The sequence below is a fragment of the Toxorhynchites rutilus genome, chromosome 2 (assembly GCF_029784135.1).
Source record: "Toxorhynchites rutilus septentrionalis strain SRP chromosome 2, ASM2978413v1, whole genome shotgun sequence".
Lineage (NCBI taxonomy): Eukaryota > Metazoa > Arthropoda > Insecta > Diptera > Culicidae > Toxorhynchites > Toxorhynchites rutilus.
The window spans coordinates 63,007,370-63,259,217 of record NC_073745.1 but is presented as its reverse complement, the minus strand read 5'-3'; the positions used below and the strand labels follow the sequence as shown (position 1 = coordinate 63,259,217).

Sequence of the window (251,848 nt, the reverse complement as noted above, 5' to 3'; positions counted from 1 at the left end):
CTAGATGAGCTCACCCGGTTAAGCTCTCAGGTTCCCCAAAGATAATTAAATAAAGACTACGTGCATTTAATACTGGAATATATCGTTGGTTCGATTAATTTGAGAGGAGTTCTCTTGGTTACCTTCTCGGGTTTCCCACTGTAAATCTAGTGGATGTTACAGGTTCTTCTTCTCGGGATACCTGAAGATCTCTGCTGCGTGTTGAGATATGGGATTTTTGGAATTTTGTTTTGTTGAGTTGTCGATAGCTTTACCGTACAGAACCTGTACCACAAAAAATCTATACCTTCCCAGATAAATCAGTATGTGTGGCAACAACCTTTTTCTTTTTTAAACGTGAGATTACGACTTTCGGGAATTTATGGGGGGTACATCTTACCGAAAGTCGCCTCCTCTTCGGTGGACCCCTTTTTGGCCTTAATGGAAAGCTTGAACGCACCGACTCGTCCTTCGTTTGCACAGACTCTTAGTGATGCCACCGTTCATCAGCGCTTTCTTGATGAACGAAGTTAGCTTCGCCACGTCAATCTTGTAGCAACGATAACATGCTCCAATCGCTGTACAATTATGGATTTCCGCGTAGATATTTTATCTTTCGAATGAAGTAGTTATCATAATATTTTGTGCAGTTGGTTAGGAGGTATTAACGCTCCAAATATTGTTGTTCCGGCGTAACGTTCTCGCTTTCGAAACATTGAACTTACATCCCAGTATAGAAATGAATCACCTAGTCCTACGTCAAAAATAGTAGGTCGCAAAACTTAGTATTATATCAAAGAGGGATTTTCTTCAATTCGAGGCCCCTTCCTTCCTTCTTTCCTTGTTGGTATTAGAGAGGCTTTAAACTTTACGGTTGATTCGCCTCTAACATTCGATGCCCAGAAAAATTAAACGAGCGGCAACAATCGTCGAGTTCAAAACATTTTGTATCATACATGTTAAATTTGTGTTATAAATTAGTAAAAGTGTTTATATATTTAGCATTTTTACGCGTACATTACCTGCTATGTTCGTACTGATGATGATATATTTTTTGCATTATTGTTGTTTAAATTATGTTAAAAATATATACATGAGTAGTCTACAAACGTTTGAGTCAGGCGCGCGTTTCTGTAAGCATAGACAATCAAGATTTAGAACACTGGCGAAAACCGATGTACAATGATTTTTTAGGATCTACAGTGGAAACCAGATTCGAGGTTATGTCGAGATTTTTTTTCTGTACTGTGGCAGATGCAGATCTCAGAATGAGTCTCTAGTGGGAACTTTAAGATATCGGGTTCGATTCCCCATCAGTCAAGAATCTTCTCGGGTTGGAAATTTTCTTGACAAGCCTTGGCTTTCATTTTTCAAGTTTCCGCCTATTGCCCGTTGTTCTATCGATAGCATATTTATGACTGCAATAAAATCAGCTCGTTTTGTTTTGTATACTGGTTTCCATGTATATTCTCAACCCCTAGACCCTTTCACTACGGCAGTGTGCTCCTTCGGAGTGCTACAGCTGAACGGAACACTGCGCCGAAAAGTATGCATATCGCGCTGATGTAATCCATGTGCAGTATCACCCTAATGTCGTCTATAGACGACACTCGTACACACAGGTCGTCGCGCAGATGTCGCCTAAAGACTACGCTCGTCGCAAAAGAGTTATTTATAATCATCCAGCTCAAACCTTTGTAGGGGTATGAGGTGGTACCATTATCATCATCATCATCATCATCATCAATAATATCCCTCAAACCTTATAACAATCACCATTTTTATTCCACAGGAAATTCATCGATTCCAAGTTCTGGTTGCACTTGTTTTCGCTGGTCCAAAACGGGCTCGCCGCGTTGAACCGGACCAAACCAGTTGGCCAAGGTGATGTGCAAGATGTGGTGCCCAAGAAACCCCTTTCCAAGCCAGCATTTTTACCATGTCTCTTCGTTGGCGAAACAATCAACATTCTGCCGGATGTTCTCAACGAACTGCACTCAACCCTCACGCGATACTTCCTCCTGAATGGCGCCTTCCACCTCAAAACCATCCCGAATTTCTTCGTGATGTTTCACAGTACGCAGGTAAAGCACAACACGCACCGCATTTTCGTTCTGGAGACCATCTACAACGGCATCAAAACGCATGACGACTTCGTTATCCTGCGCACCTCACCGGTCATTCGTGCGCTGATGGATTTTTACGGTTCTGCGCTGTCCAATCGGGATCTGAATATTCTCATCCTCAACACCCTCAATAGCATAGTAAAGATTCCGAAATCATGCGAAGCGATGCTTAATTCGCTTGGCTTCTTGACATGGCTATCGGCACGGATCGAGGGCATTGAAAGTTTCCACTTCGATACGATCGAGGCCTTCCTGGGAATTCTCAGCAATGTGTGGTATTCGGCGATGATTCAGCACCGCAGTTACAACATGAAGCAGCTGAGCCGCTCGGTGCTTGTAATTGTGCTGAAGTTCTTGCCGCTGTTGTCAACAAGAAGTTCTAGTAAAACATTGACGCGGTTCTTGAATTTGATAGAGAAGACAGCTTTGGAGAATTGTGATAACGTTTCGCTTATAAGTGATATAGTGCTGGACATTATGCTTGAATATTTTGAGAAGCTGTTCGAACAACAGTTTTGGTGTGTCAAGTATGTAGCAACGCATGGTAGCGCGAATGCTGAAAGTTGTCATACGCTGGGAGAGAAGATGATCGCACAAGGAGTGGACGAAAGTACTATTTTTATTATCCTTACACTTAGGAGAATTGTCATTCGATGCCAGAAATTTCGTTCGATGGTACAAACGAGTGAATGAAGTAGAGTTTATTATTGATTTTGGTTGTAAAATAATGGTGTAAAATGCGTAACAATTGATGACAAAATACTCATGAGTCACAGTTTATTCGAAATGGGATGTAAAGAAAATCAATACAGCTCTATCAAGTTAGAATTTTGTAGGTTATCTTCCGAATATATTGTGAAATTTGTTGGACCAGCCCTAGAATAATGAAGATATTCCCTCATCAAACTCTCGTATACCATGATGAAAAAAAACATTACATCAATAGCGAAATCGTTCAAACAAAAACAATTAAAGGGCAAAAGGTTGATGCCATAGAGGAATCGGGAAACAATTCCGAAAACGAGCGAATAATGCCTTCGGTACGGCTTTTTAAAAAAGCATGATACTAGAATAGCTCTCTGATGTGAGGATCTTAAGCTTTTGATAAACCATTTCAGTTCAAACCATGGAAGACGCAGGAGTGGAGAATCAGGCAGGAGTCATTCAAATCGTCGAAATCCCCTCCCAAGTGTGTGCGAGATAAATCGGAGATAAATTAAAAAATACTATGGTATGTGGTTTAAGATTTTTTTTTAACAGTCGCAATCTATTTCACCGAATGAAGAAAGTTACCACTTCTGGCCCCGCGATTTGGAATTGAGGTATGGCCGCAATTCGAAGACCTCTAGATCAACGCTTTGGATTTGAGATTTGGCATAAATTCGTAGACCTGAAGCATCAACTGAGACGCGTTGTCTACCAAAACATCCTAGAAAGGCAATCATCAAGTTTCGTGGCCAGAGCAGCACACCATAACCGCTACCAAATGCTCGTGGTAGGGCAGCACGCGACAGTTCAACGGAAGCAAGGTTGAGCAGTCTGACATCGGTAATTCCCTGAGTACCCAATGTGAAAATATATGCGCATATAAAGGAATAGGAAATGAAATTTTACCGATTTTAGCTAACGCAAAGCTTACGCTTACGAGCGGTTTTGTGAAGAGCACACAGACGGCGGACGCATGAGCTCATAGGCTTTCAATCAGAGACAGACAGAGCAGGGATTAAGTAGGTAGATAGAACCCAGGGCTTAAGCAGCGAATGATCATGAATGGGAACTGAATTTTTTTTTTAATCTGTATTATAGTGATTTTCAACTTATTTGGCTGGTTCGTCACTTGTACTTCCATTTTTGGAAGAATGTCGGGAGTGAGAATTGAACTCGTGACCTTCAGCGTGAGAGGCATGGATGTTACCACTACGCCAGATCGCCTCCTCTAGGGAACTGAAATTATTATACACATATGATAGTAAAGATGGATTAATATACACTCTGTCCAACTTCTAAAGACAACCCTGATTCTATTTCGTTGCAACACAAACCGTTAGAATTTCAACAAGATACATTCATACATTGTAGACCGCTTAGAATAAAGTATATTTAACTTCAATTCTGTTCAAAAGAGTTGTTTGTTTATTTAATATGCTTAAATATGATAATTTCAACTGTTGTACCACTTCAAAATTCATAAGCATTATCAATGAAAAATTCACAACGATAGGCTGATTTACATGTCAATAATTGGTAACCTAGCCACTTCGACTAATAACCTTGAAAATTCGTGTTGGAATACTATTTACCAAATTCTGCTGAACGGATTTCTCGATATTTTTTTTCCATTTTTCCGAAATTGCGACCTTGAGTTCTTCAATCGGGGTGTACCGTTTTCCCTCAGAGTAGATTCTGCGTACAAGGATTCCCCTAAGATTTTCAACAGGATTCAAGTCTGGAGAGCGAGCCGACAAGTCCAAAAAAATAGGTTTTTGGTCCTTAATCCATTGCTCAGTTTACTTGCTGGTATGAATAGAAGCATTGTATTGCTGGAATGTGAATCTTCTGGGACGATATCCACGCAAAAACGGCAGGAGAGAGGATTGCAGAACATGTGTGTTATCCTTGAATGATTTGAAAGCTATTTTGAGCTTTCCGGTTGCGCAGAATCCCGCCCAAACCATGCATGAGCCTCCACCAAAATTCCTTTTTGAAAAATACTGTTCCTTCTTCCGTAAATCACGTCAGTACCCGTTAAAAACATCCGGACCATCCAAAGTGAACTTGTTTTCGTCAGTGAAGATAACCTATACATTGAAGAACTCTTCGTTATGGTATATAGCCAAATGTATTCATTTGGAAACATTTTTTGTCACAACATACCAGGTCCCACTGTCGGTTCATGTCAGCAGCTTTCGCAAAACTCAGACGTCTTCCGAGGTGAGATGGTGTAAGATGAGGAATTTTAACCTTTTAAGCCCTCCCTTTTAAGTGAGGATCTTTTTACCAAAATTTGATGAATTGTCACCCGAGCAGTTAAGTAGTTGAAATATTGCTTTATTTGCACATGCGATTGTGAGGTATTCGAATATGTACTAGCTATTTCCCGCAGTTAAAAATCAACGATTTCGGGTGAATTGCTTTTGGAGCGAAGTTCCTAATCTATTGACAACTAAGAAGCAACTGTCTTTACATTTTTTTTTACTTAAATTATTTTTTTTCTTAATTTGGTTCACATTATAATATAATACTACATTTCAAGTGATCAACCTAGGGTTCTACATCTTTAAGTTATGTCTTAACATTCTTTCTTACTCACTATTTATACCTACAAAGTCTACCTGACTCTAATATTCTGTATTTTGTTTTTCCTTAATCTTATCCTTATCCGGTGTTCATGCTGATTTATGATTTTATGGCAGGGTGCGAAATTCCAAGGACCGTGTTTTATGCCGGGTAGTCATTTCAGGATGAGTGTTCATGATCGTAGTTGGTAAAACCGAACAGCACCGATTGCTGAACTGTGCATTAACTCCGCTTATTCCGGTCAGAGAGCTTCGATTTACGTGGAGCTCTCTTCTTCTTACCGTATTCTTGAGGATTCGCCAAACAATTGAGCACTACTTGATTGGATCGTCCAATCCGACCGTGACCGTGATCCGTGAGGACTTTTCCCTTCGCCATTTTCCAGATTTAATTGACCAATACAACTAAAACAACGGAAAATGTAACTGGTCTTATAGAAACTTGACAGTTGAAAATACGAAAACACGAAAATACGAAAGAAACGTTTACGCTCAGAACTAGAATATAAATTGAAGCATTGTTTGTTCACAATGACACAAAGCAGCAAGATCATCACCTGGTCTTATAGAAGATGGAGTGTATAAAGGGTGTGTCACATCTAATTGCATCACGGAAACTGGGCTGTAGAAATTCGCCCAGTAGAGCGATCCTTTTGAAAATTTTAGACAGTAAAATAAAAACTATTAAACAACTTTTGGCATTTTATTTTTATTCATACTTCGAGCCCAAGCCCGTATGCTCGTACCTTCCTCTTACCCCGTCCATAAGGTTCTGTACAACGTCAGGTTGTAGTTTTTTTTGAACAGAAATCCATTTTCACTTGAAGTCCGCCTCCGATTTGACAACTTTTGGGTTCTTCCGGAGGGCCTGTTTCATAATCGCCCAATATTTCTCTATTGGGCGAAGCTCCGGCGCGTTGGGCGGGTTCATTTCCTTTGGCACGAAGGTGACCCCGTTGGCTTCGTACCACTCCAACACGTCCTTTGAATAGTGGCACGAAGCGAGATCCGGCCAGAAGATGGTCGGGCCCTCGTGCTGCTTCAATAGTGGTAGTAAGCGCTTGTGTAGGCACTCCTTAAGGTAAACCTGCGCGTTTACCGTGCCGGTCATCACGAAGGGGGCGCTCCGCTTTCCGCAAGAGCAGATCGCTTGCCACACCATGTACTTTTTGGCAAAGTTGGATAGTTTCTGCTTGCGAATCTCCTCCGGAACGCTGAATTTGTCCTCTGCGGAGAAGAACAACAGTCCCGGCAGCTGACGAAAGTCCGCTTTGACGTAGGTTTCGTCGTCCATTACCAGGCAATGCGGCTTCGTCAGCATTTCGGTGTACAGCTTCCGGGCTCGCGTCTTCCCCACCATGTTTTGCCTTTCGTCGCGGTTAGGAGACTTCTGAACCTTGTATGTACCCAGGCCCTCCCGCTGCTTGGTCTGCTGGACGAATGAACTTGACAAATTCAGCTTATTGGCGACATCCCGGACCGAACTTCTCGGATCACGTCTAAACTGCTTAACTACGCGCTTGTGATCTTTTTCACTGACGGAGCATCCATTTTTGCCGTTCTTCACCTTCCGGTCGATGGTTAGGTTCTCGAAGTATCGTTTTAGTACTTTGCTGACCGTGGATTGGACGATTCCCAGCATCTTACCGATGTCCCGATGTGACAACTCCGGATTCTCGAAATGAGTGCGCAGGATTAATTCACGACGCTCTTTTTCGTTCGACGACATTTTTCCAAATTTACGAAAAATTTACAGTGAAGCATGGCCAACTATACACTCTATACACTCTTATCTGATTATAAGCGAAAGCTGAAGATATAATTCCTAAAAATTAAATTTCTACAGCGTTTTTTCCGTGATGCAATTTGATGTGACACACCCTTTATTATTCAGTTTCGAATATATCTGGCAAACCCTTTAAAAATGTTGAAAATCCCATTTTTGTATATTTATATTTGTCAATCGATATGGAAAAAACTTAAGTTAAACATAAATAAAACAAAGTACATGGTAGTATCGACACGCTATCTTGAAAACGAAGGTCTTAGTATAAGTATTGATGGGCAAATGGTGGAAAGAGCATCATCGATCAAATATCTTGGCGTTATTCTTGACGAAACGCTGCACTTCGATGAACATAAAAACTATACTATAAAGAAGGAAGTTCAAAAATATGGAGTGTTTTGTAGAATTAATCGATTCCTGACCTTTGGGAGTAAAATCACGATTTACAAGGTATGACAGCGAAATATCTACAAAACGCGATAACGTATGGAAGAGATATGCATCGATATAACACAAGACAAGCAAGTGACCTCAGAACCATGAACTTTCAAATGTCGTGTGCCCAAAACTCACTTTTTTACAAAGAATATTGACTGTACAACACATTACCCAATGAAGCAAAGACAGCAACTAGCCTTCGAACGTTCCGTAGTATTTGTAAAGAGTTTTTGAAGTATGATTTAGATTTTTGACCCAGTATAAAATCCATATTAACCGTTGTTAGTACGTAAGATGACGAAGTTTTAACGGATATTCGTGTTTCTTATCTTAAGACTATGATGATGATGGTACGTTATATGTTTGTTTAATTTGATTTTTTTTTCTCCATTAGTCGTAGACTTGAATTTAATTCAAACAATAGTTTGAGCCCGTGCACATAGAAAACACATAGAAAAGCATGAGATTGAACATAAGCAAAAGCAGTTTTCCGCGCATAAAATAAAAGCATTTCAAGGGGTTCAATATGGAAACCGGAGTGAAGCTAGGGATAGCTCGATCGGAATACTTGTAAATTCATCTTCTCAAAAGATAATTATAACAAGATTTTTCTGTGTTGTGGCAGATCTCATTGCAGATTCAGGTTGACACGTTACACCCTAGGTTGAATGTAGGGCCTGAAGTATCGGCTGGAATTAGGCTTAGGTTTGCTCAGCTGTCTGGTCTCGAAAATGATCGCATTAGTAGGTCGTTGTCGGGTATCTTGTAAAGCGGGAATTCCTTTGTAAATTCAAGGCTGATGCTGACATAGGTATTGGGTTCAATTCCTGATCGGTCAAGGATTTTTTCGGGTTGGAAACTTTCTTGACATGCCTTGGGATAAGTAATGGGCCTGAATTATCGGCTAGAATTAGGCTTGGGTATGCTCAGCTGCTCGAACTCGGAAACGATAGTACCGTGGCCGGGGATCTGGTAATGCAGGAATTCCCTTGTAAATTCTTGGCTAATACTGACATAGGTATTGGGTTCAATTCCCGATCGGTCTAGGTTATTCCCGGGTTGGAAATTCTCTCGACATGCCATGGAATAAATACGTTTAGATAATGGCTCAAATTGTTCTTGCGTTTAGTAATCTATGTCTGCGAGATGGTTCCCGGAATAAATCGCCACAGAAAACGACTGCAACAGAAACCACCGCTTATAAAATGTGTAGTAGGCTATAAATATTGTGGCGCGGTATTGTATTTCAAAACAAGAATTAACCGGGCAAACGTATCGCCCCAGGCAAACGTAACGCCCCGGGCAGACGTATACCGTCCGACGCTCGCTAGAGCTCGGTCGGACATTGCTAAAGGATCGTATCCTATGTTTCAAACTAACCGGGCAATCAGTGGATCCCAGGTTTGCGTGCGAGACACCGCCGCTTCCGACGGCGGGTCGGCGGTGGACTCGGATTGCGTCATCTTGGCGGCATGGGCCGCCTCGATTCCTTATCCTCGCCAAATGGGGACTTCGTCCCCATTACATTGTCCTCAGAATAAATTTCGAAAAACGAGAACAAGAGAATAAATTTATAATAGAAATGTGAGGCACATGATGTTTTTCCCGCGCCAAATATTTCTAGCCTACTACACTTTTTCTAAGCGGTTGTTTCTGTTGCAGTTGTTTACTGTGGCGATTTATTCCGGTCACCCTGCGAGATAACCAGTCCGTTTTCATTTCAATCACTGGTTACTCACTGGTTAGTTGATGAAAAGAATATGTATACCGTAATATAATTATTATCAATAAGATAGCTCGTCCCGCTCAAACCTTTGCAGTGGAATGAGGTGGGACCATCATCATATTTTCAACCAATCAGGAGCCGAGTGGCAAGTGGTCCGAGTTTGACAGAAAACTAGTCCGGAATCGACCCTTCTATTGACATGTCTCGACTCAGCTTATAACGCATGATCCTGAATAGCATACCTGGTTAGCCGTTCATGTACGTTGAGTACGAGTACACACCACACTTTTTCTCATTAGTCACCAAATTTTCATATGAACGTTTGGCTGAAAATTGTTTCAAAAGTCTCTCATCACGCAAGACACAAACCTACTATATTTCATGTTCACCATTCCCCCTTCTATGCTAACCACACCACATCCGCATTTGCGCCGGCCTTCCAATGACTGTTGAATGTTTACCTAGTCTTTGGAGAAACATGCTCCCATCATGGAAGGTTACTTGTTGTGGCGCATAGAATTGAAGCATAAAGAGAGCGCGCGAGCGCTTTTGTTTTTCTGTTTTCCGTGCTGCCTTGTTCCGCCGCGCAACATGCGCATGTATTGGCGGCGCACGAGAGCCCGCTGGCTGGGAGCACCGTCACTGCGGGAAACCTGTTCCGAGTTTGGCTGCGCTCACGATCTTTGTGCGCTGTTTAGTACGATCGACCCAACGGTTCTCTTCGGACGTTCTTTCGCGAGTGCGTGGTGCCTAGCTGTTGCTGTTGTGTGGTGGCGGGCGCGCTTTGTCAGTTCTAATTATTAATTAATCCGTGAAATTTCCTGTGCGTGTGTGTGCTCTTTTCGGGCGAAATTAGACGGATTATTAATCGGGGGTAGGTTGCACTTGCTACACCACGGATGCGAGTCTAGCGCCTTTGGGGCATGCTGGGCGCTATTGGAGGTTCCCAACTGCATATGGAAGAGAGCTAAGAAAGCGAGAAGATGGTTGGGTTCATTGTGTTTGTCGGGTGTAAACATGGCGTCTAGAGTGATCGTTGCTTTGGTGGAACTGCATTTCTGCCTCTTCCGCACGGTGCTATTAAGAATTCCAGGATAATCGATATCCGCTGATGGATGGAAGCGACAGTAAACGGTGACGGTGCAATCACGAAGGTTAATTACTTATCGGCGGCCTGATGGTGCGAAATTGCCTGTGGATATTTCAGAAGCCGACCGTAAAGAAGTCATTAAATGCCGCAAATGGCAATCGAAGTGGCTCAACGAGTTCTCAATATCCGATTTGACGACAGATCGCGGAGTGTGTGCTTAAACCCGTGAAGAGCTATTAAATGAGCGAGAGTGCGACCAACTGTCCCAACCGACACTGCGTCGCGTTGTCAACGAGATAGCGACTGCAACTTCTCGAATATGTAAAGTGAGCAGTCAATACATCACGCATCTCGAGCCTTACCTCAAAGGGGTGAAGATAAATTAAAAATTCCGCTTGCTGGCTGGCTTTTTTGCATGCATAAAAATTTTACCTTCTTTTTTGTTTGGCTCAAAACCAGTCTTTGGCTGCGATCGGCGATCTCGTTGAGTGTTCTTTTTTTTCCTCTTATTTTGTGCGCTAGTGTGTGGGTTCGCCAGGTTTTCAAACGGCCTCTGCGAAGTGCGAAGGTATGTGTGTGCGCAGGAGCGTGTGAAGGTGTATCAATGAAGAATTACTCCCGAGGAATACCAATTGCGCAAAACGACGACGACCAGCGCGAGGAAAGTAAGTCCAAAGTCGTGGAGAACAGCAGCAGCAGCAGCAGCAGCAGCATCAGCAAGAGGAAGAAGGACTAGAAAACAACAACAGAAGGAATAATCCACTGCTTCTTCTTTCTCTGTGCAAGTTTGCTGATGCAGTTTGTTGGCTGTGGGACGGGAAAAGTCAACGTAAATAAATTCAAGTGAGCTCGGTGACGGTACAAGCAGCGAACATCGGCCAGCACAGGAGAAAGGAAGGCACGCGTAACGGAGCCCTTAAGGAAGTGGCAGCACATTGGGGGTGCCGCCTGTAAAAGGTTGGTCAAAATTAAGCTTGACATCGGATGTATTTTATTTCCAAACTCATTTAACAAGAACTGTGTAGAATGTCATAGGCTACGATCACTGTCTTCAAACAATTATTGGCTCTGAAGTTTAGTATTTGCAGTCGTACGGACGTGTGGTATGAATGGACATCTAATTTGAATTCTATTGCATTCTGATAGAGATAACACTTGGCGACAAACAAGGTACCTTGTCGCCGTGAAACAAAAATGCAAATAAATAAGTCGCAATTCATCCGCACAGCCCTCGAAAGCGGAACAGTAACGGTCAGTTTTGACCCATTATTCTTTTTCTACTCCAATTTTAAAAACAATCGCCGAAAATAATTCGCTGAAATTCAAAGTGTGGAAGCACAAGCGACGCGATTTACATATATTAACGTGGGAAAATTAAACGACGCTAAAAAGAGCGGCAAACAGAAATTACGAAAAGAAAGTACCAATCGACTTGTGCTGTGAGCGAGTGACCCTTATATTGTTGGAATTAAATTTAAAAAAATCATACTTTCAATTACTCGCATTCCTACGCTTGTACATCTTTTTTTTGTGCTACGTGAAAAACTGTATTCGGCCAACGTCCATCAACGAGACGGTAATTATGCTAATTAAATTGTTTGCATACTTGACAAGCAGTTCACGAGCCGCGGGCTTTGGTGTATTTGTTTGTTTTTCATTCGTACAATGTTGGGTTCATTTCTTTTTTTCCGCGACAATCGAAATGTGAAGTTTAACTCAAGAATAAATTATTCGCGAAGTTCATCGAATTATCATAGAACAAAGACATACGGATTAAAATATATTGGGTCTACTTACGCTCATATTCAACTTTTTGTTGACTCTACAGTGGTAGACATTCGTTTAACAGCACTTATTTTTTTACAAAAATAAAATAATCTTTCATAAAGGACATATCTCAATTATTTTAATATGATACATCTATCACAAACAATACGCCTTCATTTTTTGGATGAACGCTCAGAACATGCCAGCCAAAATAACTCAAAGATTTTCTATGAAAATGTTATCAAATGGGTAAAATTTTTGTTTGATCGCTTTTAAGGTCTTCAATGTTCACATTGTTTCCCTTAACTATCTTCACAAATTTCAAGCAAACTATGGGTGGGTTATACGTATGATATAACCGCATGCTTGACGTAGGACTGCCGTTGGCTTAGTAATCATTTGTGTTTTTTCAATTGGCAGTAATCGCACCTCGGAGGTTCCACATTGGGGCGAATATCGCCGCTGCGCAGAGCTATCTTTTGTGTGTATTGATTGAATTATTGATTAAACTAGTGAATGAATTGAAAAATTTACGAATTCAATTGCAAACAAATCCCAATGAAAATGAAAATGACCCTCTCAAAAGCATAGTATTATGTTTGCTTCCGATTGTGAGAACATTTTTGAAAGAAAAATGTGGTTTTTTGGCAGCGTTCATTTCCCTCGATGCCTGATTCAGGGCAAGAGGTCAAGGATTTGACCACTGTAATACAGAGGAATTGCAGAAGCATCATTCCTAAACTAGATCAGTTTAAATTTTTAGTTCACAGCTCTAACTGTGATGTATTTTCTCTCTGTGCAACATGGCTTTCTTCAGCCGATGAGCTGAATTTCCACGATTTCAACATTATTCGCCTCGATCGAAATGACTCGTTTGGTGGCGTACTATTGGGGATCAAAAAATGCCACTCCTTCTATAGAGTCACTCTCCCATCGATGACAGGCATTGAAGTTGTTGCTTGCCAGACACAAATCAATGGCAAAGACCTCTGCATTGCTTCGATATATATCCCTCCCAGAACTACGGTAGGCCGCCATCAGTTCTTTGATACTATCGAGGCAATGCCGGAGCCGCGGGTAATCTTAGGTGATTTCAACTCCCATGGAACAGCATGGGGATCACTCTACGATGACAACCGTGCCACTTTGATTTATGATCTGTGCGACAACTTCAAATTGACAGTTTTGAATACTGGGGAAGCAACCAGAATAGCCAACCCTCCTGCACGGGCAAGCATGCTAGACATATCTCTATGCTCTTCTTCGTTATCCCTGGATTGCATGTGGAAGGTAATCCAAGATCCCCACGGTAGTGATCACCTACCAATAATTTTATCGATCGCTAATGAATCAAGCTTTCGTGAGTCAGTCAATATTTCGTATGACCTCACGAAGAATATTGACTGGAGAACATTTGCGGAAATAATATCTGAAGCAATTGTTTCAATGCATGAACTTCCTCCACTCGAAGAGTATAACTTTATATCGAGTTTGATTTACGAAAGCGCACTTCAAGCTCAAAAGAAACGTGTACCGGCTACCACTTTCCGACGTCGTCCTCCATCACTTTGGTGGGACAAGGAATGTTCAAAGGTCTACCTTGAAAAATCATCCGCTTTCAAAAAATTCAGGAAAACTGGATTAGTGGAATGGTTTCTAAAGTACCAAGCTCTAGAAGCCAAACTAAAAGGTTTGATTAAAGCAAAAAAGCGTGAATATTGGCGGAAGTTCGTCAATGGTTTGTCAAGAGAGACCGCTATGAGCACTCTTTGGAATACGGCTAGGAAAATGCGTGGCTGGAACCATACAAACGAAAGTGAGGAATACTCTGACCGTTGGATTTTTAACTTTGCAAGGAAGGTTTGCCCCGACACCGCTCCTGCACAATACATCGTACGCGACATTCCACTTCAAAGCGATTATGAGAATTTTTCGATGGTGGAATTCTCAATTGCCCTTCTCTCATGTAACAATTCAGCTCCGGGGTCGGACAAGATTAAATTCAACATGTTGAAGAAACTTCCCGACTTGGCAAAACAGCGTTTGCTGAACTTGTTCAACAAGTTTCTGGAGCTGAATATTGTCCCGCATGACTGGAGACAAGTGAGAGTGATAGCCATACGGAAACCCAACAAGCCGGCTTGCGATCACAACTCGTATAGGCCGATTGCAATGTTATCCTGTATTCGTAAATTGTTAGAGAAAATGATTCTACTTCGTTTGGACAAGTGGGTCGAAACGAACAATTTGCTGTCAAATACGCAGTTTGGCTTCCGCCGAGGTAAAGGGACAAATGATTGTCTCGCGCTGCTATCTTCTGAAATCCAAATCGCATTTGCTCGCAAAGAACAAATGGCTTCCGTTTTTCTCGATATCAAAGGGGCATTTGATTCAGTTTCCATGGAAATTCTCTCAGAGAAGCTTCATAATCGTGGACTTTCACCAATTCTCAATAATTTCCTGTACAATTTACTGTCAGAGAAGCACATGATTTTCTCTCATGGCAGCTCGAAATCTTCTCGTTACAGTTTTATGGGCCTACCACAAGGCTCCTGCCTAAGCCCCCTCTTGTACAGTTTTTACGTCAATGATATGGATGATTGTCTAACTAGAGACTGCACGTTGAGACAACTTGCAGACGATGGAGTTATTTCCATCCCGTCGTTCTGCAAAAGTCGTTGCAAGATACCCTGAACAATCTGTTCACGTGGGCCCTCAAGCTGGGTATCGAATTCTCTACGGAGAAAACTGAAATGGTCGTCTTTTCTAGGAAGCACGAGCCCGCCCAATTCCAGCTTCACCTATCCGGCAAAACGATCCAACACTCTATGTTTTTCAAATACCTGGGTGTATATTTTGATTCTAAGTGTACCTGGGGGAGACACATTGCGTATTTGAAACTGAAATGCCAGCAAAGAATCAATTTTCTCCAAACAATTACCGGAACATGGTGGGGTGCCCATCCAGGAGACCTCATTCAGTTGTACAAAACAACGATATAATCAGTGTTAGAATATGGCAGTTTTTGCTTCCGATCAGCTGCCAGGATTCATATTCTCAAGCTGGAGAGAATACAATATCGTTGCTTGCGTATAGCCATGGGGTGTTTGCATTCGACACATACGATGAGTCTCGAAGTTTTGGCAGGAGTACCCCCGCTTACTCTTCGGTTCACAGAATTATCCTACAGATTTCTCATCCGTTGCAAGATCATGAATCCATTGGTGATTGATAACTTCGAAAATCTACTCCAACTGACTCCTCAGTCAAGTTTTATGTCTTTATACCATGAGTACCTTACCCACGACGTGCACCCTTCACCAGGCATCTCCAACCAAGTTTGCTTCCCATACTTTTGCAATTCCTCTGTCATTTTTGATCTGTCCATGCGACAAAAAATCCATGGAATCCCAGATCACCTACGCTCCGATTCTATTCCGCCGATATTTTCGGCAGAATATGGGAAAGTTAGATCTGATAAAATGTTCTTTACTGACGGTTCATTCATAAACGGGTCCACTGGCTTCGGCATCTTCAATGAAAATTCCAGTGCCTCTTTCAAACTCAAAGATCCTTGTTCCGTGTATGTCGCTGAACTGGGTGCGATATACTACGCACTGGGGATCATTGAAACATTGCCCATCGACCACTATTTTATTTTTTCAGACAGTCTCAGCTTAATAGAGGCAATCCGCTCAATGAAAGTTGATAAATGCTCATCTTATTTCCTAATAAGAATAAGACAACTATTGAGTGTTTTGGTCGAAAAATTATTCAAGATTACCTTAGCATGGGTTCCCTCTCATTGCTCGATTCCGGGGAATGAGAAAGCGGACTCGCTAGCTAAGGTGGGCGCTTTAGAAGGCACACTTTTTGAAAGGCAAATTGCTTATGATGAATTTTTCCACATTCCTCGTCAGTATACGCTCGTATGTTGGCAGCGCATGTGGAGTGAAGATGAGTTCGGTCGTTGGTTACACACGATTATCCCTAAGGTCTCGACGAGTGCATGGTTCAAGAGATTGAATGTAGGTCGTGATTTCATTCGCGTGAAATCTCGGCTTATGTCCAATCACTACAACCTAAACGCGCATCTCTATCGCATTGGGCTCGCAGCAAACAATCTTTGTGATTGTGGCGATGGCTACCACGACATCGAGCATGTTGTCTGGTCGTGTATCCGGTTCCATGCTGCTCGCTCTCAGCTCTCTAGAGCACTGAGAGCACAAGGCAGACAATCGGAGATCCCCGTCCGGGATATCTTAGGTAGCCGTGATCCTGATCTTCTGCTTCATCTATACCTGTTCCTCAGAAACGCCGATGTCAACGTTTAATGATGTTTCCTTCGTTGTGTCCCCGTTTCATATCCCTCCTATCCGATCGATAAACTTTTACTTAGTCGCGGCAATACATACACACACTCTTTACAGATGCACGGGCCGAAGGTTGTGCAGTCCACTGATCATTCAACAAGAGCCAAAGGTTGTACCGCTCATGACAACTCTACACGAGCTGATGATTGCGCCGGCTAGTGACCATTCTATCCTGGATTCCTCGAGTCGAGAAAGACGCACCACGCTAGATATGGGGTACAGACTAGGGGGGCGTTGCTGATTAATGGTCAGCTGCATCCCAATAGGAGGTATCCCGTGTCGGACACACGTACAGAGCATCGAAGACTGCAACATACCAATTATGAGAACACTTGTAATACTAACCTCGAGCCAACCGCGAGTAATCGGTTACATATTACTAACATAGTTGTAAGCAAACATTGTCGAAATATTGAACTCCCGGCCCCGTTAGGCTGACGCCATATGAGCCTTAATAAAAATATATATTTTGGATAAAAAAAAAAAATAAATCCCAATTTAGGTTAATTTATGCATTATAGTAGTGGTTATCGCAACAAATAGTTATCAACATTTTACCTAATCATCAAACGGTATGTCACATAATGTGAGCTGAACTGACGACAAGAAGGGATATCTTCCAATGCAGTCTTGAAAAACCGAACCAAAGTGTTGCATTTGTACCCGCTCTTGTAGACCGTATTAGCAAAACGACTTCTGGAGTACTGCCGGCTTGCATGTATCTGCAATTCCGATTTTCCCAACTTCTTGGTTTCGGAATCTGTGTTGGGAAAATACATTCCGGTTTGCAAAAATGTAAACGAGTACAAAAGTACTCGCAGCTTGCATCTAATTTACAAAGCCAATATCCCCAGACTCCATGGTTTTAAAGTCTTTGCTAGGGAAACTCATTCCGTTCGGCAGAAATGCATGAGAATACGAAAGTACCCGCACCATGCATCTATTATGCAATGCCGATTTCCCCTGGGTCATTGCTTTTAATATTTGTGTTGGGGAAACTCATACTGGTCCGCAGAAATGCATGCGGGTAAAAAAGTTCCCGCTCCTTGAAAAAAGCCGATTTACCTTGGCTCCATGGTTTTAAAATTTGTGTTAAGGAAACATTCGCAAAGAAAACGCAAAGAAGTACAGAAGTATCCGCAGCTTGCATATATTTTGCAATGACAATATCCCCAGGCTCCGTGGTTTAGAAGTCTGTGTTAGGGAAACTCATTCCGTTCGGCAGAAATGCATGAGAATACAAACAGTTATCACTGAACACTTGTGTTGAGTAGACGCATTCACAGAGAGATCGCTTTGAAAGGAATAAGAAGTTATTTGCGTAGTAGGGGTTTAAAGCTTGAAAAATCAGGCCCCCATCTATTAATATGGATACGCTAAGAGCCCACACGTTCTACATTGATATCCGTAGCATACAAAGTTGAGGGATGAGACCATCTTTGCGTTTATCGCAAAACAATTGAAGCTGACCCCTCAAGATGTTACTGCCATACAAATCGACAAAGTCGAAGGAAAGGTATTCGTAGAGATGCAGACACAGGAAAGAGTGGAAGAGGTCGTGGAACAGTACGATGGCAAATTTGAGCTGAACAACAATGGTACCATCCATCGTATCAGATTGTACGTTGAGGATGGGGGAACGGACGTAAAGCTGCACCACTTACCTCCAAAAATGCCTGACCAATGGATCTCTGAATACTTCTCTACATACGGTGAGATCATCAGCGTAAAGCACGAGATGTGCCGTTCGGAGTTCTTCTCGCAGATACCAAGTGGGATACGAATAGTCCGTATACGAATAAACCATTCTATTCCTTCCTTCGTGAACGTAAGAGGATACAACACACACGTCACCTATACACATCAAATCCAAACATGCCGACACTGCAATCAAGAGGTTCACTTCGGATCAAGTTGTGCACAAAATCGAACACTTTTACAAATTCAAAACAAATCGTCATCACTCTACTCCGACGTTGTCGCTGGCCCGGGAAAGGCTAGCGCAAACGAAGCTCAGAAACGACCAGCATCATCGCTTGAAGACCACAGCAATCGAGACAAAGCACCGAAGATTTCAACCGATACCACGAATGCAAAAATCACAACTGAAGCAATATCCAGCAAATACAAGGCAACGAAAGAATACGACATACCAACAAATGTAAGTGACAACTTAGGCCACTCAAGGGCTACACCAACAAGCAGCCGATCAAACTCACTTACCCGACTATCCGAGAGAGGCGTTATGGAGATTTCCGATGATGAATCCTCGGAAAGGCTACGGCGCTCAACAAGAACTTCGCACCAAGCGGCAAGTAAACTCGTAATCGATCATGCAAGAAATAAACAGTAGACAAACCTTCTCTTATACTCTCGCAACTATCAATCTGAACGGTATCAGTAACGAAAACAAAATAAACTCTCTCAAGTCACTTATATATACACTAGACCTAGATATACTTTGCATGCAGGAAGTTATCAATGAAAATCTCTGTATTCCCGGCTATAATATTACATTCAATATAAGCGAAACTTGTCGTGGTACGGCTTTTGCTATACGAAATGGAATTAAAATAATCAGTGTGTCCCGGAGCCTGGATTCTCGTATATTATGCATCAATCTAGAGCATGACGTTCGAATTTTAAATATTTATGCCCCATCTGGATCAAATAACCGATCGGCGCGTGAAGAGTTCTTCAATCAAACCGTGCCCAGATTCATGCAAGATTACCCTCCATACACTATATTGCTGGGAGATTTCAACTCCATAGTTAATCCAGCTGACGCCACTGGAATATCAAATATGAGTCCGGCTCTAAAAAGATTATGTGAAAGGCTAAACTTCAAAGATGTGTGGAGAGAATTCAACACGCAAAATGATTACACTTTTGTGCGTGGTCGGTCGATGTCAAGGATCGATAGAATCTATGTCACTCCAAACTGCTTACCCAACGTACGATACTGCAAGTTACAAGCGAACAGTTTTAGCGATCACAAAGGAGTTGTTATGCGCATTGTACTACCTATACGCATACAAAGAACTCATAGACCATTCTTTAGGGTGAATAAGCATTTACTGTCTGATCAAAATATGAATGAGCTCAGATATAAATGGGCTTACTGGACACGACAGAGAAGGCATTACGCAACATGGGCGGATTGGTGGTCTTCGTATACCAAAGGGAAAATTGCGTCGTTTTTCAAATGGAAAAATTCTATCGCTATTCGGACATTCAACAACACAATGGGTTTTTACCACACGTGCCTGAAAAATGCATACGAAAAGCACAAGGATCAAGACTGCACACCAGAAATAAATAAAATCAAAGCCATAATGTTACTAAAACAGAAAAAATTCACAAATAGCAGGAAGAACACGAATCTTCGTTTTCTTGGAGGAGAAGACGTTTCCATATTTCAACTGGCAGATCAAGCTAACAGAAGAAGAGAAACCAGCGTAACATCCTTGACGATCGATGGGCAATCTATAACCAACACAGATAACATACGCAGCTATATCTTGGAACACTATCAGAGTTCATTTCATGAGGACGAGATTGAGGATGACGATCGTTTTCTTCCGGCAAGGACGATGATGGAAAATCTGAATGAAAATAACCACTTGATGGAAGATTTTGGAGAAGATGAAATTTATGCAGTCATTAAAGGATCAGCACCAAACAAGTCACCAGGAAAGGATGGTCTTACCAGGGAGTTTTATCTGAAAGCATGGGATATAATAAAGAACGAATTCACACTTGTAATAAATGAAATCAAAAACGGTTACGTGAGGGATGATTTACAGGATGGAATAATAGTTCTAGTTAAAAAGAAAGGAGGAGATAATAGCATCAGCTCATTGCGTCCGATCACTTTACTGAATGTGGACTACAAAGTACTGAGTAGAGTTTTGAAGCAGCGGGTGGAAAAAATTGCAACAACGGTACTTTCAAGTCACCAGAAGTGCAGCAACGGAAAAAACACGATATTCGAAGCGGTCTGCACAGTCAGGGATCATATTGCTCTATCCAAACAAGAAAGAAACGGCGGAATCGTAGTTGCATGTGACCTGAGTAATGCATTCGACAGAGTTAGCCGTTCATTTCTCTTGAAAAATATGAGAATGATGGGCTTCAATAGACAGTTTGTAGATCTGTTAGAAAATTTAGCTATGAAAACCAACTCTCAGCTGATCATCAACGGTCAAGTTACCGAACTTTTCTCGATAAAGAAATCGGTACGACAAGGCGACCCCTTGAGTATGCTGCTTTTCGTCATCTATCTGCAACCTTTGCTGGACAATCTTGCTGAGATTTGTAGCGCTACAAGAGAATGTGTGATAGCTTATGCAGATGACATCACTATAATTATTCGATGCCCTTCAAAAATTGATCGTATCCTAACATGTTTTCAACAGTTCGAGAAGGCTGCAGGAGCAAAGCTAAATATGAGAAAAACTGAGGCTATGGATATTGGACCAGGGATACAACACTGGGAAGGTTTTGCGAAGAAAGATGAAATCAAAGTTTTGGGAGTACGGTTCAAAAACAACATAAAAGACACTGTCTGCCTCAATTGGGATAAAATATACCACAATATAAATTCACTTATATGGATGAATCGACCGAGAATAGTGAACATCAAGCAGAAAGTTGTGTTGTTAAACACATTTATCTGCTCTAAAATGTGGTATATGGCTTCGATATTGCCTATCCCAAACAGATATGTTGGAATGATAACGAAGAAAATTGGATATTTTTTGTGGGCAGGCGTTCCAGCTCAGCGTGTTAGGATGACAGATGTAGTGCGACCAAAGAAACAAGGTGGTTTGGGACTCCATTCACCAAATCTAAAAACTAAAGCCCTTATGGTTAATCGCTATATCAGAACGAGATCAGTTTTGCCGTCCATGGAATCATATTCCCAACAAACTCCAGCAGATCTACTCCACATAGGAATAATTAGAACAATAATGGGTAGTTTACCACAGAGTCATTTAGATAATCCGGAGGCCATGACGATCTATCAGCATCTTTTAGATCAGTTGCCGCCGGTGAAAATTACAGAACAGGTGACAAGAAGTTGGAAACATGTTTGGAAAAATATCAACCACAAAAAGCTGACCTCAGACGAGAAATCCACATACTTCCTACTAGTGCATGGAAAAATACCACATAACGATATGCTGTACCACCAAGAACGGCGACCAGATCCTAATTGTGGCTTCTGCGGGGAGAGAGAAACCTTGGAACATAAATTTACATCGTGCCGAAGAATAAATCAATTATGGGAGCACGTCAAGATAGTAATGGGAAGAACATTTCAACAAACTGGAATTAATTTCAAAGATTTTCACTATCCAATACTTAGAGGTAGAAACAATGGAGAAAAAGCAAAAATTATGAAAATATTCATAAGATATATTATGTATTTTTTGGAAACTCCTGACGAAAGTACAAATAATGTTACACTAAAAAGCTACATTGATATGTATACATAAAAATCTGTAAATAAAGCAATATTGATAATGGTCAAAAAAAAAATCGACCTGTAAAAAAAAAAAAAGAATACAAAAGTACCCGCTGCTTGCATTTATTTTGCAATGCCGATTTCCCCAGGCTCCATGGTTCAGAAGTCTGTGTTAGGGAAGCAACCATTCATTCCAGCGATCCTACCTTAATCGTTGCGCAAACATAACTGAGTGGATTTGCGAGTGGCACTCGCTTATATACCGATTGGTGGGATTTCAATAACCTGTTTTGAAAGTAATTTTAAGACTGTTGAAACAAGTTTCTAGATCAAAAAGTGACAAGCATATAACGCGTAGACATTTTATCTTTCGAATGAAGTGTTTGTCATATCATTTCGTTCAGCTATTGAGGAGGTAATAACGCTCAAATCTCGTTGCTCCGGCGTAACGTTCTCATTTTCGAAACTTTGAACTTACACCCCAGTATAGAAATGAGAGACGTAGTCCTACGTCTAAAACTTTCAATGGAATCTAAATACCAGAAATCATCTAATATCTAGATTACTTTTTCGCCGTAGTTCGCCATAATTTATACAACCGATTAAATAAAAAAAAATTTATACAACCGAAATATGATAAAGGTATCACAGTAGCCTTCTTTGGAATTAAAATCCCATTGGCGTTTGCTCGATCGTGACTTATATGCGGCACAATTATTCACACCTAACCAAACACGGGGAACTAAAAACCCGACGCTCTCGTTTCCCAATCGGACACGTCTCGTGATTTGTCACATTTGTTTATTTTGAAGCGTGCGCCCGCTGCGTCTACCGCTGCGGCAACGTGTTCACTCTCCTCCGACTCCATTTTTTTAATATTATTCAAATGTGTTCACTGTCAACTTGGGTAAAAATAAAATCGAAGGTATGTTTAATGTCGACACAAGCGCGTAGGTGAGGGGAAATCGAATGCGCGATTATTTATCCATCGCCCTTTCGAATCGAATTGTGAGCCCCGAAACATGATCATGTTGGAGTACATCATTAGCAAGATTAATGGCATCGAAATACTTGGACCACTGTCACGCTGCTGCAATCGAATTGTTCCAGATCGATTGACGCTTGGTTTAAAGTGGCCCACAATTTTTAAGACAAAATAACACGGCTCATTCTACGCACGGTCATCAATTTTGGCGTAATCTTCGACGCTTTCACTTACTTGTTTTAAGCGCGGCGGAAATTCCCACACGTAAGTGACAACGCCGAGAGCACGTAACCGATGGGAAATAATTTCGAATCGATAATTATCATGTCCGAATGAATTTTCATTTCTCATTCATACAGTAAAAAGAGCACAAACATTCGCATGAACCGCATGGGAGACAGAAAAGTTGGCGATATTTTTCGATAATGGGGCTATGTCCAGTTCAATGGGGCCCGGTGACATTCGTCGGAAGAGTGCGGCCTCAATGTAACACAATTGCTTGAAAGCTGATCAAAGCTGGGGGAGATAGATTAACTTGTTCCGTATATTTCTGTGTGTTTCGAAACGCGTGGCTGTTCTCTCGGATTTTATTTCTGGGGTGGTCGAAACAGCTTTCACTCCAAGCTCGACCGAAACAAACTCGAACTCGAATGAAATTTATTGATCCGATCCGATGAAATTCGTTGAAAGTCCTGGACAGTTGTTGTTGTTGCATCGGATAAGCAAGTTTTTCTTACTTCGAGGTCATCGATTATAAATGAATGGTTGCAGTGACAACCTCACATATGAAATGCATAAGGAACGGAAAACAATTAAATGAACCACTTTCTCGTTGATTATTGTGTTCGAAAAATGCATTGTTTTTATCCGAGGACAAGCCTCATTTGTTGCCTACAATTAAATTGAATCCTGCGATCACAGAAGAGAAGTGAAAATACTTTCGGAAACGTGGCTAGACATTACCCAACAATTATTCTACATGTCGCACTATATTTATTGTTGGGCAATTTTGTTCAACATTACCAAGATGTTAATGAAATTTAATCAAAACTTTTAAAGGTTTGATACCCGTTTGACGTGGGACTACGTCTAACCGGAATATATGGAGGGTAAAATGAAAACCTAAACACAGAACATGCAGGACAAAATGAAAGATTTCGAATGCTTATAGCTCGAACATTTCGTACTGGATAGGAGAGATGTTTGCATCAATTGATAGGGAATATTTCTATGCATCTATCGCAACTAACAAAATGTTGTTTTTCATTAGATAAACAATTGAATAACTGTAAAATATTAGGCGTTATCTAAACGCCCTAACTGCATCGTTTTGATTGGCCCGATTTACGGTTTCCCTAACACAGCCATCAAAACCAAGTAGCCTTGGGGAAATCGGCATTGCAAATACATGAAAGTAGGGGGACTTTTGTTCTCATCGAAAAATGTTCCCTAACAGAGACTTTAAAACCAAGCAGCGAAATCGGCATTGCAAACACACGAAAGTAGGGGGAGCTTTTGTTCCCACCGAAATGTGTTCCCTAATAGAGATTTCTAAACCAAGGTGCCTGGAGAAATCGGTATTTCAAATTCATGCAAGTCGGGGGTATTTTTGTTCCGACTGGAATGTGTTTCCCTAACACAGACTTCAAATCCATGGAGCGTGGGGAAATCGGCATTGCGAATTCATACAAATCAGGGGTATTTTTGTTCCGATTGAACTTCAGAACCGAGGTTTCTGGGGAAATCGGCTCTGCAAATAAATGCAAACTGCGAGTACTTTTGTCCTCGCTTGCCTTTGTGCAGAGTGGAATATGTCTGTCCTAACATGATCTTCTAAACTTAGGAACCTGGGAAAATCGTGCATCGACACTAGAAGCGAATGAACTTCCCAGTTTCAAGCAAATTCGAGTTTCGAGAAGTATGTACACTTTTGGGATGTAAACTTCAGAGGGAAATGTAAAATAAAATAATCGTTTGATAATTTTTTTGTTGTCTTTATTGGAAAGATTTTCAGCCTTAGGCTGCTGGTTCATCAAACGTTTGATAATTCTTCCGTACATATATTTTGTTCTAGTCATCATACCAAACGTAAAAGGTCCGTCAATAAATTTACTTGTAACGAAGAACAATAAAAGAATTGACTTTACATGGCATTTGTTCATTTTTTTCACTCACAGAGCAAATATATTGAACTCAATTGAATTTGGAAACTGTTTCATTCAATCAAGAATTTAGTCAATACAAACGAATGATTGCTAAGCTAAGGTAGTTCCACGTCAACCTTGCGGTTATATCATAGATATAACCCACCCATTTTTTTTTTAATCAAAACTTATACAACTCATTGCATCTATATTTTGAGTTGATCAACTCGGGTAGAAAACAAAAATGTACCAACTCTATGCATGGCTAATGTATCAATTATTTTTCTGAATGTACAATTACCTGCCTGATGTTCCTTCGCGATGACGAATGCATAGTGTCGACATCTGAAAAAGACATTGGAGTTTATCAGCTTTTGCTAAACTGATAGTTTAGCTGGCCCGAATTATTTATTATTTTCATTGTCGCTTCCCAAAATTGGAACATGAAGCTCAATATCGTCTATACCAGGGATTCTCAAAGTGGTCGATATCGACCACTTGGGGTCGACATGAGCGAAAATTGATCCTGGTCTAAATCCAAGTCCAAAAATTGACCCCCATTAATTAACACAAGTCATGTTTGAAACTTTCAAGATACAGTATAAATTGTGTTGAGTGATCCAACTTTATTTCTAGTAGAAAGTATTATTGTGGTACTTTTCAAAAACTCAACAAAGAGATGAGCGCGTATAACTTCGCATGAGATGAAAAATTTGGCATTTGCGTTTTGAAATTTGTTTGAATCTAAATACACCCATTTACCAATTCAATTCAAAAGATTACATTAAGAGAAAATCATCAGGTTCATCTCATAACACTCCACAATGCTCCAGGAGATGTAATTAAGTGGAAATTATCATTTAGAGCTCGACAGTTATTCTCTAGACAAAAACTGTCTTCGACAAAGTTGTTACATACAATAGAGCGCTCATTTTTATGTTATCAAAAATAGGGTGACCAAAATTGTCGATGAAATAAAAATCTAACTTTCTTATCTTTATAGATAGAGGTGAACACTATGTTATTTTTTGTGTTTGAGTAAATTAAAATTGAAATCATGAGTTTTTGGGTAAAAAAACAGGAAGTGGGTTATATCTATGGTATAACCGCAAGGGTGACGTAGGACTATCGTTGATTTAGAGATCATTTGTTCGAAGTTGAATCTAAATCCATTCTGAATGAATGAATAAATGAATATTTGGGGGACTTCGAAAACGAGAGCGTTACGTTGGAGGTACAAGGTTTTATGCATCCAATATAGGATACGAAAAACCTTGTTTTGAAGAATAATCTTCAGAAGCTAACCTGCTAACTGTACTTGATTGACAAATCACAAACCCAAATGTAATATATGGATATTTTATGGATAGAAAACATTAAAATAAACTATTTCGCTTGAATGTAATTTTCAATTCCAAGGGGAACTGGCAGATTATTTTCCAGCAACGATTAGATATTTCCACATTTTACTGGAAGCCCACCAGTGGTTAATACTAACTCGATAACCACCTGTTAATAGTACTTGATTGAACAATATTTGGTCACAGTGTTACATGGATAGAAAACATTCAAATAAACTCTTTCACATGAATGTATTTTTAAATTCCCAGAGGAACTGGCAGATTATTTTCCAGCAATGATTAGATCTTTCCGGAACTTTCTCGATGCTGAATGGCATCCAAACGGAAAGAATTCTGCGCGTGTATGTGTCGATCCTTCGCCGTCCACCTCCTCCAGCACGTTAGGCAACGATGTTGTCTTGTCGATGTCCTCACGAAAAATGAATGTGTCTCACCACCAGAATATCGCTTAAGTATGCTTTTTGTGTGTGATTGAATCGAGAGAAGGTGTGGTTTACGATGGCAATTTGGAAGGCAAACTAGAGGGGAATGAACTCTCTGAGCTCGGAACTTTCGGCGACTGAGCAATAATCGATTGCGGGCGCATACAATATTGGATACGGAAATATCCTACTGATGGGGAAGAATAATCTTCTGAAGCTATCCTGTTAATTGCGATTGATTGAAAAACCACAAAACCAAATGTATTTGGTCACAGTGTTACATGGATAGAAAACATTCAATTAAACTCTTTCACATGAATATATTTTGAAAATTTCCAAAGGAACTGGCAGATTATTTTCAGTAACGATTAGATATTTCCACATTTTCCTCGATACTGGAAGCCCACCAGTGGTTAATGCCAACTCGATAACCACCTGTTAATAGCCGCGCGTGTATGTGTGTGTAGCGATGTCTTCCCAGGGAACCGTTTGTGGCATCACTCTCCTCCTGATAGATTCCCTTCTGGCCTAGGGTGCACAAACAGGCTCTTGGTGACACCGTTCATCCGCGCTTTCATGATAAATAAAGAGCTTCACCGCAACAGCGACAACATGCTCCAATCGCTGTTCAATTAGAACTGAGTGGATTTCCGAGCGCCGCTCGCTTATGTACCGATTGGTGATTTCAATAGCCTGTTTTGAAAGCAATTTTAAGACTATTGAAACAAGTTTTTGGATCAAAAAGTAACAAGTATATAACGCGTAGACATTTTATCTTTCGAATAAAGTGTTTATCATACCATTTCGTTCAGTTGTTTAGGAGCTATTAACGCTCAAAATCTCGGTCTCCGGCGTAACGCTTTCGTTTTCGAAACTTTGATTTTACACCCCGGTATAGAAATGAAAGACGTAGTCCTACGTCAAAAACGTCAATAACTTTAAGTAGGATTAAGATATTGATATAGAAAATGTTGGTATTGATTAGCTCTAAAAGTCATACGAAAATAGTTTTGATGTATAATTTGAAATATAAAAGTTAAAGAAAAAAACCGTTTTTTCGTGGTTACCCTAATGCAAAGATAGAAAGCGCAAAAAACAACTTTCTGTGAGATATTTGTTCTTTAGACAAAAACTGTCTTCAACAAAGTTGTAACATATAATAGAGCGCTCTTTTTATGTTATCAAAAATAGGGTAACCAAAATTGTCGATGAAATAGAAAATATAACTTTCTTATCTTTATAGATAGAGATAAACATAATTGAACAATGTTGGAGCCCCAATCATTTTAAGCAACTTTGTAGAACAAAGCTTTTTTCTATCTTTTATTATAATCGATTTAGCGCGTTTTTTCTAAGTTGCATTAGGGTGACCATTAAAAAACGTTTTTTTTTGCTTTAACTTTTATATTTTAAATTCAACATCAAAACTGTCTTCGTACGACTTTTAGAGCTTATCAATTCCAACATTAACGTTAAAAAACGTTTTTTTTTGCTTAAACTTTTATATTTTAAATTCAACATCAAAACTGCCTTCGTACGACTTTTAGAGCTTATAAATTCCAACATTTTGCGATGCAGAACTTGTCAATATCTTAATCCTTCTTAAAGTTATTGATGTTTTTTTATCCAAAAAATCATGATTTCAATTTTAATTTACTCAAACACAAAAAATAACATAGTGATGAAAATCACACATCATGTAGAGTGAAATGTGCTCTATCAAATGCCGTCAATAAACTTTGTTTATGTTTGCCTCAGAAAGAATGACAAACAATTGAAGAGAGCGTATTTTTTGAGAAGAAATATCAATAACTTTGAGTAAAGTTGAGATATTGACAAGTTCTGCATCGCAAAATATTTGTATTAGTAAGCTCTAAAAGTCTTCCGAAGACAGTTTGTATGTAGAATTTTAAATATTAAAGTTAGAGCAAAAAAACAGTGTTTTTCATGGTGACCCTAACGTAACATAGGAAAACGGCGCTATATCGGTTGTTTCAAGAGATAGAAAAAAAACTTTGTTCTACAAAGATGTCTCAAATAACTAGGACTACAACATTGTCGAACTATGTTTAGCTCTATCTATAAAGATAAGAAAGTTAGATTTTTTATTTCATCGACTATTTTGGTCACCCTATTTTTAATAACATAAAAATGAGTGCTCTATTGTATGTAACAACATTGTCGAAGACAGTTTTTGTCTAGAGAATAATTGTCGAGCTCTAAATGGTAATTTCAACTTAATTACATCTCCTGGACCATTGTGATTTAAAACTGATTTAAAAAGAAATGTCATTAACGTGCGATTTTTATATTTTTTTCAAAAATTCATTGTCTACTCCAGTATTTGTGAGTAATTTGTATCAACATATTTACAATTAAATAATTATTTATAAAATTTTACATCCATTTATTTTGTTGAATTTTGATGAGAAAATGATGTCAAGTTTACCCGCTTAACCAACGGTTGCCAGATTTGTCGGAGATATTCCAGACTTTGGTAAAGCATCCAGATATCCAGACCGTCCTTTGTCTAGTCCCCAGGCTTTTCGCACTTTGTCCAGATTTTTCCAGATTTAAAAAAAAATCTGCAATCACATTTGACTTTATTGAGTTGGGTTGGAAAGCTATTTGGTGCTAGTTTTATCGAAACAGTTATTCAAAATGGCATTACTGATTCTACCGAAGAGATTGGGAGGCCAGAGAGCACCGATAAGCATGTAGGTTTCTACAAAGTATGTAGTAAAGACATAAAGTGTCCTGGAGGATTGAAAGATTTCTTGAGGCATGCTGCGACTTAGAAGAACATAAGCGACTGCTGCGATTACGAATGTTCTCGGAGATGAGGACCACACGAGGACCCCATTAGTCATTTGCAAAGCAATCCGTTCAGTTTAAATTGCCCACGAATCGCCGGAACAGTCGAGGAAATAGTCACAAGTCTTGAGGTAGCCATACACAGTTTGTCCGGAGGTCAACTCATTCTTTGACAGTTCGGTTTGGTTTTAAATTTGTACAAACACTATTTTTGTCACTCTTTAATTATCAAAAGTGGCAAACAATGTCAAACATCGAACATGGAAAAATTTGGACTGAAACACTTAAGGTAACCTAACGATGTAACGACAGGTTCGAAGAACAGATCAAATAATATTATAGGCATCTAATAACTCCACATTTGCATGTCGTGTTATGCGTCGAATATATTTGATCAGTACACGTTGATCAAAAAAGGCCGAACAGTGTATGACCACACTTAGTAGCCAGAACTTGCTATTGGAAGGATGGTATACTGTTCGTGAATGATTGTTTTTATGACCTTATACAGGTTACCGAAACGGATTCTAGAACGTTGTATGATGAGATGGTTTCGTTGTTCAAGAGGGACAAAATTGCATACCGAATTTATTTGATTGGCTATGGAGCTGATGGAGCAAGGATCATGACCTCACCAGGCAACTCACTTGGTGCTTTGCTTAGCAGAGGTTGTCCATCGCTTTTCATTTTGAAAGGTGTTTGCTATAGTTCTGCTTATGCGTGTTAGCATACTCTAGATGAAATTGAGTGAACCAATAGCTGTCTTAGCTACAGCCCCTTGCAAACTAGTATGTCAGGAAATTCCTGAATTAAAATCCTTGAAATCTATGCATCCATGCGTGACTAAATGGCTTTCACTGGAAGCAGTGGTGCAGAGAGTGCTTGACATATATGAACTACTCAGAATCTACTTTGAATTTGTGAAACATATTAATCATGTTGAAAACGCCAAAGTGGTAGACTTTGAAGAAGATTTATTTTACATTTTTGTCATACATACTCAAAGTGATTAACAACATGAACAAGCTATAATATTTCAAAGTGAGAGTCTTACCGATTCTTCATTCAAGCATTTCACAGCTTTCCGGCACGGTATTTTTTTCACAAATGAGTTCATGCAAACGCTAAAAGATCAGAATAAATTTGCGTTTGATCAACAAAATTACGAGAGATTGGAAAATGTGTAGGTTCACTAGACATCATGCTTCGTTTAGGAAAAGCATAAACTGATACTTGTTTGAGTAAAACATAAGATTAGCATGGTTTCTTGCTGTGGTGGCTGAGAGCAGACAAACGACCAGAACGGTAAAAAAGGTATGGTGGCTGAGAGCAGACAAACGACCACAAAAAGTTAAACTTCAGAGAACATAATCCTTACATGAAGATGAACACATGAAGATAGAAACATTTATTGCATCCTAAAACCTCCACATGCCAAATTTGGTTTCATTTGCTTGATTAATTCTCGAGTAATGCAGAAATTTGTGTTTCATTTGTATGGCAGCCCCCCCTTTGAGTGGGGGAAGAACTGTCTAACCATCATAGAAACATTTATTGCACCCTAAAACTTTCACATGCCAACTTTGGTTTCGTTTGCTTGGTTAATTTCCGAGTAATGCAGAAATTTGTGTTTCATTTGTATGGCAGCCCCCCCTTAGAGAGGGGGGAGGGGTCTCAAAATATCACGAAAACCTTCCCCGGCCCCAAAAACCCCTACATACCAATTTTCATGTCGATCGGTTCAGTAGTTTCCGAGTCTATAAGAATCAGACAGACAGACAGACATCACTCCATTTTTATATATATAGATATAGATTGAATGCATATAATTACGACACGATATTTTGCTTGCCAATACAGATATACTTCGCCTACTGCTCTACCTCGATATGTACTCATTGCACTTACACAGTAGAACCTAAATAGAACGCTTACAGTGAAAAAGTTATCAACTTGTTGAATGTTCAGTGAATTACACGGTTTTTTTGCCGGCGTTCTGAAATCGTGTTTTTTTACATAAAATTGATTTCCAAATGAATATCTTGAGCAAAATATTGCAATAATAATCCAAGCGCGACAAAAAAAATATTTTCTGTGGGTGGCAATATAGTTGTTAACTGTTATAGTTAATAAAAGGTCAACCAACCGCAAAGTCTTTAACCCTCCTATACTCGCGTGCAAAATCATAACACGTATTCTCGCGCACGGTATCACAGACCTAAAATTGAACTTCTCTGTAATGTTGCCATTGTGTATTTTTCAAACTTTATTGGCATTCATTTGAAGGAGAGGGTATGCTTGAATGGAAAAACTCAAAAAAATATGTTTTATTCATCTTTATTATGTTTTAATAGTCATCTAATTCAGCCTCCTCGAAACAGAGTAATTTTTGATACTCCAACACAAATAACGAAATTCGATTTTTTCACTGTTATAAATTAAACGTAAGCAACTGAATATAATCCTTGGAAGTATAAAGAGCTATAAAACAACATAAAAACGTATTAATCGATTGTGGTTTCATTGGAGTAAGAATCAGAACATAGCATAACTGCATACTCGAAACAAACATATTTTTTACATTTCATGCAGTTGTTGTGTATTTTTCGGGTCTTTTATCAAAGAGAAGAATGTATAACGACCTTCTAGATAATTACCAGATGATAAAGGTTCTGGAATATAAAGTTTGCATATTTCTAAACTTTTTTGTCTCTGTATTCTTGGTAAACTAAGAATTAATGCCTTTTTTAGATGGGGCATGAAAAGATGATATAAAAGGATTTCTAGGAACTTCCTTTTCTTTTTCTTGTTTTCTTGTCGATATTGTCCATTATAAAAAAAATATCCCCGAAACTGTAACTGTAAAAAATTAGCATAAGCCACCGATTAGTTTATAGTTTACTGTTCACAATTATTCCATAAGTGAAATTCTTTCACAAGTGTGTATATGTATGATATTTAGCGAATAACTATACGAAAGTCAAACATTTATATTTTGCTTTTGAACGTATGAATCTAACGACGAATAGTTAATATATGGATCCGAACAATTCAGTTACAAAAATGACTGAAATCAAATAAGAATCGTCAGGTAATGATCTCATGCACTATATACAATAAATATTCCACGCCACTAACATTAATTTATACATTTCATTCAACAATATTCTAGAATATGAAAAAGGCACTTGTCGAAAAAAGTTACTCCTATACTCCTATAGTTTGGGAACCCCTGGTCTATACGAATATATGAACCGGAATGACAACTAATATTGTTGTCATAAATCTTCGTATCGAAAAGGGAATCACTTTTTTGGGAATGGATCGCATTCAGTTACACTATTAGGATACCCGGGAGATTGGAATAAGATTGTTGTCAAATTTTCTTTTGTGCGACATAATGCGAAGGCGCATCATTTGTTCAACATTCAAATTTGAATTGAAAGTGATTTGCGATGAATGAAGCTGATCAAAATTAACATAACAAAAATATGAACAATCTCGTTGGTATTGATTCGAAGAAATCATTGATTCACATTGCAATGATCATTTGCTCTCCTTCCTTTTCGCTTTACTAATTCTCTGATCCATCCAGCTTCCAACATGTTCACCCCGGGACAGTCGTTATGAGTTTTAACTCTTAAGACAGACTAGCCCTTTTTGGGTAAACCTGAGAGAAATCTACACCTCATTTGCATAAGCTTTTCAGTTGCAAATTTCGGCGGTAGAAGCCGTCGTTAATCATCAAATTAATTATTCCCAGCTTTTGCTTTCCAGCTCGAATTCATTGTGCTGGAGTTCCGGATACTCAGTCTTATTATAGCTTTGGTGGTTATATTTGGCATTGCCTCGAGGCGTTTGTGATTTGAAGTATGTATGAAGACGAAAGCGAAACCATTTACGACACACCATATTTAGATAATTTAATTACTGAAGAGTAGGGTGGATGTGATGAAAGGGTAGAGGTTGTGAAGAATAATTGCCTATCAAACGCGGACGACGGAAGTAAAAATCTCAAATGTTATACATGCGAGGATCGTTCAAAAAATAAGTTTTAGTGCCTTATAAATCGCGGAAAAATAAAGTTAGGACAAAACACAAGGTGATTTTCGTAATCTACGTTTTGTTTTCTATTTTTCTACATAATCGCCGTAACGTTCGAGGCATTTTTCATAGCTTGGCACGAGTTTTTCTATTTCGAGTACGAAGTGCGTAGCGTCCAACTTTTTGAAGTACGATGTAACTGCGTCACGAGTTTCTTCAGTGTTATCGAATCGTTGACCGCCGAACGCCTGTTCGGCGCTATGTTAAGGGTTACACTGATAAGCCGCAGACTATTGACGCATTGAAAGACAACATCTGCCACGATATCACATCACTATCCACAGTTGAGGACCTAGAATAAAATTCAAGTACACAATCCACCGAACATTATTCCAGTTTCTACAACTTCTTAGATAGACATGCGGCAAATATGTACTCGACTAACTTCCGGTACCCATAATATAGTCCAATCCATTGGTCTCCAAGTACTTGCCAATGTTCATCTGAGTAATTTTATGAATTCAAATAAGGACAGGATAACGGACATGTATATTTTGACAGGTGTTCCTGTTACCACTTTTGAGTGTAGTTCAAAGTGTAACATGGGTTCTTTTCTTGCTGGAATACCTCATATATATTGCTTTGTAACCCTCGAAAGGACATACTTATTTAGAATTCTTGTACATATTCACTTTATCTTCTTCTGAAATAGAAACCGGGTCCAGTTTTTATGCAACGCGTTGGATCCACCTCCTTGTGGTGCAGTAACAGTTCCAAGGAATGAGTGGCGAAGGGGGTGATATAAGTACGAAGTCGTGGGCGGTATCTGTAGAGTACAAGCGCACCCCCAACAGCAATGTCTTCTTCATTGTGTTACTGTAGGGCTCTGGCAACGCTGACCGTTGTTTCCCTAGCGACTCGTGGGTTTATATGAGTACTACAATTGAATCAAAATTTCAAAATTTGAAGACAATCTATCCTTAGAGAATACAGAGTAGTACGGTGCGCGGTAACACCTATTAATGAAAATTTCTTTTCATAACAATGAAATTTCGCCAAAACGCACTTCGTGAAATATGGTAGTCGAAACCCGGAGCTATTTTGTTGAACAGCCGCTGCAGGCCTTGAACGGCTGAGTTTTATCCATAGCTAGTACGACGGAAAGGTACTCGAAGGAAGACGTAGTTTCGTAGAGTTCGAGATTGAACATCAAAATTGATGTTTTCGAGGATCACTGGGCATTCTGTCCTAGCCATCAAGACGTCATACATCAATAAGGCGCGGTTTAGATCTCTCCGTACATGTAGCGTTTCTAGACTTATTAGTTGGCATCGGCTCTCATAACTTGGCTGTTGATGAGGGTTGTTCCACGGTAGACGCCGTAGAGCGAACCGAATAAACCGTTTCTGCACGGCTTCAATCCTGTTGACTCCATTCAGGTAATATGGATTCCAAATCGATGAGCAATATTCCAGCGTAGAGCAAACTAAAACACTGAATAGAGATTTCAAGCAATAGACATCGGTGAAATCTCTCGCAATTCGCATAATGAACCCAAGGCTGCGGGAGGCTTTACCTACGACGTAGTTGACATGTGCTTTGAAGTTGAGTTTGGTGTCCAAATAAACACCCAGATCCTTCACACATTCGACTTTGGCTACTTTGAACACCATCAAGATGATAGCCGAAATGAATTGGATCTTTTCTTCTTGAGAAAGTGATCGTTGAGCATTTATTCGGATTCAGTGTCATACGATTGTTCACACACCATAAACTGGAAAATTTCCAATTGCCGTTGGAGAAATAATGCGTCAACCTCAGACTTCACATGGAAAAACAGCTTCAAATCGTCTGCGAAGGAAAGCCGAGGGCCCTCCAATACTAGATTTACATCATTGAAGTAGATCAAAAATATCAAAGGAACGAGATGACTTCCCTGAGGTATTTCTGATGTAGCCGAAAATTGAACAGAGAGGCCATTGCCAATTTTCACCGTGAGATAGCGTCCGATCAAATAGGATTTTAACCAATGCAAGAGATTCCCGCTGAAACCAAGCTTGTCTAACTTTTGCACTGCAATATCGTGGTTGATTTTGTCGAAAGCGGCTGACAGGTCGGTGTAGATAGCATCCGTTTGGTTCATACCATTGGACAATCCATCGAATATACATCGAATTGTGAAAGAGAGAAGATTCGTTGTGGTAGAACGTTTCGGCATGAATCCAGGTTGATCGATGGAAATGTATTGCTTGCAATGGGAGAATATCGGTCCCATAACTACGAGTTCAAAAAGTTTGGAAACCGCGCTCAGGGCAGAGATTCCTCGATAGTTATCAACGTTCATTTGTCCCCTTTTTTGTGGATCGGAAAAATGTATGCTCTCTTCCAAAGCGACGGAAGGATACCCGTTGATAAAGAAAGGCTGAACAAAAACCGCATTGGTGACATCAATCCAACAGCACATTTTTTTAAAATCAATTATGGGATTCCATCCGGTCCAACAGATTTCGTGGATTTCAATTTGTTGAACGCTGATTGTAGCATTGAATCGTCGACATCGATGCGGAAAAAAGAGTTGTTCTGAAGTGGAACGCTTCTTGTGGCCATTGCTATTGAGAAAGGCCCTCATTTGAGAAAATGCTTGAAAACTTCGCTGAGAAAAGATTGCGAATCCCTTGAACATCATACGCGCTTTGTCCGTTAAGGAACATAGATAATGGAAGTCCCGACTCTTTACGTTGCTCATCGACGTATTTCCAAAATGATTTTGGATCTCTTCTAAACTTCCTTTGAAGCCCACGTAGATATATTGCATGGTATCGTTTGCTCGCTCTTTGGTACTGATGGTTCAGTCGTAAATAGTGTTGCTTGAAGATTGGGAGACGGTTCTTTGAATATCTCCTCAGTGCAGCCCTCTTGGCAGTTTTGAGTTGTCGAATTTCGATGGTTTGCCACGGTTGGTGAGTAGATGAGTGTCTATTTTTCTTCGGAACATGCCTGTCAATTAGGTAGCTCATGATGTTCGTGAAGATTTGAACAGCACCGTCCACGTCGTCCTTGTCCAAATTGCGTTCCAGTCAATATTCAAGAGCACATTAATTATGCTACTGATGTCAGCATTTTTAAAATCGTAGTAGACGGCGATAGGAACGGCGCTGAAACTATTCGCAGAGACTTCCAGTGCCATACATAGTGGAGGGTGATGAGGTACTAATTTCACAAGAGGCGCTGGTGCTACCGATAGTGTTGGAGCTTCGTCAGTTTTACTCGAGATCGAGCATGCGGCCGTTCTCATTACTAACGGAATTGATTCGCTGAAGCAAGTTGGAGCTGTAGCCGTCTAATAAGGCGTTCGTACCCGCATGAAATGTCGATTTGGCCGGATCAGCGAAAAGAAATCTTCCAGACCCTATTCGCCACTTTAGATCTGGGAGTCACCAAAGATGATAATTTCATCTGCTTCCATGGAAAGCTTCGCACAAAAATGACGAAAATATATAAATGAAAAATGAACAAACTTTCGCAGTACTGAAGAACTCAGAATGAAACACAACAAAGACGATTTCAAGCTTTATATCTTGCACCAACATTCCACCGGTGGAAAGAAAAAATCTCCATCCAATCCATTGATGAACTGCATTTGGGTCAGTGAGCAAACTGGACAAAATTTGAGCAATATTCGCCGCGATGACCTGGGGAGCGGCAGGTTAATTGCCATTAAAATTGATGATCAAAAAACGCTTTTCCGGCGTCGGTACGGTAAAAAAAGGAGGCGGCCCCACATCTCGGTGCACTCAAATCGCAATCACGGATCGATCCGAATGGAGTGGAATTGCACAAAGTGCACCAATTCAAAGCGAATCATTCATCCGCTCTCCCAGTGCTGCGGTCTCACACTTCGAATGATTCGTTATGAGTTCTTTTTTTGGGGTAATGGATTCATTGAAAACCGAACGGGTCAAAAGGGAAACAGCGGCGGTTGAAGCCCTTGCAAATATTGTTGTTTCACCACAATGACACCATGCGGTATCAATTATCTCAGAATGGAGAAGGTACTTTCCGTGTGAATCATGTGTGTGTAGCAGGAGATTAAGTGAGGTTATACTGCAGTCGTGGGAAGTATGTCGATAGTGATATTGAAAGCGAAATTTTACTACCAAAACCATGGGCCTATATCGATCTCAAACTGCAGATGAGATAGATGGCATAATAAACTGTAGAATATATTATCGCTATTTGCTATTGATGAATATTATTGTACAGCCCAAGGTACGAGAAACCTCGCCGAATGAAATATTCACACTTCCATTTAGAGAGCAGCTGACATGTCCGAGCACCCACCACAGCAGGAGTCCGGTCACGAGAATTCCACAAACAGCGCGAAACCGTTGCCGTGAGCTGAACAGACACGATGCAGCAAAATACTGCGATGCTAACTGGCAGACTGTTATTTTAATTTATTCTTCGTTCATATTCCAAAAAATTGGGCGTTATTAAAGTTTGAGCAACATTTACAAATCGACGCAGCTGAAAAATCATCATCCAAATTAATTCGAATTTCTTAAGTTTAATTTTGTAGCAAATTCTACTAGAATCGCCGAAACATAATCATATACAATGATACAATTTTACTTCATTTTATCTGATGTACGAGTTTTCATATACCATATACCATACGACCGTCATTCAGTCAAATCGTGTTTGTTTTGATCGTTATTCCTTACCGTTTTTATTGTGGATTTCGCACTCAAATATGTTTTACTTAGTGACTGTCCATTGACTGTTTGTTGTGCGAATGTGAAAAAGTTGTCGATATTATCGTTCTTACGTTTGTGTTGCAACTGTAGCTGCCTAAAAGTTTTCGTTTTGTTCATCGGATTTATCATCCACTTGTACACAAAAACAATAAACATTACGGCACCTCTTTGCTGTTCTTGTGTTTATGCTGTGCTGTAAGCCTACTGATAGGCGAATAAGTTCGACGGTTATGATGGAGAAGAATTGTGCAAACTGCTGCCAAATGATAAACGGCATTGAATTCGTCACATGCCGTGGATATTGTGGTGGCATTTTCCACTTGCAATGTGCTGGCCAGCCGGTAGTGACACGTGCCCTTCTGGGCTATTTCTCGTCACATCGGAAAAATCTCTTTTGGATGTGCGATGACTGCGCTGAGCTGTTCAGCAATTCCCATCTCCGCTCCATTACTAAGGTAGCAGGTGAAAAATCTCCGCTGGTTGCACTCACGGACGCAATCACCAATTTGCAATCAGAAATAAAGCAATTGTCATCTAGGCCCACTTCGTTGACCATGTCACCCGCAGTGAAGCGTTGGCCCTCATTAGAACCTGCTCGAGCTTTTGCGTGGACCTGATGTCACACAAAAATCGTCTGAATGTCAGTCTGGCTCTAAGCAGATTGGGAATGATGTTGTATCTGTTGCCATCAGTGCAAAACCAGCACCCAAATTTTGGCTCTACCTGTCTCGCATACGTCCCGATGTGACCAATGGGGAAATTTCAGCAATGGTGCGTGCAAATTTGCAATTAACCCAGGATCCCGATGTAGTCAAACTGGTCCCCAAAAGAGCAGACATCGGCAACATGACCTTCATTTCGTTCAAAGTCGGGCTTGATCCAGCTTTGAAATCCAAAGCAATCGGACATTACGTTTGCATTCAAAAAATTGACTTTTTCGGATAATGATAAAAAACTAAGACAGATTTTTTCTATTCCATTTGTTTATTTTAGGCTCATTAGCATTTTTAGCTGTAACAGAGCCGAATTTGAATCGTGTACATGTCACATGTTTATCATATTTATAAACAGCACATAGCACAGTAGCCATTTAGGCGTAAGAGTATTCCTTCTGTTCTTCCATTATCCAGTTAGACCATCGGGCAGCGAAGACAGTTGATATGATCATTGTTGTGTTATTAATAGAACAGCAGCCCGATGTTTCTTGCAGAGCAGAGCAGTTGTATGGATGATCGATCTTATTTCGACCGTGGATCGATCTCCATCGCAGATGATTGTTGCGTGGACGTAGTTATTCTGTAACAACACAAAGATGGTCAATGAGAGCTCTGAATTTTGAACTCACGATCGATCGCTTACTAAGCGAACACGCAACCAATGTGGCTACGAAGATCCCCAACTAAGACAGATATTTGAGTTTGATAAATTTCTCATGAAAGGTAATTATATTAGCTTACTTGCAAAAAAAACTACGCCCTTGCGAGCGGCCTTCCGGCAGTTAACCGGAAAATTCGCCATGGCGGACGAAAACATGCGTGTAGGCATGTTTTTAAGTGGGTGTTATGGTCGAACATACCACGTGTAAATTTTTGGAAAGGAGGAGACTGACAGTATAAAATCTCCGAAAATGTCTAACATTTGAAACAGAATTCGTTTTTATTAACAAACTAGCTGACCCGGTGATCTTCGTCCCACCCACAATTGATATATTGATTCAAAACATTTCGAACACTCAAGTTCCCCCAGAAATTATTTCTCTAATAATAATACATAATCTATACTCGCGGTATATAATTTCTTCTTTGACATTTAAACCTGATACAGACTAAGACGCATCAATCCTGATACTGTCTGTTAAAATCCGTTGCTCCGTTCTTGAGTTAAATGAGTTTAAAAAAATAAATAAATATTTATTTGAAGTTCATTGTGAAAACAAACATAAACGAAACATAACCGTAATTGAATTGAATGCATGGTGAAAATAAAAACATTTTTCATTTAAAATTAATTTTGAATTATTTTTAAGCATTGTTTATTTTTATTCCTCATCTTGGATTTCGGTTCTGAGAATTCCGACGCTTTGCCTTGGTTGTAGGCTTTCGAAAAATCAAACGCCAGGCGCCGTAAATTTTTGAAAGTCATACCATAGAAAGTTTTGTCCAGTGCTCTGCAGTGGTCCGCCAGATCCTCAGACTGGTCACTCGTAACTGCCTATCTGAACCGCTCACACATCTCAGCAGTAGTAGAAATGTCAATAAAAGGAGCTTCAGATCAAAAATCACTTACTGATATGAGCCTCTTCCTCAGAGCTGATTCAGAAATACCGAGATCTGCCGCAATCCGACGCTTCGAGACTCCCTCCCGAAGCCTCTGTCGGGCCATTTGAGCATTTCTGGAGTGCATTTCTTCGACTAAATTTTCTTCTTGTGGGTCCCGGTTTCCTTGACAGTGTAGTTTCGAATTTTCTAGTTATTTTAGGTAAGTAAATCGACATCTCCAAAACTGAAAAAATAGATCAAAACATCGCAAAACTCTTTTTACCTCATAACTTTTTGCCACTTTCATGAAATATATTTTGTTTATATGTGTGAGCTGTCGAATTTTTATGCTCGTTTGCTTTAAAAAGGCCAATGCGCACTTTAGCCCCGCCTCACTCTACTTTATATAATATATTTTTATAACGTCAATCTATCATTCCTAGTAAAAGTTATGGTTTCCGTTTTAACTTACTCCGAATTTCACCTTGCTCCGGTGTACCTTAATGTAAATTTGAAGCGACTAACGGGTGAGTCATAAATAGCGGAACTAAATGCATATCTCGTTTTCCGCTTGGACAGCATCCGAAATCGGAGGTTGCTACACGAAGAACTGTTTGCTTTTGGGTGCTTTTGTAAAAAAGCATCATAAGGATGAAGATATCGATACCGTGTTCTGAACGGACCTAGCTTCGTGCCACTACGCAAGGACCAGTCTGGATTGATTGGCCGCTCAAAGCACAATCCCCCAAACGTATCCCAAGGGCGAACAATCGGGTCGTATTGGGCCATACTGTTCCAGTTGGTGTACGAAAATGGTTGGGAAGCCATCACTGTTCAACAACTCATATCCCTTATCATCAGATATGCCAAAAATTGTATCTAAGACCGCATATTTTCGACGTTGAACTACGCATTTATATTATGCAAACCACTTGGTTACCACTTCGAATATTATTTTATAATGCATCGAAATTTTTGTAATAGATTATTTTCTTCATTACAAATAAATTTGATGAACGTCCTTTTACGTTTGATATGATGCCTAGGACTACCAAAATATGTGAACGGAAGAATTGTCAAACGATCATTGTATTTTACATTTCCCTCTCAAAATTATTGCACATCTCATGTTTACGTAGTTCTCGAACCGCGAAAGTTCATTCACCTCTAGTATCTGAAATGATGATTTTCCCAGTCTACTCAGTTTAAAAGTGCGTTTTGGGGAGACATATTCCGGTCTGCACAACGACAACCCAAAAATACCCCGACTTGCATGTGTTTGCGAAGTGGATTCCCCCAGGCACATTAATTTTGAAGTCCGTGTTAGGGAAACACCGCTCAGTGGGAAAAAGTCACAGGAGGGTTGTGTCCGAGACACGACCGAATAGTTGACGTAGGATTCCGTTAGGCTATCTGTTGATCAAATGAAATGATTTGACTAATAGAATACAGTACATCATCGAAATATTCCGAAGAAAGTTAGGTAAGAAACAAAAATTGAAAAAACATAAATTTTTTGAATGGTTTTAATGTAGAAAAGTATACTAATGATATAGATAATTTACTAAAAAACTAGAAAATAAAATAAGTAAAAACAACTTTTTAAGTTAAACGGTTTAATGTACTAAGAGCTAGAAAATAATTTGGCAAGTAGCAGTTAGTAGTTATCACATCCGTTCCTTCATTGATCTAGGGTAATGATGAGACTAAAATATCTTGGGGTATATGATGAAACAACTAACTGTGGATAATGGAAATCCGACGTTTATTTCTTACCTAATTTTCTTCGGAATATTTTCATGATGTACTGTATTCTATAAGTCAAATCATTTCATTTGATACCGATATTGAGGGAATTGCAAAAAATACTTAGTCGACCATTTAGTGGCGGCGACCTTTTTTAATTTATGTTGTTTATTATGTTTCGTGTTCTCCATGTCAAGTCATTCAGCCATTTTAGCGATGGCCAAATTGAATTTGTCAAGATGATGGTATATGTAGTTTGATAATGAGAGTAGAATTAAAAGTGTCCTCCTAATCTCAGATCAATCAGTCAACAGGAACGGGTTCAATTTTCTATTAATGTGGGACAACCCTACCAACATTCAAACATACATACAAACAGGTCAAGCTGAATGAAACTATTTAAAAAGTAATTAGTTATTTGGGACTGCGGCCATTTTTCATGATCTGCTATGTTCTACTAGTCGACAACTTCCTTTTGATACCCATATTGAAGAGGTTTTGAAAATGTGTGGCGCCATTTGGTAGTATCCGTCATTCTGTAGCGGCCGCCATCTTGGATTTACATTTTTCATAAATAACTGTATTCTACTAGTCAAGCTCTTTCATTTGGTACCCATATTGAAGCGGTTCTGAGAAAATGTGTAATCCGCTATTCTATGGCCGCCATCTTGAATTTTCAAGACCATGGAATACGCAGTTTTATAATGACACCAGATATGAAGATGTGTTCCAAATTTCAGATCAATCGGTCAACAGAAAGGGGGTTAAATTTCTATTAATGTGGTGCAGCGCTTCCAGCAAAGTTACAAAGTTACAAAATCACAAACATACAAACGGATTAACCTAAATAAAACCGTTTAATAAATAAGTGCAAATCATAATTATAATACGTTTACCGAAAGATTTTTTTTTTGTTTTTATGACTCGATTATCCGGAGGATTCGAATCTCCGTCTGAGATTCGAATCTGTATAAGATAATTACCAATACCGAACACAATTATCAATTTTTTTCATCAGTAAAAACATGTTACTTTAAAATAGATAAAACATGTTTGAAATGGAAAAGGTAATTTTCTTTTATAGTTTTTACTTTCTTTGTGTTTATTCAACTCAATGCAATACATACTTACAATACAAAAATGCCCCCGTCATGCATATATTTTCAATGCCAATTTCCCCCAGGCACATTGATTTTGAAGTCCGTGTTAGGGAAATACAGCTCGGCGGGAACAAAAATACCCTCGACATGTATATTTGCAAATTTCCACAGGTACATCGATTTTGAAGTCTGTGTTGGGGTCACCGCCAATCGGACCAATCAAAACTTGGCAGTTAGGACGTTTAGATAACGCTTGACATTTTACAGTTATTCAATTGTTCATCTCATAATAATTTTTTTTTTTTTTAATATAGTTTATTTATTATCAGTATTTACATCACAGATTTTTTTACATGATTAGTTATTTAAACTCAAATAGAATTCCAGTTCGTTGACATCAATTTCATGATTATTATGAATATAATTTGTGTATTTGATAAAAAGCGTTAAAATTTCATTTTTTTGTTCTGGTGCTACGTTGCCTAGTACCGGCCGCATGAGTTCATCAAACGTTAGTCTCTGCCACCCGTTAAGTGCTGTTTTGAGCTTTTGTTGCATGCGCCTCCATGCTCCCATTACTCTGGGACACTCAGAAAATTTATGCTTTATCGTCTCGATTTGCGTCCGGCAGTGCTGACAATATGGGTCGTTAGCTCTCCCGATGATGTTCATGATAAATAACATTTTATTAATTGTGATAGACGCATAGAAATATTTCCTATCAATTGATGCAAACATCTTTCGGATCTATTAAGAAATGTTCGAGTTATAAGCATTCGAAATATGGGTAGAGTTAGCACACAAAACGACAGAACAAATGTATGGGAAAAAGGAAGTTCTTCCAGTTTTCATGAATTTAAACCGTTTAGAGATTAGCGAATTGTAATGTATAGCATATCAAACAAATCTCAAAGAATTTCCGATTCGATTGGTATGCAAATCGTGAGAATTCGTTCACAGTGAAAATAATTATTAACGTCAACTTTATTTCATAAAAACGTGACCTGTTTTCTGATTTGGCACCCTTCCTGGAAGACGTAGTTCTACGTCAAAAAAGTGGACCTCAGGGTGGTCAAGACTATGTTGGCGAGGGTTCCGGGTTGTCTTGAGGAAAATTGAAGATGAAAGGCCACTATCTGTCTTATTGTTTCACATGTTAGGATCTGTGTTAGCAGGTCAACAACGGAAGTCACAAAACATTTTCTGTTGTCTTCAAAGATTATGTACTTTAAGTTGCACCTTTTTTCGATTGACAGTCTCGAGTATCGATCAAATGAAGCCTTCGACAAAGCGGACGTTCGTTTGCGCACTTGTGCTAGATGCTTTTGCAAAGCGCAATATAGTCGAACAATAATTCGCCATTCAAACCGCAAACCACCCAATGTCGAACTAAAGAGGAAGTTTCACGAACTTGGAATCACGCCGCCTGTTAATTAGATAATTGGGATAATTAATATCGCCTGAGCGTCCCGTCCCGAATTCCGTGGCGCTTCGAATAATTGCTCCGTGCATCAAAGTCGAAGTGCTCCAAAATAGAAAGCCCGATGGCAAATGGAAACGGAAGTTGAAAGTGAATTGATCGTTATTCGGAATAACAATACGAAACTTCCCACTGAAATGATCTAATCTGTCAAAACAGCATTCGATTGAATGTATAACCAGTGGCGTAGTGTGCGGCAAGCAAACCCGGCATTAGCCGCAAACCCGACACCTGGGGGCGCCAAAATCTAAAAATTTTCAATTGCATATTTTTTTCACCGTGTTATATTTCATCTTTCAATTGAGTAAAAAAACATCATGAGTAGTTGCTTCTGTCCGTACTTAAAACCAATAACGTTTCTTTGATTTTCGCAAAACTGAAACACCCATGCCATCCATGCTATGCGTTGTTTTACAGTTATTTATTAAGAGCTGTTTCCTGTATCGAAGGTCGAAAAATAATGAGTTTTCGTGATATTTTTTCGGGTATTAGGAATAAAGTGCATACGCATATTTTGGTTATTGTTGAATGTATATTTGAAGATGTATTTTCCATTTTTTAAATGCACGAATAATGATTATTACGCTGTTGGCGGCTGGATGCGTAGATGCTGTCTGAAAATCGGTACCTTGCTGGTGGTATCGATTCTGAAGCAACGGGGTACCACAGAACGAATTCCAATAAATATTTTGAAACTTTAGAACAATACCTAAAGTGTCATATAGGGGTTTCAGAAATCCAAAAAAAATGCCAAAATGGCGGCCATTTTTGTTAAAACTGAGTTATTTTTCATGAAAAATCAATATTTGAAAGCTCATACAAAAACCTAAAAAATTAGATATCAAAAAACGGCTATGTAACGCTTTAGATAATCCATTTTTACATGCTGAAAAAAAATCAGCCAAATCGATCGAGTAGATCTTGAAATATCGATACCACTAGCTGCAAAAACAGGGTTTCGAGTTTAAAAATCTATACAGCAATACTATATCCCTTGAGGTGATCTCATACTTTTGGCTGTAACTTTTCAACGAAATCAAATATCGAAAATCCTCTTAGGACAACATTTCTGAGGGCATAAGCCTCCAAAAAATGCGACTTCTCCTACCTCTCAGACCGAGTTCCCCCCTCATACTGCTTTATAAGAACGCATACCGTGCAAAACAGTTGGAACAGCGAGGAGAAGCTATAGCCCGGAATGGCCAAAGCGTAGACCGCGGGCGACTGGTCAGCCGCGTAGATTTTTCTAACCGACCACCTGTCTGATATTTACGCGTTACTAAAATCCGTCATGTACAAAAGGGGTCGTTCCCAAAAAATATTAAAATAAAAAGAAAGTATCGTTGGCTCCAAATGAATGTTTTGCAGAATTTAAAATTCGAAGTCAAAAACAAATTACATCATTTGAAATTAGTTAAAATTTATTAAAGCATAAGAAGCCTTTTGATTACGGCGAAAGGAGTTTTGTTGCATCAGGATAATTATCTGAAATAATTGCTTTGTGTGACGAATTCTCTTCACGTTCAAATGCAAATCCGTTTCCGATTTTTGAACCACTTTTATTCGAAGTATGAAGGTTACAGACGGTTAAAAAATTCCTACATATAACAATTAAGTACAAGGTAAATATACAAATCATTAATTCCATCGTAACTCACGTTTAGTATTTATATTCAAACTAGCTGACCCGGCAAACTTCGTCCCGCCCAAAATTTGTTTTTTTGTTACCAATACCTTCAAACATTCACGTTTTCTTACTATGAGCAAGTTCATGGGTCCAATCGCAGAACTGTTCATTGATTAATCTTCTAATCGACCCCGTTGAATTCACCTTTTACTACAAAATTCTTAGTATTTCTAACAAAACTCATCATTATAATATCAGATTATTTTCAGACACAATTCACGTTCAAGATTTTTCAACCGCTTGCAAATAACATGTTTCTCCGTTACATGGAATTAATTGTTTATACAGAAAATATGATAGAATAAAGACAGCCCTAAATCGGACAATTCCTTCCTCGAGTTCTGCACTTATCAACAAATTCGTCGATACTTTTTTATTGGTATAGATAGAAGAAGTTATAGTGCGTTTCCTCACATTAAAATCCATTTCGAGTTTCGAACAAAGATCGATTTTGCTAGCGCAAGCATCAAATGGACGAACAGCACTTGCCACTATGTAATTGGAGCACATATCGGAATTGAATTTTTCGAAATTGGAGGTGGAGTGCTGACCCACTTTAGAAATGTTTCTTGCCCCCTAAAACCTCCACATGCCAAATTGGGTTCAGTTTGCTCGATTAGTTCTTGAATTATGCAGAAATGTATGCTTCATTTGTATGGCAGTCCTACACCCCCCCCCCCTTCAGAGAGAAAGGAGGAGTGTCTATTCACCATGGAAACGTTTTGTGTCCCCTAAAACATTCGCATGACAAATTTTGCTCCATTTGCTTGATTAGTTTTCGAGTTATGCAGAAATTTATCTTTCATTTGTATGGCAGCTCCCCCCTAGAGAGGGGGGTGGAGTGTCTAACCACTGTAAAAACATTTATTGCCCTAAACCCTAAAACCCCCACATGCCAAATTTGGTTTCATTTGTTCGATCAATTCTCGAGTAATGCAGAAATTTGTGTTTCATTTTTATGGCAGCCCCATCTAAGAAAGAGGGAGGAGTATCTAACCACCATAGAATCATTTATTGCACCCTAAAACCTCCACATGCAATTTGGTTCCATTTGCTTGATTATTTCTCGAGTAATGCAGAAATTGAAATATGACTTTCATTTGTAAGGCAGCACCCCTACACCCCCCACCCCTCTAAGCGAACGCGCAATTTGGCTACGGAGAATTTTGGCAACAGTTAATTAATCATATCCTCAATAAATAATGCATGATATCGTTTTTCGTTGTGTCATCTAAGCGAAGCAAAATGAATTGAATTTGGAACATCAAGGAAAAAAACTGAATACACTCTTAGAAGCACAATTTAGAAGACGAACTTTGAAGCAATTCTAAATATTGCGACTAAATCAGCAGGATTAACACACATGAATAAGATCGCTATGCAGATCAAATTTCTTCGCTACGAAATGAGTTCAACAAAAGGTTTGAAGATATTTAAAAAATAGACAACATAATATAATTCATGTCATATCCATTCAAACAGACGGCGCCAGTGGTTGTATGGTTAGCGTAACAGCCTCACAATCCGATCGGCCTGGGTTCAATCCCAGCTGGCGTCGTTGGGATTTTCTGAGGCGAAAAATCTCTGGTTACGTCTTCCTTCGGAGCGGAAGTAAAAGAAGTTGGCCCGGCTCATGAGTTGTTGAGTCTGATAGGTAGGAACAGGTGGAGTCGCCTCCCTGATGTCGGTGATTGGCACTAAAGTGGCGGAAATAGGCCGACGAAAAATAAGCGAAGATAAAAAAAAAAAAAAAATATCCATTCAATGATGCAATCAACATCAGTGCCACAAATTATCAAAATTTATTCACGAATGAAGGAATTAGATTTTTCCCAGTATCGGATGAATTCTCTTCAGTTGAAACTCAACACCATATCTGTCATAATGAGTACAACACAAGAGTCGAGACGCATGAACTTTGTCTGGTATATTGAACGAAAACAGCAAGAACGAATTTCGAAAAGCCTGCATTCAGGCATTTTCATTACTGTAATTACTGTAATAATTTCAGGTGATTATCACGAACGTTTAGTTGATCTTCATCGCTTGCAGTGAATTTTTATTGAAAACGTGTCCCCCATTGCACATATAAATGGTGGTGTATGTCATTTCCGGGCAATCGTGAGTAGATTCATAAAACGTAGCAAGAGTTATTCTGTACATTCCATTGCCGAAGCCGCCAAAAACAAGAATTTTATGTGATGAATTGTCATCCTCTACCATTAATCGATATCACTCTCAATTGGGGACGTTGAATTTTATGCTTTGATTTTCACTAACACGCAATGATCTTCATTTGCGAGCTTACGAATACCATGACGAAAGGGAAGATAAAAATGAAAAATGAACTTCATGGCAAGCTGATGTTGATGTTCATTCCACTGGGGTTCATTGATAGTGTTGTTTCATATTTATCGACTCTCGCTTGAGCAGTAGGTTATCAATACAAGGAAGGCAGAAATTCGTCGAATTTGAATGTCGTGAACGTGAATATTTTCAGCACTGATCAACATAGAAGAAATATGAATGAAATTTAAAAAATAGATTGAAAATGGAATCTTCAATTTTAATAGCAATATATTTTTAAAATCTGTTGATTTTGAAAGTATTTCAATTTCATAAATATATTTACTGTACTTGTTGGAATTTAGTTTGCGATGAAATGTGTTGCATTTTTGATCACTTTTTTCAGATATACTTATACCCGAAAACAATTTTTTCCACTATGAATACAATCGAAACAAACCATCGCTCTCCTTTGGCAGATTACTATTTGGCAGCCTGTTTGCAAATAAATTTGTAAAAAATCACAATTGTGGATCATTTTGCTTTCAGCTAAAGCACGCAAGGCAAATATTTGACCAGAGAACAAACGAAGCTGGTAATGATATTTCTAGAATTCTAAATACGAATAAACTGCTCAAAGTCACCATTGGTATAAGTGGGTAGTTTTCACAAAATATCATAATCTCAAAACTAGTGAAAAAACCGAAAAAAGTGGTACTTTTTGGGGCGCAATTTTCATAGTTCGCCGGGGGCGCTCTCTCTCCTAACTACGCCGCTGTGTATAACCCTCAACATTATGCAATCGGTCAATGAAAAACTTATTGTGTCTAAACGTCTACTGGAATTGTTTTCGTTTTTCTAATTTTAAAGGGTGGATCGATCAAAATTTGGTCAATCCAAATTTAACGTATTCTTTCAATTTGTAGATGTGTTGGAATAGAACGATTCCACTATATAGATTTTGACATTCGCTTCAGTTTTAAAAATGGCGTTCAAGCAAGAGGGCAACACTTGAAAATATTACTCGTGCAACGCGAAAACTCAAACTTGTCGCAGGTGACGCTGACAAAACTGGTGAATGTACCCAAATCAACAGTAACGAAAGTGGTTGAAGTTATCGGGTAACGTTCATCGATGGCCAGGAAACCTGGATCTGAGGGAAATCGGAAACCGGAAGCTGCTGCGATGAAGAAAGAAAGTGGACAGCACTTTTAAGCGGAACCCCGACCTCTCAATTCGATACGTCGGGTACAAGTTTTGAGTTCTGTACGCAATTATTCATCGAGCCAACATGCATTTTTGTTTTTTATAATTCAATGCAAACGTTACTAATTTTCTTGGCCAATCACGAATAGAGGTAGATGCACCAAATAATACTTCTATACCAATCGTCTTTCAACTCCACAAAGAAAGCAAATTACTTCCCGAACACAACCCGTTTCCTCGTTTCCTGGAAGTTTCAAGAGAATTGGACGAAAAACGATTTTTCGTTGAATAGTGCGGCTCGTGTAGTTCATATTTTCTATGCACAGTCTTTCAACATACTTTCGAAACCTTTTTTCGATCGGACAGAGTAGCGATTCAGTGAAAATAAGCGCACGCACAGCATCTCACTCCCACGAACGGAGCAAGGAAATCACACTTTAATGAGTGTTGAAAGGTATCTCCGCGAACTCGACATAGTTCCTGTTGCTGAGGTCGGCCGATTCGTCCGTCGACGCACACACACACACCCACGTCTTAATTGAAAAGAGAAACCTAATCAAAGCTCCCTCCAGCAATGATGTAGAAATTAACTCCAATTTTTTGCCCCTCGTATTCCGACCATAGGGGGATCTCGCTGGTGGCTGGAGTCGAACCTTCACCGTCACATGAGTTCGTTGTTGCGATGCTAATGAGCTTTGAAAGATCCAAGAAACAAACTAATCACGAGAGGAGAGTGAGTGTAAACGCGTCAAACCTGCGTAAAAAAAGCAAAAGCGTCGTGATGTGAAGTTGGTGGGCAGTGACTGAGCACATTGTAAGGCTGTAAAAAGGGGGGGTAACTGCAGGGTAAACGGAACGTTTGGGGGGAGGACATGTTTTTATTCGGCTGGGGTTAAAACATGCGAACTTTAGTCGAACTCCTATTAAATAAGCTCTTTTTCAGTTGCAGGGCTTTCACAGATACTGATGATTCTGGAGTAACCAGAATAAAGTACCAACAAAATGTATTACGCTTCCTAAAAGCAAATAGAATTAGTCCAGCCTTTCGTGGTAAGATTGCTCATAGTGGGGAAAGACCAGGACACTCTTCGTCATTGCTTTCACGGTTAGATCGATTTTCAATGGATTGTAAATGTCAAACAACGCCCAAATCGATCTACGTTTTACACAATGAATGACTGCGAGCTTCCTCGTGGCTGAAGCTAACAGGTTTCGTGAAAGAAACACTTGCCGCTCAATTTCATGTTAACTACTTTCATCTTATATAAAAAATTATAGGAGGTTGTGTCCAAGATACGACCGCATTGTTGACGTAGAACTACGCTGTTATTCTATATAAGTTGCTTATTTATACCTTCGGATATTATTCTATAATGCTGTGAAATTTTAGAAACAACTGCTTAGTAGAATAATCTCTGAAATGGTTTTTTTAATTGTAGAATTTGTTGACGATAATTGATTGATGATTCATTCTTGCCCTCGCAAAACAATACACTAGCTGATCGTAAGTCGCAATTTATTTCATGTCAATGCAATGAAAATTTACCTCGAACGCTTTTCTTTTTTTTTTTTGCTTTTTTCGCAATTGACATAGACTCGGCTAGAATCGATTATATACATGTTGCACCAGCACCATTATTCCACATCCCATAACTACATCAATATATCTTTGGCACCGCATGGAAACAACAACAATGAAAACACTTGCAAGTATCAAATATCATGCTACATGTTATTTAGTATTGCCTTAAAGGAATCGCACCTCTAGGCATTGTTCGTACAACGTAAAACAAGCGCCAAACAAGCGTTCGCCATAGCATGCATACAGAGCCATACATTGGTGGCTTGAAACTACCCTTAGTGGAGGAAGTTTTGCTACTGGCAAGCGAAACCACATACAAAATTCCAGAACGACATTTACTTTCTCGGTGACAAAACAAGCGAAATAAACTCTTTTTGTTAATAACAACCTCGAAAACAGTAGCAATTCTTCATAGCGCTAATGGATTGCTCAACCGACGCGCCGAAATCGCCTACTTCGCTGTTGTGCGACGCGGTGTCACACTCACGAAGGCTCGGTTCAGTGCGAGCGCTTTTCACTGCACCAACATCGCGTGCATCATTGGATGACACTTGCCTCGAAATATTATTGCCCCTGGCAATGCGTTCGTTTTTTGCAGGGCTCGAGCCTGCCTTCCTCTTCTTCTTGCTCATCATACACTACGCGAAGCGTCCAATTTATGACGCGGAAAGAAAAACACACGATACGAATAACGTGAAAAACGAACAGAAAAACCAAACGACGATATCCAAGTTGGATTACCACTGGTGGGGTCCAATCTTAGATCGAAGCGCAGCGAAATCAAAATGTACTGGATTGCTCAACAGCCCGATGCTGAATGAAAGTTTGCCTCAGCGAGATCCACTGTTTATACTCTAGGCCAGTATTCCCCTTCATTCTTCTACTTTTCCTTTGTTCATGGGGACTTTGAATCCTACGATTTCCCCTCCGTTGGTCGTCGATAAGTTGCTCGTTATTGACAGGTCTGTTCGGGAAAGCACACAAATGGACAGAACAAATGTATGGGAAAATGGAAACGCCTCAAGTTTTCATGAATTTTAACCATTTACAAACCAGGGGATTCTAATGTATAGCATATTAAACAAATCTTACGTAATTTCCGATTCGTTTAGTATGTGAATCGCCAAAATCCGTTCCCGGCAAAAATAGTTATTAACGTTAACTTTATTTCATAAAAACGTGACCTGTTTTCTGATTTGGCACCCTTAATCATAAAAACGTGACCTGTTTTCTGATTTGGCACCCTTAATGAAAGACGTAGTTCTACGTCAAAAAGGTGTTCAGAAATTTTACTGCCCGAACAAAGGCGACAACATTAACAATGAATACAAATTAGTGATACAGTTAGACACTGTGTTCCACTGTAACGGTTCAGAAAATTTTGTATTGATGCTTATAATGGAGGATTTAAAATATTTCATACATTGACCGTTCAAGAAGAAACGAAAGTTTCTTGAACGACTCCGACGAAAATTGCGAAACGGAGTGCCTCCGGGATAGATCGAACATAATAGCTCGTAATATCCCCATGAAAACAGGTATGTGGCATATTATCTCGACGCAGAGCACCATCTGTTCCGTTCCGAGGTCGCTTTTGGCGATGAATCAATTTTGCCCAACCGCCGAACCACTTTTTTCTCTCTCCAAACAATTTGCATATTACGAATCGAGCTGGTCTCGAAGGATATATGCGCGCTTTCTCGCTGCTGCTTTCGTATCGCGAAAAGGTTTATGTTTTGGTTTATGGAGGGAAAACACTGCCATTAAACAGCCTTCAGCTTCGTTGTACATCGACGACTAATTTCGTACAAGTTTATGAAAGAGAAAAGCACAACGGGCTAAACGAGCGCCGCCAGAAATAAATTCTTGTCCTATCTACTTCACCTGCTGTTCGTCATCAGCCACTTCCTGTCGGATCAACAACGGTGGGATTTGGTTGACTTTTGTGTTTTTTTTTTCATGAAATCCGATCTCTGCTCAACCCGGTGCATCGGTACTCTCCCCCTCTGCCATCATCACTGGATCATGACGCCGTTTTTATGGACTTGTTTTACGCAGTGCAACACCCTGGTTTAATCGGCAGCTTATGCTACCCTGCTGCGGATGCGATTTATGATGGAGATGAAGCATCCGATCGATGATGTTGTATTCATGTCGTTAGGTAGCGGTTTTTATGTCGACCAAACACTTCGTCCACGATCGTCCGACAATGATTGTTGGGAGTTGAGTAGCTTTCCGGAGCTGATTAAATGAGATGTTTGGATTCCGAAAGCTTTTTTTTTATTATCAGATTTGTCGAGAGAGCATCATGTTTGATGGAAGCGGCGATTAAATAGTTCTTTTTAGGAGGAAATTAAACCGTCACGTCTTAATTCAACCCATGCTTCTAAATTTTGTAGGAATACTTTCATGCCGTTTGGATGTGATAGCCGTAACAATTCAGGTTTTAACATTCGAACAACCAGAAAAGTGGAAAAGTTAATCAGTTACTGATCTGGCACATTGATGACACCTCTCTTGACAGCCTTCAAACGTTACGCGTTAACATTGCATTTTTATGTGACTTTTAGTTCACCAGATGCATTTGTTTTTAGTAGGTCAACTTTTATAGTTTTCCAAAACGACGCAAACATCTAAATCTGATGTGTTCACTCAATAAATTTCTAGGATGATTAATAAAATAGCAACATTTATGCTATGTCTATAGTAAGGAGTGTATCGAGAAGTAATCTCAAACATTTGATCCGTTATTACTCACAAACAAATTTACTTGTCAAAAGCATAACAGCAGGTCACTTGTTTACGTTTGCAAAGATGTTTTCAAGATGCCACGAATAGAATTGGAAGCTAAAAAAAAGTTTTGCACATTTGGTGCATCGAGAAGGGTGTAACATACAATCACGTCGTTAAAAGGACCTAAATTTGCTCGGGGAGTGTGGAACGAATAATTGAGAAGTTTGGCACTAAATGTTTCCTGGAGGATCTGCCAAAAAGTCGATGTAATCCTGGTTCTAGTGACCCCAGAATGGACCAGAAAATCGTGAATTATATTCGATAGTATCAATCTGTCTCTACTCGTGATAAGGCCATGAAATGTAGTACCAGTATTGGAATGATCCAGCGAGTTAACAAGAGACATGATTTGAAAGCCTACAAAAAGCTGAAAGTGCCCAAACAAACCTCGGAACAGCAATATCACAGAACATCAATGCTTGAAAATTGCTTCTATTGCAAAGAAAGCATAACCTGCATCTGCTATTCTGGAAAGATTTAGTAACGGCTCGTGACTTTAAATGACTCTAAATGAAAAAAAAAATGTCCGAGACATAACCGAAGAGACGTAGGACTACAACATGGACTGTCAATTTCAATAACTTATCGATTATCCTAGTGTTTTTACTGCACCTATTAGCAAACAGCCATTCCATGCCAAACCGATATATTGGTTCTCAGATTTCCGAGAAAAGTGGTATATTTGTTCTTTATCGGAAACAATTAGACCCGTTTTATTTTATTCTTTCGCTTTTCGCATCTGGTGATCGATTAAAAGTTAGCTCGAATGAGGGGCGCATTGACACAAATAGAAGGTGTATTTTATAATCCTTTAAAACATGTGATTTCGTAAAAATATACTATCAAACTACTATAAATCATGTAAAAGGCAATTTCATTTATATGTTTCGAAACATTCGAAGGCCTTATTTGACACAGGAGCGCTGAATTAGAGCATTCAAAAAAGTGGGCAAACCATGATCATATTTTCGACTGGACAAACCAAGATCATTTACCCTACACATTTACACAATAGCGATTAGTTTTTCTTCTGTTATACCGGACAGCGGAGACAGTTGATTGATCATTGTTGAGTTATGTATAGAACAGCAGCCCGATGTGTCTTGCAGAGCAGAGCGGTTGTATGGATGAATCGATCTTATTTCGGCCGTGGATCGATCTCCATCGATGATGATTGTTGCGTGGACGTAGTTATTCTGTAACAACACAAAAATGGCCAATGAGGGCTCTGAGTTTGGAACTCACGATCGAACGCGCAACCAATGTGACTACGGAGACCCCCAATTAAAAATAGATGACGCTATATTTTTTTAATATTTTTTCTAGAAAGCTTAGGCTTTCTTACATAACATATCCAAAAATCAGCGATGTGTTCTTTTTCGTTTTCAAGTTATGATTTTTCAAATTTAACATGTTTTTAGTCTTCGTTCAATATTTCTATGTGACTATACTGAATCTATGCAACTAGAATCCAATTTATTCGCTAGTGTGATAAAACTAGCAAAAGTGCTTCAATTTGATATGTCGTTCATCTGAATCGGTGCAGTAGTTCGGAAGTTATGAACTTTAAAAAAAATCATTTTAGAAAAAAAGGGAAAAAAGTGATTTTTCGGACCACCCTAAAACAGAAATGGTCACCCTAACGGAAAAAAACAAAGAAACGGGCCTAATTGTTGACGATAAAGAACAAATCTACCACTTTTCACGAAGATCTGAAAACCACTATATCGATTTGGCATGAAATGGCTGAAAAATACATCTCTAATGTTCCCAAAAACCTCATTCCCAACAAAAAATTCCCAAAACATACTTTTTTTCTTTATTTACAATTTTGGCTGTGAAGTTTATAAGAAACTGTAGCCAACCAACCAGCTGGTGAATTCTTCTGGCGAGCAAGCACCTTACTACTAACTCAACTATACAATCATTATCTTAAAGCTAATTCGATGTTCATTAATATTAACTATAAACTAATCTACGCAAATTCTTCTTAAATCTTACAATGTTTGTTTCTTGTTTCAATTCAGGAGGTTATGCATTAAATTTTATAATTCCAGTAAAAAATACATTTCTAGTTGCGCGCTCAGTTCGAGCTTTTTCTACTACAAAATTCTCCCTACTCCTAGTATTAAAAGAATTAATAGTATGTGCCTGTACGAGTGGAATATTGCATTTAATATAATTATTCTTCATTTTAAAAATTAACAGAACATTATATTTATGTAGCTTATTTAATGAAAGCAAATTTTCAGGTTATAAGTTTATTGTTGGCGTCATTGTAAGTTTTTTAATTATTTTAACTGTTTTGTTTTGCAGAACACTTAGTTCATTTATAAAAGTTGATCCTGCTGATCCCCATATACAATTCATATAGTTCAGATGTGGAACTATGAATGAATTATAAACATTCCAACAACATTGAACATTAAGATAGTTTCTGGCTTTCTTTTATGCAAATATTATAGGAGATATTTTATTTTTTATTGTTTGTATATGTTATTTCCATTTTAAAGTTTCATCAATTTTGAGGCCCAAATAATCGACAACATTAGCTTGCCTTAATAATCACCAATTTGCAGGCTAAAAGTCTGAGATGGTTTTCCTCCTGAGAAAATAACAAAATTTGACTTCTCGATATTAATTCGCTTGATATTTGCAGCAAACCATTTTGGAATAATATTTAAGTCATTTTGCATCATATTTCGAAGAGTATTGAAGCAAAAAGCCCTATATTTCCATACGGCATCGTCTGCGTAGCATAGAAGTTCGCCTTCTAATTGTAAGCTAAAAACATCATTCAGAAAATATAAAATAAAAGTGGTCCAAATGTGGATCCTTGAGGAACACCAGCGCGTATAACAGCTGAATTACTTAAAGTATCGCATATACTGCAGAATTGTTGCCGATTTGTTAAATATGATTTTATCAGATCGATTGCAGAGACAGATAAGCCATAGAAACTCAGTTTATGCTGAAGAATTTCATGTCAAATACAGTCGAAAGACTTCGATAGATCAATAAAAATACAAGCTACATACTCACCTTCATCTATACCTCTAATCACATAATTTATGAGCTCCAAAGAAGCTGATTCAGTACTGCGTTTTGGCATAAAACCGAATTGTCTGTCGTTTATTATTTGGTTTTGAATCATGTACGTTTTTAATTGCTGATTGAGTATTTTTACTGGAATTTTTGAGTGGCTGGTAATATAAAAATAGGTTTATAGTTATTTCTCGACAATTTGTCTCCAGATTTGAATAAAGGTACAATTTTCGCAATTTTCAAGCAGTCATCAAAGATGGACGTTTCAATAATACGGTTAATCAATTCTGACAATTTCAGGACAATAACATCCTCATAGTTCTTTAGGAATCTTACAGATATTTTATCAATTCCCTAAGCAGCAGACAAGTTTAAAGTGTTAAGTACAGTTTCTACCGGTCTAACATCTGTTGGTGAAAATGAAAAATGTTGTATTATATAACGAGACATATATCTCTCATAGTAATCTTCCAAAGAATGACTAAGAGAATTTGCTACACCTACATTTACAAAAAAAATTATTCCGACAATTGGTCACATCTTTATCATTGGATAATATTTGTCCATTTTCTTTTAGGGATATTCTCAAATTTTTATTTGAGCTTGTTGAACGGAAACAAAAAAAAACAAATCGATTGTGTTGGTGGTAACTATAACAATTAATACAGCTCTCGCTTTTGGATAATTTCTTGTTCCCATGCGATTTATAAAGCGTTGTACTTTGAAGCCACTTTCAATTTTGAATCCATACACGAATTCGTAAAAACTGTATGATCGATCGCTCCAAGCAAACAAAAATCAGTTTACATATAATATAATTTGGATATGACTCTAGAATGCATTGTACTGTAATAACTTTCAATAACTCTTTTGTGAAAGCTTTGCTGGTCCTGAAAAGCGCCAATTCTCACGATGCCGGAATTTGTGTCCTCATTTTGCCGATTTGTCTCATTTTGAGCACTGGATCGATTACACGAAAGCGATGGCCTAAGGTCGTCCATTGGATGGCTCGAAACTCGTTGGTCGTTGTTGATGATATTCATGGAACAGTGGACTTGAAGTTCTCACAGATTGCAGACTTTTTATCGTCCAATAATTTGATCAGTACGGAGAGGTATGCATTCGCGCTCAATGCATCGATTCGGTTGGGTCGGTGTTTGCACTAGCCCAAACTGTCCAAAGTTATCGGCCGATAGAAAGTCTTCGGAAAGCAACAGCCAAATCTATTTCATTCGACTGGCGGTAGAATCACAATATAGAGTAACTCGCCAAATGTTGAACGCTTAAGCTAGGTATGTTCATATATTCTTGATTTCTTCGTGATAACACATGAAATTACTGAAAATTCCCCAGCATCACAGCAACCATTAAGTTCTTGTTATATTTATTATATGTTTTCAATGGTGTTCAGGCACCCAAATGTTGAAAACATATCCATCCATTCAACCAAATGTGGAACGATCCTCGCTAGATGTCGAACAGTTAGTTTCTTACCTCAACAACATTCGTTCGTGTGACCAAGGCGCTTAGAAGTATATCCTAAGGTGGGCCAATATGTGAAAAACATTCTGTAGCTATTTAGAAAGTGGTTCCCGGAATAAATCGCCACAGAAAACGACTGCAACAGAAACCACCGCTTATAAAATGTGTAGTAGGCTATAAATATTGTGGCGCGGTATTGTATTTCAAAACAAGAATTAACCGGGCAAACGTATCGCCCCAGGCAAACGTAACGCCCCGGGCAGACGTATACCGTCCGACGCTCGCTAGAGCTCGGTCGGACATTGCTAAAGGATCGTATCCTATGTTTCAAACTAACCGGGCAATCAGTGGATCCCAGGTTTGCGTGCGAGACACCGCCGCTTCCGACGGCGGGTCGGCGGTGGACTCGGATTGCGTCATCTTGGCGGCATGGGCCGCCTCGATTCCTTATCCTCGCCAAATGGGGACTTCGTCCCCATTACATTGTCCTCAGAATAAATTTCGAAAAACGAGAACAAGAGAATAAATTTATAATAGAAATGTGAGGCACATGATGTTTTTCCCGCGCCAAATATTTCTAGCCTACTACACTTTTTCTAAGCGGTTGTTTCTGTTGCAGTTGTTTACTGTGGCGATTTATTCCGGTCACCTTAGAAAGTATACTGTGTTTTGTTTGTAAACAAAACACAATACGCTTGTGCGAAACCTCGCTTGTGATCAGCCTGTTTCTTCCGTGCTTCAGTTGAATCCCTTCCCCCTTTCCACCGTACTGTTTTCATATACCGCTCCCCTTACCAACTTAGTGACGGCCTCACCTAGTATAATATACCCGTCTTGCGTGAGACAAACCGGTAATGTAAATAAACCCAATGACAAAAGCAGGGATACCAGATATGGATAAATTGAATATAATTTTATTTTATTATTTTCTTCGAAGTTTTCCAATTTGAAAGATTTTCCAAGTAATATGTACGAAGAGAAAAAATTAGTATAGTCGCATATTCAAAATTATAAAAGGATGAAATTCAGTATGGCCACATCTATTAATTTTTTTTACAAAAGTGGGCGTTTCAGTTACATCGGATTGTTGTCTTCGGTATATTTTTTCTCTTTTGTTGATTTGCATACATGAAAACACCAACATAATTGAATTTCAGTTTTATTTACACTTGCACACTTCTGAACAAAAACGTTATATCATGTTCTCCAAAAATTTCTGGCTCCCCATCTAATGGGAAAAGCAATTTGATTACACAATATTTTTAATCGCATTTTTCAAAGGTAAGGGTTTTGTATATGTTATCAATTGGTCGGGGTTCTGCCAAAACGAACCAATCGCCAAAAATATTATTTTAGGATATTTCAATTTGAAGTTTGGGCTCCCACTAATTGACTGTGTCGGATCAAATCTATCATTTTACCGCTTACGTATTACAAATAGAATGCCAAACATATTACTCCCTTTCATGCTGTAAGCACACAGCTTCGTCAATTTCTAATTCGATACCTTCAGAAATATGAAAAAAAAAATGTTGTTGCTAGACACGCAAAACTTCGTTCTCTTCGCAGCCAGAGCGAACCAAGTACATTACTTAACTAATTTCATGAATGGTATATATATATTGACTCACTTTTTCTGTTTTTGACAAAATAATATAATAAAATAAGTAAACTTTTTTTAGTGACGCTGTTACCATCTATATATATAAAAATGGATTTCTGTCTGTCTGTCTGATTCTTATGGACTCGGAAACTACTGAACCGATCGACATGAAAATTGGTATGTAGGGGTTTTTGGGGCTGGGGAAGGTTTTCATGATAGTTTGAAACACCTCTCTCCTCTCTACGGGGGGGTGGGGGTTTCGCTGCCATACAAATAGAACACAAATTTCTACATTATTCGAGAATTAATCAAACAAATGAAACGAAATTTGGCATGTGGAGCTTTCAGGAAGCAATAAATGATTCTATGGTGCTTAGACACTCCACCCCCCACTCTAAGGGGGGGCTGCCATACAAATTAAACACAAATTTCTGTATTACTCGAGAATTAATAAAGCAAATGAAACGAAATTTGGCATGAGGAGGTTTTAGGGTGCAATAAATGTTTCTGTGGTGGTTAGACACTCCCCCCCCCTCTCTAAAGGGGGGCTGCCATACAAATGAAACACAAATTTCTGTATAACTCGAAAACTAATCAAACAAATGGAGCCGAATTTGGCATGTGAAGGTTCTAGAGGGCACGAAACGTTTATATGGTAAATAGACACTCATCCCCTCTGAGGGGGAGGGGGGATTTTGGTAGAAGTACTAGGGATTTTATTGTAAAAGGCAAATTCAACGGGGTCGATTAGAAGATCAATCAATGAACAGTTCTGCGATTGGACCCATGAACTTGCGCTTAGTAAGAAAACCTGAATGTTTCAAGGTATTGATAACAAAAAACAAATTTTGGGGGGACGAAGTTTGCCGGGTCAGCTAGTTACAAATATATTGTGTTATATTGACCAGCTCACGAAACTTTTTTGATACAGAGTGTTCTCAATAAATATGATTGATGGACATCGTACATCTCAGGGCTTCATCGATAATGACGGTTAAACCAGAAAACCCAAGTGTGTGGTAAACGAAGTCTTAAAAGGCCAAATTCGATACGCGGGATAACTTTCCCATCGTTCTGCTGAAAATCAGCGATAATCCATCCATCTTCCATTCGGTTATCGCCCTGGTACGAAGTAAGCGATCTTCGCGGTACACCCAAAACTGAATCAGTTACCTGCGAGAAATGTCAAAACTCTTCACTTGTTTGCTTCGTCTTTTTCTTTTGAACCTGAAACCTCCGTACAGTTTTCGCGTAAAACAACAATTTCACTCAATTTGACCAACCATTATCCATCCATTCACCTCCCTATGCAGCTGACTCATTATATCCATCGTAGTTAGGATCGTTAATTATTTTGATTTATTTTCGCTCTAAAACAAGCCAACCCCCAAAATTGTCAGATAAAAAAACAATTCCGCGGATGGCAGTGCATGGATTGTGTACATTTTTTTACCTTTCCGACCCACAGTGTAATTTGAGCTTGTTTCAGACAGCGACAGCAGCACCAGTAGCTTCCGCACCACGTGAGGTGGTGAGATCGTATTTTTGTAGGTCCAGAACCTCATGGAACTGGTTCCTGACTGTGTGCCTCTAAATCATTATCAGCATGAGTTCGGCGACAAAAAATGGGGCTACGAGTGTCATATTGTAGATATGTTATGGCTTGGAATTCCGAACATGAAACCTTATAAGTTGAAAAGTGTTGGCATAAGAAGGGATTCGTGGAAGAGTTATCTCGTTCAGATTCTATAGAACTCATATTAAATAGATCGAAAAGTCAGTTTTAAAATCTAATTATGACCACAAAGTTCAGCGACGTGTTCAAGTCAACCTACGCCGCAATTACCTGATAATGGACCGCGCTAATCTCGTAAAAGACAAGATGGATTGCTCCCATAAATTTTGGGCTTACAGCAGCAGCAGCAGCAATAAGGCAAGAAAAATCTTAAGCCTTTCGTTATTTTGTGTTTGAATACACAGGTGCAGCATTAGAGGTATTTGGACAACGAAGGTTCGCTCTCATCGAATACGTAGCGCAATTATCCGCCGCTGGCGTCCACGGGGAGGTGCCTAGCTCCACTAGTTTTGCATTGTACGCAAGCGTTTGGCAAGCGCTAGTGCCTCGACGGAGTGGGATCGAGATGGAACCGCTGCCGCGAAGGTCGTTCACCATTGAATCGTGCCGCTATATAGTAGTGCCTGTTGCTGCTGCTGCTACTGCAATTCACCAAAAAGGGGGCCGAAGAATATGTGTATAAACGCAGATTCAATGCTTTCAATCACAAGTCAGTCATCTTGTGCTGCCGACTGCCGGGAGGGACGGTTGAGCCGGTCGATTCGTCAATGCCGTTCGCGAAATTGTGGTAAAGCGGATGGAGTCGTTTTTTTGCCATTCTTTTGGTTTCCATCGTAAGCAACGTTGGCCAACAGTATGTGAAAACCCACAATCGAAAGATAGTTAACTGAATTGGGAGACATATTCTAAATTATATATGTACGGCGAAAACTCTTGCTAAAATGTTTGTGACCATTTTGTTTTCCGTTTAGGTCGTCGTTGATGGGTCATTTAGATGATAACTGTCATCAGTTAAATGTAATATGAAATTACCTCGGACCAGTTACTGCAACCGGAGGTATCGGAGATTATCTCTATCGATCTTTTTGATACGAGCGTCATTTTTGATGCGTCATCCGGACCTGAATCCATTAGATTACACTATTTGGAATATCTTGTAGGCTAAGGCCAGTACCAAGCGAGTCGTCCGCGATAATAGAAGAAGTTACCAGAAGATTCTTTTGTAGCTTTTTGTGGGCTGTAGTTCAAGCGAAAGGTGGATCCAACAAAGATGCAACATAAAATCCGATGCTTGGAGGGTTTCAAAAAAACATATAGAGTAACCTATTCGGTTGAGAAATGAAAACAGAATCTTTGGAAATTTGAAAACAGACATCCTGTATTCCCAAATTTACATAAATTATGTTGGTGCTTTTTTCGTACATAGTAGTTTTGCCTACAAATATCTTTATATATAAAAGAAGAATTTTCCCACGTATGTATAACTCATCATCACGGGAGAACGGCTGATCAGATCAGCGAGGTCTATATATTTTGTGAGTTTGTCTTCACCCAAATTAGAATGATAGAATACTTTGGAAGATATTTTAGATGATTTGAAAAATTCGAGAAAATTGAATATGCATATCTTGTACATAGGACAAGGATATTCAAAATAAAAAGGGAAAAATTCGAAGAAAAAAGGTACGCATATTTATGTTTCGCAGTGAAAATCATCATTTAGATCAATTTTACAGATCTGAACGATAACATACAAACTGTCTTGAAATGTATTCGTGATTTTTACTAATCAAAATATTCTCTAGAAATAAATTATATGGCGGAACAACGTTCTCCGGGTCAGCTAGTATACTTATAAATACATTATACATATTCTCAGATACAAAAATAATAACTTTTATGTTTAACATGCGAGAGAAAAAAAAACATTTGCATTATATTTTTCCTATAATATTAATGTGACGATTTGTGTAGAAATGCTACAATATATTAGGTGCCAACTTCTCGCTATTATTTTTTATGAAACTACAACTTTATTTTGGAGAAATGATTATGAAATGAATGTTTCAAAATGTGGCATTCATATACCTCCTTTTTCTACATTTTCTACATTTTCTACGAACGTGATTAATTTAGAATCTGAAATCACAAAACCAGTTGTATTTCGGGATTGGTTAAAGGCACAAAACATGTTTTAGTATCAAAATACAGATAATTTGTTGTTTTGTCAGAAAAAAAATATCCAAAAAATTATTCCTTTACACTACGTAACGTACACGTAAACTACAGGGAAACTTCGATATAACGTACCCTCGTAATAACGTACATTTTACCGCGATATAACGTACACATTATCAAAGTCCAAAGGAACAATTTTTTTAATATTTTTTTTCTGAGAAAACAATGAATTATATGTATTTTGATACTAAAGCTTGTGTTGTATCTTCGACCAATCTCGAAATACAACTGTTTTGTGATTCCGAATTTTAAATGAATCAAACTTCAATCAACAGAACGAAGGGAAACATCATGAGAAAAGCTGGCTTCGTCCTCTAATTGAATTTATTCATCAACCTTACTCAAACAGCAACACAATAAGGTAATATAAGCTACGTTTCAGAGTTCTTTATTATGCTTCGATATAACGTACAATTCGATACAACGTACAATTTTGAAAGTAAAATGTACGTTATATCAAAGTTACCCTGTATAGAGGTAAAATGTACGTTATATCGAGTGACGTTATATCGAGGGTACGTTATATCGAAGTTCCCCTGTACTAAGTTTAACTCTGAACGGATTTTGATGGTTTGTATTCCAATCGAATCGAACATTCTCTAAAATTTTTTGGTGCGTTATACATTCTTCTTCTTCTTCTTCAATGGCACTAACGTTCCTAGAGGAACTTCGCCGTCTCAACGTAGTATTACTTGCGTCATTTTTATTAGTACTTAGTTGAGATTTCTATACCAAATAACACGCCTTGAATGCATTCTGAGGGGCAAGCTCTAGAATACGCGTGATCACAGTGCAAGTCGAAGGAAATTTCTTTGACGAAAAATTCCCCCGACCAGAACGGGAATCGAACCCGAACACACGGCATGTTAGTTATGACGCAAACCACTCGGCCAAGGGAGCACAAAGCGTTATACATTACGGCTCCTTAATCCATACAAGATTCAAATTAACGAAAACTGGAAGAATAAACATTTTCTCATTTCTTCCTGTGGCTGAGCATGTAACAGCGAGCTACAATATTAAAATATCACTGCTTTTACGCGACGTGCGTAAATCGGTTGCTCGAAATACAAATACAGCATTCGTTCTATGAACATTGCGGATAGAGAAAATATTTTAATATATTGTAATCCTAGCTCCGTATTCTATTCATTGAGTATAAATGAGCCATTCGCGATTTCAAATTACAGTTTTCATAATTTGTCAATCATCCAACTAGCGACCGGGCGACAGCAAGGCTTTCGAAATTATCTTTCTCAAAGCCGAGTGTTTAGTTTAGTTCGTCAAATTTGTTGTTTGAAAGGCTAGAGTGAATGAACTGGTGAGTTTAAAATCCTCTATAATTCAAAACATCATCATTCAGGTCATCTCACTTAAGTTATTAGATAGCAGAGCTTCGAGCGTTAATATATTTTGTTGAATTTTCGATCGATTTTCGTCGAAAGTGATAATTTTGTCCTTTATCGGAAAATATATGACCTGTATTTTTGTATTTTTTAGGGTGCACATTTCCATTTTAGGGCGGTCCGAAAAATCATTTTTTCCACTTTTTCCCAAAAATTACTTTGTTTTAAAATTCATAACTTTTGAATTACTGAACCGATTCAGATGATCGACATATCAAATTGAAGCCAATGAGCTAGTATATTGAAAAATATCGAGTTTGCAAAAAAAATGGATTTTGTTTTCGTAATTATTGATTGTATTCGTTTTTATCGTTTTCATGGCTTTGGACTAGAGGGCGCTTTAGTTTTTTTTTTCTTGTTAAGCATTAAGCGTCAAACGTTAAGCGTTAAGTGTTAAGCATTAAGCGTTAAGCATTAAGCGTTAAGCATCAAGCGTTAAGCGTTGGTGTCGGTGTCGGTGTCTTACGTTTTCCCGATTAATCTTTACTTTGAAATATATCATTCATATTTCGATGCAAATATTAAGGAGCTTCTCTGTTAGAATTAAGAATTCCTTCCGGAGGCGTTTGAGAGTGTAAATTCGTCTTAAACGGCCAGTGGAAGGACAACATTTGGGTTTTACACCATGATAATGCACCACCTCACTGATCGATCATTATAAACAAATTTTTGAACATTGAACATTTTTTGTGATTGAACGAGCAATTTACTATCCAACTATGATCCGTCTGATTTTTCCCTATTTTCGAAACGTTGAAGACATAAAAACAAATTCACTGCATGAACTGAAGGCAATTCCTGAATACAGCTATGAAAAGTGCTTCGATGACTGCAATGTTCATTGGAAAAAAATGTGTTGCTTCAGAAGGGGCCTATTTTGAAGGCGATAAGTTAAATTTAGATGATAAATATAGTATTTTCTTGCTAAACAAAAATTTCCGATATATATTTGACACAATGTATATTGTATCGTTTCCTAAAGCACTTCCAAAATAATTCACTTACTTTGTGAATATAAAACCAGAATTTTCCATCAGTTTGGCGCCGTTTTGTTGTCTTGACATTCACAGCACAGTTTTGAAGAGCGTTTTGACATGCCGATCTTTGTGTCTGGAAAATACGATTTCTGCTACTATTTAAAAAAAAAACGTTCGCAGAATAGTATCTAATGCATATTGAAGCATATGATTTCCAGAATTCCAAGATTTCAGAGTCATTTTTGGAGAATGAATCAAACCAGTTTGTACTCCCAACAATATCTTTCTAATTGTGCACTATCATCTGAGAAACGTTTGTAATTCCAAGAAAGAAGCAAACGCAATATTTTATTTGTATGATCTAGAATCTAACAGAAATCCATTGATACGAGGGTCACTATTTATATTTCGGGAATTGGCAACACTGATGTCATGTGAGTCCATCTGACGGTTCCATCGTAAAGTTTGACATTTTTGACGATATACGTACTCAGATTTTGATCGTATTTTGTCATACGGACGCTATTTGTTTATTTTATATTTAGTTGAAAGTTTGGTCTCGGCAAAAAAATGGAACTGAATCGTGAACATTTTCGTGCGATGATTTTTTACGACTTTCGACGTGGATTATCACAACAAGAGTGCGTCAATCAACTTAATTTGACTTTTGGCGATGAAGCTCCATCAAAAACCACTGTGTATCGCTGGTATAGTGAATTCAATCGTGGTCGTAGTTCGCTGTCCGACGAGTTTCGTGAAGGTCGTGCAAAATCGACTGTACTGCCAGAAAACATCGATGCTGTGCACGAAATGATTAAGCAAGATCGTCATGTAACCTATTGTTAGTTGTGCGAAAATTATGTTCACGTTGGATCTCACATAATTTGACAATCGCTCAAAAAAAAGGCTCGTGTCGATTGGAATAAATGCTTTGAAAATTGGTTCAAGCGATATCGTTGGTTGGTTGGTATCGATCATCGTGGCGAGTACTTTGAAAAACAATAAAAATATATTCACAGCTTAACTATTTGTTTTTGTTCCTATTCCCGAAATATAAATAGTGACCCTCGTATTATTTCCGCTTCAAATTTCTTTTGTGGCATACAATCTGTCACAAATCCAAAACCCGAATTGTCAAAGCTAGTTCGTGAGATAACTGGTAAGCGAGAATACATTTGATGTTACGCCTGCGCTATAGAATGGCGACCGTGACAGGACTTTGTCACGGTCCGCCCGCTCGATCAGTGATGGCGAGTTGGTTGATTTGTGAAACAACCCGAAGAACTTTATGAACACTTACATACTAACTTTAATACACGGCCAAGTGTTTATAATCCTTTGAAAATATTTAGTGAAAAAATAACAAAAATAACTGAACTCAAAGTGAGTTTAAACATCTATGCAATTCGATGGTAGCGAATGAGGCGAACCAGCCCAGGAGGCTGAAAGCCTCTCAAATAAAGAATAAAAAAAAAGATGGTAGCGAATTGATTCGAGAAGACGAAAGACAAATACAAAACAGTGGAAATAATTACCAGTATTTTGACTCGAAAATAAAGTTGAAAATGAAATAGATTTGATTCAGAAATCATTTTCAAACAATGCAGGCAGCCACTTCGTAGCAGACGTTAGAAGAGAAAAATTCGCTAGCGAGATACAAAAATACAAGAAGCCGCGAATCACTAATATTCGCATTAACCGATGCATGGAAAGTGCAATAAATACCGAGGAGCGGTGTATAGAAAAGTGAAACGAACAATGCATTTGCCTCCATTCGTCGTTTTGACCCGCTCAAGCAGTCATCCATACAATTAATCCAGTCCAACAAAATTACAATGAGAGAAAAGGCAAGAAAATTGCATCCATAGTTATATCTCAATTAATTGCCGCGCAAAATTTCACTTTCTTCCTCGTTGTGTTGTTAAAGATCTTTGATCCTTCTTCTTCTCTGTCTTTCCTCTTATGTGTATGCATGCACCAAGTCTCGTTTTTGCGTTTGCGATCTGCCGGTCAAAGATGAGAGATAAGAAAAAAAGCACAGCAAACCAAAGCCCTCTAATCAAGCTAAATTACCGGTTGTACCCACAGACTGCAAATGAGCTCGTTGTGGGGAACCACGAATCGAAACGGTTCAAATGTGGCCACCTATCTGTCCGTTCGAAGAGTACGAAGGGACTGGGGATTACGACACTCTCACTATCGTTTCGTTTCCAGAAGGAGGAAGGCCGACTCTGGGTGAGAGGTACCCAATCAGTGTGCTCACCCAGTCGCAAATGAACACGCATCGCATTTATGGTTCGGATGCGGCCACAGCTGACCGATCGGCGTGTGAAGTCTTGTTTCCATTTTTTCAGTCGATGGATCCTCGGGCGCGGAATGTTGCTATTGAAGGCTAGCCAATAAACGATTAATTTAATTAATTCATTAAAATATTATGGCATCTCTTGCTCACTGTTGCGTAGCATCACAGACTGGTGCATGTATCGTAAGGTGACTCTCAGTGGATTCAGAAGATGATAGTGTAATAATCCGTCTGATAAATGAAGTGGTAGCGAGTGTTTGAGCGCTTTACGACAGCTGCCGCGCTAGACTTCATCAAGTTGTAACATTTTCAGGAAGTCTACAAGTGTCACTTTTTCCGTGTCGAACACATGCAATTGAACACCTCGGACAGGAACTGGGGAAGCTAATAAACCATTATTCTGATGATCAAATTTAATCATAGGACAGCCAAACCAGCATAGAGCATCGCGATCAATTGAGATGTACAGTGACTCAAACCTGAATTCGTACGCCACCATGCAGATCTCTATTCACTACCTTTGAAAGTCGAAAACAAGCTTTCGTAACATTCTATTTAGATAAAATCATAGTATCACATGAGAATGAAAAGGTATTCTATCTGTTTCCAGAAAGATGCTTTTGATTTCTCAAAAAAAATCTTCACTCCAGTTAACTATGGGAGTAATCTGCGTAGGAAAGTGAGAAACCATCAAATTTCTAACAATATTGATTTAAAAAACTACTTTATGGATGAATGGATGAATATTTCTCCCAAATACACCGAAAAGCTTGTAGAGTACTGCGGGGCAAAAGTGCGCATTGGTCTTTTTGAAACAAACGAGCAGAAAAAATCGACAACAGTGTATTCGTTTGACACATTGGGACTGATCACGAACGTCACTTCACGGTGAAAACAAAGTGAATTATATACAACGTTATTACGACTGCCATCGTGAGTGTAGAATCCGGGAGAGTTCATCCGTCGTGACATCTTTGATGAACTCGGTGTTATTATGAATACCACGATTCTGTCATGTCACGGAGAAAAACAATTATATTTGTCACTTGTGTTTTAGATGGTGAAAGCTAGTCACGCGCAATGGATTTTTTCGGATTTATTTAGCTTTTTTTGCTAACATTTTGAATCTTGTCTTGCTTTTTAAGAAAGAAAAGATAAACAAATAGCAATTTACCCGCCTGGTGGCATTTTTAGAACGAGATTCTGACGTATCCAGAGGACGTAAATTTGTTTATTTGGATTCGGTAAATGCGCTATGGGATGTAATTAAGGACTGAAAATGTAGCTCCCGTAGGTCCTTTGAAATATGGCGAAAGGTCTGCTTGCGATTGTCCTGAATGAATAGATATATTTTGTTTCTATTTTTACGATTAGACTAACAGAGAGTAGCAACACCATGCAATAGTAATGGAGGCCACTGGCCCGAATAGGCTGGAATAGTTTGAAAGAAACAATAATTAATAATCTCTTATTAGAAAGAACGATCATAAGTAATTGATGCTTAATATTGATTTGTTGATGTTTTGAGTTTAAAATAGTGACTGTAAAGTTTTTCTAACATTACAAAGCTGGTTTTTGTAATTCAAACATTCGCAATTGGTTCACAAGACCCAAATCAGGACGATAGTTATAACGCTTTTTTTTCTTTTTCACGTAATAGATATACAAGATACTGTTTTTAAATTCTTTTCTAGTTCTTTTTCCATAATTTTGATATCCGTCTAAAGAAAATGTGAATCACTTTCTGCTTTTTTTTTGTTTTATATGCTTCTGGCTGACGCTACTCGACAGTTTCTGTTTGAATAATCAAATCAAACCTCATGTCCCGTATATCAAATTTCACGAGAATGGGAAGGATAAGAGGATCAAACTTCAGAATCTCATATGTAGCTAGCTCAGATTATACTAATCGTGAGGTGGATAAATTCGGGTTTGTTCTGAAATAAAGAAGATATTAATATTCATCAAAATTTTAGAAACGGTTCTTAAAAAAATGATTCTAACCTTGACTTATACTAAATACTTCTTACTATTCAAACGAGTAAGACAGAGCTAAGAACAGGAGTATGCGAGATGTCGATTACTAAACATAATAGTCATGTTTTATCTCGAGAGTAATTTATAGAAAGAGAAAATAAAGTTACATTCCCATATGTTCAACAACTACGAGCAACCAAGTAATCCTCCTCATCCTTGAACCAGCATTTGATTCAGCAAACTAACGCACCAAGCAAATGAATCATGGGATGAGCCCGAATAGTTGGCATTGAAATACCGAATCATCGAGGTATAATCGCAAACGTGTCATTCTAAAACATACGCTTAATTAAATGGAATATTATCTCATACGCTATATTAATTTAACCTACATAACGTTTAAACGCCCGAATTATGCAACCGACATACCGTTCAAACGCCCGAAATTATGCAACCGACATGTCTCTTATAAACGGGAATGAACAAGCTTACTTCACGGAGTATATTTCTACACGCAAATGTACGTGACAATGCTGATAGACACAAAAAGATTAAGTGAAGTGTACGTGAAGTGAAGGCGTATGTGACAGTGATGTTCGTGATCAGGCACATTATTACACCAGCAGCTCACACACATAAGCAAGATACATTTTATGAAAGTGGCAAAAAGTTGTGAATTAAGAAGAGTTTTGCGTTGTTTTGATCAATTTTTTTTAATCATGGGCATGACGATTTTGTTACCTAAAATAACTGGAAAGCTCGAAACTACATTGTCAAGAAAATTTTCATTCTATAATAGATAATAGTTTTCAGAAATTCGATTAGTTGAAACATTGCTTGTGGGGCAAAAGTGCGCAGTGGCTGTGAGGCAAAAGCACGCATCAGCGTTTTGCTCTCAAATAAAAATATAAAATGTTTTCAACCAAATTTTTAACAGGACCCACTAGAAGAAAACTAATTTGAAAAAATGCACTTCAAAAATGCTCGGTCATTCCGAGCATTTTTGAAGTGCTTTCGGCTGGGAGTCTCGAACAATCTCATTGCGGCATACCTCGGTGTTTCTGAATTAGTTATGAGGAAAAGGCTCATATCAGTAAGTGATTTAGGATTTAAATCTTCTTTTATTGACATTTCTACTTCTGCTGGGATGTACCAGCGGGCATCTAGGGCGGTTCAGATCAATATTTACAAGTGAGAAGTCTGAGGATCTGGCGAGCCATCGCAGAGCACTGGACAAAGCTTTCTATGGTATGACCCTCAAAGATTTACGATCCAGATCCAGTAATTCAAAAGTTATGAATTTTTTAAACAAATGTATTTTGGCTGTTCGGAATTTAAGACAAATGTGATTAGTGTAATTTTTAGTTATTCACCATGAAAATATATTTGTGAATCAACTTTTGTGAAGTGAAATGAAAAAGAAAGCTCTATTGTATCCAAAAATCAAATTAATTTCGCGAAAAAGTACCATTTTGAGTAATGAGACACTGTTTAATGGCTATCAAAGCTTAAGTGTTCGGAATTTGAGACAAAGAGGTATGTCTGTCATAAGTATAAAATGAATACCTAGCTCCTTAGATGCAACTATGATACATTGAATTTGGCTTTATCCGAAAATCCTAAATTAGGCAACAACATCGAAATCTTTTAATGGATTTAGATTAAGTTAGGTTCGATTCGTTGGTAGATGAACGTGCTAGCTTTTCACGAACACTCCGTTCCTCTTACAAATTTGGGATTTGGTGTAAAGACCTGTAGAATCTGATCAACTCGAGATATGATGTTTCTCAAGAAAGTTGTGTTGATGTGATAGTAAGAGAAAACACAGAGGCTCATATAACCAAGATAATATTTTTGATATTCATGAATACCTCTTAGCAAGTTTACTTCTTTGTTTGAAGCTCAAGCAGATTACATTTAATTGAAACTTTTCCCGCAGCGGAGTCAGGTTTGCAGGAAACCTCATTGTTTAATTACCAGGCAGCCACGCCAGAGGACTGCCACACTACCAAACATGGGAAAGTGAGCATAATAAAAGCGACCCTAAGTACTTATGCACACCGCCGTCCTCTTGAATGGAAGCTGACTGCTAGTGCCGATGAACAATTTTCGGAAAGATGAAGGCTAATCTTTCAAGCTCTCTTTTCTTTTACGACGCCATTACGCTCCATTCACCGGTTGATTGGACCCCCGCCTCGATACGTAATCGCGACCCGAGGAGGGCGCGATGGCTAAAGCAAACAAGAGAGCGCGGGAAGCCCGCTGCTGTCAATACAGATAATGCCTGGCTTCCACGCGGTGTATAATTAAATTAAGGAAAAAAAATACTTTCGTGGCTCATGTTGGAACCTCTGTGTATACACAGCGTTGATCGGCAGGTAACACAAGATCGGCACGCGTAGGTAGGCGACATTCAATCAGAGGGCTCGTGGGTTGGGTCTGGTTCCCCAACAGAAGAAAACGCTCAGACTGTGATGAAGTTTTTGCATTTCCCTTTCCCTTCGTGCATTCGTCATATCTTTATTAACTTGTATGTTTTAGTTAGCGGAAGAAGTTGATAGTCATTTGAAATGTTTTTCGCTCAGGATGTTATATTGTCTAAAAATAGTCACTCAAACATTTCTAGAATAAAAACGCTGAAATCTGAAAAACGAAAATCGTGCTAAACAATGCATCGTAAACATTCACACGGACACCAAATATAAATACATACAGCACAACACCGATCAGCTTCAATCCCATTCAGATTTAATCAAGTCAATCATTCACCCTGGACTTTGTTCTTTAATTGGATTTGTCGCTTCCGAATGTTCGTCGATCCTATCGACTGCCAGAAGCGTGATATATTATCATGATCCCATGGCTGCTAGCGGGGCGATTTATTTGGTGCCGTTACCGGAATTAAAGCGCGAGTCTGCACGAATATCATAAATGTTTGTTTCTTTTTTTTTAGTCAGGAACGATCCAAACAACTTCGTACAACTTTGTCGATCCGGTTAGTTGTTCTGCTCGAGATTAATGATCATGCTCTCAGCCAGGAAAACGGAACAAAAATGGTTAATTTCTCGGCTCTGCTTATATTCTTGTCTTCCTGAAAATATTAGCACCGTAAGCAACTGTTAAGAAGGTAGTTTTCCCACGCGGTTTCTACTTCCAACGAAATTCTATTGATAAATTCAATATTGATAAAACGTATCTGATTGTTCTGGTATTTTGTTTGAAGGAAGTGTGATAATTGATTCAGGGTGAATGAACTAAGTTAACACATGAACACAGTCATCCGCAAATAATAGATTTTTTAAATTTTTAACTCCAGTCTTGAGCAAACATATGATTAAAAATTAGTTTGGCTTTTTAAAACCTAAACAAAATGTGAACACAAATATATATACTAAACCATACTTATACGAACATTATGTTTGGACCATGCTTCGAAAGATTGTACAGGGTTTTCCAACTTTAAATTCCGAAAGTAAATTGAAATAAAACACACTTAGAATTCGAATTTCGATGAAACTTTTATTTCAAATTGAAGTTTGGCTTATGCCATTATGTGTGAAATACAACATCGTTCAAATGTCCACCTAGGGCTTCATCGCACACCTTGATCAGGAACAGATAATTTTCGATGATTTTCGGCACATATGGGGCGGTATCTCGGTCATAACTTCACGAATGTTGTCTTTCAAATGTTCAAGAGTTTGCGGACCCCACAAAAACCCCATAAAAAAAGTCGCATAACCCCACAAAAAAGTCTAACGGGTTCAAATCGCATGATCTGGACGGCCAATTGGCATCACCAAAACGCGAAATTATGCGTCCCTCAAATTTCGTTCGCAATATGACCATGTTCGGTCGTGTTGTGTGGCACTTGGCGCCGTCCTGCTGAAACCACATGTCATCCGTACCCATATCTTCAATTTGTGGCAACAAAAAATCGGTTAACATGCGGCCACAGCGCTCACCATTCACAGTTACCGTCTCGCCGTCCTCATTTTCAAAGAAATACGGCCCGATGACTCCACCAGACCATAATGCGCACCAAACAGTGACTTTTGGCGGATGCAATAGCCTCTCAACAATCACGTGTGGATTTTCTGAGCCCCATATACGGAAATTTTGGGTGTTCACATAGCCACCGAGCTCGGAAAAGCCTCATCGGTGAAGAAAATTTGATGCGAAAATTCAGCATTTTGCTGCTGTTGTTCGTTCACCCAATCGACGTATGCCCGACGCATTCCATGGTCACCACGCTCTAATTTTTGTACCAGTTGGACTTAATATGGATGTAGGTGCAAGTCCAAATGGAAAATTCGCCACAATGATGTGTTTGACAAGCCCAATTGCTGAGCACGCCGTGGAATCGAGACATTCGGGTCATCCTCCACACTGGCAGCAACAGCAGCAATATTTTCGGCCGAACGCACATTACGATGATGCACAGGTTTCACAATATCCGCTACGGATCCAGTTTGTTCGAATTTACGCACTACATTAGCGATTGTGTGCTCTGTAGGCCGTCCATGACGACCAAAATCCGTCCGTAATGCTCGAAAAACATTTGCCGGTTTTTCATCATTTTTATAGTATAATTTAACAAAATTAAAACGTTGTGCGATGCTAAAACGATCCATATTGTAAAATGGCAGACATTCAACTAACGATATGACGCTTTGGTTGACAGCTATGTCAAACGGTTGTCAGCGCAGGGCTGTATACTTTCGGAAGCCCGAAATGGAAAACCCTGTAGAATGAACGGAATGGAACAGTATTCTTTTTTTTCACACATTAGTTGGGTTTTACCGTGCTACAGTGCTTTGATAATGATCCATGTATTTTACGATACAAGAGAGATGAATAATTTTCGATTATTTTCGTTAGTGGTACAAGAAATGAAATCTAAAATGTCACAGGAGGGTTGTGTCCGAGACACGACCGCATAGTTGACGTAGGATTCCGTTAGGCTACCTGTTGATTTTGGATATGTTTGAAGTATTACATCGGTAAACTTTTTGATAATAATTTGGTGGTCCTGAAAAGAGCCGTTTTGTTTAGTTGTTGGGTATTGTTTGTTCACTCCACCAGTGTTTACCGAGTGATGATGACGGAAGGATGGTAAACAATCGTTGGATGTCGCGTATAATAGATACTGAAGTGGAACGAGATATGATGAAAATCGTCCTCTGTGATCCTAGACAAGATGCCTCCTGTATTATGTATGGATGAAATAAAGAAAAAAAACTCACCAATGTAATACAAAATAATTATCAATACCGTACACAATTATCAATTTTTCTCATCAGTAAAAACATGTTACTTTAAAATAGAGAAAACATATTTGAAATGGAAAAGGTAATTTTTCCTTTATAATTTTTACTCTCTGGGTGTTTATTCAACCTAATGCGAATTTTAATTAGACTAACGACACATAATACTATATGTAGAGCATTTCAAAATGGCGACAAAAAATAGTGCGTTTGCGAGGAAGTTTTGCACGAGTACTTCGAGAATAAGGATCTGTCGCATTGTGACATCGGAAAAAAGTTGGGAATGACGAATTCCATGGTGTCTGGTATCATAAAACGTTTCAATGAACGTCTGACGAGAACGATCATAAAGCCTTTCAATGGAAACCAAACGCCTCAGTTCAATATGTGGTTAAAAAGCTGCATATGAGCAAGACTTTCGTGCAGAATACCTAAACTCAAGCAGGGCTACATACGTTTAAGGTTCAGAAGTCTCCAAACCGTGACGAGAAACAGAATACGGTCGCAAAAAACCGGAAGTTGTGCGACTAGAAGATACCAAAACCATACTGCTGCGTAACGGATGACGAGACGTATGTAAAGATGGACTTCAACCAGACTCCAGGAAACCTGTATATGACTTCCAAGTTGGATGTTCCCGAAAACCTCCGCAGAAGATGTCGAAGTTCGCTAAGAAGTTCTCAATATAGCAAGCAATTTGTACTCGCAGAAAGCGGAGTACACCTTTCGTTACCGTAAGCACCATGAATGGACAGGTGCACTTGGTGTAGTGTCTCCAATAGCGGCTTCTCTCTCTCCTAAAGGCTCACGACGGCCCGACGATCTTCTGGTCGGACTTGGCATCATGTTACTACACGAAGAATGTGCTAAAGCGGTATAAGGTGAATGATGTCGATTACGTGCCGAAAGATCTGAACCCCCAACACTCCGGAACTGAGCCTTACAGAAAAATACAAGGCCATTATGAAGGAGCACCTTTTGAAACGACCTAAAGTGGTGAATAATGTAGAAGAAATGAAGAAAGAATGGGTTGTTATTCAAAAAACTGTCGTCGCCGTCTCTCGGCTTTGATTCGTATGGAGTCCATCTAAAGTTCGCAAACATTACAAAATAACATGTTAAGTTACGTCTGATGATTCTGATTGTTTCTGTTGCATTTAACTTGAGTCCTCATGAAAAAGTACCTAAAAGTACCTAGTTATGCATCTTCAAACTTCTCCATAATGATATCTGTAACTTTGCCTTTACCGGTATCCAGTTATCGGAATTCCGGAATCTGAGTTCAGTAATCTGGAACTTGAACATTATAGAATATAACTATAATGTAAAATACGTACCTAATTTTGAATCTTTATCCTAAGGAGTTATGTCGTATGAAACTAAAAACGAAGGCAAAATATTCAAATCCACCATCCACCCGAATATACCCTAATATACTTGGTGCCATTTTGTTGTGTAGTACGCCATTTATGTCACTTTGTCAAATGTAAACTGTATGCAATCAGTTGTTATTTCTTTGTTTGGAAAGTTTCGTGATCAAAGTTGGTGTTATTTTGCTTCAAAATGCCTAAAAGCCCTCAAATTTCTTAAAATGACCGAATAATGTTAATAGAACACCATGCCATCGAAAATTGCTAACGTCAAATTGCTGATATCGTTCGATTAGAAAATTATAGGAGGTTGTGTCCAAGATACGACCGCTTTGTTGGCGTAGAGTCACGCTGTTATTTTACATAGATTGCTTGGTTAGAACTTCGGATATTATTTTATAATGCTGTGAAATTTTAGAAATAACTGTTTAGTAGGATGGTTGATCGCTCTGAAATATTTTTTTTATTGTAGAATCAGTTGACGATAATGCGATAATGCAATCCTTGTTGAAGGCAGTTTGTCGTCTGGCACGTGAACCCAAACAATTCATAACATTCCTGCACGACATTCAAGATGCTTGGTATTCCCCAATTATTTTTTGACGCATAACCTTAACGCCTGCTCCGTCATAGCGTCAGTTAATGCATTGATGCGATGTCAAAGGTACCAACGAAGCCTTTATGATGACGGAAAACTAACAATGTTAACTCTTTGGAAAAAGACAGAATATTTGTCTCAGCAGATATTCATTACTAATACCCTAGCTCAAATATTTCCCCTCCCGCTACCTCCCCTCCTTGTTTATATTTATAATTACGGCTGCATAATTTGACCACCAAACAATCCATCATTGCATCAAAATATTAGGTGATTGTGGCATCGCAACAGGGCCAATGTATACGAGAGAAGTTATAAATGGGATTTCAGCGTAGCGCAGATGCACTATTTTTTACGTGCGGGTTATGAAGCACGCACGTACGCACACAAGTATGCATATATCGATAGCTTAAGGTGAAGGTGGAAGCTAGCCACAAATGGCTGCCACAATGGCGCTCATTTCATTCATCTCCCTCCCTCACCTCTCGCCCAAAAATCAATAATTTTGCGAAACAGTGTGAAGAAAATGATCGTTTTCGCACACTTCCCATCAAATAATATCAACCAAATTCTAATCGATTACTTACAAGATGTTGAATTTTCATCTGCTGTCGCACTGTATAGTTAAAAACGTCGGAAAACTCTAGCAAGTGCTCTGAAAGTTAAATTTTCGTTTTTCAATCTTCGGCATTGGTTTTGTTTGTATTGGTGAAAGCATCGTAATTTTTTCGACACTGATGCCAGACAACATCATCGAAACAGCTATAAAAACCACTCAATAAAATGTTATTTGTGAGTCATAGCGTTTCATGTCATGAAAATCAATAGAATGAAATTGTGTTGATATCAATACAATTATTATTTTTACGTTTAATGGGTCTATAATGTATGTTTTAGCAACTTTAACATTGGGTAAGAAAATTGTATCGCAGAGCTCGGAACACTGCCACGGCTGCCTATGCTCTCAAAAACAGTAAACGGAAAAGTATTACATTCAATCAAAATTAAGGCTCTCCAACGTGAATATGTGAAAACAATACGATCAACGAAGGAAAATATTAAGGAATTATCTGCAATTTTTGAAGTCTCTTGTAAACAAAGAACGAAACGAAGATAGAAAAACATACCGTAAAAAGTGAAGACTGGGAATTCTATCATCTGTGTCTGGAATTTGTAATTCAACATTCAAACCCTGAATCTAAACCTAAAGTTCGGATTCTAACACTTAGCCTAGAAACTAACTTCTGAAGTGTGAGTTTGAAATCTAGACCTGTTGATATTGGTTTCTTCTGAATAACATATTCCGCACGATATAAATGATACGTTTCTTTTCATTGCATTTTCTATATATAGGGTTGGGGAAAAAGAAATGTCGTATTTCTGATCGAAATTTGACGCTTTATTTAACATACTTAAAATTATCCAATTTAAGTCAAGTATGTGCCGTTTTGTTCGCAAACTTGTTGCCATTTAGAAGGCAACTTCGTTATGCAATGCGATAAATACAACACAAGATATGTTTAAGTGTTGCCATATATTGACAATATCCGACATTTCTTTTTCCCCAACCCAATATATACATAAACAGTTAAATCATATGATCTTGAAAATTGACCATGGTTACTTTCTTTCACATGTCTATGATTCGAATTTATCTTTATCGATAGAAAAACAGACGCACAACAACAACATATAATGTGTATTGTTTTTTTTAAATTTTATCCTTCAAAGGGTACGAAAAAAGAACAAAAAAAATTGAATGTATCTTTTATTCAAATGTGTTGTATTTACACCTTTTCTCTGAGGCCGGTGAAAAGCATTTTTCCTCTTAATCATGGCTGCATAACCATATAACCTTAAGCGATCGATTCCGTTGATTTCTATGCAAAAGCTACACATCAAAATGATGCATACCTTTCGAAGCATTTATCATTTATCTTGTATTCTCTTCGGTTCTCCCCATTCTCGTTCCAGATCGGAATCAATAGACCATGTGAAACTGGACAAATACACCTAGACATGCATAATGAGTCTACAGTACAATCAACCAGGGAGAAATCGCTCCCCAGCAATGTACCGGTAAGTACCCATGGAAAAGCTTCGGAAAACAATGTTACCATCGGTCTTACCGACAGCAAAATATCTGAAACAGGTTTCCCCCAGGACCACAATTACCGACGATTGTACACATACAACGCGACACAATCCTTATCATGTGTGTCATCTCATCTGGTGTTTTTTGTTCTTTTGCGACGCATCGCTGGTCATGAGATGGCTATCAGCGCCATTACAATGTAATGTCCCCGTTCAACATCCCATCTGCTGGAAACATGTGGCAGAAAAGCGCACATGGGTACATAATAAAGCTTTCCACCGCTAATGAGAGTATTTGAAGAATGAGAAAAGCCACCTTTAGCGAAACCATTTCCACACACACACAGGTGACGCGCGTTCCCGTCGATATCAAGCTCGCGAAGCAGGTGAATATTTACACACCTGATCGTGATCGGAAAATTAAATTGCGCTCGCAAAAAACATGTGCAAACTGCAGCACTCTATTGTGTGGTGGCCACAAAGGTGAAACACACCCCAAAAACCGTTGTGTTCCCACACCAGTTTTTTATGAGGTTCACTGCTCGTTTTTTTTTCTCGAAACGGTTCATAAGTCAATATTCGATGTAGGAATAATTAGCTGACTTGCAGCTACACTAAACGGAACCCAGCGGGAGGTTTCCACGCCGGGGCCGCTCTTTGATATTTACACGGATGGTTTCGAGATGCAAGACGATGTTGTTGAAAGTGCGATAAATTTTGCCAGATAACGCCCGTGAAGACATGCAATCAAAGGAAGGCGTTTCATGTTAGAAGAAATGATGTCGTGTGACGACTCTCCATGTGAGTTTTTCTTCACCCACTGTGTGAACGGGTTGGGGCTCGAGAGATAGAGAGGAAGGTTGTGGAGGGTGTCATCCACCCAACCTATCTGAAAGCGCAGCGATTAGAGTTGATTGAGAAAAATTAATTCGTGTTTATGAGATATAAACATTAAATTTATTTTCCGCAGGGAAAATGTTGAATGGTTTTATCGACTTGTTAATCCGCCGTATAATACTGGGTAACATCAGATTATTGTATGCTTCCCAAATGAGACATACGAATTATTTTGCAACGTTTTAAGCAAACATCGCTTCCGCTATATTTGCGCAGCCTGAAAACACTCATAAAAATATGTACCTAGCATCTCACGATGGCTGTACTGATGCTACTATTAGACCGTAATCACTTTAACAGTTAATAGTAATTTACGACATGTTCATGTTGGGTTTTCGAGAACACCGTTCTTTCGAATCATATTTATTTACCATTTATAAATACATAAATAATAATTTAGTTTACAGCACATAGCTAATAAACTTAGTCCATGATTGCTTTCTTCCACCCTTGTGCTTCACCGTTTTATATTCTAGTAGCTGAATCTGCCATAGATGTACATAATTTCCGAGGCTCATCAACCCCCTCAAAACTAATTTCTGTTCATCACTGATTTTTTGACGACCGAAAACGTCCATTGGAAGACTGCCCTCTCATTATTAGGGATTTATACCTAATGAATTTGTCGGAGTTTTACCAGACCACAATTACTTGTGCTGCCACTAGTAGACGCGTTCTTTGCTGATATAATTTCTTTGTATTTTAAGGCATTTGTTACTGTACACCCAAAGTTAATTTTTAGCACATGTTATGGCATCCCGATTTATTACATTAAATGAGCTGAAAAATATCAGAAAATGTTCTACTCACCAATCCATGTATATCATTTGTATAATATATATGCTAGAGCCAATATAAGCGAGCGAAACAGGAGACACATTGAAATGAAAGCATATGAAAGCTTTTCGTATAGTTTTCCAAATACACGGCCCATACAGAGAAAGATATATTCTCGTTCATGTTCTGCTTTATCCTCTTAGAAAACACATTCCAACTTCATTTTATGATGAGATGTAATATTATCACACTTCTATGTAACAGCACTGGCAGCACTGGATAGCGTGGTCCTGTTTAAAAGCTTTGCATTCCAGCCGGCCTTGGTTCGATCCCCATTGACGTCGAATGGATTTTTTTTTGGCACAATCCCAAATGAAATGAGAAAAGAAAACAGAAAGAGATGTCTGCTCGCCTACAAACAAACCGTTTTTAAGCTTTTAAAACAGCTCATTATTTGCGCATTTGACCCTCCAGCACACGAAATGGCATCATTTCTGCCAAAGATGAAATGTTTTCAGCCAACTCTAGTTTGGGTGTAGGCTGTCAGTCAAACAAACATGTCCCCGTCGCTTACAAAATGTAATTCCTGCAACCAAAACCTCGCAACACACAATTTCCCAGGAGTCAACATTTGTACCGATTTCCCTGAATAGAGCTATTCGCAGGGGGCTCTTCTAGCTATCGTTCCCAAGGCTTCTGTTGTGAAACCTTTTATTTTGCCGACAACGGACGAGGGGTGACAGCTGCCTTTATGAGTCTGGAACAGGGAAGCAAAATTTCGAAAAGCATATTTTGTCAGTGCAAAATATCTCCGCCGACACTCTTCACTTCTTTCTATTACTGTGCCTATAACTTAACTCTATTACTATATATTGACTGGTGACTCACAATCACGTTTGTTTTGATATAATTTTCGTTCCATCGACAGAAACATCAGTTCATTCTCGATGTCAGTGAAATGCTCAAACCGCAAAAATTCATTGCGTTCTGGTGAAATTTTCGTTCGTGCCGTTGCCCATCGATGTGTGTGCAATAAGCGGCACACAAATGGGACCGAGCTAGAAACAAACCAGGAGAACATACACACGAACACGCGTATAAACGTCTGGCGCGGTGTTAGTGAGATGATATTTCTTTGAATAGGGCGCTTGCAGCGTGCATACGTATTAGTAATCTGTTGGGCAGGCAAAAGAGATCGCTGCATAGGACAAGATTGAGCTTTGGTTAAATAATTATTTAAGTGAAACAGTTACAAAGTTTACGCACTACTCTATATTAATAACATGCGAGAATAACGTCCTGAAAATCCCTCAATAACGAAATAGGTGCTAGTACATTACGTAATATACGTCACACAAAAACTCTTGTTCATGAAATAGCTTGTCTAACTGTTTCACAAAGTTCATGTTAGTTCTATGAAATATTTCCCGCTAGTAGAAAGACCGCAACTATATCTAAATCATCTACAAGAACCCCAATTGATAAAGAAACTGCTCCTGCTGCATAGATACTATGAATGTAAACAAACGATGTGTGCCCAACACATGCTCTGCGTGTATGTGTAGCAAGAGCCCTATCGAATTTTGTTCCCTTCCACTGTCAGCTGATCGAAGACTGATTGAAGTTCATACTTCACGTGACATACTCTATCACCACGCTGAAGATACATCGGGAGTTCATCACTTTGCCGAAACTCGAATCCAAACGGCTTCGGCGAATAGTGCTCTGTCCGACCACTGATTAACCCTTTGCGCACGATGGTATTAAAAATGTCCAACCTTTTAGATGCGTAATAACGCATGGTGGAGCATTTTTTGACCCATCTAGAAAAACTAGAATAGCTACGTGCTTCTTATTTGAAGTAGTTGGCAACACCGGATAAACTGAAAAAGCCTAAAGCCTCTATAATTTATTATTCATTCTTGTTCTCGCAAGACCAATACACGCATTCAGAACAATACACGTAACGCAGTCAGTATGCATCGCGACATTCTTCTCGTACAGTGCGGCTCCAGGTGATTATATATTTCTCCTCCACTACCGTTATCTATTTGACAAACGCATTTAATCAACAATTCGTACAATCTGCATGGTATGAAAACCGACGACGTACGTTCTGTTTAATATTTCTGTACTGCTTTGATTCTGCTCTACACTACGCATGCTTCTTGCGTATTCTGGAGACTCATTCTGTAGCGAAAACATTTTTCCGATAGCTTGTTGTTGTTTTGGAAGTAACTCCACTACGCAACTTCACCCTCGTTCCTCAAAAAATGTTGGTGGTTCGTAAAAGAACCTTTAGTGTTGTCATTGGCGTTGGTGGTGCAGGATCACAACTTTGGTGCTTTCAATGGCATTACTGGACGACAGCATTTGCGCCGAAATTGATGTTGCTGGATTCGCTTTTGGTAGAATTCTGATGAGTTTTTATTTTATATAGAAATAAAATAATTACAATCCCTTCTCACTTTCCTTTGGCTCCTTCATCTCCTTCTTGGTTTGTTTTACTGAGGTTTTGTACTTAAACGTTCATTTGACGGGGATGCTTTGGTGATGATGATGATGGTGTTTTGAGTTGTAAAGTCTTGTAGCCTTGAAAAAGGCCATTTTGGGAAACTTACCCTAAGCTCCGCTCATGCCTTGAAATAGGTAGACACGATGTGATGTTCTGTCATATGCAAATATTATATCACCTCATTCCCTATCACATATCTCATTCTCGAGCATATTACCGTATCTTGAACTGAAAAACGGTCGAGTTATTAGAGTTCCGAAAAACAAGCAGTATGCATGGTTCATTATGATGTTGCTGTTGATTTCTACTTCTACACACTTGTTTTCTTACAAGGAACGGTTGAAAATGGAATTGTTTACAAACACATCGTGATGGCCTCACAATATTTATTAGATATAGTGTTTCTTCGAAAGTGAGATGTGTTTTTCAACACTTCCCCCCAATTCGAAGATTCAAACGTTCCAGTAAAAATCTATGCTGATTCTTCGGCAGTCCTTTGGTGAATGCATCTGCCGGCTGTTCTCCTGTAGGAATGTATTTCAGCTGTAGCTTCCCGGTTCGGATCGTCTCGCGGAGAAACATGTACTTTACGTCCAAGTGCTTCATTCGTTGATTACTTCTTGGTTCCCCAGCGCATTTAATGCATGGAATTTTATTTTCCCTGATAATAAACGGTATGCATTCCACATCCAATTCGCTCAGAAGATTTGTTATCCACAAACCTTCCGTAACGGCTGAAGAGAGTGCAATTAATTCTGCTTCTGTAGATGACAAACTAACTGTTTGTTGTTTTCTGGTGGACCATGAAACCAGATTCCCATATACTAGAAAAGCATAACCAGATACGGATTTTCTATCATTTTGATCATTAGCAAAATCCGCATCCGCAAATCCTACTACTGTGCATTGCGTATCTCGCTTTGCAAAAGCAATTTTAGTATCCATTGTGCCCTTCAAATAACGTAATATACGTTTTAGTCCTGCCCAATGCTCATCTGATGGTTTGCTTTGATATTCAGTAAGCTCAGTAAGCTAACCGCTGCATTGATATCTGGCCGTGACGTCATGGATAGATATTGCAAGCAACCCAATAGTTCTTTGTATGGGTGTTCTGTTTCTTTCCCTTTACTTTCTACCCATTTTACATTTGAATCGCATGTTGTACCTACTGGTTTACATTCATGCATATTGAATCTCTTTAGAACTTTTCCAGTGTAGCCAGTTTGACTTATTTGCATTGTCTGATTTTGAAAATCTCGATCAATGTCCATGCCTAAAAAATGCTTAATTTCTTTAAGGTCTTTCATTCGGAATATCCTTCCAAGACTGGATTTGATCCAATCAACATCTTCTAGATGTTTCCTACTATTAAAATATCATCTACATATAATACAAGTATTATATCCCTAGATTTTGATTTATAAACACAACTATCACTTTTGAGTTGTGTGAATCCAAGTTGCTACGTTGTAAACGTTATCAAAACGTTCATTCCAACTTCGGCTAGCTTGTTTAAGTCCATACAAACTCTTTTGCAGGTGGACAACCTGTGAGTTCCCGATTTCATCACAAGGTAACTGCATAAATATTGATTCTCTTAATTCTCCATTAAGGAATGCTGTAATTACATCCATCTGATGCACTAATAATTTATGCTCATTGGCTAAAGATAAAATTGTTCGTACGCTGTCCATTTTAGCTACTGGTGCGTAGGTTTCTTGATAATCAAATCCGTATCCGCATCCATAAACATCCTTTTGATATTCAGAATGGATTTTCTGCAAAGCTCTTCATTTGTTAGAACAGTCAGCGCTCCCTTGACGTGCCTGAAACGATCCGGCATGGCAATGATGAGTGAGTGAACTTTTTCACTGACCGAAACTTCGGCACCCATTCGATCCAGTTCTCTTACGATCATGTCGTACTCATCAAAGATCTTTTCGATAGAATCGAATTTCCTAGATCTTAACATAAACAACCGTTGTCGCATATTGATTATCGATCCTGTACCAGTCTTTTGGTACGTCCTGATGAGAGTGTCCATGGCGTCTTTAGCATACGACACTCCTACCAGCTTGTTCAGCACGGTGTTGTCCACACACATGACAATTTCGTCGATCGCAATCTCATCTTCAACAAGTCGTTGTTCGTACTTCTTCCTTCTTTCGTCTTCTTCGTCTCCGTTGTCCACGGGATCAGCAAAATCTTCCTCTGGTGGAGTACGGAGAAGTGTATGTATAACACCCATTCTCCGTAGTTGATGCTCCATGCGCCATTTCCAGGCCGCGAAGTTGCCGCACTATATGGCAGTTGCCTTTCCATTTCGCGTCTGTCGTACCGCGCTGGTTGACCACCAGGTGCAGAATTCCCTTCTGCATCGTCGCTGACAGCTGGTTTCTTCAAATTAGCCATTTTACAATGGAACACTTTGCACTTCCGGTTAACCACTGGGCCCATAACCTGTTGATTTCTACTTCTACACACTTGTGTTCTCACAAGGAACGGTTGAAAATGGAATTGTTTACAAACACATCGTGATGGCCTCACAATATTTATTAGATATAGTGTTTCTTTCGAAAGTGAGATGTGTTTTTCAACAGTTGCTTCTTATTCAGATTTTTTTTACAGTGAAGATGTGATGTAAGCATACTAAATGCTTACACTGAGAGGCACAATTTTCAATTTAACTCTCAGTTTCAGTTCCAGCATTAACATGTATAGGTAGAAACAGGGAGGCTGGCGTAGTGGTTAACATCCGTACCTCTCCTTCGGAATGGAAAAAATGTCGTGAGATACGAACTAGGCAAAAAGGTTAAAAGTCACTATAATATAGGAAAAAAAGGTAATGCGGTGATCTGGAAAACGAATCAGCCAAAAAGATTGAAAGTCACTATAATACAGAAAAAAATGTACAGGTAATTGCTGAAACACTGAAGTAGTTTTTCAGTATCTTTATATGTCCATCGCTCCCAGAAAAATTCCCAGAGAAATTATCTCCAAATCATACTATGCGGCCACTTTCGCAGAACGGAAAAAAGTTCATTTTTTTGGCAGACTTCATTTTTTTATATCTGTATTTTAGTGACTTTCAATACATTTTGCTGGTTCGCCACTTTGCTTCCATTTTTGGAAGAATGTCGGGAGTGAGAATTGAACTCGTGACCTTTAGCGTGAAAGGTATGGATGTTATCACTACGCCAGATCGCCTTCCAAAAAGTTCATTTATTTACAAAGTGGTATCGCAATGTTATATCCATAAAGTAAAAAAGGGGTAATTTGAAGGAAGCAAAATGTGGAAACGAAGAAATGCTCAAGGAAGCTCAACGAGAATTTACTGACGTGCCGTTTTAGGACTAATTCCTGGACACGAATTCAATATCTCATGTCACAGAAGTTAGCAGAAAAAGAGGTAGAAGTTCCCGAAAAAATTCTGAACCATGGAAATTGAACAGGAGAGCTTAACTCGTTGAGCCCCGATTTTTTTTCTTACTACGCCTTTCATTCAGTCGGTATCAAGAGCATTTGCACAATAGCAGTGCCGATCCCCGCTCCCAAAGATGCTTATTGTATAAGAAGAAAGTAGTCATAAATTCGACTATAAAGTAGTCACACATCGTAAAACATCCGAAAACAAACATTTTTTTTATATTTCCATGTTTTGTGACTGTCAGTCTCAGTGATCAACGTTTCATCAACGAAAAGCTCAATGCCTAGCTACCGACATGGGGCTCAATATGTTAAGAAAGAGGTAAACTGAGTGGATACTTTTACATTTTTCATGATGCTTCCAATGTTAACGTTGAAGAAGATAATAACTTTCCAGCTGCATGTTAAGCATTGTCCCTGGCGGAGAATTCTTCCCATCATCTCACACAAAATCACCATTCAATGCGCTTTGCGCAATATACACTCAATCGATGATGTTGGTTCAATTTTGTAGTGCCATTAAATCAACACATATACGCAAAAAGAGTAGAAACATTCAACTTAAACCAGCGCCATATGTGAAGTAACAAAACAAAATCTTTCATTAGGGAAATATGTACAAGAATAATAGAAATTCCAAGATTCCTCCATCATGCGGAAAATATGAACCGAATCATAAACAAACAAACCTATCCCACCGCCGCCTATCGGCAGAATCCAGTGAACAGCTTGGTGCATTTTTTCAAGCTTGTACCTATATAAATTGGAATTATGTACATGTTTTCCAGCAGCTGGCGGAAACGTGGGTGGAGCGGAAACATCTCACATCTCACACGATAACGCATTCCTTCTCCTTCCTTGCACGTTGAGCCGGAACGTAGCGATTTAATGTTTTTAAACTCTTCGCCATTAAATAATTACTGTTAAATTATTCAACGCTCAAATGGAGAACCTAGGAAAGCCTCGGCGATTATCCCACATTTCCTCGAGGAAGAGTGCGCTTCATCCGCGCAGCTTAGCATATCGTATACACTTCATTACAACTTTATTGACCCACATTCAGCCCAGAGACCTTTTTATCTTGTTTTGCGTGCGGGTATATATGTACCTACTACCCCTGATATGTGGATTAGCAGTTTTGCGCAATGCGAGATTGAATGTTGTTGCAAATGCTTCGTTATTTTTTTTCTCTTTATTTCCTTTTCTGTTGTGCATATTTTCTGACCATGTCACCGCAACCCGTTCATGGCTACTCTAAACATGGTTAAACATGGGGATTGAATTGTAATAGGAGGCTGACCCTGGGTAGCATAAATGGTTGGTTTGTGAAACATAAACAGAGTCAGGACGGAAAGGTAAGCTACCAGTTATTTCTTTTATTTCATGAATCATTTGCTGTGGTTTCATCTTTCATCGTCACCTGATACCTGGTTTATTTGACAACAAGTTGTTGAGTTTTTAGCAGTAGCACTAACACAACAGTTAGAAAGTGGCACCAGAGGTTCACCAAAGAGCGGAAAATGAACGAAAATTTCTTTTTTTTTTTGTTCGAACAGAATCCAAGCGGTTTGGAATCTAATAATGAATTCTGTAATCTATGATCTGGTAATCTGAATTTGAACTACGTCAGATCTCCAATTTCTTCAAAAAAAATGAATAAATACGAATCAAGAACCTTTAACTCAGTTCCCAAAACTAAGAATGAAATATAGAGTTCGAATATGACATCTTAGTCTTGGATCAATAATCCTCTAATCTGAATCGGAAGTTCAGAAACTGGAATCGTATCTGACATCTTTGATCTGTGAATCTGAGTCTAGCACTTAAATATGAGTCTTGAATCCGTAAATAAAAACTAAGGTTTTGGATTTTTTTTTAGATATTCTACAAACAAACAGCATAGTTCTCGACGATGGAGCTTGATTGGACTTCCATTCATTTCGCATGGCTCACCTACCACAGAGTCGAAGCTCTCACCATTCGTTCCTACACCTGGCAGTCGTAGGATTATGATGTGAGAGGTTAATATCAAGTCTTATTACTGGTTTGACTGGTGATTAGCAATGTTCGCAGCAGTCGGTCATGTAGGGTCATGTTTTAAACTGCCCCTTCTATTTGCACGATAATTGCTCCTATGAGCGGATTATCATATGGAGAATCTGACCATTTAAAATCTTTCGTTTACATAATGCACAAAGTGTCGAACATAAACACAATATCAAGTGCCTATGTAAGGCTAAAATGAATCCCAAGTTAGCAAAGAAAATACAGAAGGAGGCATTTGAATCTCACTTCCCGACTAGGTCATACCCAAAATAGGCTAATCGGCGAAGCTAATTTAATTGCACCATCTATCTAGCTTTGGGGTCAATTGATCTTATTATGTTTGCCTACACCTGGCTTTCTTGACAGGGGAAAGGCATTCTTCACTGTGTTTCGAACCTCACACTCGGCCATTCCTGACAAGATGAATCGTAGAAAATACATAACTTTCAACCACTGGCGCATGATGAATCAGAAGACGACGCGACGGTAACAAAAACTCCCATCACAAAATACCCATTTTCCTTCACCGCCACCCAAGACATTTGAGGGGGGCATACATTTTACTCACTTAAGATGATCGTTTCAAACAAAGTCGAAGAAAAATCGGGGTCTTTCTTCCTTCTCGGGTGTGTTCATTGAAACTTAATTGCAAGCTTAGTGCGGTTGCGCAGCTCAATCATTGGAGATCTAAACTTAATTCATACTTTTGAAAGAGTATAAGTGTATTTTATGTAAGATTCGGCAACATTTGACCCCGTTTTCAAGGCTAATCATTGAAATAATGAAAGCTACACGCATAATTATCCGGGCCAAAGAATTCCGAAGAAAATGTTGAGATTCTGCAGCGCTATTAGTCAACATGGTTCCCTAATACACAAGTATGTGCTCGAAGTTGTAAGATCCGTCTGTTCTGTTTGTTTTCTTCCGGCACTTTCCGGCAAGTCGCAAACAATGCAACACACCTTCGGCCCCACGGGAACACCAATCAACATTTATGTTTTCTCACCGGTAAGATGCGGATGCCGATCTGCATCGTGTGCGCCAGATGGTGGTGGGCTCTGAGGAGAAAACAACGCGCGGATAACGATTGTTCGGCAATTTGGCTGAGAGTGTTAGTAGGTGGGAAGTGATATTTTTGCTTCTGTGGCACACCTTTGACTTATTCTGCTACAGATGAATTTGTTTCACCGACCACTTTCTGCTCTTCGGCGACGAAAATTGAGCTGAGCTTCTATCGTAGGGAACTGTGTAATTTGGTTGTGTAAGTGTTAATTATTTCTGCTGTTTCATGTAAAAACATTTTTGCACAAGCTTCTAGTCTAATGTCTTCAAGAATCGACTGTTTATCGAATTGTGCATTTCCATGCATTTCAAACGGAGTCGGAGATCATTGAAATTCAGTTCTGTTTTTGTTTTGTTACTCACAACATATATTCATTAACACTGTTACTTTTAATATCAAATGTTTTTGCATAACAGTAAATTTCGTTAGCAATGGGATTTTTTTTGCTGAACGCGACGCTGACTATCATTTTCATTTGCCACATGCTTGAAATCGTCCCAAAAGGTGCCGTAAGCATCGCGTGTAAAGTAATTCAATTTCGTCTCTTTTGCTATCTCTCAGATTGTCATCCCTGAAGACAGTTCCAGGTTTTGACGTAGGAGCACGTCTTTCATTTCTATACTGGGGTATAAGTTCAAAGTTTCGAAAACGAAAGCGTTACGCCCGAGAACGAGATTTTGAGCGTTAATAGCTCCTAAACAACTGAACGAAATGGTATGATAAACACTTCATTCGAAAGATAAAATATCTACGCGTTATATGCTTGTTATTTTTTGATCCAAAAACTTGTTTCAATAGCCCTAAAATTGCTTTCAAAACAGGTCATCGAAATCACACCAATCGGTATATAAGCGAGTGCCGCTCGGAAATCCACTCAGTTACGATTGCGCAACGATTGAGGTTCGATCTCTGGAATGGATGGGTGCTTTTGTACTCGCTTGCCTTTCTGGAAATTGGAATGTTTCCCTAACACAGATTTCAAAACCATGGAGCCTGAGGAAATTGACATTGCAAAATTGATACAAGGTGCGGATACTTTTGTACTCGAAATTTAGATGCAAGCAGTGGGAACTTTCGTACTTGTTTGCTTTTTTGCAAACTGAAATGTTTCCCTAACACAGACTAACCATGAAGCCTGGGGAAAGATGCAAACTACGAGTACTTTTGTACTCGCTTGCATTTTTGCAAAACGGAATGTGTTTTCCCAATACAGATTCCGAAACTAAGAAGTTGGGAGAATCGGCATTGCAGATACATTCAAGTCGGCAATACTTTTATACCCCCAAAAATGTTTACACTCCAGAATTCGTTTTGCTATCACGGTCTACAAAAGCGGGTACAATTGCAATGCTTTGGCTCGATTATTCAAGACTGCATTGGAAGATATCCCTTCATGTCGCCAGCTCACTGAACTTCTACACATACCGTTTGATGATTAGGCAACATGTTGATAACTATTTGCTGCGACAACTACTACCATAATGCATGAATTGACTTAAATTGAGATTTGTTTGCAATTGAATTCGTAAATAGTTGTAGTCGTAAGAAGTTGGGAGAATCGGCATTGCAGATACATTCAAGTCGGCAATACTTTATACCCCCAAACATTTTTACACTCCAGAATTCGTTTTGCTATCACGGTCTACAAAAGTGGGTAAAAATGCAATGCTTTGGCTCGATTATTTAAGACTACATTGGAAGATTTCCCTTCATGTCGCCAGCTCACTAAGCTCCTACGCATACCGTTTGATGTTTAGGCAACATGTTGATAACTATTTGCTGCGACAACTACTATGTGGCAACACGATTGGACTTCGGATGCAGGTTCTTTACTCTATGACTGTTGGTTGTTGAATGTACTTTATTTTCCAAAATTGTTACAGTGGTAAACAAAACTAAAGGGAAGCGACACGCGAAGCATGTTTGGTAAACAACGGAAAGTAAGCAACGGAGTTTGTTGTTCACATCTGGCAATAATAATCATAAGCAACAGAATTTGTTATGCTCATCTGGCATCAATAAAAATTGAATGGACAACAAGGAAAAGGAAAAGGTTTTGGTGCTGACTGTGTTGCTTCTTTGTAGGTCGAGAATTTGGGTGACAAACATGAGTGTTTGATTTATGGTTCAAGTAAACTCAAGCACATGATTTGTGTTTAACGGCAATAATAGATATGGATACATGAGAGTGAAATATGATAGTGTATCATATTACTACAACTACAATAATGAATGAATTGACTTAAATTGAGATTTGTTTGCAATTGAATTCGTAAATAGTTTCATTCATTCACTATTTTAATCAATACACAAAAGATAGCATTGCGTAGCGGCGATATCGTACCCAATGAAGATCTTACGAGGTGGGATTATTGCTAATTGAAGAAATACAATTGATTACTAGGCCAACGGCAGTCCTACGTCAACCTTGCGGTTATATCATAGGTATAACTCATCCATAGTTTTTTAAACTTGAATGAAAATAATCGAACGATGTTCTTTGCTTATTCGAATTCGTAATACTTAGTCTTACTCGACTAGTATCAAAATTATTTGAATATATCCGTAAAAATTTGATGATGAGAAAATCCTTAACAGAAAAAAAAATCTGTTTAATGTTAAACCATAGTTCATTGTTTTTAAAAATTTGTTGATTACTCCCTAAAATGTAATTATTTATTTGCTTCATGCACACAAATAAAGAGCCGAATAATACTTATATCGCTCTATCGATGTGAAACTGAACGACATTTTTGGTATATTGTTGCACCCATCTGGAATGTCTTGATACTACTGTATGATGTATGCAGAGTCTACTTTCCTGCTTTAGCTGGCGAAAAAATATTCGAAAATCAGGAGAGAAAACATAACGAGTCATAAAATTCTGCTGTGGCTGTATGCAAAGTAATAAGGGAGAAGGTAACACGATATGTCAAAATGGTTATTGGACCATTACGTAGGGATACCATCTGGTCGGAATAAAAAATCAGGACACCAGTCACAGCTGCCTTTTTTACCAAACCATTATCAATCTTTAATTATTTAAAATAAATTTAAATAAAAAAAACACGTTGTGTGTGATTTGCATTCCAAGAGACCAAAATACTTAAATCTATTTCCGAGTCATCAAATATCATGCGCAATAGTGCCGAAGACAATCCATGGGTTTGGAACTTTTATAAAACGCAAGAGTTCCTTCTGCAGCCCAAATCTTCGATGTGATTTTTATACCACATAATTCATCATGAAGCGAATTCCAATTGACAATTCGTGCAATATTTCGGTGCTTGGCTGTGCTTTCCAAAATTTGATTTATATGTACAGTTCATTGGGGACTTCAAACTTCTGTTTCAATAAAATCACAAAATGCACATGCCGATATTGGCCACAAACACTTATAAATCACTTATGCAGCACTTAGTCTTATGATTACGTCTTTCTGCGAGACAACGTTCACTCTATGCACGCTAGCAAAATTCAAGTCACAATCAAAAAGTTCCACGAGGAATGTGTCTAAGAAACGAGCGCATATGATGTAGGATTACGTGGCAAATTTCGCCATTTTGTGCCCCAAAATGTTCCCGAAAGACGTAATCCTACATCAAAAAGATTTTACTCAAAAACAACATAGAAAAAATTAATTATAATTTGTCAACAAAATGGAATTTCTCATTAAAATCTGGACAAATGCTGGAATATCAAAAATAAATCAGGACGCCTCAAAAGCATCTCAAAATCAGAACATGTTCTGCTAAACCAGGACAGATGGTATCACTACCATTACGAGGGTCACTATTTATATTTCGGGAATAGGAACAAAAACAAATAGTTAAGCTGCGAATATATTTTTATTGTTTTTCAAAGTACTCGCCACGATGATCGATACACTTTTGCATGCGCTTAAACCAATTTTCAAAGCATTTATTCCAATCGACACGAGCCTTTTTTTGAGCGATTGTCAAATTATGTGGGATCCAACGTGAACATAATTTTCGCACAACTAAGTGTTCATGTAAAATCGCATATATGCTGGTGGAGCTTAGGGATGCCTCAATCTCACAATAGGTTACATGACGATCTTGCTTAATCATTTCGTGCACAGCATCGATGTTTTCTGGCACTACAGTCGATTTTGGACGACCTTCACGAAACTCGTCGGACAGCGAACTACGACCACGATTGAATTCACTATACCAGCGATACACAGTGGTTTTTAATGGAGCTTCATCGCCAAAAGTCAAATTAAGTTGATTGACGCACTCTTGTTGTGATAATCCACGTCGAAAGTCGTAAAAAATCATCGCACGAAAATGTTCACGATTCAGTTCCATTTTTTTGCCGAGACCAAACTTTCAACTAAATATAAAATAAACAAATAGCGTCCGTATGACAAAATGTTCTGAGTACGTATATCGTCAAAAATGTCAAACTTTACGATGGAACCGTCAGATGGACTCACATGACATCAGTGTTGCCAATTCCCGAAATATAAATAGTGACCCTCGTACTCACAGTTAGAATTCGTTCGTAGAAAAAATGCTGTCACGGTACTTTACATATTTCAGGTAATATTTTCTCATTTTGATGGATAATTGTAATATACTGCTTGAACTACCATCGATAACAGTTAGTAATCAAAGCGGAAAATAACAAGCTGCAATTAGAGGGTGTGAATACAATATTCTTGCAATGTTGCAACGACATGTGCGGGTTTGCCCAGAAAGCATCAATAACGAATCACCGTTCAATTACAGTTTCTTGATTGTAAGCAGAATCAGGAAGGAGTACGGATTTGAACTTTTTTCTCAACAGATTCAAATTCCCCGAAACGTTTAATTCGGAGTCCAATTCACTCTAAAATTCTGTAAAACTCACTTAAATCGTAAATTCTCTGTTTGGGGGTGGATAAACTTTTTTGCGTTATTTTTTACCCTGTTTCATACAGGGTCTTTCAGATTAAATGTTCACGCAACAAATTTTTATAACTTCTACAAAATAGAACCGATTTCTATTTTTGGAAAACGAAAATAAAACTTATTTTAGGACATTTTCGATGTTACCACCCCTTTTTTCGACAACGCGTTTTAAGCGGTGAACAAAATTCTTCATGCACAACTCTAACATTACGAATTCGATGCTGTTGAAAATCCGAGTTATTCCTTCTTTAAGTTCCTCCAAATTTTGTGGCTTATTAACATAGCAACGGTCCTTCACGTACCCCCAGAGGATATAGTCGACGACGAGAAATGTTGAAATTCCATAAGAGGACAAAGTTTAATTAAGGCTTCTGTTCTTGAAAATTCACGTTCTTGTAAATTATACATTTTGACACTAAAAACCATCCGATCAGACTGAACAAGTAGCCGAAAATTATCTTCCCGAAGTGAGGAATGCATCGTTACCATCGACAGAATCAAAAAAAAATTATAAGGAGATATTCGATTTTTTTGAGTGAACGTTTGATCTGAAAGACCCTGTAATTCATCACATGAAAACGCAGAAGAGATATAAACGCCGTATTTTCAATGGCAATGTGATAAAAAAACATAAATCGATAAATCATGGAGGACCACTCATCAAACTAACTTGATTTAAATACACGATCGTTCGTATTGACATTACCAGTAATGATATTCATTCGAGATTCACTTCAATCCACATTATCATTATTCTTCAACCCTACACAATTATTTCCATTGTCATTACTTTCTTACAGTATTTTTATGGACTCTAATTCAACAGGGATGCTAGAGTTTATATATCTTACACCAAAATTACTCACCCAAATGAAAAAAGTTTGCAGAACTACGATGTTTTGCACAAAATATTTTGCTGCTTATTTACTAATACTAATGCGTGGCTGATTTTGATGGCTTGTAGAGAGCAGAAACTCTAGCTTTCATATCCGTGGAAAGAAAAACGCGTTTTTGAAATGAAAATAATTCTTTTCTGTGTATTGTTGTCCTAAAATGAAATCAACACACCTTAATTCATCAATCATTATTAATAAAACGAACTCAATGCACCTTAATTTATCATATGTTATTCATAAAAAATCATTCGAGATCAGAAAATCCGAATTTTTGTCATTATCGTCAGTCATTCCAACTTTGTGGAATTACACGATCATTTTTTATGTCATTTGTAACTTCCATAAAAGATTTACAATAAATCTGTGTTGGCACATGAAATGTATATAATTTTTTTCTGTCAGATCCCGATTAATTCGATGGCTTTTTTCTATAAAAAAAACACGGAAGAAAGACACCTTGGCTTTCCAATGGAACTTTATATAAGCATTAATGATGCTGATTAAAGGTTGCCATCACAAGCAGAGCTCGGCAAAGTCATATTCAATTGAGGATAGTCAGGGAACTTTGAAGAAATTTTGAAGTTGTGGCTTCTTCCAGCAGTTTCTCCATCAACATGACTCAACATTCATTCGGGCGTTTAGCTGCTATCTCACTCTACGATTCGACTATCTCATTTCATTCATCCCAACGTCAAATGGACTTCATTGCATATTGAAGTGACTCCCCCAGAATGAATTTGTTTCTCTCTCTCTCATGTATCACATATGCATGTATCGATGTTTGAGTTCAAGGTAGTTTGACATATACCACAGGTGAGCTAGATTTTTTTTGTATCGTTCACGAAAATTACTCACACATATAAAATAGCGGGAAGTGCTGTGTTCAGAAACACTGACAAATTTGTGAATTTCGTTAATATACACCCGTTTTTCTGTATGTTTTTTCACAAAATTAAACTCGGAGACAAAGTGAAATAAAATGTTGTTTAGAATTGCTCCCAAAATGCACGCTATTTTATATATTGATCATTTACCTTTATAGCATACCTGGTAAATGTCTAAGCTCGTTGGTTTGTATTCACGATAGAGCCGTTCATTAATGGTGTAACTACTTTTTTGTATCAGAAATCAAGTTTTCGTTTCACTTTATATTTACGTTAAAATTAGATTGTGTATGCGAGTAACGAGATTCGCCTCAGAGGGAGTAGTAGTGTGGATTGAAGTCAGGTTGAATGAAGAGGCAGATACGTATTCATTTCTCACGTCAATTACAACAATCATTTGCTAGAATAATTCATCAGTCATTTTCGCTCTTTACGCTCGTTAATTTATTTTTAATCAAAACAAGTCATGTTGACGGCGAATGCCGAAGTAGTCCTAGTCGAAGCGAAGCGACTGAGAGGAGAGTCGCTTTTCATTTTTTATCTTGGAAGATTTCGGGCCCTGATCGCTGTCATTTGTTTTGAAGATTTTTCCGCTGGTCATTTTCTCCTTTGCGCACATTTCGCCACCAAATTGTTTACATCAATTGACAGATGATGTTGAAAGATTATGAATGAAAATATGCCAAAAAATAAGCAAAATCTACCCAAAAATAAATAAATAAAGTAAATGCATTTGTTATAGGACATAGACTCATTGTACTGCGGTTTTCCAAGAGATGACGAAAACATTTAGATCTAGTATGAACGAACATATTTGAATGTGTTTCAGAACACAATGGATACAATGCCAGAGATACCGCTTTATGTGCAATACAACAATATGAAAATCAGGATCAAACAAATGGTTCATAACTACACACGCTAACGTAGCGTTAAGCCACCGCATTGCGCATATAACTCTAATCGTCTCGTGCTCTAAAAAGCATGACACCAAAGATCATGCTACTTCCTATTGTAACCATTTGCTCGAACAAATTTGCTCACAACCGCGATAGAAGCTTCAGGATGGTATATCAACAATGAAAATCTAGAACAAGACCTCTACCCACGACATGACACCTAAACAATGATGCAATCAGAATTGCTTATTCGCAGCACGATCGTGACTCCGATTACAACGTAGAAGTCTTAGGTTTCTCTCGCCTAATACTCGCCACCCTTCGCCAACTAAAGCCCAACAAAGGCAACAAATTGAATTCCCGCTTATCTCCCTCGTCCTCCCAGGCACACCACCGATAGGGCTTGGAATAATTTACGACCTTTGCGACAATATAAAATACCGGAGGAACCGGAAAGCTTTGCGGGGGGAATACGAGGCGATGACGACCACTATCTCTTTACTTTTTTTTCTCCAGTCATGTCTGTGTCTGTTCCGTCTGGCTTTGGCTGGGAGGTACACCGAGGGGGCCGATAGGAACTTCCTTTCGAGTTATTATTCACCTCACGACAAACGACAACCGCGGCTTGCGGGGTTCGACGAAGAGAGAGAGAGAGTACCCACAATAATTCACTGCAATAATAAGTAACACCACAGTAACATGACCGTGACTTTTGCCTGCCTGTTTGGAGCCGTCCATTGACGGATGGATAGATGGTTGCTTTCGGCATGTCGCGTCGAGGCACTCCAATTACATGAACTGACAATTCACTCAGCAGGGATAGTGTTTCTCATTCGGATCTTCGAGTCAGGATCTTTTCCAACTAGACACGCATATTGAAATTTCCGAACCAACCTTAATGTTTGGTTCGTGAGGGGACCATTCCGTACTGCTGGGTAAATCAATCGATCGCTCGAGCCATTGTTGCGCGTTTTACAGTATAAGCATAATAAAACAATATTTATGCATTAACGCCAAAACTGACAAGCTGATGTCTTACTTTGCTAGCGCGCCATTCGTATGTCTTATTGTAATATATTATTTTTACTTCTCATTTTTCGTCCCGTCTCGCAGGAAAGCACAAATCGTTCACCTTTGCACGAGGCGGCATCGAATGGCGACGAGTCGGCGGTGGAAACGCTGTTGGCTGCTGGAGCTGATCGAAACGCAAAAGAATCGCTGGTAAGTACGCGGAGTATTACGGGTCTTTTATGTTAGGTCATTAAGTTTGACATGTTCGATTCCGAACGGGATTTTTTGCGCATTTAGTCGAACTTGCACAAAATTTGTTCTTGAGCATTGGTTCAGGAATTGAACGGGGTGGATATCAATAAGACGATCGCTAATCAATGATATCAGCTTGGCTTGGAAAATGTTTATTGGTCCAACTCATTCCACGCTTAACATTTCAATAGGACCTTTCTGTTCTGATCGATTGTTTTTTTATTGATTTTCTCTTTAGACAATAACTGCCTTGAAGATGGGTTTATTTATTTATTTATTTATTTATTTATTGTCGTCAATCAAAATTGTAGACCGATACATACTTAATACTACTTGAAACTACTTTCTTAAAACTAAAGAGAGCTAGCTGGATAATTTATTCGTTTAATTCAAAAGAGAATTTTAGCACGTTACATAATCAAATTTTTTTTTTTTATTCATTTGTTTCGCCAAACCAGCGTAGACTATATCACAGTGAAGTTCAACTATATCTTATTCTATTCAGTTAGTCTTTAAGCATTGACCTTGACATGGTTACATCAATTATTTCACTGTGTTCGTTACAGAGACTCGTCATACGATTAATAGGACTATATTTGGCATAATTCGTTCTTCGATGTAGAAAATGGTAGGGTTTCTCAGGTGCCTAATGGGGTGCGTGAAAATTTAGGTTTCCTAATATTTCTTCTGAGTCCACTCGTCGTGATATGATGTCAATAATAAAAAGATTCATGGCAGAGTTCCGACGGTCTTTTAAGCTTTTCATATTGATTAGCATGCAACGTGCCTCATATGGAGGGAGATGATATGAAGACCAGCCTAGCTTACGAAGTGCAAATAATAAAAATTGTTTTTGTACAGATTCAATTCTGTCTTCGTGTGACGTTATGTAGGGGGACCATACAACACTACAGTATTCGAGAATTGATCTGACGTCTGTAATATACAATGTTTTTATTGTGTACGGATCCTGTAAATGGTTGCTAAAGCGTTTGATGAAGCTCAACATATTATTTGCTCTATGGATGATTGTATTATAATGATCAACGGAGGTTAGTTTCGAATCTAAGACCACGCATAAGTCTCTTACTCATTGACATCTATCGATGAGTTGATTACACCTCGATTTTAATACTTAACACTAAACACAACACTTTAAACAATATCCGAGGCAGTAGAACCTGAATCCGCACCTGTAAAGAAAGAATGATTAGTTTGTTATACACATCTTAATACAAATTGTCACTTACCTTTTCATCGTCGTCCACGTACACCCAAACAATCACCTGAAACGATAATTATTTAGAACACATAATTGCACGACACATAATACTTACCTTTGAAGACAACACAACAATCAAAACAATCATGTAAACAATAACATCCCAATTGTCACGGAATAGGGAACGCATGGAAACGAACCCTCTATAAAAAGCGTATTGTTTATAGCGAACATTCTAGAAGGAACCCGACCAAAGAATCAATCGCACAATTATAGGCTATTCAGATGTCTATGGCACCAACCATATGAATAGAGCATGAAATGTTAAGAACAGAGAGAGGCGAATGAACTGCAAAGTTTAAAGCCTCTTAAAAAGACGGGTGGGTAATGTCGGGGACATAACCGGAGTGACGTAGGACTATACAAAGGGGACAGCTTCTGTTAAATATATATTTTAAATATATTGTTTTATTTTCTTCTCCTACGTGAATACCTATCTATCTACCTGAAAAATGGATTAGTTTACTGTTTACTCTTTATGAATATGTTGACGGTTCTGAAAAAAACCTTTGGTGTTGTGTTTTTGTTATCACTCGATATTCTCATCTTGTTCGGTTAAACCTTCCTGTTTAGCTATTGCGTTTGCCACTCGCCACAGCTTTCACAGTTGGAAAATTTCTTCCCATCCAGCTTGTGACATGTTGTTCAGTAAATTACATTTAATGCGACGTGCCGGAGAAACACTTTGCCACTCACTGAAACTAATTGTTGCCTTGATGAGCGCCGAACCGAAGCTGCTCTGTTCTTGATGCGGGTTTTCTGATTGTCGTGAGCAGCTTTGCAAGCCAACTCGAGCACTCCGACGGCCGAAACTCTATAATCGCTGTTAGGTGGTGCTCCGGCACCAATCCGTTCGGCCTAGTTACCCTTGCGGAGCAATCAGTGAATGCGACCAACAGGGAACTGGAGACCTGCACGGTTCGAGTGAGACTTCGCCTTTCCCTTAACTTGTCCTCCTTTGTTACGTCCACGATGCCGATGCCGTACAACCACACGGGTTTACGGTTTGAAAGAAAATAAGTTATTTTTTTGGGGTCCTCGTGTTTTATACTCTAGCGGTACACACTCACAGGATAGAGACAAATCGGCAGACTCAGCCAGAGGGGCGAGTCCAACGAGATGAACGAATGAGCGTTAAAAGGGAGCGATGGCAAAAAAATACATTCATTACGATTTGTTCGCTCGTTGGATTCACATGCAGGCTAAAAAGGGTCCTTTTCAGGATCACAAAATTATCTTCAATCTAAAGAGTTTATTGTTTTGTTATCACTCGATATTCCCATCTTGTTCGGCTAAACCTTCCTGTTTAGCGATTTGTTGCCACTCGCCACAGTTTTCACAGTTGGAAAATTTCTTCCCATCCAGCTTTGTGACATGTTGTACAGTAAATTACATTGAATGCGACGTGCCGAAGCGCCACTCAGTGTCGCATTGGAGGCAACTTTAACCTGTAATTGAACATTTGCGATGACAGTGGTACAGTGTCGACTTTCAATGTGGGGTCATAATTTGGATCTCTATGTTTACAAAAATGTCCAACTAAATAAGTCGCATTACATGTCCGTCCAATTAGCTAAATGTCGAACTAATTGTAAATTACTGTACTTTCAATCTGGAAACAATTTAAGAATTGGTGAAAATAATCAGGAAAGTCCCCAACTATAATAAGCTCAGAACAACTGCCAAATTCACATACTCATCAGATCCTGGCAAACAAATGATGAAAAAATTAATTTGTGTTTTATTATTATTTTGGATAATGTTTTAGAAAGCATTGAACTGTATTTCCTAAACTCTTTTTTGGAAGGTTTAATGGCCCTGAAAAGCGCCTTGTTTTATGGAATGGTTCCAATTTAGAAAACTTAGTACTCGTGGTTTTGAAAAAAACCATTTCGAACGCCCTCGATGCCGCCTTGTTCTGGATTTGCCACCAAAGCAGATTGTATAAAGAACAAACTTTTTTCTTCTGCTACCTGATGCCGTTTTGCGATTGCGATTGCGTTTGCCACTCGCCACTCGCTGCAACTGCCTGTTGTCTTGATGTCCACCGAACCGAATGTGTTCTGTTCCGAATGCGGGTTTTCTTATCGTCGCGAGCAGCTTTGCCAGCTAACTCGATCACTTCGGCGGCCGAAACTATATAACGCCGGCTAGGTGGACTCGTGTACTGGTACTAACGCGCTCGGCCTAGCTACCCTTGCGGGGAACTCCAGATCAACACGGTTCGAGCGGGATTTTGCCTTTCCATTCACTTTTCCTCCTTTACCATTTCCAGACATGGCTGCTTGGGTTGGTTTCTTGATGTGTTGTGATGCGAACCGATGTGGTGTACGGTTTGAATGAGAATGATCGTTACGGAAGGAAGGAAGGTCTTGTATTATAGAGACTTTAAACTTTTGCAGTTCATTCGTCTCTAGCCTTGAGAAAGAAAGGCCCTTTGGAAACTCTACTCTATTCTACTCCAGCGCTGCCACCTCCACCCTCTTGCCTTGAGAAAGGCACTCGATCCCTCGCCGTCCAGCTCGTCCAGCAACGATGTTGTCCAGTCGGTGTCCACACAAAGAAAGATCGTTACGGCAGCGGAGCGGGGATTTTTAAGCTGACTGGCTGGCTCGAGAATTACGCATGTGTGAGACTGCGACCAATATTTCGTTCATTTTTTTCTTTTTCCTTTCCAATCGTGCTTCATTTTATTTCGCTGCTGCTCTGGTTGCCCGTTTTGGTCGGTACGATTTGAGGAGCACAAAATGGACCAATCAAAAATGAGCACATAGTGCATTTTGACAATGCTTCATATTTCACAATTATTCAATTATTTATCTCAAGAAAAATGAAATGTTTTTCGTTATGATAGATGCGTAGATATATTTCCTATCAATTGATGCAAAAACCTTTGCGATCTATTGAGAAATGCTCGAGTTATAAGCGTTCCAAATCTTGCATTTTTTCCTACTTGTTCAGTGCCTAGATTTCCATTTCACCCCCTATATCTTCCGGTTAGACGTAGTCCTACGTCAAAACAAAGAAGATAAGATAAGAACAGAGTCAGTTGCAAATGAACCTTCGAACAGTATAGACCAACCAGCTTTGGCTATATTCGTTCTCATCTCTACATCTTTACCGGGTAGCCAGTCTACTCTACTCATCATACTGGAACTCTGCTCAGATACCTCTCTGGGCGGAGACAGGTGTTCTTTTTGTAAAAGTCATCAAAGTGCATTTCCTAACATTTAGCTGTAATAAACTCTTAGTGCACTAATTATGAAAAATGTCAACTTCATTTTTGAATGTTTGATAGTCTTCTTCGTTCTTTATTTCCATATACAGCTTCATATGATCTGCGTAGATAAGTGCCTTAACACTGTTAAGAAAAACGCAAACGTCATTAACAAATAAAATGAACACAAGTGGTCCCAAATGAGAGCCTTGAGGAACTCCGGATGTAACAAATATTGGTTTTGAAATTTTCCCATTAAATCTTACTATTTGCGTGCGGTCAGTCAAGTATGATTCTAGCCATTTCAATAGATTGATTTCTATCCCTATTTTTTTAAGTTTAAGAAGGAGTGAGGGTATATCAACACGATCCAAAGCCTTATTAACTCCGCCTGCGAATGACGGATCGCTGTAGTAGCATGTCCGAAAAAAAACCTGAAACTATTGAGAACAATAGCAGAGGGTCCAAAGCCTATAAGGAGGAAGGTTGCAATAGCTGTTATCCATGGTTATTATGGAAAGAAAGAAATGGATAAATTCCTAATCACATCACTCACCACAGTGAATCCTGATTCTTACCTCAACATAACTAACATGCCGGGTGTTCGGGTTCGATTCCCGTTCTGGTCGGGGGAATTTTTCGTCAAAGAAATTTCCTCCGACTTGCACTGTGATCACGCGTATTCTAGAGCTTGCCACTCAGAATGCATTCAAGGCGTGTTATTTGGCATAGAAATCTCAACTAAGTACTAATAAAAATGACGCAAGTAATACTACGTTGAGACGGCGAAGTTCCTCTAGGAACGTTAGTGCAATTGAAGAAGAAGAAGATACCAATCGAATCGGAAATTCTTTAAGATTTGTTTGATATGCTATACATTACAATTCACTAACCTCTAAACAGTTTAAATTTATGAAAACTGAAAACTGAACTTCCTTTTTTCCCATACATTTGTTCTGCCGATTTGTGTGCTAGCCCTACCTATATTTCTAAAGCTTATAACTGGAACGTTTCTTAACAGATCAGAAAGATGTTTGCATCAATTAATAGGAAATATTTCTACGCGTCTATCACAATTAATAAAATGTTATTTTCCATGAGATGAACAATTGAATAATTGTAAAATGTCGACGGTTATCTAAACGCCCTAACTGCCAAGTTTTGAATGGCCCGATCTACGGTTTCCCCAAAACAGACTTCAAAATCGATGTACCTGTGGAAATCCGCTTTGCAATTATACATGCAAGCCGGGGGTATTTTTGTTCCCACCGAGCTGTCTTTCCCTAACACGGACTTCAAAATCAATGTGCCTGAGGGAATCCGCTTTATCAAAACATGCAAGTAGGGGGTATTCTTTGGTGATGAGTACTTTTGTACTCGCTTGTCGTTGTGCAGACCGGAATATTTTCCCCTAAAACGTACTTTTAAACTGAGAAGCCTGGGAAAATCGTCATTTCAGATACTAGAGGTGAATGAACTTTCGCGGTTCGAGAACTACGTAAACATGAGATGTGCAATAATTTCTGAGAAAAATGTAAAATACAATGATCGTTTGACAATTCTTCCGTTCACATATTTTGGTAGTCCTAGGCATCATATCAAACGTAAAAGGACGTTGATCAAATATACTTGTAACGAAGAACATAATATATTACAATAATGTAGATGCATTCTAAAAAAATATTCGAAGTGGTAAACAAGTGGATTGCATAATGTTATTGCGTAGTTCTACGTCGAAAATATGCAGTCGTGTCCTAGATACAACCCCTTACAATTTTTTTAATTTTTTAGAGCATCTCTGTTGATTATAAACATTTTTTATTTGCTTCAACCCAAGACCGGCTATTTTATCAAAAATAAATTATCACCAACAACTGGAAGCAAGATAAATTCATTGTCAAAATCCGTGATAAAGTCCGCATTTCGTTGATTTAAATCTCCTTATATGTGGATTTTTGATTCTGGTGCAAAGGAAGATAAAATATTTTCAGCAACTTCAAAGAATTTCTCATAACAACTTTTTTGAGCATGATCAGAAGGGAAGTAAACAGATGCAAATATATGTATCTCTCCCGCAATTAGTGCTTTGACCCACACTTGCTCAAACTCGTCGAATTCTTTCGTTGGAGTATGTTCTGAATTTATTAATGAATTAACAACAACAAGGACGCCGCCTCCCGATTTTTTAAGGGATTTGTGAAGATTACGATCATCTCCGAATACATTAAAACGACTTCCGAATGCTTCCTCGCTTCTAACACTATAATCCCAACTTGTCTCTGTTGCCATAATTATCGAGGAAGAAGAGTTCAGAATATTATTTTGGGTTTCTTTCATTTGAGGTCGACGTTTCATACGGTTAAAATTTTACCAATATTTCAAAATTTCTTAAAAAATGTTTTGGGGTATTTATGTCAGATAGTTTGATAAACTATCTCTCTTCTAGAATCCTGATCAGGGCCCGAAATCTTCGAAGATAAAAATGAAAATCAACTCTCCTTTCAGTCGCTTCACCCCGACTTCGATTTCGGCATTCGCTGTCAACATGAATGACGAGCGTTAAGACCGAGGATAACTGATGAACTATTCTAGCAAATGGTTATACTGATTGACGTGACTAATGAATACAAATCAGCCTCTTCATTCAACCTGAATTCAATCCACACTACTACTCCCCCTGACACGAATCTCGTTAGACATAACACGTGGGCAGAAAAAGTACGATTTCAGACACCTCTCCCCCGCCGTGGACAAGCATGGACACTTTTGATACCTTCCCTGTTGTCTCTGTTGTTGTTTCTTCCTAATTCTTTGAACAACTTTAGGGAACATCATCCCGTGAAGTAATTGTATTGAAGTTTTGCGGTTTGTTTTCTTCCAAATTTAGTTTACGTTGTGATCACATTATATTCACGTTATAACAAAACATCACTTGTGAATCTAATCTCAGACATTTTCTGTCAGAAACCGACCCAAGCTGCTGGCTGAATTGTTTGAGTTTTCAAGAAAGTCAGACAATGAAATAAAGTGCTTCGTTATTGGAATTCAGTTATTGGAAATCATTGAAGAAAAACTGATTCTCGAAACAAGCCAACAGGAGTATTAAAATCGATATGCGTATTATCGTGCCTTTCAGGATACAACGTGTTAAGAATGTTGTGTTGTGTTATGTAGCTATGGCGAGTTCAACTCCGAAATTACCGATCAAACTAATAAACGTAAGTCCGTTTCTAATATATGATGCCGTTCACTTAGCTGATCCGCGAATACCATCCCATAAGGACCAGTTTACTGTTGCAAATTTTTTCCACATCTGAGCTTCAATAATAAGTCCCCGTGTTCCATCTACCAATGATCTTTCTTCGTTCACTTCATAAATCTTGGGAAATATTGAATTGCTTGAAATAATCATGCCGATTTTAGGAAGAAAAAAACCATAGCATAATACAAAATACATAAAAAACCGCGTAAATTTAAAAATCCGCATGAAAAAATACACCGCGTAAATTTCAAATTTTGTATAAAAATCTAACATACAGTGAATTATTAGTTTAAAATGCAACCCATGTATTAACAATTGATTAACTGATTTCTTGCATGCAACAATTATGATATCTGTTTCGTATTCCATTTCTGCATTATTAATCAATAATGCAACACAAACTTATTTCATGAAAAGTCACATCAATTAGCACATGAAATCTGTTTACATTGGAGTCACTTTTTACGCGGTCAATACAATTGGTTGTTTAGTAGGAACTCATAATGCAAAATTCCTCTCCCATTCCACTAGACACAAAGAATGGCTTTCTGCGGATTTAGACCGGCTTTGGAGATATCCAATGATGGTTAATTTTGCTCACCCCAAAGATGTTTTGACGTAGGACTACGTTCTTCATTTCAATACTGGGGTGTAAATTCAAAGCTTCGAAAACGAAAGCGTTACACTATGAGCGTTTATACCTCTTTGCCGGCTGGACGAAATGATATGATAATCACCTCTGTCCGGAGGTAAAATGTCTAAGAGTTATATACTTCTTACTTATTGACCTAAAAACTTGCGACTTAAAAATTGCTTTGAAAACAGTCTATTGAAATCACTTAAATCTGTATATAAGCAAGTGCCCGCTCGGGTATTCACTTAGTTGTGACTGTGAAGTGGCTAGAGAATGTTCTCGCTCGTTCGCCAAAGCCTCTCTCCCTCTCCCAACCCCCTTTTTATTCTGCTACCGGTCTGAACGGAAATTCTAGCGAAAAACGAAATATGATAATGCATTGCGTTCAAATGGTTATATTGGCTATGAATTCGATAGCGGAGAATACGAAATTTTGATATGGGGTACAGAATATTTCACAATATCAAGGAAATCGCATTGTTTGATCAAATCAACAGTTCATTTTTTGAAGGTTCTTGAAAGCATCGAATATATTAGCGGAAGCTCTCATGGGTTCCGTACATCGTTGGCTTTCATACCATTAGCTGCAAAGTACGTAGAATAAGAAGGTAGTCTACTGCTGCTTTGTAGGCAAAGAAAAAAAGCAAAAATAGTAATAAACCATCGATCGAATCCATATAAATTCAAACATTTTTTCAATTTTTAAATTCTAACACAAGAAAAAGGTTTCGAAATGATGAAATTTACTTAATTATTTTAAAATTTAAAACAGTAAAACTATCGCCCCTATATTCTAAAAAATAATGCAAATCGATAAACAAATGTCTAGAGAGGATATATCAAAGCGGTGTTCCCATTCCCGTTCCCGATTCAAGGAGCGAATACATGGGATAGCTGAAAATATTTTTTTATTTTAGTTTATCTCATTCGAAATTATTCTGTTCCGGCATCGCGGGACGTGGTACATCAACATTTTGCTGAAGTAAACAAAAACTGTTCAGTATGAAATCGATAAAAAAATCACATAAAACCTTACTTGCAGTGAAAAAGCGGTACACTATCGTGTTTACCGTCGGCTCGACTTGCAGTTTTGTCACTTTTTATGATTTTTAGAAAGAAATATTGAAAAAAAATCAGAACTTCGAACAAGTTGAGGATTTTTTATTCCTAACTTCGTTGTGTGTGTAACACATGCGCTTTCCGGAAATATCCCTTACCTTCTATTCTACGTACTTTGCATTAGATGCCGAGAGTTTGTGTACTGAATCGCACGTAAGGTTTGTTTATTTTATACGTTGACAAAGATATATAATGATGGTATTTGAACAGATACATACTAACAATAAGCAAACATGTCTCATGTTACACGCGAACAATAAATAATTATGTATCTTCAATTGCTTCTACAACGCCTGAGTATTTTAATTTGTTTATTCGGACTATGGGCTGTCACCTGTTAGCCTTCTTAAAATTAAACATGAATACAGAAAACATAAAACATACAAACTTAAAACTTATACATTCAGTTGGTCTCTAAAATATAATCTTAATCTTCTTCGAATTTCTTCTGATGTCATATTTACAGAAACAACATTTTGCAGCACGTTTAACTCACGCATAAATCTGGCTGTCGGTTCATGCTGGGTATAATTTTTGTTCCTCAGGGGTGGGTCAAACATCCTCCGTCGACGAAGAGAAACGGGGCTGGTGTTAAAACGAATCCTGTCGTAGAGACGCGGGCTTTTGATCCGTCCGTTCATTACGTTGCAAAAAAAGTTACGTCTGCAATTTTGTGCCTGCTGCTGATGGTATCCAGATCTACCAAACAGCAGAGATCTTGATATGGTGACCGGGGTTCTTCTCTCCATCCCAGATTTCTTAGCGCAAATTTCAAGAACTTCTTTTGAACATTTTCAAGTCTTTGAATATGTAGATCGTACTGCGGTCGCCACACCACACTAGCAAAATCGAGTTTGGATCGTACAAGGCAGGTGTAAACTTTCAGGATTGCGTGCGGATCGGTAAAGTCCTGTCCGAATCGACGAGTGAGTGCAAATAGTTTCAGCGCTTCTTTGACAATTCGCTCTATGTGGCAATTGAACGAAAGAGATCGATCCATCGTCACGCCTATGTCACGAACATTCTCTACTTGTTGTAGATTCGAACCTCCCAGTCTATAGTCGAAGCTTATTGGCTGAACTCTCCTCGTAAAGGTCATAATGGAGCATTTGTTGGGGTTTACGCTCAATCCATTGTTCTCGACGAACCTCTCAAAATTGTCCAAATCCTGCTGAAGCAGATGACAGTCAGCGATGGGTTTCACTGGCTGGAAAATCTTTACATCATCCGCGTAAATAAGCACTACTGCGTTGGTCATGAATGATGGAAGACTATTCATGACCATGACAAACAGGATAGGCCTCAAATGACTTCCTTTTGGAACTCCTGAGTGGACACCAAATGACCTAGATGAATTGTTGTGTACTTTCACATATTGCGTTCTGCTCTCCAGATACGTCCTAATCCATTCAAACATTTTACCGTGAATGCCGAAATCAGCCACTGCGCGCATTATGCTGTTTATCCCTACCACATCGAAAGCCTTGCTCATATCTGTATAAATACAGTCCACCTCATACCCTTTGGATATACTGTCCGTGACGGTAGAGCAAAACTCGCATAGGTTCGTGACAACTGACTTTGCCTTCAAGAAGCCATGCTGCGTTGGTGAAACACGGTCGGCAATACGTTCGTAAAGGTGGGAATAAACAAGCCGCTCGAATAATTTTGGCATCGCAGACTGGATTGCAACGCCCCGATAGTTTTCAGCACCCGAGCGAAGGCCCCTCTTATGGATTGGAGTAATATGGGAAATTTTCCACAACGGTGGGAAGTAACCGGACGAAAGTGAAGAATTGAATAAGGTAGTCAGGGGTTCAACAAGTTCATCCTTGAATTCCTTTAAATATTTTGCGGGGGGTCTGTCTGGTCCTGCTGACTTACGCGAGTCTAGATCCGACAAGCCTTGTTTCACTTCCCGATGCGATAACTCCAACAAGTCAGCGGTCATGAAGATCGAATTGTTGACTGAACTTGGGTTGTAGTCCTGATAAATGCTCTTGAAGTATTCCGCAAAGAGCTCGACTGTCTCCTGTCCGCAACGCCACCCATCGATCCTTTTCAGGACCACCACTCAGTTCAAAAGAGACGAATTTTATGTATTTTCCTGTTTCTATTGTAATTCAATATTTATACTTTTCCACTCACTCACTTATTTCTTATTTGAATCTTATTTTAACTTCCATATAAAGTGAAACAAAAACATGATTTCTGATGCATAAAAATAGTTATACCATTAACGGACGGCTTCATTGTTTACCACAAACCAACCAACTTAGACAGTTATCAGGTATGCTATAAAAGTACTGGCGTTAGTATTAGTAAATAGCGTGCAGTTTGGGAGGAATTCTAAACAAAATTTTAGTTCGTCTCCGAATTCAATTTTGTGAAAAAAACATTCATAAATTTGTCAATGATTCTGAATATAACACTACACGCCACTTTATATGTGTGAGTAATTTTCGTGTACGAAACCAATAAATCTAGCTCACCTGTAGTATATGTCAAATCACGTTGAACACAAACATCGATACATGCATACGTTATAGATCAGAGAGAGAAATGATTTCATTTTAAGGGGAGTCACTTCAATATGCAATGAAATCCATTTTACGGGGAAGAATGAAATGAGATAGTCGAGTCGTAGAGTGATAAACTAAAGATAATAGCAACTAAACTCCCGAATGACTGTTGAGTCATGTTGACTGACTGCTGGAAGAAGCCAAAACTCATTTCCAATTGAATACGAAAGCGAATTTCTTCGTAGTCTCCTGACTATCCTCAGTTGAATATGACTTTGCCGAGCCCTGATCCTGATCATCAAACATATCAGGAAATGCTTCTACTGCTGAGTTATCAACGGTAGAGAATGTCGATGAAGAGAATCGATTAAAACAGATAGGTCCTATTGAAAAGTGAGGCGTGATTTCCATCGTCATATCGCCGAGTTTTATAGTTTATCACTGAACGCAATGAGCTAAGTCAATCGTTGTTCATAAACACCATTTATCATCCTTTTTCACACCTGTTGCAGCACGGAAACACACCACTGCACGAGGCCGCCTGGAAGGGCTACAGCCGTTGTGTTAAAATATTATGTTCCTTACCCAAGTCCCACAAACCCGGCACAGGCACAGGCACCGGGAGTCACCCCGGTGGTCCCAAGTTGTCCATCGATTTAATCAAAGACTCCAGCAAGATCAAGAGCGCCCTACAAGACACGAGGGGAGCCCTGCACAGTGCCCTGCTCGGAACGCGAAACTTTGGCGGCTTTTCGGCGCTGCACTTGGCGGCCCAAAATGGACACAATCAGAGCTGCCGGGAGATTCTACTTGCCGGAGCCGATCCTGATGTACAAAATAATGTGAGTGTATAATCCCGATACCTGTGTTATAGCATTCAATTCAAACTAAAATAAATGTTTACTGGTTTTCTTCCATTTACAGTACGGTGATACCCCACTCCATACAGCGTGCCGTTATGGCCACGCCGGTGCCATCCGGATTCTCCTTTCAGCCAAGTGTGACTACGAACGGATTAACCTAAACGGCGATACGGCTCTGCACATCGCCTGTGCCATGGGGAGGCGTAAACTGACCCGAATTCTGCTCGAGGCCGGATGTAGACAAGATGCGAAAAATGCTCAGGTGCGTATGTTTTGTCGGTTTTGTTCTTTCCAAGTAGAACGCAAATTGGGGAATGAGAAATCGTAAAAAAGCCAGATTAAACTTGAAGATAACTGATTTTCTAATTACTGTTTTCTTTCGGTTTCCGTTGTAGATGTTTTTTTTTTCTGAACATGAGTAGCAATAATTCTATGTACCAAATTGAAACGATGCTATTTTCATAATGAACGAAACTATAACATGTGTTACCTTTTCTAAATCACGTCATCACTTTGTATGAAAACTCACATCCAAAAAGTTTAATTACAGAAGAAAAAAAAGATCGTCTGTTCTGCTACTCATTTTCATTAGTTGTTATGTGGATAAAGCGTTGGTGTATCCCACCATCCACCGGAAACACTGTTTTTTTTCTTCTTGCTGTTTTTACTGTTCCGCAACCAAGACAAAAAAAATAACATCGAGGGTCCATTTAATTCAATTTGCTCTATATTTTCCATTCGTTCTACACACATCGGATTGATTCATTTAGTGCGTGATTTAGCGCATGGGCTATATAAAAATTAATCTTTTGATCGTTATCACTAACGACTACAATAAGCTTAATATACCCATAACAGATTAAATCATTATTTGTAAATGTCTGTTATGTGAGTAGCCTTCACCAATTTGGTGCTGTCCGGAGCACTATGTACAAGTGTTATTCCGTTCGGCATGTTGCTTGCGAACAGTACTTCAGAGTATCCCAAAATTTAAAAGATCGTCATGTTAAAATTATTCTTGTTTTCAGCATAATCTTCATTGGAGTCATGCATTATTGTCAGTGAATGATCTCTACATTTTTCTCATTTTTGAAATTATCTCCTGAGAATCCTCGAAAATTCTATTTGACAACTGTGAGAGGTTTTTGTACCTCATCCGTCAAACCATTCATTTGATCTACCAGCTTTCTTTCCTTAAAAGCTAAAACAGTAGAACCCAGATTAACCGCGAGCGGATTATTCGCGAAAGCGAATACCATAGTAATTCTTTAGAGTTTTCCGAATTTTGTCAGTAAGAGGTAGGCACTTTCACTTTTGTTTTGGCATGCTTTTCACATTATCTGACCATTCGTGTATACGACCCTACAGATGGATAGTTTAATGGTTTCTGTATTGATAAAACATATTTTTCATGCTGAAATATCATCATTTCGTGTTTGCACCTCATTTGCATTGCGTTATCAGCGATTTTTGTAATTCGTGTTGATCTTGCCAGACTATTTCGCGGATAATCGAGGTTCTACTGTATAACAAGAAGTGTATGTTTTTTGAAAATTTAGCTAAATATTTTTGTTTTCAAATATAGATAGTCAAAACCTTTTTTTTCACCTTTTTTACTATTAACATTCTGTTAAAGCAAGGAAATATGATGCGATGGAAACTGTATTGACAGAGAAACAGTGTCAATCCAATACCAATAACTTGACGACTTGTGCTCCCGTGGCCGAGTGGTTAGTTCGGGTTCGGGTTCGGTTCCCGTTCTGGCTGGGAAATCTTTCGTCAAAGAAATTTCTTCTTACTTGCACTGTGGTCACGCATATTATAGAGCTGTCCACTCCAGAATACATCCAAGGCGTGTTTTTTGGCATAAGAATCTCAACGAAGTGCTGCTAATAAAAAAAACGCAATTAATACCTACGTTGGGAAGGCAAAAGTTCCACTGGGAACGTTGGTACCATCCAGGAAGCTTGACGACTTGTTGTGAGCTTTTGTGGACCCACTGGAAGGATGGAAGGTGTCATAAGACTAACCTATTGGAAAGCGCAGCTGTTGGAGCTGATTGAAAAAAAATTGTTTATGAAATTCATTTTCCGCATTGAATGATTTCATCTAATTGTTATTCGCCATATACAAGGTGTGCAAGAAGAAACCCGTCGTTTTTTTGATTAGGTTGTATTAGAAGTAATTGTTAGACAAAAAATCATCAAAAACATCACAGTGTGGAATCAGGTACATATAACAATTAACCATCATTATGATCCGCGATGACAGATGTACAGAGTTGACATTCGAGGTTGGAACTGCAACCCTTTGTTACAGTAATGTTAGCTTTGTTTATTAAATGTTATGTTTTTTTAAATATTGACACCTTTTTTGTAAAATTTGTTTAGTAGGGAAGAATTTGGTTGAGACAGTATTCTAGTCAAGAAATTTGAGAAACAATCAAAATTTTTCCATCGTATTTCTGTAGTTTAGGCATTCAAGAATATACCCTAGAAATGACTTATCGAAAATTCTTTTATTTACCGAGTTAGAGCCATTTTGGTGATGCGGTATCTAACTTTTGGTTACGGCCATAACAATGAACTTCAAACGCGATTTTCTCGAAACTAGTTTTTTCAAACTGACGTACACGATATCTCTTGTTCTACTGAACTGATTTATGACGAATTTATATGGATACAATCTACTGGCATTTCTCTATCGCATGAAACTCTAAAAAATAATACTTTTTAAATTTTACTTTTTTTTAAAAATTGGAAAACGTAAGAAAAACGTTTAAACCGCATTTTGTTTTTCAAACTGCCGCCATTTTGTCAAAAAAGATGTTTTTGACTTGTCCGAGGTTCAGGTTCAGAATCTGTTCGATTCTTTGACGTAGAACTACGTCTTTCAGGAAGGGTGCCAAATCAGAAAACAGGTCACGTTTTTGTGGAATAAAGTTAACGTTAATAACTATTTTCACAGCGAACAAATTCTGATGATTTGTACACCAATGGAATCGGAAATTCTCTAAGATTTGTTTGATATACTTTACAGTACAATCCACTAATGCCTAAACAGTTTAAATTAATGAAAACTGGAAGCCTTCTCATTTTTCCATACATTTGTTCTGCCGATTAGTGTGTATTCCCGAACTGAGCTGTCTAAAACGAGCAACCCTAATACACTTAGATCGGGCGGATTTCCAGGCAGTTTTGGACTTCGTCTGATTCTCAATGACGTCTCCTCCGATATCGCGATACCACTGTTGCGCATCATTGTTGTAGTTACTCACCAACTCCGCCAAAAACTTGACGGGGCCCCGGAGGCAATACACGTTTTTTCAGACATTCGTCCGTTACCGGCAAACTTATCCGAAGAAAGTCATTCATATTTAATGGGAACATCTCCACAACCCCTGGCTAAATAAAACTCTGTTCCGGAAGCTGTTTGAATTCTAATTTAAAATATGTTTCGCCTTCCAGAAGAATATGTTCGTTGAATTTGAACAGCTTCTGTCATACACCTTTCGGGCCCGCGTTTCTGCTGTAATGTTTTGCTTTACGGTTCTGTTTGGCTCAACTTTGGTTCAGCAGCCAGTCAATTACAATTTCTATATATTTTCAACAACATCTAAATAATCGAAAAATCTATAAGAGTTGTTAGGAACTATTAGAAACTGAAGACCCTGTTATGCGACAGGTAGTCTACATCACTCAATTTTGTTATGAAATTCTAATAAAAAACCAAATCGGACAGTTATTGATGACCTTGTTGTGGGACTTAAAACTCATATTATTCTTGATCTTTGGTCTCCATTGGTACGAATAATTCGCAAACCTGTTTCCCATTTAATAGAGCATATTGTTGCGGAGAATAAGTCTACCCATTACGTCCATCATATTATGATCATTGGCCCTGAAGAACGCTGAATACTTTGCCCCCTACAATACACAATACTCAATACTCATTGCGTATCCACGGGAACCGTTGCCTAGTGGTACTCTTGAGAGGACGAGTGTCGTGAACAAATCACACAGCTTCTCGTAGACATAGGATTTCTTCTGTGATGGTAATGTCCTCTTGTTTCCGTATGCCGGAAACTGTTTAAGTTATATCAGGAATGTGGTCCGTTTTGGTAGTTCCGGAGCCCGGACCGTATTTTCAAAATTCTTTCCCAACGTAGCTGCATAGTATGGGTGAATCTCGTTATCCAACATAGACATTGTCGTGGACCTTCTCTAACAAGGAGGACAATAGCATTCCTAATCATTCATCACCTATCTCTGAATAGATATAGTATTCTGACACACTCGCATCTCCTCACTTAGCTTCTACCGTTAGTTGTTTCATTTTTTTCAATTTCTACCCCACAGGCCGAAACACCACGGGCCATAGCGATCCGCAAGAATCTCACCGAAATCATCAACATACTCAACACACCGGTCCAGATCTCCTCGAGGCAAGCCCGTGAACGAAGCTCCAGCGGTTCACACCGAAAAGGGCGTGACGGAAAAAGTGGCGATCGGTCGCGCAGCAGAGACGATCGAAAAGTTCGTGATAAATCCAAAGGCCGGTCCGGCCACGATCCCCGGTACGACGTAGATCCCCAGCATTGGTCACCGTACGGGTGTCACTACTTCCCGGATCCGCGCAATTTCCCTTCACCCAAACTAGAAACCTTACCCAAAGAACCGTTGGCCAAGGGGGAGCAGTATTTCCTCGACCTAGCGGGCAATATACGGAAAGGACCCGTTGGGGTCGGTAATACGTGCTACTGCGCGCCGTTCTTCAAGCATCTGGAGCAGCGAATGAACCAGAACAGGAAGAGTATACGAAAGTATGTGAATCGTGCGACCGAGAAACTGGACAGTCGTATGACCGCACTCGCCATAAAGACCGATGATCAGATCGAGGAGTTGACGAAGTAAGATTTCCTAACCGGTTCATTGAGTGAATAGCTACTAACTAATGTCTCTGTTTCAGAACGATGATCGCGAACCGGGTGCAATGTGAGAATAAGCGGTTACATCTAGAGCAGTGGTTGAAGCGTGGCATAGCTGAACGTGCAACCGGTCCCCATAATTCCAAAACTAAGAAAGACGAAGCAAACACGAACACCTTAACACGATGCCGAAGTCTGGAACTGCTAGACGGAAGCGATGACGTGCTGACGAATCGGATAAAAACCTCCTCACCCCAGCTATCGCGCAGTATAGACTTCCTGGACGCCCCGGGAAGTAAGCATCCCGATTACTCGGATCACTTCGAGAGTTCAAACAACTCAAACATCAAGAACCACTCGGAAGCAGACGAGCCCAGTCGGAGGGCGCCTCTGTGGAAGTTCGATGCTGAGCAGCAAAACGGCAGCAAGAGATCATCCTCGATGAGTCACTCGGGGCGAGAAAGCTACTGCTACTCGGACAAGGACAATGGCAAAGAGAAGGCTCGTACAGTTTATCAGGACCGAGTGCCAAGCTCGGCGTATGGAGGCAATTCATCCAAAGAAGACAGGAAAGTATCCTCGTCGGCGGAATCGTCCAACTACGATCACAAAAACGAGAAGATCAAAGTCACCGAGAGGCTGGAGGAGCTGCTGAGTAAGACGAAGAAAATTTTGGAACTAGAGAAAATTACGAAGAAGAAACATAGTGATAATAGGTACATATTTTTTGTCCTTTATTTTGTAGTTAATTCACAGTGACTTTTTCAGATATATCCTGGCACTAGATCGCCTAAAAGACATACACAATTACGAGAGTAATCCTCAAGTTTACCATCAATCGTCTTCAAAGCGTGATTCACCTCACCAGGGTTATGATATTGCCCAGGAGATGGAGAAGATTACCCAATCGCTCCTTCCAGCGGTTCCTGTCTCACCAGAGATATCCAAAGATATAACTACTCGGAAAGAACGTTCGGCGAATTCACAAATGGTCTATAAAAATGCCGGGGACGTGATAGGCGCCAGCTCGGGATCAACACCCCATTCTACCATGTCACCTAGTTCCTCTCTCCTCGGTGGTGCCAAATCTAGCTTACATGTCATCTACCCGGATGCAATCGAAGTACATGTGGCGTCAACCAATTTTACCGATCCTGTATCGGACAGAGCGGGAAACCATGAATTCGAAGAGATTGCTCACGTTGACACTGTTAATATTCCGTTGATGAACGGATTCTACGCTAACAATTGTTTCGAGGATATACCAAGTTCATCGAATACAACAATAAAATCAGCTCCGAATCATAGCAGGAAACTGGAACAGAAAGACGAGGAACATGTAGACAGTGAGGAGGAGGATGACGATGAGGACGAAGAGATGGACACCGACAACCAAGATAAAGACTGGGAATCCGACGATCAGAGCGATTTGTCGGATATGGCTAACTTCGCTCAGTTGAAAGAACTGAAGAGTAGAATACTTAATGGTACAAACTGGAGGAATCAAGCGCTACATAAAAGTGTTCATGATTTGTTCCAGAAATCAATGGAACCCCAGGAGAATGTGACTGATGAACAGGATCCAGATTCAATGGCTGACGAAGAAGCATGTGCGCAAAATACGGAAAAGAATAGAGTGAAATACATAATTTCGAAGTTGCAAAGTAGCACAATCCAACAAATGGAACCTGTCAATTCATCACAGGATCAGGAGGAACACTTTTCTGAGACCAGCGAGGAGCCCGATGATATGGATTGTGTTGATGGTCCATCCGAGCAACGTCCAGTCACGGCAAAAAGTTTGATTGAAATGTACGAAAAGGGTCTTCCAAAAGTGGAGAACCAACCTGTCGCTGCCGTCCGCCAACAGTATTTCGTTCCGAAAGACGCTTACTTCCATGAACTGCCAAACAAACAAAATGTCGCTCTCAAACCTCCCGATTTAACCTCCAATCTGTCAAACTCACATCTTTCGGATCAAATGCCATTAACCGGCACTGCTAGGAGTCGAAATCCGCTACCGACATTCCTCAACGAGAACGAAATACTGGATCCACACCAGAACCAGCTAGGTTCTGGCTTTTATTCGAATCACCAAACATCACACTATCCCACGCAAATGACACCGTACTCCAACGGCGATGATTACCTCTACCAATACCATTCACACTACGTTCCCCAGGTTCCCCTCCAGGAAAAGCTTCTCTCCAGCCGCAAGAGCATGAATCCAGCCGCATCATCCTTCGCGCCGTCCAACGGCAGTACGGCAACTCCTTCGCCGGAATTCTCCTATCAGCTAGCCAGCAGTCAGCCACCGCCGGTGATGATGCATCACCACTTGCACCCTCAACATCCGCCCCAACAGCAGCCCCAATCCGCGCAGCAGTTCCGAAAATCGCAGGACAACCTTTCCAACGATGATTCCGGCTACATTAGTGCCAAAGTTAGTGAAATACACGGTCCCACTGGAATCGCCAGCATTGCCAGCAACGGAAGCCCATCATCCCCGATCGAGGTGATACCAATGCCAAGGCAGTTCATACCGTACCACATGGGCAATACGGCTGCCGTGCTGGAAGGAGGAGCCGTTGGGGGTACCGGAGCTGGAGGATCTGGAGCGATTTACGACGAGCAGCACTACAACTTGGGTGCTTCGAGCTTGGTGTGAAAGAGAGAGCACCGCGTGTGTTAGTTAGTTATGTGAATTTTGTATACAATTTAGTAAGTTTTTAAGTTTTTATAATTCTTTTTAAATTATTTTATCGTTTAAGGAGTCACTTTTTATAGAATCGAGAACGCGTACTGTTTTATCTAGTGATGATCATTTCCATTCTCAGTATTTTTATCGGATAAATTTTAATCGTAATACTGTTTGAAAAAATTGTTTTATAATGTGGTACCAGCCGTTCTGCATTTATGGTCCCAGTATGTAATGTGTGTAAATAAAGCGTTAAAAAATTTAATTGTCCAATAATTACTGTTGAGAATTCCATTTGGAAGAGAGGTCGCCTAATAAGATTTTGAATCCGAAACCTACTAAACATAGATTTAAGTTGAAATTCTGTAAAAACAAATCATGAATTTGTGGCTCCGCAAAGCTCATGCGATTGAGCCTTACAAATAAATGAATTGGAAAAAAAAAGATTTTGAATCGACTAACTCCAAAAAATAAGTGCACAATCAACGATTCTAAAAATATTCGGCGAAACCACGGAACTAAAGCCTATCCACGTTAAATTTCGGACACTTTTCTTTCAGTGTAGTTTATGAAATATTTCACTAATCAATGAAATATTTCACTTACATGACAGCTGAAACCCTCCTCTTTATTTCGATGTCCAACATGTTTACATTTTTCTTCAGTTTGGTAAAATGGCGTCGAATCAAGTGGAAGTACGCAAGCGCATTTTGCGCGAACGGCAGTAAAATCCAACACTGTCGGTACGCGATCTCGCCAAAAAGCTAAAACTGCCAAAGAGTACCGTGTTTAGTGTATGCAAATCGTTTGACCAGCACTTAACTGTGGCCATTATTGAAAAACATCCCAACCTTTCAGTTAGAAATGTGGCTCAAAAGGTTGGAAATTCAAAATCATATGTACAAAAAGTGAAGCAGAGGCATGAACTGAAGGCGTACAAAGTGAAAAGGGTGCCCAATCGTGATGATAAACAAATATTCACTGCAAAAAGCCGTTCTAAGGTGCTCTACACTCAGTTTTTGCAAAAATGTTCATGCACCTTAATGGACGATGAAACTTATGTTCTCGAAGACTTCAAACAGCTTTCGGGCCTCGCTTTTTATACTGCAATGCGAAAGAATGTCGTAGCCGAGTGTTTCCGGACCAAGAAGCAGTCTAAATTCCCCAAAAAGTACTTGGTTTGGCAGGCCATATGCAGTTGTGGCCGAAAATCCAAATCTTTCGTCTCTACCGGCACTATCAACAAAAATGTCTACGGATGGAATGTCTCCAGAAGCGGTTACTACTATTCATAAGAAGCCAAGACTTGCTTCCCCCTTGCTTCGTTCGAATTCGTCAGCTTCTATCGAACAAAATTGTTTGTTTCTATTCGTACAATCAAATTTTCGTGCGTACTCCGAGCCAATGTAACCTTACCCTTAAGCTGACCAAACGTACGCCTTCGTACGATTTTGATTGTCCCGCCTTTTTTATCAATTTGTACCGTGTTTTGAGTATACAGAAAATTTTCATATTCCTTAATATTCCACTATCATCATTTTCAGAAATTTTATTCGAATAAACATCTGATCCCATCTGCATTGGGATTTTGTATTCGCAGCGATTTCACACAACTGTCTTCAACATGCAATCGATATTGAAAACTCTGTTGTAAAACTTAATAAATATCTTCATATTTACACGATCTGTGTAGAAAAACCGATGAGTTTTCGTGGTTTTGTCGGTGAACATGATGCTAAATTGTTTGAGCAGGGTAATACATGATTCCTTTCATTTGGACCTTGGAGAATCCTCTCTTAGTATCTTTGAAGAATTGCCGTTAGATGATTTTATTAGAATTTTTATCAGCGTTTACACGCTGCGCCATCTGGTAAATGAGGATGTTTTGTTTTTTTGGTATGAAATTCGTTCAAATTTTCTAGAAAAATCAGAATTTATCTTCAAATTTCCCGTTTTCATGTATTCTTTCCACGCTGAAAAGGTTAGAAAATCATCATTTTACAATGTGCTATGTATATTACGAGGAATGGCTTGTTATAAGTATTGTAACTTTAATTTTTTTCAACTAAGGCAACCCTTTTCGTGCCGTGTGCCAAACGGTCGTCGAGCCAGACGAACTACTCGTCTGTTTTTAGTCGAGCTAGGCTTCTGGAATATGAAAACAAACGAGACGAGCGCTCGTCTGTTCGTCTCGTTTTCTGGAATAGGGCCTTAAAGATTAGGTAGGAGTAGTGGGGGCAAAGTGGTCACCTGTTTGTTTGGTAGTATAACAATTGACTATAGATGCCGTATTGCTTGAATAATTTAATGACTTTTGAGTCACCCTGTATTTCAGTAGAGCTGGTGTATGTCAAAATATAAATAAAAACAGAAATTGCTCTATGGATAGCCATTCGGCCGTAGTTCTGACGTAGTGACCACTTTACCTCCAAGCACAAAAAAAAGTTCGATTTTTCACCTTTTTTTCTAATAATGAAAAGTGTACTATTTTGAATTTTTATAGTAAAAGTCGTTCGCTATCTTGAACAACAATGGGTTGAACTATAATATTCTTCGAAAAACGGTAATTGAAGCGGTATGTGGACGCTTCTTCTTCTTCTTAAATGGCGTTAACGTTCCCTGTGGAACTTTTGCCGTCTTAACGTATGCATTAATTAGCGTCATTTAATAATACTTAGTTGAGATTTCTTAAGCCAAATAACACGCCTTGAATGTATTCCGAGAGGCAAGCTCTAGAATACGCGTGACCTCAGTGCAAGTCGAAGGAACTTTCTCTGACAAAAAATCCCCCGGCCAGAACCGGAATCGAACCCGAACACCCGGCATGATAATGTGAGACGCTAACCACTCGGCCACAGGTGCACACATGTGGACGCTAGGAATGAGTATATTCCTTAGGGTGACCGGTATGCCCCCACTTCCCCTATGCGCATATCCCTAAAATGTGTGGAAAATGGTCCTGAGCAAATCTACCAGACATCGAAGATTTATTTATTTATAATGATACTACATCCCATTGAGAGATTAGATCTTCTACACAATTTTTCGCCAATAATCCCGATCCATGGCTGCAGTTCTCCAACTCCCGGCTGCACCGATTCTTGCCAAGTCCTGCTCCACCTGGTCCAACCACCTCGCTCGTTGGACTCCTCTCCTTCTTGTTCCTACCGGATTCGATGCGAACACCATCTTTGCAGGGCTGCTGTCCGGCAATCTTGCAACCTTGCCCTGCCCATCGCACTCGTCCAGCCTTGGCGACTTTCTGAATGCTGGGTTCGCCGTAGAGTTGCGCCAGTTCGTGGTTCATTCTCCTTCTCCATACTCCGCTTTCCTGTACACCACCGTATATTGTTCTGAGCACTCGGCGTTCGAAAACACCAAGCGCTTGTGAGTCCTCTCCAAGCATCGTCCATGCTTCGTGCCCATAGAGAACAACCGGTCGAATTAGGGATTTGTACATGGTACACTTCGTACGGGGTCGGAGTTTGTTGGACCTCAAGGATTTGCGGAGCCCATAGTAGGCTCGACTTCCATTGACAATGCGTCTTCGAATTTCACGGCTGTTGTTGTTGTCAGTTGTTATCAACGAGCCAAGGTAGACAAATTCCTCTACCACCTCGAGCTCGCCGAGCTCGCCGTCGATCACAACACTACTACCAAGAAGAACTCTGTTGCGATCAGTCCCTCCTGCTAGCATGTATTTAGTCTTAGACGCATTGATCCCAAGCCCAATCAGCCCTGGTTCGTGTTTCAGTCGGGTATACAAGTCGACTACCGTCGCATGTGTTCTTCCGATTATGTCCACGTCGTCGGCGAAGCAGAAAAACTGACTAGACTTGTTGAAAATCGTGCCCCGCATGTTGAAGCCCGCTCTCCGCATAACACCTTCCAGCGCCACGTTGAAGAGCAGACAGGAGATTCCATCGCCTTGTCGAAGTCCCCTGTGAGTCTCAAATGATTCCGACAGCTCACCTGAGATCCGCACACCGTTCATCGTTGCCTGAATCAGTCTTGTCAGCTTTCGGGGAAAGCCGTGTTCGTCCATGATCCTCCATAGCTGTCGTCGGTCGATTGTATCATATGCGGCCTTGAAGTAGACGAAGATGTGGTGTGTAGGGACCTGATACTCGCGGCACTTTTGGAGGATCTGCCGCAGTGTAAAAATCTGGTCCGTCGTCGAGCAACCGGGCATGAATCCGGCCTGATAACTTCCCACAAATCTACTTACTATTGTCGATAGGCGGCGGAAGAGGATCTGAGACAAAATTTTGTAGGCACCATTCAGGATTGTGATGGCACGATAGTTCCCACAATTCAACTTGTCGCCTTTTTTATAGATGGGGCTGATTACCCCGTCCTTCTACTCCTCCGGTAGCTGTTCTGTGTCCCAGATCCTGACTATCAACCGGTGCATACACTCTACAAGTTTTCTCGGCCCTCCCTTGAAGAGCTCCGCTACGAGGCCATCCTTACCAGCTGCTCTGTGATTCTTGAGCTGATTAATGGCCTCCTTAACTTCACCCATCGTCGGGGGTGGTACGTCGTCGTTGTTCATTGCACCGGTGTAGTCCTCCTCAGCGCCGTCTAGGTCTCCTGTCTGCGCGCTGTTCAGGTGTTCATCGTAGTGCTGCCTCCACCTTTCGATCACATCGCGTTCGTTCGTCAAGATGCCTCCTTCCTTGTTTCTGCACATTTCGGCCCGCGGCACAAAGCCTTTGTGCGAGGCGTTTAGTTTCTTGAAGAACTTCCGCGATTCTCGAGAACAATAAAGCAGCTCCATCTCCTCACACTCTTTCTCTTCCAGGCGGCGCTTTTTTTCCCGAAAGAGATGTGTTTGCTGCCTTCGTTTCAGTCTGTATCGTTCCACGTTTTGTCGAGTCGCTCGTTGCAGCATGGCTGCGCGTGCTGCATCCTTCTCGTTCAGGACATCGAAGATATGAAAATGTATAAACAAGACGAAACTAACCGAAGTAAAAAAAACATCGCAGTGTACACCCAGATTTTTTTTTACGCGGGGGATCTTCTTCTTCTTCTTGAATGGCGTTTACGTTCCCTGTGAAACTTTTGCCGTCCCAACGTATGCGCATTCACTAGCGTCATTTATTAATACTTAGTTGATATTTCCAAATAACACGCCTTGAATGTATTCCGAGGGGCAAGCTCTAGAATACGCGTGACCACAGTGCAAGTCGAAGGAAAATTCTTTGACGAAAAATCCCCCGGCCAGAACGGGAATCGAACCCGAACACCCGGCATGATAATGTGAGACGCTTACCACTCGGCCACGGGTGCACCACCTCGTATATAAAACCGCGTTGATTGGGAAATCCGCGTAAAAAAACCGCGTTAATTGGAAAATCCGCGTAAAAAACCGTGTTAATTCGAAAAACCGCGTAAATTGGAAAATCAGCGTGAAAAAAACCATGTCACCTAATGATAGATATCATGATAGAATGGGATTATCCTTACGTAGAGCGGAAGTAAAAAGTTGATTGTTACTCGCTTCCGAAAACGCGTAGTTTTTTCCTGCAATTTCGTTGGTTACTGGTAGCTATAGTTCGGTTTTCTCACGAATGAGGACATCTGCTGTTGCTAGAAGATTTCTTTGGGATGTGTACACTCTACTGCCGAGGCACGTGCTGTACCACTATTGGACCGTCCAGAGCTAAGTAGACAGGGGAATCCATTCACAAATCGCTGCCCGTAAAAACCCCATCCCGTTGTACAGCCCGCTGAGCTACCCGTTACCTAACACATAAAATCCACGTCAGAATCTTTATAAGGTGCAGCAATAATTTCTTTCATAACGAGAGGCGAATGAACTGAAAAGTTTAAAGCCTCTTTAATTCAACATCATCATCATCTTTCATAAGCGCTATGCTCCGTTACAAGCATTAATTAGCGTAATATGCTCTGAGGAAACATAAGAGAAAAATGTGAGCTGAGGGGGAGATGTGATTTGCACTGGTCTCTTTTTACGCGTAAAAAAACCGAGTTAATTGGAAAATCCGCGTAAAAAAATCGCGTTAATTGGAAAATCCGCGGAAAAAAACCGCGTTAATTGGAAAATCCGCGTAAAAAAAACACGCGAAAAAACGCGTAAAAAAACCTGGGTGTACTACAATATATTTGCTCCAGATCAACAATTTACAGTAACCTGTTCGGTTCTCGTTCCACTGTATGTACAGTACTCCACAAACTCACGAATGGTCGTATGATACAAAGGCATGCCTTTCAACGTCTGTGAGTTCGATTCGGTTATTCGAGCCACTACATAATCTCCTGCCGTTATCATTTTCCGCTCATCCGATCTAGGATCCCGCACGGGGATCATTCCCGAAGGAATAATAACTTTAATATTTCCATCATTTCGTCCATAAAGATCATCTTGCGAGCGTTTACTAGATCCTTCTACCAAAATAAGCTGTAACTGTCCAACGAAGCGTGCATTCAACTCCTGAGCACCAGTACGAAATACTGAGAACATTTCCTGTAGCCGCTGTTTCTTCACTTCATCGGGTACATCATCCTTGAAACGACGATGGGCAGTTGTTTTCTACAATAAAATGGTTCACATCAGTCTGGAACGAAAACAAGCTCAATCGAATCTTACCTCTCGCATGCTGTAAGCAAATAAATAGGCTACATGGTATTTAATTTCACGAAGTAGCGAAATAGTTTCAGCAAATTCCTCGTCCGTTTCCCCGCAGAATCCACAAATGAAGTCACTCGACAATGTTACATTTGGGATGATAGACCGAATTTCGTTGACTAGCGAAAGATATGCTGCAAATAACAGAAAAAACTTCAGTTGATCTCCAAAACTTTTATGTGTGACTTCAAACCTTCTCTTGTATACCCCCGTCGCATTCGTTCCAGCACTGTTGAACTTCCCGATTGTGCTGGCAAATGGAAACTATTACATATATTCGGATACTTTGCGATCGTTTCCAGCAATCTCGTGGGGAAATCCTTTGGATGTGGCGAGGTGAATCTAATTCGCACTTCTGGAACCGTTTCTGCTAGCTCACTGAGCAGATCAGAGAATCTTAAACCTCCTATCTTGGTTTTGTAAACCGTTTTGAAACCAGGAACTATTACGGTTGCCTGCTTTTCTCCCTCTGGCTCCCGACTAGTATCCCGGTAACTGTTCACATTTTGCCCAAGCAGCGTGATCTCTTTTATACCCAGGGCCTCCAGATGCAGAATCTCTTCCTTTATGGAGCTTATCGGTCTGGACCGCTCCTTCCCTCGTGTGAAAGGAACAATACAGTACGAACACATATTGTCACAACCGCGCATAATCGACACAAAAGCTGTCCGTGAGTTTTGATCTAACTTGACCGGCATTACATCGGCATACGTTTCGTCCAACGAGAGCAGAACATTTATCGCTTTCTGACCATTCTGTCCAGTGGCTAGCAGTCGAGGAAGATCCTTATAGCTATCTGGGCCGGCAACCACATCAACAACCTGTTCTTTTTCCACCAATTGCTGCTTCAATCGTTCCGCCATACATCCCAAGACACCAATCTGCAGCGGGCTCCATTTGCCACGATTTCTTTTCAGTGCCCGAATTTGCTTGAGCCTGGTCCATACCCTAGCCTCTGCTCCCTCTCGAATAGCGCATGTAACCACCAACACAATGTCCGCATCGTCAATGCTCTGAGTTCGCAGATAGTTGTGGCTTTGTAAAATGGACCAAACAATTTCCGTATCACTAGTATTCATTTGGCAACCGTAAACTTCGAAAAATATCTTCCTGTTGTTACCTAACAGCACCTCTTTCGGGACATACGGAACATCTGCTGCCCGTGATACCTGGTGAATTTTTATGGAGCTTGTAGGCTGTGATTTCTGGATGAAATCCTGGAGACTAGGTCCATGCTGAAACCGGTCATGACTGGATCGAGTGCTTCGGGGCCAGCTAGCGATTCGTGGTAACAATTCCTGGGAAGCTCTTATGGTTTTGTATCGTCGTATAATGTTGTACATCGTCTGTGGATTATTGTTCCGAACGAATTGAAAAATCCTACACCGAAACTATCGATGCCTTCAGTGTCTTGTTTATATTGTAACAAAAACAAAAACATTGTGCACCATAAAAACGTGCCATTTCTGTTCTGGTGCACGATAAATACCACGACAAATACAATACGGTAGCGCGACTTACACTGAGAGAAATAATAAGTAAATATAACGAATTTTTTGGTAGATACTACCAATCTATAGTCATTTTCGACCGTACTAATAAACACATATGCCAAGCAGAACAATGATTCGGAAGCCCAATATCGGCTACATTTTCTCGCCGAAAATGCACGTATCAGAATTATATCCTTATTATACCTCCGTATTGCCTTATAGGAACAATGAAAATGGTTAATACGCGCTTTTCTAACCAATTTTCAGATATGACAATATCCAAGCTTACTAATGTTATCGAGTAAAATATACTAATCTCTGGTAGGGATGCGGGTTTGTTGACAATATGTACAAAAAATTTGTACATTCTACTAATTTTGCATTACCAAATATATTTAGTAGTTTTCGACCGAGGATATTTCTAAGGGTATGAGAAAGGCCTTGCAGCCATCTTGGATTTTGTATGTAAACAATCTGCAATATTTTGCAATATGTTTTTTTGCTTCTTGTGTTGGGAATTGTTTTGGTGGCAATAAGGCTAGGCGCAAATTGAGAAGCGTATAGCGCTCGTAAGCGAACGCGAGACTACCAACACGACTCATACGTGCCACAAACGTAGCGTGGTGGAGCGCATATTGAGTCGCAGTTTGGTGTAAATAACATGCCACTCGCATACAATGACTGATTAACACAGAGTTGCGCGATATATTTATTTACTAACACAATCACCCGACCAGTACAGCCATACAGTGTCAAACCCACGGCGCTATATGATTGTTCACCAACACAACTACCACAACCGGCATGACCAGCACGAGAAACTGTGGTTCAGCCACAGCGTCGCGCGAGTCGTGTCTCACGAGCGCTCCACCATCTCGCGTCATCTGGCCAATTTGCGAAGTTCTATCTGTTTTCATTAGCCACAAAAACAGGCGCTATATCGCGCCAAGTTACTCGCGCTATATGCGTCTCAATTTGCGCCGCGCCTAAGAGCATTGAAAAGTTGAAAAGTAAGTCTTTCACGGTTATGGTTAGGTTTGTAATATACTCTATCTTATTATATGTTTCAGCTCAAGAGAATAAATCGACTCTCGGTGTCGGTCGGTGATGGATATATTTTTCCCGCGTTTTGCAGTTAGAGACGTCGGTTGATTGTTCGATTAATTCAAATAATCGAATATCTGAAATTTTAATCGAGTAATTTTTTATTAAATAATGAAAAATCTAAATATGAATACATCGAATAATAATTTAAGTAATCGCTATTAATAAAAAAGGGAATATTTTTTTCAAAAAATACAGTGCAAAATTTGTTTAACCGTCGGTGTTTCGTCGAAATTCATCGAATATGCTAAACCATTTACGGTTGAAGCATAAAAATGGGAAGAAGAATTCAGGGTCTGCAGGAGTAACATGCGGACTTGAAGAAGGAGGTCTCAACTCCCGTTCTAAAATAGTAGTATTCAAACTTCGGGTGCCAAGGAAAAAATATCATACTAGTAGTCAATGGTTCTATAAATATACTTCATTAGAACTAGTAGTTATAGGGAAAAAGCAGAAAAATACACACAAATCAGCTATTTCAACAACATTCGAAGAATAGGTAATTTTGAACAGTAAACATTTTATGTTGGTACAATAAAAATATTGTGGATCATTTTCATGGCGTGCTCTTTTTTCAATCGTCCTTCAAAAATCATGAAATGGCAAATTTATCAATATACTGAAATACCATTTCATTCAAGAACCATTATTCTGTACCATGTTTATTTCAAAATTCTATTTAATGTAACTTTTAAAATTATGACATCATTTTTTTATTATAAATGACTGTTCGTTTTGATTACAAGAAATAAATATTCGCTCGATTAATCGCACACTGAAAGACAATTAAAAATTTAAATTGAAAAATGACCCCACGATTAATCGAATAAACGAAAAATTTAGACATCTCTATTTGCAATCAAATCCCTTCCCACAATCCTCTGTATATTTATACCGTTTCCCCTCGCGCACTTATTGACGACCTGGTCACACCTTTATTCAACACATCTTGGATAAATACAATACGCGTTAACGGCATTGAGCTTCGTATTACGAAATGGGGGAGTAGGCATGACAATATGGGTTTGCAAAAGAAATGAACACGCTTTTAAAATAAAAATCCTGAATGAAAATTATTTTTCCCAAACCAAATTAGTACTCTATTTGAATGAAAATCACTTTTGCTTGCAAGTAGTGAAAAAATATTAAAATATCAAAATGTCTAAAGATAATTTTATATTATAATGGCAAGTTTAGGTGAGAACATCTGAAGGTTCATAGAAATTAGTTTAAATTAGGGTCAGAACAACGTACTTCTAGTAGGTAAATAACGCCAAGAAAAAAAAATTTCATACAAATTTTAGTAATTTAAAACTGCCTTAGGGCCGACTAATCTGATAGAGAAGAGTTGGTCTCATACAAACTAACGTCGTATCCAGATGTCGACACCATTCCGCCGTCAACGCGAATACGGCACCGCGACTTATGAGAAAGGCCTTTCAGCCATCTTGGATTTTATATGTAAACAATCAGCAATATTTTGCTTTTTTTTTTTGCTTTTTGTGTGTGGAATTGTTTTGGTGGCAATAAGAGCATTGAAAAGTTGAAAGGTAAGTCTTTTACGGTTAAAGCTAGGTTTGTAATATACTCTTTCTTATTTTATGTTTCAGCTCAAGAGAACAAATCGACTTTCGGTGTCGGTTGGTGATGGAATTAGATTTCCTGCGTTTTGCAGTCAATTCCCTTTCCACAGTCCTCTGTATACTTATACAGTTTCCCCTGGCGCACTTATTGACGACACGGTCACACCTTCTCTCTATATATAAAAATGTTGTGTTCGTTTGTGTACGCTTTTTTTCCCTGTTGGGTGTGAACCACTGCGTCCATTATTTTGACGCATATTATGGTATACCCCTTTTTATACTACACTTCAAGCTTATCTACTACTTATTGATGAAGGAGTAGATTGAAGGCTATAGCGTGATAGGTGCCAATCAGGAATGATTTGTTTGATAAAATTTATAATCCTGATCAACGACGCAGACCAAATTTTCTTGGGCTCCAGAATAGCTTTATCAAGGTGTCTGCGTCCAGTTAGAGCTCCGCAGTTACAGAGAAAATGTTCCGAGGTTTCGCTTTCGGCATAACAAAAGCGACAAATATCATCTTGTGCTAAACCTATGTTCTTAAGATGGTATTTACTCAGTGTCCTGTGAATGTGCTGAAGTCTCTCTTATTAAGGCTTAGCAGCTGTTGAGTAATTTGAATACTCGGCGTAATACATTTTTTCGCCTGTTTAATTTTTGCAGCCATCCAATTGGCTGTCACTTCCCGGTGTTCTCATTTTTTCAGCTCGATTTTCAACACACAGTCAGAAAGTTCACAGAATGGTTCTGGATGGTGAGTTTGAGCCGTTATCGTGTACGCGCTAAAAACTCGAAAAGTAAAGAACCAATTGAGCCCAAAGTTGGACCCAATATACATTTCACTCCAATGAATGCTGTTACGGCATAAAAAATTGGAAAAATTGAAGAAAAATTATTTTTGATATGGCCATAGTGCGTTTCTGAAATTAAGCTTCTAATGGAAATCGACCATTTCGTATTAAATATGAGTTCTTTGTAATGGAAACATCTTTTTTCCAAGTGTTTGACAGAATTGGGAACTGAAATTGTGTTTCGAAATGATTTAAAATTTATCGATTTCCCTCCTCTATCTCTATCTCTCTATATAGCAACATTTTTAGTGTTCGTTTGTGTACGCGTTAAAAACTCGAAAAGTGTGGAACCGATTAAGCTCAAACTATGATACAATATACAAAACAGCCTACACTTCTTGGATTGTTGTTACGACATGAAAAATTGAAGAAAATCAACTCAATCATGTAACACTATGTGCCACAGCAAAGCGTGGCAGGTACAGCTAGTTAGTATATATATATATATATATATATATATATATATATATATATATATATATATATATATATATATATATATGCACACACCTTGGTTTGGATCAAGATGTGTGGAATAAAGCACGATAGATACAATACGGTAGCGCGACTTATGAGAAAGGCCTTTCAGCCATCTTGGATTTTGTATGTAAACAATCTGGTTTGCAATATACTCTATCTTATTATATGTTTCAGCTCAAGAGAATAAATCGACTCTCGGTATCGGCTGGTGATGGAGATAATTTTCCCGCGTTTTGCAGTTAGAGACGTCGGTTAATCGTTCGATAGATGCAAATAATCGAATATCTGCAATTTTATTCGAGGAGTTTTGTATCGAATAATGAAAAATCAAAATATGAATACATCGAATAATTATCAAAGTAATCGCGATTAATGAAAAAGTGAACGTTTTTTCTAAAAATTCAGTGCAAAATTTCTTGTAGCGTGTTTTTAGGGTCTTTTTTGATGAGAATAATGTACCTTCTAGATAGTTAATAGAGGATTTCTAGAAACTTCCTGCGACTTGTTTTTTTGTCGATATTGTTCCCGAAGCCCGAAGCTGTAACTGTAAAAATAACCATAAGCTACCGATTAATTTATAGTTTACAGTTTACAATTCTTTCGCAAGTGTAATTCTTTCACAAGTGTGTATATGTGTGGCTATTGTATTTAGTGAACAACTATACGAATGTCAAACATTTGTACATTACTTTTGCACGTATGAATCTAACGACAAATAATGTATGAATCTGTTCAATCCGGTGACAAAAAGGACTAAAATCAAATAATAATAGTCCGAAAATGATATTATGCATTTTATTTAATAAGTATTCCACCCCACTGACATTAATTTATACATTTCATTGAACAATATTCTAAAATAGCAAAAAAGTCACTTGTCCAAAAAAGTTACTCCTGTACTCGTGTTGGTGTCTCAGACCGAAAGTGATGAAAAAGTGATACACGTCCCCTTTGTACCAACTCATACGATACGCTAAACGATGACGAACAACGAATGACGAAACTAGAGAAAATCGCAATGTTGATATTTTCTGAGAAATGAACGAATTATTGATTTCTCGGTCTCTCAGACCTATGCGCGAGTAAAGAAGTGTTAACCGTCATGGTGTTTCGTCAAAATCCATCGAATATGCTGAACCATTTACGATTGAAGCATAAAAATGATTGCCTGGTGGTGGAATTCTGGGCCTGCAGGAGTAAAATGAAGACTTGAAGAAGGTAGCCTCAGCTCCCGTTCTAAAATAGTATTCCAATTCAGAGTGCCATGGAAAATATACTATACTAGTGGTCAATGGTTCTATAAATATACTTCTTTTGAACTAGTAGCTATAGGGACCAAGTAGAAATATTCAAACAAATCAGTTATTTCAACAACATTCGAAGAATAGGTAATTTTGAACAGAAAAAAAATTATGTTGGTGTAATAAAAATATTGTGCATCATTCTCATGATGTGCTCTTCATTCAATTGTCCTCAAAAAATCATGGAATGGCAAATTTTTCAATATACTGAAATACAATTTCATTCAAAAACCATTATTCTGCACCATGTTTATTACAAAATTATGTTTAATGTAACTTTAAAAATTATGACATATTTTTTTATCATGAATGTCTGTTCTTTTTGATTACAAGAAATAAATATTCGCTCGATTAATCGAATACTGAAAGACAATTATTCGAATGAATCGAATATAAAAAAATGACCCCACGATTAATCGACAATCGAATAAACGAAAAATTTAGACATCTCTTTTTGCAGTCAAATACCTTTCCACAGTCCTCTGTATATATATAGCGTTTCCCCTCGCGCACTTATTGACCACACGGTCACACCTTTATTCCACACATCTTGGTCTGTAACCGGTTGACCAAAAAGCCTATTCGTGACATTCTTCCTGAAATGCATTTGCAGAATTCACCTACGGTCGAACGTCAAATCAAAAACAATCGATTCGTCCAAAAAGAGAACACTCCCTTTATCGAGAACATTGTTGAAATTTTAATACTCAGCCCAAGCTCCGGTAAAGTGATTATTTTGTATTTTAGAAGGCACATAACTGTGATATGAGCCGCTGGGATCAAAGAACTGAAGGTACTGTTGAATGTGAAGATGACCATTCCCTGTCGCGACTAATAATTTGTTGCACTCTAATCGGATATTGATTATGCAAATAAAGCCCTACTGTATATTGCCTACAGGAACGTGGAGTACTCCATGTAAACAAAAGTTAAAAATATCTGTAACTCCTAATATTTGATATTGATTGAAACGTAGATATTTAATTTTGCCAGTTGTTTGCCCCCCAAATTTGCCACAGGACATTCACGGGCTCGCCGAGATCAAGATAAAAATCAAGGCAAAACCCGATCTCGCAGTCGCTCGCGTTCACCGGTTGAAACTAGGCTGCATGAGCTGGAACAGGATAACCCTCGGAGGGAACGTCAGTTGAAAGAAGTTTCTCAACAGCTTCAAAACCATTCTGATGACAGCTCCAGCGCAGATTCTAGCAACGGTAAGATTCAACTAATCTTTATTTTCCCGAGTTATATGCATTCTTCTGTAAATATCGAGAACACCCCTTTCAAGGATCAAACTCAGCAGATGCATCACCGTCGGATCCGATCAAATCCAAGGTTGGATTCAATTTTCAAAAACCTTCCACAAGTAGTCTGAGCGGCACGAAGACTTCATCAAGCTTTCAGATGCAAAAGGGAAAGCCCAGTGCAATCCAGATGAAGCTGATGACGGCTCAGAAAAAGGAAACCCCAAAGTTGATGAAACCCGTGGCGAATGCCTTTGCCGCCGACGACAGCGACGACGAGCCGGAAGAAATGCCAGCCGAGTGTCGAATGCGCATGAGAAACATCGGACGAGATACGCCCACATCCTCGGGTCCAAATTCGTTCGGTAAAACCAAGCATGGCTTCTGTGATGCCAAGAAAATTTTCGAGAAAAAGTTAAACTCTCTGACCGATGGTTAGATTATAGCGCTCTGATACCGTGAAATCCGCAACGGATGAGATTCTTTGCCCTCCCTGGAGTTTACTTAATAATGTTCTTCATTTTCAAAGACTAACAATATAGATCTTAAGTTTAGGTGTGTTCTCCCCCGAGCGACCCAATAAAATTAGTGAATATGACGAGCAGATTTATCGGCGTTTGCTGTGCTTTATCCGCTGTAGAATGGATTACTCACCTTACCCTTTGATGGTGTTGAAGAGAAATAAAGTCTAGGCCAATCTTATTTAAATATGGTTGTGTTTGATTTAGAATTTGCACTGAGAAGTCCGAATGGAGCCTAAGGACAAATAAGGAACAACAACTCAAGTCGACGAATCACGTCGAACTGAAGAACACTAAAAATATATTTTTTCCAGAATGAAGTAAGAGCAATTTAACATGATCCAAAAAAGATGTGAAAAAAAAATAAAATTGTTGTGTAATCCTGATATTGGCATTGTATTTGACGGTGATATGGACAGCGACAACAAAACAGCAGAGGGGCGAAATAAATATTTCACATCAAGTGTAGAAGAAATTCATCAAAATACTGATTCTTCATTGAACCAACTAAATTCCAGTTTTCCAACATTACATGGAAACATGGAAACACTGAAGAGGTTGGTGATGGATTTAAAAAAATGTGCAGAAGTTGAAGAAATTGGCAGAAGAGTACTAGTAGGTGTTTTTGATATTATCAAGCAGCACCTGTTATACATAGTAAATGAATCGATGCTCCAAGGCGAATGCCCGCACAGTTGGAAGAAATCTGTTGTCGTGCCTATTCCCAAGAATCTGAACTCGCCAAAACCAGAAGACCGTAGACCAGCTAACATATTATCAAATGGAAAATGGAATTTGGGTTGAAGAATAATCTGGAAACGTTCAGGAAACGCCATTCATGTGAAACGGCACTCAATTTGTTGCTACTGAAATGGAAACATGCTATAGAGGAAAAGAAAGTAGTTCTCGCTGTATTTATAGATTTAAAAAGGGCTTCCGAAACAATTGATCGGAGAAAACTAGTCAAATTGCTTTCCAATTATGGTGTGACAGGATCTATAAAAAAAAGGTTTGTGAGTTATATCTTCGGTGGAACCAGCGAATCCGATTGTGACTCAAGGAAGTGTTCTGGGGCCATTGTTGTACTTGCTGTATATCAATGATATCTAACAGGTGTTAAACAATAGTGACTTGATCTTGATCGCTGACGACACGGTGATATTCGTTGTTGCAGATACGCTGCAAGACTGTTACAGAAACATGAACCATAAACTGCAACGTCTAGATGACTAGCTGAAATGGAAAAGACTAAAGCTGAACATAAACAAATGCATGATAGCAGTGTTGTAGTAAGGGTAGACAGCGCCACCGGCAAACTACGAAAATTGCGCCCCAAAAAATACCACTTTTTTCGATATTTTCACTAGGTTTGAGATTGCGATATTTTGAGAAAACTAATCGCTTTTACCAATGTTCACTTTGAGTAGTTTATTCATATTTAGAAGGCTAGAAATATCATTACCAGCTTCGCTTATTCTCTATCCAAATCTTTGCCTTGTGCGCATGTGTGAAGCAAAATTGTCCACAATTGCATCTTAATCAAGGTTTGCTAGCGATTTTTTCTCGATCGAAAGAATTGCGAAGTCGTTGAGTCGCTCTTGGTTCATTTTAGAACGCAGATAATTTATAATCATTTCAGCTTGCTGGGAGTTGGGCGGGGGGTTTTCGTAGCCACACTGGTTGCGCGGTCGCTACTGTGTAATTTAAAATTTATAGAAACCATAAACATGTAATATGTACACGATTAAAACCCGGCTCTGCTACAGCTGAAATACTAATAAGCCTAAAACAAATAAACAAATGGGATAAAGAAAAGTTTGCTGAAACTGCGTTCGCACGATGCCACTGTAACTGGAAGTGTCGTAGCGCCGTCTCGATGCTAGGATAAACGGCTTCGAGAGAATATCGAGAGAATATAAGATGCCTAAAGGCGTCGAAGAAATCAAGTCAGGGAATAGGTCCTTCATCTGCGTCTTGAACACTTCCACCTCTGATACAAGTTCCACTGGGAATACTTCTGTCCGAAATTTGACCCAGCCTGCATCAATTGATCCATGCTCATAGATGTTAGTCCGTCTCCCGTTATAAATGAATGATCTGATGCTATATCCGCTATAGCTTCTCCACGTTGTTCCAACTGCAATATTATTTTCTCGAGTGCAGAGATAACCTCCATCCGAAAACTATCTTCACTCGTTAGAGGGGCTGTGGAGTTTCCAGTTGTTTTCATTCTTCATGGTCGAATAGCTTCAAAATTGCCAGGGATACCAAGTTGAATACTTTTCTTTTACGAACTGAATGTCATGTTTAGATGCTTCCTTCCTCATCTCCTCGAATGATGCACGCGAGGCTCTAAGGAGTTTACTTGCTACGTCTAAGGTAAAGTGACCAGATGGTCAGAGGTCTAACGCGGGACACAAAACGTTATGTATTTACGTTATGTGAACATAAACTATAGTTTAGCGAGTCTAAACTGATCAGTATTATTTCTTTCTGAGTATCGGCACTCAGTTGTGATTTTTCGGTGGTTTAGATTTTGTTTAGGCCCGAAAATCATTCGCTCAATCAGAGCATTTACGCCTGGCAAGCACGATTCAAATTCTACAATTTTCTTCAAATTACCGAATGGAATGCTCGAAAATTCCAATTCATTTTTCATCGATTTTAGTGTTAACGTATGCATTCAAAAAAAAAGGACTAATTTCGGATGGCGATGAAAGATAATTTATAGGAATAACTTTTCTTTAAATCTTACGTTTATTAAGTCTTCAACAAATATGATTCAAGGATGTTGATTCGCAGCAGCAGCACTGTCAAGCAACTTGATGATTTTTCTATACTGTAAGCTCCAACCCCACAGCGAAGGTGTTGGTCATCCTGTCCGCCAGATATAGCCGATCTGGTACTTACAATCCCTTTGCCGCTCCTTAAGCCGGGAGATCGAAGCAACCGGTCAAACGGTGGAGAAGAATTTGGCCAAAATTGACATTTTTATGCGGGAGCGTCAGACGAGACCGGTCGTATCTGAGCAGCAGGCAATCACCCAGAAGGAGTAGCTTGAGGTGCTGGTGAAAAACTTCTTTCCGGCGAAAGAAGTGAAAAACTTCTTTTCGTACTCATAATGAAAGACGAGACGTACTTGATGCTAGAATTCAACGAATGACAGGGAACCGGGTACTTTACGTTCCCCAGGTAAGCGATGACGTTGAATATATCATTCACATCAAGTTCTCGAAGAAGGTCCTTCTCTGACAGACGTGAAGGGAATCTCCAAGCCGCTCTTCTTTCGAGTCATATGGTGAACGGGAAGATATATAGTACGAAGTGCTTGCCGGAGTTGGGAAGGTGATGTGATCTTTATGCCGAACCTGGGATCAGCCCATTATGCCAAAAGATCACTGGAGGATGGATCGGCTGGACATAAACATTGTCGCGAAGACCACCAATCTTCCCCAGCTGCGCCCGATGGAAAACTTTTGGGCTGATGGCCAAAATAGAGAGACAGACGATCACCAAAGCCACGAAAAGGTAAAATAACACGCCGATATACATCTTTTCAACGGCCATGGTTCAGGTTCCGGCCAACTTCCGTAAGACCGCCCAGTGCATCATTTACTATACTTCATCAAACAACCCTGCCTCTTCCTGTCGAGTATACAATAGTTCTTCCGGCTTATTTAAAACATTAAACCCTGACCGAGCTAGGGGACCAAAGATGAACTTTTCGTCTGACTCACATTGGTCCCTGCGGATCAATAGGGGATTTTTATAAAAATCATTTTCCAATTTTGTTGCTGTCGCTTCCAGTTGACACTCTCTAAACAAAAAAGCCCAATGTCGGTGCGTTGAAACCAGCTCAACGTATTAATCTTTGGATGATTAGAAGCGCTCTTGAACAGTCTGCCAAATGAATGTTTTTTTTGAGGTTCATCCATTTAAGAATGATCAAATTGTGATATTGAAATATATTGATATCGCGGGACATTTTCGTTTCTTTTGCCAAATGCGGGACGTTTCACGAAACGGAATCTTACGCGGGACATTTCGTTGAAATGCGGGACTGTCCCGCGTAACGCGGGACGTCTGGTCAGTTTAGTCTAAGGTCATACCTTTTGATTGTAACGATTCATTCACTTTGACCATACTATTAAGGATTCATTCCCAAAGTTCCAGAAGACAAAGAAATTCAAAATCTTTTTGATTCAGTAAAACTTCGGCTCCGTACACGGTGGCATTGTTGTGTTTGGTCGAATTTTTTAAATCAGTGAGATCAAAAAAGCAGAACAAATGGACCTTTTCAATGGTAATACTGCTTGCCGTTTTGACGACCATCTTTTATCGGAATGCTCTTCCAATGATACTCTTAAAGACTCAATAAGTACATTCCAACGTGTAGTTGAACTGCTGAAATATTTGAATATTTCTTGTACGATTCCAAAGAACGCTATCATTGTAGGTAAGAAGCTGTTGAAATTCTACTTTGTGTTGATGTGATGTTGAGTGTTTCAATTTTACGAAAATCAAAGAGAATTTCATTCGCTATCCAACTCTTGACGAGTAAAGTTCAGTGTCGGTATTGTGCGTTGCCACTTTTGCTATTGTGCTATTGGTACGAGTGAATCGTGTACGAGTGAAGGTCATTGCTGTCCGCTTTCGACCTGACCTTTTGTGAAGTGGAACGAAGGAACAAAGGAAGCAGCGCTCTTGCAGCGAGCCGGATTGCGGCTGTTGAACTGATTCGGCATAACGGGATCGCCATCGCGTGACTGTCGCAAACGGGATTCATCATCACGTGGCTGCGTAAGCTATTCTTGCGCTATTGTGTTGTCTCCGTAGCGCGTAGCCTCTGTCTCTCCCTGATTAGGGCAGTAGAGCGCATTATTGGAACAACTTATATATTAAGGTACACATATTTATTATTAATATTATTATTCAATTCATTTGTTCATTGTTTGATATTATTATCATAATTTTTTTTGCTATTTTTTTTTAAGATTATTGTTAAAATCAATAATAATTTAGAAATAAGACAGAAATTTTTGTAAAATGGAGAATAGTGGAGGTCTCCAGAGATGGAGATCTCCGATAATGAATCTCATACAAGATCTGGGAAAAAACATAAACGAGTCCCTCATAAGAAAGATAATTCTTCTGGGGACGAATCCGCTCATCCTACCAAGCCCCCCTCTAAGAAAATTGCAAGCCTCCCTTCTCAACCCACTGTTACTTCCACTCCCCCTCTCCCATCATCGATTTCGCTTCCCCCTTCTGATGCTTCCGATCCAACCCAATCCTCGTCCTCGTCCTCATCCTCATCCTCGTCCTCGTCCTCGTCTTCCCCCTCTGTTGTCTCCGCTCCACGTGTCAGAGTTTATCCAGAAGATGCACCTGGAACTGGCCCTTGGGTTGTTTTCCTCCGGCCAAAACCGAAAGGAAAAAACCTTAACGTGTTTCAGATCATGAATGATCTGGCCAGATACACTTCTGTATCTGAAATTCGCAGGGTTAGACCGAACAAATTGCGAGTTGTCGTGAATGAACGGAAACACGCAAACGAGATTGTTGCTGATCAACATTTCACTCTCGAATATCGAACATTTATACCCTCCCATAATGTAGAAATTGAGGGGGTGATAACTGAAACGGGTCTGACGAGCGAACAAATAAAAGCAGAAGGAAAAGGCAAGTTCAAGAAGCTCCCCTCAATGGAAGTGAAAATCTTGGACTGTCGCCAACTCGGGAAACTTTCCCATGATGGGGACCAAACTAAATTTACGCCGTCCGACTCGTTTCGAGTCACCTTTGCTGGTGCCGCCCTCCCTGACTACGTTATGGTGAACAAGTTGAGACTACCTGTGCGACTCTTCGTGCCAAAGCCCATGACTTGCAACAAATGCAAGTCAGTTGGTCACACTTCGGATTATTGTGCCAACAAGGAGCGCTGTGCCACTTGCGGAGAGCAACATGAGGGGAAATCCTGCAGTGCGACTGAGCATAAATGTCCATATTGCGGGGGATCCCCACACGAGCTCTCAGTTTGTGAAAATTACAAGAGTCGCTGGGAGAAACAGAAGCGCTCTTTGAAGGAACGCTCGAAACGCACTTTTGCGGATATTTTAAAGGGCGCTTCTCCACTGGCCCAACAACAACAACCAATCAACACACAAAATGTCTTCGCCACGTTGCCCGTTGACGAAATAGAAGCGGACACAGCTAACGGGGGCACACCGTTCATTTTCCAAGGGAATCCCCGGCGCAAAAATGTGACCACTCCCAAAGTTCAAGGACAAGCCCCTCCGGTGATACCCCCAGTTAGCATGCCTAAAAAATCGAGTGCAGCGGACAAGCAAAATCAGGTTCCTCCTGGTTTCCGTGGGAATAATTCACCTTCGAATGGCCCAGCACTCGAGGGGACATCAAAAACCCCAACTGTCCCTGTTATTCCGTCCAGTTCAACTTCCCAATCGGGATTTATAAAGTTGTCTGACCTTTTGGACCAAATCTTCAAGTATTTTAATGTTTCCGACTCCATCAGAACCCTTGTCATCTCAATGCTTCCAGTATTAAAGACAATTTTGCAACAATTGATGCAAACATGGCCCCTCCTTGCAATGATTATCTCTCTTGATGTATAATTCAAATAGAGAGGTCGGAGATATCACTGTTTTACAGTGGAATTGTCGTAGTCTTATCCCTAAATTGGATACATTCAAAATTTTAATTCATAACTACAATTGTGATGTTTTTGCTCTGTCCGAAACTTGGCTTTCTTCGCGAGATGATATCTCTTTCCACGATTTTAATATTATACGCTTGGACCGTGATGATAGATACGGAGGGGTGCTTTTGGGGATCAATAAGTGCCACTCATTTTTTAGAATTGACCTTCCACCTATTGGAGGGATCGAAGCTGTTGCTTGTCATGCAAACATCAGAGGCAAAGACCTCTGTATTGTCAGCTTGTATTGGCCTCCGAGAGCTGCGGTTAGCCGCAAACAACTTGATGAAATGTGCTCACTCCTTCCTGAGCCACGATTGATCTTGGGAGACTTCAACTCTCACGGAACTGCCTGGGGGGAACAGTACGACGACAATCGTTCATTGTTGATATATGACCTTTGTAACAGCTTCAATATGACCGTTTTGAACACTGGGGAAACAACACGTGTACCTCCTGCTAACCCAAGTGCTCTTGACCTCTCGCTTTGCTCGAATTCACTATCGTTAGATTGCAAGTGGAATGTAATCCAGTACCCCAACGGTAGTGATCACTTGCCAATCAAAATTTCCATCACCATTGGGTCGAATTCTTCTGAATCTATAAACATGGCATATAACCTCACAAGACACATTGACTGGAAAAAATATGCGGACGCGATTGCTCTAGCCATCAATTCCAGAGATGGTTTACCTCCATTGGAGGAGTATAACTTCCTTTCTCGTTTGATCTATGACAGCGCGGTTCGCGCTCAAACGAAACCCATCCCAGGTTCCACCATTTCCCGAAGGCCTCCCAATCTATGGTGGGATAGCCAATGTTCCAAGCTTTATGTAGAAAAATCGAATGCATTTAAAGCATTTCGGAAACGTGGAACCCCTGAAAATTTTCAAACGTATTTAGCCCTTGAAGATCAATTTAAAAACTTAATCAAAGGGAAAAAACGTGCTTATTGGCGAAATTTCGTGGGAGGTTTGTCACGAGAAACGTCAATGAAAAAATTATGGAAAGTGGCTCGAAACATGAGAAATCGCTCTTCAACGAATGAAAGCGAAGAATATTCACATCGATGGATTTTGAATTTTGCACGGAAGGTTTGTCCTGATTCCGCTCCTGTGCAAAAAATTGTTCGAGATATACCACAAGGTAGGTGCGATCTTGATTCCGAGTTTTCGATGGTAGAATTCTCTCTTGCTCTGCTCTCATGTAACAATTCTGCTCCGGGATCGGATAGAATTAAGTTCGACTTGCTGAAAAACCTCCCTGATGTGGCGAAACATCGCTTGTTGAATTTATTCAATCGGTTTCTGGAGAATAATATTGTTCCAGATGATTGGAGACAAGTACGAGTTATAGCTATTCAAAAACCCGGAAAACCCGCGTCCGACTTCAATTCGTACCGCCCAATAGCAATGCTGTCTTGTATACGGAAATTGTTGGAGAAAATGATCTTGTTTCGCCTTGATCGATGGGTTGAAACGAATGGCCTACTCTCAGATACACAATATGGGTTCCGCAGGGGCAAGGGGACGAATGATTGTCTTGCGTTGCTTTCTTCAGAAATTCAAATGGCTTACGCCGAAAAAAAACAAATGGCTTCAGTATTCTTGGACATAAAGGGGGCCTTCGATTCTGTTTCAATAGAGGTTTTGTCGGACAAATTACACTCTCGGGGTCTGCCGCCTCTATTGAATAATATGTTATATAACTTGCTTTGTGAGAAACATTTGAACTTTTCTCACGGAGATTCGGCAGTAAGTCGGGTCTCTTACATGGGCCTCCCCCAGGGCTCATGTTTAAGTCCCCTTTTGTACAACTTCTATGTAAGCGACATCGACAATTGCCTTACACAAAATTGCAGCCTGAGACAACTTGCAGATGATGGAGTGGTGTCTGTCGTAGGACCAAACGAATCCGACCTGAAAGGACCCTTACAAGATACTTTGAACAATTTTTCAACCTGGGCCATTGGGCTAGGGATCGAATTCTCCACGGAGAAAACAGAGATGGTGGTTTTTTCTAGGAAGCATAGACCAGCAAAACCAAAGCTTCAACTTTTGGGTAAACCGATCACTCATGCTATGTCATTCAAGTATCTTGGGGTCTGGTTCGACTCCAAATGTACTTGGGGGCCCATATTAGGTATCTGAGTAAAAAATGTCAACAAAGAATAAACTTTCTCCGTACAATTACCGGCACCTGGTGGGGAGCCCATCCCGAAGATCTTATTATGTTGTATCGAACAACTATTCTCTCAGTGATGGAGTATGGCAGTTTCTGTTTTCAATCAGCTGCCAAAACACAACTTATTAAACTCGAGCAAATTCAGTATCTTTGTCTCCGTATCGCGTTGGGATGTATGCCCTCAACGCATACCATGAGTCTCGAGGTTTTGGCAGGCGTACTCCCACTAATAGATCGCTTCAATTTACTATCTCATCGGTTCCTCATCCGGTGTAAGGTCATGAACCCATTGGTGATCGGAAATTTTGAGCAGCTGATCGAGCTAAATTTTCACTCCGGATTCATGAGTTCATATCATGAATTCATCCCCATGCAGGTTGATCCTTCTTCGTATATTCCCAACCGTGTTTGTTTCCCTGACTACATCAATTCCTCTGTGCATTTTGATCTGTCCATGAAGCAAGATATCTATGGATATTCAGATTACCAACGATCGAGGATCGCTCCAATCCTTGCTCAGTGTATATTGCTGAATTGGCAGCAATTCATTGGGCGCTGGACAGCGTCGCCTCACGACCTGTTGAACACTATTACATTGTAACGGATAGTCTTAGCTCTGTCGAAGCTATCCGTTCAGTGAGGCCGGAAAAGCACTCGCCGTACTTCCTTGAGAGAATACGAGAAATTTTGAGTGCTTTATCCAGACGCTGTTATGTCATTACCTTTATCTGGGTCCCTTCACATTGCTCCATTCCGGGTAATGAGAGGGCTGACTCATTAGCAAAGGTAGGTGCAATTGAAGGCGATATTTATCAGCGTCAAATCGCCTTCAATGAATTTTATTCTTTAGTCCGCAAAAATACCATCGCTAACTGGCAACGCAAGTGGAATGAAGATGAATTGGGCCGGTGGTTTCACTCGATTATCCCTAAGGTTAGCCTCAAACCGTGGTTCAAAAGTCTGGACTTGAGTCGGGACTTTATTCGCACCTTCTCCCGACTCATGTCCAATCACTGTTCGTTAGATGCACTACTCTTCCGTTTCAATCTTGCCAGCAGCAATCTCTGCGTTTGTGGCCAAGGTTATCACGACATCGAGCACATTGTTTGGTCGTGTGAGGTGTATCTGGTCGCCAGATCGAATTTAAAAAACTCCCTTCGGGCCCGAGGAAGACAGCCCAATGTGCCGGTGAGAGATGTGTTGGCTCGGTTAGACCTTGATTACATGTCCCATATATATGTTTTCCTTAAAGCTATAGATCTTCGTGTGTGATTGCCCCTACATCCTTATACCCTCCTTTCCTTCCTTTGCGGGTAATTCGTCCCCTTGCTATAAATAGTAGAATAAGTTGAAATGTAAATACACTATAGATATACGAATAGATTTATAAATTGAGTGTTCATCAACATTGTTACAATTTCCTTATATCCCATCCTTCTCCTAAAAATATGTCACCCTCCTAAACTCGAGTACACCGCGAATAATCGGTTTTCCACCTTACTAACCATAGATGTAAGAAAATTGTTTATATATATAGTTTTAAAATTATATTTAAGAATTCGGCTCCTTTAAACTTAAGTAACTGAGCCTGTAAAAATAAACGAATTAAAAAAAAAAAAAAAAAAGAGAATTTATTGGTTCCATGTACGGACAGAAGCAATTACTTATGATGGATGTTTTCTCTACTCAATTGAAAGATGAAATATAATACGGAGAAAAAATTGCTATTGAAAATTCTTGGATTTTGGCGCCCCAACGAGGCAGCGCCCCGGCAGTAGCCGAAAAATCACCCGGAAATCACAACGGAAATCGGGGTTTTCAAAAAAAAAATTGATCCCAAATGTTTTAGAATTGCATGAAACGTCGAAATTTACTATTATATCGAAAAAAAATTTCGTCAAAAATCGACTTTTCAGACAAAAGCGACCAAGTGCCGAAAAGCCAATTTTTGACAAAACAATTTTTTTCGAGATAACAGTTAATCTCGACGTTTCATGCAATTCTAAAACATTTGGTATCAAAAATTTTTTTGAAAACCCCGATTTCCGTTACTCCCACCTTGGGTGATTTTTCGGTTTTCAGAAAACTTAAATTTTTACATCTGCGACAATAGTAAATAAAGTCCGAATGAGCTAATATTTTGCAGAGGGTATTTTATCGTGCAAATTAACATTTCGCAGGGAGGCCCGTATGATAAATCGATATGACGATTTTCATTGGCACCCTAAACCATTCGTTTTGCCTCGTATTTTATTTTTAGCACCAATTTTTTTTTTGCGAGATAACAGTAGATCTCGACGTTTCATGCAATTTGAAGACATTTGGCATCAAAAAAAAGTTTTCGAAATCCCCGATTTCTTTTACTCCCCCTTGGGAGATTTTTCGGTTTTCAAAAAACTAAAACTTTGACCGCTGTGCGACACTACAAATGAAGTCCGATTGAGCTGATATTTTGCATAGGGTAGTTTTTCGTGGGAATCAACATTTTTAATCAAGTTCGCTTTGAAAATTCGAGGGTCACTTTTTCCCCATACATCCATTGGCACTCTAATGTGCATATCCCATGTTATGAAGGGAAATATCAGTTTTCGAAGTATCAGTTCTAAAATAGGGATGCTCAGCGGTCTGGACTCGGAAACGATAGCATTAGCAGACCGGTATCGAGAATCTAGTGAAGCGAGAATTCTCTTGTAAATTCATGGTTGATAAGGACATCAAAAACCGCAAACCTATCCTCCCAACCCTCCAATACTCCCACCTAACTCTCGAGTTTGTCTAACTCTTCTGATGTCCCCGTTAAAACTCAATCCTCATCCTCGCCTTCCTCTCTGTTGTCTCGACTCTCCGTGTCATCCAGACATATGATGCAATCTGGAGCTTGCCCGTGGGTCAGTTCTATTCCGGCCAAAACCGAATGAAAAAGGCCTTAATGTGATTCAGACTTCAGATTGGAACATTTATACTTTCGTATCTGCAATATCGAAAGTAAGACCATACAAACTGCGGTTTATGGTGGATGACCGAAAGCACACAAGCGGGACCAGCACTTTACGTTAGAGTATTGTGTCTACACCCCTTCTTCTGACGTGGAATTGGCAAGGGTGATAGTCAAAGCGGGTCTGATTTATAATCAGTAAAGTCTGAGTCTGAATTATAATGAGTAAAGAAAATGAGAAGTTCAGAGAACGGCCCTCGAGGACTGTTAAAATCCTGGACTGTCGTCGTGGTAGACAAATATAGACTTCCTGTGCGACTATTCATCTCTAAGCCATGACATACCTGAAATTCAAATCAATGGGCCACACGGCGACATATTGCGCTAACAAGGCGCGCCGCTCCATTTGCTGCCATACATGTGGGCGAACCTTGCAAGGAAATTGTCTATAGGTGTCCGTACTGCAGAGGAATCACACAAGCTCTAGCACACAAGCTGTGAAACACTCAGGAATATCAGGGATAAATCTGTAAAGGGACGTCCCAAACGCACATTTGTGGAAATCCGGACTAGCGCTACCCATTGGCCTAACAACAACCAAAACCATTCAACATACGTTATGTCTTTGTCATCTTGCCATTTGACGAAATGGAAGCGAACGCATCTAACGAGGCCACACTGTTTATTTTCAATGGAAAACCACGACGCTAAAATATGTCCACTCCAAAAGTTCAAGAGTAATTCCATCCGGCTGTACCTCCTGTTATTTGTTTAAAAATCGAGTGCAGCGGACAGGCAAAATCAAGTCCACCTGATTTCCGTGGAAGTGATTCAACTTCGAACCACCCAACACTTGAGGGACATCAAAAACCCAAACTTTCCCTGCTTTATCGTCAATCCCAACTTCCCACTCCATGTCAAGACTTACGTGACAAGGGCACCAGAAAGTTTGATATCAAAGATAACATTTTGAAGAAACTGAAAAAATGATTCTAACTAATAGATTTGTACGCATTTTTGAAGCACCTGCATCGTTCTAGTATAGTAGTGCATCAATTTTAAAAAGAGTTTCGGCATTCGTAAGCTTCAAATATTGTTTGTGGTGAAAAGTTCTCAACCGATTCTCGGGTAATGGATAGTTTGAACCAGGTATATAACTGCGACGAATTTAGTTTACGTTTCAAACTATTAAAATATTACATCAAAAAGTGTTGCAGAATGATTTCTGGCAAAACCGAATAACTTTCATATCGCGTTCCTACTTTATTGATACTCTTAAACTGCCATTGATAACAATTGGAAGATCGAATATTCTTCGATGTTTCAAAGATTTGTCACTTCCAGTTTACTACCAAGTCTTTGCTGTTGCTTGGATGAACCGGCAACTATTCTGAGAATGGTTTCAAAATCGGTTTATTCCGGAAGTTTGTCAGTTTGTAACAAATGCCGATTGCAGTATCTATTGCTCAACCAATGGACCAGGGAATAATTCGAAATATGAAACTAATCTAACGAAAAAAAATAGAATCGATGATCATGTTAAATTCAGAAACATTGAAAAAGGCACTAAAAAAACATTTAAAGGTGTATTATTTTCGATTTTATTTTTTTTGCTATTCGAGTTTTGGCACCATGTTTTATCAACCCCAATCACCAAATCTTGAAAGTGAATAGGTGTGGTGCAGTTAACAAATATTCTTTCAAACTTGTTTATGATTCTTGCTCCTGAGACTCGAATAGTTGAACCGAAAATCGGAGAAGAAAGAATGTGTCGCAGTGTCACATGTTATCAGTGTAGAGAATGGGAAATTTGAAAGAATTGAAGATATTGATTTTAAAGAAGAAGAAGAAGTTAATGAATGCATACAGATATCAACTGGAAATAATAACTCTGAAATAATTCACACAATAACTCGAGTTATTAGATTGAATGCGTAAAACAAATCATTTTTTAGCTCGTATACAGGTTTTATGAAAAAAGCTTTGCAGCGATAATCTCGATATGTTATGTTGCGTTGTGTAATAATATTTCGTATTACAGCTCATTCAATAAGTAATGTAATAATTCTATATAATTCGCATGTCACATGGAAAAAAGTGTTTAAATTATTGACGAATTTACGTTAGAATTCCAACCAGATGGCGCAGCGAGCAAAATGATGATGTTTTGTTTTTTTAGTATGGAATTGGTTTGATTTGTTTTGAAAAATCAGAAACTTTCTACAAATTTCCCGGATTCAAGTATTCTTTCTACGCTGAAAAGGTTAGAAAATCATCATTTTACATTGTTTCATTCATAACATATGACGAATGATTCGATACAAGTGTTATAATTTACATTTTTTTCATTAGGTAAATGATGTATTTGTTACGCTTCAAACATTGTAGTTCCTTCTCGTATCGGCCGAAAGGAAGCCCCTGCATAATCAATGATAGCAACCAACTTGACCAAATTAGTCCAATCGGGTGTTGAGACCATTAAATAAATAGTAAATAGATAAAAATATAATTTTCTTACCACTTACTGATGACATTTAATGGCTAAAATGATTTTAAATAAAAATTAATGAAAATATTCACGACCGAATCACGCTTTCAAGTGATTCAGCTTTGCGTAAATTCGTCAATACATATTGGAAAATAAAACACCGATTTTTTATTGTGAAAAAAAACCTGTTTCGAATATATCACGTGATTTTTTTTGAGCGTGATAAAATCGAGACGCATGTAGATTTCATTTTTCATATTACTTCTCTTCAACAGATACGATTTCGCAAAGCATTAAAATTCCATAAATTTTCTATAAATTCATATCTCCATTGTGATGAGTTTACAGCGGTATCACTATACGACAAAAAAATGTATCGAAAGCGGATGTTTTTTGATATAAAAGTTTTGAATATTAAATTCAATTTGTGAGTAAGATATTTCTCAACTGTGCCTTTAAAATTTCATTTTTCCTAAATAGTTAATGAATTTTCCAACAACTTTGTCAAAAATCATATTTTAATCGGATATCTGAATTTTGAGTTTAGATTTTTAGATAGAAACACTTTTGCTGAAAACATCAACTTTCTATCTATTCAGGTAAAAAAGTTATGGGACATTTTTGGTGAAAAGCACCAAAAAATCATATTTTCGTCCTAACTTTTCCTCTTGATTTTTTACAATTTTACAATGTTTAGAGAACTTTTTTGCCTAGTCAAAACACACATTTTTGACGCACGTTGTTTTTTCTATCTCTTATATATTTGGAGATATTGGAGTTTTTATGTTAAAATTGACCTATTTTTGAACTAGGATATTTCATAAAGGGGCAGATTGGGGCAGACCAAACCGATTACAAATTAAAGTACAAGCAAAATGCTGCAAAACCACACTTCAAGTGTCTGTATCCACCTGTATCCTCAAAAGTTACACTTAATTTAAAGGAAGGCCTCCATCTACGTTATCCTGTTAAAAAAATATGTTATATTGAATTGCTTCTCCGAAGACATCATATACGTAAAATTAACCGTTTTGGAGAAATCCCTCACGATCACGTTTTTGCACTTTTGGACCACTGTGCGGGTTTGGGTTCGATTCCCGTTCTGGCCGTTATTTGGCTTAAAAAATCTCAACTAAGTATTAATGAATTACGCTAGTTAATGCATACGTTGAGACGGCAAAAAGTTCCACAGGGAACATTAACGCCATTCAAGAAGGTGTTTACGTATGAACACCACCGGAGCGTTAGGCATATTTCAAAGCAATCGGGCAAACGTAATGCACCAAGCGTACGTATGCTGTCCAACGCTCGGTCGGACCAAATTGAAGGATCGTCTCCTATGTTTCAAGCTAACCGGGTAATTGGTGGAACATATGTTTGCTTGCAAGAGACCGCCGCTTCCAACGGCAGGTCAGCGGTCTACTCGGATTGCGTCAACTATCGTCGAGAACGGAAGGATTGTAGCGAAGCTCCCGATAACAGTACGCTACACCAAGTTCCAATAAAATCGAAGAGAGTCGCGTCAAAATTTGCTGTTATTCTGCCGATTTGGCATATAATTGTTCAACGCGTTAAAAAAAATTTACATGGAAATCGATTGGTTGATAGGATAAAAAGATAGGTACAGATTGTATTCGACATGAATCGGCTCAGTAGAACTTGAAATATCGTGTACGCCAGTTTGTAAAAACAAGTTTCGAGAAATACGCGTTTGAAATTAATTGTTATGACCGTACTAGATTAGATACCGCTTCACTAAAATGGCTATAGCTCGGTAAATAATGGGAAAAAGTCCTTCCATTATTTACCGAGCTATAGCCAAATTTGAATTTATTCAAATTTTTACACTAGAATACTGCTTTAAGGTAGCCGCACATTGTTTGTCCGGAGATCAAATATTTAACATTTTTCGACAACGCTTGATTTTGATAGCCTTTAGTGGCGATACGAACTTTACACACAATCCAATAGAAGCATATTTCAAAAATTTCCAAAAATCAATAAAAAAGCATCACCGCCATAAACACATTTCCAGAAATACAGTCTATGCACCAATAAAAGAATTTGTTGCTCGTCTTCCAATTCCGGAAAACCTTGTGAGTTTTCCGAAAATAAAGACATATCAGAACAGCAACATTGCTAATTTCTCTTGTCTTTGCAAAGCAGCCATTCGGTGATATTTTTGTACCAAATGATAATTTATTATTGTAAATTTATCAACTACCACTTAATTTTAAGTAAAAATTAATTAGGTTATAAATTCGGTTTACAGCAATCATTGCGGACATCGTGGTTTCTTTGGCACCAATAATCAAAATTACACCAATGGGTTTCGTCAAAAAATATTTTTTACAGTTTGGTCGTTAATGGATTAAAATTACAAAAATTCTGACATTCTTTAGTTGTATCTTTATCATTATCTAAACGCCCTCCTCCCTCACCGTGGACAGGTATGGACATTTTTGTACCCCCTGCCCCCCTTAAAGTTGTCCACGTGGTATGTGGACGGCCCCTTATGTAACTGAGTTTGTAGAAATAAACGATTTATAAAAAACACAATTTTCACGGTAAGTTTGAATAAATAAATTGAAAATTTATGCAACATGGCACCACTGCTAGCAGGGGTTGTCGCGTTTGATCGACTTTAGCTACTCGATCAAATTCTCTCACTTCTTTGCACATCAACCGGCAGACATCTTGAATCTGTGTCCACACACTCTTCTCGTCACTCGCAACAGTACCACGCTCCGAGACGAACGACATTTTCCGCTAGAGATTCCTTCATTTTTGGACCGAATGTCATAAGGGTAAGTGTGTGAGCGGAGAGCCGCCGACGGGCGAGAGACAGACAGGGTTTGCGTAATCACCTCCATGTTAGATAATGGTAATTTTCGACTGAAAATTCTGTTTTCCATTGCAATTTCAGACTGCCGATCCAGAAAAAAACAGTAGAGTGTGACAACGAGAGCAAATTGAAATGTTTTCTTCGGTGAAAACGTTGATGACCGTCGCGGCCCGGGCCGAGCAGGTTCTAGCCCGTGGATATGCAGCGAAGACTGCAGCTAAGGCAGCTGCCGCTGCTCAAGGAAAGGTGGTGGCCGTTATCGGTGCCGTCGTGGATGTGCAGTTCGATGACAATCTGCCACCAATTTTGAACGCCCTGGAGGTCCAGGGACGTAGTTCTCGACTAGTGCTAGAGGTTGCGCAACATCTGGGTGAAAGCACGGTCCGTACCATTGCTATGGATGGTACCGAGGGTCTGGTGCGTGGACAACGGGTGTTGGATACTGGATCTCCAATTAGGATCCCGGTCGGTGCTGAGACTCTGGGTCGCATTATCAACGTCATCGGAGAACCAATCGATGAGCGTGGTCCGATCGAAACCAACCTGTCTGCCCCGATTCACGCCGAAGCGCCCGAATTCATTGAGATGAGTGTCGAACAGGAGATTCTGGTTACCGGAATCAAGGTCGTCGATTTGCTTGCCCCGTACGCCAAGGGTGGCAAAATTGGTCTTTTCGGTGGCGCCGGTGTTGGCAAAACCGTATTGATTATGGAGCTGATTAACAACGTCGCCAAGGCTCATGGTGGTTACTCTGTGTTTGCCGGTGTCGGAGAGCGAACTCGTGAGGGAAACGATCTGTACAATGAAATGATTGAGGGCGGTGTCATCTCGCTGAAGGACAAGACTTCCAAGGTAGGTTACAGTGATTTATATTGTTACGTAATTCAGGATGCTGTGTTTCCGAACTAAAAGTTATATTCTTGCTAAAACTGTAATTATCTGTGTGGATCGTAAAATCAAACATGTGAACAATTACCTCTCCATTCGCAGGTCGCCCTGGTGTACGGTCAAATGAACGAACCCCCCGGCGCCCGTGCTCGTGTTGCTCTGACTGGACTGTCCGTTGCTGAGTATTTCCGCGATCAGGAAGGACAGGATGTGCTGCTCTTCATTGACAACATTTTCCGCTTCACTCAGGCTGGTTCGGAGGTATCCGCCCTGCTCGGTCGTATTCCATCGGCTGTCGGTTACCAACCAACTCTTGCCACTGACATGGGTAGCATGCAGGAGCGTATTACCACCACCAAGAAGGGATCCATCACCTCGGTCCAGGCTATCTACGTGCCGGCTGACGATTTGACTGATCCCGCCCCGGCTACCACCTTCGCCCATTTGGACGCCACCACTGTATTGTCGCGTGCCATTGCCGAGCTGGGAATTTACCCCGCGGTGGATCCTCTTGATTCCACCTCCCGTATTATGGACCCGAACATTATCGGTGCCGAACACTACAACATTGCTCGTGGTGTGCAGAAAATTTTGCAGGATTACAAATCCCTCCAGGATATCATCGCTATCCTTGGTATGGATGAATTGTCTGAGGAGGACAAGTTGACTGTTGCTCGTGCTCGTAAGATCCAGCGTTTCCTGTCGCAGCCTTTCCAGGTTGCTGAAGTTTTCACCGGTCACGCCGGCAAGCTGGTCCCACTGGAGGAAACCATCAAGGGATTTACCAAGATCCTGAACGGTGAGCTGGATCATCTGCCAGAGGTCGCCTTCTATATGGTTGGTCCCATCGAAGAGGTCGTAGAAAAGGCCGAGCGTTTGGCCAAGGAAGCCGCCTAAGGTAGTAATGCTGACCGGGCATATTAGAAACAGTAACTAGCCGTCAGTAGAAGGGAGAGCACAGGAAATTTGAATGGGGCTTCGAAGGGGATTCTGAAATCCTCCCACTTTGTTCGGAGTTTTCTTCCAGCTTCATTCTTTCTCTCGTCATGATAATTCCAAACGAAATTATTCTTTTCAAAATGTCCTAGATTGTTCATGGAGCGTTCGAATAATGGAAAGTGATGGCCATAAGTAGCAACAATATGATAAAAATACAGATTTATAGCATTGATCGTGAAAAAGAGTTGTTTCTTCGAATGAAAGAAATATAGTCCGTACAGAAAGTGTGTGAACATACAAACTTGTACACAAATTCAGATTATGCAACGTCTGTATTGATAGTTCACGTGAATTGACTAACTTCTCTCGGAATCTTCAAACGAGCGTATAAGTTGCCAAAATTACCAGAAGTATTAGATAATCGATTTGTTCACAATGTTGAAAAATAGTTCTCATGTTACGTCTATAAACGTTAGACAGAAGTTATTAGCACATCGTTAGTTCCAATATTTTGATTATCTGTGAGAATAGGGCAACTCATAGAACACAGTAATTGTATGCATAACGTGCTTTGACGAGTTGTCTTCATTGTGCATCTCATGTGGTGTTTTCATATTTGCATTTAAAAAATAGTCGAACAACTGTCACATTTTGCATATTGTGATGTGTCGATGAACCGGAATGAAGCAAATCGGAGAGAGATAGCATCAAGAGAACATATCTCTCTTGAGCAAAATTTGGTTGCCAACATTATGCGCTAGGAATGAGAGTCAAGCTAATTCAAAAATGATCAATATTGGGTAGAAATGTAAACGTCAGTAAACTCTATGACATTCAACTCGCAGAATTAGTCGTAGAGAGATGGTAAAAATGGAAACCTGACTAAATCTTTCACTTCCATATACAGTAATCGTTTGCTAACTGATCCTGGTTTAACTGGGCGAACGTTAACTGGTCCTTGGACCAGTTAAAAATAGAGATGGGCAAACCGTTCATGAACTGTTCAAAAGAACTAGTTCACCAAAAAGAGTGAACGAACGGTCGTTTTTTTTTACTGGGCAACAGTTCACATGAACTGCTTACCCAGTTCAGAACGAACTGTGTACGAAGACCGCTGGCTGAACTGTGTATACCAGCCGGGTGACGTCTTTAGAGAACCCCCATTGAACTGACAGGAGCCAACATATTGGGTATCCCACTGACATTTTCCCTTTGTTTTCATATGAATTGTGTATCCCACTGACAGTTCTGCTTGAGATTTTGCTAACGATCCTAGCATCAATCATAGCACCCGGCTGGTGTATACAGTTCAGTTCAGAACGAACTGTACGGTGAACGATGAACTGTGTATGCAGTTCAGAACGAACTGTTCACGATGACCGCTGGAGGAACTGTGTATACAGTTCAGAACGAACTGTGAATGGTGATCGGTGTATAAGGCTAAGGTTACTTTGGATAGGAGTACGCACGAAAATTTGATTGTACGAATAGAAACAAACAATTTTATTCGATAGAAACAGACGAATTCGAACGAAGCAAGGGGGAAGCAATGTAACCACACCAATACAACTCAATGTGGTTGTTTACTTTCACTATTGCATACAATTCGTACGATCACTTCTCTGCATCCAGTGTCACCGCCGCCTAAGAGGAAGGCGAGCGAACGAGTGATAGACAAATACTGCTGCAAAGCAAATAGTCCTTAAATTATCGAATGGAAACAAACGATAGCTCCATGAAATAACAAAAATAAAATGTCGGTATTGTCGTTTTCATAATAAAAAGCAATATTTAAGAATACGATGGTTCTTAAATTGGATTGTTCAATTATTTATCGAATAAAGTTTTAATTTGAGGATAAATATTTCAGTAAGATATGCAAATCTACCTCACAAAAAATACAGTTGAAAGCGAAACGATTCAAACAGTATTTTTCAGCAGTAAATAAAAATTTGTGTCGCTGATATGAATTTTTTTTATATTATACCAAAAAAGAATGTATCACGGCTCAAGCTAAATCATAATTTGATTTTCTATTCTGCTAAGATATTTTTAACAAAATTCGGACATCTAATTATTGATAACAAACAGCATTTTATGAATGAAAAGAACAGTCCTACATAATATTTCACACTTTTTTATACTTGCTCTGGCATATCCCTCTAATGTACGAAAGAGTGAGTGAACTGCTCAAAAGAACTAGTTCACTTAAGTGAACGCTTGGTCACTGAACGGTTCATTAAAGTGAACCGTTTTGCCCATCTCTAGTTAAAAAGCAGAATTTCCTAAACAATCGACGCCATTTTCAAATGGAATATTTGCTGTGAGGGGCATTCGAATGTAATTTGAAATGTTATGATAATTGACATTATTTTCGCATGATTAAATTACAGAAAAATAAATTCTCAAATTATATTTCGTATCTGTTGTCACACTCAATGCGAAACTTCCATTGGAATCCTTTTGTTTATCCAATTTCATGATCAACGCAAATCAAACAATTCATTGAAGTTCCCCTCGATTTTATTTGACGTTTAACATGCCGGACCTGTTAAAACGCAAATGTCGATAACTGGTCTTCCCTTTTCGCCCAGTTAGTGCATGTTTACTGTACTCGCGCACTGGTCTAGCACACCGAGAAATCAATAATTTGTTCATTTCTCAGAACACATCAACACTCCGACTACGATTCTCTCTACCTTCCTCAATCATCATTCGTCATTGTTTAGCGTATCACATGCGGTGGAGCTCTTGTCGGCTGTTCGTGTTCGTAGTCTGGAGATGGGCAAACCGTTCACGAACGGTACGAAAGAACTAGTTCGCCGAAAAGAGTGAACGAACGGTCGTTCTTTTTCAAAGAACGGTAGTTCTCCCCACGAACTGCTTGCGAGCGAACGGTTTGTGAACGAACTGAATCCGAAAGAACGGTTTGCGAGTGAACTGTTTGTGAACGAACTGTTTACGAGTGAACTGTACGGGAAAGAACTGATTGAGAGTGAACTGTTTGGGGACAAACTGTTTGAGAACGAAGTGTTGGCGGGCGAACTGTTTGCGAACGAACTAGTGCAGCTGAACTGATTTGCGCTGGACGGAATGGATAAATATAACGAGAATACTTGTAAGGAAAATAAAACGATATTGTCATTTATGAGCAAAACGCATCTAACGCAGGGTTTATTTTGTTAATGTATACTCAATTCTGGGTTAAAAATTAAATTAGATTTCCGTAGTTTTAAAAGCAAAACTATATATTTTCAATTTCATATATTCTTTCAATTCCGCGTAACATTCATATATTTCCTGATTATCATTATCAGAAAAAAATCTTGGCGAAGCTGGGGCGATTGATGGATTAGGTAAACATAAAATCTTATAGTGAGGGCAAAGTTTTTTTTGTTGCTTTCAATTAATTGTTTGGCCTATTGCGTGTACGTGTTATCGTGATTGTTTGTATGATTGATTATTAGTGAAAATCGCTGCTGATTTTTTCCCCTGAATGAACATTATGAAATATGATCTTACATGGAACCTGTGTGTTGTCCAAAAAGAGAATATGAAAAATTGCACATATTTTGTGCGCATCAGATTATTACATAAACTTTTGTCGACCGATAAAAATATTTTCACATACAGTTTGCGACTTTTAAAGAAGAAGCAGCTTATCTTCCCCCACTAAATTCCAAAAATATAATCCAATCCAACGATATCAATTGATAGCTGTCTATTGATGTTGGGTGCCGGCTAACATTCTATGTTGTTCTTAATACCGCCGAACGAAAGAACGGTTCAAAAGAACTGATTCACTTAGATGAACGGTTAATGAGTGAACCGTTCATCAAAATGAACTGTTTTGCCCATCTCTATCGTAGTCTGGTGTGATCGGAAAGCCTTGATAAAGGCTCTTGTGTAAACTCTTTTGTAAATTGGAATGTAGAGAAAAAGATGGCAGGAACGTTAAAACCGTTAAACTCTAACGTATATTTTATTCTTCTAAACTGAACAAGTCTTGTTCTGCCGTTGCTGCTGCTTCTTCTACTACTGCTGCTGCTGCGGTTTTCCTCTAGATGTTGTCGTCGCGGTGGTCGGTAAAATAAATAATTTTCGGTCGATCGGTTCTTTGTTTTTAAGAGGCTTTAAACTTAAATAATTTTCGGACAGTGCGCATCGCTTTTATAACGAGCGCGATTGTTGTTGCTATCGATTTCTCTTCGCTGGTGAAATTCGATAGGCATGGCATACGGTGTGGATTTTTCGCTTCCGTGTGGACGGAACACCTATGCATGGAGTGATCATACATGGCAATTGTCGAACTCTTTACTTACAAATCAAGTATGTTAAATTCAATTTAATTCGAAAATTGTCCCATTCAATCAATAATTTAATCAAAACAAACGAATGCTTACTAAGCCTAAGTCGGTCTTATTCCTCCTCGGCCTGCCTACTAAGGTGAGGTTGGCCGCCGAAACATTGGTGGCAGTATTGCTGGTACCTCGACAGATGGTGTCCATGCCGTCGTTAACGATCGAGAGGTACATCACCTCCAAGAGATCGGTGATGATACTCCCAATCAAGACGGGTCTATGGTACTAGGTGAGGCCGTTTCGTCACTAAGTTGGTTAGGGGAGCGGTATATAAAAATTGTACGGAAGAAAGCAGAAGGGGAATGATTTGCTTGAAGCGTGAAAGAGACGGACTGATCACGAGTGAGCTTGGGCACAAGCGTATTGTGTTTTGTTTACAAACAAAACACAGTAGACTTCCAAGATGGCTGCAGAGCGGTTTTAGCATATTGGCACACCTTAGGATATACTTCTAGGTGCCTTGCTCCCAATATGGTCTGGTATTTGCATATTCCACTTGTGGTGGTGAGCACTTAAGGTGAAGGTGGAAGCTAGCCATTGTAGTAGTATAGGTAAACCCACCTGTAAAAATGGGGTAATAGTGTTTGTGAGAGAAGAGCAAAGCACATGTAAATAGACCAATTCACTTATCAAACTGTGTGGTGCTTCATTGACACGAATCTTTGAATACATTTGAAAAAATAACAATTCCATAATAAAGTTAATGTATGAACGATATGTTCCGATGAACAATTGCAAACATAAATATATATATAGAAGGTGCATTTGCATATGAAGTAAAATTCTGATTATACGCGAGCGTAACATGAGCAAATTTATAAGACATGCGAGTTGGGGCTCTTTTGATAATAACAAGTTCTTCCACATAGTAACTCGATGCTGATAATTTCTCAATATTTTCCTTCGTTGGTCGTATTGTTTTCACATATTCACGTTCGAGAGCCTTAACTCTTCTCTTCGTTGGCCGAGACATTTTGATTAAATGTAATAAAGTCGATTTCGCTAAAAAGGTCTGTCCAGACTCAGTTCCAGCCCAACATATTCTTCGAGAAACGTCTCCAAGCGGTGGACCTCTGGACAGACCATTCTCAATGCTGGAATTTTCTATGGCTCTTCTTTCATCGAACAACTCTTCACCCGGAAGCGATATGATTCAATTCATTCTTCTAAAAAATCTTCCCCATATCGCGAAAAGACGCTTGCTAGACTTATTCAATACCCTACTAGAAAACAATATTGTGCCACCCGAATGGAGACAGGTCAAAGTGATAGCAATTCAAAAGCCTGGCAAACCTGCGTCTGACCATAACTCATACCGTCCGATTGCTATGCTCTCGTGCATTAGAAAATTGTTGGAAAAAATGATCCTTCGAAGACTCAATCAATGGATCGAGACAAATAATTTGCTATCAAGTACACAATTTGGGTTTCGTAAGAGCAAAGGAACAAACGATTGTCTAGCGTTGCTTTCTACGGATATTCAACTGGCCTTTGCGCACAAGGAGCAACTGGCTTCAGTATTCTTGGATATTGAGGGAGCTTTTGATTCGGTTTCCATAGAAATTCTGTCAGACAATCTGGACAGATGTGGACTTCCTGGAATTTTGAATAACTTCTTGTACAATTTGTTGTCAGAAAAGCGAATGAACTTTACCCTTGGACAACTGACAACTTCCAGAAATAGTTATATGGGTCTACCCCAAGGCTCATGTCTCAGCCCCCTTCTTTATAATTTTTATGTGAAAGATATTGACAGTTGTTTGGCAGAACAATGCACGCTAAGACAACTTGCAGATGATGGTGTGGTTTCCGCCAGAGGTTCCCATGCCGAAAACTTGCAAAGACCATTGCAAAATTCCCTAGATAACTTGTCTTCTTGGGCAAGGAACTTAGGGATAGAATTCTCGCCGCAGAAAACAGAACTGGTAGTGTTTACTCGAAAGCGGTTCCCAGCCCAACTGCAACTCAAGCTTTTGGGCAGAAGCATTACCCAATCATTGACCTTCAAGTACCTTGGTGTCTGGTTTGATTCAAAATGCACTTGGAATACCCACATTACGTATTTGAAGCAAACATGTCAAAAGAGGGTCAACTTTCACCGTTCGATTTGCGGCACGTGGTGGGGAGCTCATCCGGGAGATCTCATAACGCTTTATAAAACAACTATTCTATCTACTCTGGAGTATGGCTCTTTCTGCTTTCTCTCTGCAGCTAAAAGTCACCTTCTAAAATTGGAACGAATTCAATATCATTGTCTGCGTATAGCTCTCGGCTGTATGCACTCAACGCATAACATGAGTCTCGAGGTTCTGGCAGGAGTAACTCCTCTACAGAACCGATTCTGGGAACTTTCTCTCAGAATACTGGTGAAATGCGGAGTCACGAACACACTTGTGATTGAAAACTTTGAAAAAATTCTTCATCTAAATATACAATCTCGGTTTATGAGAATTTATTACCACTATATTTCGTCAGATATTTGTCTTCCATCGTTTACTCCAGATCGTGCTCACTTCACCATCAGCAGTTCCTCAATTGAATACGATCTGTCGATGAAACAAGCAATACTTGGGATTTCAGATCAGCTTCGACCAACTTTCATTCCCCGTATTTTTAACCGAAAGTACCAAAAAGTCAATTGCATGAAAAGATACTTCACTGATGGGTCTCGCCTTAATGGATCCACTGGCTTCGGTGTTTTCAATGAAAATTCAAGCGCCTTCCGTAAACTGCAGGAACCTTGTTCCGTTTATGTTGCTGAGCTGGCAGCAATCGACTTCGCATTGGGGATGATCTCCAACAAGCCTGCAGACCATTACTTCATTTTCTCGGATAGTCTCAGTTCGCTTGAGGCTCTCCAGTCGATGAAAACTAGTAGCCATCTTATTTCCTCACAAAAGTGAGGCAGCAGATGAGTGCACTGATCGAAAGATCTTATAAGTTAACCTTTGTATGGGTCCCCTCTCATTGCTCAATTCCTGGCAATGAGAAAGCGGACACTCTCGCAAAGGTGGGTGCCCAGGAAGGCGAATTGTTTGATAGACAGATTCATACGATGAATTTTTCCAATTACTGCGTCAGAGTTCCCCCTTGAGTTGGCAAACTGATTGGAACACTGGAAGTCTTGGGCGGTGGTTACATTCAATTATTCCAAATGTTTCTTCGAGAGCGTGGTTCAAAGGTCTGGACGTAAGTCGTGACTTCATTCGTGTAATGAGTAGACTTATGTCCAACCACTACTCGCTAGATGTGCATCTCCACAGAATAAATCTTGTTCAAAGCAACGTCTGTCGGTGTGGAAACGGTTACGATGACATCGATCACGCAGTTTGGCAATGTACGGATAATTACGCAGCCAGAGAGTACCTTTTGAATGCCCTTAGGGCCCAAAGAAGACAACCCTATGTTCCTGTTAGAGACGTGTTGGGAACTCGCGACATCTGCTATATGCAGTTGATCTATATGTTTGTGAAACGGACTAGCATAAGAATTTAATGCTTTTGTGTGTTTTTTTTTCATTTTCGTTATTAGTTTGTTTGTCTTGTCCCCTCATCTCACCGTCGCCCACCCTCGACAGATAGTCGAACACCAGATGCTATCCCTGGTCTTTATGCACTATGCTACAGTGCGTGCGGCAACTCTCGGTTGAGACAACGATACCTCATATCCATATCCCTAAACTGATCCATCCCACAAAAATTGTTGCCCCTCTAACCTCGAGTAAACCGCGAGTAATCGGTCGAAACCTACTAAACATAGATTTAAGTTGAAATTCTGTAAAAACAAATCATGAATTAGTGGCTCCGCAAAGCTCATGCGATTGAGCCTTACAAATAAATGAATTGAAAAAAAATGTAATAAAGGGTGTGTCACATCAAATTGCATCACGGAAAAAACGCTGTAGAAATTTAATTTTTAGGAATTATATCTTCAGCTTTCGCTTATAATCAGATAAGAGTGTATAGATCACGTTGGCCATGCTTCACTGTCATTTTTTTGTAAATTTGGAAAAATGACGTCGAACGAAAAAGAGCGTGTTGAATTAATCCTGTGCACTCATTTCGAGAATCCGGAGTTGTCACATCGGGACATCGGTAAGATGCTGGGAATCGTCCAATCCACGGTCAGCAGAGTACTAAAACGATACTTCGAGAACCTAACCATCGACCGGAAGGAGAAGAACGGCAAAAATGGATGTTCCGTCAGTGAAAAAGATCACAAGCGCGTAGTTAAGCAGTTTAGACGTGATCCGAGAAGTTCGGTCCGGGATGTCGCCAATAAGCTGAATTTGTCAAGTTCATTCGTCCAGCGGACCAAGCGGCGGGAGGGCCTGCGTACATACAAGGTTCAGAAGGCTCCTAACCGCGACGAAAGGCAAAACATGGTGGGGAAGACGCGAGCCCGGAAGCTGTACACCGAAATGCTGACGAAGCCGCATTGCCTGGTAATGGACGACGAAACCTACGTCAAAGCGGACTTTTGTCAGCTGCCGGGCCTGTTGTTCTTCTCCGCAGAGGACAAATTCGGCGTTCCGGAGGAGATTCGCAAGCAGAAACTATCCAAGTTTGCCAAAAAGTACATGGTGTGGCAAGCGATCTGCTCTTGCGGAAAGCGGAGCGCCCCCTTCGTGATGACCGGCACGGTAAACGGGCAGGTTTACCTTAAGGAGTGCCTACAGAAACGCTTACTACCACTATTGAAGCAGCACGAGGGCCCGACCATCTTCTGGCCGGATCTCGCTTCGTGCCACTATTCAAAGGACGTGTTGGAGTGGTACGAAGCCAACGGGGTCACCTTCGTGCCAAAGGAAATGAACCCGCCCAACGCGCCGGAGCTTCGCCCAATAGAGAAATATTGGGCGATTATGAAGCAGGCCCTCCGGAAGAACTCGAAGTATGAATAAAAAGAAAATGTCAAAAGTTGTTTAATAGTTTTTATTTTACTGTCTAAAATTTTCAAAAGGATCGGTCTACTGGGCGAATTTCTACAGCGTTTTTTCCGTGATGCAATTTGATGTGACACACCCTTTACTTTTCCGATTATTGTTTTTGAAAGCATACCCTTAGAAAAATCCTCGGTCGAAAACTACTAAATACATTTGGTAATGCAAAATTAGTAGAATGTACAAATTTTTGGTACATATTGTCAACAAACCCGCATCCCTACCGGAGATTAGTATATTTTACTCGATAACATTAGTGAGCTTGGATATTGTCATATCTGAAAACTGGTGAGAAAAGCGCGTATTAACCATTTTCATTGTTCCCATAAGGCAATACGGAGGTATAATAAGGATATAATTCTGATACGTGCATTTTCGGCGAGAAAATGTAGCCGATATTGGGCTTCCGAATCATGGTTCTGCTTGACATATGTGTTTATTAGTACGGTCGAAAATGACTATAGATTGGTAGTATTTACCAAAAAATTCGTTATATTTACTAATTATTTCTCTCAGTGTAGGCAGCCGTGGAAGTGTTCCGAGCTCTGCAATAGAATTTTCTTACCCAATGTTAAAGTTGCTAAAACTTACATTATAGACCCATTAAACGTAAAAATAATTATTGTATTCATATCAACACAATTTTAGGGCCCTATTCCAGAAAACGAGACGAGCAATTCGTCTCGTCTCGTCTCGTCTCGGCTTCAGTCACTGTCGAGACGAGCAAAATATCCCATTCCAGTACACGAGTTTCATTGAAATGTTTTATTTGGTAGACTGGAGAGACTTCAGTCAGTTTTTTGGTATAATCAGTGATGTCAGATGAGAGGACATGTTTTTGTTTTGAGAAAAACAACAAACAGCTTTAAAATTGATCAATCGATACTCTTTTCTCAGTGTCAAAATATTAAAAAACATAACAAAAAGAAATAAGTTATAAGTTATCAATATGTGAAGACCTTTTCGTGTCGTGGTCATATATTCAAAACAGTCGTCTTGCATCCCTGGATATGAGTTCAATGTTTACATTTGGTTGCGTTGTTTGGAAGAGGCCTATTTGAAAATCTGTAAAATCTTGTAATTACTGTATTGAATTTGATGGTTGCAGTTGAAAATATACATTGCTTATGCAATACTACCCAGCAAACATTAAATCGTATAATTTTGCACGTGCCAAGTCTTACAAGAAATCAGAATAAATCATAATCGCATATAATATCAATCAAAGTATGTATTGTGTATATTTGAAATCGCATAAAATGTGAAAACTCGATTTTATATATCATTATCAAATTAAGTCGCAATTCGGTATAATACACATCAGTTTTATGATGTACATTGTCATAAAATATATTTAATCCGCATCATATGTGTATATTACGCTGATGCAGTTTGTGTGTCGTATAAGCGTATAATTTAAATCGATCAGTACTGCAGTAAATCGTGTTGCATGCTGAAGAAAATCATGAAACAGTAAATCATATTAGCTCCTAATAAAGAACATAATGCTTTAACATTGACAAGTTTCATTTCATAACAGCAATGTCTGAACACATACGAAAGAATAAAATAATTAAATTTAAAAAAAGTGGCTCTTATATGGCTCGGAAACCAGGAATGACTGATCCTACTGCATAGAATGTATTAGGTTATATCATATCGAATCATATGTATGAGTTTTAACCGCTGTTGAATTAAATTTCAGATAGCCGTGCGAGATAGCTGGTGGATGATAATCCAGAAGACAGGAGTGCAAACCCACATCGGATCAGTTTTCACCAAACATCAATCTGTGCCATTTTAAACATTTATATTCCACTCCGAACACAAGTAAATTTAATAATTATTATTTCTACAAATATAAATATTCATATATAAAAATGGCGATTCGGGAGGCTATAATAAACATTTTACGAAAATATTTTGCTCCATTTGTTTTTTTTCTATGTCTGTAATAAATCGTATATGAATATGGCAAAAATCGCTATTATAGTCGGTCAAAGTTGCATATTCATCCAAACTAATTCGGTAAGCATTTGCCATGTATGTATATGGCCTCCACTTTTGCATGCATATGCCAGTTAGGCGCATTATATGCCAACCAAAAATTTAGGGCATATGATGTTATATATACGCTTGTTATGCGATTTAATGCGAATGCGATTTTAGTTTAGCCGTGAAACATTTTGACGTAGGACTACGTCTTTCATTTCTATACCGGGTTGTAAAATCAAAGTTTCGAAAACGAAAGCGTTACGCCGGAGACCGAGATTTTAAGCGTTAATAGCTCCTAAACAACTGAACGAAATGTTATGATAAACACTTCATTCGAAAGATAAAATGTCTACGCGTTATATACTTGTTACTTTTTGATCCAAAAACTTGTTTCAATAGCTTTAAAATTCTTTCAAAACAGGCTATTGAAATCACCAATCGGTATATAAGCGAGCGCCACTCGGAAATCTACTCAGTTATAGTTGAACAGCGATTGAGGTACCATCGCAGGAATGAATTGATGTTTCCCCAACACAGTCTTTAAAACCATGAAGCCAGGAAAAATCGGTATTGCAAAATAAATACAAGCAGTGGGTACTTTTGTATTCGTTTGCGCTTTTGCAAATCGGAATGTTTCCCTAACACAGACTTCAAAACCATGGAGCCTGGGGAAACTGCCATTGCAAAGTAGATGCAAGCAGCGGATACTTTCGTACTCGTTCGCGCTTTAGCAAATCGGAATGTTTCCCTAACACAGACTTCAAAACCATGGAGCCTGGGGAAATTGGCATTGCAAAATAGATACAAGCAGCGGGTACTTTTGTATTCGTTTGCATTTTTGCAAATCGGAATGTTTCCCTAACACAGACTTTAAAACCATGGAGCCTGGGGAAATCAACATGGAAAAATAGATGCAAGCAGCGGGTACTTTTGTACTCGTTTGTCCAACACAGATTCCGAAACCAATAAGTTGGGAAAATCGGCATACCAGATCTCGGCAGTGCTTTTCATACCCCCATGCATTTTTGCAATCCGGAATGCGTTTTGCTTACACGGTCTACAAAAGCGGGTACAAATGCAATGCTTTGGCTCGGTTATTCAAGACTGCATGCCCCTTCATGTCGCCAGCTCACTGAACTTCTACGCATACCGTTTGATGATTAGGCAAAATGTTGATAACTATTTGCTGCGATAACCACTACCATAATGCATGAATTGACCTAAATTGGGATTTGTTTGCAATTGAATTCGTAAATTGTTTCATTCATTCACTAGTTTAATCAATAGCTTTGCGCAGCGGCGATATCGTACCCAATGAGGAACATTCGAAGTGCGATTATTGCTAATTGAAAAAAACACAAATAATTACTAAGCCAACGGCAGTCCTACGTCAACCTTGCGGTTATATCATAGGTACAACCCATCCATAGTTTTTTTGAAGATAAAGGCGGAGCAGAAGAATACCGATGCTTTCAATCAACAAGGTGAACCAACACATCAAACATACTAGACGATTCGACTGATTCATCAACGAGCGCGGCCAAACGGTCGTCGAGCCAGACGAGCTACTCGTCTGTTTTTAGTCGAGCTCGGCTTCTGAAATATCAAAACGAACGAGACGAGCGCTCGTCTGCTCGTCTCGTTTTCTGGAATAGGGCCCTTATTCTATTGATTTTCATATTGAGTGGTTTTGATAGCTGTTTCGATGATGTTGTCTGGCATCAGTGTCGAAAAAATAACGATGCTTTCACCAATACAAACAAAACCATTGCCGAAGATTGAAAAATGAAAATTTAACTTTCAGAGCAATAGCTCGAATTTTCCGACGTTTTTCACTATACAGTGCGACAGTAGATGAAAATTTCATATTTTGTGAGTAATCGATTAGAGTTTGATTGATATTACTTGATGGGAAGTGTGCGAAAACGATCATTTTTTTCACACTGTTTCGCAAAATTATTGATTTTCGGGCGAGGGGTGAGGGAGGGAGATGAAAGAAATGAACACCATTGTGGCAGTCATTTGTGGCTAGCTTCCACCTTCACCTTAAGGCCTCCAAAATGTTTTCGAAGTTACCCAAGCTTTCTATCGTCTCAGGTAGCATTTGTCAATATTCTGGTAGATACAAACAATGGTCACCGGAAATAAGGGTCTCGATCCTGACTGTCATTTTCGACAGGACGGTAGTAAATTGTTTTCGGAAGTGGAGGATGGTCCCCTTGACACCGAACGCAACAAAGTGTTGAAGAACGGATTCCCGATTTGTGTGTCAGAAAAAAATTACTTCCAAGAATTTTCTGGACATTCGTTGGTGTTATTCGATTTACCTCTTGTAGTGCGATGATCGATGATCTTCCAAGTTCCACTTGGTAACTGTAAATATCGTTACGAAAACAAAATGAAGTCAATCTGTATATAAATTATAAAACTGATTGCTAAAAGTATGTGTTACTCTTGATTGAAAATATATTTAAATATAAAACAAAATTTACTCGTTTCCCTTTGTCAGGCCAGAAACAGATGTATTACTTTACGTGTATCGTTCATGGAATATTAAGCCGAAGCGTGTCCAAAATACGTTGACAGCAACCATGCAGCCAATTTTCCATCCTACTCTGCATTAGGATGGAAAGCGAAACTAGTAACCCCAATCCGACTTCCATGTTTCTTAAGCTGCTAAAATGAGTTCCAAAGCAAAGGTTGTGCACACCAGAAACGCAAAGTCAATTGCCACATGCGAAAAATTTGCTGGGACAGGAATTAAATATCCAATTTCTTTCTAAACACCATCACCCTCAACTGACATGTCATCGAATACGTTATCACTGTAAAATATCTCGTGTTTAAGATATATTTATCCTGTCTTCCAACTATATTAATGAAAACACAACTTATCGTATTTCACCATGCCGCCCGTACCTGAACATCGGGTACTTGGTACTTGCAACAAACTGTTTACTTGCGCTGGGGGTTCTGCTGGCGGTTCATGTCCTTGGGGAAAGCCCGTTGTGGTGGCGTACGGATACGACGCGCTTCCTTCGACCTGTTACGCACAACCTTGGAGTGGATAGCGCAGGATACACAGTAGTGCAATTTGGCGTACAGTTTGGGCAGCACGTAAGCTGGAAGGGAAAGGAAAAACATTGTTAGAGCACAATTCGAAAACATGTTTATAGAAACAATTCCAATACCGAACAAGTCAGATAGCAAATATTACATTATATATCATGTCATATAATCAGCGGTGTTTATCATCACGAAAGGTGTGCAGGACAGACCTGATTGTATATGCTCAGTTCAATGGGAAAATGCACTAGAAACTCACCCGAGTAGCAGGAGGCATCCGAAATATCACGAACGGCGGCGGCCTCGACGATGTTTCGGATCACAAACTTCTTGATGGCCTTATCCTTCGGTACGCATCTAGCGCAGTTAGTGCAACGCACGGCCTTAACATGACCACGGTTGTGCTTGCAACGTCCTCCGTTACGCCTTTTCTTGGTCTGGAAAAAGAAACACGAAAAGGATTTTTTGTAAACTGTTCACGGCTAACCGAGCTCACATTTATTTACACCTAAACGCCATTTTTAAACACATGTACGAAACAACGTTAAGCAAATCACGAAGCAATCTAGTATTCCGCAACCAGTTTTCATTTCACAGCAAATTCGATAGTTATCCCTATTTAGAAATATTCAAACGTGAAATAGTAGCAACTTAAACACTATTTCAAACAATTTAACATCGAAAATTCCTATTTTTGCCGGACTTACCATTTTTGTGACAGCTTGATACAAGAACCACGGAAGTAGAGAAAGATATGGACGGGTTCACACCAGCAAGTAAAGTGAGTTTGACAGAAGGCTGTCAAACATTTCGTCGACGTCGGTAGTTTCGTCGAGATTTAATTGACACGATGAATTGAAAAAGTATGGAAAAGACTGATGTAGGAATTACAGTTACAGATTATAAAAATTAGCTGCAGTAATTTATATTTAACACTTCCATCGCCCCGTCATCCAGATCTGGGCGACTCTTTTCTCGTTCAATTTGAATATGATTTTAAACGGAATTTAATAGATTAGGCACTTAAATGTAAATATGGGTTATGTACAATAAAGTGCGTTATACATACAACGTCACCGTCTCCGTCCCGTCTACTATTCTCTTGGACTTATTTTGCCGACGTCAAAGTTGCCGTTTATGGTGTATGTGAATGCTGCCGTACGATTTCAATGGGGGAATATTTGGCTTTTCATTCCTTTAGGCCAGGCGCAAATTGAGACGCGTATAGCGCGAGTAACCTGCCGCGATATAGCGCCTGTTTTTGTGACTAATGAAAACAGATAGAACGGCGCAAATTGGCCAGATGACGCGAGAGTGTGGAGCGCTCATGAGACATGACTCGCGTGACGCTGTGGCTGAACCACAGTTTCTCGTGCTGGTCGAACCGGTCGGGTGATTGTGTTAGTAAATAAATATATCGCGCAAATCTGTGTGAATCAGACGTTGTATGCGAGTGGTACGTTATTTACACCAAACTGCGACTGAATATGCGCTCCACCACGCTACGTTTGTGGTACGTATGAGTCGTGTTGCTAGTCTCGTGTTCGTTTACGAGCGCTATACGCTTTATATAGTTTTTATACTATACTTTTAACGGTTTTATTTAGCATTACCTATGGTAAATATGTTTGTATGTTTATCTGTAGGGTTGTCCCACATCAATAGAAATTTAACCCCCTTCATGTTGACAGATTAGCTTTGCGCAGTGGCGATATCGTAACCAATGAGGTACATCCGAGGTGCGATTATTGCTAGTTGAAAACTAATGTTGACAGATTGGTATGCAATTTGGAGAACGTCTTTATCTCTGCTGTCGTTATAAAACTGCGTATTCCATGATCTTGGAATCCCTTGGCCGAGTGGTTAGCGTCATAACTAACATGCCGGGTGTTCGGGTTCGATTCCCGTTCTGGTCGGGGGAATTTTTCGTCAAAGAAATTTCCTCCGACTGGCACTGTGATCACGCGTATTCTAGAGCTTGCCACTCAGAATGCATTCAAGGCGTGTTATTTGGCATAGAAATCTCAACTAAGTACTAATAAAAATGACGCAAGTAATACTACGTTGAGACGGCGAAGTTCCTCTAGAAACGTTAGTGTCATTGAAGAAGAAGAAGAAGATGATCTTGGAAACCCAAGATGATGGCCGCTACAAAATAGCGGACTCCATATTTTATCAAGACCCCATCAATATGGGTATCAAATGAAAGGGCTTGACTAGAAAAACAGTTATTTATGAAAAATGTAAATCCAAAATGGCCGCCATTACAAAATAGAACATTTTTTCAATTCATCAGTATGGGTATCAAACGAAAGGGCTTGACTAGTAGAACATACTTATTTGTGAAAAATCACATTTTAAATGTACCGTTAAAAATCTTCAGGTCGTCTATAGTAAGTTCTTCTAACATATCGTCCAGGTCTTCACTTGCGTATAGCTCCTCAATATCCTAGTCGGAACTCGAACAGACAATACTCGAAACTTTTCTTCTAACGCTTCGCACTATTTCGTCGTCACTACTTTCCTCGCTTTTATATTTACTATTACGCCGTCCGGAGAACATTTTTAGGATGAAAAAAAACCCGTGTGTCTAAAAATATATATAAGAATTTAATACTTTTGTGTTTTTCTTTTTCGTTATTAGTTTGTTTGTCTTGTCTCCTCATCTCACCGTCGCCCACTCTCGACAGATAGTCGAACACCAGATGCTATCCCTGGTCATTATGCTCAATGCTACAGTGCGTGCGGCAAACCACAACGACAACGATAGCTCATATCCATATCCCAAACCTGACCCGTCCCACAAAAATTGTTGCCCCTCTAACCTCGAGTAAACCGCGAGAAATCGGTCGAAACCTACTAAACATAGGTTCAAGTTGAAATTTTGTATAAGCAAATCTTGTATTAGCGGCTCCGCAAAGCTTATGCGATTGAGCCTTACAAATAAATGAATTAGGAAAAAACATTAAATGGACTAAAAACGCTCACACCGATTTCCTATTTTCCTTCAGAGTTCTCCAAATATTTTCAATTGTCATGTTTAGTTGGAATATGGTTGGTTTAAATATGTGTAATATTTTTTATGGGACCCACCTCCTCCTTCCAGATGAGGGAGGGGTGTCATCATAGAAACATTTCTTGTACTCTAAAATCCTCACATTCCTATTTTGGTTCCATTTGCTTGATTAGTTATTGAGTTATGCAGAAATTTGTGCTTCATTTGTGAGGTATTTCTTCCGAATTCAAGTAAATATTAGGATTTGTTTTAATGAGAACGAGCAGAATAAGTAAATACTTTTTCATTCATATGGTCTATTATCTTTAGGAAGGGAGATGAGCACCGAAAAACTTCATTTTTAATACTTTCCTCTAAATGAATCACCCTGCGAAACTGTTTTGATAAGCTAAATAACTCGATGAAACGTCGATTACAGTGTGAACTAGCCATTTCCCGTTTCGAAGCGATACCAAAAATTTGAAATATTTCACGGGCAGTCGGCATGTTTTGATTTTGTTGCTGTTTGTTTTGAGTCTATGCCTGCAAAAAATCGAGTTGCGAATTCTTTACACGCTCTGTTAATTTAACGCGACATCTGTTCTGGAGCAAATACTTCAAAGATATAAATTTCAATTCGTTGTGTATATAGTGAACTAGCCATAGTTTTACACACCAAATAGATGAAGTTCATGTAAGTAATTTACGAGTCCACCTGTTTTGCGGTATTTCAATGTGGTTGAAACAAAAAAAAAATGGAACTACGAACACAAAAGAGAACACAGTGAAGCTTAAATACACGATCTACCCGAGACTCATCAGAAAGCTCCGAGAGCGATTGATAAGTACGAAATGCAACATCCAATTACGCTTAGCTCAGTCTGTCAAGTGATACAACCCGCATTCGGACAGTATCTGAGTTCGCTGTTACCGTATTCGTAGGTTTGTCCTGTAAATCCAAAATATTTTAAGTTTCTTGTTAGAAATAGCTTCTCTGATTAACGGGGGTATGTTTTATGATTAATTGATTAGCGAGCAAAAGGTGTTTGAAGGAATAAAATGTCCGTGTTGCGCGTGTTTTCCCGTAATATGGCTACGGCTTCCAATATTAAAAACGTGGTAGTGATCGGTGGTGGGCTGATGGGGTCCGGAATAGCACAGGTGAGTATTCGCATCGGCTGGTTTCCGATGCAAGATTGATACGCGATAACGTTTCGACCGTCCAAAGGTCAATGTCCATGTTTATATCTCTTCTCTACATATGCCGGTCGACGAGGGGTCGAATGAATGATCAGATTACAAGAATAACTAATTTTTGCGACTTCGTTTCAGGTCGCAGCTGCAACTGGCCACAATGTAACGTTGGTAGAAATTAACGATCAGCTGGTTGATAAAGCGGTTGGTGGTATCAAGAAGAGTTTGGAGCGCATTGCTAAAAAACAATTCAAGGACGATGCATCCAAAGGGCAAGAGTTCATCGAAGGGACGCTGAAAAATCTCAAAGGCTCAACAAAGCTTGAGACAGCTGTTGCTAAATCTGATCTGGTAATCGAGGCAATCATCGAACGAATGAACATTAAGCACGAACTGTTCTCCAAGATCGACAACGCTGCCCCGGCGAGTACCATCTTCGCTAGTAACACTTCCTCTCTTCCGATTGGCGAGATAGGATCGGTTACAAAGCGGCAGGACCGTTTTGGTGGGTTACATTTTTTCAACCCGGTTCCAATGATGAAGCTATTGGAAGTTATTCGCACCGAAAAGACCTCCGAGGAGACCTATCAACAGTTGATGGAATTTGGAAAACGAATGGGAAAAACGTGCATCACCTGCAAGGACACTCCCGGATTCGTCGTCAATCGACTTCTCGTCCCGTACATGGCGGAAGCGGTACGAATGTTGGAGCGAGGCGATGCGAGCGCACGAGATATTGACACCGCCATGAAACTGGGCGCTGGTTACCCGATGGGTCCCTTCGAGCTTAGCGATTACGTTGGGTTGGACACCACCAATAATATTATGCAGGGGTGGCACAAAAAGTATCCCGAGAATCCGCTGTTCGCTCCACCGAAAATGCTGGAGAAGCTTGTTTCGGAGGGAAAGCTTGGCGTCAAGAGCGGCGAGGGTTTCTATTCGTATAAGAAGTAAAGTTAAGCTGTGAAATGTTATCTGTTCTCTTGAATCAATAAAATGCATTTAAAGTGAACTTTTTTTATGGAACATGAGGGAAAGAGTAGAATGGCAGGTGTAGCAGTATGAAAGACATCGGGCCCTATTATAGAAATCGAATCGAGGATTCGATACAATCTCTATCACTATCACACCGAGTAAAATCTGGAATTATAGAAATCGAGGATTCGTTACTCTGCTCGAATGTCAGTGGCAGTAATGAAATATTTTGAAACGAGTTTGAAATGTTTCACAAAGCATATAGAAAGGATGCCAAATCTTTTTTTGAGACATCGAGCCCTATTATAGAAATCGAGGCGATAAGAATTTTGCTCGTTAGACCTATTTTACTATTATAGAAATCGAGTAATTCGATAGCACCGAGCGAGTGATAGCTATCGATGCAAGTGTCAGAACTTTTCGAGTTGTTTGGTTCACTTGTTGCATATCTTCAGATAATTATTTTGTTTTGGTTTGCGTCCCTGGTATTTTCCTTTAGGAAACATTTCAGAAACGCTTGAATATATGCAATTTTCAACACATGTTCGTTTGTTTTGATCAGTATTTGTTTTACGGTGCTGCCAGAATAGTCTATACAAGGTAATTGTTCAATCCAACATTATTCATATTAATTATGTTATAATTTACAATGCAGAACTTACTTCCAGCACATATTTCAGTGGCTGAAAACGAGTGGACAGACAAATCACCACCTGTTTGAACGACTCGTTGAACTAATGTAAGCGAATGTAAACATTGCTCGAGGTATTTGTGGAGGAAGTTCAAATAAAATCCCGGTTAAGGAAACGTGGGAGGAATTCAGTGAGGAGCTTAATGCGCTGAGACCATCAATGCGTCTTGGTTCAGAATGCCAGAAAGTAAGTGTTTCTTCTACGATACATACAACTTCATAAGTAAATTTTATCATATTATTTGAATTACTATCAAACGAATTTCCTACCTAAAAATGTCTTATTCCTGCTAGCGTATGTTAGTACGTTTTACTTTTGTCAGCAATTTTCTTTTTTATTGCTATACTATACCGAACTTTCTATACCATATGCTAAAGCTGAAATGTCTTGCAAAACAATAATGATTTTTTTAAATTACAGATTTGGATTGACATGAGGTGAAAAGTAAATAAACACTAGCACACAACGAGCGAAAATTCAGGGCCAAAGGTGGTGGCCCAATACAATAATGCTATTGACGCCGCTACAACAAGAAATCGACACTAAAAGAGAATTACATAAAAAAAAATGTTTTCCTTAAAAAAGTGGAATTTATGTGTGACTCCTTACGGAATTCCATAGATTGCAGTTGTGAAAATAAATTAAAAGATTCATTTTCTAATAATTATATTTTTGTAAAGCAAATTGTTCCACGCTGTCGTTTTTATTACACATGCATGCGTGCCTTACGCCTATTAAGCTTCATTCGTTGAGGGAATATCAGTTTTCTCCAAAACATAACCATATTAACACTTTTGGAAATACATTTTCATAGCAGATACCTCCAAAAAAGATTTGGCATCCTTTCTATAGTGCTTCGTGAAACATTTCAAGCTTGTTTCAAAATATTTCATCACAACCGCTGACATTCGAGCTTGCTAACGAATCGAGCTGTTTTCCTCGATTTCTATAATTCCAGATTTTACTCGGTGTGATAGTGATAGTGATTGTATCGAATCCTCGATTCGATTTCTATAATAGGGCCCATCGGCTATGAAAATTATAAATATCTATATTTCCAAAAGTGTTAATATGGTTATGTTTTGGAGAAAACTGATATTCCCTCTACGAATGAAGCTTAATGGGTGTAATGCATGCATGTATGTGTAATAAAAACGACCTCATGGAACAATTTGCTTTACAAAAAATATAATTATTGGAAAATGAAATGAATTCCGTAAGGAGTCACGCATGAATTCCACTTTTTTTAGCAAAACAATTTTTTTGCATATAATTTTCTTTTAGCGTCGATTTCTCGTTGTAGCGGCGTCAATAGCTTTATTATATTGGGCCACCACCTGTGGCCCTAAATTTTCGCTTGTTGTGTGCTAGTGTTTTCTTTACCTTTCACCTCATGTCAATCCAAATCTGTAATTTAAAAAAAATCATTATTGTTTTGCAAGACATTTCAGCTTTAGCATATGGTATAGAAAGTTTGATATAGTATAGCAATAAAAAAGAAAATTACTGACAAAAGTAACACGTCCTAATGTACGCTAGCAGGAATAAGCAATTTTTAGGTAGGAAATTCGGTTGATAGTAATTCAAAGAATATGATAAAATTTACTTATGAAGTTATAAGTATCGTAGAAGAAATACTTACTTTCTGCCATTCTGAACCAAGACACATTGATGGTCTCAGTGCATCAATCTCCTCACTGAATTCCTCCCACTTTTCCTTAACAGGGTTTCTATTTGAACTGCCTCCAAAAAAACTCGAGCAATGTTTACATTCGCTTACATTGGTTCAACGAGTCGTACTGGTGATGATTTGTCTGTCCACTCATTTTCAGCCACTGAAATATGCGCAGGAAGTAAATTCTGCATTGTAATTTACAACATGATTAATATAAATAATGATGGATTGAACACTTACCTTGTATAGACTATTCTGGCAGCACCGTAAAACAAATACTGATCAAAACAAACGAACATGTGTTGAAAATTGCATATATTTAAGCGTTTCTGAAATGTTTCCCAAAGGAAAGTATCAGGGACGCAAACCAAAACAAAATAATTCTCTGAAGATATGCAAAAAGCAAACCAAACAACTCGAAAATTTCTGACACTTGCATCGATAGCTATCACTCGCTCGGTGCTATCGAATTGCTCGATTTCTATTATAGTAAAATAGAGCTAACGAGCGAAATTCTTATCGCCTCGATTTCTATAATAGGGCCCATCATCTCATCAAGAGGCATGGGGCCCTATTATAGAAATCGAATCGAGGATTCGATACAATCACTATCACTATCACACCGAGTAAAATCTGGAATTATAGAAATCGAGGAAAACTGTTCGATTCGTTAGCAAGCTCGAATGTCAGCGGTTGTGATGAAATATTTTGAAACAAGTTTGAAATGTTTCATGAAGCACTATAAAAAGGATGCCAAATCTATTTTTGATGCATCTGCTATGAAAATGTATTTCCAAAAGTGTTAATATGGTTATGTTTTGCAGTAAATTGATATTCCCTCAAAGAATGAAGCTTAATAGGCGTAAGGCACGCATGCATGTGTAATAAAAACGACAGCGTGGAACAATTTGCTGTACAAAAAAAATAATATTTAGGAAATCTATGGAATTCCGTAAAGAGTCATGCACGAATATCACTTTTTTTAGCAAAACAATTTTTGTTATTCATGTAATGCAACATGTAATTCTCTTTTAGCGTCGATTTCTTGTTGTAGTGGCGTCGATAGCTTTATTGTATTGGGGCCACAACCTGTTGCTCTAAATTCTCGCTTGTTGCGTGCTAGTGTTTTCTTCACCTTTCCCCTCATGTCAATGCAAACCTGTAATTTAAATAAAATCATTATTGTTTTGCAGGATAGCTTTAGCATATGGTATAGAGCATTATAACACTCCGACCATTAGTTTGATCTATTGTAGTGAAAGTGGTATAGTTTGGCATAGTATAGCAATAAAAAAGAAAATTGCTGCCAAAAATAACGTACTAATGTATGCTAGTAGAAGTAAGCATTTTTTAGGTAGGAAATTCGGTTGAAAGAAATTCAAAGAGTATGATAAAATTTACTTATGAAAGTTATGTGTATCGTAAAAGAAATACTTACTTTCTGCCATTCTGAACCTAGATGCATTGGTGGTCTCAGTGCATTAAGCTCCTCTCTGAATTCCTCCAACTTTTCCTACACCGGGAATATATTGGGACTACCTCCACAAGAACCTCGAGTAATCTCGCTTCCATTGTTTAAGGAGCCGTTCAAACTGGTGGTGATTTGGTTTTTTTCTTCCGCCACTCATTTTCAGCCACTGAAATATGCGCTGAAAATAGATTCTGCATTGTAAGTTATAACATGATTAATATAAATAATGCTGGATTGAACACTTACCTTTTATAGACAATTCTGGCAGCACTGTAAAACAAATGCTGATCAAAACAAACGAACATGTGTTGCAAATTGCATATATTGAAGCGTTTCTGAAATGTTTCCCAAAGAGATTCAAGCCAAAACAAAATAACTCTCTGAAGATATGCAACAAGTGAACCAAACAACTCGAAAAGTTCTGACACTTGCGTCGATAGTTATCACTCGCTCGGTGCTATCGAATTGCTCGATTTCTATAATAGTAAAATAAAGTTAACGAGCAAAATTCTTATCGCCTCGATTTCTATAATAGGGTCCATGAAATGAGATAATAGAAGTTTGACTTCCGACACATGATGAATGCGGGCCCTCAAAAGAGACATGATAAATATCGGTTCATTGCAATCAACGGATACCACACCATTAACAAACCTATTCTGCCGCCAACCTTGCATCGGGCCAATGGGTGGAAATAAAGTCAGGTTGGGTGGCTGAACGGGATAGAACTTTCTACCGTGTCACGAACCGGTATTGCTGTATGTAATTGAGCAAGGTCACGATGATTGATTGTACTGTCTTTTTCAGTATACTGGTCGTTTTCGGCGCATATATTGCTGCGTTTTTTCTTCAAATTTAATTCATGTTGTAACTAAATGCCTCATTCTCAGCTTATTTTTAGGCGATCGAATTCTATTCAATTGAATCCGTTCAACAACGATTGCAATTCCACTTCTGTTTGGAGGTTTTTTTGACCATGTTTCACATGTATCTCGCGAAAGAACTTCACGAGCTTCACGAAGTAATCGGTATGAATCAGCCGTCTTTTTTTCTTCAAATGATGATCAAGATGCGTAGGATTACGAACCTAATGTATTCAATTCGCCTTCAATTCAGTTATCACTTTCGATATTAACTTGGGAAGAAACAAAATTTCACAACTTTTCAGTAGTTTTTTTTGGTGATCCTGATGCATGAGTTTGTTGCAACTTTAATGTAGCCTTCAAAAACATTCTGATTTTTAATTCCATATTAAACCTTTGCCTCAGCATGAGGTGTTGGCTGATCGCTGTCTAGAGTGAAACTAAAAAAAAGTCACTGAGTCAGATTCGTTAACGACGAAATGGTGCCGATAACTAGATACGACATTAGTTTGTATGGGCCAACTATTCTCTATCAGATTTGTCGACCCTAAGGCAGTTTTATATTGCTAAAATTTGTATGAAATTTTTTTCTTGGCGTTATTTACCTACTAGAAGTACGTTGTCTCTAATTTGAACTATTTTCTATGAATTTTCAGATATTCTCACCAAAACATACCTTTATAATATAAAATTATCTTTAGACACAATCTTTGTATGATTTTTGTTCATTACTAGCAAGCAAAAGTGATTTTCATTTACATAGAGTAATAACTTAATTTGGGAAAGATAATTTTCACTCATAATTTTTATTTTAAAATAGTGTTTCCAGTTTCCAACGTGACATGCGCGGAACCGACCCTTGATAAGCTGAACTTTTAGGGTTGCAGTAAATGATTCCATCGTGGTAAGATACTACTCCCCCTCTTTTAGGGAGGGCTGCCATACAAATGAAACACAAATTTCTGCATTACTCGAGAATTAATCAAGTAAACGAAACACAAAAAGTTTCTATGGATGGCAGCCACCCTCCCCCTCTCTGAGGCAATCGGAACTAAATTTGGCATGTGTAGGTTTTATGGGTTAGAAACATACTAAGGTGGTTCGGCGCACAAAAACACATCTTCTTTGTATAATGTTAATTTGACTAGCGCAAACGAATGAATCGAAGATTTCTCTCTTTAAAAATGACCTATCTACATCAATCGATTCTTTCCGTTAATGACTCAGCGATAAAAGCATTTTCTGATGTTTTAGAAGATCAAGAGTGTAGAAGGAAACCTCGTTTATCAAACTATTTGGTAAAACTGACGCCAAATCTGTCTCCAAGGCCTTGGTATCGAAAGAGAAAGACAATGAAGAGAATTGATCAATCTAGATAGATCTTTTTCAAAAGTTACGCCAGATTTCAAGTCTCCGTAAAAACAAAGAATCTCGCGTTACTTTTGAAAACGACCTACCTACATTAATCGATTCTCTTAATTGACTATCTCTTTCGATAACCACTGCCTTGCAGACAGATGACGCCAGTTCTGCCAAATAGTTGATAAACGAGATTTCCTTCTACACTCTTGATCTTCGAACATATCAGGAAATGTTTTTATCGCGGATTCATTAAGGTGAAGGTGGAAGCTAGCCATTGTAGTAGTATAGGTAAACCCACGTGTAAAAATGGGATAATAGTGTTTGTGAGAGAAGAGCAAAGCACATGTAAATAGGTCAATTCACTTATCAGACTGGTGGCGCTTCATTAACACGTAAAATTAATAAGTAAAGTAAAACAATAAGTGAAATTCTTATTATACGCGAGCGTAACATGAGCAAATTTATAACACATGCGAATTGTTGGCCGAGACATTTTGATTGAATGTAATACTTTTCCGATTATTGTTTTTGAAAGCATAGGCAGCCGTGGCAGTGTTCCGAGCTCTGCAATACAATTTTCTTACCCAATGTTAAAGTTGCTAAAACTTACATTATAGAACCATTAAACGTAAAAATAATAATTGTATTGATATCAACATAATTTTATTCACGCTATGACTCAGGAATAACATCTTATTGAGTGGTTTTGATAGCTGTTTCGATGATGTTGTCTGGCATCAGTGTTGAAAAAATAACGATGCTTTCACCAATACAAACAAAACCATTGCCGAAGATTGAAAAATGAAAATTTAAATTTCAGAGCACTTTCTCGAGTTTTCCGACGTTTTTCACTATACAGTGCGACAGTAGATGAAAATTTAATATCTTGTGGGTAATCGATTAGAGTTTGGTTGATATCACTTCATGGGAAGTGTGCGAAAACGATCATTTTCTTCACACTGTTTCGCAAAATTATTGATTTTCGGGCGAGGGGTGAGGTAGAGAGATGAAAGAAATGAGCGCCATCGTGGCAGCCATTTGTGACTAGCTTCCACCTTCACCCTAACGAAAGGTAATGTAAATGAAGAGAATCGATCGATGTAGATAGCTCCTTTTCAAAAATTACGCGAGAAATGCAAACTTCAGACACGATTCAAAAGTCATCCAACCAGTGACCAAACGGGAGCGTGGCTCGAAAACGGCTTCTCTCAAGGCCGGTAGTTGAGAGCTTAGTTCTAGTTTTCCAATTGGCAAAACAACCAAACGCATACTTCTTAGCGTGGAAACACACTAGACGGCTCTCCGCGCGATTCTCGCAATCACAAGTTGCAGCAGGAGCTCGATGAAAACACATTCAGCGGCTTTCGACGGCTTCACTAGCTGCCATTATTATATTTTTATAAACGGATGCAAGACGAGTCTATGATACAAGGTACAACTGTTTGGACAGTAAGCGGATTAGAGGGGAGGTATATAATCACAGAATGGTGGAAAACGGAAGAGGGATGTTTACGTGAGCGAGAGGGAGAGAGAAGTTAATCACACACGTCTGAAATATTGCATTTCTCGATAATTTGGGTGGTATCCGAGAATCCGCAGCTACATGACCGCAATTGATTCTCACGTATTGGCTCACCGATAGTACATTTATTATTGCCTTGCTTCATGTGCACCTTTCAAAAACGCATAAACACTAATACTATCACAAAACCGCTGGGGCGCATCATCTTCATCGAGCCACCGCAGAGAATGAGGAACCTTACAACAGTGACTTTAGAACCGTCCACACCCGCTCCGCCTTGTGTGTTTTATCTCATTCACATTCTATTACCGAGGCCCCGCGGTGGCCTGTCATTGTAAAATCCGCGCGGGAAAGCCGTCCAGTTTGTTCTTACGCTTAGCAAACCCCTATTCTGCGGTTTTTGGATTTCGATCAATATCGAATGATACACAATGTGTCATGCAAGTAACCTCTCACGAACATATAACCAAATATGAGTGGATTATTTTTTTTTGCAATGTCAAGTTAATTCATCGTATATAAGTTGTCATTATATGTTTACATCTAAATAAAATTCTAAGGCTGCAGTATCTATCAGCCCTTCTGTTTCGTTTATGAATTCCACATAATTCATGAAGGTTTTCAGTACTTGAATTCGTTGGCTTTTTGTGATGTTATTTAATGACGGCCGTAATAATTCTCCGAAAGAGGGACGTTGCCATCCTCTTAACATAACTGCAATTTTTTGCTGTATTAGTCTCCAAGATGCCGCTACTCGAGGACACTCGCTGAATTTGTGCGTTATTGTTTCCATTATTCAGAAACTTGTGTGAATGACAGTAGTCACTTGTGTTACACTAAATGATTAAACCAATAGAGGAACGAAGACTGTTGTTTGCACATTCGAGCTGTACCAAACATCGCACACCATTTTCGAAACCTGCATACAAGTTTGAACCGCATATATAGTAATTCTATGAATCTTCACTGAATTTGTCAATGAGTGGTAGGTTTTTGTTCTTTTGTTTTGGTCTAGACTATCACAATATTTGACCACTGATGTACACGACCTTACAGATGGATTGTTTAATGATACCTGTATTGATAAAACATAGTTTTCATGCTGAAATGTCTTTTTTTGTGTTTGCACCTCATTTTTAGGCATTTATTGCGTTATCCGCGATTTTCGTAATGATGATTTCGGTGAGCTTGCCAAACTATTTCGCGGATAATCGGGGTTCTACTGTAGTTTGCACTCTCTGAGACTTCAGGATCAGGATCTGCTACATTAGTTGAATATGAATCTTTCGCTTTGCGTAGTCCGTATGATCCTGCTGTTTCATGATGCATGGAGAGGTTCGATATGCATATGTTAGAGACAAAAAAGAAAATAAACTTTCTGCACTGCGTATATGACGGTTTTGCTTGCGTGCTGGTGTATCGTAAAGTGCGAACCGATGCAGAGTTGTCTCGTTCTCTTTTGTGTCGTGATTTGTAGCACGTAACAACAAAAGAATGCCGCTGGGGGAAATGACTTCTGTATGATTATATTTGAACGAACGAAAGCGATTTTTTCAGTGAATGGATCAATTGGTAAACACTGTACGGAATTATTGCACTGAGCTACGCGAACCATTGGCAAAGCAGCAATATTTTCAAATTAACTCTCAGCCTTATCATATGAAGTTGGTTGATCGTTTTCTAAAGTGTCACTAATAGAGCATGTCGCAGTCACGTAATTTATATCTCCACAACGTGATTTGTTGCATTATTATCGTTAGATTATGTTATTTTTACACTACAACTGAGATAGCACAAACTGTATATGCCTATCGACCAATCAGAATGCGAGATTTTCATTCTAGAAGTGGTTGACATTTTCTAGCTATTCAATTGATACTTTCAAAGAATGTTTTTTTATTGTAATTCGCGATGACAGAGGGATAGTGTCGACGTCTGGTGGCGACTTCCAATTAGGGTCCATAATTTGGGTCCCAAACTCGTATCCCAATCAGTTAGCCAGTTATTAAATGTTGAAATTTGAATGAAAAATTTTACATCATGTTATTTAAATACTTGAAACACTTACTTCACTTACTTCGATACATTTCCAACATTGTTACTGAAACTTTTCATTATAATATAGAGACGGGCGAGTGCTCACGAGCAGCTCATTTGAGCCGGTTCGACAGAACGAGCGTACGATCCACGGTTCTTTAGAAATGAACCGCGGTTCAAAAAAGAGCCGCTTTTCAAAAGAGTCTCGGCTCAAAAAGAAGCCGCGGTTCAAAAAAGACCCGCTTTTCGGAAGAGTCTCGGCTTAAAGAAAGCCGCGGTTCAAAAAAGAAACGCTCTTTGAAAGAGTCTCGGCTCAAAAAAAGCCGCTTTTTGAAAGAGTCTCGGCTAAAAAAAACGCCGCGGTTCAAAAAAGTATCGGTTCAAAAAAGACCCGCGGTTTTGAGTTTATGCACGAACAGGCACTTTCTTGCACTACATATTAGGCTGTCAAAAAAGTCCTGCGGTATTTTTTTTTAAATTTTCATTTGTTCATAAAATTAGTTACAATCATCTGTTTTAAATCAAATATGCGCCGTTTTGTTCGATGAGTTTTTCCCAACGAGATACCAACTTCATAATACCCCTGTTATAGAAGCTCGCTTCCTTATTGGCAAAAAACTCGGATAGCCAATTTCCACAGGCCTCTTTTGTGGCTAACTTCTGACTACCTAGCTCGTTCGCCATGGACAAAAACAGGTGGTAGTCACTTGGTGCAAGGTCCGGACTATACGGCGGATGCAAAAGAACCTCCCATCCGAGCTCCCGGAGCTTCTGGCGCGTCACCAAAGAAGTGTGTGGTCTGGCGTTGTCCTGATGGAAGACAATGCGGCCTCTGTTTATCAAAGATGGCCACTTCTTCATGAGTGCTACCTTCAAGCGGTCCAGTTGTTGGCAGTACAGGTCCGAATTGAGCGTTTGGCCATAGGGAAGCAGCTCATAATAGATTATTCCTTGACAATCCCACCAAACACACAGCAGAACCTTCCTGGCCGTTAATGAGGGCTTGGCCACCGTCTGAGCCGCTTCAGCGGGCTTCGACCACGACCGTTTGCGCTTCACGTTGTCGTAAGTGACCCACTTTTCATCGCCAATCACCATCCGCTTCAGAAACGGGTCGATTTTGTTGCGATTCAGCAGCGATTCACATGCGTCGATACGGTCAAAGATGTTTTTTTCGCCAACGTGTGTGGCACCCATACATCGAGCTTCTTTGTGAATCCAAGCTTCTTCAAATGGTTAATAACGGTTTGATGACTTATCCCCAGTTCTTGGCCGATGCTACGGCTGCTACTATGCCGGTCTTTCTCGGCTAATTCAACGATTTTGTCGCAATTTTCGACGACAGGCCTTCCGGAGCGTGGTGCATCTTCGTCGACCTCTGCACCAGAACGAAAACGTTGAAACCATCGTTATGCGGTGGAAATGGAAACTGTATCGGGTCCATAAACTGCACAAATTTTTTTGGCAGCTTGAGATGCATTTTTGCCTTTGTCATAGTAGTACTGTAAAATATGTCGGATTCTCTTTATTTTGCTCCATATTTGCGACACTATAACTCACGAACGACTTAACCAAACAAAACACTGTCAAGGACTATATTATAGCGCGCAAAAATACCTTTCCAACAAGCTATAGTTTGATTCGATACAATGAATACAACTAGAACTACGCGCTTACAACGACACCTCGCGGAAATACCGCAGGACTTTTTTGACAGCCTAATATATTGATTTAAAATTTTATTTACTCATTTTTGTAACGAGAAACAAAATTCTATATCAGATCCCCTCTCGCCACTATCGTCAATAGTAAGTAGTTTCGGGGGAATTCATCAGGCCGGATTCATCCTTGCTCGACCATGGATCTGATTTTTACACTGTGGCAGATTTTCCAAAAAATGCCACGATTAGCAGGTTCCTACGTACCACATCTTCGTCGACTTTGAAGCCACAAGGATTGGGCGATCTTTATACAACCATTCCATGCCAAACCGATATAGTGGTTCTCAGATTTCCATGAAAAGTGGTAGTTTTGTGCTTTATTGCTAAATATAAGACCCGTATTTTTTATTTTTTCGTTAGGGTGATCTTTTTCATTTTAGGGTGGTCCGAAAAATCATTTTTTTCAACTTTTTCTCAAAAATGACATCTTCGAGTTTCTTCATCGCCCGCTTGAATGTATTGACGAACCGTTCCACCTCACCATTGGATTGTGGATGGAACAGCGCAGTGGTTACATGACCGATCTCGTCGTTGCCTGACACAATCGTTTTTGGCATATTTAGAACTGCAGAAATATTTTGTGAAAGCACACTTCTTGAATGGCACTAACGTTTCCAGTGGAACTTTTGCGGTCTCAACATAGGTATTACTTATGTCATTTTTATTAGAAGAACTTCGTTGAGATTGGTCATGCTAAATAACACGCCTTGAATATATTCTGGAATGGCAAGCTCTAGAATACGCGTGATCATACAATCCAGAACAAATTTCTTTGACGAGAACTCCATCATGATAATGTGTGATGCTAACCAATCATCTGTTTTTTTTAAATCCGCAATCTATATTTGTATTTTTTATTATTTTATGACACAGAAAGCCTGAAGAGTACTTCGAGAACATCTTGACGTGAAAACAACATACGAATTTCTCCAATTTGAGAAAAAATAGTTCTGTAAGACTTTGATTACATTTCTTTAACGTGTAAGAACAGTTCATCGCAGCAAATCTATTGCTTCGTCCTTATAAACATAATTTATTTCAGACATGGAGTTCGCATTTGAAGTGCAGAAAAATACCAGAGAAGAAGTAAAAGTTCCGTTATCGCTATGAGAGAGATAAAAAATGTGGTCGTTGTTGGGGCTGGCACGATGGGTTCAGGAATAGCTATGGTGCGTAGGAATGTTTCTAAGTAACGGCGCTGAGACTTTTCATAATTTTGCAGGTTGCTGCTGCAACTGGTCATGAGGCAACATTGGTTGATGTTTCTCAAGATATCCTAGACAAATCCCGTGCGGAAATCAAAAAGAATGCCACCCGGTGGTCTCGTAAGTTCTACAAAGATGATCCCGATGCGGCAAGTGCATTCGTGACAGAAGCCTTGGGTCGGATAAGTTACAGCTCCCAATTGGACGAGGTTGTTCAGCGGGCTGATTTGGTGATTGAAGCCGTCGTAGAGAACGTGAAGGTTAAACAGGAATTGTTTAAACGTCTCGATGATGTAGGTTTGAATTATACTACGCCAAATGAAGGGTCATTCTATCCTTATAATATCAACAGATTGCTCCACATCATGTTATTTTTGCGAGTAACACATCCTCTTTGTCCATAAAAGAGTTGGGTTCGGTAACGAAGAGGGAGGATCGCTTCGCGGGATTACATTTCTTCAATCCGGTTCCGCTGATGAAACTGATTGAGGTTATCAAAACCGATCGGACATCGGAGGACACTCACGCTGCACTTATGGCATTCGGGATTTCATTGGGTAAAACATGTATCACCTGCAAGGACAGCCCAGGGTTCATCGTCAATCGACTGCTATTCACGTTCACAGCGGAAGCGTTGAAAATGTACGAACGGGGAGATGCTACACCCAGGGATATTGATACTGCTATGAAGCTAGGATGCGGACACCCAATGGGCCCGTTCGAACTTATGGACATGGTAGGGCTGGATGTAACCTTGAGCATAATGCAGGAACGCCACAAGCGCTCACCCGAGGATCCGATGGCAAAACCGAGCGCCGTTTTGAAGAAACTCGTTGCTGAAAAGAAGCTCGGTGTCAAAAGTGGCGAGGGTTTTTACAGTTATAAATAAGAACAGTTCAAATATTGTGAAATTATCATATACAATATAGGGGTGAAGGTTCGGAATTTTGAAATTGGTTTTGATGTAATAAAAACCGTACTTGGAAAAAATGCAACAGATATTTTTGAAACTCTCAGGGAATAAATAATCACATATTAGCAATATTTTTGCAAAGTTGATTTATTCAACCTCCTCTCCTAGGCTAAATGTCCGCACCTTGAACTTAACGCACTAGTGCCATTTTTCTTACGCACATCCATTCACCTTTTCTTCAAATTCTGGTCGTTTTTGGAGACCTTCCCTGTTTTCCGGAGTTTTTCTTTCATCATCGCCCAGATTTCTTCTATTGGGCGAAGTTCTGGCGAATTGGTTCCATTGGCACAAAAATAATATTGTTGGCATCGTACCACTCCATCACCGGTTTTGGAGGCGATCTGGCGTAGTGGTAACATCCATGCCTCTCACGCTAAAGGTCACGAGTTCAACTCTCACTCCCGACATTCTTCCAAAAAATGGAAGTAAAACGTGACGAACCAGCCAAATGAGTTGAAAGTCACTATAATACAGATAAAAAAAAAAAAAAAAAAATCACCGGTTTCGCGTAACGGCGCGATGCCAGATCCGGCCATAACAGAGTGTCACCTTCGTAGGCCCGGAAGAAGGGTAGCGGGCGCTTTTAGAGATTCTCCATCATATATTTGAACGTTGATGGTGCTAGTCGTTATGTACGGATTGTTGAATTTGCCACACCAAGTACTTCTTGGTGACTTTGTCGATCTTCTTCCAAACCGAGGATCTGCTTGGCGTCTGCTTTCGTCTACGTCTCGTCGTCCATTACGATGAATTACGGCTGCACCAAACACTAACGGTACAGCTCCTAGGCACGGTCGAATGTTCGATTCCCGACTGTTTCGTGATCCACCTGTGGGACTGGCCTGGATTTTCTACGTCCGCACCCGTAATTTTTTATCGATAACCACTCGAAAGATTGTGACGGAATTTTGCACATGTAAACATTACACCCCAAACAAGTTTTACCCAAAATTTGATCAATTTTTACCTATAAAATAAAAAGTTACACACAAGAAAGTGTTACATTTTTTCGAAAACAATCTTGTTAGTGTATAAATAACTCCAACGATTCACTGTTGTAATTTTGCCTAAACTCAACATACTTAACATCTCGTTCGCATTGCGTTGTGTTATCATTGCGAATCTGAATGCTTCTGGTCGACCACCAAAATTATCGATCACATGCGGTTCGATTCATGTCATACATGTGCGCGAGGAGGATTTAGACGAAAGATAATACTTTAGCGATAAAGAGATATTCTTGTTCGATAAACTTGTCTTCGCCTTAGGCGGAATCTACTCATAGCGGGTGTGTTCTCTTTTGTGTCGTGTGCTTCGAGCTGATACCAGTTACTGTCGGATAGTACGCAAACGGTGATTGAGTTCGCTATTCGCTTTGTGTTTTTTTTTTCATTTTTTACACGTTTCACGCACTCTCACAAATCTCAGTTATGAGCCATCACCATTATCATCTTAAGCTTCCACCGTATCAGAAGAAGAAAAGTCATGCTAGCGTCATCGGGGGGAAGAATCAACCAAAATTAGGATCAAGAATGTCATCCGTGCAGCAGTATCCCACACTTCCCGAAGGCATTGAGCCTTTGGAAAATCAAGTCGCTGGTCATACCTTCCAAGAAGGAACGGATGCTATAGGTAGGGAGCTTTTGTCTTTCATCATAGCATAATCTAACACGCAGATCTTTCCATTCCAGGTTTGTTGAGCTCCGTTGACGATGGTTCGATTTTGAAACCCGCAGGGAAGATTTTGTGTGGCGCTCGGGAGATTAAGTTTTATGAACAGATCCAAGCAGCAACGAACGAAACGGATTTGGTGCTTCTGAAAGAGATTATACCCCTATACCGGGGTCACATGAAGCTACCTGTCGATGGGAAACTGGTAGAGTTTATCAAGCTCTCCGACTTAACACACGGTATGCTGGAACCGTGTATAATGGATGTTAAGATTGGATGTCGCACATGGGATCCTTTGGCTACGCCAGAGAAACGAAGGGCCGAGGAATCCAAATATCAAGCTTGCAAGCAACCGTTGGGTCTTTGCATACCAGGTTTTCAGGTGTATTCCTTGGCGAGTGGCCGGAGATTGCGATTTGGGAAGGAGTACGGAAAGAAATTGAACGAAACTACAGTGAAGGATGGTAATGAGCCTCCTGCAATGCATCTAGCCGAATGTTTCGTAATTTATGTTTTTTCTATCCGCCAGCATTCCGTAAATTTCTGAACACAGACAGCGGGCTGTGTCGACAACTACTGATTCAATTGTTATCTGACCTGTGGCCAATACAGAAATGGGCCCGCACCCAAACCACGTTCCGGTTGTACTCCAGTTCCGTCCTGCTTGTGTACGATGCCCGTCGTCTCAAGCCAGTTCTGCAGTATCAAGCAAAAAGTCTGAGTAGTTCTAGTTCTAAACTGGCCGGTAGTGGAAGCGCTTCGGCATCCAGTCCAACGGGTACAATTGCGAGTGGAGCAAGCAGCCCAGTCGCCGGCTCTGGCTCACCCGTTACGCCAACTCCAACGGGCGGAGACGGCACTGTCGAGCCTTTGCAACATTATTACAAAATCCAAAGAAGTCATTCGGCCATAAACAATTACGAAGAGGTGAGGAGCGAACAAAATCCGTTGGTTCTTTTCTCATTTATTGTTTTTTTTTCACCCCTACGAAAATGCAGGACATGAAGGCTATGCGCGAAAGCTACGTCTTCATGCGAGACAATCTAGTCGGATCATATGAGAACAAGGTTTGGGCCAGCGCTCGTATGATAGATTTTGCCCATGCGTTTCCCGCCGAGGAGAGCACAATCGATACCAACTATTTACAAGGTATTGAAAGCCTAGTGAGTATCTTCGAAGAATTCCTGAAGGAATGTTAGGTAGGATGCGTTTGTATTCACTCTACTGTGTAGTCGTCTATTTACATCTGGATTCCAAACAAATATTTTGTTTACTGAAGAAGTGCACCATACTGAATTGCGCTTACGAGATTTTTTACATTATGTTTATCCAAAACAAAAGTGCTTAGTTCGGTTAATCGCTCTCGTCTTGATTATTATTATATTAAAATTTGGGGAGCGGCGAATTGTATGCCATAAATAATGACAAAAATAAGTTTGCCAATCTGCAAATCATTGAAAGAAAGCCTTGACTACTGAAGCTACGTTTATTTGCGTTCTCATTGTAACAACAGTGCACACAATTTTCGTCTTAATATTCTACACATTTTCAATAGGATGTAAATCTACTTCCAATCGGTATAATTAGGTTCACCTGAGGCCAAAATTACCCGTTTTCAGATGAAAAGGCAGATAGTTTCCAATTTCGAATGTTATTGTTCTAATTCAAGCCTTTTTTGACATACAGTTTATCGCAAAATTGAGTGTACAAATGCTATTTGAGGATACTTTCCATTTGTTTGTATACATTGATTCTTTAGTTGCATATTTATCGCTCACACATAGCTGCACGTGCAATTAAATTCCGAGAAAAGTTTTCCGCTAATTGTTTAATCCTAAAAATTAAAAACAATCTCTATTCTAGGCATCGGAAAATTGAGTGTACACTTTAAATTGCTCCGAACAAATTAGTCTTGTAAGTAGGTTTCTTTGTGAATTAGCGTACTTTTTGTCATTATGTGGTGCCAACACTTAACCATTGCTTGCACAGTGTTGGTTTTTGTTTTTATTTGATGTTTGAATTTTTTTTATCAAAATGGCAAGTTAGAGGAAAAAAATAGATGTTGTTACACGTACAATGATAATAAGTATGAATTGTCGTGGAAAAACATTGCAGGAAATAGCAATTGCTGTCGGAAGAACCAACTCTGCAGTAAAGGAAATCATAAACAAGTGGAAATACGAAGGAACCATGGAAAATCTTCCGGTAGAGAACGCAAACGGATCCTATCTTCTGATGATGAACGGGTAATTGTTCGAACATTGCGAAAGAACCCTAAAACAAACATTCCTAAATTGACTACCGAAGTAGCCGGCATCATTGGAAGACCCGTCTGCGCAGACACTGTCCGGAGAGCAGCATACAGAAACAATCGATCGTGTTGGCCGTGAAAAAGGTATTACATCTCAAAGGTGAATATGAAAAAACGACTACAGTTTGCTAAGGCATATGTAAACAGACCTGAAGGGTCCCTTACACGATAAATAATAATGACATCACTTCATCAGAATGACAATAACAATGATCGTCTAAGGTTGACAAAATTCATATGAAGGGCAATAATGATGCAAATCCGGATTTTCTGAACTCGCTCGATCATTACTGTAATAGAGCAGGGACACTATCATTCGAGGTGTCTAGGATACTGTGCGACATCTTGTGCCAAAATCTATGTTTGTGAGCCAATTTACTCTCTGGATTAGTGGGCCCAAAGTAATTTAAAATTCTTAAAATTTGAATGAAAGTTATTATTTGTTGTTACTTGAATGCATAAAACACGCAGCACTGAACCTTACTTGATCAATTTTCTATAATTTTTCTGAAATCCCTACTAAAACTCATTAGTATAAAATAAAATTACCACCAGAATTAGTTTTAGCTTAAGATTCTTTCACCATTTACAGAAAACCTGTTGCTCTATTATGTAGAGCTACATATTTGATGCGAAAAAAATGATTTTCATTTATACTTTTTGATTTTAAAAGTTTGTTTCTTCTACCTGAAAACCCGTTATCATTTTCGCTTCACAACTATGGAGCACGAAGATTAAAATGGTAATTCGCGATAGCGACGGTGCAGTGTCGACATCTTTTGCCCAAATGAGTGGGTGAAGCATACGGGTGAGACACGGTGTTAAATTTTTTGAATTTCTTTGTTTTTAAGAGGCTTTAAACTTTGCAGTTCATTCGCCTCTAGTTACGGTGTCGACATATACGAAAGTATTAAATGGTAATGAATCAAGCATAAGCTATTGAGATTACTATTGAAAAATAAATTTTTAAATTGTAAATAGATCAATGAAAATAATTTCAAAATGGTTTTCGAATGCTCATAACATATTGTTTTGAATCTTCTTTATCCATCACTGAAAGACATTATATTAACAGATCAAATTGTTGAAATCATAATTAGAAACCATTATTGGGAACAACTTTCGTTCTAGATTTTTTCATTGTTTGCAGAAAACCTTTCAAATTATTGATGTGGATGTTTATTTGATACAATAAAATTGATTTTCATTGATAGTTTTCATTTCGAAAATGTGTATATTTCTCTTACGACTATGAAGGCTAGAGTTGCTGCATTCCTCGAAGCAATAAAAATGATCGTGTAGGGTTGAAGAACAATGATGATGCTGAATGGAGTATGTCTTGCTAGTATTGCTATTACTGATAATGTCGATGCTACTGATCGTGTAAGGGCCGCTTAAGGAATTCTGGAACAAGATCTTTTATACGGATGAGCCGATAACCAATATCTTTGAATCGAATGAAAGACAGATGTCATGGAGGAAGCCAGGATTGGTGCTTCAGTCAACATTTGGTTTTTGGAATCATGGTGTTTATCGATTCGGCGATGGACAAGATGGCTGAATTTATCTTCCTGAAACGTAACCTGCAATCTCCCGTTCAGAAAGTCGGTCTCCCTCGTGATTACCCTTTCAACAGAATAATGACCCGAAGCAAAGCGACTTCGTGGTGCTGGAATGCCTGCTCTATGATGTCCTAATCAACTCAAAACACCTCCGAAATCACCGAAGTGTTCAACTATTGAGTATATATGGTGGAAAATCAAGACACATCCATCCATCAAAATCCAAGGAACGAAGCGGAACTCAAAACGACGATTACGGTGATCTGGGAGGAACTTCCGTCTACAGTGACCAGAAATCTCACCTCTTTGCTTGCAGGAAGTGCTGGACGCCAAAGGGGGGCCATATCTACTACTAGGAGATTGATTTTTGTTATCTATTAACATTTCAGAATTGATTTTAATGTTCGTTTCAAGAAAAACTTGAACTGTACACTCAATTTTGCAACGTCTTAATTGGAGATTTTTTGTTTGTATTTTAAACATGGAGTAGAAATGTGACCATTTTAATTTTTTTCTTATCACTACATGAGAATAAAATGGATCGATTTTACGATGATTATAAGTTGCATTGAATTATTTATTTTTTAACCCCGAAAAACTCAACAATAACAAACCAGCACGACTTGTATACTCAATCAACACAAAGATTCTGTTCAATGGATTGAAAACCTAACGATTACCATCGGATGCTAAAAAATAAGACAGGTCAGGGTTGGACAGTACGGAGTTTAGAGGCGTCATCAACGATCGATTCACAGGAGGGAGATTGAATTTCGAGGATATTTGTTATCCAAAATATTTTTAAGGCTTTTTTGGCGTTGACCTGACGGAGTCGAGAATTCAATATTTTAACTTCGATCTTATGAACTATTTTTGAAAATATGTCACATCACTCGCAGTTGACTCGAGGTTTGTTTTACAACAAAATTCTTGATTGTTTTTTTACAGAGACGAATGAACTCTCAGAGTTTAAAGTCTCTCTAATTCATTACCATTACCATTTTTTTACAATTCATTTGCAAAAGAGAATTGACCGTGGTACATTTATCTCGACATGAGGTGTCCTGGTTAGATTTTTCTCGTCACTGGGCTGCATAGTCTTCTGCCTGTTGTTTGAGTCTGAAAAGAATATGTGTTCCTATTGCCGCAACTAAGTGGCAGTTCATCGATCGGGTAAGAGGGGAGGCGGTTCAAGGGTACAACGGAGGAAACATCATTATACGTTGAATAGAATATCTGGATCGTGGCTACCCGGACAGGAATCTCCGGTTGTCTTTCCTGTTCTCTCAGTTTTATGGAAAGCTGAGAACGAAAAGCATGGACTGTCTCGAAGCCATCGCCGCAATCATTTGAACATAACTCGGGACATCATGCGAAGGAAATCACGACTCACATTCAATCCCTTGAACCATGTACTTGTCGAGACCTTAGGGATAATCATGTGTAACCAATGACGGAGGTCAACTTCGCTCTGACACTAACTCAAGTCGGGCGACAGTGTGCTGATGAGAAAGTTGGAAAAAATGTCCTGTGCGATTTTCTTTTAAAAGATTTTTTTTCTTCTGTATTATAGTGACTTTCAACACTGGTTTGTCACTTTACTTTCTTTTTTGGAAGAATGTCGGGAGCAAGAATCAAACATTTACTTTTCAAACAATGTGCCTTCTGAAGCGCCCACCATTGCTAGCAAGTTCGCTTTCTCATTCCCCGGAATCGGGCAGCAATGAGAGGGTTCCCGTGCTATACCAATTTTGAATAATTTTTCGGCAAAAACACTCAATGGTAGTCTTATTCTTGTTGGGAAATAAGATGAGTGCTCGGACCGTATATAATCCGTGATCCCATGGGTTTCCGCACGCATGGATAGTTGAAAAATGATACAGGTTCTACAGAAATACGGCATTCAAACATGGCTGGAAGAATACGTTTTTTCATACACCCCTGCTTGAATATTTTGGAAATCATAGTCTTATTTGCACGAAAACCTGGGGTTTTTGTCCGCATCTGCAAATGTTGGCCAAATTATAAGCTTTCGTATGAATTTATCGACTAGCGGGTTTATAGAACTTTTTGTTCAGGAAGCTGCATATATCCCATCTTCATGTAAGTTTCGTCCACCACAACTTCTGAGCACGTCTTATCTCCACTAAATTCTGATCCAATCCAATACCCTGTACTTACTGGCTTGAACAGATCGAAATCCTTTTTTCGGTGTTTTGGCTGGCATTTAATTTCTTGACAATACCATGATCCGATTCTGTCAGAACATTCCAGATCCAACCACTAGGAGCGCTGTAGTAAAATAAAAAATGGATCATTTTCTCTAACCATTTGCGACTACAGGATAACATTGCAATCACCCTGTATAGATTGCAAGCTGACTTATTGAGTTTCCATATTTCTTCTTCCTTGTCTATAATTCGATAGTTACTGTTCCAACAATCCCCCTTAACCAAGAATTTCTTGGGTTCCAAAGGCCTTTCGTCCGCTTTCAAACTTGTTGATGGGTAGTGTCTTGGCAAGCAAGCCCGCTGATTGATGGTCAGTACTGACATGCTCCAGTTGAATTGCTTTATCCTCAATATGCTGCCTTACGAAGTGATGTCGAATGTGGATGTGTTTGCTTCTCGAAGAGCCAAATGAACAGCACTCCGGTTGTCGCAGAAGATGGTCATTGGTTCCGAGCATCTAAAGCCTCTCCACCAAATAGCTCCTTGAGTGACAGCTGAAACCGCCATATACTCGGCCTCCGTTGTAGAGAGAGCCACCGTCAACTGCTTACGACAATTCCAAGCAATTGCTCCGCCCGATTCTGTTAGCACTTATCCAGTTATAGAACGACGGATGTCAGTATCATTATCTCAGTCTGCATCACGAAAGCCTGCGAACTTTCCATCACTTTATCTATTGTATACCAGTTTCATTTGCTTCGTCCCCTTCAGGTAACGAAGGATACTCTACGCCGCAGTCAAATGAGCTCTACCGGGGTCGTTACAGAAATGGCTCACCGCATTCCCTGCAAAACTGATATCTGGACGAGTTCCTTGAGCTAAGTATTGCAAGACGCCCACTAGCTCCCGGAATTGAACCTTTTTTATCTCTTTCCGCTCTTCTTCCGACTTTGGACTCATCTGCTTGATCAGCTTCAGTCCTGGATCCGCTGGTATTGCCACAATATTGCATTCGGCCGTACCGAATCGTTTCAGGAGATCGTTGATGTATTGTTCTTAATCTAGCATTACTGCGTCTTCGTCTCTGGTTACACAAATTCCAAGAAATTTGCTAGCGAGCCCCAAATCCTTCATTTTAAATTTCTTGGTTAGCTGCTTCTTCAAATTCTTCTCCCAGCACACGTTGTTCGGAATAATAAGTATGTCATCCACGTAGATTGCCACTATCAGAATAGATGTGGTTTCGATTTTGTAGTAGACACAGACATCGTGCTTCGACCGATACATTCCAAAACATTTTAGTTCACTATCTAGCTTCAAATTCCAAACTCTGCTGGCTTGTTTATGTCCATACAATGCCTTCTACTGCTTATTTCTTTTCCAATCGCAACTACTTCATTTGTTGAACTGACTACTTTGCACTCTCCCTTCATAAACATAACGCTGTATCCCTTTTCGCACATTCTACTCACGGACAATTAATTGAACGCCGGATCCGGTATGCATAAAATTCCGTTCATCGCTATTTCACATGTTGTTGCTCCAGTATCTGCCAATACGTTCACCAATACTTTGGCAATGACCGGCACCAAAGCGTTGTTGGGAACATTAATGCTTGACGATGCATTCTGCGCATCTACAAGGAGATTCCTGTTCCAGCACAAATGAATAGTAGCTCCGGAATCAAAGATCCAATCCTCTTCAGATGTAGTAAATGACTGGCATGAAGATCCAATCCTCTTCAGATGTAGTAAATGACTGGCATGAAGATCCAATCCTCTTCAGATGAAGTAAATGACTGGCATGTATTAAACGCCGCAAAAAATGCAGCATGACCACTATTCTTGGCATCCTTTTCTTTCCTCCCCACAGTTACTTGACTGGAACACTGGGACGTATGATGGCCGAACTTCTTACACCGGTAGCATCTAACACCTAATTTCTCGCCGCTGGTTTTCGAAACCGATTTGGACTTGCTGAAGAACGCTTCACCACCTAGCTTCGTCTCATTTGATATCTTCACATCTTGCAATATCTTTGCTTTGACTACGTCTGTCGTTGTCGTTGACTCCAGGTCAAGGATCATAGGATCATACTGCTTTGGCAATCCTTCATTAGCAAGCTAGCAAGCCAAGCGTCATCCACCTTGAAGCCAACTTCCGCCAACTGATGACTAGTCGTGAACAGCTCATTGACATACTGTTGAGTCGTCTGGCAGATGATGTCCTCATCCCTTGCAGCTTCGGCTAATCAAATACCTGTGAGCCTCCTCAGCAAACCAAGCTTCCTAGTTGATCCACTGTGCTCGTACGTATTCCGGAGATTGTCCCGCACTTCTTTCGCATTCTTGGCATCCCTCACGAGTCCGCGAATGCTCGAATCGATACTGAGACATATGGTAGCTAACGCTTGTTCCGAGATTTCTTCGGTTACTGCTGGGTCCCCATCAGCCCTCTCCGTCACAGCACACCATGTCCGTTCCGCAATAAGGACCATCTTGGTGGCAAGAGACCACGAACTATAGTTTTCCGATCCTCGAAGAATCTCCCGAACTGGGAAAAAAATTGATCCTCCCAGGTGTCTTGGCTGCCCGAGTTGATTCGAATTTGATTTTATATTATTTTTTTTAATTTTCTTTTGAATTTTGTTAGTGTAATAAACAAAATTCTAATCTCTACTGTCACCGAATGGACTGTTCGAAGCTAGCGATTGACCAGAAACGACCAGAGTCGGTCCAGAGAAAAGGTGTTGTGTGCCATCAGGCCACACATGTCTAACGTGACACGCCAGAAACTCCGGAAGCTAGATAGGGATGTTTAATGCCAGCATTAAACGATTACCACTTTCATTCTCTCTCTCTCTCTCTCTCTCTCTCGCTCTCTCTCTTTTTCTCTTTCTTTCTCTCTCTTCCTTTTTCGCTTCTTCTTTTCTCTTTGTATTAAAACGGCTTTAAATTTTTTGGTTCTTTCGCCTCGATGTATCGGGAGCGACAGGGCACAGTAAGTAATCTCACAAAAATATAGAATTTTTTTTGAGAATATTTCTACTGTTTGCGCAATTGCTGCGTTTTACGGAATGTAATATAGAAATAGTTTCTGCGCATACTGCAAACACCTTCCGGAATTAAAACTGATTACAATCTGAAATCGAAGAGCAAATCGCAGGTCAGTTTAAGGGAGAATTCTAGTCTAAAAAATTTGAAAAAAATCCTTCTTATTTCTGTGTTTCTGTAGAATATACCCTAGAAAGGACTTATCGTAAATCCTATTATTTACCGAGTTAGAGCCATTTTAGTGATGCGGTATCTAACCTGTTACAGACATAACAATGAACTTCAAACGCGTTTTTCTCGAAACTAGATTTTTCAACCTGGCGTTCACGATATCTCTAGTTCTACTGAACCGAATAATGTCGAAATTATATGGATACAATCGGCAGGCATCTCTCTATCGCTTGAACCTCTAAAAAAATTTTTAATTTTACTGTTTTTAAAAAATTGGGAAACGTAAGAAAAAAACGTTTTAACCAGTATTTTGTGTTTCAAACGGCCGCCATTTTGCCAAAAACATGTTTTTGACTTGTCCGAGGTTCTTGCGATAGCGACATCTTTACTGATTCAGAATCTGTTCCCTCTCTCACTTCATCAGCTCTCAACTATTCTAGTTATGCATATTTTTTCTCCGTTTTTGTTTTATTCTTGAAAGATAGATGAACAATAAATGATAGAATGGATAGTAAAAGCATTCTTTGTTTTATTTTTACGGAGCTCGAAAAAACACCCGAAATTCGAATAATTTGGTTGACAAATAAATTCAATTATTATTTTTTGGGGGAAAATTAAGAAATCTTTAACAGATCAAATTAGTGGATAAGTGGAAATACTACAAAATCAGAGTTATGTTTGTTCTTTGAACAAACGAGTTTTTAAAAAACACTTTATTATTCACTTTTCTTAAAGTCAAATACTTAAACCTCACTGCACCGATCTACACGCGAAAAAAAGGTTGAGCCACATGGCGCTAACTCTTTTATAGCCTAAAAATGCTGATTATTAGTTTTAGCTATCAACTCGTTCATTGGCGCGAAACGTGGCGTGATGCGCCTGTTGCTTTTCTTGACGGCTTCCCCCTGGGATGAAAGTCGTCCTCGGCTTTCTGTTTTCTGGATTTATGCTTGCGGTACCATAGTGATCTTCGGGCGAGTTTGTCTGTTAGGTTCCGATGGTTCTTCCGGGTTCTGATGACTTTGAGGTTCCTCTAGATGCGACATTGATGATCTCGATGGGAGTCTATTCCAGATCCAAAATGATAGAGCTACGATGAAAATAATTGTTATTGTTGAACCGAATCCAAACGATGTCCACCCAAAGAGTTCGAGTTTCCATTGGATGTTATCTGTCCTTAGATTGATGTGTTTGATATGACCACGTTGTTCCAGATGTAACTTCTGTAAGTATTCTATAGGGAATTTGTTTGTAATCGTAGTAAAATTTACCGTCAATCCCGTTGTTGGAACGAATGATGCCAGTTGAACTTCTTTATTAATGTTGGAGTACATTTCGTCGTTGATAAAAAGTGTGCAGTTTGAAAACTGTACGAGGAAAGATCCCTTAAGTTTTCTATGATTCGATGAGCAGTTCGATGTTATTGATATTTCCGCGTCATTGATAATCACGTTTGAGTCATCGACTCGTTTGATAATACCATTGGTGTAGGTTCTTTCCATTGGGCATGTAGCTGATTCGCCTCTCATCAATTGTTGAATGCATTTGGTTATTGGTTCAAGCTGCGTACTTGAGCATACATAGACGTTTCTACTCATTTCGCAGAGGGATTTTAGCGCAAAAGATGACGGACCTTGTAGATAATAGTTGGTTGAGATGGATATACGGGAGTTATTGAAGATAACTGGTTCGATGAAGTTGAGATCATATTCAGCATCCTTGATTCGTGGTACCTTCAGTATGTAGGCAATGGATTCCTTGGATGAAACCACGTATGCACTAGCGAAGTCCAAGGCTCCTGCTATAAAATTGTTTCCTTCCAGAAGATGATGAATTCTCGTGATTTCCTCTGCATTGATAATTCTGCTGCTTGGGATGTTGTGTTGAGCCAAAACTATTGCCTCCTCTAAATCTTCTAATTGTTGTGTGAGTTCATCTAAGCAAAAGAGCAAACCTACTGATCTGAAATCCTTATCGTTTTTCAATGCTGTATTATTCAGTATTATTGTTACGTTATTCACTTTTTCTGTTAATTTATTAATTCTGTCTTCGAATATGTGATTAATTTTGATTTGCTTTTCATTCGCATTTATCAGACTATTTGAAGTTGAGTTTATAATCCTTAAATCTTCTGCATCGGGGCTACCTGAAATGTACTTCCAAAGTGAACCTAGTTTTTCCCATCTTCTAACTCTAGTAGAGGGTTTTAATTTCAAAAATGTCTGTTCTAGTTTCGTTACTTTAGTTTGAATTAATACGCTTAGGAAATCAGCTGAATCTATATTTGTTTTTGCATGATATAAAAGTGTTTCAACAGAGTTTTGTAATTTAATGAGATCTACTCGGTGCAGTATCCTAAAATAATTGTTGCTTACATAAGCTTTTCCTAAATGTATGATTGCTACCGGGCTCTTGTCTAAATCGTGTACTAAAATTTTGCCATTCGTCGTTGTCCAAAGCCAGAGCCATAGTCTGTAATAGAAAAGTCTGTGTCTTAGTTATCTGTAAAGTTTTTCTTAATGTGTTTTTTATGTGTTTTAATTCCGGCCTGGTCGGTTACTGTTTTTTCTGTCTCATTTGTAATGTCTATTAGTCTGTATCTATGTCCTCTAGGTGTGGGCTTAGCTTTGCCTTTCACCAATAATCTTTGTTTGTTTAGTTGTTTGAATTCTTCTTTAGTTACTAAAGGTATTTTCGAATTTTGTTTGTGTGCCTGATTCGTTAATGAGTCCTTTGCGTTTTGTAATGTTTTTTGTTTTGATAGGTTGATTTCTATTGGATTGAGAGAACTACAAGTGCCGAAAATAACTTCTCTCGGTTTTAAATTTATTGACGAATGTTTGGTTTCGTTATAAATCGCTGTGATCATGGCAAGACCTTCGTATAAATTTAGATTCTCTACTTTTTTCTGATTGGCCATGTACATTTCTAGCAAAGTACTGTGGAATCGTTCCACGATACCATTACTGTCACTGCAGCTGGCAAAATGCAAGGAGATGCCATAATTTTCCAAAAATTCTTTGAATTTTGAATTTCGAAAGCTTGTGGCTTGATCACAAGTAATTAATTTGGGAATGCCAAACGTTTTGAAGTATTTTATTAGTGTTTCTTGAATTTCATCTGTTGTCTCATGCATGATCTTGTAAATCTGTGCAAATTTTGAGAATGAATCTACAACAGTAAGAAATTTTTCAGTCTCCTTTATAAAGACATCTATGAAAACATTTTCGAATGGTCCATTGTAGATTCGTCTAGAATGAGGTATAACGAATGGTCTTCGTTCATACTTAGCAAATTTACAAGATTCGCAGTTTTTGACGAACTCTTTCACTTTAGCCAACATGCGGGGAAAGAAGACTGACTTCTGTACTTCCTCGTATGTTAGTTTGTATCCACGATGATTGAAGCTGTGACATTTTCTTATAAATTCGTTCTGATCGGTACCTGAAATTAAATCTGGAAGTTTGATATTAGTTAAATGAACTTTAATATGTTTAAAATTTGTATCGATAATGTGTTGGCACATTCGGGCAATATTCAGGTCGGCAAAAATACCATTTAGTTTCGTCGGATCTAAGTGTCTTGTCAGAATGTCTTTTATGTCGTCTTCCGTATAGTCAGGTTTGTGAAATACATGACGAAAATGGTTTGGAAAAACCATACACGCAAGGTATGGACTCTTTGCAGCATCATCTGCTCTGTAAATAAGTAGTTGGTTCGCATATTTATTAACGATCTCTGGTCCGTAGATCGGGTCATTATCGAAAAATTGATTAGATAGTTCTTCGTTTAGGTTCAATTCTGTGCGTGGAATCCTTGAAAGGCCATCGGCAACAACGTTTTGCTTGCCCTTCTTATAAATTATTTTAAAATCAAATTGTTCCAAGTAGAGCCTTTGTCTTGTAACTCTTCCCGTGGAATCTGTTAACTTTAATTCCTTTGTAAGAGGTTCGTGATCCGTATAAATCGTGAACTCTCTACCATAAAGGTACGGTCTAAAGGTTTTGGCAGCAAAATAAATGGCCAAAAGCTCTTTCGCCGTGGCTGAATACTTTTCTTCAGCTCTGCTCAATGTCCTGGATAGGTATGCAATAGGCCGTTCCTTTCCGTCATGTAATTGAGCTAGAACTGCCCCAATGGCAACATTTGATGCGTCCGTTGTAAGAATAAACGGATTATCGAAGTTAGGGTAAGCCAAAAGTGTTTCTGTTGTCATGATTGTTTTTAGCTCTTCAAATGCTCTCTCGTAATCATGATCAATATCGATGATTTTATTTTTACCTCTGAGTTTTGAAGTCATGGGTTTTGCAATATGGGCGAATTTAGGAATGAATCGTCTATAATAACTTATAGTTCCGAGGAACGATTTTAATTCTTTGGAGGTTTTTGGTAGAGGCCAAGACTTTATAGCCTCTATCTTATTAGGATTGGGTTTTACCCCGTCTATTGTGACGACATGTCCTAGGAAAGCTACTTCCTTTCGAAGGAAGTCGGATTTGTCACATTGAATTTTCAAGTTCGCATCCCTAAGGGTTTGGAGAACTTTTTTGATGTCCTCTAAATGACTTTGAAGATTAGTACTGTAAATGATGATGTCGTCCATATAGACGAAACATCGGATCCCTAAATGTTTTCTCAACACTGTATCCATAAGACGCTGAAAAGTCGCAGGCGCGTTTTTCAGTCCAAATGGCATACGAAGAAACTCGTACTTGCCATTATCAATATTGAAAGCGGTTTTCGGGATGTCTTTAGGGTCGACTTCAATCTGGTGGAAACCACTAGCTAAGTCGAGCACTGTAAAATACTGAGCTTTTCCTAGTCGGTCTAAGATTTCGCTCACCTCAGGAATCGGATATCGATCCGCCGGGGTTTTTTCATTCAATTTTCTATAATCGACAACAATGCGATATTTTCGTTTCCCAGAGTTGTCGAGTTTTTTCGGTACGACCCAGATGGGGGAGGTCCATTGTGAAGAGGATTCTCTAATTATACCGTTTTCCAACATTTTTGTAATTTGGGTTGAAACTTCCTTACGGAGGTGGTAAGGATATTTATATGTTTTTTGATGGATGGGTTTTTCATCCGTTGTATTAATAGAATGCTTTACCTCGTGTGTAAAGGTTAGCTTTTCATCATCCGCAAAGAATACGTCTTTGAATGATCTGAGTGTTTTGATCAAAGCATTTTTCTCTTCGTTATTCAGGTGTTCTGATGGGAAATTCAAACGAGGATTTACCTTCTGATGATTGATTTCTAGTTCGAAAGCGTCACTAGGGAATGGCTGAAGTGCCGTGTGGCCTTGTTCACCTTTCTTGGTCAGATGCACGAAAGCTTTATAATTATTTGCTTCATAAACGCCTGGTTTTAAAATTACGTTAGGATTCAAACTGATTTCCTTATCAATTAAAAATGAGCCGTTCGTTGTGGTGCAGATTTCGAATAGGTTTTCATCGGTGCCGTGGAAATTGATAGAAGTGGGGAAATATTTTGACACCGTGTATCTACGATTACTAAATGTAACAAATGCTCTGGAGGTGTCGATTACCGCACCCATGGCAGCTAAATTTTCATAGCCTATAAGGCCGTCAAAGAAATCATGAAATCTGAAGACATAGTACGGAAGTTTTTCATCGGATACTTCCGGGAGCAAATTTGTGTTTACCACGCGATCTATAAGAAACTTTCCGTTCTTGTTATTTATAACGGCTGGTCGTTTAATTTTTGTCGATATATTAACGTGCTCAGGGTTGATGTATGATTTATTAGCGCCAGTATCCACTAGGAAATTTAAATATCCCTTCGTGGTGGACAGGCGCAGGTATGGAATAAAGTTCATGTTGGCATGTTTGCTACACGAACGGTTTGAAAATTTATTTCGTCTCCTGTTTCGCTTGCAGTGTCATCGTCATCGTCATTGTCTTTGTCGTTGTCGGTGTCGTCGTTCACTTCGTTATTGTGAACTTCGGCTTTGTTCTTATGAAATGGTTTTGCCGCGGGTTTGAAGCGAGGGGGATTGGATTTCGCTTCGCCGTTGTTGTTCGGTTTGTCTTTGTAGTTGTCTTTTTGTCGTGGGAATTTACTGTATGATGGGCGATTTCGCACCTCAGCGTTTTGGTTGATGCATACCGATTGGTATGCATCTTCTAATGTGGTAGGTTTGGATTGTCTTATTATGGATGCGAGTGGCTCGCCTATGTTGTCTAAATATTTGGTAACTATTAGTATTTCAATCAGATCATTTGTTTGCAGTGGATTAAGCGATAGGTTCATCTTGATTTTTGTAGATAATTCTTTTACATCCGTATAAAATTTATGGTTATTTCTATCACCTCGTTTCATGTGAAATAGGTGAGACAAGTTTGTGGCTAGATCTTTCTGATCGCCATAAATTTCCGACAGAACCCGTTTTATGCCAGGTATGGTATTAGGATTTCCGTTTGCGCATAGAACGGTGCGCGCATCACCTTTTATTTTATTTTTAATAGCCCTCATATAGTGGCTGGGTATCGTGTCGGGAGCGTTGTTGTCTCCCTTCACTAAGTACATTTGGTATATTTCTTCTAGCTCTTCAAGCCAGGCAGGTAATTCCTTTTTGATGCCTGTGAATTCAGACATGTTTCGAATCGGGTCAGGCAGTCTATAATTGTCAAACTGTCTTCCACTGCTAAGCAGCATTTCTTGGAGCTCAGCCACAGTAGCTTGGAGCTGCTCAATTTCACTTGATCGGTTGCTAGGCATTTTCTTGCTTTTGCAATTTTTCCACAGTAAAAGGATAAAAATGACTTACGTTATTATTTTCCACATGTGTTCACAAGATCGAAGCGGGCCTTAGCTGTCGTTCCTCGATGAAGCGTCGTTCCTGGTGATTAATCCCCTGTTGGATGACGTGGCTTTTCTCGGTTCCTGTCGCTGGGTCTCTTTTAGTTCACTTCGATACTTATCCGCACCGCGCTGCGCCAGTTATGTTTGTTCTTTGAACAAACGAGTTTTTAAAAAACACTTTATTATTCACTTTTCTTAAAGTCAAATACTTAAACCTCACTGCACCGATCTACACGCGAAAAAAAGGTTGAGCCACATGGCGCTAACTCTTTTATAGCCTAAAAATGCTGATTATTAGTTTTAGCTATCAACTCGTTCATTGGCGCGAAACGTGGCGTGATGCGCCTGTTGCTTTTCTTGACGCAGAATCATTACATTGTTTTTCCAAACCGGATTATGTACATCATTCGCAGGTATCATTCGGTACCTGTTCGAGGCCAAATCGCCAGCAGTGCAGAGCTAATCTACTTGCTCTCTTCGCCAACCCTTGCAATGGCCATGTCTAAGGAAAGGATCATCATGAAAGGCGCTAACGTTCCTAGTGGAACTTATGCCGTCTCAACGTAGGTTTTAACCAACATCATTCTTATGAGTGCTTAGTTGAGATTTCTTATTCCAAATAACACGCTTCAATGTATTCTAAGTGGCAATCTTTAGAATACGCGTCTGTCAGTGCAGGTCGGAAGAATTTTTTTTTCACGGAAACCCCCCGACCAGAACGGGAATCGAACCAGAACACCCGGCATGATGATGTGTGATGCATAAGGAAAGGATACGGTTTAGGAAAACAGTTTTTGCGTTGAATCTATATGATTTTGCAAATAAACTCTTTGTTTATCACCTAGAAATATTAATTCGTGTTGTTCATGACTTGTTGTGCTTCAAATATGCATGCCTGACATTGATGTATTCAATTGTTCATTTTGTTCATCACACTTCGACGTGTCATTGTCAACTTGTACTTTTGGTGTGAAACCACGAATAACCATATATAAGCGAACGATCTACCATTCTCGTTCTAACTCCTTTCTCTGGAACTCTGAACGGTACATCTCGATTCCCGATTATCGCACGAGTAATCGCAGATGCATGCAAAATCCCTAGTTTAAAATAAAATAATAGGAGGTTTAGGCCAAGAAAAAGTGTAAGAATTCAGTAATCTCACGATCTTTACTTTCAACTATTATTCAGTATCAGATAAGCAACCAGTAAATGAACCAAAACGCAGGCTTCAACTCTTATCTTATCTGTTGTGGGAAGTATATCCGACCTTGGAAGTGTCCGTACACTATATATGTGAAGTTAATCCTTTCTCATTGTCAGGTTAATTCATACATAATTTGTTAGTTAGTACTTTCGGTTTAAACAAAACGGTATTTTCTTAACACTGATTTACAACTAAATTCTGCTGAATCGCTTCTAAATTCCCTCGAACAAGTCTAATCATCTAGGCAAAGAATAATTTATTTGTGTTCGAAACATAAACCAAAGCATACAAGAACTTGATAGCGGCCCTGGGAATTATCTGCTTCTGTCTGTTTGTTTCTTTCTGTTCGATCGCGCAGCATTACGATGGCAATAATATTATGATGGTGCATAATAACCGTATGTTGCGGCACCGTACAAACTTTCCCTGGCTGACATCAACAACATGTGAGCACAATTATTTGCTTTCGAACCATTAGATTTTTTCCTACATCTATCTGGCAACCCTCACAATGTGTGTGTGTGCTCATGATAGCTTGGCGTACGTGGGAACGTGTGCGTGTAGTGACGTTGATTGGTTTGGGCACCCCATCTGTCTTCCAGCGAACTTGGCCCATTACCAGCGTCCTTCTAGTGTGTCTATTGTGTTAGTTTTTCTGGGGTGTCTCTTTTACGGCTGACTGAACTGAGCCCTGACTTTCGGCAGTGTTTTCATTGCTCAATCTGGAGGGTGTGAAAAATGCAAACAAAAATTCATCGAAAGCACAAAACAGTACATAAAATTTAATAAAATAATAACAACGGATAATCTTTAATAAGAAGAAAATATACTCTTAACTCGAACGAATGAACAAAAACCAGAAATATTCCAAGTTCATGCGGGTTCGTGTATATGAAATGCAACAGTTTGTGTTTTGTTATTTTTGTTTTGTGTTGGTCGATTGTTGCGATATTTTGTTATTGACGGACGATATTGCACGATACTAGGTTCTCACAGTCCAGATTTGCCCCCTTTGCCACCCATGAAATGCGTATTGTACAAAGAGTTCAACTGCTCGAGAATGATGAAAGTTAGAACCGTGTGTGGTCCCAGTCGGGCGTAGTAGGCCGTGAAGCCCTTCCAGAGAGCGAACACACCCTCGTGTCTGACGACCTTCACTATGACATCGACGGCGTTCTTGTAGGGTGCAACCTCACCTGGGGCAACTTTCATGTTTTGAATTCTGGAAACGAAAAGGCACGGTTAGGGAATTATTATCGAAGATTGTCTCTTTTACTACGATACCTCGTTTTGGCGATATCCACTGGCAACGATGCAGCGGTTGTAACCAATCCAGAGAACATACTGGCAGTGAAGTGTAGAGCGATACCCTCATTGAAGTACCCGTTATTGACGAGATATCCTTTGGCCTGCGAATAGGAAGCGAGCTGAGCGGCATTCACAACCATGGCACGACCCATCGTTGGAATACATCCACGCCAGAGTGCTAACACGCCTAAAACGTTGCGAGTCATCGATTATACCCAATGGAAAAGGGAAATATTAACACAACAAAATTATTACCTTCCTCGCGTGCGATTCGGAGAAATGCGTTGAAGAAATTCGTATAGTTGCGACGCTCTGCTAGCGGTAGCCTGCCGTCAGCGGTCATTCTGATCAGAATCAGCTCACACGGATTGCCCACGAATGAACCAACGGCACCAGCCGTCATTCCCATTGCCATCGATTCGAGGAGGTTCGGGGACCTGTTTGTTTTTCTGAAAATGGTAATAACAAGGGGACCATAAGTTGGAAGTTGTTAGCACAAAAATGGCTCCAAAATTATTTTTTTTTGCGCTCAAAAATATCAGGCATGTTGCTAGATATTAGAACTAGTTACCATATAAGGCTAGAAGTGATAACTTATTGTTAAAAAAGAGAAAAAAAAAATAAAATCGTTGGTGGCAATATAGTTGCCACTAGCCGTTAAAGGGTTAAGGGCACATTAGATTATTTCCCTCGTCCCTGAAGGAATTTTTGGAATTGTATTGACTACTAGATATACACGACACGACACGACACGGCTACGACTGTAGTGATAAAAAAGTTTTTGAAAGGGGTGCGCCCAGGAAGTAATTTCACGAGTTCCATAAACCTGGGAGTGAAGCGTGGTTTTGTTTATCGAACTATTAGGAGGTACCGTGAGACTTCTTCGTTTGATGACCGCAAAAGATTCGACAGAAGACGTACAGCAAAGGCTGAGCGAGTGATTGAGATTGTCAGATAGCGAATTCGACGGAAATCACACACTATGCACGCAAAACGCACACTATGCACGCAAAACGCACACTGACCTCAATGTTTCTAAATTGACAATGTACAATGTACTGAAACCTAACCCTCGGATGCCATTCTTTTGGGAAACGTAAGGTTCGTTTAGTTTCCGAAGCATCGAATAATTCATCTATTTGTCTTGGAGCAGTCTCACAATGTCCAATACGACAGTGTGGGCCTACATTTCTTGGGAAATCCCAGATAACGACAGAAACATGCCACTGTTCCTAAGCGCCGCATCCGTTGATGGTTTGTATAACCGGCAGTTAGCCTGAAGTTAACCTAGAGATTTTAAGATAACTCATGTTTCCATAAACCTGAATATCAGTTGTCTCCCAGTGCAATCGTCTTCTCGTAAATCGGCATAAAATTCAATTATGAACAATATTTCACTGTGATTAACACGTTAACTGCCACGACAGTCTACGGTGACTGACACCGAGTTTTCGCTCAGACTGCGTTAGTCACCGATGACTGACAGTATAACATATGATAATTAAGGTAACTAATATAAGCATATAAGTTTATAAGCATTCCCTTACGAACAAAAATACATTCCACTACGACAAAAAACGATGGCCCTAATACGTCCATAGATGTCCATAGAGTCGCTATAAAACGGTGGCACTCAACGTATTAATGACGATCTGAGTGCCGTGGCCGTGAATTGTACGAAGCCCAACAATCGACAACAAATCTGTATCCTAGATAGAGTGTTGAATGTCCTATCGTTAAGAAACAATTTGCCGCGCGTCAAGCAATCCCGAGGGATCTCCCCTTTTTCTCTGGTAAATCCGAGGACAGGCCTATATTTTTGTCGTCCTTCACCGCTGTTATGTGCGGTTACACAGATGCCGAAAATAAGGATTAGTAGTTCTACAACTGTTATGACTGCATTGAAATAAACCAAAACCGAACGCGAATAGTCTGGATTTGTTTTCTAAAATATCCACCGAGAAAGTACTAGAATTGTGCTGGTGTACAGAATAGGATCGGGCGATCTTCAGAAAAAAATCGATCTTGACGGATCGATTTTCTAAAAGGTGTAGCGATCAATTCACCGATTAAATCGGTACCAGAAAAACGATCTTTGCTGAATCGATCTTTGAAAAATCGAATACCTTTTTCCATTTTTTACGTATTCTTCATATCTTCTTTTTTTAAACATATTTCACATTTCTATTCAAAAAGAAAAGTATTTTATTTTGATTCTCAGCATGAAGGTCACAAAAATATATTTTGCAGGTCACTCGTCTCATACCGCCATTGAATCATTTAACCAAATAGATTAATTGATAATTATTATTAGAAATTCAACAACTGATATGATATTCGTCCAGAATACCGCTGAAAATAATTCCATAAAATCCAACCGTGCCATACGTCTGCCATTCAGTTAAAATCTCGGTAGTAGGCCCAGTTCTAGAAAAAGAACATTTCGGCTGGACCAGAGGTCACCATGAAATTTCGTCACAATTTTTCACTGTCAGTATAACTTATGACCACTTGTTTTGTAATGGCCAAACTACTCAAAACTGGTTCTAAATTTACAACCACTAATTTGACAACTTCGAGAGGCATCCATTGTTTAAGAAATTCGTCAGGTGGTTTTCAGTTACATAAAAATCAATGTTAACTGAAAAACAAATAACAAAAAAAAATCTATGATCAAAAAGATCGGAAAAATCGAAAACAAAGATCGATTTTCGCGATTTTTTGAAGTATAAGGAATCGATATGAAATTTGCATTTTTGCATTACATGCTCTGTAATTTGGCTTGAACACTTATGCTGAAAAATAAAGGTGCAAGTTGTCATTTTATCTATTTACCGTTAAGGTTTGATTCAGTTAGAATCTTAGAAATTAGAGTTGTTCATTCTATAACAACGATCGTAGTAGGCGTTGTTCCGGTGGATCAGAGAACGCTTCTAAATGGAAAATACGATCGGAAGTTGAAGTTGAAAGTATTGATATAATTAACGCAATCCCGGGACTACGACATCGCCACAAACACAACTCTAACCAAAATACCATCCGGAGAATTGATATGTGAGAAGATTATCGTAATTTCCGTACCTGCATGCAACCAAACAACCATTGCTGAAGAAAAATCTGGTGGCCTAAAGAAGCGCTCCAAAATTGTACAACAAGGTTTTGACGAAGTACGAAGGATACATGCCGACGGGTGACAACGCACGTGAAGATTGGATTTTGGATAACTCACAGACCTGAAATTCTATAAGACCACTGCTAGAGGAAACGTTCCCAGCAGTTTCGTTTCCGCTGATAAATTTGCCAAGAAGTTCTTGATTTGGCAAGGGATTTGCAGCTGTGGACAGAAAACCAACATTTTGAAAAATGAAAAAGGTCTCGAAAATGTATAGTAGAGAGTGCCTGCAGAAACGTCCGGTGAAGTTTTGGCCAGATTTGGCAAGCTGCCACCACAGTCGAGAGGTTCTGCAGTGGTATCGTGACAATGGGATCAATCACATTGAAAAAGACCTCAATCCTCCGAATCGCCAGGACGGAGCAATGTCTGGAAAATACGGCGGGTAGGATAGGACCTCCGTATTATTTTTTTAATTTTTTCGTTAGAGTGACCATGTTAAGGCGATTCGATTTTTTTTTACATTTTTTCCAAGAATGGTTTTTTTCAAAGATTCATAAATTTTGAACTACTAGAAAAATTGAAGTCTTTTTTTTCTATACTCGTATGAAATTTATGTTTGGTTTCCGTATTTATGATTGTATGGTTTTTATAGTTTACATGTTCTCGGGACCAAGCATGGTATGCTTTTTGTAATTTTTTTTTTAAACTGAGGATTTTTACATAACATATTCAAAAACCAGAGATGTGTTCTTTTTTTTTGAAAAATCATTTTATTCGCTTTCATATTTTTTTCCAAAAACGACTTTTTCAAATATTCAAAACTTTTGAACTAATAAATCGATACATCAAACTGAAGCCTATTTGATAGTCTTCTTTGAAAAAAACATTACAATTGCGAGAAAACTGGATTTTTCACGTTATTATAGATTGTGTTTGCTTTTTATAGTTTACATGGTCTCGGGACCGAGGGCGCTATTTTTATTTATTTTTTTTTTTTGATTGAAAGGTTGTTATACATATAAAAAAATCAGAGATGTGTTTCCTTTCATTTGTGAGTTATGATTTTTCGATGTTAACATGTTTTCAGTCTTCGTTTGATATTTCTATGAGACTAGACCAAATCTATGCAACCAGAATCCCATTTTTGCGCAGGTGTAGCATTCTTTCGAAGAAGACTAACTCCCTGACTTCAATTTAATATGTCGATTATTGGAATCGGACTAGTAGTTCAAAAGTTATGAATGTTTGAAAAAAACATTTTTGGGAAAAAAGGGGAACAATTATGTTTTAGATCATCGGTTAACTTTGAAAAATCATATTTCAAAGACGAAAAAGAACACATATCTGATTTCTGGATTTCTGGATATTAAAATATATAACGTCCTTGGTCCCGAGACCATGTAAACTGTAAAAACAAATACAATCAATGATTACTAAAAAAACTTCCAATTTTCTGCAAGTACAGTTTTTTTTCCAAAAAAAGAACAGCTAATTGGCCTTAATTTGATATGTCGGTCATCAGAATCGGTCCAATAGTCCAAAAGTCATTTTTAGAAAAAAAATTAGAAAAAAAAATATTTTTCGGCCCCCCCCTTAAATCGAAATGGAAACCCTAACGAAAAATTAAAAAAAAACCGGTCTAATCTTAGAAACAAAATTGCCAATTTTCACGAAAATCTGAGAACCATTTCATCGGTTTGGCATGGAATGGCTGTATAGTGAGTTCACCCACTCCGACTTCAACAGAGCATATTTTTTCCACCTTTCCATTTTTCTCTTATAGAAGTTTTGAAACCCTATGACCATTAATTTGGTCTATTGTAAGTATGACTGGCAATGAAAATGCCAAACCATAAGTTTTTTGTGGGCTTACGGTAAAGCATATATTTGACTCCAAGGTCGAATTTACCTAACTTGGCCGATGTTTTCTGTGTTATTAATGTTAGCTGTTGTTTTTTTACAATTGACGGAAGTGATTGATTTTATACTAATCCAAGCGAAACGATTTAATTGATGTGGCATGCCGCAGGTGTACGTTTTATATAAGTCACTTTTTTCAGAAATCGAAAGCATTGAAAATTTTGAAAGTCGCTTCAGCTATAAAATTTCGCTTCAATATTGTGGTGTTTGAAGCCGGCGTCGCATCATAATCTGCTGCGCGAGCTGCTTATTTTTTCTCTCAAATCAACAGTGGAAGCAAAAAAATAATTGTTTTCAATCTTTTTTTGCCGCGTTTGTCCCACCGGTCACATCTGATGATCATCCATCGTGGCGCGGCGGCAGTCTGTTTTGTTGTTTTCTTTCTCGATTCGAATCGTGTCACATGTCTTAGCCGAAAATAACCCTCCCCCCGCAAATGGGTTGAGCTTCTTCTTCTTCTTCTTTGTTTTTAAGAGGCTTTAAACTTTGTAGTTCATTCGCCTCTAGCCCAGTGAAGAGCCACAATAAGACCAGCCCAGAGGTGACTGGCGAAAGGGAAACCAAAAACAAAATAACATCCATCAGATCTGTCCGCTCGATTTTCGAATCAAGAAGAAGGTAGGAAGGGATCCTATGCTTCATAAGATATTTAATATAAGCTGTAAAGGGAAGTAAATATTTAATGATCCGAGGACCAACGCGGTAACGAAGCACAAGTGACCCAGCGAAAGGCGTGCTCCAAAAACAAAAAAAAACAAAAAGGCCCTTCTCAGGAGGATAGGAAGGAAAGGAGTGGAAAGGATTTGGGTGGGATTAGTGGAGTGGAAGGGGGTGGTAGTGGTATGGGAAGGAAAGAGGGGAGGAGTGGGGTGGGGTGAAATGAAATGAAATACAGTTTGAATAGATAATAAAATATAGTGGTTTTGAATTTAAAGGTATATAGTAGAGCTGAAAAATGGAGAGGTTTATTTAATGAATTTATCCTCCTTGGTGAGTTTGGCTGTAGGAATAGGAAGTTGATTAAAGTATAATGTAATGGATAGAAGATAGATGTGAGTATGAAAGTATATATTATATTATTTGTTATTTATTATTATTGAATGCGTGTATACACATGTATGATTTCCTTCCTTCCGACCCGTGAGCTTCTGTTACTTACTGTCTGTACGCATCGTTGAGCGAGGTGTATACACCGAGCCGTGTGGTGGTGTAGGTCGCCTGACGCATGATCGCGGCGCTTAGACCTTTGTACAGCGCCAGAGGACCCTCCCGCTTGATGATCTTGCCGATCGCATCGAACGTGTTGTTGTACTCCTTGGCAGCGCCTCCCATGCCGGAAATTTGCATTCGCGTCTTGACCAGATCCAGCGGTTGGACGACGCATGTTGCTCCGATTCTGGAACGGAACGAACGTTTATTTATGGATGAGAAGTGTTAGGAAGTGAAAGCGCGCAGCGCTATAATATGATATATGATTGATATGCCTGGGCAGTTAGCGAAATTGAGAAGAATGACGTTGATTCAACTGGCGTCATAGCGGAAAAAGATGTGTTATAAAATTAAACATAATTAAGAATATGAAATTCTGTTGAGACGTTTTTTTTCAATCTATTCGAAGTCTATCGTAAATCAATATTTATTTATTAACATGTACCAAACTTATTTGCATCTACTCGAAAATAATCTATCATGGAAATCTATGTTCCGTGGGGAAGAAGCCGTTGTTGCTATCAGTGGACTTCTTGATGGCTTCACGTCATGTTTGCGGTGTCAATTGAAACTGTTAACAGAGCACAAATATCACAATTGAATCAATTAGAATGTCCCGTCTGACACGATTGCGCATTCATGTTATTGAGAAGAAGATGAATCGATTGATGGTGGTTTTGTTACTAAGAAATTTAAGTTTAGAAACAGAAATATGCATAGAAGCTTCCATCTCATTATTTTTTTTTCTTTTTTTTCAAAATTTTTTAAAGTTTGAATTTTTTTTTTCAAACTATATATAATCGAGTCCAAAATTGTATATGATCGAATCACATATAATCGAGTCTGTATATAATCGAGTCCGACCTATAAATATATATATATATAAATCTCGTGTCACGATGTTCGTGGTCGAATCCTCCGAAACGGCTCGATCGATTATGATGAAATTATGCACAAAAAACTTGGTAGACATGAGAATAAGTTGTAAACTATATACGATACCGCTAGGATACCGATTAGTGTGGCCCTACGCAGGGAATAAATCTTAATACTTTTTTTTTCTTAAACTTGGCTTTAAATAATTGATATAACCACAAATTTAAACCCCCATACCCTATTTTTAATGCTGATTTTAGTGTTTTGTGTAAAAACAATATTCAAGTAATTTAACAGTCCTTCGTTTTCCAAACAGAACTTTATTTATGTTGTTAAATGACAGCTATATACTACGCCCGCTACATCGAACTTTCATTCACACATTCGCAAGTAACCTCACTTCCTCTAAGCCAGGCATATCGCCGGAGAGCTGGAAGTATTTTTGAATGAGCACAACGAATACTTCATCAATGACAATCACGCTATTGTCGCCAATCCCGATAAAACACCAGCTGGAGAGCACGTGTGTAATTTCAATGTGCAAGCGTTGCTAGAATCATAGATGGCGACTGCATGATGACGCGAGAAATTGTGATTCGAAGAAAAAACAGGAAAACAGGGTTATATCTGTGGTATAACCGCAAGGTTGACGTAGGACTATCGTTGATTTAGCGATCATTTGTTCGAAGTTGAATCTGAATCCACTCTGGATAAATGAATAAATGAATGTTTGAAGGACTTCGAAAGCGTTTCGTTGGAGGCACAAGGTTTTATGCATCCATTATTGTATACGAAAATATTCTACTGATGGGGAATAACAATCTTCAGAAGCTTTCCTGTTAATTGCACTTGATCGAAAAATCACAAATCGAAATGCATTTGATCGCAATATTATATGAACAGAAAAAAATAAAATAAACACTTTCGCTTGAATGTAATTTTCAATTCCAAGGGGAACTGGCAGATTATTTTTCTACAACGATAACATCTTTCCAGATTCTTCTCGATGCTCGATAACCACCAAACGAAAAGAATTGCGCGCGTGTATGTGTGTGTGGCGGCTGCTCCGATGCCTCAAGCGGAACCAATTTTCGATGCTGTTACTTTCTTGGTCGCCTCTTCAGTGGCATCACTGTCCTCCTGATGGATTCCATTTTGGCCTGAGGTGCACAAACAGGCTCTCGGTGACACCGTTCATCAGCGCTTTCATGAGCTTGAGCTTGAGCTTGGGTAGACTTGTGCATACAGTTCAGAACGAACTGTGTGGGGTGATCGGTGTATAAGAGGACGGAAAACGAACGAGTGATAGATGAATGATGCTGCAAGGTAAAAAGTCCTCAAATTAACGAAGGGAAACAAACGATAGCCCCATGAAACAACAAAAATAAAATGTCGGTATTGCCGTTTTCATAATAAATCGCAGCATTTCAGGATACGATGGTTTTTAAATTGAATTGTTTGATTAATGATCAAACAAAATTATAATATCATATTTTTAAGTTGAGAGTAAACATTTCAGTAAGATGATAAGTAAATCGACCTCACCAAGAAAATACAGTTGAAACCGAAATGTTCCAAACAGTCTTGTTAAACAGTAAATAAATATGAAAAAAAAATCTATTATATCATATTGTGCTCGATAATTTTGAGATAGACTTTCGCGTTTTGGTATAGTTTTATTATAGCAGTTATTGGTAAACATCGTAAGAAGAGCAGCGCAAAGCTAGTTTGGTGCTGAAAAAAGTGAATCACGGCTCGAACTAAATCAAAATTTCCACAAAATTCGGACGAATAATTATTTGCTAATAAACAGGATTTTCTGAATGAACAGAACAGTCCTACATAACATCCCACACTTTTTTATACTTGCTTTGACATATCCCTCTCCTGTGCGAACGAGTGAGTGAACTGCTCAAAAGAACTAGTTCTCTTAAGTGAACGGTTGGTCAGTGAATGGTTCATTGAAGTGAACCGTTTTGCCCACCTCTAATTATAACTGAGTGGATTCCCGAGCAACGCTCGCTTATATACCGATTCGTGATTTCAATTTTAAGGCTATTGAAACAAGTTTTTGGATCATAAAGTAAGAAATATAGAACGCGTACACATTTTATCTTTCGAATGAAGTGTTTATCATACGATTTCGTTCAGTTGTTTAGGAGCTATTTACGCTCAAAATCTGGTTCTCCGGCGTAACGCCTTCGTTTTCGAAACTTTGAATTTACACCATGAAAGACGTAGTCCTACGTCAAAACAATAATCTGCAATTCATCGTTAAACCACATCGTTCATATGACTCTCTCCATGTTCTTCTGCTATTGAACGCCTTATCATCGTAGTTTTACTTGCATCATTTTTAGTAGTACTTGGTTAAGTTTTCTATGCCAAGCAATACGCTTGAATGTATGCTAAGTGACTAGCTCTGGAACATGTGTGATTATAATGCAAGTCAGGAGGGGTCGTTTTGAAGAAAAATCCCTCAGATGTTCTGAAGGGACAAGACGGATATTGCACAAACATTAAACAATGAGACCTCGCTAGAGGTAATTCATTCATTATAAACATAATTTTTCATTTTTAATTGTATCACAGGCTGATCTTATATGATCAGGACAACGCCTTTCTAGGATGTCGTGAGCTGTCGAAACAATTTATGATCGACATATGCGCGAAGATAAAGAGCGTGTGTTCAAACAATCAATTAAGTCATGTCGGGTTCGGTCCCACATATTGCTGGATGTATGCGGTTGAATAGAAGACACGAGGATTACCTCATCCACACATTTTTAATTTGGTTAGTCGACAAAATCGTTAGGCCCTGAGGATATCGATAATGTAATTTCCTTAGCAATTCCAGATCTGTCTACTGATCAACTACTAACCAGTATTCTGAAATCAGATCGAGTTAGAATTACCCGAACGGATAGCAATTTTGCATTCTGTAATCCGTTCGACTCGAAATCATTCGAGTTGTGCAAATGTTCTATACAAATCGACATAGCCGACATTGAGCTCGATGTTCCATTTATGTGAACCAAAAATGGTTATGGATTTTCGGGTGAAATAAACACGCTTTTAAAACGAAAATTTTAAATGAAAAATTAACTCTACATAACAAATGTGTTCTATGTAAAGGGTAATACATTCTCTGCAAGTGGGGTAAATCTTGAACGAAAATCGTGTCCGGTGATGGCTTTATATTATAGATAAAGTTTTGGCAGAAATTCAAGGAAATTCATAAAAATAAATAACTGTGTCTTTTAATATTATAACGACATCGTGTAATCATTTTCAAATAATAAATTTTTCCCCGAATCTATTTCCGCGTCTGCCAAACTGATAGAGAGTAAATTTGACGTTTGTTCTACGACAAGGCAAGGTTGTCACATTTACATAGAACGATTGAATTTGAGAGGAACGGATTTAAGAATGCAGAAGATGATTTCTATCGAATCGTGAAGTAGAGTTTCAAACCAATCGGATTCTGAAATATGGGAGACTGTTCGATATTGTTACCACAAACGTGGTTCATGCGTGGATCTGAAACTTTTAACGTCTTGCATGGCGGATGTAATAAGTACAAGGCGTTTACCTAAAGATTGCACCAACGACACAATCCCAAGCGTACCCTGATGTCCATCTTAAAAACGGCAAGCGCGTATTTTCCACCGAGACAAAAATCGAAAGAAATTGATATACAGCGCAGATTCGATTATATTAGGCTGTCAAGAAAGTCCTGCGGTATTTTTTTAAATTTTCATTTGTTCATAAAATTAATTACAATCATCTGTTTTAAGTCAAATATGCGCCGTTTTGTTCGATGACTTGTTCCCAACGAGATGCCAACTTCATAATATCCCTGTTATAGAGGCTCGCTTCCTTATTGGCAAAAAAAACTCGGATAGCCAATTTTCACAGGCCTCTTTTGTGGCTAACTTCTAACTACCTAGCTCGTTCGCCATGGACAAAAACAGGTGGTAGTCACTTGGTGCAAGGTCCGGACTATACGGCGGATGCAAAAGAACCTCCCATCCGAGCTCCCGGAGCTTCTGGCGCGTCACCAAAGAAGTGTGTGGTCTGGCGTTGTCCTGATGGAAGACAATGCGGCCTCTTCTTCATGAGTGCTACCTTCAAGCGGTCCAGTTGTTGGCAGTACAGGTCCGAATTGAGCGTTTGGCCATAGGGAAGCAGCTCATAATAGATTATACCTTGGGAATCCCACCAAACACACAGCAGAACCTTCCTGGCCATTAATGAGGGCTTGGCCACCGTCTGAGCCGCTTCAGCGGGCTTCGACCACGACCGTTTGCGCTTCACGCCAGTCACCATCCGCTTCAGAAACGGGTCGATTTTGTTGCGATTCAGCAGCGATTCACATGCGTCGATACGGTCAAAGATGTATTTTTGCGTCAGCGTGTGTGGCACCCATACATCGAGGTTCTTTGTGAATCCAAGCTTCTTCAAATGGTTAATAACGGTTTGATGACTTATCCCCAGCTCTTGGCCAATGCTACGGCTGCTACTATGCCGGTCGTTCTCGGCTAATTCAGCGATTTTGTCGCAATTTTCGACGACAGGCCTTCCGGAGCGTGGCGCATCTTCGACGACCTCTACACCAGAACGAAAACGTTGAAACCATCGTTGTGCGGTGGAAATGGAAACTGTATCGGATCCATAAACTGCACAATTTTTTTTTTATCAGTATTATAGTGATTTTCAACTCATTTGCCTGGTTCGTCACTTTTTACTTCCATTTTTGGAAGAATGTCGGGAGTGAGAATTGAACTCGTGACCTTTAGCGTGAGAGGCATGGATGTTACCACTACGCCAGATCGCCTCCACAACTGCACAAATTTTATTGGCAGCTTGAGATGCATTTTTTCCTTTGTCATAGTAGTACTGTAAAATATGTCGGATTTTCTCTTTATTTTGCTCCATATTTGCGACACTATAACTCACGAACGACTTAACCAAACAAAACACTGTTATATTATAGCGCGCAAAAATACCTTTTTGCGCTATAGTATGATTCGATACAATGAATACAACTAGAACTACGCGCTTACAACGACACCTCGCGGAAATACCGCAGGACTTTTTTGACAGCCTAATATATAGTTTTTGATTTCTTTTCACTGTATATAATCGAGTCAAAAAAACATTTTTTTATGTATTTTATGTTTTTTGAAAATAAAAGAGGAATTTGATTTTTGATTCATCCCCTCAAAGTCAGAAAACACCTTTCTCACATGATAAAAATTAATTTATCCAGATTCTCTCAGGAGGTGATAGACGATCATATTTGATGAAAAAAATCCTTCCACGCAAATGTTCGAATTTCAACAATGACAGAGTTCTAGAACTTTTTTTTTTGTTTCGGACTCTGGTCCCTCAACTGGCACTACATTAAAAAGTACGCTACGGAAGATGATTCTGATGCTTTCATGATGTAATCCGAAAGATTCATGAGAGATGAGTACAGGATATGGTCGGTGTTAAGTCAGACCGGACCATGTGACATTTTTATGATTTCGAGAAAAATGAACTTGAAGTTCAGTGCTCTGCAATTTTCAAAGCATTTAATTTTTTCGTTCCATATTGTTCTCAGAAATGTTAGCTACTCTCAGGCAATACTTTGACGTATGATAGTTGTAAAAACATCAAGTATCATGCCAAAAAAGGCACCTATTTGGCTGCATATACGTGCATGGTCCTCTCTGACTGAACCGAATGAAGCATTTTTTCAGATTTGGTTCACTATGACTGAACTATGAATACGTCATTTCACTAACCTGCTGAGCGTTCCAGCGCCCTATGTTATTCAAGTACCCACGAGTGAGACTCGATGTTGTACGGGAAACAGTTAACAGCTGTGAGTCAAAGTGTGCCATTCTGTTATAAAAATTAGACATAGAAGGGGTGTGAGGTTGGAACAGCATAAACGTTTGTTTTCGTTCAGCATAATAGTCTCTGCCATCTATTACAGGCATGAATGTGTTTGCACGACAAACATGTTGAAGCATAAACTTCCCATTTTCAATCATCTTCGACAGTATTCGTCAATTGAATCGTCAAATTGGAATTCATTGTCATCGCTACAGTCCAAATCGCACTCTGAAAAAGTATATTTTGCGATCATTCACACTGAAGATCAGCATTTTTCACTGATCCGTTTAGTCAGAGTGGACCAAGTTTATTTTTCAATATACCCAAAATGTGCACATTTTACACTAACGGGTTCAAGCACATTTCAATAAGGTACCTATTAGCTTCAGGAATTTTTTTTATTAGTTTGAATTCGGCGTTTGAAAAATTGTTTGAATTCAATATACAAATGATTGATACATGGTCCAATCTGTCTGCACATGATATAGAGCCATTGCACCATGGTAAATGGTACATGGTCCGCTCTGACTGCGTACTATAAGGGGTTTTCGTTGATCAATCATAACAATTTCGATCAATTATTCCTGCTGTATGAGTGATTTTCCAAATCTGATAAATGTAGTGTGTAGCTTACATGATACTTAACTGAATGCATTTTAAATTTTTCGACTTGGTCCCCTCTGACTTCACACCGACCATATAGTAGTGGCACAACTAAATTAGTGGATTTCAATAACATTTTGGAGGTGACACACTTAAAAGTTAATAATTTTTAATGTGTTATTATTAATTTTATCATAAAAATTTATATTAAACTAGATCGTTTCTATCAATTGAATTGAAGTTCTTTAAACGCTCTACAATTTGTTCTTTGGCGCAAAACTTCTATCTTTCTTAATTTGGCTGCAATATCGATATAAACAATTCCTGGTGAAAATTCAAGCAAAATCTTCAAAAATACGGATTTGTACGGACTGTACATGTAATAGCTACTTAAACTTCACCTTAACGTTGAAAGATTACATTTCTTCATGAAATAGGGAAATATTTTTTTCCAAATTGTATATAATCGAGTCCCAAATTCTATATAGTCGAATCACATATTATCGAGTCCGACATGTATCTTCAATTCATTTTTCTACTTGACGACAAAAATATATTACTTTTTTCATCTTACATTACATTAATAAAATACATTGAATCTAGAAACATTATACAAATTTTCGTTCAAATCTTTTCATTCGTTCTGTTCTGTTGATCACATTCGATTAATTTTATAGATCGTTGAAACATTCAAACAGGTTTACAATACATTATATATGTTTTGTTTAACAGCCAAAATATTCACTAGAAATAATTTATATGGTAGATCAACGTTTGCCGGGTCAGTTAGTATTTACTCTAAAAATCATAATAAATAGATAGGCGATAACTAGTAATCATCGCCAGTTTCCACTAATAATAAGATTCATAAGAAATCTTCGAACACAATCGATTGACTTCATATTTTAGCAACGTTTTGGCTTTGAACTCTCTTGAACTTGAAACATTGAATAATCGAATGAACTTCAACCTGCCTAATCTAAGAAGTGCGATAATCGCCCGACTGCAGCAAAACTTATCCATTGCCGCCCGAGGTTTGAACGCAAACACATAACTCTTATTCTCACAACGAATGGATCAATGCGAACGAGTGAACGCAAGGTCTACGGTTTTATCAGTTATGTTCGGCCATCGCCGGTTCAATGTGGGGTGATATAACTCAGCCGATCGATTCGGAAATTGAATTTTTATCACCCAAAAGAGGCTGCTTTTATGCCGGAAATGCATCTCAAAACAAGTTCGCATACACTGAAAATGCTTGTATGTATATAGATAATTATTTTTTGTCGCGATTGTGTAGTGTCCTTGACCTTCATCTGCAGCTCTCGTTACTCTGTGCTTAGTCTGCTGCCACTCGTAACTATTCGCCCACACCGAACCGTGTGACATTGGCACTGTAGAACGCCGCATCCTTTGCTTCGCATTTTGACCGTGCACTTCATTCATATTTACGGTCACATCAAGTGCGTAGATTCTGATGCTTTCTTTAAAAATAACTCCTAGCGTAGTTGTCTGGCAGTCCCGCAAAATGAAATATGCAAAACAGTGTTCTTTCGTTTCGTTTATTACTCACCCGGAAAGGCCACCAAACACATATTGAATGTAAACGGGCTTCTTTTTGTCGCTCATGGTTAACTGAATTCAAGTTCACTTACAAACCGTGGTCAGATGTTAGATTCGCATAAAATCGTTATATTCGGACAATGAAACAAACTTGATTCACACTTTCAAAAATTTAAATGCAAAACACGACCTTACTACCAGGCGGGAAGAATGGGGGAACCAAGGATTATGAGAAAATGCAATGTTCAATCACTGATATAGTATGTTTGTCTACTCGTTCGCAGAACGATCATTATTCTACTCGATCGCAAGCTAATATGAAATGAAGAACGAAATATGAACACCGACTGACCGACACCGCTAACAGGTAGAGGTAATGGATATTGACGAACACCACTGTACCAGCTGTTCGGTGCGAAGGAAGGTCACGATTTGATTGCGTGCTTTTGACGTTTCTCCTTTGATTCTGTTTGTTTTCTGCCTTCGCTGTCATGGACTCTCGCCCAGGAGCGCATTTAGCTTTTTAGTACAGGCTGTACTTGCAACTGAAGTTCATATCGGACATACCGTTATTTTTTTAATTTTTTGATTCTCGCACCCTGAGGCGAGATTAGTCAATGAAGTGGTCGATTCCGGATCAGTTTTCGGACCAGCTGGGTTACTAAAGGGTTACCAATAATATTTGGAAATACACTTCTACATGATGTTCTTATGATAAATAGTCTAGTAAACTAGTTTTCATGATAAAGTATAACAGAAAACTATTATTTGTTGAAAAATATGCAACAATTTTGCCCTACATCAACCAAATGAAACTATTGATGAATATACGATACGAAAACATATGTTAAATTAAAAAAATTAAGCTTATAGCGCTCATGAGCTAACACGAAACTGCTAATACGACTCGCATGTACATTTTTTCACATGATTTTTGACGTAAAACTACGTCTTTTAAGAAGGGTGCCAAATCAGAAAACAGGTAACGTTTTCATGAAATAAAATTAATAAATATTTTCACCACCAACGAATCCTAATGATTTGCATACCAATTGAATCGAAAATTCTCTAAGATTTGTTTGATGTACTATACATTACAAATCCCTCATTCATAAATGGTTAAGATTAATGAAAACTGGAAGCACTCCCATTTTCCCATAAATTTGATCTGCCGATTTGTTTGCTTACCTACCCATACCGTCAATAACGAGCTACTAATATATTCGTTTCTGCCCGTTTTCAAATTATTTGATATAAATAAGTTCTCCGCTATTTCAAATAACAGTCTCGAGTGAACAAGCGACCGCAGCACTACGAATGAATAACATGCATTGCCAATGCTGATGTCGTACACATATACAGACACAGTTCGATACAAGAATGGAAAGAATTGCAAATTTTAGTGCAGTTTCGTTCACTCTCACTACAACAGCCACGAATAAGAGGAAGCTCTCAGGGAGTCTTCGTAGCCTAATTGGTTGCGGGTCCGCTACTAAGCGAATGATCATGAACTCAACTCAGGGCCCCTCAACTGACCATCTTCGTGTGTTATTCTATCTATTATGTCCACGCAACAATCATCATGTGACGGTAATCCCAGTCCCTTATCGCTCACATTACGATCTGCTGCATCGGTGATTGGCACTATCAATAACACAACAATGGAGGCCTGATATCAACAGTCCCGCCTGAACAGTTCAACTGTGAACATTCGAACAATAGAAATATTTTTATGCCGAAAAAGGCGGCATGTTTTGTATATCGATAGAATAGGAATACTCTTAGCCTAGACAGCTACTGTGTAATAGATAAAACAAATGTTTGTCGATGAATAGGAATACTCTTACGCCTAAAAATGGTTACAGTGTAATATACAACAAAAGTTATCTTAAGATAAAAATGTACACGAATGAATTCGGCTCTGTTGCAGCTGAATTGCTAAAAGAGCCCAATAAACAGATGGGATATAAAAAAGAGAAAGCTCTCTGCATCAAAGTTTGCAACGATAATGAAGGTGGACACCGTAAGAGAAATTTTTGCGCCAGTGTGGTTATGGAGGTCTATCCAGAATTTTGAAAAATGAATATACATACATTGCATTTAGATACAAACATTGTGGATTGTGCTGGGGTTTGCTCTCACCTCAAGCAGAATATGGGAGCAAAAGCGTTTATATTTTGTGTTGAAATATCTGAAGGGAGAGGAGAAAATCAGGTGCGAGTTAGCAAATACACGAGTCAAATGCAGCGTTCATTGAACGGGCAATGAATAAGGAGAGAGAGGAAACATTACGAATTTAGTTGTGTCATTTCTAGATAGTACGCAGATATATTTGCATAAATCGATAGAAAATAATTCCGCGTATTTAATACAATACATTATCCAAAAACATTTTTCATATAGTATACTTTCACAATTTGCGAAAAAAACGAGTTACTTTTTTACATAGAATATATATGCTACTCGTAAAATTTAATTTTCATTCATAATTTTTATTTTAAAACCGATAAATAAGCGGATTGAATAATATAATTCCGTAGTTCTACGTCGAAAATGCGGTCGTGTCCTAGGCACAACCCCTTACATTTTTTCGAATATAGTATCAACGATCGACATCAAATGCCATTTTGCAACCGTTTTATCGACCTTTCGTATGTGTTTAACAGACAATCCGCGTTGATGGCATTGAGCTTCGTTTACTAGTTTAGGGGAGCGTCAAAAAATAATTGATTTTCAGGCGGAATGAACAGCCTTTTAAAATTGAAATTATGAATAAAAATTAACTTTTCTGTACCAAATTAGTATTCTATTTGAATAACAACACTTTTTTTGCTGGAGATGAAAAAATCTTGTACGAGAATTGTTTTTCAAGACAACTTTACATCATGATGAAAAGTTCCAGAAACAATTTTGTAAATGTATAGACAAATGGTTAAATAAAAGTCAGAAAAGTGTTTTAAGTAATTAAATAACATGATGTTAAAACTTTCATTCAAAGTTTAACATTTGAAAACTGGCTTCGTGTCTTCTAATCTGAAAGGAATTACACTAACGAGTTTGGAAACCAAACTATGGCCTTTAATTGGAAGTCGCCACCAGACGTCATCTTTGTCATCGCGAATTTGAAGCCCCTTATTTTCAACATATGCGAGACATCGATATGCTGGTAGCAATGCTTGATCCATGTTTTTGTTTGGTTGTTTTGAAGATACAACATAAAATAACAGAACTCCATTGTTTACAAATGATATTTTCATTTTATTTTGAACAATTATTATGGAAATAATATTCATATTCCTATATATAGGGTTCACATGTTATTTCTGTGGTTGATTCTCCTCCTGTTCTAGGATTTATAATAATTTCCGCTACACTCAGATCGACATGTTCTACAACAGCAGCACCTAACTCTAACGAAATCATCATCTGGGACGGCTTCACTCAAACTACCCCCCCCCCCCCCCTCGAACTATCATAAGAACCTTCCCCGACCCAAAAACCCCTACATACCAATTTTCAATGTCTTCAATGTCAAAAAATGTCTTATTAGTATAAAGTAAATCATAATACAATAGCTTATAAACATCATTCACAAGTGGTTAAAAATAAGATGTGATTACCGACATGTTTTAAATGTTACTAAAATTAAATTATTATCAACTCATAAAAGTATTAATTTATGACTGGTATTCAAAATCAATCAATGGTAAACTATGATGGATGAATATTTTATCAGCAGTTAATGATAACAACTAACTACGCCTTGCAATGTACAGCAGGCCAACTTTAGAGAACAGTTTCCCGCTGTAAACACTCTAGCAAGGAATTGAAATACAAACCCTAGCAAACTTTGTCAGTTGGGAGTATGTACTGCTTAGAGTAAGAACGAAATATAAGGATCGTGATGGCGATCGATTATCGGAATATTTTCATTTTTGCCTATCCAGTCGATTTCGTTATGAGTTTGATTTGGGTCTGATCGCGACATTGACGATTAATTTCTTTTGCCATTTCGTCATTCCAATATGTGTCTTAAAGGAACGAGTGTAGCATTTTCAAGTTTCACCTCTTTTGCTTCGTTTAACAGGTGTTGAAAACAGCACTGTTACTCTGAAAACATTTGTCTGAAGTTATTTTTGTATGATTCAATAGGATTATTTGTCTGGCTGGTTTCGTTTCGAGAACTTGAACCTCGGGTCTTCTTGCAAGTAGTTGGAACGACTTCTCCAGCGTTTAAATATGCTCATAATATCCAGCTGCTATTCGGCCTCGAAGCTGACCATATATCCGGTATCCGGCCAAACCACTATCCCTTTCATCACTAGTGGAAATTCAGCACCGTAGTGATAATATTGAATTAATCCATTTTTATCAATAAAAATTGTGTTCAAATATGTTTTTCAAATAGAAAATGTTTCTTCCTCTCGTTTCAAGATATTTCTGGAATGATTCATCTAGAAAAAAAGGCTACGATCGTTTCGACGTTTCTTGAGCTTCTATTGCTAAGACCACGTCCTTGAATTGTATCATAGTCTCGGGTTTCATCACTTTTCACTAAGCAGAGCAATAAATTCAATTCCATGCTTTTTACGTTAAAGTGCGTACTATTATGTTTCTAATTATTACGACTTATAATAAGTACTATAATAATAGTCCAAAGTCTCAGACAGAATGTGCGCTATTGATTTTCAGATATTTCTAAAATGAATCATTTTTATTCGGAGCTAAACTCTATTTAGCGTAAGAACACACTGGACGGCTTCCCCGCGCGGATTTTGCAATGACAGACCGCCGCGGGGCCTCGATAATGGAATGTGAATGAGATAAAACACACAAGGCGGAGCGGGTACGGCCGGTTCTAAAGTCACTGTTGTAAGGTTCCTCATTCTCTGCGGTGGCTCGATGGAGATGATGCACCGCAACGGTTTTGTGATAGTATTAGTGTTTATGCGGTGCACATGAAGCAAGGTAATAGTTAATGTACTATCGGTGAGCCAATACGTGAAAATCACTCTGCGGTCATGTAGCTGCGGATTCTCGAATACTACCCAAATTATCGAGAAATGCAATATTTCAGACGTGTGCGATCAACTTCTTTCTCCCTCTCGCTCAGGTAAACATCCCTCTTCCGTTTTCCACCATTCTGTCTTTATATACCTCCCCTCTAATCCGCTTACTGTCCAAACAGTTGTACCTTGTACCATAGACTCGTCTTGCATCCGTCTATAAAAATATGATAATGGCCGCTAGTGAAGCCGTCGAAAGCCGCTGAATGTGTTTTTCATCGAGCTCCTGCTGCGACTTGTCATTGCGAGAATCGCGCGGGAGAGCCGTCTAGTGTGTTTCCACGCTTAGATAGCGTACCGCGCCTGCGGGAATTAAAAAATATATCCTCAGTTAGTACATTGGTTGTATGGTTTCATATTAAATCGATTTAGAGTGTACATTCAAATTTCGAATCGCTAAACGCGCACGTATATTTTGTTGTCGAATTTATGTTTACTTCACGAGGTGCTTTACGTTTGAGCACATGGTGTACATAATTTCAACGTGAGAGGGATTGTTGTGCTTTCTTACCAATGGAAAACCAAACTATACAAAAAGTGGAAGCCGAAAACACAATGGAGGAGAATAAAACAGACCAACAAGCAATTGAACCGGAGATCGTTGACGAAAGTCATAGTAAATCAGATGAAAATACAGGAAAAGTTGAAATTGCAGTAACGGAGGAAACAATCAGTGATAATTTGGTGGAACAGGAAACAGTTGAGTCCGATAAGAACATATGCCCTCCTGAATCTGGAGCAAAAGCACCTATCATGAATTCAACGGAGAAAGATAAGTCGGAAGAGATTGAAATGACAGAATCGACGGAAGACAGGGAGACCATTCAATCATCAGCGATCTGCAAGGAAGAACCATCTGACATCGAGATGGAATTAGCAGAGGTAAACGCCCAACATTGTACCTTTTGTTTTCATCAAATGTCCTATTGTGATATATTTCAGGATTTCACACGAAAAAAGGCAGATCTAACAGTCACACCTAACATCAATGTAAAAAAAGAGAAAGGTCAATATCAGGACCAGGTAGCAGAGAATCAGCAAATCGAATCCCAGGCTATAGTTCAAATAGCTAACAGTTCTTTATCCTTGCTTTCCCAATACATCAGCTCGGATTCGGAATCGGATTCCAACATAACAGATTCGGAAGAAGAGCTACCGAAAGAAAATTACACCGGGAAGGACTCTAGTTCTGATAGTTCAGATGATGATGAAGTAGAATGTCTCCCAAATACGGCGGACTACCGTGACCAAGCCATACTTGTTAGTGATGCAGAAACTATGCCGAATGGAGAACCTGATGGGTGAGGTTCAATAGAAAATCACTGTTTATTGTTAGTTCTTCAACTATAGTATTTCTTCCAGGTCCGATAAGGAAATGCTATCTTCAGACGACGAGGAGCAAAATACCGTACCAACCCCAGTGAGAGCGAAAGGGGAACTGCTCATACATGAACTTCCTCCGATCGAGGAGCTAAACATTTCGGTTCCCGAAAGCGAATGTAAACCGGTGGGAAAGGTTCAGTCAATTGTTGCCCAGATTGTCATCGTACAATCATATCCAGGGATAGAGCTGTTCAACTTAGACACGGTTCTTTTTCTGGAGAAGGGGAAGCGCCCCCTGGGGAAGATTTTCGACGTGATTGGTCAAGTTGCTGCGCCAATGTACTGTGTTCTCTTCAATTCTCGCCAGGATGTTATCGCCAAAGGGATAACCGAAGGAACGCTCGTGTACTGTGCACCGCAAACGGAGCACACGTCTTTTATTATTTTGTCCGATCTGATGAGGCACCGAGGGTCGGATGCCAGCTGGCTGGACGATCACGAAGCGCCCGCTTATGCGCTTGATTACTCAGACGATGAAGAGGAGCGAAGAGCTAGGGGTCGGGGTCGCTGTTCCAGTGGTAGACAAACACCGGAGGGTGGTGGCGGCGGTGGCGGCGGCGACGATGGCAACAGACGACCATATAATCCCAGGGGTCGTGGTCGAGGACGAGGTTACAGCCATCGTGGCCATCATAATGTGCACCACAACTGGTACCAAATGATACCACCGCCCGGGCCATCCCAGCGAGTTCTAAATCCGTTTGCTATGAGGCCTGGTTTTCCGCAGTATTTTGCACCGCCCCAAGGGCCTCCGTTCAATCAGCATTGAAAGAAAGCGCTTGTTTTCAAGTGTATGGTAAGGATAAACTTTGGAATTCGAAGTTGAAATATGGAGTGAATTCATGGACGTGAATTATAATTTTTAAATCAGGAAATGTAAAAATGCTTTAATAAGCATGAATTGAATAGTATGAAGCGTGCACCTTTGGAATCCGAACATCCGGTTTCCGTTTCCGAAGTCCAACATCCATTTTAGGGTGGTCCGAAAAATCTACTTTTTCCCATTTTTTCCATAAATGACTTTTCGAAAATTCATACTTCAGAACTACTGAACCGATTCAGATCATCGACATATCAAATTGAAGCTATTTTTTTTTTTGAAAAAATGTGCTATAGGCGTGAAAAATTAACCCATTAACGACCAAGCTGTAAAAAATATGTTTTTAACAAAAGCCATTGGTGTTATTTTGATTATTGGCGTTACAGAAACCCCCATCTTCAAGAATCATTTTTTTCGTTCTTTCGTTTCCTGGAAAATGACAAAAAATAAAAAAAAAGCCAAACAAAAACCTTGGTTAATACCTACATTTTTGATTTTGTAGGAGGTTCATTCCAATGGTTTTTTTTCCTACATCACAATGTGTGTTCTTTTATCAAAGTAACACTGTAGAAAAGTTACATATTTTTACATTTTATTAAGTTTTTTTCGTTAGGTTAAGTACATAACCTATACGCGCATAGTTGCTTCAAAACGAGTTTATTGTTCAATAAAGTTATACAAAATTGAATGAAATCGATGGTAAGGGATAGCTAATAAACTGAGCCATCATTTAATGCCAAAACCTTACCATATAGAGACTTTCCAAAGCCATGAAAATTTATCCAAGTTGCTGTTCGATTTTCGAACGCTTGGCCTAAAATGGGTATGGAAGGTAAAAACTTGGCCGGGTATGGAAGGTAAAAGTGCCCCCAAACCAAATCACCCTCTTTATGGAAAATATTGTATAAGGTACTAAATAAGAAATTTAGACTATTTTTTGAACCGCTATGAGTTTTAACATAGCTTCGCGATAAAAAATAGAAATATATGCTGAAAGTACATCTTACTATGGTGTATAGAGATATAATCATAAAGAAAAATTTTCATCAAAAATTAAAGTACTAACAAAAATCTATTCAAAATTTTGTTTGAAAGATTTAGAGATTCACTACTACTCTAATTCGTATTTAAATGTGTTTCTACGCCTTTTCTAGATATGTGTGATTTTTTTCAGAATTTTAACAGTGTTGCGCGATATAATATATATATATATATATATATATATATATATATATATATATGTATTTAAGAAATTTTAATATTTGTTTTAGAATTTTGGGAGTCAGTACTGGTATAATTTCTATTTACATATGTTCATGTGTGATTTTTGATATTATTGATTTATTTAAGAAAATTTCTAGAACTGCGCGTCGCGAAAATATCTAATAGTTTAAAAAAAATGTATATATTTCGTTCATTTTCTGATATTTTGCTACTATCCTAAAATCTATAATTGTATTGTATTAATGTGTTCGTGATAATTGCCTCCAAATCTTATCACCTTATCACTATGGAAAATGTTGTAGAATGTATCAGAAAAATTAAGTAATTTTTTTGAATCCCTATATGGTTCACTATAAGAGCTGTAGGCAAAAACGTAGTTTTTCGTTTTAATTCCAGAAAATACTCAAAGCATGTCTATTATGGTGTACCACGACAAATTATAAACATTTTTCATAGAAAATAATTTTTTTAAAATTCAAGTAATTTTTGGGTATTTCGAAATTTTGGATTTATTTTATTTTTAGATCCATTAAAACATAACTTTCATTTAAATATACCTGTTTTTGATGTGTTTCAGAACTTTAAAGGGTTTTACGGTACAATTTCTTATTATTTTGAAATTATCAAATTAAGTTTTGAGACACAGTATTGCTGTGTTCGTACTTGTTTTTTTTATATTCATGATATTGAATATGACATTATATTCATGAGTATGAGAAGGCATTTTTTGAATACAGTTATAAAAATGGATTTTGTGTTGGAAAAAGTATATTGATTCAGAAGCGACATATTTTGGAGGCGATAATATAAATTCAGATGACAAGTAAAGTATTTTCTTTAAAAACACAAATTCCCGGTATAAATTCGACAGAATGTATGAATGTATGTTAGTGAACATAGAGTTGTGAAATCAAAACTCGAAACATAGAATATTTCCAATTGTGATAGTAGAGCGGTGAAAATTGTGTGACAATAAACATTTTAAATACCAAATGTCATATAAAACCTAAACACGGACGAATGTAACAAAATTTGTAAAAAAAATAATACTTAATTCTTTTCGACAATCTGACCTAAAAATTCACCGATAGGGGCATCCACTCGAAGTCAGGCCCGGACTGCATGAGCATCTCCCAACAAAGCTTCCGCATCTTTTCCAAAAGACTGAGGAGAAGTAACAGCAGCTTGCAGTAAATCAATTATTTAAAAATGTTTTCCTAATTTTCACCATCCGCATTTTTTTTGTTTTTATGAAACCGATGATTAATAAAATCGTAAATTCAAATTCATAAAACTAAACATATCAACATCTGTGCTATTTATAGAATTATTCAATTTCGTATAACAACATTTCGAAATGTCAAAAAAATAATTGACTTTTCGATGGTAATTTTATCATAGTAATATACTATGAGTATATTATAATACACTATGAGTATTTTTTCTATATTTTCTTTTCCAAGCCATTGAGAGTGTCGTAAAAAACTACGAGATTCAGGAAAATGATCTAATTTTCTAATTTGCAACAATACTTTTCATAGCGCTGGTGATGAGATTTGGGGTTCTTTTCAGGAATACACGAACACAATACAATAATAGATTTTAGAAAAAATTAAACAATGCTAGAAAATCACAAATAATATAGATAAAAAAAAATATTAAGAATTCATTAGATATTTTCGTACCGCGCAGTTCTCGGAATATTCTGAAAAAAGATCTCCAATATCAACACATACAATAAATAAACAAACAAATAAATATACATATTTAAATATAAACTAAACCTGAAAATAATGCTCAAAAAAATCGCACATATCTAGGAAAGGTACAGAATCAAATTAAAATATGAATTAGAGTAGTAGTTAATCTCTAAAAAAATTAAACATTTCAGGATTTTTTATAGTACTTAAATTTTTGATGAAAAAATTTTTTTTTAATAATATTTCTTGATACACCATTATAAAATGCACTTTCAGTATTTTTTCTCAAATTTTTATCTCTAAGCTATCGAGAATGGCGTGCAAAAAACTGAACAATACGTTTTTTACCATAGATCCTTTGTTGAACCTCGTAAGGGTTAAAAAAAATAGTTAATATTTCTTATTTAGTACCCTATACAATATTTTACATGGAGCGGATGTTTTGACTTGACTTCTCGTAGTTATTGATTGTATTCTTTAGTATAGTTTACATGAGTGTACATAAATAAAGAAGGGGGATGCTCAAGACACGACCGCATTGTTAACATAGAACTACGAAATTATTGCCGGCGAGAACAATCATTATAGAAATATAATAAAAAACTCTTTGGTACAAATCTTGCTATCAACCCGTTGCTATTATTGGTAGGGCCGTTGCTATCAACCGTTTTTCCTTAAGACAAGACCAGAGCCTTGGGGGTCGATTTCGGACCAGCTGCTGATTGGTCAATTCTAAAGGGTTGCCAATAATTTATGAAAATACACTTCTACATAATTTACTCATTACATGTGATCTCACACTAGTTTTCATGACAAAGCATAACAGAAAAAATACAATCTGTTGTGAAATACGCAACAATTTCGCTTTACATTACACAAGTGTAAGTATTCATCGAATATCTGATACGAAAATATATGTTAGGGTTGTGAAAAAATAGTCTTCAGAAACTTTATCTCATTTGGAAACTTGACATCTCGAGTGGTTCGGCCTCCCGGTTGCTCGCACTTGGTCGAAGAGTAAGTGTAAGAAGCCAGTTGTCATGTGTTGTCTTAGGTTTTCCCCATCTCTAGTCAAAACCCACCATGAGTCTCGATGTTTTGGCAGAATTTTTGGCAATTTCTTATTTTTTGGTTCCTTGTCCAGTCGAGGTTATGAACCCATTAATAATCAGAAATTTCAATCAAGAATTGCAAAATATGAATTATACTAAGTTCGAATAAACTTTAAAATGTGTTAAAAAAATGAATACAAGAAAGTCTTTCCTGTGTCAATTTTTTTGAGGCAATGTTTATTGAGAACCTTTACGACATATTGGCTGGGAGCACTCCCGAGTTTGTGCTGTATGACAAGCTTGAGACGTTTCCCACAAGAATCGCACGCGGCACGCACCTGGTCCATTGGCATCTTGGATATGATTTTCTTAAATTGGTCCATAGGGGGATGTTTATATGGGACGGATGATGCTGGCCAACGTTGGCGCCCACAGCCGATCATTTTGGACACTATGCGGCTGTTGCAAGACCAAGAGTTTCTGATCAGAAAACACGAACTTCTGACCTGCATGCCGCGAAAGTATCATTTGTATCATGATTCTACGCGGCGTGTGAGGTGAGATGACAATTGTCACATCACCATCACGCAGTTCTGCTCACTCTATTCCTACAGTCGTATCGGATGCAGTGAGAGGTTCATTTTATGTATGTGAAAGGATGAACTGCATGTGACAAGGTGTTCATTCTGATGGTTGCCAAATCTGATCAGAGGTGCCACATTCGCACATATATTCACGAACTTGCAGACATCATTTAACTTTTGTCCCAACCTTTTATTTCTGCTGCAGACTCTTTAAAATAATAGAAAAACATTATGGATTCCAAATGATAAACGAAGCTGGTCAGTATTGCAGACGTTAGCACATACTTACAAATATTTCAGATTTCTATCGCATATATTTGAAAAAAAACTGGCATCCCAGAATTTTATTTGTTTCGCTCAGAGAGGTCACATATTTGCTTTGCTACAGTTAGTGCCGTCAGAGCTGCTGCTACTCTCTGCGCTCTTAGTTGTTGCTCTGGCTCCGTCTACGGCGTTTACCACGGCTTCTGGAATGGACATGTAGTTCGATGATGATGACTCGCTGCTAGATAGGTGAAACACATTATCCTTTTAATAGATACATTGCAGAGAAAATAAATTAATTTCATGTAAGGGAAATATTCCCTTACCTTGAAACCTTCCCTTATTCCCTTATATGGGGGCATGGTGGTTACCCTAAGGAATATGCCCAGTTCCAGCGTCCACATACCGATTCAGTTCCCGTTTCTCGAAGAATATTGTAGTTCAACTCATTGTTCTTCAAGATAGCAAACGGCTTTTACTATAAAAATTCAAAATAATACACTTTTCATCATTAGAAAAAAAGGTGAAAAATCGTACATTTTATTTGCTTGGAGGTAAAGTAGTTATCCAGTGGGGCAAAGTGGTCACTCGCACATATCAAGATAAATGGGATAGATGTATGCGTTTTTTTTCGTCCAAATTTGTTTAAATCATATTTGATTTAGTAATGTACCAACTAAATCAAATATGATTTGAACAAATTTGGACGAAAAGAACGCATAAATCTGTCCCATTTAGCTTGATATGTGCGAGTGACCACGGTTAAAACGGTTTGAAATAAGCTTGGCCCATTCACCTAGAGTCTCGATTTAAATTTTCTCTTGCATACAAAAAAACTAAAGAAACACATAACTTTCCGCATAAAGTGCGATTCACTTACAACATCCACGTCACGTTCACGTTCCGTCCCGTCACGTTGCGTCAATTATTCTTCCAAGTAGTTCTTATGCAAACATTCACATACACCGGCAACGGCAACTTCGACTTGCCGTTGCTGGTGTATGTGAATGTTTCAATAGGAAATGCATGGAAGAATAATTGACGCAACGTGACGTGGATATTGTATGTGAATCGCGCTTAATGAGGCTTGGTTCAGTTGGAGTGGCATATATATCCAGGGTCAAAGCCATAAAAAGATCTTCTTCAAGAGCAGAATGTGATGCAGTATCAGCTTAAGTAAACAGAACATTGTAAGTCGTTATTCACCTATGACCACTTTGGCCTCAAACATCAAAGTGGTCACCCCCCACTCCCTCAAGTGGTTGCCCCCACTACTCTCAGTGCTTTTTCGACCGGTTGAAAACACTACCGCTTTAACAAGAAATGAAAACTGCTTGCAATTCGTCACTCGCACTCGCATTGAATTTATTGATACATACAATATCATTACTATCGATTCTTTACGAAAAACAACGACGCTTACCACTTCCATTTGATGCATAGAAAGTTTCGGTAGAACTATTTTCCAAAGTGGTATTCTCTATCGAATGGAAAATTATCCTTTGATTTTGAATTAGGAATATTACATGAAATAATGAACGCACAGCAAATCGATGGTAAAAACTGCCGACTGCAAACTTGAAAATATTCTATAAAAAGTCCAATTGTTTTGACAAATGCATTATTTTATAACAGAATTACATGTTTCAAAAACCACTCATATTTTCCGATGACGCATTTTGCTCCTCTATTTTTTGTCGAGTGTAGTTCTTTTTCTACTCCGGAATACGATTGGTAATATTATCTTTTCACAATACGAAACCTTTTTCGCCATAGCTCGGAGAATTTTCAGAGGATACTAATAGCGTATTCAAAGTATTATCAATATATATTTTTTTCTATTTTTGAACTGCTCATTGATCATTCTGTACTGAGTGTCTAGATGACTTCCAAAATGCTCACGGGGAAAATTACATCACTACTCATCGATTGTTGGCTTACCTTTCCCAAAAAGTTATTTGTATTGCTCTTTACACCCCTATTCTACATTCCGCCGGATTTGCATTTCGATCGAAACCATCATTTCGTTCGAGTTATAATTTCGTATTGTCTATTTCGAACGTTTTGTCCATTTAATGTTCGAAGAGTAAGAGATCAAACGAAATGCAAAAGAAACTCGAACAGAGTTTCTTTTGAATGGAGTTTTCAGAATGGAATGTTATCAAGTAGTTCGAAATATTTCGAATCGATCGAAATACAGAATAGGGGTGTTAGTTTTCCTCCGCTTCAATTCGTATCAAAACATCACTTTTAAATTTCGAACAGTTCACTAGAGAGCAACTTAACGTCAAATTAAGCAAGGCGATTAACTTTCTATTAAAATTAAAAGAAATGTTAAACTGTTGAGAAAACTTCCTCATAAATAGAAAAAAATTATGAAAACTATGTTGTTAGTTAACTGATTCGGAATATTACAGGTAATAGAGCATCATATTTGATAAAAAAGTCTAGGCTACCTGTTGATTTTGGATATGTTTGAAGAATTACATCGTTAAACTCTTTGATAATGATTTGGTGGCCCTGCAAAATGTCGTTTTGTTTGGTTGTTGGAACAACTCACCACCAGTGTTTACCGAGTGATGACCATCCTTACCATCCTTCGTAAACAGTCGTTGGATGGTGCGTATCAGATAAAAGATACCGAAGTGGAACGAGATATGATGAAAACCGCCCTCTGTGATCCTAGACGAGATGCCTCCTGAGTTATGTATGAATAAAATAAAGAAAAAAATACACCAGTACCGAACACAATTATCAATTTTTCTCATCAGTGTTTACATGTTACTTTAATATAGGGAAAACATATTTGAAATGGAAAAAGCAATTTTGTTTTATAATTTTTACTTTCTGAGTGTTTATTCAACCCAATGCGAATTTTAATTGGACTATCAACGTCTAATATAAAGCATATGGGAAAGCACTTTTTCTAATATTTCTTCACTTTTCCAATTTTTCTCGCCGTATAAACTTTCTTTGGGTGAAAATGAACACAACAAAACAGACAGCTTAAACCAAACGACCCGTTCTCGAGCGGGAACACACCTTGGTTTTTATTTATGAAAATTTAAATAAATCGTTTCATATAGCAAGTAATTTTCAAACAACTGCTACCATATACAATTTTACACTTCTTCTTCTTCTTCAATGGCACTAACGTTCCTAGAGGAACTTCGCCGTCTCAACGTAGTATTACTTGCGTCATTTTTATTAGTACTTAGTTGAGATTTCTATGCCAAATAACACGCCTTGAATGCATTCTGAGTGGCAAGCTCTAGAATACGCGTGATCACAGTGCAAGTCGGAGGAAATTGCTTTGACGAAAAATTCCCCCGACCAGAACGGGAATCGAACCCGAAAACCCGGCATGTTAGTTATGACGCTAACCACTCGGCCACGGGAGCACAATTAAATTTTAAACTTACACTAATTAAATTTAAATAAATTAATAAATTTTTCACAATACACAATCGGTCATTGATATGAATATCCACGAAGCAACATTCCGGTGGGAACAAAAGCTTCCCCTACTTTCATGTATTTGCAATGTCGATTTCCCCCAGGCAGCTTGGTTTTGATGTCTCTGCTAGGGATTCGCTGCATGTGTCGTCGATTCCGACCAATAAGAAGTGGGTATTTCCGTTAGGATAGGAGTTGAAATTTTTCAATTGTTCGATAGTTAGTTTCCTGACATATGTTATTTTCTTCAATATAAAAAATTGTTATGGAGTGCCGAAATCGATTGACGCAAAAATTTCATCAATCCATCATGAAATGACTAAGCAATGAGCGTTTAAAATTGGACAATTTTCACGATATGCTCGATTTTCGATTTTCAATTTGTACCCCAATATGTTCCCGAAAGACGTAATCCTACGTCAAAAAAATCTTCAACGCTTATGGTCAAATCTCAACTACGAAAGAATTATTGAACTTTCCTTGAGACTGTTTTTTTTTACCTTAAACTGACTTTAATTCAAAAAGTACGCTGCTTAGTACGATTCAATTGCTTCAATTTCAGGAAAGTTTTGCATAAAATTTTGTTGGGGAACATCTAGATTAGTGGAAGATAACAATAAGGATAACAGTTTGGTGTCAAGAAAGGAATTATTGAGGGGTTGGAAAGATTCGAGTTGGTTGATAGCAACAATCCAGTTTATCATGCATTTTTGGAAAATTAATAAAAACCCATAAAAATACAAAATTCTTTTTTACCTCTTAAAGTTACATTCATTTGAATGTTTTACAACTGCATTCTACGCAAAAAAAATATAGTTCAAATGAGCAGCATAATCACTCTAAGTAGCGTACTTTCTAATTTAGAGTCAGTTCAAGACATAAAATTAGGCTTAAAAAAAGTTCAATAACTCTGTCCTAGCTGAGAATTGACCATATGCGTAGCAGCATTTTTTCATCAAATCCTGAAATATTCCGAATCAACCTAATTCCTCGTATCTTTTTTAATAGAATACTGGCGCAATTGTTTTAAGTTTGACGACTAGCGGTGCAAGGTAAATCACATGCAAATGTAAATATTCATTATCAGAAATTGTCGAAATTAAAATACTTTGGAAAAATGATTTCACACGCAATTCTGTATGAAAAACTATACAGATATTATTATCTTAAGACTAACTGTTCTCGCGATATAATAAAATCTATAGAAAATTGTATTGGATGAAAACAAAAAGCGTGAATGAAATCTCAACCATTATGGAATCGTTTAATTTTTATAGTTTTGTGCTATGAAGGTCTATGCATACCCGGTAACTATAAAAGTTCGATCATAGGAAATAGCTTGTTCATTCACAGTTTACATGAGATATTTTTATAATACAGATTTCACCGAAGAAGATCAATAATATGAGAAAAAGTATATGAATATTTGACTGGGCAGTACAGTCAGGCGGTTTATTGATAATTGCGGATAATTTTTAAATTCTAGAATATGTGTAATTTAATTTAATTTTTTTGAGTGTATCTGTGTATCTGTCCACGTGGACTCGATCTATACACCCTCCCGCCTCTCCGTGGACAGTTTCTTACCCCCTACCACCCCTAAAGTTGTCCACGTGGTATGTGGGCAGCCTCTTACATTGGTCTCAGAATATATTTCATTACGTTATACGTAAGTCCGGATATCAGCTGTTGTTCCTTTCTGTGAAGCTTGTTCTAATGAGAACGTAGAATATATAATATATCAGCCATTCCATGTCAAACCGATCTGGTGGTTCTCAGATTTTCGTGGGAAGTGGAAATTTAGACCCGTATTTTTTTATTTTTTGTTGTTAGGGAGACCATTTCCATTTTAGGGTGGTCCGAAAAATCAAAATTTTCCACTTTTTTCAAAAAATGACTTTTTTTTAAAATTCATAACATTTGAAGTACTGAGCCGATTTGAATGATCGACATATCAAATTAAAGCCAATTAGCTGATCTTTTTTGAAAAAATACCTGAGTTGCACAAAATTTTAATTTTGGTTTCGTTATTAATGATTGTATTCGTTTTTTATAGTTTTCACGATCTCGGGACCAAAGGAGCTATATTATTTTATATTTTTTTGGAAAGCTGAGAATTTTTTACATAACATATTTCGAAACCCGAGAGGCGTTTCTTTTTTCGTTTTTGAGTTATATTTTTCAAAGTTAACCGATGGTCCGACAAATAATTTTTTTCCTATTTTTTTCACTACAAAAATTCATAACTTTTGATTTACTGGACCGATTCAGATGATCGAAATATCAAATTTAAGCCAATGAGCTGGTATTGTTCGAAAAATGTTACACTCCGGATAAAAATGGATTTTGTTTTCGTAATTTTCAAAGTTAACATGTTTTCAGTTTTCGTTCAATATTTCTATGCGACTAGACTGGATGTATGTGACTATAATACAAATAATTGGCAAGCGTGTTATTTTTTCAAAAAAGCTAGCTAGCTAGCTAGTAGGCTTTAATTTGATATGTCGATCATCTGAATCGGTCCAGTAGTTCAAAAGTAATACATTTTTGAATAAAGTCATTTTTGGAAAAAAAGTGAAAAATGATTTTCTGACCATTGGTTAACTTTGAAAAATCATAACTCAAAAACAAAAAAAAACGCTTCTCTGATTTCGACATGTTACGTGAAAAATCCTCAGCTTTTCAGAAAAAATAGAAAAAAAGCGTCCTTGGTCCCGAGACTATGGAAACAATAAAAAACGAATACAATCAATAATAACGAGATCAGAATTTGAATTTTCCGCAGGTGTAGTATTTTTTTCAAAAAAAAAAAAAAACAGGGTATTGGCTTTAATTTGATATATCGATCATCTGAATCGGTCTAGAATTTTTGAAATAAGTCATGTTTGGAATAAAGAGGAAAAAGTTGATTTTTCGGTCAACCTTAAAATGGAAATGGTCACCCTGATGAAAAAATAAAAAAATACGGGTTTAATGATTTGCAATAAAGAACAAAACTACCACTTTTCACTACCACTTTTGTTTGACATGGAATGGCTGATATAGAAATTGAAAATTATACTTACCTAGGTTGTAGATAGTGTGATAATTAAATTAGTCAGATTCTCTATCATCGCTGAGTTGTTAGCGGTACGCATATCGTTATTGGGGAGGCGATCTGGCGTAGTGGTAACATCCACACCTCTTACGCTAAAAATTACAAGTTCAATTCTCACTCCCGACATTCTTTCGAAAATGGAAGGTAAAAGAGTCGAACCAGCCAAAAATGTTGAAAATCACAATTTTTTTATCCAAAATATATATTTTATTAAGGCTCATATGGCGTCAGCCTAACGGGGCCGGGAGTTCAATATTTCGACAATGTTTGCTTACAACTATGTTAGTAATATGTAACCGATTATTCGCGGTTGGCTCGAGGTTAGTATTACAAGTGTTCTCATAATTGGTATGTTGCAGTCTTCGATGCTCTGTACGTGTGCCCGACACGGGATACTTCCTATTGGGATGCAGCTGACCATTAATCAGCAACGCCCCCTATTCTGTACCCCATATATAGCGTGGTGCGTCTTTCTCGACTCGAGGAATCCAGGATAGAATGGTCACTAGCCGGCGCAATCATCAGCTCGTGTAGAGTTGTCATGAGCGGTACAACCTTTGGCTCTTGTTGAATGATCAGTGGACTGCACAACCTTCGGCCCGTGCATCTGTAAAGAGTGTGTGTATGTATTGCCGCGACTAAGTAAAAGTTTATCGATCGGATAGGAGGGATATGAAACGGGGACACAACGAAGGAAACATCATTAAACGTTGACATCGGCGTTTCTGAGGAACAGGTATAGATGAAGCAGAAGATCAGGATCCCGGCTACCTAAGATATCCCGGACGGGGATATCCGATTGTCTGCCTTGTGCTCTCAGTGCTCTAGAGAGCTGAGAGCGAGCAGCATGGAACCGGATACACGACCAGACAACATGCTCGATGTCGTGGTAGCCATCGCCACAATCACAAAGATTGTTTGCTGCGAACCCAATGCGATAGAGATGCGCGTTTAGGTTGTAGTGATTGGACATAAGCCGAGATATCACGTGAATGAAATCACGACCTACATTCAATCCCTTGTACCATGCACTCGTCGAGACCTTAGGGATAATCGTGTGTAACCAACGACCGAACTCATCACGGCTCCACATGCGCTGCCAACTTACGAGCGTATACTGACGAGGAATGTGGAAAAATTCATTATAAGCAATTTGCCTTTCAAAAAGTGTGCCTCCTAAAGCGCCCACCTTAGCTAGCGAGTCCGCTTTCTCATTCCCCGGAATCGAGCAATGAGAGGGAACCCATGCTAAGGTAATCTTGAATAATTTTTCGACCAAAACACTCAATAGTTGTCTTATTCTTGTTAGGAAATAAGATGAGCGTTTATCAACCTTCATTGAGCGGATTGCCTCTAATGAGCTGAGACTGTCTGAAAAAATAAAATAGTGGTCGATGGGCAATGTTTCAATGATCCCTAATGCGTAATATATCGCACCCAGTTCAGCGACATACACGGAACAAGGATCTTTGAGTTTGAAAGAGGCACTGGAATTTTCATTGAAGATGCCGAAGCCAGTGGACCCGTTTATGAATGAACCGTCAGTAAAGAACATTTTATCAGATCTAATTTTGCCATATTCAACCGAAAATATCGGCGGAATAGAATCGGAGGTGATCTGGGATTCCATGGATTTTTTGTCGCATGGACAGATAAAAAATGACAGAAGAATTGCAAAAGTATGGGAAGCAAACTTGGTTGGAGATGCCTGGTGAAGGGTGCACGTCGTGGGTAAGGTACTCATGGTATAAAGACATAAAACTTGACTGAGGAGTCAGCTGTAGTAGATTTTCGAAGTTATCAATCACCAATGGATTCATGATCTTGCAACGGATGAGAAATCTGTAGGATAATTCTGTGAACCGAAGAGTAAGCGGGGGTACTCCTGCCAAAACTTCGAGACTCATCGTATGTGTCGAATGCAAACACCCCATGGCTATACGCAAGCAACGATATTGTATTCTCTCCAGCTTGAGAATATGAATCCTGGCAGCTGATCGGAAGCAAAAACTGCCATATTCTAACACTGATAATATCGTTGTTTTGTATAACTGAATGAGGTCTCCTGGATGGGCACCCCACCATGTTCTGGTAATTGTTTGGAGAAAATTGATTCTTTGCTGGCATTTCTGTTTCAAATACGCAATGTGTCTCCCCCAGGTACACTTTGAATCAAAATATACACCCAGGTATTTGAAAAACATAGAGTGTTGGATCGTTTTGCCGGATAGGTGAAGCTGGAATTGGGCGGGTTCGTGCTTCCTAGAAAAAACGACCATTTCAGTTTTCTCCGTAGAGAATTCGATACCCAGCTTTAGGGCCCACGTGAACAGATTGTTCAGGGTATCTTGCAACGACTTTTGCAGAGCGACGGGATTAGTACCCGTGATGGAAATAACTCCATCGTCTGCAAGTTGTCTCAGCGTGCAGTCTCTAGTTAGACAATCATCCATATCATTGACGTAAAAACTGTACAAGAGGGGGCTTTGGCAGGAGCCTTGTGGTAGGCCCATTAAAAACTGTAACGAGAAGATTTCGAGCTGCCATGATTGAAAAACATGTGCTTTTCTGACAGTAAATTGTACAGGAAATTATTGAGAATTGGTGAAAGTACACGATTATGAAGCTTCTCTGAGAGAATTTCCATGGAAACTGAATCAAATGCCCCTTTGATATCGAGAAAAACGGAAGCCATTTGTTCTTTGCGAGCAAATGCGATTTGGATTTCAGAAGATAGCAGCGCGAGACAATCATTCGTCCCTTTACCTCGGCGGAAGCCAAACTGCGTATTTGACAGCAAATTGTTCTTTTCGACCCACGAAGTAGAATCATTTTCTCTAACAATTTACGAATACAGGATAACATTGCAATCGGCCTATACGAGTTGTGATCGCAAGCCGGCTTGTTGGGTGTCCGTATGGCTATCACTCTCACTTGTCTCCAGTCATGCGGGACAATATTCAGCTCCAGAAACATGTTGAACAAGTTCAGCAAACGCTGTTTTGCCAAGTCGGGAAGATTCTTCAACAAGTTGAATTTAATCTTGGCTGAATTGTTACATGAGAGAAGGGCAATTGAGAATTCCACCATCGAAAAATTCTCATAATCGCTTTGAAGTGGAATGTTAGTTTGGCTTCTAGAGCTTGGTACTTTAGAAACCATTCCACTAATCCAGTTTTCCTGAATTTTTTAAAAGCGGATGATTTTTCAAGGTAGACCTTTGAACATTCCTTGTCCCACCAAAGTGATGGAGGACGACGTCGGAAAGTGGTAGCCGGTACACGTTTCTTTTGAGCTTGAAGTGCGCTTTCGTAAATCAAACTCGATATAAAGTTATACTCTTCGAGTGGAGGAAGTTCATGCATTGAAACAATTGCTTCAGATATTATTTCCGCAAATGTTCTCCAGTCAATATTCTTCGTGAGGTCATACGAAATATTGACTGACTCACGAAAGCATGATTCATTAGCGATCGATAAAATTATTGATAGGTGATCCCTACCGTGGGGATCTTGAATTACCTTCCACATGCAATCCAGGGATAACGAAGAAGAGCAAAGTGATATGTCTAGCATGCTTGCCCGTGCAGGAGGGTTGGCTATTCTGGTTGCTTCCCCAGTATTCAAAACTGTCAATTTGAAGTTGTCGCACAGATCATAAATCAAAGTGGCACGGTTGTCATCGTAGAGTGATCCCCATGCTGTTCCATGGGAGTTGAAATCACCTAAGATTAACCGCGGCTCCGACATTGCCTCGATAGTATCAAAGAACTGATGGCGGCCTACCGTAGTTCTGGGAGGGATATATATCGAAGCAATGCAGAGGTCTTTGCCATTGATTTGTGTCTGGCAAGCAACAACTTCAATGCCTGTCATCGATGGGAGAGTGACTCTATAGAAGGAGTGACATTTTTTAATCCCCAATAGTACGCCACCAAACGAGTCATTTCGATTGAGGCGAATAATGTTGAAATCGTGGAAATTCAGCTCATCGGCTGAAGAAAGCCATGTTTCACAGAGAGAAAATACATCACAGTTAGAGCTGTGAACAAAAAATTTAAACTGATCTAGTTTAGGAATGATGCTTCTGCAATTCCACTGTATTACAGTGGTCAAATCCTTGACCTCTTGCCCTGAATCAGGCATCGAGGGAAATGAACGCTGCCAAAAAAACACATTTTTCTTTCAAAAATGTTCTCACAATCGGAAGCAAACATAATACTATGCTTTTAAGAGGGTCGTTTATATTTAAAGCATTTAAAATGTTGTCCACCAGGTCAGAAAGAGCAAGCAAGCCAGATTTTGGCTGTTGCCTCGACCGCGAAAAAGGAGCAGACGTGTTGGGTGCTGCTCCGGGAAGTGCTGAGGACCCCTGGTGCGTAGAAGAACCGCTTAAACCAGGAGGTACTTGCTTCGGTCTATTCTCAGCACGTTCGATTCGAGCTTTCACTTGGGAAATTTCGGTTTTCTTTCTGGGGAGTGATGGAAAAGAAGTAATTTTTCTTTTCCTGATGGCACCCTGCGATGTACCGGAACTTCCTGCATTGGGAGCGTCAGCAACAGGCTCGTCGTTCTGCAGAATGGAGTAGGAATTGTCCTGAGTCGTTGGAACGGGACTCTTAAGCATTTCTGCATAAGTCCGCTTGGAACGTTCTTTTAAGGAACGCTTGATTTTTTCCCCTCGTTGTATGTACACCGGGCATTGAGTAAGATCATGAGGAGTCCCGCCGCAATGAAGACACTTGCGCTCTTTCGGGCAAGGATTCTCATCATGGCTCTCTCCACAATCTGCGCAACGTTTTTTGTTGCAACAATAGGCGGCCGTGTGACCGAGTTGCATACATTTGTTGCATTTCATTACCCGGGGTACAAACAACCGAACAGGTAAACGAAGAGCACCTATTGCAACGTAGTTTGGAAGAGCGGAACCCTCAAATGTCACTCGAAAAGAGTTTGTCCGATTGAGAACTCGTTTGTCATTTTTAAGTGACACAGACTTCAGTCGATCGCATTCAAGAATCTTCACACTTTTAAGTGAGGAATTCTTGAAGCGACCGACACCATCGAGTATCTCTTTTCGAGTCAAACCCTTTTCGTTTATTACACCGTCTATTTCAACGTTGCAACAGGGTACGTATACGCGATACTCGATCGCAAAGAGATCACAGCGCGTTATTTCATTCGCTTGGGTTCTGCTGGAGACGACAACTCGTAATTTGTCTGGCCCCATCCGAGTAATCTCGGTAACTTCGGAAAATTTCTGTGTCAACTCTTTTGAGATGCGAATGACGTTAAGAGGTTTGGATTTTCGTCTAAAGTATACGATAAATGGGCCTTTGGCGCCATCAGGGTATTCTTTTAGACGAAAATCCTGCTTCTCGTCTTTTTCCTCATCTTCAGAGCTTTCTATCTCATAAACAGAATTTTCCTCCTCATCTTCTGTTTCATCTACCTGCTCTTCAGGAGGAGGTTCATTATCTGATATATTCTTTGGCGTGGATGGGGGATCCTCCCCGCCCTCTGCCATATTAATAAAAACGAAGAAGTAAACAACTGTTCGATAAGAACAGAATATAATAATTTCGAAAATATAAATTATTAAAAGAAATTATATTTCTATATTAGTTATTGTTGAAAATTTTATTTATTTCAATTTTTGTTATTATGTGTAATTTGAAAATGAAAAAAGTTCCAATAAAAGTTCAACGGTGATGTAAGAAATGAACACCCCTAATGCCAACGCTTGCCGATATGATAAACACAAAGTTAAACAATGGTATAAATCGAGCACAGAAGCTATACAGAATGATGGAAGAGGTAAGAGGAAAATAAACTTCTACTTGCCCCGCTGCTGTGTAGCGTGTGTGATGATGTGACTTGCTGCCGGATTGTCTCGATAGCGCACCACTTTTTATGAGCTTTACTCGCTCGCAGCGCACCAGATGAAAAAATACACACTAGAAACGGATGTAAAAAAAACACCTGTATCGGATCAAATATAGGTTCGACCGATCTGCTTGCGAGTTGTCGAAGCAATGATCACTATAATACAGAAAAAAAATATCGTTACGGAAAAGTAATTCGACCACCGTTCAAACTGAGGATTTTTTTGTTGAAGAGTGTTCTTCCGACTTGCACAGACCTATTATCGAGCTTGCCGCACAGAATTCATTCAACCCGTACTATTGGTACACATCTTCTTCTTCTTTTCCTTTGTTTACGGAGACCTTAATTCCAACGATTCATTCGTCTCCGTTGGTACACAGGGTTAACAAGTATAGTAACTAACAAATTCGCAAGCAATATTTCGTTGAGACGGCGATGTGCCTATTGAAATGTATGTGCCATCTAAGGAGAAAACGAAGTCAAATTTCCTCACAAAAGGGGAGCTGAATTTGTAAAACCATGCTCTCGAAGCATAGGCATCATGGTGAACCTACCGAAAACCCCTTATCGGTCCCCGTAGCTTAGATCATTGACCTAGGTTCAATGGGACCCCGCTAAGAAACATGTGGTCTATAGTTTTCTATTCGGTCTGTATAAAAAAGAACACATTCAAAAACAAAAATAAGCAAATTGGTAATCACTTAAAGGCCTCGATAACGTGCTATGGTAACATTTTCAGTAGCTAGTTCAATGTTATGCATATGTAATAGTGCAAGTCGAATAATTTTTTTTTGACGAATCATCCGGCTTGCGGAGTCACAAATTCGGAAATTATCTTTTTATTGATGAAAGTTTGTTTTTCCGTCCAGCTCAACTTCCCAATCGGGATTTATAAAGTTGTCTGACCTTTTGGATCAAATCTTCAAGTGTTTTAATGTTTCCGACTCCATCAGAACACTTGTCATCTCAATGCTTCCAGTATTAAAGACAATTTTACAGCAATTGATGCAAACATGGCCCCTCCTTGCAATGATTATCTCTCTTGATGTCTAATTTAGATAGAGAGGTCGGAGATATCACTGTTTTTCAGTGGAATTGTCGTAGTCTTACCCCTAAATTGGATACATTCAAATTTTTAATTCATAACTTCAATTGTGATGTTTTTGCTCTGTCCGAAACTTGGCTTTCTTCGCGAGATGATATCTCTTTCCACGATTTTAATATTATACGCTTGGACCGAGATGATAGATACGGAGGGGTGCTTTTGGGGATCAATAAGTGCCACTCATTTTTTCGAATTGACCTTCCACGTATTGGAGGGATCGAAGCTGTTGCTTGTCATGCAAACATCAGAGGCAAAGACCTCTGTATTGTCAGCTTGTATTGGCCTCCGAGAGCTGCGGTTAGCCGCAAGCAACTTGTTGACATGTGCTCACTTCTTCCTGAGCCACGATTGATCTTGGGAGACTTCAACTCTCATGGAACTGCCTGGGGGGAACAGTACGACGACAATCGTTCATTGTTGATATATGACCTTTGTAACAACTTCAATATGACCATTTTGAATACTGGGGAAACAACACGTGTACCTAAACCTCCTGCTAACCCAAGTGCTCTTGACCTCTCGCTTTGCTCGAATTCACTATCGTTAGATTGCAAGTGGAATGTAATCCAGTACCCCAACGGTAGTGATCACTTGCCAATCAAAATTTCCATCACCATTGGGTCGAATTCTTCTGAATCTATAAACATGGCATATGACCTCACAAGACACATTGACTGGAAAAAATATGCGGACGCGATTACTCTAGCCATCAACTCCAGAGATGGTTTACCTCCATTGGAGGAGTATAACTTCCTTTCTCGTTTGATCTATGACAGCGCGGTTCGCGCTCAAACGAAACCCATCCCAGGTTCCACTATTCGTCGAAGGCCTCCCAATCTATGGTGGGATAGCATATGTTCCAAGCTTTATGTAGAAAAATCGAATGCATTTAAAGCTTTTCGAAAACGTGGAACCCCTGAAAATTTTCAGACGTATTTGGACCTTGAAAATCAATTTAAAAACTTGATCAAAGGGAAAAAACGTGCTTATTGGCGAAATTTCGTGGGAGGTTTGTCACGAGAAACGTCAATGAAAAAATTATGGAAAGTGGCTCGAAACATGAGAAATCGCTCTTCAACGAATGAAAGCGAAGAATATTCACATCGATGGATTTTTAATTTTGCACGGAAGGTTTGTCCTGATTCCGCTCCTGTGCAAAAAATTGTTCGAGATATACCACAAGATAGGTGCGATCTTGATTCCGAGTTTTCGATGGTAGAATTCTCTCTTGCTCTCCTTTCATGTAACAATTCTGCTCCGGGATCGGATAGAATTAAGTTCAACTTGCTGAAAAATCTCCCTGATGTGGCGAAACATCGCTTGTTGAACTTATTCAATCGGTTTCTGGAGCATAATATTGTTCCAGATGATTGGAGACAAGTACGAGTTATAGCTATTCAAAAACCCGGAAAACCCGCGTCCGACTTCAATTCGTACCGCCCAATAGCAATGCTGTCTTGTATACGGAAATTGTTGGAGAAAATGATCTTGTTTCGCCTTGATCGATGGGTTGAAACGAATGGCCTACTCTCAGATACACAATATGGGTTCCGCAGGGGCAAGGGGACGAATGATTGTCTTGCGTTGCTTTCTTCAGAAATTCAAATGGCTTACGCCGAAAAAAAACAAATGGCTTCAGTATTCTTGGACATAAAGGGGGCCTTTGATTCTGTTTCAATAGAGGTTTTGTCAGACAAATTACACTCTCGGGGTTTGCCGCCTCTATTGAATAATATGTTATATAACTTGCTTTGTGAGAAACATTTGAACTTTTCTCACGGAGATTCGGCAGTAAGTCGGGTCTCTTACATGGGCCTCCCCCAGGGCTCATGTTTAAGCCCCCTTTTGTACAACTTCTATGTAAGCGACATCGACAATTGCCTTACACAAAATTGCAGCCTAAGACAACTTGCAGATGATGGAGTGGTGTCTGTCGTAGGATCAAACGAATCCGACCTGCAAGGACCCTTACAAGATACTTTGAACAATTTTTCAACCTGGGCCATTGGGCTAGGGATCGAATTCTCCACGGAGAAAACAGAGATGGTGGTTTTTTCTAGGAAGCATAGACCAGCAAAACCAAAGCTTCAACTTTTGGGTAAACCGATCACTCATGCTATGTCATTCAAGTATCTTGGGGTCTGGTTCGACTCCAAATGTACTTGGGGGGCCCATATTAGGTATCTGAGTAAAAAATGGCACCTGGTGGGGAGCCCATCCCGAAGATCTTATTATGTTGTATCGAACAACTATTCTCTCAGTGATGGAGTATGGCAGTTTCTGTTTTCAATCAGCTGCCAAAACACACCTCATTAAACTCGAGCGAATTCAGTATCTTTGTCTCCGTATTGCGTTGGGATGTATGCCCTCAACGCATACCATGAGTCTCGAGGTTTTGGCAGGCCTACTCCCACTAAAAGATCGCTTCAATTTATTATCTCTTCGGTTCCTCATCCGGTGTAAGGTTATGAATCCATTGGTGATCGGAAATTTTGAGCAATTGATCGAGCTAAATTTTCATTCTGGATTCATGAATTCATATCATGAATTCACCTCTATGCAGGTTGTTCCTTCTTCGTATATTCCCAACCGTGTTTGTTTTCCTGACTACATCAATTCCTCTGTACATTTCGATCTGTTCATGAAGGAGAAAATCCATGAAAATCCAGATTATCTTAGATTGGGGTTCGTTCCTACAATCTTCAATGCAAAGTATGGGCGTATCAA

At 39.1% G+C, this 251,848-nt stretch overlaps 11 protein-coding genes and 2 pseudogenes across 21 annotated transcripts in view; 10 read left to right on the top strand and 3 right to left on the bottom strand.

The window, feature by feature from the left end:
- LOC129769765 (uncharacterized) overlaps positions 1 to 2,867 on the top strand; it is a 20,621-nt gene extending 17,754 nt beyond the window's left edge. The window contains exon 4 of the mRNA XM_055772232.1: positions 1,772 to 2,867. Coding sequence (XP_055628207.1) covers positions 1,772 to 2,798 — 1,027 coding nt within the window. The 3' untranslated portion in view covers positions 2,799 to 2,867. The remainder of the gene's footprint in view (positions 1 to 1,771) is intronic.
- Positions 2,868 to 9,937: 7,070 nt separating this feature from the next.
- On the top strand, positions 9,938 to 121,015 carry LOC129768777 (uncharacterized). Of its 4 annotated transcripts, none has more exons than XM_055770646.1 (9): positions 9,938 to 10,225; positions 10,964 to 11,398; positions 80,532 to 80,636; positions 100,084 to 100,191; positions 112,782 to 113,111; positions 113,194 to 113,394; positions 117,491 to 118,041; positions 118,101 to 118,775; positions 118,828 to 121,015. In XM_055770646.1, the coding sequence occupies exons 3-9, from the start codon at positions 80,577 to 80,579 to the stop codon at positions 120,725 to 120,727; spliced, it is 3,825 nt and encodes a 1,274-aa protein (XP_055626621.1). In that variant the 5' UTR covers positions 9,938 to 10,225; positions 10,964 to 11,398; positions 80,532 to 80,576; the 3' UTR covers positions 120,728 to 121,015. The 4 variants fall into 4 exon arrangements, with proteins under 4 accessions (XP_055626621.1, XP_055626619.1, XP_055626618.1 ...); XM_055770644.1 differs by having other exon boundaries at positions 10,901 to 11,398; XM_055770643.1 differs by having other exon boundaries at positions 9,938 to 10,767.
- Positions 121,016 to 125,114: 4,099 nt separating this feature from the next.
- Positions 125,115 to 128,881, bottom strand: LOC129769721 (CDK5RAP1-like protein). Its single transcript, XM_055772154.1, has 4 exons — positions 127,603 to 128,881; positions 127,371 to 127,543; positions 126,915 to 127,313; positions 125,115 to 125,669 (listed from the first exon to the last, which is right to left on the bottom strand). Exons 1-4 carry the CDS (start codon positions 128,750 to 128,752, stop codon positions 125,118 to 125,120), a joined length of 2,274 nt encoding a protein of 757 aa, XP_055628129.1. The 5' UTR covers positions 128,753 to 128,881; the 3' UTR covers positions 125,115 to 125,117.
- A 5,966-nt stretch (positions 128,882 to 134,847) lies between these two features.
- On the top strand, positions 134,848 to 136,176 carry LOC129768606 (PEST proteolytic signal-containing nuclear protein-like). Of its 4 annotated transcripts, none has more exons than XM_055770357.1 (4): positions 134,848 to 135,017; positions 135,103 to 135,142; positions 135,218 to 135,438; positions 135,498 to 136,176. In XM_055770357.1, exons 1-4 carry the CDS (start codon positions 134,990 to 134,992, stop codon positions 135,905 to 135,907), a joined length of 699 nt encoding a protein of 232 aa, XP_055626332.1. In that variant the 5' UTR covers positions 134,848 to 134,989; the 3' UTR covers positions 135,908 to 136,176. The 4 variants fall into 4 exon arrangements, with proteins under 4 accessions (XP_055626332.1, XP_055626335.1, XP_055626333.1 ...); XM_055770358.1 differs by having other exon boundaries at positions 134,855 to 135,017; positions 135,513 to 136,176; XM_055770360.1 differs by lacking the exon at positions 135,103 to 135,142 and having other exon boundaries at positions 134,851 to 135,017; positions 135,244 to 135,438.
- A 16,813-nt stretch (positions 136,177 to 152,989) lies between these two features.
- Positions 152,990 to 155,228, top strand: LOC129770091 (ATP synthase subunit beta, mitochondrial). Its single transcript, XM_055772719.1, has 3 exons — positions 152,990 to 153,121; positions 153,241 to 154,011; positions 154,150 to 155,228. The coding sequence occupies exons 2-3, from the start codon at positions 153,292 to 153,294 to the stop codon at positions 154,942 to 154,944; spliced, it is 1,515 nt and encodes a 504-aa protein (XP_055628694.1). The 5' UTR covers positions 152,990 to 153,121; positions 153,241 to 153,291; the 3' UTR covers positions 154,945 to 155,228.
- Positions 155,229 to 167,569: 12,341 nt separating this feature from the next.
- Positions 167,570 to 167,651, top strand: LOC129772302 (U4 spliceosomal RNA; annotated as a pseudogene).
- Positions 167,652 to 169,121: 1,470 nt separating this feature from the next.
- On the bottom strand, positions 169,122 to 170,185 carry LOC129768433 (40S ribosomal protein S26). Its single transcript, XM_055770088.1, has 3 exons — positions 170,058 to 170,185; positions 169,610 to 169,787; positions 169,122 to 169,406 (listed from the first exon to the last, which is right to left on the bottom strand). The coding sequence occupies exons 1-3, from the start codon at positions 170,058 to 170,060 to the stop codon at positions 169,240 to 169,242; spliced, it is 348 nt and encodes a 115-aa protein (XP_055626063.1). The 5' UTR covers positions 170,061 to 170,185; the 3' UTR covers positions 169,122 to 169,239.
- Positions 170,186 to 171,044: 859 nt separating this feature from the next.
- Positions 171,045 to 171,210, top strand: LOC129772038 (U4 spliceosomal RNA; annotated as a pseudogene).
- A 1,605-nt stretch (positions 171,211 to 172,815) lies between these two features.
- Positions 172,816 to 216,874, top strand: LOC129771887 (inositol polyphosphate multikinase). 5 transcript variants are annotated; one of them, XM_055776007.1, is made up of 6 exons: positions 172,816 to 173,039; positions 189,464 to 189,667; positions 189,727 to 190,170; positions 190,236 to 190,633; positions 190,705 to 190,869; positions 216,430 to 216,874. In XM_055776007.1, the coding sequence occupies exons 2-6, from the start codon at positions 189,466 to 189,468 to the stop codon at positions 216,448 to 216,450; spliced, it is 1,230 nt and encodes a 409-aa protein (XP_055631982.1). In that variant the 5' UTR covers positions 172,816 to 173,039; positions 189,464 to 189,465; the 3' UTR covers positions 216,451 to 216,874. The 5 variants fall into 5 exon arrangements, with proteins under 5 accessions (XP_055631982.1, XP_055631980.1, XP_055631983.1 ...); XM_055776005.1 differs by having other exon boundaries at positions 190,705 to 190,905; XM_055776008.1 differs by lacking the exon at positions 216,430 to 216,874 and having other exon boundaries at positions 189,493 to 189,667; positions 190,705 to 191,172.
- On the top strand, positions 173,169 to 188,057 carry LOC129771890 (hydroxyacyl-coenzyme A dehydrogenase, mitochondrial-like). The gene is made up of 5 exons (XM_055776011.1): positions 173,169 to 173,190; positions 186,731 to 186,838; positions 186,900 to 187,026; positions 187,080 to 187,355; positions 187,415 to 188,057. The coding sequence occupies exons 3-5, from the start codon at positions 186,964 to 186,966 to the stop codon at positions 187,949 to 187,951; spliced, it is 876 nt and encodes a 291-aa protein (XP_055631986.1). The 5' UTR covers positions 173,169 to 173,190; positions 186,731 to 186,838; positions 186,900 to 186,963; the 3' UTR covers positions 187,952 to 188,057.
- LOC129771889 (hydroxyacyl-coenzyme A dehydrogenase, mitochondrial-like) lies at positions 173,178 to 174,551 on the top strand. The gene is made up of 3 exons (XM_055776010.1): positions 173,178 to 173,287; positions 173,378 to 173,506; positions 173,678 to 174,551. The coding sequence occupies exons 2-3, from the start codon at positions 173,405 to 173,407 to the stop codon at positions 174,491 to 174,493; spliced, it is 918 nt and encodes a 305-aa protein (XP_055631985.1). The 5' UTR covers positions 173,178 to 173,287; positions 173,378 to 173,404; the 3' UTR covers positions 174,494 to 174,551.
- Positions 207,757 to 223,926, bottom strand: LOC129771888 (mitochondrial 2-oxoglutarate/malate carrier protein-like). Its single transcript, XM_055776009.1, has 5 exons — positions 223,496 to 223,926; positions 214,508 to 214,744; positions 208,569 to 208,762; positions 208,290 to 208,500; positions 207,757 to 208,227 (listed from the first exon to the last, which is right to left on the bottom strand). Exons 1-5 carry the CDS (start codon positions 223,549 to 223,551, stop codon positions 207,996 to 207,998), a joined length of 930 nt encoding a protein of 309 aa, XP_055631984.1. The 5' UTR covers positions 223,552 to 223,926; the 3' UTR covers positions 207,757 to 207,995.
- Positions 223,927 to 228,836: 4,910 nt separating this feature from the next.
- Positions 228,837 to 230,845, top strand: LOC129767928 (H/ACA ribonucleoprotein complex non-core subunit NAF1). The gene is made up of 3 exons (XM_055769222.1): positions 228,837 to 229,433; positions 229,494 to 229,852; positions 229,914 to 230,845. The coding sequence occupies exons 1-3, from the start codon at positions 229,065 to 229,067 to the stop codon at positions 230,701 to 230,703; spliced, it is 1,518 nt and encodes a 505-aa protein (XP_055625197.1). The 5' UTR covers positions 228,837 to 229,064; the 3' UTR covers positions 230,704 to 230,845.
- The last annotated feature ends 21,003 nt before the right edge of the window (positions 230,846 to 251,848 follow it).

Bases quoted from the DNA above. Each gene is read 5' to 3' on its own strand.
- LOC129769721 (XM_055772154.1), bottom strand. From the start codon at position 128,752: ATGTACAACATTATACGACGATACAAAACCATAAGAGCTTCCCAGGAA. The intron at 127,314-127,370 runs GTAAGATTCGAT...ATTTTATTGTAG, and splicing joins TTGCTTACAGCATGCGAGAG to AAAACAACTGCCCATCGTCG. The intron at 125,670-126,914 runs GTTACTGTAAAT...CTGAACGAGAAG, and splicing joins GTGGAACGAGAACCGAACAG to GATGCAGCACGCGCAGCCAT.
- LOC129768433 (XM_055770088.1), bottom strand. The intron at 169,407-169,609 runs GTGAGTTTCTAG...TTTCCCTTCCAG, and splicing joins GGATGCCTCCTGCTACTCGG to CTTACGTGCTGCCCAAACTG.
- LOC129771890 (XM_055776011.1), top strand. From the start codon at position 186,964: ATGAGAGAGATAAAAAATGTGGTCGTTGTTGGGGCTGGCACGATGGGT. The intron at 187,027-187,079 runs GTGCGTAGGAAT...ATAATTTTGCAG, and splicing joins TGGGTTCAGGAATAGCTATG to GTTGCTGCTGCAACTGGTCA. The intron at 187,356-187,414 runs GTAGGTTTGAAT...TAATATCAACAG, and splicing joins TGTTTAAACGTCTCGATGAT to ATTGCTCCACATCATGTTAT.
- LOC129770091 (XM_055772719.1), top strand. From the start codon at position 153,292: ATGTTTTCTTCGGTGAAAACGTTGATGACCGTCGCGGCCCGGGCCGAG. The intron at 154,012-154,149 runs GTAGGTTACAGT...CTCCATTCGCAG, and splicing joins TGAAGGACAAGACTTCCAAG to GTCGCCCTGGTGTACGGTCA.
- LOC129767928 (XM_055769222.1), top strand. From the start codon at position 229,065: ATGGAAAACCAAACTATACAAAAAGTGGAAGCCGAAAACACAATGGAG. The intron at 229,434-229,493 runs GTAAACGCCCAA...GATATATTTCAG, and splicing joins TCGAGATGGAATTAGCAGAG to GATTTCACACGAAAAAAGGC. The intron at 229,853-229,913 runs GTGAGGTTCAAT...TATTTCTTCCAG, and splicing joins CCGAATGGAGAACCTGATGG to GTCCGATAAGGAAATGCTAT.
- LOC129771887 (XM_055776005.1), top strand. From the start codon at position 189,466: ATGAGCCATCACCATTATCATCTTAAGCTTCCACCGTATCAGAAGAAG. The intron at 189,668-189,726 runs GTAGGGAGCTTT...TTTCCATTCCAG, and splicing joins AGAAGGAACGGATGCTATAG to GTTTGTTGAGCTCCGTTGAC. The intron at 190,171-190,235 runs GTAATGAGCCTC...TCTATCCGCCAG, and splicing joins CGAAACTACAGTGAAGGATG to CATTCCGTAAATTTCTGAAC.
- LOC129771888 (XM_055776009.1), bottom strand. From the start codon at position 223,551: ATGAGCGACAAAAAGAAGCCCGTTTACATTCAATATGTGTTTGGTGGC. The intron at 208,501-208,568 runs GTAATAATTTTG...GCAACGTTTTAG, and splicing joins CCGAATCGCACGCGAGGAAG to GCGTGTTAGCACTCTGGCGT. The intron at 208,228-208,289 runs GTATCGTAGTAA...TTTCGTTTCCAG, and splicing joins GTGGATATCGCCAAAACGAG to AATTCAAAACATGAAAGTTG.
- LOC129768777 (XM_055770646.1), top strand. From the start codon at position 80,577: ATGCATAATGAGTCTACAGTACAATCAACCAGGGAGAAATCGCTCCCC. The intron at 113,395-117,490 runs GTGCGTATGTTT...TCTACCCCACAG, and splicing joins AAGATGCGAAAAATGCTCAG to GCCGAAACACCACGGGCCAT. The intron at 118,042-118,100 runs GTAAGATTTCCT...TCTCTGTTTCAG, and splicing joins CAGATCGAGGAGTTGACGAA to AACGATGATCGCGAACCGGG.
- LOC129771889 (XM_055776010.1), top strand. From the start codon at position 173,405: ATGTCCGTGTTGCGCGTGTTTTCCCGTAATATGGCTACGGCTTCCAAT. The intron at 173,507-173,677 runs GTGAGTATTCGC...ACTTCGTTTCAG, and splicing joins TGGGGTCCGGAATAGCACAG to GTCGCAGCTGCAACTGGCCA.
- LOC129768606 (XM_055770357.1), top strand. From the start codon at position 134,990: ATGAGCCGCTGGGATCAAAGAACTGAAG. The intron at 135,018-135,102 runs GTACTGTTGAAT...ATGCAAATAAAG, and splicing joins CTGGGATCAAAGAACTGAAG to CCCTACTGTATATTGCCTAC. The intron at 135,439-135,497 runs GTAAGATTCAAC...GTAAATATCGAG, and splicing joins CAGCGCAGATTCTAGCAACG to AACACCCCTTTCAAGGATCA.